This window comes from Lutjanus erythropterus, chromosome 11 (assembly GCF_056507025.1).
Source record: "Lutjanus erythropterus isolate fLutEry1 chromosome 11, fLutEry1.hap2, whole genome shotgun sequence".
NCBI classification, from domain to species: domain Eukaryota; kingdom Metazoa; phylum Chordata; class Actinopteri; order Lutjaniformes; family Lutjanidae; genus Lutjanus; species Lutjanus erythropterus.
The window spans coordinates 1,858,649-2,105,014 of NC_139327.1; the positions used below are offsets into that span (position 1 = coordinate 1,858,649).

Consider the following 246,366-nt stretch of genomic DNA (forward strand, 5'->3'; position numbering starts at 1 on the left):
AGGGTGTTTTTTCCCCTATAGTATAATGAGTATATGTATCTCCAGCACTCAGTGCTAGAGAGAGGTCAGGTTATGTGAGACTAATGAGTATGTAACTGAAAGGCTGTGAGGACTGCCACCTGTCAGTGTTTTTCTTTATCAGCCCCACAGACATAATCATATTAATTATCCGCATTAATTAACCGTGGGTGGAGAGTGAAGAAAATGTATTCACATTAGTGTAAATATGGTTTAGATCTCTGAAATTATTTTGGGTCTATCATCACTTTACACATCTTTGTGCTCTGACCATGCTAGCAGTTCTTAACTCTGCCTTATATTTACTACCTACCTGTCAAACAGCTTTCTCCAGCTGGATGTTTGTCCTCCACGCCCAGATCAGCTCTGACAAGACTTAGCTGCTGTCTTTCCCAGACAAATTCTGCCCTCTGTAAGACCTCTCTATCAGCACTGTCAACAGCGCGCTGCCTCCTGTCCAGACTGCCATGAATCTCACTGTGATGCAGGACAGCTAACTGGCATGAATGGCCCACATCCCAGTCACGCAGCAGAAATAAAACCCGTCTCAAGTATATACTGCAATGAGGCTCCATCAATACACATAGTGTGAATGTTTCAGACAGACAGTGTTGCACAGTGAATGTTTTATTTACAGGCTGTTGTGGTAATGTAGCAGCAAAGGAGGCAGCAGGCTGCAGTCACATAGGTGTGACTCCACATGATAAATGTTTTAATTATCTGAACCACAGCTCTGGTCAAACAGGGCTGAGGTGAAATCATTTGTGATGAGCTGTCATCAGAGTGTGTGCACCGATGTTGAACCTGTTCATGTCTGATTCATTGTGGAGTCAGTACAAATAGATGTTGGGAGCTATGGTTACAGATCAGAATTTTAATTAAGATATCCAGTGCGGATGCCATTAATTAGTTGATGTAATTTACAACAGTATCAGGATTTTTTAAATCATCTTTTGGAGCAAATCCTCGCTGGAATGCACCCCAATTATGACACAGATCACATCTCTTTTTGTAAATCATTTAAAAAAGAAAGTCTTCACTCTCCAGCTTTGCCTTGGTTTGCTGAAAGTATATTTTGATTCACATTCTTCAGCATCTGTACACTGTTAGCAACTGCAGACAAGCTATGGAATACCAACTATTGATTTATCAAAGCTGGTAGTGAGGTGAGAGAAGAACACATGACAGGACAAAGACATAGCTTGAACAAATGCAAAATGAAACTAAATAGATTCCATCTTCTCTGCTGATAATTTTGGCAGAATGCCATAGCTTCTCCCACTTATTTATTTATTTATTTATTTTTTCATATCAACAACAAAGGTTCATGGAAAAACATTCTGTCAGAATATAGGCTAGGATCATTCTAAATTCCTTTTCATGTCTGCACACAACTTGACAATTTAATCAAGTCTGAGATTTATGAATTATGACTAACCAAGCTGTTGGTTATACCATCACTTCACTGAATGCACAGTTCATATGATTTGTGTGTGTGTGTGTGTGTGTGTGTGTGTGTGTGTGTGTGTGTGTGTGTGTGTGTGTGTGTGTGTGTGTGTGTGTTGAATTTGACACATGTAGATCATATACATTGCAAGAAAAACAAGGATTTCAGTCCTATAAACTGTTTATCACAGACAAGATACAATTCACCATTAGGGATGCAGCGATTAACCGATTTTACTATTAACCGAGTTTTAAAATGTCAAGGTTAATTAATCCCAAAGGCTCCGTTATACCGAGTTTTTCTGTTCTCACTCGCAAAAAACACTGGACTCTATGCTGGTACATTATTTTCGGCGCAACCTGCACAGAATGAAAACAAAGTTTCACTAGAGGTGCAGCTGCTTACAGTGCGGTGCAAAGCTTTGTTTCCACCAAAGAAAAGAGTGAAGTCGGCAGTGTGGGAGCCTGTCGGATACATCAAGAATGACCAGGGAGTCATTCAAGACGACGGATCACCCGTCTGCAAAACCTGCTGAAAAAAAGTTGCGGCTAATGGGTCAAACTTGATGCAGCATTTGTGGGATCACCACCCAGCTTTACACGCCAAAGAAAAGGTAACACATAATAAATGAGTTAAATTATGTTAAGGGCAAGTTACTTAATGAAACACTGAGTTGGTAGGGAGTTAAATATAAACGTGTCACTTACAATCAGTGGCGTAGCGGTGAGAGTTGAGCTTTAAGTTCAGCGTAAACAAACAGCAGCAAAGTGCCTCGTTTTTCTATGGAAGATGAAAGTGCTCCTCTCAAGGACTTCAGTCAATGACCATTTAACATTACAGGTTGTTTCTTCCTGTCTGTGTTGAGTCAACTCTAGGCATTGTGGGTTAATATACCAGGTGTAAAACACTAACATAACATCAGGAGCTTGTAGACTTCCAGCACTCTACCTGGGATCTAATTAATAATATTTCAGTTATTATTAATACAGCATAAGTGATGTTTTCAATTTATTTCTATTATTTTTACTAAAACTTGTGAAGTGCTTGTCTGTGATAAAGCGCTATATAAATGTAATCTATTATTATTATTATTATTATTATCATTATTATTATTATTATTATTATTATTATTATTATTATTATAAAACTTCAAACAAAAAACAATAACAGACAAGATTTAACCAGGCCACATGTAAAATTAGATTAATTTTTGAAAATAGATGATTAAAAATGAATTAAAGAACAGACATGGATGACAGTTGATGACAATAATTACCCACATGAGTAACATTTTCTCTTGGGGGATCAGTAAAGTTAATCTTAGTCTTATATTAATAATAATACTTAAAATACTTTATTTCAAATATTTTTCCACCATGTCAAGTTCTCTACTCAGGTCCAAAAGAAATGTAGAAAGAATACACAAACTGAAATGACTAAATAATGTTGTGATATTTTTGATCAAAAGAGCCGTGCAGACAGACGTCCTGCAGCCTTTGACTTCATTTGTTTTGTTCAAAAAGGAAATACTGACATGCATGTTTACAGAGCAGAGGTCACTTTTATTTAATTCCAAAGAAAGAGACAGATTTTTTCTTTATCTTTTCTTTATTATTTTGTACTGTATTATTTGATTACTGTGTTATTTCTGACAGCAGTAAATAACACAGTAAAATCTCTAAAGAATGTTCATGTGATTTGATACATTAGTTCATTAGTAGTGTTGTGAAATTAATTAATGCATAATAATCATGATAATCGTGAAACCATGGTTATTCCTCAGACTATAATCGTACAGTCAAAATCTATAATCGTTGCATCCCTATTCACCATAGCCTCAAAAACAAAGGAAGACAAAAGAAAACAAACTACACAAACAACAACAGAAAAACCAAAGTTAAAAATGCATGAGCAGATTTCCTTGCACCCAATCAGTGCGACATCTGTCCATATATCTGTGTCAGTGAGGGCATCCCAAACCCCTACAGTAGATGTCCATGCGTTATGAATTACAGCTAATGATCTTTTGATGAGTGCAATATCCCTAAAATGATTTACCCAAAAATAAAAATTATGTTACTATCTACTCCCCCTCATGTCGATTGAGGGTCACATTTATTTTGTTAGTCCACAAAACACTGCTGGAGTTTCACAGGAAAACAGTGGTGCAGAATGTCCCAAACAATGGAAGTGAGTGGTGACCAGTTTTCAAATGTAAAAAACAACTGTAAAAAAAAAAAAAAAAAAAGCGTCTGGTGTAATCCAAGTCTCCTAAAGTCCTGACACACCGTTTGCACACTGTCACACTGTGTGTATATGCATGTGAACATGGCTCCAAGCTAAAGATCTACATCAAAGATTCAGGCTAAAAACATGATGTTAATAACAATCAACAATCAATCAACTTGGCATGTTGGAACGTGAGATGACTTGGATTACACCAAACAAGCAGTATGGAGGCATTTCATGTTTTTATTCTGTCGTGTTGTTTTATTTTTCTGTTTGAAACCTGGTCACCATTCAATTCCATTGTTTGGGAGATTCTGCAACACTGTTCTCCTTTGAAACTCCAGCAGTGTTGTGTGGACTAAAAAACTAAACCTGACCTTCAGTCTGCATGAGGGTGAGTAGATAATGACTGAATTTTCATTTTTGGGTGAAATATCCTTTTAACCATTCTTTTATTGATGGAGGATCAGAGGAGAACCAAGAAGGTATTATGGTGTTTTTGGCTGCAGTTAAACCTGCAAATCTGACTTTTCTGTTGGCTGACCTGGTGTATAGGATGGCTTGTTTAGGAATCGGAGATAAGATATTTAATTACCTTCAACCAGAGATTAGACACAAAGCAGCATTCCCAGAGGATGTGAGGGTATGTAGCAACACTATTCTGGCTATATTTAGAACAGCTGGACTGTCTGTGAGCTTTATTTTGAAGCAAGGCATAAATTTTATGTACAAGTTTATAGTGAATATGCTGATGCTTGCCTTTTTTGTTTGTTTGTTTTTGTTTTTGTTTTTTTGATTAGATAAATGTGGTAGCCCAAATATTACTCCAGTCAATTTCAAGGCCCTGTCCCTTGAGGTCCAAGACTCAATCAATCCCAAAGATTTGTCATTTTTAAAGATTAAATCATAATAAATAGTGAACACCAGACCAGCAGAGGATATTTGAGGGTTAACCCAAGTGTTCAGTGTATGAGAGGTTAGGGGTGAATCCCGTGGAATTCATATGATTTTTTTCATACTGTAATTTTTAACATTGAGGAAGGTCAGCCACTCACAAGTCCAGAAAAAAACATTCCAAAAGTATTATTCTATCTTTATTCATCATTTAAAGCATCTGATCTACATTTTAACCAGGGACTGCTATTCAATCGTCATTTCTTTTACTTTTGTGCTCTCAGTCCTTTAGGGATGGAAGATATCACATTTGAGATACGCATTGTTTCTGAGCCTTTAAATGATTTACTGAAAGATGTCTGATTTTGAGTATATTATATATTTATATTTCCAGGCGCAGTACCCCAAACTGATCATCTTCCATCATTTAAGTCATGACCAGGACCCTGGGCAACATTATCCTCAATAATCTGCGGCAACAAAAAGAGCAGTGATGTCTCCTGATTTGAAATTTCTCTGTTTGCAGATTTACATCCATGTGTCTGTCTGCCCTTGCAGTCAGCTGTGTAGGCTGCTTTGCAGCAGGCAGATATTTTACAGAAATTGGGGGCTTGAAGCCAAGAAAAGGGAATACCAGGGAGAGATGTGGACACATACTCAATATGTGTCAGAGGCTGGAGGACACTTTCTAATGAGAGCAAAGGGAAGCTGAGAGAAGGCAGCAGGGGTGGGAAGAGAGGGGGCTTGGAGTGCTGAGGAACTGTGGAGCAGCACTATACATCCACAGAGGAGACAGATGGACAAGCTTGTAGCCTCGAGTTGTTGCTGGAAGGATAAGAGAGAAGGATGAACTTATTAGACAGAGACAGAGAAGACAGAAACAGAATCCCAGTATTAGCAGATATGATTGCCTGATTAACATGAATAATGTGCTGTATGTGTGTACAGTATATGTGAGTGTGTTTGCATTCCGTTTCTGCCTCATGATCAAGGCGCTCTAGCCAAGTGTTTTGTTTGCATAATTAAATGAATGTGAGCACATGAGCGATTGAGGATAAGCCAATTTGATAGTAAAGACCATACAGCAGTGCCCTGATTCCTCCAAAGCTCTGCCATGCCTGTCTGAATATTAAAGCAGCTATAGCTCTCAAACAATTTACATTATCACAGCTCATTTTCAAATCTAATGATGCCCCAACATCCACAAAGTATAATTACTAATTCTTATCTGTAGTTTGAAGAGATGAAAATGAAGTCAGTGTTGGTTGTGCAGTGTAGCAGAGACAGCACTGCCAAGTCACAGCACTTTGTGGTCTCATGTTGAAGTCTGAGGTTCAGGATTAAGTCCTGACCTTCTAAACATACAAAGTACATAATGTCTGCAGAGAATACAACAAGCATAAAGAATAGCAAGATTGCCTAAAATTTAAAAATGAGTGTATATGTCTGAAATGTAAACACTTTCTCTATGTATTAAACAATGAGAAAAATGCAGGCTCCAACTATGGAGGATTATACTATTATATAGACTATGGATGCTTTTACAAGGGATGTTCCAGGCAACTAATTTCCCTGTCGGTCAAATGCAAAATTTGATTTAGGATAGTCAACTAGTCTTACAGTAAGAAAACACTCAGAAAGCAGTTCAAATTGACTACAATTTATTAATTGATAAAGTTAAACATGGCACGGTGGTGCAGTGGTTAGCACTGCTGCCTCACAGCAAGAAGGTCCTGAGTTCGATCCCCCGGCTTGCTGGGGCAGGGCCTTTCTATGCGGAGTTTGCATGTTCTCCCCTTGTCTGCGTGGGTTCTCTCCAGGTTCTCCAGCTTCCTCCCACAGTCCAAAGACATGCATGCTAGGTTAATTCGTGATTCTAAATTGCCCGTAGGTGTGAATGTGAGTGTGAGTGGTTGTCTGTCTATGTGTCAGCCCTGTGATGAACTGGTGACTTGTCCAGGGTGAACCCTGCCTCTCACCCAATGTCAGCTGGGATAGACTGCAGCAGCCCACGACCCTTACGGAATAAGCGGTTACAGAAAATGAATGATAAAGTTAAACATTGTCTGAAAAAATACTGAGTGTATTAAAGCCATCTGAGAGCATTAATCACAGTCTACAATCACCAAATCATATTTTAAATGCTGCTGAATGTTTGCCACTTTATACCATGCATTACAAACATTGCACATTAACCTACAAAACATGAACATGCATTTTATAATTTGTACTTTTGAATACTTAAGTATTTTTAAAAGCAAGTATTCTACTATTTTAACTTGAGTAAATTATGACTCAGCAACTTTCACTTGTAGTTGGGAAATATTTGACCAGGAGTATCTATACTTTGACTCAAGTTAAGTACTTTGTACACCACTGGTTACTGTTACTACCTAAGGGGGGACCAAGTCTTTGTTTTGCATGTCACAAGTAAGTCTCAGGTCTTTGCACTCAAGTACCAAGTCAAGAAAGGCAAGTCCCACATATAGTCCTAAGTCCTAAAGCTTTAGTTTCAAGTCCTAAATATGTCATAATGCGCTCTTTACCACCACAAATGACTAACTTACTAACACAATTCATGGTGGATATAATACGGCTGAAGTATGGAAACAAGCTACAGCTTGTCATTCAGGCAAATCTCACTCTTGCATTGATTATTTTCTTGTTTCAAGGGAGCTCTTATCAAAAATTAAAAGTTGTTGGTACGATTGCATTGTGATAAGCAACCATGCTGCCAGTGTTCATATGGAGATATTTAATTACAGTCCCTGACTGACAGTTTCAGGTGAGGTGAGAGCCCAGATTTTTTTAAGTTTGTAGGAACAAAAATAGATAGCTATTTTGAGTTAAGTGCAGATGCCAGCAAGGAGATGGGAGGCATTCAAGGCATATATTAGAGGAGAAGTAATCAGTTGTACAAGCTCCAAGACCAAAAAACAAAAAGTAGAGATGGAAAATTTGGATAAACAAATTAAATCCTTGGAGGTAAATTGTAATGAAACAAAACAAAGCAAAACAAAACATGGCCAAAACAGTACAGTACAATACCATCAAGGTAAAGCTGGGAAATATTTAGAATGGCAAATTAAAAAAAATACAGTCAAACAGCAGCTAACAGTATAATGACCTCGTAAGAAATCTTACAAGACATCCTACAGCTCCTACTCCTAAATATGTATGATGAATCCAATCAGAATGGAGCTTTCCCACCTTCTTTAAGTCGATGATAATGCTGATCTTGGAACCAGGCAAATCTTCTACAGTGTTCCACATTCAAACCAATAAGTCTACTTGGATCTGACATAAAAATACTTTGTAAAGCCCTAGAAAGGAGATTAGATTTCTATAGCTCACACTTAGTTCATAATGATCTGAAGGGTTTTGTGCAAAAACACTGAGGACACTAAGAGTCCTCAACATAATTCACAAGAAATTTGATGCTAAAGATACAGCAATAGTGAGGCTAGATACCTGATAGACCCTTGTTAGAATAGAATGGCCCCATTTATTTAATGTCTCGTGGATTCGGAAATTACTTTCATAGATGCATTCAGATTTCATATACAAACCCAATAAGCCACAGTCCTCACAAGTGTTATCATTGCTATCACAATAGCGGAATTTCAATTTCATTTTGCTTGCAAAATGTTGATTTTTGATGGAGCCATTAAAAAGATTGTCAAGGTTTCTCAAGAATTCTGGTTCACAGAGGTCTTGCAACATACAGTCAAATCATTAATTCATTCATTTCCTGTAACCGCTTATTCCGTAAGGGTCGCAGGCTGCTGGAGCCTGTCACAGCTGACATTGGGCAAGAGGCGGCGTTCACCCTGGAGAAGTCACCAGTTCATCACAGGGCTGACACATAGAGACAGACAACCACTCACATTCACACCTATGGGCACCTTTAGAGTTACCAATTAACCTATTATGCTGCATGTCTTTGGTCTGTGGGAGGGAGCTGGAGTACCCAGACAGAACCCATGCGGACAGAAAGGCCCTGCCCCAGACACAAACTCCCCAGCGCCCCAGCCAGCTGGGAGATTCAAACTCAGGATCTCTGTGCTGTGAGGCAGCAGTGCTAACCACTGCACCACCATGCCACCCACAGTCATAAATGTGCAGCAAAAAGTTGCGCTTTATCAGTCCAGTAGAATTAGAAAAAAAGTCATCAGTCAGTGGCCTGGTGGCTTGATTGGTGGTGCTTTCATCCCATGTATTGAGGCTGTGAGTCCTCTGTGGTGATCGTGGATTTGACCTCCACCTGCAGCCCTTTGCTCTGTGTCATTCCCCCACTCTCTCTCCTCCTTTCCTGTCATGTCTACAGCTGAATGGTCAAACTAGGTCGAGCTGACCAAGTCAGATTCTGTTATTGCATTGCCTCAAATGTTTTCAGAAACATATTTTAGCAAACTGTTTAGATGTAATATGAGAAAGATGGCGACCAGGCAACTGCTGCTTTGTGCCATGTTTGGGAACAGACAAAGTCCTGCAGTGTTACACGTTTGATTACTCTAATTGGCTGTAGGTCTATCCCAAGGGTCTGCAACCTTTACGGTCAAAAGAGACATTTTTAGACAAAAGAGGGAAAAAAAATTAAATTCTTTCTTTTCCCTCAATATGTTTCTGTTTTTTGATTTGACATACATAACCAGTTTATGGAGACTCAAGAGGGCTAGCCACTGTCAACATTTAGAGGAAAAGACAGTGAGCCATAAATCTAGCCTATGACACATATTTTAGTTCACAAAACATTAAAATGTGCGCCACATGTGGCTCCACAACCACAGGTTGTAGATGCCTGGTCCATCCAATTGTGTCCAGAGGCATTTTGGTTTGCAAGTATTGAGAACACCTCATGGAAATCCAAAATGAACTGAGAGGAGTCTGGCGATGTCAGGCTACAGCACATTACCCCCATGTGGGAAAGTCAAATGCTGATGATTGACAGCAGGTCATACAGCACTTCAGTGATTATAATGTCTATATTTATGTTATCTAGTGTCATTGAGAAGTCATAAAGAAACAACAGCTAATAATAAGATAGTAGACTGCAACTCAGCACCAGGTAATGGAGTGAAATCAAGCAATGTTATGTTTTCCAAAAATGAAAGAAACTATTTTATGTGAATACGTTCTCCCACCCTCACCTCTTCTCAAAATAGTGTAAACACATCCCTGCTAACATGTTAGAAATCTCACCTCTTTACCTCCATGCAAATCTTAAGAAAAGGGGTTTTTGAAACATAAGGCTGGCTCAGACTATGACTTCAGGTTTTATCTTCTTCGTGTCATCACATCACTGAAGGGTATATACATGTTTTTTTTTCCTTCCCTTTGATATTTCAACCTCCTCCTGTGTCATCTTATTAATACAATTATTTTGCAGCCAGTGTGGAGAAAAACATCATATCTCTTACTGTGCGTACAGAGGCATCATCAAACGTTGATGTGTGTTTAATGAAGGGTTGCATAGCTTCGGCTTCTGTCTCTCCGAGTGCATGGGCAAATTAAGCCGACTAATGATCTGCTGTTAACGTTCTGTTTTATTTCCATCCAATTATTTAAACACAGCCAATTAACTTGATGAATTGTACTAATTAATGGCTATTGCTTGTATGTGGCTTTTGTACGTTCAGGTTTTAGGGGGAGTGTTCAGTGCCAATTTCCACTATGTTGCCCAACAATAGTTGCATCATTCCTGCAGTGTCTTGATGGGTGAGAGACTTGTCGTGATAAAGAGTTTGGCACCCAAACAGCAAATTTATACATGTATCTGAAGCCTGAGCCTGACTCCCTTGTTTCTTTGATTTAATTATGACTCACCCATCTGAACAAATAAAGTGACTATTAGTCGATTGGCAGAAGTCGGAGGATCAGCAGGGAGTTGTGTGCAAGATCCAATGTGATTTTGAAAAAGGAATTCCTGCTGGAAGCCTTGGCAGGCGCAGTCATTTGGCATTTCTGACAGAGGCTTCCATTGGCTGTGGTGTAATGTGCATGCGGCTTCAGACTGTTAATGAAAACACAGTGCCTTGGGCCTCTGCACAGCCTAATAGGATATTGTTGTCTTTCCAACGAGACTAAATATTGGATTGGTACAGTAATATCTGCCTGTTGCATTCTTTTCATGTAACAGGCACCTGGATTCAGGAATAAATGGGTTCTGCTTGTTTTTCACTGCTATCAGTAGATGAATATACAGTATGAAAAGCAGGGATTCATGCACACTAAGACAAATCCTGCCACATGTAGCAGTATTTTATTTATGTACATCTAGTCTCCCTTTCTGTCTGTTTCTTCTTCTCGTGCCTTTTATGGTATTTTTCATCTTGTTATCTCTTTTACTTGTTTTTGTCTTGTTTTGTCTGTAATATGCACTGATAGATACACAAAGGAAGTGTCTTTACTCTATTGTTTTCCCATCCGTTTAGGTTGAAATTGGTGTGAACATTGGGAAGGTGGCACACAATAAATAGAAATACAATAAATAATTTCCCTCAAATTTATGAAAACTAATACCTGTTTTGAAATGTAAGGAGTATAAAGTAAATATATTTGTGTTAAAATGAAGTAAGAGTAAAAAGAAAAATACAGATACTGAAAATTGTAGTTAAGTACAGTAGTGTACTATATGTACTTTGTCACTTCCCACCTGATACAGGTTATACATTTTTATACATATTATTGATCTCCTGAAGCAATATCATCATTTATTAACATCACTGTCCTACTTCTGATGCACCCAGTTGGACGATGCTACAGCATATTGTGCATACTACTGAGCCATAAGGCAGTCTGCTGCTCACATGCTGAATTATACAACTGTTTGTAGAGGATAAAGCGAGAGGAGAGGAGAGGAGAGGAGAGGAGAGGAGAGGAGAGGAGAGGAGAGGAGAGGAGAGGAGAGGATTGTCTTTTATCAAAGTTTTTCAGTCTGTGTGAATGAAAGCTAATTTGTTTTTTGGTCAAGTAAAGCCAAAAAGATCTGTCTTTCATTCTCTTCTTTGGCTGCATCTGCACATACACTATCTTGAAATTAAATGGTGTTTTTTATCTCAGAAATCATCACATACCCATCGACAGCAATGTTATATTTACATCAATATTTGGCCTCACTGAAACTGACTGCTAATAACAGCTTTGGGGACAATTTTGTTTGGTTTTTCACGTGTTGCATGAAGGAGGCTTGAAGGGCAAATGAGGTGGCGGCACTCTTGATGTATGATATTCACCACCTGGGTTTGAAAAATATTGTTATCTCAAAATGCCAGAGGCCAACTCAGAATCCCAATCACTCAGAGAAATGGATGCACCTGCCAACAATTTAGGCATAGGCTGAAACACAGAATGAACGCAATCACTCAGGAAATTAGGTATCTTAAGTAAATGGGACTAAAGTGGGTTGAGCATTTGGAATGCTTGTCGTGTGTGTGTGTGTGTGTGTGTGTGTGTGTGTGTGTGTGTGTGTGTGTGTGTGTGTGTGTGTACTTTATTTTCATACTTTCATACCCTGCATGTGCAATTCTACTCACTCACACACATTTGACAATTTGACAATAGAGATATGAATATAGAAAATAAAGACCTGTTAGTCCTGATAATGGTTGGTTACTATGTGCATAAATGTAATACTGACAGTGATCACATGCACCTTTCTCCCATGTAAACAACAGGGCCTGCAGCACTTCAACATTTCAAAGGGATTTGCAAGCAAAGTTTAGAGTGTGAGAATTTGTTGGCACGTGTATGCCTAAACAGTAATTTATACTTTGAAAAGTGTGAATGAGAAACACAAGTGATGGAAAGTTCAGTAGTTTATATTTGTTGTTGTTTCCCATTAGTTCACACTGCCAGCCTGTGTGTTATCATGATTACACCCTCTTTAAAATACCAATTAATTCTGCCTCACTAATCAGCTCCAACAGCAATTACATATCCTGTGATAGCAAGCTGGGGTCCAGCACGTGAGTGCCATCTAGTGGTCATGTACAACCATGGAAGAGCTGAAAGAAAGAAAAATAAGTTACCCTCTAAAGCCTCATCAGATCTGTATATTTATCTCACAAGTTGTGTGTATGAGGAGCACAGTTATTGATGTTCATCATCAAGATCATTTGTAAAGGTTACATCATATTAGGAGCAGGCATGGAAGTAACTAATTACAAATACTCAATTACAAATACTAATTAAGTAGTTTTTTGGCACACTTGTACTTTTACTTGTACTTACATACGCATTTCACTATGTAATCTACTTAGTTACTTTTAAAATCATAACTGAGTACTGAGTATAATTTGAATTAATATCCAAACCTTTCATCTGCATTTCAGTAGCCTTTAATGCTATTTGATGACAATGAAAACCAAGAACATACAGATGATTACAAAACCCAAAATGCTGCAGCAGGTTCAGGTGTGTAGTAGTGACAGTGACCACAGACCAGAACAGAGCAGGAAGTAGCTAAAGATTTGTAGAAACACAAACCTCTTTGATCAAGTGACTGCTATTGATATTTCATTAATCAGTCCCTCCAGGATTTCACAGTTTTTGGGGTTTTTTTGTTGGGGCTTGTCGATCTAAAATGTGAAATGAAAAAATGTGATGCATGTTGCAATGTTTTCAAGATTTTTTTTGCAGTGAAATTGTGGGAGAAAGTGGGGTTTTTTGTGATTAGGAGTATGTAAGATGTTGTGACTGTTGTGACTATGTCCAGGTCTGCTTCATTAATTCCACATGCAAACAACCTTACGTGGCTTCAGAAAATTGTCCAAACCAACATTTCAGAAATTATTTGCTGATCAAAGCTATGCTGTATGCTGCCTGCTGTGATCACACAGGACATGTTTTTGATCACACATATTTCTTCCAAACAAGTCACAGCCTTCCATGGGTGCTTCAAGATTTTTAGGCAGATTTCTAATCTAGTTGTCAGTTTTCATTTCTAACAGCACTATCCCATTTCTGACTGTCATTCTGGCTACCTAATTTGAACCTGAATAACTAAACTCCCAGTGTGGACTTTGGTTTTTGCTCTTTGTGTTACCAATACTGACAAAAGACAAATATATATAATATATGATAAAAAATATAACACAAATCATATGTAGTTAGATTCACATGACCAGGACTGGTCTCCTCCATCTCCAATGCTCCACTGCAGGGCCAACAACACAAAAGCAACTGAAAAACAGTGCTCTTTGTCTTGAATTTCACTGCAAGTCAGGATGACCTGCCTGCCATATCTTAAATTGGCACAATGATGTCTGCTGGAACAGGTAACTGCAGGCAGTGCTCTAAGTAAACACTTCCTAAAGCTTAGGCAGATTATAGAGTTTTTTCTGCAGCCCCACCAGAAAAATATGGCAGAAAGCCATTAAGAAGCTGTGTGGTTCTTCATTATCCAAAAGCTCACCCCAGTCCCATTATAACAGATTGGTTTCGACAGAGATTGCACTTCTATTTGAGGACACAGGGAGCTGGACTGTGGACATTGATTATCCATGCTGGTTGATTAAGCATTAATTAGAAATGATTTCACAAATTCCATTCTGCATTTATTGGTGTGACATTTGTAAGTGAGTGGGGATGAAGCCACTTAGTGGGAATGAGAACCAAGTGCAGACATGGACTGAAGGTGTCTCACAGCGTGGAGCTGTGCTTTTCAATTTTGACTTTGTTGTGAGCTGGTAGACTTTCCTGTAAGTTCACCGTAACTTCCATACTGTTCTCATTTATTTGGATGGAAAGGCTGCTCTCAGATTTAATTCACACCTATTCAAACCCCATGCTCAAGCTTCGTCAAAAATAACCTATATGAAAATAGACATTTTTATGAATAAATAAGAATGATCCATGACTTGTAGCCTCTGGTTTCAATCAGGTTGCATAAATTCAATCTCTTTAACACATATTCTTGTATACTTGCATGAAATGCAAGCCTAAGGTCGCAGCCAAAGGTCAATTCATGTTAAAGGCTTCCCACAAACAATGAGTGTGGTATTGATAGTATTATTGATCTACAGAAGTATTGATGTCTACAGTAAATATATATCCAACATATTCCTGGTCAGTGATGTTGACTGACCCACATCCTTTTTCTGAGAAATAGCTTCATGGCTGCCCTGTCAGCCTAAGCTTGGTTGAATCCATGCATAATCAAGCACATTTATAGAAGACAAGCCTGGCAAGATCGCCTTCCAACCACACAAAGGCTCTTCACAGCAGTGCCAACCTTCAAAGGATACACATTGTGTTCCCTGTCCAATAATAATCCAGGCCTTGCCCATCACTCAGACAGTTTTCCATAGTCCAATTCAAGCACTTTTCAAGGTGTATTTTCAAGCCTTTCCAACACCTTACAGCTCTGGAAAATGACATATTTATTAACAAAATGATTGTCTCATCTCTTCATTGCATCAAATCAGATGTTCTTGTGCTATTATTAAACAAAATTTTGTTTTGTGACAGAATTCAATAGACAGGTGACAAATTAAGGGAAAACACAACAAAGTTTTGTCTTTCAAAACTTGTCACCTGTAAGTAGACTTGGCTTCCTATTACAGTTGCAAACTTTGTACATTTCCCTAACTGATAGTTTAGTTCTTGTTTTTTCCTGTTTTTTTCTTATTTGAAATTTAATTTTAAAGGAGACATATTATGCCCCTTTTCCACAAGTTAAAACAGGTCCCTGAGGTCTCAAGGCAATGTCTGTGCCATGCTTTGCTCAAAGTACCTCAGGGATCAGAGCCCCTCTCACCTTATGAAAACAGCCCTGTTTGAGAACAGCCGGTTTCAGTACCTGTCCCTTTAAATGCAAATGAGCCACTTCTAATTCCACCCACGTTGGGTGTGCCAACATGTGTACTGCATCATGTAGAGCGTTGGCCCCGGGCGAAACATGGCTGCCGGAGAGCACATCAGTTCAACTATACATGTTTGAAGCAGAGTCAGACTCTGTCATACAGTCTTTAGTTGTGGTGGTAAAATCACTCATAACCTTCTTCAAGTGACTCGATTGTGTACTGCGTTACTGATGTACCGGTTATCTAAAACTATGTTTTTGGCAAATGGCAAGTAACGTTATGCGTGGTGACACCTCCTCCACTCTAGTACTCAACACCGGAGCCCCCCAGGGCCGTGTGCTCAACCCCCTTCTGTTTATGCTGTACACTCATGACTGCAAACCCTGAGCTGGAAAGAATTCTTGAAAGGTTTGAGAACACCACCACCATCACCTGTCAGGTTGAGGCTGTAGGGGGCAGACTGACACACTTGGTGTCACACTAAGGTTATAGGGCTGTTAGAGGGCATGAAAGGAGTTCTGGAGTAGACACCATTCAGTGGAAGGGTTGGCTAAGGTGAAAATGTGTTTTGTGTGTGACAGAGGCAGACAGACAGAGGGGGTAAAGTGGCAGAAGAGAACATCTGAGTGGCACTGTCACTTCTCATAAGTCTCACTACCATAGAGGCAGGGATGGGTGGAGAGAAAGAGACAGGATGGCAAGAAGATACTCATATAGAGAGGAGATCAACAGTGCTGAAAAATGGTGCACAGAAAACAACCTACTGCACAATGTCAGCAAAACCATGGAGCTGGTTGTTGATTTTAGAAAAAACTGAGGCACAGGCACACACACCTGTCAGGCAAACAGTTATAGGTTCCTGGGAATCAGCATCACAGAGAACCCGTCATGGACATCACACCTCCACCCTAGTAAAGAAGGCTCAGAAATTTCTTAAGGAAATTTATGAAGACAAAATTCCCATGCCATGTTCTTGTTAACTTCTACAGAAGAGCAACCAGGGACAGGACTCTGTAGCGAGTGATCAAAACAGCCCAGGACATCACTGGTACCATCTACCAAGCATCAGTGATGTCCAATGGTGGAAAGAATACTGAAAATCTCTACTCAGGTACAAGTACTGTTACATGGTAAATTACTCAATTAAAAGTAAAAGTACTGTTGTTGGAAATGTACTTAAGTAAAAGTATCAAGTAATCATTGCAGTTATTGTATTTATTCTACTCTTATTACTTTTAACCATTGATATCACAGTCACCTTTCCACTAGAGTTGCAAATTTTGTTTGTTTTCCGTAACTAATTAGTTGAAAATGCTAATAATCAATTAATCATTAATAACTTATGTGCAAAGCACATTTTTCTTCATTTTCACTTTTTTTGTCTCTTTTTTTCCTTATTCAACAAATGGCTACATCACACAAAACAGTGTCAAATGAGATGCAATTATTGCCACGAGTATTGATTTAATATCCAATATGAATACAGTTTTAACTGGTTCTTAAGGGTAATTAATTAATCAGTGCTTCATCATTAACATCCTTACTCCAAATGTGTGCTGCTGGAGCATTTTGTTTTGTTTTCCATCTGTATGTCCTGGTTTTCATTGGCCTGTTTGTGATAAGATCACCTTATGGCTACTAAAATGCAGATCTAAGGTTTGAATATTAACTCAAATTGGACTCAGTACTCAACTATGACTTTAACAGTAACTCAGTTGATCACATTTTGCAGTGCATACTTAAGTTCAAGTACAAGTACAGACTTGAAAATATACATCTAAAAGTACAAGTACCCAAACAAACCCACATAATTACAGTAATTTGGGCATTCGTAATTATTTATTCACCCCTGGTGATATCATTGAAGTGAGGTATACTTGGAGAGCCCAAAGGATGCAAAAAGACAATACCCACCCAAGGCAGAGCGTGTTCACCTTGCTGCTGCCTGGCAAGAGATATAGAAGTATCCACAGCCATGCCACCAGACTGAAGAGCAGCTTCTTTTTCCTAAGCCTGTGAGACGTCATTCATCCTCCACACTCGACCATAAATAATAGTTTTTTTATGGCTTATTATCTATTCATTCACTGCTATATTTTTCTTTTATGAGTAGTATAAACGGACTATAACTTGCACTTTGTTGTACGACCCTGCGTTGCAGAATCATAAATAAATGAAACTTAAACTTATGAAAATATAATACAGCGGTGTTCTGTTTTAACAATGAAACATGAACTCCGATACTCCAACATTTCCCACATAAACAGGCCTGATACCGAGTCATAAAGGACCAGTGTGATGTGTGTAGAGATGAGTGAGGTGACTCTGTAGCAGCCTGTAGGTCTATTCACTGCCAAAAGTGCATCCCATCATGAGCAGAGAGCTGCAACGGTCATGTAACACAGACTGTTGTGAGGCAGCCGTCATATGAACAGGGTAAGCAATGAACCAGGCAAGTCCAGCAAGTCACCAGCTCTCTACATCAACTAGACAGCCAATAAAGAGTACACTCACCTGTCAAATAGTAGCTCAGCAAGAGATCACCCTTCTGTCCAAAAGAAACAGATGGAGGCAACAAAAACAAAGCACAAACCCTCAGGTTACAAAGTATAAGGAATGAGCCAAGTTGACCTGGTATTAGCTTCTTCAGCCGTGAGAAGACAGAGGGAGCAAACTGCATGATGATGCTAGTATTTTATACTGTGGTGCACATCAGACATCATCGCATGCTCACAGTTGACTTTGTCAGTAGAACGTCTTGACCTGCCGTCTGGCAGTCAGGAAGAATGAACAGCCTGTGATTAAAAAAACAACAAAAAACAACAGGCATTCAGACTAACTGGCTGATATCCCTGGCACAAACACAACCTGGTGGACTGTGGTGAATGGGCAGATGTATATACCAGCATGGGGAAGAAAAGAGAGGCGTGCTGGCAAACAATCACATGGTAATTAGGATATTTGATTATATTATGATCAGCTGCATCTGTGACATCATGCAGATCTCTCTGATAATCTTCTAATCTGAATCTTTTAAAACTTAATTTTAACAATCACTCTAGTTGGCCTCTTTGGTGCATTGTAAGATTTAGTGTTGCATACAGTGTTGTGGTCTGTTCAGGACAACAGGACAGACTTGACATTTGAGCATTTACTTGGTATATTACAAAGTATTAGATCAGTAATAATTTCAGTCGCATGAATGTATCTATTTGTTAATAAGGACCTTGCACTATCCTATACCATTTTAAATCAAGGGCAGCTCTCATTGTATTTAGTAAATTCAGCCTTCTTTCCATCAGACAAAACACTTTTCCAGTCATTTTTATAGTCCTCAATCACAAAGCAGCAAGGTCAGTACAATCACACATTAATTCTGAGTTGGACGCAGGAACCAGCACACAAAGGAGGATTTAAATCCATCGAATCTCCTGTCCATCCACACATAGGTTGGCAAACTCTTAAAGGCATAGTTCACCCAAAAATGAAAATTCAGTCATTATCTACTCATCCTTCTGCTGAGTGAAGGTCGGGTTTAGTTCTTTAGTCTACAAAACACTGCTGGAGGTTCACAGGAAAACAGTGGTCACCATTCACTTCCACTGTTTAGGCGATTCTGCAACAGTTTTCTAATGTAAAAAAAAACAATGGAAATACTCAAATCAATGATGATGAGGTTTATTGCTTTATTTTTTACCTCATCCTGTGGCCCTGTAAAAAGTAACTTGTATGGCTTGCTGGGGTAAATTCAATTGCTGGCACATAAACTTGTGTACGATTGGCTCCATGTTATCGTTGTCCATCTCCAGGAATCTTCTTGTCTGTTTGGTATCACATTCTTTTTCATAAATTCCTTGGTAGGTTCCTGAAGTGTGCCATCCAGAACCCATTCAGAAATCTATGTGACATTTAAGATACATTTAGTCAGTTCATAATAACACTTGTTTCTTCAAATGTTCACAGCTACCAGGACCTGTGCCTTTGTAATGAAAATGAGTGAGCTTCATGGTGAGGAGGCTTTTCCTCCCAAGAATCCAATTACTCCCAATTAGACTGGAATACCTGTAATTTCTCCCTGGTGGCGATGACCCAGAGTTGTTAACTGAGATATACAGTGCTGTCGATTGATTGGGTGACCAGAGGGACTTTTCTTTTGGAGAGGGGGGGGGGCGTGATAGCACTATAGATAGTTCAGCTCCGCAGGGCTGGCAGTTTGCAGTTCTCTCCCAACTGGTCTAATCTCATCCATATTAATGTGTTTAGTAGTTTAGCTATAGGGAGGGCAGGAAGGCAGCAGCAGTGTGAAGACGCTGCTTACTGACATCTCATCTTTCTGTAGAAGCCAGCTGGTTTTTCTCATCTGCTTATATAAGTGTGGGTGTGTGTGGCCATGAATGTTTCAGCTTGCAAAAATAAGGAACAATGGATTCAATAAAAAGTAAAGTTAATGAATTCAGTATCATGAAAGAAATATACAATTTTTAATACATGGCTAAGGGTTGACAATAAATCATGCAAATATCAATTTGTGTTTATTTGCACACATCTGTTAAAAGGAAATGTCCATGGACTGTATTTAAACATAGCCAAGAGTGAAGGAGTACCAAGAGAGACAACTGCAGTGAGATTTTACTCAAGTCAAAGTAAGTTAAGTGTAACCAGTGGACTAAGCACGTCAGGTAATAACAACTGGAACAAATTTTGTGTAATTATAATACTTAATATTACAAAAGTACATCTGACTTTTATACACACATTACTGTTGTATTATTGACCCTGTTACATAAGTCCAGAAAACAGTAAAATAAAGTTACTTTTTCTATATATTTTGTCAGTTATTTTTTGAAACACAGATCATAAATATTTAGTGCATGTTTCAAATGTTTCCCTGCAGACATTCAGTGGTTAGACATCTTGTCACGGTGTTTTTGTCTGGCTCATATCAGCAGTCTTGCAACAACTCAGAGCTGGAGGGTTTACTGTGCATCACAGAAGTTGTCTGCACACCAACACTCCTGCATCCCAAAAAATGAAACACAAGTACAAGGAGTAGTGTTTCAAGATTACTCAAGCAGACAGGTTTGTGCTCACAAACCAGTTTTAACCTCTAAAGGAATGATAACAACATCATTATTCAACGTCCCACATTTCCCCTATATTAAATTATGCTTCAGGGATATGGGGCTTTAAAGATTATAAAGTAGCAGACTCCGTACAGAACAGAGCTGCACGTTTTTTTTGTTTTTGTTTTTTGTTTTTTTGTTTTGTTTTGTTTATGTGTTCATAAGTTTGCTCCTATTTTGGCTGTTCAGGGTGATTTAGGTTGGATTGCTGGTTCAATAAGGTGGAAATGTGAGATGATTACTGTGGAATTGCCTGTGGAATATGTCAGAAAACAGGATCAATAAGAAGGCTTGTCTCTGGAGTAAATTGTACAACTCTCCTTGGGTTAAAGAGATTAATGATATCTTTGAGGAAGCTGAGTTACAATATATGTATAGAAATAATTTAACATGTAGCATAAACATAATTAGAGGAAAGTTACTTTCTAAATTTGAGGCAAAATGGTTAAATGATACTTTGTTAAAGCCAAAATTACGAACATATATTCAAATCAAGCACAATTGTTGTCCTGAATTTTATGTTACAGCAAATCTTACAAGGAGTCAGAGATGTTTAGTTGCACAGTTGAGAAGAGGAATCCTTTCTCTGAACCTTGAAGTTGGTGGATTTAAAAACATCCAGGAGGATGTCAGGTTATGTGAGCTGTTTGATTTAGGAGAAGTTGAGAACGAATTACATACATACATACATACATCTTCCGTATTGTTCTTTTTATGATGAGTTAAGAAAACCTATATTTAATGAAATGTCTGTTCAAAATCCAGAAATGCTCTGGTGCTCTGATGATGTCAGAATGGAATGGTTGTTTAATTTTAATGTTTATAAGTTGGCCAATTTTGTTTCTAAAGCTTGGAAAAAGTGTCAGGAAAGGTTATTTAATTAATTTATTATTAATTAATTAAAATTATTAATTTAATTGTGAGCTATGTTGTTTTCTTGTTTTGTTATGTTTAGTTTTTCTGGTTTCGGGTCTGTTTTATCTGAATAATGGTGTCTTGTAAGCCTGTTTGGGCTGGGCACTTGCTGGTGCATGACACAATAAAAAAAGTACAAAAAATAATTCAATTCATTCATGTTTCATGTTTGACTGTGCAGATCTATCTCTACAGGTTAACTATGACTTTATTTGATTTCATTTCTTGTCTATTTTAATGCATGATTCAGAAAAGCACTGAGCCTGAACATATGAAGGCAGAACATAACTCGTGTCTAATATGTAAAGTAGTCTTTGACAGGTGTCAGTCAAATCTGGCATGATCTACCCTGTCCTCTTTGTCATATGGTCAGGACATGTCAGCCTGTCCATTCACATCCTGCCTGTGGAGCTTCTCAGCTCAGACGATGCTGAATGTCATAAACAAAAAAGCCATTCACATTTATCAGATCAATTTAGTTATATAACATAACAGAGAACGAACAGAGGTGTTAGAGCATGTCCACATTTTGAAGTCTTATTAAATTCCAGGGGTGAAAGTAACTAATCACAAATACTAAAGTTTCTATAATTAAGTAGGGTTGTTGGATATTTTTACTGTTTCTACTGTATTTTCAAGACTGCACTTTTACTTGTACTTAGTATTTATTACACTTTGAAATATACTTACTTGCTTTCAAAATCATAATTAAACACTGAGCACAATTTAAATGAATATCCAGACAATTCATGTGCATTTTTGTAGCCAATAAGGTGATCTGATCACAAACGAAAAAAACAAACACTGCACCAGCACAGGTTTTGGAGTAAGGATATATTGATTAATCATTAATCGATTAATCGGCATTGAGAATTTAACCAATTAACATTGTATTCATGAATATTTAATCTATGTGTAGACTATAGGGAGCCATTTGTTGAATAAGGAAAATATTTATTTATTCTTTTTAAATTACAAAACAAAACAGAAAAAAAAATTAAAATGAGGAAGAATTTTGAAAAAAAAGTTGTCATAAATTGATTTATATTGATTTATTAATGATTAATTGATTGATAGCGCTTTCAATTACTGGTTAAGGAAAAAATTTGCAACCCTAGATTGTAGAGGTGACTGTGAGCACTGAGCAGAACAGAGAGGAAGCTGAGAAACATTTAGACCGAAGATCTGAAGAAACAGAAACCTTTCTGACTGCCTCTGTCTGCTATTAATAATGTATTCAACATCAACAGTTAAAAAGTAACTAATATTTTGAGTAGTTTTTGAGACAAGTACTTTTAACTTTAACTCAAGTATTTTTCTAACACTGGTACTTTTACTTGTAATTGAGTAATATTTCAGTAATGTAAGAGTTCTTGTACTTAAGTACAGATTTTCAGTATTCTTCCAACTACTGGTAAAGTCACAACTAACCCTCTTCAAGGCTATTTTAAGTGTGACACTTGCATAAACTGGTAGTGTCTACCTTTGTGAAGACCATCTGTTACATGTGTGTCAAGGTAAACAAGATGGAGGACCAAAACTGCAGACCGTAAGGGAGAACCAATTCAAATGTATTTAATAAAGTGAACAAAGGAACAAAGGCTTACGAAAACACAGGAGGGTCAAATCCAGAGTCCAAAGAAACAAAAGAATTCACAAAAAGGCAAAAGACAAAAACAGTCCAGGAACAAAGATACAAGATCCAACACAAGAAGGTGAAACAAGAGATGGCAGGATGACACCCATAGGCAACAACGAACTGACAAACAAACCTAGGGACTAAATAGACAAAGAACTAATAAGACACAGGTGAACAGGACAGGTGAAACCAATGGCAATCGAAAAGAGCGGGAAAAGGACAAAGACAGAAAGTAAAGACAAAGCACATGAGGGAAGACCAGAACTACAAAATAAAACAGGAAATAACCAGGAAAACCCAAACCATGACAACCATCAGCATCAAGGGAATACACAGGCTGCATGGCCCACAGAGCTGTGCAGCCTGCATGTACCAGGATGCATTGCAGGCAAGCTTGTGACCCCACCTCAGCCTATGGTAATAACTTTGTCAGCCAAAATATAAATTCTGATCCAGCCCCTACACACTCTCACTCCATGATGAGTGTGACTCTGTGTGGAGTCAAGTCATGGGTGTGGAGGGTCACTTAAATAACAGGGAGGTGGTAGAAACACCACCCTAACCTTCCTCTGAGGGAAGCAGGAACATTCATCATGATGGATATTGTAATTAAAAAAATATTAGAACAAAGGCACATTTATTAGATGAGGAGTGTACGAGAGAGGCAAGTAGACCAAAAAGTTGCAAAAGGACTCCTACACACCGTCTAACTTGCAATATAATATTTATTTACAAAATTTTGGTACCAGATCTTCATCAGGCAAACAGTTTGTGTCAATGAGAAGCCGTCTTAAATATGGAGTCGCTGTCAGTCTGCAACCAATCACATTCCCCATCTCTATGTGTTCGTCTAGTGATGACATGACATGACATGACATGACATGACATGACATGACATGACATTTGGACACCATTTTTCACCCATACATGTTGGAATCTGAAAATGAGTATTTTTCACTGCTATCATTTAACTGTAGGACTTACATTTATGGGACATACTTGATTAAATGTATGCAGTTTGGACAGGGTAAACGTACCTTGATCATTGTTATTTAACATATGTATATCTTGATGAATTGTTTGCTTTGTTGTATCTATGATTCGGGGTTCTATTTATTAAATTATGCTGTTTTAACTTACAATATAAATGTATCCCTATTGGCTCATTTTCAAACGTTATCACAATATTTGCAGATGTAATATCTATAAATTTGTTGTTTTTTATATTTGTTGTGAATGTGGTTTAACCTTTGTTTTGTTGTCTGTTGCACATTCTGTCATGTGTGAATGAAAAATGTTTATCAAATGTCTGTTTGAGGGAAGTTAATTTGTTACTGACCTTTTGGAAATCCTCACAGGTAACTCACTTTTGTTTCCTCCATTCAGCACACAAAGAGCTACTGCACCTGAGAGCAGTGTGGTTTTTAAGTCTTTATCCATGCAGACTCGCTGTGCAACCCGTGTGTAGGGGCCAGTTTGGAATTGGGCCTTACAACATTTTAAAAGTAGGGCAACAGTGTATAAGTGTGGACCAAAGTGCAAATTATTTAGTGAGCTGGATGTCTGATATCTATAGGCACTGGGTTCTACAGATCTGGGGCAGAATTTACCCTTCCCTAGCCCCGCCCTCCTTAGTTACTGTTGCTAAGCCTGCCAAACTTTCCATTATCATGCTGCATTTATGCAGTTTAAAATCATAACGTGGCAGATTTAACATATAAACTGGGAGTAACTGTTGAAACACAAGGTCTGTGATTCCTTAGAGATGAAAAAAAGCAGATTCTCATTTCTTGCTGATGATTGTGGATTTTGTCGGCTAAAATAATGACTCACAAGCAGATTTCATAAGTGTACTTGCCTGATTTAAGCTAATGGTAACTCCTCAAGTTACCAAGACATCCGTCTCCATCTGACATGTTTTAAAACAAGAGCCCTGTCAAAGTGTTTATGTTAGGCTAAACACTAGTTGGATGGTGAAATACAGCAGGTCTATTTACATGATACATGACAGAAATACACTCATTAACATGGGAAAAGGAAGCACAGGGATGTGATTAGTGTAGTGGACCTTGAGACTGGTCACACCGCTGCATCAGCTGGACCGCAATCGTGGAAGACAGCTGGGATAAGAGCTAAATCAACTCAGCTTAGAGCTGAGACAGTGAGTCAGAGAGAGATGCATCGTCGTTGACCCACTTTGATTCTGCATCAGCCCACATCCTCCTCCTCAAACCCCCACAGAACAAATAATAATAATAATAATTTTATTTATATAGCACTTTTCAAGCTTACGCACAAAGTGCTTTCCATATTAAAAGATTTACAGAATAAAAGGGAAAAAGGCATAAAGATCATATTGAAACATTTAAAAATGCATTTAGAGCAGATAAATACAACATATTTTCTTAAAAACAATAAAACAATAAAACATTAATCATAGGCCATTCTATAGAAGTGAGATCTAAGAAGTCGCTTGAAAGCTTCCGTGGAGTCTGCTGATCTCACATTAAGGGGAAGACTGTTCCAGAGCCGAGGGGCCAAAGCTGAAAAGGCATGGTCACCCTTAGTTTTAAGTCTGGTCTGAGGAACAGCCAGGAGATTTTGATCAGCTGATCTCAAGGGCCTGGCTGGACTGTACAAGGTTAAAAGCTCCTTAATATATTCTGGAGCAAGACCATGAATTGCCTTGTATGTAATTAGTACAATTTTAAAATGTATTCTAAAGTTAACTGGTAACCAGTGCAGGGATGCTAAAATTTGGGTGATATGACAGGACTTTCTAGATGTAGTCAGTAATCTGGCTGCTGAGTTCTGGATGAGTTGTAGTTGTGAGACCAAGTGTGAGTTTAAACAGGTAAAAAGAGAGTTACAGTAGTCCAGGCGTGATGATATAAAAGCATGTATGACTTTTTCTGTGTCATTAAAACTGAGCATGTGTCTAATCTTGGAGATGTTTCTTAGCTGGTAGAAACAAGACTGTGTGATCTTCCTGGTGTGCTGTTCAAAGGACAGGTGACTGTCAAAAGTTACTCCAAGGTTCTTTGCTACAGATTTTACATTGGTGGAGAGTGGACCTAGAGAGGACTGTATCTGTAATTTGTGACGTTCTGGGCCAAAGATCAAAACCTCTGTTTTATTGCTGTTGAACTGTAGAAAATTCATTGCCATCCAGTCTTTGACACTGGATAAGCAGGACTGGAGTATGCTGAGACTGTGTAGATCTTGAGGTTTAAGTGAAAGATATAACTGCGTATCATCGGCATAAGAGTGCAAGGAGACGTTGTGTTGCCGAATGATATGTCCAAGGGGTAGCATATAGAGGGAGAATAAAACTGGTCCTAGAATTGATCCTTGGGGTAGTCCATAAGAGATGTCCGCTATTGTTGACTTAAAATCCTGAATGGAGACGAAGAACTTCCTGTTTTCCAGATATGAGGAGAACCAATTCAGTGCAACACCAGAAATTCCTGCCCATGTACTCAGTCTTTCAAAGAATTTGTGCTCTATAGTGTCAAAGGCTGCACTTAAGTCCAGCAGCACTAGGACAGAGCAGTGACCTGAGTCTGCAGCCAGTAACAAATCATTTGTCACGCGAAGAAGAGCTGTTTCTGTGCTGTGTGCCTTTCGAAAGCCACTCTGGAATTTTTCAAAGATATTGTTGTTCCTAAGTCCCTCTAAAAGTTAAGACCACTTTTTCCAATATCTTTGAGATAAAAGGTAATTTAGAAATTGGCCTAAAGTTTCTTAGGTCTGTTGGATCCAACGTGGGCCCTTTAAGAAGTGGCTGAACGCAAGCCGTCTTGAAGAGGTCTGGCACACATCCAGAGGAAAGGGAGCTATTTATAATATTGAGCAAATGAGGTGCTAAAGTGTCCATAGATGTTTTCAAAAGTTTAGTGGGAAGAGGGTGAAGTGGGCAGGATGACATGCTCATATATGACACAGTGTTGAGGAGGTCCTGTAATGTTATGGGTTCAAAGCAGTTCATTAGATCTAAGTGAGGGCCAGGAATATCTACAAATGATGCAGGAGGAGTTAACTGCGCTCTAATAAGTTTTATTTTTTCTATGAAAAAGGTGAGGAACTTTTCACACTCTGCAGCGGATGAGGCAGTTGCAGCTGGTTGCTGGGGGTTGACAAGGTTATTAATTGTGCTAAATAGAGTATGAGGATTATGCTGATTAACAGAAATTAGCTGTGAAAAATAATGGCCTCGAGCCTCCTTCACCTTGTTATTATAATGTTGCAATAGATCTTTTAACGTTTGTTAATGCACCTGTAATTTACTTGATTACAGATGCAGATGCAGTGGGATCTGACAAGTTTGTCTAGAAATAAAGTAGTAGTAGTAGTAGTAGTAGTAGTAGTAAGCTAGTGTTAGTTAGCCAGACATGCTAATGCTCACAGCCTATGTTAGAGCAGATGAAGACATAGTTTAATCCATTCACCACATGTGCTGTTGTGTTCCATGTTTTTGAGAGACAACAAAAAAGATGTCACTGTACAAACGTGCAAGATGTGAAATAAGTGAAATAAGACATCACAGACACAGATCATATTTTATATGTTCAGCCAAAGAGGTGGTAATGTCAATTTTTACAGAGAAAGGAGAGAAGGATTTTGGATTTTCTTTTTAAATCTCAAAAGTGTATTTCCAGAGGTCATGGAGGAGGACTTAGTTAATGAGTTTTCATACAAAAGTTCTTATTTTAATATTTACAAAATCCCTTATTTATGTGTTTTTATAATGTATCTCAATGTTCTTCCTCTTTTTATTGTATCTTATGTGATGTATATATTTTTAAAGACACTTAAATTTTATATAGAGTGAATGGCATTCATGCACATCTATTATTAGCAGACCTCTCACCTGTGATTGACCTGAAGCCAAATAACCATATACCCAGTGTGTATACATATGTGTGCATCTATATGTGTTAGATGTGTATATGTATATATATGATTATTTGTTTCAATCTATTTAAATATTCTTTATAATATGTTGTGTAATGACTAATGATAATTTCTAGAATGACTACCAAACACGTGTTAGTCTCTATTCAGACTCTTTGCGTAGTTGTGTCTGGTGCAGAGTACTTTAGTGTCTGTGGCTGACCTGATGTTTGGTACACTGGGGAAATAATGACTTTAACATCAGCTACAGATATTTTGAACCATGGGCAGGATGTCATTCTGTGCCTCCTGTTTTGGGTCATGCTGGCATCCAGGTCCAAGTTGTTCATGAGGCACGACAAGACTTACCTCTCTACAACTCAGATCTGTTGTTTTTAAACAATTAACACAATATTGTGTTTAATTAATATGCTCATGTATTGATTCTCGATGTTTTATTATAATACCCCACAGTTTTGTACATTCTTGTTTTTCTATTGGAGGTTTGCAGCTGTAACTGGCTGTTTATCCTCATATGCAATGTAAGCTACTGCAATTGGCCTAACCACCAGGGGGAGCTGTGCAGGAGGGAATTTGCTTTTTAAGAGAGAAGTTCAACTCGTTCAGTTAAAAGTGATGTTTTAAATGATTCTTTATTCTGTTTATATTTATTATTTCATGTATTTTTATTTTATTATTGATTGAGGAACTTTTCGGAGGGGCAGCATTTTCAAGCCAGCTGGTAGGTTGCTACTACAGTTGGACTTACAATATAGATGATTATTATTATATATATATATATTATATATGATATATATATTATATCAGTCATAATAAATAAAAACAATAGAGTCAAATTCAACAATCCCACAAAAATAACTGCACATGTCATGAGGTTTGTAATGATCAGTCTTTTTCTGAAACTGATTCAACGTGATGGTCATTTTAGAGGATGTTTGCTGCTGGTGAATTACAGTTTGTTATTGTCCAATTTACATGAATGAGGGTGGACTATATGAAATATAACCAAGAAAATGAGTGTGTGTTGTGGAGAGGATGTGACAGATTAAACACAGATACCATGACTACAATAGTTACCTTACTACAACTAACTGATACTTCACTTTCAAACACACATTTTATTTGAAGCTATAAGTTCTGATTATGCAGTGTTTCCCCTATAGTGTATTTGGCAGGACGCCTCGCCCTGCCAACAGGACGCCCACACAGAAATTCAAGTTGTAGATTTTTTTTTTAAATTCCATTATTTAATTTATATTTTAAAAGGACCTATAACAGGTGTTCTTTTTATCAAATAAAAACAGCTAACTCTAATTTGTGCAATTTCAGAGTCGAATGCGTTACTATCGTTTCATTATATTCATTACAATGCATTTCTCCTCTCCTCTGTGACGGGCGGGTCTCCCCCCTCGCTCCTCTCTCACAGCACACACCCATACACCGGTACAGACACACCCACCCACACTCAGAGAGCGGAGGAGAGAGAGTTTCCCACCGTTACGATAAAAAACAACAACAAACAGACAAAAATTGTAAATGGACGACCAGTGGTTCCCGAGCTGTTCGCCCCGCCAAGCAAAAATATTGGCGTTTTTAAATGAACCGTACGTGGCGAGGCAGGAAGCACAGGTAGCTCTGCGGCCAGTGTTAGCCAAAATGAGAGCATCTCTCCCAGTCCCGACCACAGCTCTTGCCGATCTCCTGCCCCTGTTAACGTCACCACGACTAGACCCAAACACACCTGTTCAGCCCCCCCACCGAAGCACGCAGTAAAAAGCTACAGACAGGTCACCACCGTCAGTCTGGCTTTGATCCAGCATGGCTGTCAGACTGTAGATACTCCACATGGCTGTACAAGAGTGATGTGTCGGTCGCGAACGATCCAGATCTTAGAGCCGGCTCTTTGAAGTGAACAACGGAACCGGCTCTTGATTGGGAGCCGATTTGTTTTTTCTCCTCTTTTTTTTCTGTTAAAGACGCACATGATTGGTGGCATGTGTGTGTCCACACTGAGTAGAAGGGGGAGGGGAGGGGTTATAGACACACAACTCAGTGAGCACATGAACAGGAGGGAGGAAGAAGAGAGAGAACATGCCCTATAGACAGAGACAACATGCTTGAAAGGTGAGAAAATACACTCATTTGAGATGAGCTGCGCCTCGCCTGGAAAGTAGACGAGATCAGGCGGCCGCAGCAGGAAGTCTATGGAGCTATATTGGGGTCAAAAGTTTTGTACTTGAAAAAATAAAATTTGAAACTGAAAATTCAAGTTTTGATCTTGAATTTTGAAAAATACATTAGCGTATTCAAAATAAAAATAAGTGCACAAAATTTTTTTTCAGGTTAAATATAATTATGATTCACTCTGGTAATTCTTTTGAATAAATTATTAATTTTCATTTTTCACTTTCATATGTTTTGATATTTGAGATCTTATTTTTTTCAGATTCAAATCTTATTTTTTACAGTTTCAAATTTTTTTTTTTCAGTTTCAGATCTTTATTTTTCAGGTTCAGATCTTTTCTTTTCAGTTTCACACTTTTGACCCGAATTTCGCGTGGGGGGCGTGGCATCAACTGAGAGGGGTGTGGAATCATGACAGACAGCTTAACAAAAAGGCTGGGGACCTTCCCCTATCACGTTGCCTTCAGGGAACGTAGGAACTAAAACAATTCAACTCAACACTTCATGTAGGCTACACCAGGTGATTGGCAGTGAAAAAACTGATGTCAGTGACAAACTTCCATTTGCACGGCGTGCAGGAATAAATCTGTTTTAATTTTCTCTGTAAGTCTAAAGCTGCTAATATGTCACTTTATATACGTTTTATATTCTTTAATACGTGGTAGGTTTGTCCAAACATCGCCTTTTTTGAAATTTAATCCGACGTTTTCGGAGATGTGAGATGTGAAAGCTGTTTTAGACAGTACTGAGGACCAACTGCAGAAGCGGGGGGATAAATTATGCCGGATTGTTCACTTCAACAGACACACTTTAATGCTTTCCACGTAGTACTGTGAATGCAGCACAGTGTCCGCTCGTAATGATGGCGTCCGGCTCTGCAGGCCGATCTGCTGGAGCAGCACACAGGTGAGACATGTTCAAAATGAGAGGTCGGTTTGTGACAACATGCAATGTTTCTGGTGTCTTAAGTGGTGAATTGGCAAAGCTGGAAGTTAAGCATAGGGCTAAAGCACTCGCACTGACACCATGCATCTATTTGCGATATAAACTCAGTAGGACTCGCGATCAACAACTAGCCAGAGCCCCGTTTCCCAGAGCCTTCGTAGCGCTACGTGCGTCGTAAGTCTCCCTTAAGGTTGTCCCAACTCTGGGAAACAGCCCATAACCTTAAGGGAGACTTTAAAATACAACTTACGACGCACGTAGCGCTACAAAGGCTCTGGGAAACGGGGTCCAGAGCCATACCAGCTGCGGTTTTGTTTAGCGTTACCATAGCAACCGTTTATCGTGTTCTTGTTTATTTGCATGTCGCTAGCTTTCTTCTTTACACTCATAGTGTCACTCATACACCCACACACTCGCACACACATCCCGTGTCCCCCATTTTGATTTATTATTTGAGGGTTGTTGTTTTTTTTTTGGTTTGTTTTTCATATTCGTTATGTCACCTGTAACACATAAATAGCAGGGCATCAGATCAGTCTAATTATCTGGTAACCCCATTTGAAGTCCTGACCCAAGGTTGGGAACCACTGCTGTAAGGAGTACACTTCACAAACACTAGCTGATAGCATTAGGCCACATTCATCCTGTAGCATGGATCAACATTTTCCACCGCAGGCTGCTGCATGGTGTCAGTGCGAGTGCTTTAGCCCTATGCTTAACTTCCAGCTTTGCCAATTCACCACTTAAGACACCAGAAACATTGCATGTTGTCACAAACCGACCTCTCATTTTGAACATGTCTCACCTGTGTGCTGCTCCAGCAGATCGGCCTGCAGAGCCGGACGCCATCATTACGAGCGGACACTGTGCTGCATTCACAGTACTACGTGGAAAGCATTAAAGTGTGTCTGTTGAAGTGAACAATCCGGCATAATTTATCCCCCCGCTTCTGCAGTTGGTCCTCAGTACTGTCTAAAACAGCTTTCACATCTCACATCTCCGAAAACGTCGGATTAAATTTCAAAAAAGGCGATGTTTGGACAAACCTACCACGTATTAAAGAATATAAAACGTATATAAAGTGACATATTAGCAGCTTTAGACTTACAGAGAAAATTAAAACAGATTTATTCCTGCACGCCGTGCAAATGGAAGTTTGTCACTGACATCAGTTTTTTCACTGCCAATCACCTGGTGTAGCCTACATGAAGTGTTGAGTTGAATTGTTTTAGTTCCTACGTTCCCTGAAGGCAACGTGATAGGGGAAGGTCCCCAGCCTTTTTGTTAAGCTGTCTGTCATGATTCCACACCCCTCTCAGTTGATGCCACGCCCCCCACGCGAAATTCGGGTCAAAAGTGTGAAACTGAAAAGAAAAGATCTGAACCTGAAAAATAAAGATCTGAAACTGAAAAAAAAAAATTTGAAACTGTAAAAAATAAGATTTGAATCTGAAAAAAATAAGATCTCAAATATCAAAACATATGAAAGTGAAAAATGAAAATTAATAATTTATTCAAAAGAATTACCAGAGTGAATCATAATTATATTTAACCTGAAAAAAAATTTTGTGCACTTATTTTTATTTTGAATACGCTAATGTATTTTTCAAAATTCAAGATCAAAACTTGAATTTTCAGTTTCAAATTTTATTTTTTCAAGTACAAAACTTTTGACCCCAATATAGCTCCATAGAAGTCGAGACGAAAATCTACTGTCAAGTTGAACAGTTTTCAACAGACTTAAGAGAGAAAAGAGGAAGAGACCACCTGTAGGTTACCTGTAGTCTGCAGACCACATTCATAGCTGAAGAAATAAAGTGCGTTCTTGATCGCTGATTGAGGTTAAAATAGAAGAGATCCCCCTTCTGATACATGTAACATCTGTTCTTTTATCTGCCTTGTAAAACCAAGTCATATATAAGTCATATATATAACCTTTATTATTATCAGACAAAATATCTGCTTGTTGACAGATTAAAACTTCATTGCACAACAGAAGACTAATATATCCAGTGTTAAATATTACAATTACACAGAAAATTAGTAATTAATATAATATGTGGTGTTTGTTGTCAAAATTAAGCACTCTGCTTAATATTGTAGTACTCTCCTCCATGTTGAGTATGTTGAGTATATAAATAAAGCCATATAAATAATAAACATTTGATATAATGTATGTTTTTTACATTAGTAATTCATTTTATATTATTTTTGGTAATAAATTAATTTGAGCAACAAAAAATCTGAGGAGCCACTTGGGAGCCAAAAGAGCCGGCTCTTTTTAGGGAGCCGAGCCAAAAGAACCAGCTCGCTAAAAAGAGCCAGAAATCCCATCACTACTGTACAAGAGTGAACTTGGTGAGTGAATTGATTAATGAAGATGGATGGATGGATGGATGGATGGCAGACACGGCGCCAGGATTTTAATTTTGGGTTGGCCATGGTAACTTCGGTTGGGCCTTTTAATTACAAAAGTTAACAGTTTCCAACTGATAATCTCTTAACTTCCAGTTGATTATGACACTTTTAAAAATCTTTTTAACAGCTTCAGTCTGCAGTTTATATTTATTTCAAATGGCACAGGATATCTCCTTATCTCAAGTAGATCAGTATATCAATGCATTAAGAAAACTGTCATTTTATTCCTTTTAATGCATTTTCATTTGATCTGGCTGGATTACTCTTGATTGTAAGGAGAGAGAGAAATGAAGCAATCATAATAATGGGTGAGCTACAATGACTTTTAGCAGGAGAGAGAGCGCGGTAATCTGAAGACAATCAAGTCAGGCAGCAATATCTACCTCCTGTATTGTCTACATTTTATAGATGTTCTAGTTTTGATGAAAAATGCAATGCAAAGACAATGATAAACTTTCCTCAGTACACTGGTCATCACTTCAACAACTGCCATATTGTGACATGCAGACATGGTCCAGACCTCACATGTGATAATAGCCGAATAAATGTTGTCTTTTTGACAAATGGAAACTTTCTGTCTTAAGGGTGTATTGGAAACACTGTTATGATTACACATTTGTGCCTATATAGCGTAAGGCAATCCCTGTCATCCTATACAGGCCCCACCTGATTCCAGGAGACTAGTCAGATTCGTCTCCACTGAAACGCCTGAGTATTTACTGCCCGCTGTTAATGTGGTCAGGATGACATCTAGTGGATGTAAGTGACATCACCAGATAACAGTGGCACAGTGCTGGTTTACTGTGTGAGACAAATAAGTAGAGAAGTTATTTCTTGCTTCTTTGCACAACAAGCAGAACAGCCAGTCATTAAAATATGCATCTGAGTTTGGGTGTTCAAATTCAGGGTGTAGTTCAAGTACAGAGACAAAACCACAGTATTTATTGATCCAACAGGAGAACAAAAAAATCAGACCCTAAAATGACAGATGAGCAATAATTGTTTGGTTTTATCGCACAATGAAAAATTACTGTGTGTTCACAGACACTGTTTGACATTAAAATTGAGTGAATTGAGACAGCATGGATGCTGCAGGGAGGGGACACTGTGTCACAGTTTGTTCTCAACAAAGAATGGTTCCTTTAATGGACTGAAAAACATGGGCATTGTTTCATCAAAAATCACCGATGGCAGCATGACATCCAAGAACAAACTATGCTATTGAAAACTGTTTTAACAGTCATATAGCTTTCTTTCACATTCACAGTGCCTAATGCTTGGATGCAGTGTGTGACTGCCCGGGAAAGCAGCCTCTTAAGAGTCTGCTCAGGTTCTCACAGCTGCTCTGAGTCCAGGGATTTCTTCCTTTTTAAGGCGTCATTATCTTGTGTTCTTGAAGCAGGCAAATTCAGAAAAATCCAGGTAGAAAAGCAGCTTATTTCTAGAGATTTTTCCTTATGTCACAATTAATTTAATTCCTTTTTTTAACATTACAGACTGTATGGTTTGTATGCTAAGCAAGTTTGCATGGAGAAGCTGCAGGCACAGTACAAGAAGTTACACAGAGGCAGCAGTTAGATCACAAGACTCAGCAGCAAGCAAGCAAGAAAAAAAGAAGGTAACATTAGGCATGGACAGCAAATGTGTGAGTGAGGTTACAAAGGGAACCCAAGAGTACCCGTCTGCAGGGAAGATGGCGGACAAGGGCGCCGCCATAGCTCTACTCCATACCAGAAGTCACAACTGGAAGTTGGTCTTCTTTTGTGTATATTATTCGCCATTCACTGCTCCATACTGCATAATTGATTCTAAGTCTTTTCATGACTTTATACAGTATGTAAAACTGTGATGTTAGCACATATCACACATATCATTCAAGCTAGAACTGAAAAATAACAATCACCTTCACATTAGCATGGTTAATTGTAATTTATGTTGAGTGTAAAAAAGGAGGCCAGCACTGGTGGTAATACTGTATAAGGACTGTATTGCCCAGATATTATGCAGGATCTTTTTTTTTTTTTAACCTTTATTAGTGAATTTACAAAACAAATTGGCATAGTACAGTGTGGTACATAATTAATTAATTAATAATTAAAGTCATAGTAATAACAAATTAAAGCTGTATAAAATAAATAACAAAAAAGGTCCATAAATAAATAATAGAAATAAAAGAAATTCAGCAGGGAATATGAGCATAGACCTAGGGGTTCTCTGTAAGGTTAAGATCCTCTGCTAACTTGCAAAGTTTCATTGCATTCTTTTTCTCCATATATTTCAGTGAAGAAAAGTAATGACACATTTCCTTGCAAAAAACAGAAATATTATGCAGGATCTTGTTTGCATGAAGCTGGCATGCTCTCCCTGCCTTTCCTGTATATGTTCCAGCCTGCCCACCAGAAGATTCCTTCATTAAACACAGTACAGAATCCCCACACATTGTTTGCAAAAAAGCATAGTAGAAAAACTTAATGATCTACTGTCTGATCTACCTTTTGTGTGTGTGTGTGTGTGTGTGTGTGTGTGTGTGACCTTACATACAGACACAAACCAATACAAACTTACAAGTACACAGGGGGTACTGTGCATAACAAACAGCAAACTAACAACATTATAGCGTATGTTTTGGCAGCTTTCTTATTTCTAATGTCCTTGATTGTGGCAGCATAGCAGAGCAGTTCTTTTCTAAAGAGCACAATGTTTGGTTTAGAATTGGCCCATTTGTTTTTATGGATATGAAATCTCCCCAAACTCAAGATCAACTGACAGAAAAAACACAAGTCTTTGCCTACAGTCCAGTCATCAAAATAAATTAAAATGTTTTTTTCCTGGAAACTCATTGTTCTTCCTGTTTTTTCTTGTACAAAATGCTGGACATCTTTCCAAAAAGTAATACTGTAAGTACATTGATAGAATAAGTGAGCGAAGGTTTCATCCTCAAGTCCACAGAAATCACACAAATTTTCAAGGTCTGGACGTACCATAAAGATGGAGCGCCGAATAAGTAACAAGATACACGAAGAAGACCAACTTCCGGTTTGAACTTCCAGTATGGAGTAGAGCTATGGCAGTGCCCTTGTCCACCATCTTCCCTGCAGACAGGTCCCTCTCAAGGGAACTGTGGAGCCACTTACTACTCGTATGCAAGAATCCATTTCTGATCAAATTTTCTCAGCTCAGCCAGCCGGGGCTCTTCGGGCACGATTTGGATAACTTCCATCCACATCGGAGCTCTCGCACTGGCCACTAACGACTGGCTGAATGGCGTGAACATCGCGGACTGTGGAACTTTACACACACCGCTTTTCATTTCCACCTGGCCTCAGCATGAGGAGCACTCAATTACCTCCAGATTCAAGGAACCTCCGACAGCACTCCTCCCAAGGAAAGGGGAAGCTGCAACAGGAGCAAGCTGCTTCACAAGGAGCTCCTACGCAGCTTCTGCCACTCCTGCAGTTTCCCTGAAAAGGCTGACACGAACAGAACCCGGTACCTCCGCTGAGTCAGCCTTCCTGTTCTCTCTCTCTCTTTTTTTTTTTTTTTTTACAGGTTTTTGTCTGTTTGTTTGTTTTTTTATTTCATTAACATTGCAAATAGTGCAAAAGTATCACACATCAATAAACAAACAACAAAGAAGTAATGGGGAAGAAATAACAGCATGGCAAGTATCACATAGTAAAGCATAATGAAAACACAAATCAGTTCAAGTAAGTTACTGAAAAAATAAAATAAAAATTGTATAATAAAAAAAACTGCATAATTATAAAGTAAATAAATAAATACATAAAATATGCAAGAGTATGACATAAGATTCACTTTAAGATATTGACAGTTTTGCTAGCTTTTTTGTTTTTTGAGGACTCAGTCAAAGATATATATAGTTTTATCTCCATTAAAACAAAGAATTTGTGTTTTTGGTTTGTAAATTTACATTTATGAATATGGAATTTACAAAGTAGTAATATTAGATCGATAAGAAAAAGGCATTAGCATCTTTTTCTTGATACTTGAAACATCCTAATATAACATTCCTATAGTAGAGAGCAAAATCTGTGACAATCTTGTCTGTTATGTACTCATTAACATCTTTCCAGAATTCATTTTTAAATTTCCAAGACCAGAATAAATGAGCGCAAGTTTCAGGATGTAATTCACAGAAAGAGCAATTTATATCTATGTCTCTCTTCAATTTTTGCAAAAAATGCTCCACTGAATAAAATCTATGAATCAACTTGAAAGAGATCTCTTTTACCTTATTTGTTAGAAGGTTGTGGTAGAGACCAAACCTTCCTCCAAGCTACATTGCTCACAAAATTACTCTGTTGCTGAATGAACAGAGACCAGGTCATCCTGAAACAAAGCCCTGATTCTGGAATTTATATCTTTATTAGAGGAGAAACAAACCTTCCCTAATGGAAACTGAGTTGATTCAGGGGGCAACAATGACAATGGCTGAGGGTATTCAATCCTCCTAAATAACATGCACATACCAGGTGAAATAGCATCAAAAACTACAGAAAATTATTTGGGGGTTATAGGTATATTATATCTGGCAAGAAATTGTGAGTAATTATACAGTAGACCTTTCTTAAAGAGCTGACTCATAAGTATGATACCATTATTAAACCACTTATCATAAAATATTGACTTATTCTCATATAAAATATTACAGTTGTTCCAAATATAACCTCTACGTGGAGAGAGAGAATCGGTGCCCATGCCAAGAGAAGTTATTGATGAAAATTGGAGAGTTTGAATGGGATGTTGGCAATATTATAATTACAAATCATAATGATTTTCAGGCCACCTAAATGCAAAAAAACATGACGAGAGATGAAGTTCCAGATAGGAATAGGGTTCTTACAGTATTGTCTGATCCATTGTATTTTGAATGTATTGTTAAGGGAAGTGAAGTCTATAAAATTTAGTCCACCATTGTTGTATGCATTTAAAACTGTAGATTTTCAGATATAGTGAGTCTTGTTTTTCCATAACAAATTGCATAACATCCTGTCAACAGATTTACACGTTGAATTATCAACATACAATGATTGGGCAGTTTAGGTTAGACAAGATAAACCTTCTGCCTTAGTCAGCAGAGCTCTGCCCCTCAAAGACAAGTCTCTTTGTAACCAGTGGTTTAGAACCTTTTGTGTTTTTTCAATAATCGGATTAAAGCTTAAGGAACATCTGGATTTGAGGGAGAGCCCAGATGTGTTGGAGAAAGATTGAATGGTGCTGACTGCCATTGGAATTTGAGTGGCATCCTTAAGAAACAAGACCGTATCATCTGCCAACTAACTGATAATTATTTCCTGATTGGCAATAGTAACACCTTTTAAAGAACTGGATTTGATCTGTATATTAAAAAGTTGTGCAGCTAGAAGGAAGAGGTATACTGACAGAGGGCACCCTTGTTGGACCCCATGTTTTAAAGGAAATCTAGGGAATGTACCGCTGCTAAGTTTAATAGCGCTGTTCCCATTGGTGTACAGTGTTTTAACAGATTTGCAAAAATAATTACCAAAACCAAATATGTTTAATGCAGTCATCATAAATTCATGCTCTAGGGAATCAAAGGCTTTGTAAAAGTCTAAAAAAAAAAAAAGAATGAAACTGTCATCTTGAACCAAATCTGAATAATCCAGTAGATCTAAGATTAAGCATATATTGTTGGAAATAAGTCTATTTTGCATAAAACCTGACGGACATTCGTCAATAATAGTGTCTAAACAGATTTCATTCTTTTAGCTAGTATAAGGGCAAAAACTTTTTGGTCATTATTTAATAAGGAGATTGGGTGCCAGTTGTCCAGAATGAGGGGATTTTTTTGGGTTTAGGGATCAGGGTGATAAGACCCTGACATAATGTAGGGGGAAGTTAACCTCTGTCAGTACTTTCAGCAAATACTTCTTTTAAGAATGGGGCAAAACTAACAGAAAACTGCTTATAAATTTCAACAGTAAAACCATCTGTACCAGGTGACTTAATGGTTTTTAAATGGCTAATTGCATCAGAGATCTCTTTCAGTGAAATAGGTCTGTCACAGAAATCTTTATCTGCCACCTTCAATTGATTAATATTAGGAATAGAATCAAAAAAGTTAGAAGCAGTTTGCTGGCAGTAATTAGAGGTGTAAAGATTACTATAAAACTCAACACAGCACAATTATAATAGATTTCGGACATCCACAAATCAAAACCCCATTGTGAACGCCAGAAATTAGTATCTTGTTCAGTTGAGTGAGATTCTTGTAAAAAACAGAAATCACTGTTTTGTTGTTTACAAAATAGGAATGTAGCTTTACGTTTGATGTTATTTCTTAGCCCTCTCGCATTTAGTGAAATAATAGTGTTACGATCCCCAGTTACCAGGAGAAAGGAGATAGGGTGGAGCTGTGCGTGTTGGCTGGACAGACGAGTGAGGTGCGGGTGTGTCGGCTTACCGGGGTGGCGGCGATCCACTTAGGCCCTTCGGACTTCCTGCGTGTTGCTCGAGCCGTTGCTTCCTCGGCGAGCCCAAGCCCGACGGTAGCTTCACCACTCCAGTTCCGCGTTCAAGTTTTGTTAGTTTGTTTAAAAAGTCTTTTCGGGGTAGGTGATAAACTCAAAATTATAACGTTACAGGGGAATGCACGACGCCGTCTTAACGCGTCTAACCCCACACTGAATCCCGCACAGGTGTTTTCAGTCCTCCTAATCACCCGTTCACCCACACAAACCCAACCCCTCCTCATCCAGTCCAGCCAATGAATGAGCAGCATGAGAGAAGAGTGTGAGCAGGGATCCATGACTATGCAATGTCTCCCTCCTAACAGGCAGGGCTACTTAAGCATAACATTCCTCACCCCATAAACCAAAAAAAAAAAAAACAACAAAAAAAAAAACACACACTTCACCTACTCCCTTTCCCAAATAGTATTACATTTTTTCCCCTTTTTTTTTTTTTTTTTTTTTTTTAAAGAACTCTTAAAACAATCAGCTTCTTCAACCTGGGCTATATTGGGCCCCCCCATACAATGTCAATACAAACAAAGTTCGAACCAAATCACTCAACATGATAACATACATCTTGAGACAATTTCCCTCCAGTAGTATCCCTTGACACTGACACCCTCCAAGTTCCTCATCCTCTTGACAAGCCATCGGCTATAACATTCAGCTTGCCAGGGACATGTTTTATGTCCAGACTGTATGGTTGCAAAATAAGACTCCACCTAAACAACCGTTGGTTCTTCCCCTTGAACTTCTCTATGAACACCAGGGGGTTATGATCAGTGTAGACCAGCAAATCTCCCATGTTACCAGACACATAAAACTCAAAATGCTGAATGGCCAACACTAGGGCCAATGCTTCCTTTTCGATAGTTGAATACCTCTTCTGCTGCTGATTCAGCTTCCTAGAAAAATAGGCTATGGGACGCTCTATCCCCTGCGCATCCGTTTGCAAGAGAACAGCACCCACTCCCCGATCAGAGGCATCTACTGCTAGCTGAAACGGAGCAGAGAAATCTGGCACTCTTAGGACTGGTTCACATGACAAGATGGCTTTTACTTTGTCCAGGGCTTGCTGGCATTCCCCAGTCCACACAAACTTTGCCCCCTTTTTAAGAAGACTTGTCAGAGGAGCAACTACTTTTGCAAAATTGGGCACGAATCTTCGATAAAACCCACTCATGCCAAGAATCCGCATCAGCTGTCTCCTAGTACTTGGCACAGGGAAATCTAAGATAGCCTGCACTTTGGCTTGCCTTGGCTTTACCAGCCCCCGCCCCACCTGATGGCCAAGATAGGTGACCTGTCCCTTACTGAATTCGCACTTAGGCAAATTTACCACCAGTCCTGCAGCTTCTAGCCTCTCAAACAGCTGCTCAATATGGAACACATGGTCGCACCAGGTTGAGCTATGAACAACCACATCATCTATATAAGTCACCACATTTTGTAGCCCTGCAGTTACCTTATTCATTAACCTCTGAAAAGTTGCAGGGGCATTTTTCATTCCGAACGGTAGCACCCTGCACAGATAAAGCGCTTCAGAAGTAACAAAAGCAGAAACAGACTTGGCTCTATCAGTAAGTGGCACTTGCCAATATCCTTTGAGCAAATCAAACTTCGACACAAAAACAGCATTTCCTATTTTATCAATGCAGTCTTCTAACCTCGGTATAGGATAGGCATCCGTCTTGGTCACATTATTCACCTTGCGAAAATCAATACATGGGCGTACTGTATTATCAGGCTTAAGCACAGGCACCAAGGGTGAACTCCAGTCACTGACTCCCAGCTCAATAGCTCCAATCTCCATCATGTAGTCAAGCTCCGCTTTAACCCCAACCCACCTTTGAGGAGGGATTCTGTAGGGATGCTGCTTGATGGGAACAGCATCACCAGTATCAACATCGTGCGAAACAAGGCCAGTCAGACCTGGGGTGTCTCTAAACAGAGTAATATGCTTTTCAACCAACTGCACAATATCCTGAGCTTTCTCTAGTGGTAGGTAATCCAAGTGCTCCCACAAAGTGGCCACCACCTTGGAATTCAAGAGCCTCGCCGGCACCGGCTCCGGCTCCGGCTCCAGTGGCCCAACGTCATCCTCACTTTCACTGAACTCCTCACACTCTGAAGTCATCAAACACACTGACCGAGGCGGACCACGTTCATAGTACGGCTTCAGAAGGTTCACATGGCACAACCTGGTTTTCTGCCTGCGCTCAGGAGTGCCAATCACATAGTTACATTCACTCACCCGCTTAATGATAGGATACGGACCACAGAACTTTACTCCAAGCTTGTCTCTCGCCATTGGTAACAGCACAAGCACCCTGTCACCCACCTCGAAAGTTCGTTTGACTGCTCTTTTATCATAGTTATCTTTCATCTTTCTCTTGGCTGCCTTCAAACTTTCTCTGGCCACCTCACAAGCTGAGTGTAACCGATCTTTAAAGGTGGCCACATACTGTAGCACCCCACTTCGACTTGTGGACTCAAGAAGTTTTTCTTTCGCCATTTTAAGAGGCCCTCTGACCTCATGGCCATAAACCAACTCGAAAGGACTAAAACCAGTGGACTCGTTCACTGCATCTCTAATAGCAAAGAGCAGGAATGGCATTGCCACATCCCAATCCCCAGGGCACCCCACACAGTAGGTCTTAATCATGGTCTTCAGGGTCTGATGATACCGCTCTATTGCACCCTGGGACTGCGGGTGGTAAGCCGAGGACACAACCTGCTTAATTCCAAGCTCATACATCACCTCCTGAAACACTCCTGACGTGAAATTAGTGCCCCTGTCATGCTGGACCTCCGTAGGCAGACCTACCCTTGAAAAAAACTGGAGCAAAGCCTCCACAATGGGTTTAGTTTTTATATTCCTGAGAGGTACAGCTTCAGGAAATCGTGTGGCCACATCCATGATGGTCAGTAAGTACTCACTACCCTTTTTTGTTTTCGGTAAGGGACCTACACAGTCAATCAACACACGTGAGAATGGTTCGTCCATGACAGGAGGAGGACATAGTGGAGCGACTGGAATGTTTTGGTTTGGCTTACCGACAACTTGACATGCATGGCATGACTTACAATATAGTACAATATCTTTGTGCATTTTCGGCCAATAGAAGTGTCTCATGATCCTTTGCTGTGTCTTACGTATGCCCAAATGGCCTGCCCAAGGAGTCTCGTGGGCCAGACGCATCACCTCATCCCTAAAACCCATAGGGAGAACAATCTGCGCCACTACGGACCAACACTCATCCGCGGGGCGGTCAGGGGGCCGCCACTTGCGCATCAAAACATCATCCTGCAGATAGAATCCCTCAGCTATTTCCTGACATTCTTCAGAAGACATGGCTGTAACTCTTAAAGGCGCCACAGAGGGGTCCTTACACTGCTCTGCAATCAACGCTTCACGTGAAAACTGGCTGCATTCTTCCCCATTGGTTAACTTGGCAAAAAAAGTATTTGCTAGCCCAGTGGAGGGCTCTTCGTTCCCCATCACAGGAGCATCCACCGGCTGGGACATAGAGCGAGTCACCACACATGCTGCAAAGGTTTCTGGGTATTCTGTTTCCAACACTAAGGTGTCAGACACTTCACAAGGCCCTTCTTGTATTATGGGAGTAACCCCAGCAGTATCTACCGCACATACCAAAGAAGAATCACAATCACTGGAGTAAACCCGGGTACCTGCCAAATCGTTACCCAAAAGGAAGGTTACTCCTTCCACTGGAAATGAATCAATTAACCCCACGGCGACTGGCCCACTGACCAAGTCAGTTTTCAAAAAAACACGGCACAGCGGAGCAGGGACAAACTGATTTCCAACACCTCGAACTAATGCAGAGGCATGCAAAAGCGATGTGGAGGGTAAGTCTATAACTCCCTTCAGAAGTAAAGACTGACAAGCCCCGGTGTCCCTAAGCACAGTCACTGGGACTTCCTCAGCATTTTCAGACACAGACACTAGACCAGTTGACACAAACCCCTCATATCCTGGTGGTGCTAATCCTGCCTTTGGGTCCCTAATTTCTGATGGATTGGGTACTTTTGTTGGGACGCTGACAAAAGCCACAGACTTACTAGCGTCTCTCCCTCTTAATACTGGACACGCGGATTTAATATGACCTGGTTTTTTACAGTAATGACAGATGACCTCACTTCGGGGGCGGTGGTCAAACTTCCTTGGCTCCCTTTGAAACCGGTTTGATATCCTATTGGGAGGAGGAGGAGGAGTGAACCGCACTGGCATGCTACTTTCATCCTCTGCCTTTCTTTCCTGCTTAAAAAGCCTTCCTCTCCCTGGTACATCACGATGGGTCAGCTCATAAGAATCTGCCATTATGGCTGCTTTCTTAAGTTCTGTAACCTCCACATCATTAAAATGGGTTTCAATATAATGTGGTACACTTCTTTTAAATTGTTCCATTAACATTAGCTCTCGAAGCTGTTGGAAAGTGTACACTCCAGTTGACACCAACCACCTATCAAAAACTGTCTCCTGTCTTCTAGCCAAATCAAGAAAGGTTTCGTCACTTCTGCGCCGGAGCGACCGAAAACGTTGCCGATAGGCCTCTGGTACTAACTCATAAGCAGCCAAAACCACCTTCTTCACTGTGTCATATTCCCTGCTTTGGTTGAGATCCAATGCAGCATAAGCTTCCTGTGCCTTTCCTTCAAAAGCACTCTGGATGAGCAAGGTCCACTTTTCCTCAGGCCACTGCAGTTCTCGGGCAATTTTCTCAAATGAATCAAAAAACACACCCACTTCATTATGGTTAAACTTAGGCATTAATCTCAGGCTGCTACTAATATCAAAACGAGTTTCGTGCTTGCGCTGCAGCTGAGAATTTGAGTGTTGTAATTTTTCTTTTTCTAAGGCAATCTGGGCCAACTCCACCTTAAGTTGTTGCTCACGCTGTTTTGCTTCCCTCTCCCTCTGTTGCTCATTAGCAGCATCGGGCAACTTTAATGCAGTAACCAAAGCATCCACAATATCCAATCTTCTTGTTTGGGGATCGATGTCTATTTCAAATGCACTGGCCACCGCCAGTAAGTAATCCTTTTTCAACTTCCTGAGATCACCGCGATCAAAGTCTTGCTGACAAAACTCATCCACATCAAATGTCGCCATTTTTAACTCTTAACAAACTCACTTGCGCACCAGAAAACTACAAAACCACCGTTACTGTAGGGCTACACTACTTAGACTCAGCTATGAATCACCATCACAACAAATAGCACCCAGAAACAACCAATCCGGCATGCAATTCTGAAATTAGTCAGGTCTCACGCCTGGCTAGAAAAGCCAACGTTAACCACATCAAACAAGACTTCGCCAGAACGGCAGCGGAAACAAATCACCCCCTAACACTGTGGGAAGGAACCAGAACACAAACAGTGGCTAACAGTTCTTACACCCGTATCGAATACACAGTACGATTCAGTCTACTTCGCCAACACAGCTATGTTACACAAAACGGCCATCCGCTAAAGTCATTCCACCTACCCATTCTCCTACCTGTATAATTTACTTGGAGATCTTGTACATTTATTTTCTCCCACCCAAACAACTGTTTTAGCGAGAGCTCCAGTACTATGCAACTACTTTGCACCGAGGTCGCAGCCTCTTTGATGAGCTGGATACAACTCGGGTCGCACCATCCCTCTCGCAAACAGTAATGTTTGTGTGTAGCTAGCTAACTGGGCTAACTAGACCCGCTACTCAATTTAGGTTATCTAGAGCCACTGCTGTACAGAGCTAGTTAGTCATTCAGATCCCGGACGAGCCCCCAATAGTTGTTACGATCCCCAGTTACCAGGAGAAAGGAGATAGGGTGGAGCTGTGCGTGTTGGCTGGACAGACGAGTGAGGTGCGGGTGTGTCGGCTTACCGGGGTGGCGGCGATCCACTTAGGCCCTTCGGACTTCCTGCGTGTTGCTCGAGCCGTTGCTTCCTCGGCGAGCCCAAGCCCGACGGTAGCTTCACCACTCCAGTTCCGCGTTCAAGTTTTGTTAGTTTGTTTAAAAAGTCTTTTCGGGGTAGGTGATAAACTCAAAATTATAACGTTACAGGGGAATGCACGACGCCGTCTTAACGCGTCTAACCCCACACTGAATCCCGCACAGGTGTTTTCAGTCCTCCTAATCACCCGTTCACCCACACAAACCCAACCCCTCCTCATCCAGTCCAGCCAATGAATGAGCAGCATGAGAGAAGAGTGTGAGCAGGGATCCATGACTATGCAATGTCTCCCTCCTAACAGGCAGGGCTACTTAAGCATAACAATAGACAAAGACATAACGACTAAAAAAGGAATAATAAGAAAAGAAGAAAGTGCTAGACTTAATGAGTGGTAAAACACCTGAAAAGAGAACTTGTGGTTCCTTGGTATGTGCTGACTAGGGGAGGAGAGCAACAAACCTTTTTAGAAAGATGTGAACATATAAACCAAATAACATCGTGTGAACATGAGGGTACAATACAGTGAGTTCAAAGTGGCACTCATCCTTTCCCATTTTAAGTATACTATTTTTCTCTCTTTGTCCCGTTGAAATATTAAAAGGGGAAAGGAAAAAGAGGATTAAGAAAAAGTAAAAGAAGCTGCTTTAAACTAAGACCTGTATCATCATTTAGAAGACACTGTCAAAAAGTTCAAAATAAATTAAAAATTTGACTTAGCAGCTTTTGTCATAGAGCATCTTGTTCCTATTTAACTTGAGGGTGAACGTCTAATGAAAAGTAATAAATGTCATTGGAAACTATACTCTGATTGCACCTCATGTTACATTGGTATACCAACCATTTCTCTAAGGTGGAAATATTTCAGTTCTATTCACAAAAGCATGGCCTCCCACAAAGAAAGCCAGCTTGTTTTCCTTTCGTGCCTTTTCGACAGCAGGCCACGGCTTGTTCCTCCTCTCTCTGTCCTCTGCAGACAAGTCCTCTGCCAGATTTAAGTGCTTATTCCTCAGGAAAGTTGAGTTTTTAGCAGAGCGCCACACAGCATTGCGGTAAATCCAAGAGGTGAACTGCAGGATGATGCCTGTAGACTGGGTGATGCTTGCTTTCTTGGGGCCAAGGCAATGCAACGTATCAATTATGTCTGGTAGTTTATCTCTGGCATCTGGAAGAAGAGCTTGACACACCTGGATGACCTCTCCTCGTACATCTTACTTTTCTTTCTCCTCCAAGCCATAGAGTTTTAGGTTCCAGTGGCACAAGTAACTTTCCAGGTGGGAAATGCATTTCTCATGGGTGTCGTACTTCACAATACAAGATTCAATATTATCAACTCTGTTCTTTATAGTTTTTAAGTCAGCACAAACAAAGTCAAACGATTCTTTAATGTCTGCAATCTGCTTGGCATTTTCCTTGACTGTGTCTTTCATTTCTGTGATCACACTGGAGTTGTTGCTGACCATCTTTTCCAGCGTGTCCGATCTGCTGTTTATCAGCTGGAGGAGGGAGGAGAACTGGGAGTGAAGAGTAGATGACTCCCTGTCTTCAACTTTTCTCTGTTTAACTGCAGGAGGCTTAGATGGTGTAACAGGAAGCGGAGGGAAGTCTTCTTCCATCATTGTTACTTTTACTGGGCTGGAGTCTGTTCCAGGTTAGCAACTTCTTCGCTTTGCTCTTTCTTTTCTCTGGGCCTTTCATTTTGGCTTACTGGTATTAATCAGATATAGCCAGGCAAGATTAAGATTGACAAAGCAAGTTAAATAGTTTCTTCGTTCACACAGTCTATAACAGCTCAGCCAAACATGCTTGTTTAGAGCGCCATCTTGGCCATGACCTGTTTGGTGTACAGTTCTCATGCAAGCAATCGCCTTCCTGTTCTCTCTTCTTGAGTCGATATCAGCACTCAGCATCACAAATGCAAAACTAAATCCTTTGAATCAACGTGAACTATTGTGGATGAAATGTAAACAATCCAGGTCATCGTCTGCAACCTTTGACACGGGTCAAGACGCTCCACTGCTGCTTACGTCACACCCTGGAGGACTCTAGGAAATGCAGTTCCAACTCCACAATGGGTTTTCAGCTCCTACCCTCTGCAGCTACAATTCCTGTTTCCCTCAGGGATCAAAGTCTAACAGGTAATCTGTTCCGTTCATATTTCATAAATTATAAATATAAAGAAGGGGACAAGGAAAATATTACTGTTTAATGTATTGATATTACATCACTTTTTTTTACTGGGGAAAATAAATGAGTAAATAATAATCATGTCAACTTCTGTTATGCAGGTCCTATCTGCAACAAGATTTTAAGATTGCTCAGATTGTTCTGTGGTTCTTTAGCATCTTGGATAGAGTTCTATATCGCCTCTGGCATGTTCAGAGACACCATATGCCAAAGATCCCTGTAGCACAGGGGGGAGTTGGACACATATTTTCCTATTATTTCAGATGAGGCTTAATATTTAATTGCAACTGTTCAGACTGATGTTGCAACTGCAATATAATTTTAGATATTATAAAGATGCAGGTTTTACATTCTCCTCATACTCATCTAAACATATGCATTTGGAAGTTATTTGTGCAAGGAGTTGTACCAAACAAAGACATTTTCTTAAGTCTGTAAAATATGCTGTGTAGGCAGGACGTGTCGGCAACACAACTATATTTAAAATGGTAGCTTAACCCACATTTTGTATTCAACAAAAATTATACCTCATGCAACTAGGAACTGCTTTATTGCGATTTCCAATACATTTTGATTAACTGTCTGCCCTAATCTCAGACCTCATTCTGCTAGTGTTAATGGCAATGTTTACAACATTAGCCCTCACATCTTTGTCACCTTGTCAGAGGCATTATGCTGGATTCTGTACAACACTTGCAACTTACTTTTGTCTGTCTTTCATGTTTAGGATGAATTCTTAGTGGCTGTATTTCCCTTGTTGCTGCCAGTCCAGAATATCCAGTTAAAGCTTTTCAGGAGTAAGACGTACATCTTTCAGAACAGGCACACAAAGGCCCTTCCTCATGCCTGAAACTCTCAACAGTTTGCTATGCAGGCATCTCTGGCACAAGACAAGCTGTCTTGCACCTGAAGCTTCAAATTCTTTCTGATGCTGTCATTCTTAAAGAAGAAGAGGGGGGGGGAAGAGAGAGAGAAAAAAATCACCTTATCTTCATCATATGTATCATTCCTAATGGTCAGTCATTTATGTCATGCTCGCTAATAGTGGCTAATTCTGTAATCTAAAAGACAGGTCTTAGACGAAGGCTGTCGCTGTCTGTGGTTCTGGCCTTTGCATGGCATTCTGTCCTTTGTTAGGGATGTGCACGATTAGTCGAATACACAATTGAACATCACCACCCTCACTAAATCAGCATCATGGTCATTAGCCACACTGTGGGCAGGTTGGATTTGAGCAAACAAAGATGAAGCATTTAGTAATCTGTCGCCATGTTTTGTAGGTTAATGCACAATCTTTGTATTGCAGGGCATGAGTGCCCCATGTCACCAGCATTGGAAATACATTTTGACACTTGTTGATCTTGGTGAATGGCTCCAAGAGCTCTTAACTCACAGGAGTTTGGACAGTGTTAATCATTATTGATTTATAAATTGTGCTCAATTTTAACTGCTTTCGGGATGTTTTCTTACTGTTAGACTAGTCTAAATTTGATTTGTGTTTAATCAACAAGGAGATTTGCCACCAGGAACATCCATTTCCTTTACTACGACTTTACTGAGCCTTCACATTCCCTCATGTGCTGCTTCTGTTGGTCTTCAATATGAGTGGCAGATATCTGGCAAACTGAAATTCAATTCTGCTCTTTACCCAGCTTTACCCAGTTGTTGTTGCTTCTGGGGCAGCAAATGGACCAAGAACAGATTATGGTGTTTTGTGACAATGTAGCTACATCTAAATAAATAATTAAGGCATCTCCACAGTCCTCTACCTGTAGACTTCTGTGCAGTGTTCACTTATTGAATTTCATTTGAATCTGGCCATCTTCTAATGCAAAGTATCAAGCCATGCTAGTGGGAATTTAATTTCTCATTTAATGCTGACCCTTTCATTCAGTGTCCTAAAGGTTCTCCCTTCAGACAACGATAAGACTGCTTCTCACTATTCCACTGGTGCATAGTTGGTGTCCAGCTCAAGTTAAGGTTGTTTCTCACTATACTGAAACTATGCTGGAAGCAGTTCTGTTAATGGCTTTTATGGGTTTCTCAGGTTTGGTGACTATATGGTTTCTCTCCTTTAACCCTCACGATGATCTCACCTTCTTTGATTTACTTTAGAAGAGCACTTGTACTCAATTTCCTCACTCATAGATCTTGCCAAGGCACTCGGATATCTTTGCAAAGACTTAACACCACTTTCTCTCCTTTGTCTTCCATGATGAAATTCCTCCATCATCGATCACTGATGCTTCCATTGGCATCCCATTTTCATTGCTGATGGTGGCGAACCCATGATGAGACTATGGTTCTCATCAAGCTGTGTGATCCCTGCCTGAGCTGCATCTTACCCTGAGTGCTATTCCCCTTTACTCCCAAAGAATTGGCACGGCTACAACTTCAGTGCTCCTCCTGCTTACATCAACCCTGAAGTCCCCCTGGACAGCTGGTCATCCTCTGCTTACCTGCTACGCCAGACTCCAAATTACTTTTCACTGCATAAGCTCATGAGTTCCTGCTCTCCCCAACCATCAAACTATTGTTTTTGCTCAATACCTAATTCTTTTTTGCATATCAGGTGGGTATACCCTATTCATCCATCTTTGCGTTTTGTTGGGGGGAATAGCCATACATGGCAGTCTCACTAGGTAGTGTATTCCCTTGGGCCATGGTGCTCGTCGGGAATTGCCTCTAGGTGGCTGGTCCTCCACACATGGCAGTTTCACTAAGTAGTAACTGCAGAGCTTGCTGTGAATAGCCACAAAAGCTGGTGCCTAGGCCATTACATAGAAGATTCTGACATTAGTAGCATCAGGCTCCAAATCACGCAGTTTTGGGTAGTTAAGGAATTTTCTCATCACTCCCCTTATATCTCTATGTAACTTAACCTGTGGGGAGTGCAGTCGGAGCCTAGATGCCAAACTCAAGTCACGTTCTGCTGCTGAATAAACCTTCTAAAACGTGAGTTGTCTGACTGAAATAACAATAAATATTTACCTATGCTAACAACAACTTGCCACACAACTCCAGTTTATAACCACGTGTGATTTATCATTCAGAGCACCTGGGTAAGAGCAGAATATTTGGTACATCTGGAGTAGACTTTGCTTTTTTCCTCATAACCAAAAATTAAGAGAAAATCTGAGAATTTAGAGAATGTTGCTGTATGAGGCCCACTCTGGAAGCAGCAAACATCCCACTGTACAATAAACAGTGAGTCCCTACACCTCAGTGTGTTTAAGTGCACAGTAACACACAAGGTTTTGGGATAATCCGTGATAGCTATAAGATGACCAGCAGGTGTTTCTAAGAGACTGATGTTTGAGATTCAGTTCACCTGAAATCTTTCCACAGGAAGATGATCAAGATGCTGGACAGTGTTGAAGTGTTCTCACAGAGCATGAGAGGTCTCACAGTTTTGGCCTACAGTGTAGCCTACAAATTATCCTACTCTTTTTAAATGAAGACAAAGCAAAGGATCTTCTTAAATAGTCTCATATACAGACTTTTGTATAAATTACAGGTTCAAACAGGCGCTGGAAATCCTAGAAAACTCTTGAATTTTAAAGTAGTGTTTTCAAGGTTTAAAAAGGGTTTGGATTTTGGATAAAGTGTTTGAAATTGTAATCACATTACTTTCATAATAAACTGCTGCCTGACTGAATTAGTTAATTTAGATAAAGAAATAAACTAAGCAATTTGATGAAAGAGATTGAATGGGAAATTAATGATTCATCATTAATCGATGTATTGCCCATAACAATTTAACTGATTGAACATGTGATGAAATGAAACACACCTTGAATAAATTACATATTTCTCTGGTTTGAACATTGTTGGGAACATAGTACACAACTGAATGAAATATATAAAATAGAATTTTACATGGCATTTTTAGGAATTTTAATGTGGAAATGTAACATATTATACCTTTCAGCCTCCTCCTAGTGATCAAACAAGTCTCCATGATTTCTGAGCAATTTTTGTCCTTTACAAACATGTCATCATATCATTGGTAACCTCTCTCCACACTGTGACCCCTCTGTTTTTCTTTGTCAGTTTGAAGCCCTTTCCTTGTGAAATTTTAAATTGCCAAATTAAAGCGTTCATTGGGTCCTTTAGATCATGCATTCCTAATGCCTGGATTGTGACCCTCAGGTAGGTCACCAGAAATTTTATTTGGATCCCCAAATAATGGAAATATTATAGAGGAAATTCTGCAAATTTACAATTGATACCTGCAGTACACCTTTTATAAAGCATTTAAATATGTCTATTTTTAAACCCATCTAATGCATTTATTTTGTCTCATTTCAAAAGTAGTTAAAATGTCATATATTGTTTTCCTGATAAAAGGAAATAAAAACACTGAATTGGCCTGTTAACTCAGCCTAAATGAATGTATTAGAGCTGTAACAATTAATCAAGTATCAATCAATTATTAAATTAATTGCCCACTATTTTGATAATCCATTAGTCAGTTTGTGTAATTTTCTAAGGAAAAAATCCAAATTCTTCGATTTCAGTTTTTGAATGTGAATATTTTTTGACAGTAAATGAAATGAACTATTACCAGAATTTATTGATAGGCAGGCTTATTGTGACTTCAGTCGCAGTGGTTTGTCATTTCAGATAACTGGGTCCCCAGGACAAAAGTTTGGGAAACACTGCTTTAGATGTTCTGTCGGCCAGATTTCTGAAGGTTCTGTAACAGTGTTGAGCCGTGATTTAATCTATTGTAAGTAGATTTCTGTCCCCACAATTATTGAATGCTCTCTTTTCCCTGCAGACTTTTTTTGGCAGCCATAGCTTATGGAGACTCAAGCAGGACGAGTCACCATCACAATTTAGAGGAAAACACACTGAGCCAAGACACAGTCTTTGATATTTTAGTTGATGAAATATTAACACTTTTTTAAATTTGGTGTACGACATAGTGCAATAGACTTTTGAGTTTTGTGCTTTTACAAACTTTCTGCTGACCTTTAGTTGAGATAATTTACTATTCTTCCTTAGATAAATTTATAGTAAAAACTAAAATATTCTGTTACCTTAAAATTAAATGGTTTACACTATAATTTTTTAAATACAACATTTTGGGTTTTCTAAAATTCAAATATTTAAATTTAAAGAAGAATTAAACAAGAAAAATAAATTATCTCAACAAAGATCAGTAGTTGGTAAAACTTTTTTAGAAATGGAGAATTTGATGTATGTATGTAGTATGTTGGCTTGAAATTTTGAGCTGTCTCAACTTTTTCATAGACCTACAACAATGAAACATGAAAACTATTTGTATTTGAATAATATATTTGAATAATGTTATTCATTTCCATATATATTTTTTTTTTTTGCCAAAGTCACAGGGAGCCACTGGAGAGGAGCTAAAGAGCTGCATGTGGCTCTGGAGCCTCAGGTTAACCAGTCAGAATTAATCTTGACTCCCAACAGGACCACAGGTGTCAAATTAAAGAAAAAAGCTGGATAAATCAATGGAAAAACATAATGAATACAGATGCTTCCATGTGTGACAGTTGTGTAATCTCTCTTGCGTTGTGTGATTAATCAGTCAGAGTGTCATTTTTGACTCCAACCAGCTTTTAGATCTGAATCATATTACTGTCGGTCTCTGACAGCCAACTTCATGGTATCAACCAGAAATAAATAAATAATTTGGCTAACTGCTCACACCAAGTCACAGATACATGGTGAGTGTGAAGGGGCAAACGTGGCTTCATAGTAGCTACATAGTGTGTGAGCGCAATGAACATGTAACTTGGTTTTATAACATTACATCAGTATAAGATGTAAACAGGTATAAAACAACTCAATTTACAAACTGAGGTGAGTGACAAAGCCAAAGGACTATGTGAGGAGACAATCAAAGAAATAAATATACCCAAACTCCCCATTATCTTCAGATCACAGCAACTACCAGTCAAAAACTAAACCTGTGTAGTCTGACTACATTAGACTAAACCTAAAACACAGAGGAGGCAACTGCTGCCTGTTGCTTCAGCCTTCGATATGGTTTCACGCAGCATCATGTTGGACAGATTAGCTTCAACTGGCATTACTGGCACTTCCTTTACCTGATTTAAATATTTTCCCGCTGGCTGCACTCAGTTTGTCCAACTCAAAAAAATTTGTTCCAAATATTTCCTGTTATAAGAACTGTTCCCTGTGGTTCTGTGCTGGGCCTGCTATTATTTATTATCTACCTTACCCCTTAGTAAGATCTTCAGGAATTTCATCATCCAATTCCATTGCTATGCTGATGACACCCACCTCTACCATTCCACCAAACCCACTTCCACTCTCCTGCCCACCTTCCTTTCTGACTGCATACTGGAAACTAAATCTTGGTTCTCATACAAGTTTCTCAAACTCAACACTAATAAAACTGAGGTATTCCTCGTTGGCACTAAATCCATCCTGGCGAAACCTATCAGTTTCTCCCTTACAATTGACCATTCTGTAGTTCCATCATTTGAGCACACTCTCCTTCAAAGCACACATTAATCATGTTACCCAGTCTGCATACTTTCATCTACACAATATCAACCATCTTCGTCCGTTGCTCTCACTTCACAGCACTGCCATTCCTTGGTCACTCCCTGATTACATCTTATCTTGATTATGGCAATTCCATCCTCTCTGGTCTCCCCACACAAATGTCATAAACCTCTATCAGTCCCAAATTCAGCTGCCAAAATTATTTCCCAAACTCCGTCCACTGAGCACATCACTCCTGTCCATGAGCAGCTTCACAGGCTCTGTATCAAATACTGCATCAACTTCAAGATTCGGCTTCTCACCTATAAGGCCCCTCAAACCTGGCCTGGTTGTATCATCTGAACTCCTTCATTTTCACACTCCTGCTTGTCTACCATGGAAGCCAGAGCTTTCAGCTGCTCTGCCCCCCATCTCAGGAACTCTCTCACAATATTCTTGCAACATTGAGTCACTTTCCAACTTTAAATCCCATCTTGAAACACATCTTTTTAAACTGACATATTCTGTCTGATTCTGCTTCATTTGAGTTTTGTATATTGTATATTTTGCTTGCTTTGATTATTAGTGCTGATTAAGCATGTAAGTGTACAAAGAAAACCATCTATGAATCCTGTCCATACCAGTGCTGATTGATCAGTGCCTCTGAGTTCACAATTCAGAAACCAACAATGTGTATTTCACAAGCATCCTAATTTCCCAGGATCATAAGTAAACTCAAAAGTTAAGTAAAGTTAAGCTGTCTTGGCTTTCACTTTTCTTAACCGTAGTAGACAGTTCATCCCAAAATCAAAAATACAGAGATACAGCGATATCAGCCACAGAGATGTCTCCCCTCTCTCCAATAGGTTTCTAATTGGACTGACTTGGATTTTGAGCGCCATTTAGTCCCATTATATCGAAGAGAAGGCAGGCATCTCTACGGCCTGAATCTCTAAAACTATGCAGATCTCACTAAAAAATCTAGATGAATAAGCACCACAAGCCAGGGAAAAAAGTATTTTGGATTTTGGGGTGAACTGTCCCTTTAACAGCAAAGTCAAAGGTTACCTTTAACAAGAAGTCTAAGTGAACAGAATATGGACAGGCAAATAACAGCTATGCCACTGTTTCTTTTGGCCACAAAACACAGTTGGTTGTTGGACCAGACTAATCACAGAAGGAGGAAGGAGCAGCCTGATTGGAGGAACTGGTCCAATCAAAGACAGGGAATCCCACAGCAGAGAGGTATAATCGTGATGCTGGAACACCACGGCTGTATTAGCATAGATAATCTGGATTGACAGGGATTAATACATCACATATACTGTGCACAGTGAAAGCCACAACAATGGATAGCAAATTGTGTTCCCGTGGTGCTGTGAGCCAGAGCTAATCAGTCATCAGCATCTACTGTCTGTCACACTCTCAGCATCTACACTGCAGAGACAGGGGTCCAGCAGGGCCCTGACACACACTTGAAGGGCATTTATGGCCCTCTGAGCCTGAGGTTAGTCTGCATTTCACAGTCATTTTGGGCAATGCTAAGCCCAGGATGCCGTTGTAAAGTAGTGAGGGGGGAAGCAGAACCGTCAACCAGTGGCAGCTCCAGAGGGTCAGACTGTCAGGGTGCTTACATACAATTTCATAAGGAATTTTACCTTTTGGAGTTAAAAATGTGTCTTTGGTGGTGGGGTTTGGAGAACAACAAGCCTAAACCTTTAATTTTTCCTATGAATGAGTCTGAAAGTAGTCTATGCTGTTAGTTTTTCTTTGTGGGAGGTGAGACCACTTCATCTCAGTTCAGCCTTATCAATTCAATAACACCATTCTGTGTGTGTGTGTGTGTGTGTGTGTGTGTGTGTGTGTGTGTGTGTGTGTGTGTGTGTGTGTGTGTGTGTGTTGGGGTTGTGGAGTGTGACTCCCAGCACCTCCATACATGACACCACAGGAGCAGTAAGGGCTCCTCCCTGCTCCATCCAACATCACTGGATAACAAGTGAGCCTCTCCTGCAGTTAAAGGTTGTGTCGATGCACTGTGTACTCTGAAGTTTCACATGGCATCAGAATGGTGCTGAAAAGCTTCAGATAACTCAGACTGCAAGTAAGATTTAATATTTAGTTTGAAGATATTTCGGGTCGGAGGAGAGTTCCTGCCTCAAGTGGAGGAGTTCAAGTATCTTGGGGTCTTGTTTACGAGCAAGGGGAGGATGGAGCACGAGATTGACAGACGGATCAGTGCAGCGGCGTTGCACCGGTCTGTCGTAGGAAAGAAGGAGCTGAGCCGAAAGGCAAAGCTCTCGATTTTCTGGTCAATCTACGTTCACCTATGGTCATGAACTTTGGGTCATGACTAAAAGAACAAGATCTCGGATACAAGTGGCTGAAATGAGTTTCCTCCGCAGGGGTGGCGGGACGCTCCCTTAGAGATAGGGATCACCTGGGAGGAGATCGGAGTAGAGCCGCTGCTCCTCTGTGTTGAGAGGAGCCAGCTGAGGTGGCTCGGGCATCTATATCGGATGCCTCCTGGACGCCTCCCTGGGGAGGTGTTCCGGTCATGCCCCACTGGGAGGAGGCCCCGGGGAAGACCCAGGACACGCTGGAGTGACTATGTCACTTGGCTGGCCTGGGAACGCCTCAGGATCCTCCTGGAAGACCTGGAGGAAGTGTCCAGGGAGAGGTGAAGTCTGAGCATCCCTGCTTGGACTGCTGCCCCCGTGACCCAGCCCCGGATGAGCAGAAGAGAATGGAATGGAATGGAATATTTCTAACCCAGCAGATATGGGGAACTGAAGGCTGCTTTCTAAAATTTCATACAAAGATTTAACGTGAAATGGTTCAACAACAAGGTCAAAAAACATTTGTCATGAAAAAGAGCAAAAGTAATATTTGATATCATTTATCAGAGAAAAAGGCAATCGTAAATTAGAAGTGGTGCATGTGAGACCATGAAATACACTGCAGGCAGAGTCAAAGTTCCTCTTTTCTGGGAGTGGGTCTGTGGAGTTAAAACTGAACTCCTGTGGGAGTTAAAACATTAATGGGAGTATACAACAGTAACAGTATATAATACAACTCTTATCTTCATTTTAATTTGAACTCTTTGATATTCTTAACTTTTAACACTTTAAATATAGTTCACTTGACAGTTATGGAGTTAATATTTCAAAACACTAAAAAGCTTTTAAATGAAAATGATGTCATATACTCCATGTTGTATGGACACTTACTTCTAATTTTGATTATTACATGACATAAGGTCTGTTATTTCTTTTTATAGCAGACTCTTGCTATGAAAAACAGTTCTGATCATAGATCCTGGAGGAACTGTAAAATCATTAAAATCATACTATAAATCACTAAAATCATTGTAAAAATTAATATTTCGTGTCAAATTCTTGATTAATGGTACATTAGCATGCAACAAGCAGGATAATGTACAGTGAACAGGTCATTATTGTGAAATAAAGCCATAAAATCATTTTAAAATTAATATTTTGGGTCACATAAATGTGTGGCAGATTTGTGTTTTGGTAAGTAACCATGTAACAAGCAGGATAATGTACAGTGAGCAGGTCATGATTGTGAAATTAATCCCTTCACAATGATTCAAGACCTGCATCACAATTTTAGCATTTATTTCATAATAATGACCTGCTCACTGTACATTATTCCTTACATTTTGCACTTTCTTCACTAACAGTGTAACACATTACAACAAATATTCACATTTAAGACAAAATTCAATAAGGCTAGCTTGACAATTGGGAAATTGAGTGGTAAAATGAAAATACCCAAAAATAACATCAATATACCACGTCGCTACATACATTTTTTTTACGAGTGCTTACACACTCAAATTTAAAATAAGACAGTTAGTGAAACCTGACACTGAGCAAAGCCTCAGCCCAGATCTTCACAACTTTATAGTTGTTCTCAGCCTCACACTTTTTGCAAAATACTACACAGTGTTTTTCAAATCGCTAAACACACTTCTCTATATTAGACACATACATCTAATATCATGTCACTTCTTTGCCCTTTAAAAACACGCCTTTCAAAATACAACACAATTTAAACATTGAATCAAACACGGCTGTCAGGTGAACAGACACTTAGCTGCTTAACTGTAAACTCTCCAGTCAGGGATGAAAACTATAAACAGGCAGCAGGTGAGTTCACCTGTACCAGATTTATCAAATGTGCACCACTAGCTGACCATGTTGTAAACTTTGGGTTGACACTGAGAGAGGGTGGACAGACTTCAGCCCAACCTCAACAGATACGTTGTTACAACAGTAATTTGGACATTTCAACATGAGCACAGGTGAAAAAAAAACTTTTCACCAAAATCAGTACAATGTAGGTCAGAGCCTGAGTGTAATTCACACTTTCTATTTTGTCTCCACAAATGTTATTGCTGTGTTAATATTCTGTTTTGACTTTCAGTGAAAATGCAAACTTTGGAAATGCATGGATGGATTGACTGATTTTACAATGTGAAGAGAAATAGTATTTTCATCAGTGTGTAGCACTGTTTTGTGTGTTTGATCCATATATTCATGTACTTTACACAGTGGTTCCCAAACTGGGGGACAGAGCCACTGCAGGGGGGGATGCAGAAGACCAAGGGAGAAATACTGAATGAACCAAAGTTGAATGAATATGATTTATGATGGTGAAATAAACAAATACAAGTTTGCTGATTCTATCCCTCTAAACTTTATTTCACTAAAATTAATCCTTTCAGTCTTTTTTTCAGCAGTTCCACCCCTGATTATTGTTAATGATTGATAACAATTGTGAGGTTGGGGGTTTGGCTTCTAAAAAGGGGGACAATGCCAAAAAAAGGTTTGAGAACCACTCCCCTAACAATATCTCGAAAAAACCCAGACTTTTCATAAAAAAGAAGAAAGGTTTAACATGTTTTAGATTGAGCTCAGCAGTGTCTAACTGCTTCAAACAAAGTCAGTTTGTATGAAGCATGTGTGTGCTTATGGTGACAAAGTGGGGTTTATACTCATTTTTGTACAGTTTTGAATAAAGTGTTCAGATCTGAGGTGTTCTGCTAATTGTGTGTGTGTGTGTGTGAATTGTCTGTAGTGTTTTGACAAAATGAGCCCTGTTTTAAAAATTGTGCTGAAGCAATTATAGCATTGAAGCAACTATATAACATAAAGTCTTCAAAGGAAAATTTTGCAAGATATGTTGCACTCGCAGAAAATCCTCCACAAATAAATACCTGCCTTACAAAAGTTCAAATAAAGACTTATGGGTGCAGCAAGAAAGCTGTAAAGATGAATCAACACCAGGAGTAGTGTTGAATCACATTCCTCAACACCCAGTGAATGAACACCAAAATATTACTCCAACAGAGTCACACTTCTTTGTCAAACTTCGGATTAATGAGCTCCAGAACTTTGTTGTGTAAATGGAGTTATGCACAAACATTTACAAACTTTGTACTTTTTTCGCATAACATTTGTAATACCTTTTTGTTGTGATTATTGACAATATTTTGAGGTTGTAATTGAGGAAAATAATCATTTAAAAAATACTCCTCCTCTTCATTGTTTTGAAGAATTTGGGGATTTTAACAAGGACTTCACAAACTATACTTTATGTTCTCTCGACTAGACACCAATTACAAATGCTGAGTGTTGAAGATTGGTTATGGTATGATATTTTTAGACACAGCAGCTTTAACTGTTTGAGGCAAAGGAAAAATTAAAGTTGATTTATTATTGATTTTTATTATTTGTCCACCAGAATAAGATTGTAGGCCAAGTGGTGACGGACTTGAGAGTGAAACTGTGTGGGGAAATATTTTTTAGAAAACATATTTCATCAGTTGAATTAATAAATAAATGTAAAAAGCCACATATATGGAACCATCAACATGTTACATGATCATAAGAGTCTCTGATGTCGGTTTGCTTAAGGTTTCAACAAACTTAAGACAGAGCAGATACATCTGTCCTGCTTGTGACAGACTTAATGTTACAGTGAGGGTAGTTTTATATGGTTTTGACTCTGAGGATGAACTAAAGCTAAAGGCTAAAAACAAAGTGTGAACACAAGACAAGAGAGCAGTTGGTCACTGATTAGCAGCATTCCTCGCTCCGGGGGAGAGCAGAGGGGAGGAGGCCCTGTCTGTGTTGTCAGCAAATGTGAAAACAGTGGGGGTGTACACACACACACACACACACACAGAGTAAACAAGTGTGCCATTCCTTGTTTTTCCAGGACTCTGCTGTGGAGGCAGAGTCAAACTTTTGCTGCCGGTGTCCAATTTGGTTCAGAGTCAAAGAGTGGTCGTGACCTGAGACAGGACAGAGGGGACAAGATGGAGAATATAAATGTACGAACAGAGTCTTTAAAAGCTGATAGAGGTGCCACTAAATATTGCCAGCTATGAATACAAATAAAAGCCTATTTTCACTTTATTGTTTTTTTCACTACAGATTCTCTCCCAGTGTTTATGTATTTGGAAAGTGCCAGTACATGCTCACAGTCATGCTGCTGTTTAATGTGGCTAGTTAAGTTCAATGTTTGAAACCCCTATCTTGTTAAGCTCTGAATATAGTTATCAAAGGTGACATCTTTGCAAATGAGCAGTGGCGTGTGAGCAACCACTTTAAAAACCCAAGCAACCATGCAGTAGGTTTGTTGTGGCAGCAAGCATGTGCCATGCATTCTATGGAAGCAAAAGGATATGCAGGGACACCAGGCACTAACACACAACTTTAGAACAAATTCTACCTTTTGTAGTTTTGCAGTTTTTTTCAACTGCTTAAGCACAGTTTTGAAAACTTTTTTCTTCATTTTGTCAAAACACCACACACAATTCACACAAGCACACACACAAGTAGCAGAACACTTCAGATCTTTTATAAAATTAACCAGTAATTCAGAACTATACAATAATTTGCAAAAACTTAATTTTGTCACTGTATGGTACACACAAGGTTCAGGCAATCTGTTTCTGTTTGAACCAGTTACACACGACTGAGCTCAATTTAAAACACTTTTAAAATGACCACTTCTCTTATTGTCTGGGTTTGATTTCTTTTTGGAGATATTGTTGGAGTGAATTACATTAATATATTAACCAAACAAAACACACAATGATCCAATTAATTATCTTTCTCCACAATATAAAACCAGTAAATAAATCCATGCATTTCCAAAGGCCCCATTCTGCATTGAAAAGCAGAACATATTTTAAATAGCACATAGTACATAAATATAGCAAAAACATTTGTGAAGACAAAAAGAAAAAAATCCTTCGCCAATCAAAATGCATGAAATTGTCACAGGGCAGGGTACAAAGCATTGCTTCAAACATGAAATGCCTGTGCCAGAAATGTAGGGCATATAGTGGCTATGTTTGACTGATTTTAGTGAAAATTTTCTTTTCACCTGTGCTCCTGTTGAAATGTCTGAATTTTTTTTATCATGCTCACTGATTGGTCAGTTTTTGTTGAGCACCTGGGTGTCTATACACTCTATAGCCATGTTTGACCAGTTTGTTATATGCTTGGTATTTTGAAAGACAGAGCTTTGAAAGGGCCAACAAGTGACATGTTGATTACTGTGATTTTTGTGTCGAATGCAAAAAAAAGTGTGTTCAGTGATCTGCAAAATACTGTGTGCGGTATTTTGCAAAAATTGTGAGTTTGAGAATGTGCTAATGGTCATACAGTTCTGGGCTGAGGTTCGCTCCTCCAGGTTTTACCAACTGCTTGTTATTTTTAATTTAGTGTGCAAGCAGTCATAAAAAACTGTAAATGTGTTTCATGTCAAGTAAGATTTTATTTATATAGCCCAAAATCACAAATCCCTATGTGCTTCAAGGGGCTTTACTATCTGTACAGCATGACACACTCTGTCATTTAGACCTTTGATCCACATCAGGAAGTCACATTATCAAAACACTTTGCAGAACAGCAGTCTTAACTGAATCATTTTTTTTTGTCTTCACACAAAATGCATTTAATGACAGTTTCCTAAATCCATGAGACAATGTTGCTGTCTAAGTGAGAGTTGTTGCCAGTCTTTTGGGCCAAGAAGCACATTTTGAGACATGTATGAAGCATTTTGATGGTTTGAGTGAGTTTTGGACATGAGATTAAGTGTTTGGCCAAGATGCATGTTGTTAATGCAAATTGTATGAAACATTTAGAAAAAGTGGCTTTAGTATTGACTGATGCTTGTTACCAATTTAAAAAAATGCAACAAGGAAAAAAGGATGGAACATCAACAAGAGCCATGGAAGAGGGATCCCTCTCCCAATCACATGCACAGACAGACCAACAAAATCATATTATAAACACCTTTTTTGATAGCACAGCTGAAGAGTGACAGAAAAAGAAGGACAGAGAGAGAGTGACATGTAGCAAAGGGCTGGAATCAACCCATGTCACTGTCCATATCTCAGTTCAGCCTCAGGTACTTATTATTTCGATCCCACCTTTCTGTGTGTGTGTGTGTGTGTGTGTGTGTGTGTGTGTGTGTGTGTGTGTGTGTGTGTGTATGTGTGAGTGTGTGTGTGTGTACGTATGTGTGTGTGTGTGTATGTATGTGTGTGTGTGTGCGCGCGTGTGTGTCTGCGCGCGTGTGTGTGTGTGTACACCCCAACTGTTTTCACATTTGCTGTTATGTGAATTTAAAAAATCGCTCTTTCATTTTTTCAGTTTATTGTATTTTTTTTGTTCTAGTCAGCCACACAATCATCATGTCAGTCATAGTGGACCAGGAGATCCCAACAAAAAGACTGCTACAAAAAAAATAAAAGTACAAAATAAGCATAGTGCGTAAGCCTTTCAATAATGAGTGGTTACCATGCTGGTTTAACCCCTCTTAAACAAGGCTAAACCAACAACAGGACAGGAGGATTCTGGAATCATGATACATTATTATTTCCTCATTAATTTCATACTCAAGCCCCTGGCCATATCTGGCCTTGAACATCTTAAAGGCACAGTTCACCCAAAAATGAAAATTTAAACATTATCGACTCACCCTTGAAGGTCAGATTTAGTTTTTTGTCCACAAAACACTGCTGGAGTGTCACGGAAAAACAATATTGTACAATCTCTAAAACAATGGAAGTGAATGGTAACCAGTTTTCAAATGGAAAAATAACTGAAAACCGCATACTAGTGGTGTAATGTGGTGTATTCCAAGTCTCCTAAAGCCTCAACATGCCACTCACTTGCAAGTGGCCACTGTCACACCACACACACCCAGTTCAGACAGTGTGCATGTGCACGTGAACGTTGCTCCAAGCTAAAGATCTAGAGTGAGGATTCAGGCTAGAAACACCAGATGAGCAGTATGGAGGCATTTTATGTTTTTATTCTCTTGTGTTTTATGTTTGAAAACTGGCACCATTAACTTCCATTGTTTGGGATATTCTGCAATGTTGTTTTCCTGTGAAACTCCAGCAGTGTTTTGTGGACTGAAAAAACCTAAATCTGACCTTCAGTTGGGATGATGGCAGGTAGATAATGACTGAATTTTCATTTTTGGGTGAATTATCCCTTGAAGTGTTTTCAGTATGTATCAGTTTACTTCTGAGGTGGTTATTTCTGCTGAATATATAAGGCCCTGTCAGATCAGGAGTCCATCTATAAACAGGATGGATAATTCAAACTAAAACTGTAAGCTTTCACCACTTGTAGCCTGTCTGTTTTCTCTCAGAATTTTACTTTGTCATCCTCATTACAGACTCTGTACACTTCACGTCTGCTGCTGATTCTGGACAAGAAGGCAACTTCTGGCTTTGAAAGCAAACAAGCACATAAGAGAAGTAGCCTCACTGAATTCAGTGAGTCATTTGACTGGTCAGTGATTTATTTAATACAAAAAATCTGAGCATCATGTCTGCTGCTAATCAGAAATAAGCAAAACATGCTACTGAATATTTGATTTCTGGTGAGGCCTATATAGTGGTGGAGGAAGTATTTTGATTCTTTACTTAAGCAAAAGTACTAATACCACACTGTAAATATGTCAAGTGTTACATTGAAAATATTATTTTATGTAAAATATGTAAGTTCAATCAGTAAAATGTACTTAAAATATCAAAAGTAAAAATGCTCAATTTAGCAAAACATGACTGTTCTACTGTTACACAGCATATGATCCTATGAGATGATTGTGACCCCTCAGTTAAAGGGATAGTTCACCCAAAAATGAAAAGTGAAGTCATTATCTACTCACCCTCATGCTGATTGAAGGTCAGGTTTAGTTTTTCGGTCCACAAAACACTGTTGGAGTTTCACAGGAAAACAGAGTTGCAGAATCTTCTAAACAAGAAGTGAATGGTGACCAGTTTTCAAATATAAAAAACAACAGAATAAAAACATAAAATGCCTCCATACATACTACTGACACTTGAATTACAACAAATGAGCAGTATCAGTGCATTTTATGTTTTGTTTTTGTTTTTTTGTCCAGTTGTTTTTTACATTTAGTCACCATTCACTTCCGTTGTTTGGGAGATTCTGCAACACTGTTTTCCTGTGAAACTCCATCAGTGTTTTGTGGACTAACAAAATAAACCTGACCCTCAATCAAGGGTGAGGAGGTAATGACTGAATCTTCATTTTTGGGTGGACTATCCCTTCAGTGTAAAATAAATGGTATAAAAGGTACAATATTTTCCTCTGAAACATAGTGGAGTAGAAGTATAACCTAGTATGAAAAGAATATACTAGCTCAAGTAAAGCACTTCAAATTTTACAGTATCTGAGTAAATATTATTTCACCATTGTTCCTGTGCTCATATGTCCTGTTCTTGTTTTTCCTTTTGTTTTTCTGTAACATTCCTTGTTTTTCTGTAGTATATGTTATATCCCATACTAAATCTATGATAGCATGAGTGTAGTATGTGCTTATGTGTCCACACAGGGATGTCAGTGAAGGCCTCTCTATTATCAGAGGATTTGACTGAAGGAGTAGGTATTTGTAGGTATCTCTGGTACACCAGTCTTGAACAATCATTAGGCCCATTTGTGCCTTTTGCACCAGTTTGCTTCTCTCTGGCTCTCTGCATGGTGTCACATGGCTCCTGCTGGCCCCTGGCAGCTTTGTTTATCCCAAATGAAGGGGCCATTAGGGCACATTAGGAGCCATTAGAGCAGGCTGCTGGTGAGGATCCTCACACCCACTGTAATGGGCTGCACACTCCAGCAGTGAGCTTCACTAAACACTGTCTTCTTATATATAGTGTGTGTATCCTTGTATGTTACTCATGTATATTTTTGCATTTTAGCATTGTTTTTTCATGTATATATTGTCTTTATTCTCAAATATTTTATTTTTCAATCTCTTTTTCTCTTTTGGTGTTTAGATGTAGATTTTCTGTCCATGTGCTACGTCTGATGACTTGCTGCTGTGACATAAGAATTTCCCAGTTTGGGATCACTAAAGTCTATCTATCTATCTATCTATCTATCTATCTATCTATCTATCTATCTATCTATCTATCAATATGTCCCCTTAGTCACCCCTGCAGCCTGCAGCCTGCTGCTGATGAAGAGCATTTGGTGTGAAACCTCCCGTCTTGTCCAAACAGCACAGCACTGCAGGGTGGTGAGAAATCTCAAACCAGCAAGTTGTCTGTGAAAACATGGAGGAGAAAAGTTAGACACCATCTGTGAGAAAGGCAGCAGGGAGCAGCAGTAAACTAATTAACAAGAGAAAATGAGATTGAGATTAGAACATCAGCAGCAGAAGTCCCATTATATGCTGGAGTGTCACACATAGGTTCATTATAATGACCACACTTCACTGTAGGCTACAAACACACATACACACACACACACACACACACACACACACACACACACATATATATACATACATATACATATATATAAGCACAAACTATGAGATACATAAAATAAGTATATAAGTACAAGAAAATAAACATAAATAAGAAAATAATAAACAACATTTTATAACAATCAGCTGATAACAAAAAGAGCTTATTGCCAGTAGAATTGGTGGTTTTATAACAGGGCGTTTTTCATTTTCATTTGGAGGACAATGTTTGTGAAAGTCCCACTTCATCTCCTATCTAACCTTAACTTTATCTTTAATATTATCTGTGTCTGCGATACCGCTTTAACAGAGTATACACCATACTGTCATTCTGCTTTGTAACATTTTGTGCGTTTTGTTTGTGTACATTTCGTACCCCTAAATACTTTGATTGCCATATTCCTTGTGAGTACTAACTCGCTGCATCAGTTGTGACAGATTGTGACAGTTTGTAACAATGCAAAACGTGCAGGAGATCTTGGGACAACTGAAACGATGCTTTTCTTAATTTCAAATGTTAAACATCACACTTATTATTTTTATCCCCCGTGCAGAGTCAGCGATGAGTCCATCATTTGTCACTTGACAACATCTGTGACCCAGCGGGAAGCTCACACCTCCTCCGAGCAGCGGGGTTTAAAAGCCGCTCTCAGCGCAGTGAAGCTCACTTCTTCTCTCGCTGCATCACAACGCTCTCTCGACCACAGGCAAATTCTGCTCTGCTACCGCAGTCCACTCCTGCACCAAAGGAAACACAACTGCAGTCCTCGTTTTTCTCATTAAATCCTCGGTGTTACGGCCATATTTTTCCACGGAGAAGAAACAATGAGTTCCGCATGTCTGGTGCTCCAGCAGGCGTCCTTCGGCGCAGCAAATCGGTCATGGCAGCGGACAGTGAGCCGCAGCTCGGACACAAACGGCAGGTAAGTCCTGGTGTGAGGCTGGATCACTGAGTGCAGATTAAAACGAAGCCAAATGTTCATGAGAGACCGAGTCGCTGTGGTGAAGCAGTGTTAGCTTTAGCAAACACATTAGGTGAAATATTAAATAAAAGCCCTGTAGCCACCTAAACTTAACTGTGGCATCGTTAGTTTAAATCACGGTAACGTTACGTTACGTCACATTACAGCAGCAGCTTTAAGTTTGTAACCTTCGGCGTTCACGACCCACATCCACCGCCTGGATTTAATTAAATACATATTAGCTAGTACTTACCAGCCTAGCTAGCTAGCGAAAGCAGTCTAAATTGTTGCTAGGCGACAGTAGCGGCTGACATTCATAGTTAAATGAACTGAAATATGTTCTCTTTAACAACTTTTGGTGCCTTTTAAATGGGATCGTGTTTACCGTATTTAAGAAAGGAGTCTATACGAACGCCTCATCCTTAACATCTTTTTTTTCCCCTAACATCTTTTACTCTGCTTTTTAGAGCTGAACGTCACAACCAGGCGTTTTAAGACAGCTGACTAATGGTATTTAATCCCTGTATAGCTTTTTAGCCCCCTTTTTGTTGTGGCACGTGGTTAAAAACGCTACTCAAAACACAATCATACATGAAGTCATTGATGGAATTATTTGAAGGAAAATAGGACTCTGTGATATAGGAATAATCCACAGCATGCTCCTTCCTGGGTCTGCGCTTTCAGATAGATCTCTCTGGTGGAGACTGTCATTAAAAAGGTTTCTAAATCTTAATCTGAGGTCTGTAAAAAAAAAAATCCTTGTCTCTGATGTTGTTATTCCCATCAGCAAATGCTCCACGTTGTGTTGCTAAACAAAATTAATCTCAGCAGAATCTGCGGAGCTGTTTTTATTTAATATTAGACCGTTTAGTATTTAATGAACCCTGTCAAAGTGGCCTATGAATGCATGGTTTGTTGGATTCTAATCAGTCCTCTCTTGTGTTCCCTCCCTGCAGCCAGACGTCACTGTGGAGACCGTGGTTATCCAGCAGTAGGGATGGACCTGAGCAAAGCCCACGGAGCAAGCTGTCCTCTGTAAGTTACAACACCTCCATTCATCTGAAGATCACTCATTCATTCAGTGTTTTTTAAACAGTTTTAGTTTTGAGCTATATCAAGAGACAAAATGTTTGACAAAATGTGGGGCTGAAATAAAGAACAAAATCAGGAGTTCTACCAAAACAGCTTCAGTGGCTGCTCATTAAGTTTTCAGATTTGTAGCTCACACCTTTAGAGAGGAAACACAGTGTCACACATATGGCTCCTGTCCTCCAGCCCAAGCTGCTTACGCTGGAAGGACCCCAACGCACACCGAGTGACACCAGAGCAGTAAATTAACACCAGAAGGCAGCCAAATGATGTCATTAATTTGCAACATCAGCTGCTCTGGCATACAGCCAGTGGAATGTAGTTTTAGAGAAGCACCACTCCCATACCAAACACTGTGTTGCCTCTGCCTGTTGTTGGGGGGGGGTTGAACACTTCTTCGAAGAGTAGCTGTGGGGGGAAATTCCCACAGTCCCTCTGTCTCCAGAGACACCTCCCTCAGCAACATGCTGGCTCACTGCCACCTCAGCACGGTGTTAATGAGAGGTCAGCAGTCCCAGTTTAGTGTTTGTGACATCATTTGTAAAAAGGCAAAGTAAAGTGTTTGTATTGGAACAAAACAGCTGTTAGCATTGTGCTGTTGTGCATTTTCTTCACTTCACAAGGAAGAGTAAATAATCCTACTGTCTGAATACAAACAGAAACATGATAAATGTTAAAGTCTTGAGGTTCACACCCTATAATGACCATATGCACTCACCCCCAGTCTCTGACTCTTCCAGCCTTACTCCAGACCCATGGTGCCAGGCAGCTGGTCTTCAGGTGGGAAACCGCAGGCCTTCCAGCACCCTGTCAGGTCAGTATCCCCTGTCTTTCTACCTGTTTCCATACTTCACATGTGGACCTGAAGCATAGAAATCATGAGTAAAATCCACATTTGAACCCTTATACTCTTAAACACATTCAAGAATACCTTCTCAGTCAGTACTGATTATGGTAACCACATGACACCATGAAACTGATACTTAACTTATACTTTTTTCTCTCTCCAACAGGCTGTTCTGGCCCAAATCCAAGTCATTTGACTACCTGTACAGTGACGGAGAGGCCTTGCTGAGGAACTTCCCCGTGCAGGCAACCATCAGCTTTTATGAGGAGTCTGACAGTGAAGATGAGGATGAGGAGAACTGGGAGGAAGACAGCGACTCTGAGGAGTGCCTCAAACAGCAGTCTCATTTCACTTCCTACAACTGAAAGACAGGGAGCCTCTGTCTTCCTGAGTGCAGTCTGCTTTTTGCCTGCAATAACTGTTTCTGCTCCTTTCAGCTGGTTTTAAACTGCATTTTAAAAGGTGTGCAGGATATATAGAATAAATGAAGGAGGTGGCAAGCAAACAACAAAGTTGCCAGAAGAGCCAAGACAAGAGACTAAATCCACTTTATGTTAGAAATCACCATGATTGTGTTTCTAAACTTTGTCTGCATTCATACCTCTCTAACAATCAGGGTGCAAAATTATTATTTTTTGCCCACCTGCCAAATGGCTTGTGAATGTTCAAATGTTACAGCTAGATTACCACTATTTTTCTTCCTTTTTTTGGCTGGTAAGTGAATAAATGTACCAGCCACTTACATATAGCTGGTACTAATTTTGGACCCTTCTAACAGATGTTCACACCTCAAATCTTGTTGTACTCAGCAACGTGAGGGCAAACAGAGATTTTAAGATTTGAGGAGAGTGGAATGAATAATGTTTACAATAACTCTGAATGATACTGTCATTGTCATTGCAGTCACTGTTTAGTTGAATGGTGTCACATTTTCTGTTGCGTTTAGCATGTTGCACACACTTGTGCAGTGGTATGCAGTATCTGCTACAGTGTTGTTTTCTCAGTGTGTGTGGTGACAGAGGAAAGCCAAATGTCATGTTCTCCCATATTGGGATGTGTTTACAGTTCGTCTCAGGGTCTTATTCTTCCCACTGTATATAAAGTGTAATCTACACACATTTCTAATTTATGATTTTTACTTTGTACATAACTTGTACATAAACACATATTTATGTTGACTTATTTTTATACATTTGTGCATCAGTCTCATTGTGTAGGGTCCAAACACTGTTTAAACTGAGGTCATATAAAAATAAAAGAACCTGCAATATTTTGAGAATGAAGAATGTTTACCTGTCTGAATGTTTTCTTCTTTATCTTTATATGGATTTCTTGTGGCAAGATTTCCACCATTACTATCTGCTGACACCCTTTTGATGTTTCTCCACTGATTAGCTGGAGGGAGCAGAGGTCTGAGGTTTCCATCAGCATCAGCAGGTCAGATTAAAAAGAAATAAGAGGGGAAAAGATGGAAAAAAAAAAGTGGACAAGGTGAAAGGGAGACAGCAAATTAAGACAAAATGTAAAGAGTGGGAAACAAAATCAACAAAAGCATAAATGGGACAAAGCAAAGACACTTCCAGGTAATTTAATGAGAAATCGAAGGAGCTACAGGGAAAAAATGAACAGTAACTAAAAGGAAGCTAAAATAGTAAATAGGTTTGGTATGAAAGAGAAAAAGATATGAGAGGAAATAAATATGACAAAATAATGTCATAGATAGCTGTGCCTTTCTCATGCAGATGTTGATGTCAGTTTCCATGTGTAACTTAGGTAATAACATCAGAAATAGTCAGCTGCATTAATTTATCTAACTATCTAAAAACTATAAAGGATGAAATATTTCTCTGTATGTAAGTATTTCACATATCTTGAGAACCCATCTACAATGTACTTCACATTTTCTGGGTGTGCTGCTGGGAACCCAAGGAGGTGCAGTGGCAAATTTTGTGTAATTTGTAAATGCAACACATTCAGTATTAATAAACTTTGAACAGACAGGAGAACTAACCCTGACAAGACAGCGACAGACACCCTGACTCTGTTTGACCTGAATGGAACAGAAAATTATTTACAATCACTGGTAACAGCTGTATGTACACTACTACATCATGCCACTATGTGTGCTGTGACACATAAATGGATAAAAGGCCTATAAGATTGTTGGTAGAGAGAAAATATGTTGTTTAAATAAGTAATGATTGCTAATCGTCATCATGAAATAAATGCAAGCAATAATGAAGCCATTTGTCAAAAATAAATTGCATGATCATTTAAATCAGTAGTTCCTTAACCGGGGTGCATGGATGACTAGGGGAGAAATATAAAATGATATTGAGCTGAATGAACATGATTTAGGGAAAATAAACAAGTTTACAGAGTAAAGTTAACAGATGCTATTATGTTGACCTTTATTTCACTAAAATTCAGAGGATGATTTTTTGACTGAAAGCTTCTCTCATTCCCTGGAAGTCCCTGGACCCTTATTTGAGATCCACTGCTCTATAACATTTTTTATTTTTTTTATAACATTTTTTTATACTGTGACTAAGGATAGTAAAAGGAATGTTTTTTGCAATATATTTTATATTAGGCCTGGGCCATATAGCTGGAAATTCTATCATAATAGTTTATTATTGGTTGATATCGATAATTATTGATCATGTTGGTTGTGACTCACGACATGTTTTGTACTGTGGCTGAGGTGATAAAATTAGTAGAAATCAATATTTTTGACCAAATACCTCAATATTGCAACAATACTATAGGCAGGGGTGGAAGGAACTAATTACAAATACTCAAGTTTCTGTAATTAAGTTTTTTGTTTTTTGGGTACTTAAACTTTTATGAGTATATTTTCAAGCCTGTACTTTTACTTAAGTATGCATTACACTGTGATCTACTTAGTTACTTTTAAAATCATAAATTAATACTGTGTACAACTGGAATTAATATTCAGACCTTACATCTGCATTTTTGTAGTCAATAAGGTGATCTGATCACAAACAGACCAATGAAAATCAGGACATATGGACAAAAAACTACTGAAACTGAAGCAGCACAGGTTTGGAGTAAAGACATTAATCATTAATCGATTAATTGTCATTGTAAGTTTAAACAATTAAAAATATATTCATGGATATTTAATCAATAGTCTTGAAATGGTAGTGATTGCAGCTCATTTGATATTGTTTTGTCTGGTGGAACCATTTGTTGAATAAGAAAACTAAAAAATAAGGGAAAAAATGACAAAACAAGATTTAAAAAAATGAAAAAAGTGAAAAAACATGTTTTGTATCTTATAAATTTTTAATGATGAATCAACTGTTATCATTTTGACCTAAGTTGGAGTAATATAGGCTGAAGATTTGACTTCTGTTTGAATGCTGCTGTTGATAATGTATTAAACATCAATGGTTAAAAAGTAACTAATACTCAAAGTAGCTTTTGAGATGAATACTTTGTACTTTTACCTAAGTATTTTTCTAACACCAGTGCTTTTACCTGTAATTGAGTAATATTTTAGTAATGTAACAGTACTTGTACTTGAGTGCAGATTTCGAGTATTCCTTCCTCCACTGACAATAGGCATGACTATTGACTGTTGACTTAAGGCAAATAATAGAACAGCTGGAATAGTCTGGTAAGTTTAAAAAAAATTCCAGTACCAATTATCAGTTCACTGTCATGCCGCCTGTAAAACCAGGAAAAGACTACACTTATGCCATACCATGATATAGCGATATCCAAAATCATGATATCTAGTCTTATAACACAACACAATATAAACATATATATGATATACTGATATTATTATTATATTGCCCAGCCCTACTTTAAATTTATCTGTAATTTTTTGTCCACCATAAAAAATAAGACTCTAAAATAGAACTCAGAACAGTTAGTGTTAGTTAACGGAAACACTATATGGGTCTAATTAACTTAATTGTATCAAAACAAATATTAATAAAAAGAATGCAGACTACACATCAATGAAGAACATGTATTAATTTCTTTTTCTAAATTGCCACGTGAATGCGTGGTCGGGTTGGACCTGCACTAAGGATGTTGGGAAGCTGAGTATTTCAGTGCAAGGTGTGGCTTTGTGGAGTTTGATCTGCCCGTGTATGACACACATTCCACGCGGAGGCAGTGTGTCCAGGGGCGGGAAAACCTGAGATAAATTCACGGTGACGGTTCGTGGTGTCGGTCGCTGCGGTAGAAAGGTGAAACAAGCCGGGTGTCCGTTCAGACAGTCCGAACCTCCAGCAGCTCTCTGTCTGTCTCTGTACTCATGTTTTCTCTCTTTGCCTTTCAGTACAACTTTACCCCGCCCCTTCCCATGCGTCATTGTGAAATATCAGGGCTGTGATTGGCCAGGCGCAGGGACTCCTCCTCTGTCATTGGTTCCCACATACGTCATTCACGGACACTTCAATGACTCGTGTGGGAGTTCCCTGGAGCCGGAGATGGAAGGGAAAAGGCTTTTACAGGCGGAATGAAGGTAAGAAACATACTCTCCTGGACCGTTACAATATATCTGTGCCTGAGACAAAGTAGAGTGGAGACTGGGCTGTTAACGAACCTCAAGCTTTAGGCTGGTTGTTAAATGAAACATAAAGATGTGTCGACACATGTCGTTGAAAAAAAAGGACTTAAAGTCATGATGAATTTTTTATATGCAGTTATAGAAGCAGGAGAAGGCGCACAAGTCTCTTTAAATCAATCTGTTAAAAATAAAATAATAGTTTGTAAAGGCATTTGTACAGTTCTGTTTGTACAGTATTACTGTTTGTCAAGTAACGGGATGTTACTTGATGAATAGCGTTTTGTGTGTGTGTGTGTGTGTGTGTGTGTGTGTGTGTGTGTGTGTGTGTGTGAAATGTCCCTACAGGCTATTTCAGGACAGAGCCAACATGTTTTAATATTCTAGATATGCCAGTTAAAACAGTCATCTCCCTGTATCCTAATTATTCAAGTTGGTCTGGATTCGGAGCCTCCCCTATCTCTGTCTCTGTTGCTATGGAAACCCCCCTACCCCATGCCTCTCTATCTATATTTATAGTAGCCTATATTTGCCAGCGGTAGGGCTAAATGGGGCTGTCTGCACATAAAAAACACTCCCTGTAATATTTCAGAGAACAGTACCATGAATAAACTGAAACTCCTGTTTCCAGGTGATAGCCTACATGTCAGACAGAGCAAATTTGGTGTCAGTCAAAATGATATGATGTTAGGAACAATGATGATAATAGAACAGAATGAGGTGGGTGCAAAAATGAAAGAAAAGAAACTATGACTTACAAGCATGTGTTACAGATGAGAAAAAACAGACTGCATTAGTTGAAAACAAGGAAGATTTTTGAGTACAGTCCATCTGTTTAATCAGTTTGAAGTTGATTTGTAGACAGAAAATGTTAAATCTCCATGTTGTGCTGCTTAAGTAGAATCCTAAAGCCTTGAAATATTTTCAGCCACAAGAAGTGATGAATCCTGACTTAAAGGGATAGTTCACCCAAAAATGAAAATTCAGTCATTATCTACTCACCCTCATGCTGACTGAAGGTTGGGTTTATTAAAACACTGCTGGAGTTTCACAGGAAAACTGCGTTGCTGAATCCCCCAAACAATGGAAGTGAATGGTGATCAGTTTTTAAATGTGAAACAGAAAAAAAAAACTTCAACTCCATGCTCCTTGTCTGGTGTAATCCAAGTGTCCTAAAGCCCCAACATGCCAAGTTGACTTGAAGTGACACCATGTTTTTAGCCTGAATCTTCACTGTAGATCTTTAGCTTGGAGCTACATTCATGTGCAGTGTTTCCCCTAGCTTTTTTGCTTTGGGAGGGGGGGCGCCTGGGCTGGAATGAGCGTGGTCCGTCGTTGGGGTCCTTGCAGGACCGTTTCGCCAAAGGACCCCATTACCATGATTACAGAGCATTTGGGCCTGAATAAACAGTTAACACTTATTTGTGTTCAATTTTTTTATTTTAGCAATGGAACACTGTTTTTATTCATTTATTCATTCATTTACTTATTTATGCATCTATCCATCCATCCATCAGGGGCGGCGTTACAGGTGGGCCTAATGGGCCTGGGCCCACCCACTTATACAACTGGCCCACCTTAAATGACTGGGAGAACATATATTTTCTTAATTTTTATTTTTAATTATTAAAATAAGCATTTTAATACACCCTTAAGACAAAAAGTTTCCATTTGACAAAAAGACAACATTTATTCGGCTATTATCACATGTGAGGTCTGGACCATGTCTGCATGTCACAATATGGCAGTTGTTGAAGTGATGACCAGTGTACTGAGGAAAGTTTATCATTGTCTTTGCATTGCATTTTTCATCAAAACTAGAACATCTATAAAATGTAGACAATACAGGAGGTAATTATTGCTGCCTCCTGTTAAAAGTCATTGTAGTTCACCCGTAATTCTGATCACTTTGTTTCTCTCTCTCCTTACAATCAATTTAAAGAGTAATCCAGTCAGATCAAATGAAAATGCATTAAAAGGAATAAGATGACAGTTTTATTATTGAATTGATATGCTGATCTACTTGATCCATAGTGAAAACGTAGATAAGGAGATATTCTGTGCCATTTGAAATAAATATAAACTGCAGATTGAAACTGTTAACAAGACTTTAAAAGTGTCATAATCAACTGGAAGTGCTAGTCGCCATCCACAGTATGATTTTGTTAAAGTGAGATTAGCAGTTGGAAACTGTTAACTTTTGTAATTTAAAGGCCCAGCCGAAGTTACCGTGGCCCACCCAAAATTAAAATCCTGGTGCCGTGTCTGCCATCCATCCATCCATCCATCCATCTTCATTAATCAATCCACTCACCAAGTTCACTCTTGTACAGAGTATCTACAGTCTGACAGCCATGCTGGATCAAAGCCAGACTGACGGGTCTGGGAGAGATGCTCTCATTTTGGCTAACACTGGTCGCAGAGCTACTTGTGCTTCCTGCCTCACCACATACGGTTCGTTTAAAAAACACCGATATTTTTGCTTGGCGGGGCGAACAGCTGGGGAACCACTGGTCATCCATTTACAATTTTTGTCTGTTTGTTGTTGTTTTTTATCGTAACGGTGGGAAACTCTCTCTCCTCCGCTCTCTGAGTGTCGGTGGGTGTGTCTGTACCGGTGTATGGGTGTGTGCTGTGAGAGAGGAGCGAGGGGGGAGACCCGCCCGTCACAGAGGAGAGGAGAAATGCATTGTAATGAATATAATGAAACGATAGCAACGCATTCGACTCTGAAATCGCACACAAGAACACACGTTATAGGCCCTTTTAAAATCTAAATTAAATAATGGAATTAAAAAAAAATCTACAACTTGAATTTCTGTGGGCGGGGCGTCTGTTGGGAGGGCGGGGCGCCCTGCCAAATACACCATAGGGGAAACACTGCATGTGCACATGTACACTGTATGAACTGTGCACACTACAATACAGCATCTCCCTGTCAGTTTCTAGATGGGGGATCATCTGTGTTTATTAAGGCACTAAAAATTGCCTGGATTTCTTAACATGCTGGTATACTTTAATACCTTTATACCACCCACGCCTAGTTTATACTGTCACACAGTGTATTGTGTCATATTGCCCAATTCTAATGCAGTACATGCTGGTTCATGTAGGCACTGTGGATGGATGTGCTTAGCAGTAAAGTGCCATTTTCTCTGCTAGCATGAATGCTGCTGAAGCAGCTAAAGTTGCACCAGAATTTTCCTTCATGGGACAAGACATACATTCTTCTTTATTATTATTATTTTGGGCATTGGTCTTGTAGGGGAGGGGGTGTGAATGGTAGAGCTGGGCAATATAATGATATTATATTGTATTGTGATATGACACTAGATATTGTAATAGATTTTGGATATCGTTATATCGTGATAAGTCAGAAGTGTTGTCTTTTCCTGGTTTTAAAGGCTGCATTACAGTTAAGTGATGTCATTTTGAGAATTTACCAGACTGTTCCAGCTGATCATATTTGCCTTTATTCACTTAGGCATTATATCCACATTATTGATGATTATTTATAAAATAATCTCACATTTTATGAAAGCACCAATTAGGGCTGCACGGTATACACGGTATGACGGTAGAAACGATATAAATTTGGCCTCGGTAGAAATTTGTGCACTGCCGTCATACCGTCGATGACGTCATCCCACCTGCCTCGTTGTGAAAATGGCCGCAAGCACAGGAACGGCGGAGAAGGAGGGGCTGTTTTAAAAAAAAAAAACGCTGCTACATCCGTGATTTGGAGGTGGTTCGGGTTTAAAAAGTCGGATGTTGAGCAGAAAAATGTCATCTGCAAGATGTGTGTCCGAGTCCGGACCCAGACGCCGTCCTATACGGACCCGGACCTATAACCAGTAAATTATTAATATTTTTTACGGGACGCTTCTATTTTAACTGGCGCAACTTTTCTAGTTTAGCTAATCAGGAAACACACAGACCAACTGCAGAGAAGCTGCGTGTCGAGGAGACTGTTGTTAATGACAGTTTATTACAACAGAAACTAACGTGATGGTTAATGACATCGACACCAACCAGATGCACTTATAAAATTAAACAACTGTATAAGGAGGCCTGTACGTAAAACAGGAGAGTCTGTGTTTCTTTCAGACCTTCTCACAGCAGAGTGAACAGGTGAGGGAGGAGAGGAGGACAGACTGATCACTAATCAATCACTGATACCGTCGTCCTCTCAGACTAATTAAAAAAATAAAAATGACAGAATTGATGACAAACCAAACCTGGGTGTCCACACAAATAAAGTTTTTGTGTGAAACACTGCAGAGTGTAACATCGTGCTGTTTACAGACAGTCTGCTGTCTGTAGTTTGACAGAGAGACAGAGAGGGTCGTGCCTAGAAGGGAACCCTAGACCCGCAAAAGATCGCGCGAGTTGTGCAAATAAAGAGTTACCTTCTAGACACGACCGAAAAAGGTGCGCAGCTCCAAAAATAGAAAATCATGTCGTGGTGTCGATGTTTTTAATGTGGCGGGCCGCCATAAATAAAACACTATTCACTGAACCACAGAGAGTCACTGAAACACTGATCACTGACCTGCTGTGATGGAAAAAATACTCACATTCTTACTTAGGGTTTTTTTTTTTTTTTTTTTTTTTTTTAAGATTTTTACAGGATTACAGAACCTTTTCACAGTTTTTGCCATTTGCCTTATAGAAAACCTCTCTTACTTGAAGTACTGTTTACAATATCCACTTTATTTTTGTAAGAATTTTTGTACTTCTGAGGCACTATCCTTACTTCTGTTGTTCTTTTGCACAATAAATGCTCAAAAAATTATATTATATCTTTGCTTTTTTGTTGTTGTTGTTTTTTAAATCAATTTATTTTCGCTAAGGGACTACAAAACCCATTCAGAAACACTTCCATTTTAAGTTTTACACCACAACATTTATACCGCGATAAATACCGTTACCGTGAAGGGATTCAATTTATACCGTGATATGAATTTTGGGTCATACCGCCCAGCCCTAGCACCAATAGTCATCCCTGTAATATTGTTGCAATATAATACAACAAACTTATTTTATCACCTCAGCCACTTCAACCTTTTGGAGTACACAACATATCATTAGTCACAACTTATACGATCAATAATTATGAAACTTCACTATCGTGATAGGTTTTTCAGCTATATCGCCCAGGCCTAGTGAATGGTATTGTCCATTGGCCCTTTGGCCTCTGGAAACCAGTGAAGACTTTCTGTCAGAATATATTTTCTTGCAGGAGCCAATGAGCTTTTTCAACCAGCATATAATCACAGAAACACTCTGGGTGAATCAACATTGTTGAGTCTTTGTGCCGTTGTCTCAAATTTAGAAAGCAGCTGTAGAACATTTGTGTGTTAGAGGAAAGGTTGAGTGGAGTGTGTGTGTGTTTGTCATTGAGTTATTCTTACTCTCAAGATTTTTGAGAGTGTAGTTGTGTCATTATCCAATAAGTAGACAGACAGAATGAAATACTGATTAGCTGATTGGTAGCTGATTACAAGATTATGGTTAACCATTGAAATCAACATATTTAGCATAGTTTTGTAAACCCTTGTTGACTCAGTGATAAAGTGCCATTTCAGAGTTAGATCTGTTTGCTTGTATTTCATATCATATTAATATATCATATAAAATGTTATCTAACAATAGTTGACTAAAGTCATCAAGACTCATGAATTTATGACAAAGTTACTTTATGGCCTACATCTGAAAGAAATGTGAAACTGCCATAATCATAATGTACAAGACATGAGACATGAGTGGCAGCTTTGTAGGTCTGGGACAGTGATGAAATGACTGGCACCAATTACATTAGAAAGTAACTCAGGCTGCACCAATCACATCAATAAATATTTTTTCTGTAATGATGATAAATTGTAACATTTCCAATACTCTGTATAGAAACACACTAAGCCTGAAATCTGGAGGAGGAGGAGAGAGGAGCTCAAACAAACTACTTACATGTTTACAGACAACAACTTCATCTCCTACAGTGTCCTCTTTGGTCTAGAAGATACAAAAGATAATACAAAAGAATTTAATCAACCCTGACATGCCTCTCTCTCTCTCTCTCTGGGGTTTTGGCTGTTGGTATTTTACATACAAATTTTAAACAACAGGTATTGCACTTGAGTATCAGCTGATGTGTCCAGGCAAGCAGTTAGGCTGATTAGATGGCAGGGGCTAAATCATTATCATACTCAAGTGGAGATGTTGAAAATGCCTCTTGAAGCTTCTTGTGGAATGTGTCAGGTCGAGACACAGAGTAGACAGTGACCCAGGGTCCTCTGTTAATGATTCTGTGTGCCATGCTGTCTGATGCTGTGCTGTCTTCTGCCTGCAGGTCTGCACTCTGTCACAGTGTGAGTAGTGGGGCAGGAGCATGGCTGACGGTGAGCGCAAAACACACACACATTCACACACAACTCAAATAAATAATGTTCATAAATGTTTGGTGTGTTGCCGGGCTTGTTGTCCAGACAGAAGTCAACCTCTCACACACACACACACACACACGCACACACTGTCTGACTGTCTCTTCCTGTGAGAGACACACCTACCCGTCACCTTCTGACTCACCAGCTGATCCAGGGACAGATTTAGCAAGTCTCTTGTGCCTCAGTTCGGATGATTTTTGTGGCTGAAGTCCTGCAGGTTACAGCCGTACGATACAAAATATATATGGTGATAAACTGTTGAGTCAAAAACTGTTGTGTCTGATATTTCCCTGTACTGGTTTATGAAATGTTTGTCCTGATGAAGACCAGTATTCCCAGTTAAACATTCTGGTCCTCTGTACTGGAAATTGGCTAATTTGGGTTATTGAACTTCTTTTTAGATGTGTTACATCCTGTTACTCAGCCTGAGGCTCTAGAAAGGGACCTACTGGGGTGCCCTAGATTCATTGAAAATGTGGAGGTGTCTGAATCCAGATTTAAGTTTGGTCCTGTTCACTTTATCTTTAAGCTCAAATGCATGTGATTCATCACGATGCTGATGTCATCTGAAGAGCTGTTTTTCTCTTTTATGCCTTTGCATTTAAATGTAGAATAAGTGATTATAAGGGGCAGGCTACACATCCAGCAGTTACAGAGCATCATTAGCATTAAAGGGTAACTTGTCTTAAAGGGTATGTTTCAACCTGGACCCTATTTTCCCAGGTTTTGTGTCTAAATTATTAATAGTTTTGGAACTGGTCCTGTATTGAGGGAGAGTAACCATAAACCTAAACACAACTGCACACCATCAACCTGTCCATTAAATAGGGTTGGGTTAAAAAAAAATAATTAATTGATTCAAACCAATTTTGTCTGGTCCAATATCGATCCAAAAAATCCTGAAATCAGTCTTTTGATATATGTTTTTTCTCCCGCAGATGTGTGGTAAGGCCTGTGGTTTCAACCCAGTTAGTCTAATGTGACCAGCCTTGGTGCGACATCTCATAGCGTGACATCTCATGGTATGAGATTTCACTAATTTTAGTGGTTTGGTCAGGTCATGTTTAATAAAAAGTACCTGATTAGGGTAAATACTCTGGGGTCAGTTCATAATGTAGTCATCAAAATTGGTGTCCCAACTGAATTGATATCGAATTGAATTGACTCGTGAATCAGACCAAGTTGGGACCTTTTGAATCAAATCAGGAAATCTGAATTGATACACAGCCCTACCACTGAAAGTCCTTTTTTTGCCCCTGACAGGCTCAGATTGTTATTCAAGTGTCTGACAACATTATAGAAAGGATCCCTAGACAGAGATACAGATAGAGCTTTTTGTTGGAGTACAATATGTTTTGCATATGCAGAAACAGTTTTTTATTGTTCTTGCCAAACTAACCAGACTCCCCTTGAAAACTAGAATTTTAACAGTGTCATCTTCATTTAAACCCCAGAGAAAAAAATAAAACTCACCAAATCCTATTTGGTTTTCATCTTTTCACTGTTCCAACAATCACCAACTCTGGTTTAAATAAACTCTTAATTTACAGAGTTAATTGTGAAAATATGAGGAATGATATGGGTGGGGAGTTTGAGGGAGGCTGGACATGTGTGAGTTTGGTGAGTTTAATAAATTTGTTTCTGGTTAAACAAAATATATTTCACTTTCACAAAAAGGTTTATCTTTGTAGGGTTCCTTTCTTTAATGTTGGCATGTACTTCATGTACTTTGATAGTGCGCAGTTGCCCATAAAGATTACATTGCAGCTCAGTTTTGGTCTCGCTCAATACTGGACCAGTTTCAAAAATTGTTGTCACTTTGGAACAATAACATGGGAAAATAGGTTCCAGGTTGAAAAATGCATAACTTACCCTTTAATTTGGTTGTGTTGTGCTTGTGACCACTGGATGATGAGTCTTAAATAACAGCACTGAGATGGAACCAAAGCAGCAAAGCTACAAGCTGCAAGGTTAAAATAATGATCTGAAAGAAGTAAAGAGAATCTGAGCTGAAGCTGAGAGGAAGTGCAGAGTCTGTGATAATTCATTGCTAGGAACAAAACGTTTCCATACAGGAAGTCATGTGAGCCATTGTTAATACAAAAATGTGATTATAGACACTTGAAGCAGAGATCACACAAATGATTTGGAGGAGGTACAGTTGTATGGACAATGCTCCACCTCTGAGGAATGGTTGGAAATCTAAGTATGAAACATGTCCAGTGAAACTCAGGTACTGTGTATGGGGGAGTTAAAATATACAGATTGGTAGGTTGGCTCATACTTTATGTGACTGACAACTGACTGAAGTTTGGATTGGGATTCTTCTCTGCGTTGCAGCGTTCCTTGATGGTAAGGATGCTCACTCCGTCCTGAAGCGTTTCCCACGAGCCAACGGCTTCCTGGAGGAGTTGAGACAGGGGAACATTGAGAGGGAGTGTGGTGAGGAGAGCTGCAGCTTCGAGGAGGCCAATGAAGTATTTGAGAACAAAGAGAGAACGGTGAGCTAATGCACAGGCAGGTGATGTTCACCAACTCCATCAGTTAAGATAGGGTGATATTATTATTATTATTATTATTATAATCATTACGGACATACTTGTACAATATTGTCCATATGATCAGATAAATGAAGATAAAAAACATTGTGGGGTTTATTAACAGCAGGTACCTTTACATGTACAGCAGGCTGCACCTTCATGAATCAATTTTCCAAACTTAAAGTTAGGCCTGGGCGGTATACCAGTTTGTACCGAAAACCTCTTTATTTTCAATATGATATTAATTACCGGTGAATAGCCCAAGCAACATCCGGAACATGCGCAGCGGGAAAGTGTTTCAGCGGGGACCCATTTCACTGCTGCACATCAACACCACAGGAGTGTTTGCTTGAACATGTGCACTAGGGATGTTCCTGGTGACTAAATTCCCTGTCGATTTAACGCAAACTTAATTTACACTAGTTGACTAGTCTAACACTAAGAAAACACTCAGAAAGCAGTTGAAATTTAGCAGAATTTATTAATTGACAATGTTAAACACTGTTTGAAAAAATACTGCATGTATTAAGAGCCATTTGAAGATGTTAATCACAGTCTACAATCGCAGAATTGTACTTTAAATGCCGCGCTACTTTGCGCTGGGCAGTACAAACCTAACATATTAATGTACAAAACACGACAACAACTCACTAAACGCTTCACCTTTTCAGACCAAAGAGGTATGTAAGGTAAGTAAGAATGATCAATTCAGTAATGGGTTTTGAAATTAGACACGATTTCTGTACAATATATCTTGGGAATATCTCTGCCATAATCAACTCTAGTGATAGGTATCAAAAAATAATGTTGGCAGCCAGTAAAACAAGCTAGAACAAGGAGGTGGTTGCCTAAAGACCCCCCAACAAAAGAGGAATGGATTGGTATTGTAGAAGAAATATATAACATGGAAAAGCTGACTTTCTCCCTGAATCTATGTATGGACAAATTAATTCCTGGAGTAAGTGGACATCTCATTTTGATACGGTATGGATGTGTATATGAGTGTGTGTGCATACATATACATATATATACATATATATATATATATATATATATATATATATATATATATATATATATATATGTATATATATATATATATATATATATATATATATATATATATATATATACATACATATATGTATAGATATCTATAGATATATATATATATAGTAACAAAGATATGTAAAGTAGGTGTGAATGTTTTTACATCTGTGTGTGTATGTATATGTGCATACATGCATATATGTGTATGTGTATGTACATATATCTAAGTGTCTACAAACAAAAGTTAGTAACTTTCAGTGTAGCTTTTTGTACCATAGATAATAAACAAACTGACCTACGTATGCTTTGGACTTTTATGGAGATGCACTTTCAGTGCTCATTGTGTGGTCATGCAAACAGATTTATTTCCTAATTATGACATAAATCAGCCCAACAGGTAAACATGGCAATAGTACAGAAGTGGACTGGAATGTAGTAACTCCAAAACTTAATCCATTCTCTTAAGTAATGATGCCCATGTGACTCTCTGTCCTGATCTGTTATTTTTGTGACAGTTTATTTTTCTATGATTGTCTGCAGTTTTCTCTTCTTCTTTGTTTTCTATGTATTTCATTCTATAATGTATATAAATCTATAAAAAATAAAGTTTAAAACATTTTAAACGTAAAATGTGTCCTTTGTGCCTCCCAGATGGAGTTTTGGAAAACTCGCAGCGTCTACACGGTGAGCAGCAACAGCGAGGGTCGCTCTGAGCGTGCCGACACCGTCTACATGGTGGTTCCTCTGCTGGGCGTGGCCCTGCTCATCATCATCGGCCTCTTCCTCCTGTGGAGGTGCCAGCTTCAGAAGGCCACCCGCCGCCGGCCCGCCTATACCCAGAACCGCTACTTGGCCAACAACCGCAGCACCCGGAGTCTGCCGCGCATTCTGGTTCACCGGGAAACGACAGTGCACACTGAAAGCTCACACCAGGAGTCCAGCTCTCGTCCAACTGTGGTAGTGAGTTCTGAGAGAGGAGGAGGTTCCCAGATGGACTCCCACGTACTCCACCAGCAGAACACTCGTGCCCTCTATGTCCAGGACTCCTCCTTGTCGGTGGCATCACGACTGTCCGGCGCCACTCCACCTCCATCTTATGAAGAGGTGACGGGACAGCTGGAGAGCAGTGGTGATGAGACCTCAGCACCTTCATACAGCGACCCTCCACCCAAATACGAGGAGATCATAAAGGAGAAATGAAGCAGAGGCCAAATCATGCTGTTGTGGCTGTCGCCCCCACTGTGTCAGCAGCAGGTTAGGCTGGCTGAAGAGTAGTTTCTGCCTGTGGTGCTGCTGGCTGCGGGTTCATGAAACCCATATTCCCATTTTTCTCCACCTGTGTTTCTGTCATGAGCACAGCATTAAGCCAGTCACCCCACTGATTATGTGTGACAACCAGAATTATGTTTACCCTCAACACCTTGTCACACACTTGATTTCTTTGGTCTTTATTTTGCTTTGGCAGACTGTTCCTGGTGCAGCCACAGCAAGACCACATGTGCACCAAGGTGCTGGAGAGGATCTGGCAAGCAGGACACTCACTGATCCACAGGCAGGTCTCTATGCACAACTCGGGGTGGCACTGTAGGACCGAAGTGCCATGTTACAGCTGAGCACACACAGTCACTGACTGTGAGGTTTCCTTACCAGCAGGCTGGGCAGTGTCTTATCTGTCAGTGTACATACAGTCTGACATGTTAAACTGTACATACACACAGTGAAGTATTGACTCTGGTTGGATGTTCTCATGGTTTATTGTTTGTTTTTTTGTTTGTTTGTTTGTTTTTTTTAATAATTTCACATATAATGAAAAGTGAAGCACTTGTTCAGGCGTGATTTAAAGCACTATGACCGTCTCAACTTTAAAGGAAAGACCCGTAAAACCAACAGCCAACTGGGCTCAAATCCACATTCCACAGCTATGTTCACTCACTGTCCAGACTTTTGACTGTATCTTAATTGTTGCAAGATTTTCAGAGCACCTCCACCAGCCAGCTGCCGTTCACTTGCTGTAGAGAAGATCCCTGCATTTATACAGTGACTGCACATTCCTGCAGCCTGACAGATCTCCCTTATGTGCTGTGTGGACAGCCATCAGACAGGACAGCCTGAAACAATATTCCATCATTGAAGAAAAGCCTCTGGAACAAATGGGTGCCAGCCTCAGCCTTACGGTGATGACAGAGAGACAGAACAACAACATGAGGCCGAGTCCTCCACTCTGTTAACTCTGCGGGTACAAAGGTGTGTGGACTGATTCTCATGAGGTCACCAAATTCTTAGTAATAATCTCCTCAGCGCTGTGCCATACAGAGGCAAGTTTATTTATTGCCAAATTTACATTGTCTTAACACCATATGTGCTACCTTACTCTGACCACCAGTCTTACCATTTTCCTGCGGACCAAACTCAAATCTGCTCTGTACAGGCTGCTGCAGCTTATGGCAGGGCTTTGTATTAATACCAGGGATATTTTTTTATCCAACCTTCCCAATTCCTGTGTATTTATAAGTCTGGGTTAGTCAATTACAAGTGAGTTAATCAACAAAAATTAATCAGTTAACAGTTTTGATAATCAATTTATTTCTTGGGTCATTTTTAAGCAGAATTTCCAAACATTTGTTTGGTCAAGTGTCTCCATTGTGGGGATTTTTGAGGACTCTGTTTTTATCATTGTAAACTGACGATCTTTGAGTTTTGGACTGTTGGTCCAGAGAATAATTTATAATGAAAACAAGCATAAATATGTCACTATGTCCTCCAGAACCAAACTGTATGAAATTCCTTCTCACCATGAAAATGTGTGGGGATTACAGTCCCAAAACATTCATCTCTTAAAATCTCAACCTTCTCTTTAAGTGACTTTCCTGCAAGTGACATAGCAAACAAGCATGTATCAGGCTGTTTGAAGTGGGCCAAATCAGGAGAAGATCCAGCACAGAACAGAAACAGAATAAAATTCTCCACCAAGATGGTCCAAATACACACAAACACAGTTCTGTGTATGCACTGTGTGTATGTGAATGCTTGTATCATATGAAGACATGCACGTGATCACAAAGAGCACAATGAACGGTCCATTGCTACACACCACAGTTAATGAGTCAGTGTAGCACCTTCATGGCAGTTGCAGAGTGGATTGAACTGCTTGTGTCAGTTCCAGTATTACATCACAGCTTTGCTTATGGTCTGACACAGTGTGGTTGGTGTAGCAGTATACTTGTATGGACAGCAGATAGTAGGGGTGTAATGATACAGTTAACTCTTGATTCACTCACAATATTATACACAGTAAGAATGGAAACAAACCGACGTCTTATTTATTCCTTCTTAGACATGTACATTACAGACTCCAGAGCAAAATCTGATGATAACAAGCAGATCCCTACATTTGTGAAACTAAAATGAAAAATAGGAATATGTCCTTACAATGTCTTTATGTAAAGACAATTTCTTCATTAAAGGCATAGTTCACCCAGAAATGAAAATTCAGTCATTATCTACTCACCCTCATGATGATTGAAGGTCGGGTTTATTTTGTTGGTCTGCAAAATACTGCTAGAGTTTCACAGGAAAAAAGAGTTGCAGAATCTCCCAAACAATGTAAGTGAGTGGTGACCAATTTTTCTGTCAAAAATTGCTCTTTTGATTGTAAAAGTTGATGACCCCTGCTGTAGGATTAGCTGTTGTGGCCATTGAGCTCTGGTAGAGCTTGCAAATTGTTATTCGCAACTTTGTCACCATTTTCAGCAGAAAAACGGACAGCTGACTTCAGGTCCAACAGAGCGTCCTTTCTTTCCAGTTTTCTTGCAAACATTTGGTCACTACAGTTAGTGAACATCAGGGTCAAACAAACAGACAAACTAAGATTATGCCTGTTGTGGACTCTTCTGTTAATATAACACCCTCTGGGAGTCATCATTTAATTGACAGAGCAAATAATTGTAAATAACAATTTTACAGTGTTTGGAGATGCAGTGTCACCATCACTGGAGACATTCTGTAACGCTGACAGATGTTTAAAACTTCACAATCTGTCAGCTCTGATACAAATATTTTAAGTTTTTGAGTTTGAAGGATTTATATGTATAAAGGAGTCTTGTGAAGAGGCTCAGCCAGTGTCAGTGAGTCCTGAGGGCTGTACTATGAAGTGAGATGAATGTGTCAGCAGGTATGTTGAGTCTTCAGTGTCATGAAGGTGACTCTCTTTTAACCGGGCTAGATCACCATGGTAACTGATGCTGATGTCATAACCTGCTCAGGAGCAGGTTATCCTCTGAGTTTCAGATTAAATCGTCTGTAAAAAGTGCCACTCGTAAACCACTTCTCTATGAGCGATATAGATTGTAAGCTGAGGGAAGACATTAAAAATGAAAAGTTGCTGAGCTGTGTGTTTGTAATGTCACTGAACAAAGCCATGTAATGTAGAAATATAATGTAATGTAACAGCAGCACAAACTGTGTGCATCACGCTGTCACAGGAATTTTTCCTGTTTGCTTCAGCTCATGTTAACACTTTAAATCTAAACAGTATATCATCCACTCAACGAATGATGAAGCCGCTACAGACACTGAATACTATTGACTGTTCAGTCCATTCTGCATTGCTGATATTTCAGCTCAGAACACTGATTAGAAAATTGATTAGTCAATACTAATGATCAGGGAAAATCTTCAATTAGTTCCATTCATTTTACTTTGATTTGGCCAAAAGCCAAAATGGTTAGCATGTCTCTGTCATCATGGGACAGTGTCAAACTGACAGCATCATGTTTAAATCTGCTGCAGTTGTCATGTTAGAAATAAACAGCAGCATTAAGATCACATTCAGCTGATCAATAATTTTCTGTAGCATTTTTCTTCTCCTGCCTTATTTGCAGAAACTGTTTTGGTTTTTTTTGGCTCAATATATATATATTTTTTAATATTTTCCACAGCTCTTTATCATAACAAATTGTTCATTTGACTGAAGTGGGTGGTTCATAATCACTTTGTGTGGAAGAAGAGCGTAGAGTCTGAAGAAGAAAGCCTGAGTTAACAAAGAAAGTTGATAACCACAGTTGTGATACCTGTTATGTCTGACTGGGGTTTTAGGTTTTGTCAAAGAAAGCCTTCCTTCATAGTACAACCCTCAGGTTTCTCTGGATGCTGTGTTTGGTTGCTGCCTTTTAGGAAACAGTTAGGATCGTTGTATTATACCATAGATATGACTGGATAAATACTTGGTATAGAGTCTCAGTCAGAGGGAAGGGGGTGTCTGAACTGTTTGAGAACCATGCCGGTTTGTTTTCCCTGCAAGTTAAAATAAGATGAATTGTGTCTGTGCTGTAGCAAGGCACCATCACTGCCATGGCTGCTAGTTCCATTCCCTTAAGGCCTCACATCCACCATCCAGTCTGTGCTTCAGTAATGATGAGTGTCTCCAGGTGATCTTTATATTTTGCAGAGTGAGGTTTACCTTTCTGTTGCATATAGTGAAGTTTTACCTCACCACGTCTGATAAGGTGCACTTACAGCTTTCCGCCAGTGGCTTATTTTTATATTCTCTTCTATTGTACTCTAAGTCATTCACTGCCTTTCCCACAGCCTGACACTGTCTGAGACTGGGCCTTTGTTAGACCACATTGACCACAGAAATATCCACTGTTTGAAACAAGATAATGATTGATTTAATTCTTTGTTTCACATAAAACTAATTTTCTTTCCACCAAAATGGATGTATTGTATATTTAAATATAATTGTACTACTCTCTTGTATACTTTCACCTTGTCCTTTTTTAAACTTCAATTATTATCAAACTGGCATATTTCTAGAGAATTTTCAGCCAAAGTTGTGGATGAAATTTTGTATTTTGCAGACTGTGTGGTGTCTGTGTCTGTACAGACAACTGCTTCACCAGCTCCAGTACACATTCCAGTGTGACCAGTAAGGAGGTCCATCTCATCATATCCTCCCTGCACTGCTGTTTTACTGTCACTCCAACACCAAGAAGAATTGTTTTAGAAACGTGAAGGAGTGAACGGAGCATATCTTCAGCTGGATGCTCCTGCAGTGTGTGTGCAGTATGCACCACAACAAGCAATCAGTGTGTGTTACATCAGGACTCACAAATACATGTCTTGTGTCTGTAACTGGGATGCAATCTGTGACTTTTACATGTGTGTGTGTAAATGTGTTTTAAGGGGACAGTTTACCCTAAAATCAAAAATACATATGTTCCCCCTGACTTGTAGTGCTGTTAATACATATAGATCATAGGTTCTCAAACTGTGCTAAGTGTACCTCTGGTGATACACAAAAGAATGTTAGAAATACTCTTTTGAAATAAATTAATTTAAAAACATATAATACTATCAAAATAAACAAAATTTCAAATGGAAATACAATAAACAAGAGATCACTGAAATATAATTTAAAATGAGTTTTGTCTTTCCTGTATTTTTCTTTCAATGTCAGCCTGCAATGATAATCTAGCGTTTACATGTGTCATCCAGAATTTCTGGTGGTTAGGAGATAAACAGTGATGGCAAGATAGTAAAGGTAACATGAAGTACTCAAATAGTGCCTACAAAGAGAATTGCAAATCAAATGTTAAGTAAGTTTAATATTTCCTGAGTTGGTATGTGGTATAAAAAAGAGAAACACTGGTCTAGCTAGTTTTGGTGTGAGGTGCAGAGTTTTGGAGATATAAGCTGTAGAGATGTCATCATGACCTGGTTACTCAAGATAATCCATACACCTTGTTTCATTTAGGAACCATTTTCTTTCTACCAAACTACACCTGCCAACCATATCACTGTGCAGAGGGAAGTGTGCATCTACTCATGGACAGGAGAGGCTCATGCTCGTGACAGAGCAGCATGTAAATAATACATTGCATCTTCTTTAACTGAACTGTAATGCTAGCACCACTGAGCTAGCTAGCAATGTGGTTGCCGGTTGCCGGTTGCAGTTGCGTTATTTCAGCGCTTTGAGCATCACAAGCTGAGTTCCATTTAATCCCATTATATTGGAGAGAAGCTAGACATCTGTGTGGCTGATATCTCCAAAACTCAACTCAAGAAATCCACAAATAGCACTACAGATAAGAGGGAAAATGTGTATTTTTGATTTTGCGGTGAATTGTCCCTTTAAATGTGCATTATTTGTTTGTTGTTGAGTGTTTTGAAATGAGAATTTCTGTTACTTTGTGACAGACAATAAAGTTGTCTTATCTGCCCCGCCATCCTCCCCACAGAGGGTGATCAAAGTAACAGGAGGTCCTGAGCCTGAGCTAAATCCTGCACTCAATAAACATCATGAAGGTCTCTCTATGTGTTTTTCAGTGTGACGTGTGGGCTGGTGTGCCAAAACAGCAGAACTCTGTAGTCTTCCTTTATATTCTGAATAACATATCACTGTTTGCTATTATGTATTCAAATCCTTCAGTGCTATTCAGAGTCTTTACTGTACACGTTTTATTTTGTGGTTCCCTCTCACTTATTCTGAATGTCAAACTCCTGTTTTACGATTGGCAGAAAAACGGAGAGCTGGACAGCTGGTGAGACTGTGTTCCAGGCGGTGTTTTCTTTACTTGGTCATTCTGAGTGTCATGAATGTATTGGAGCTCTGTACATATTTGAATCCTGTAGACTGTTGTAATGTAATGGTGGATTCAAATAAAGTGTTTCAAACGTAACATTTTTGAAAGGTGTCTATGCCAAAAGCATCTCCGCCTCCATATGAAAGTCATTTTCATTCAATGATCTGTGTGTCACATCTACACTTTATTCATATATTATGTATCCATATTGTATCAGTGCATATAAATAAAGGACACAATCCAAGTGAAGTTTGATATGAATCTTTATCACTGGATGATTTTTTACTTCTTTTAAAACATTTGAAAAATCAAAATTAACCAACAGAAAACTGGGAACATCAAATGAATTATGAATCAGCTGCTGATCATGGAATGCAATGACTGCATGAAATAAAGCACAAGGCTCTCTCTCACAAGGCCCAATCAGAATAATTCATTCTTACAATCCATGCCATGCTTTAATGCAGCAGTGTTCGAGGAAATACTGGGAGAGGAAAGTCAAAGGGAAGTTTGTGGTGATTTCAGTGCACACAATAAGTTATGGGGAAATGATTGTACTCATAATAATTGTGCACAGATTGAAGAAACAATAGACACAAGGAATCTTGTATGCATAAACATTGATGTAGTAACAACATCAAATATAAATAGCAGAAATTTGTCATGTGGCCTATTGATTTGACATTGTCTGCAAATATGGTTAGGCTATGTGACTGGAAAATATGTAATGAAGATCAGTGTAAGTTCAATTAGGAAGACATTCTTTACGTCTCATTCATTCACAGCTCTCTCTTACTCTCCTTCCTGCTTATTCTCAATCAGCTGCTTATGGGTGTTCACTTGTCAGTTAACTAACCAGATGTAGCCACTGTCTTCATCAGCCAATCATATCATTGCTGACAAACTTTAAATCTGTTCTCCTCTCTGCTGTTGTCAGCCGTCATTTCAGTGCAGAATTGTTGTGACCCTCTTCCACTCCGTTCACCTCCAGTTCTTCATATCCAAAGCCCAGGTTGAGATGATGATGATAGGGTATAGTGGCCAAAGACTTTCCACATTTCTCATCCACATTGTGCACATGTCAAATAAATATATTTCATATGCTCAGCATGAGGTCTCTCCTGATTGAAATTATAACATAGGTAATAACCATTTTGCCATCATATTCCATATTCAGTATAAACACTGATACATGTACCCAAGAAAGTGCTCCTATACACACACACACACGTGATGCTTTAAAAAACTAAGTGGAAGAAAGTGAAATTTTCCCGCAGGGAATTAGCAAACAGCTTCAGAATGGATGGTAACATGGATGAATGCACTACTTAAGTTACAAATATGATAGTGAAGCTGCCTAAAAAAGTAGTCATAAAAATGTGATAACAGGAAATATGAGAATTGTGTCAAGGTGGAATGATGAGCGTAACTTGGCTATATAGAAAAAAAGGAAGTGCTACCAAAGACCTCAGAAACCCCCTGAAATTGAACCTCAATATGAAAGATATGATGTTATACAACTGGATCATGGACTTTCTGTCAAAAAGAACATTTAAAATTAAAGTAGGATCAGAAATCTCAAAGTTTTGACATTAAAATTGGATACCACACAGTACAATCAGTCCATAATATATTTGAAAATACAGGAGCTGGTATACAGGGAAAAAAACATAACACGTGTTGAAATGTATTCAGAAAGGAATAACCAGTGTAGAGAAATGATTGGGAATTTAAAGTCTCAGTTGCAAAATCATGTTATATGCTGGTCACTTAAGATATGAACAGGGGTTAACTCTATACTGTAGCAAGCTTATGGGAAGAGTCAGTGTTTAAATGTCTTGGTTAATGGATTGATAAATATACATGGAAAAACTGAATCTAAATGTAAAAAGGTGTTAAATGTAATGAGGTGTGTGGCCAGCTCTGCATGGCGAGCTGGCAGAGAAGCATTGTTACACATACAAGGCTTTGAGATCCACCTTGAGCTGTGGCTGTATGGTGTATGAAGCAAAACGTCATCTACAAGTTTGGGAGCAGCTGAAATCAAAACTACATCAACGATTGCTTGTGGAATTTAGTGAATTGCAATTGAGCTTAAGTAAATCATCATTAACATACTGGATAATATTCAGGGAGAAGGAAACAGTCACTTAATATCAACAGAACTGCTGGGAGTACACAATATTCTCTGGAAAAGGTTTTGGATGTGATATTAAGAAAATGAAATGATACAAATAAGATTCCATACAACATAGTCTGGTTCGTGTCTGGGGCAGGACCATTCTGTGCAGAGTTTGCATGTTCTCCTTATGTCTGTGTGGGTTCTCTATGAGTACACCGGCTTCCTCCCACAGTCCAAAGACATGCAGCATAATAGGTTGACTGATAACTCTAAATTGCCCGTAGGTGTGAATGTGATCATGAGTGGTTGTCTGTCTATGTGTCAGCCCTGCGATGAACTGGCAACTTGGGTGAACCCCGCCTCTCACCCAGTGTCAGCTGGGATAGACTCCAGCTCCCTGTGACCTTTCAAGGATAAGCAGCTACCAATGATGGATGGATGGATGGACAACATAGTCCAGCAGTTAGTAGTAGCAGTATTTCACCATGGATATTTCCACAACCCAAAGTAAACCTTTTTGGTACAAGAATATTTGAACAAGAGCTACCATCTAAATAGTTTTATAGATGGATGGAGAACTGACAGCAGTATAACCAGTATTCAGTGGAACTTTTACTGTTGGTCCTCCAGTGTGAATTGCCATGTGATAAACTGTGGGCTAATATTTTGCTGTTAATGTCCAAAACTTGATGTTTTACAGTGTACCATGCATACTACATGCAGTCTGCAACAATAGTAGCAGTGAAAGCAGAACATAAACAACATGGATGTACAGCACTGAGTGAATAAAGTTACAGTTTAATATAAAAGATACATTTCATTATCATTAGCAATGAACACGGCACTGACCCCTTTCAAAATAAAGCTCTGATAATGGTTTAATGATAAGCAAAATGCTACTGACTGTCTTTGCTAGATTTTTAATTGCTGGTGATCTTGAGGGCCACATGAAACCTCTCAGTGGGCTGCATCCAGCCCCCAGGCCACATTTTGCCCACATCAGCTCTAAACAGCTGTGTTTTAAATTGATCACAGCTGCGTTTAACTGGATGCTCTGAGAGATATTCACACAGCAGTTGTGTGTATAATTTTGGTGGAAATAATCTGTTTTGAGAAGAGAGAATTCTTCAATTTTGTGTTTTGATTTTTGAGAAACTTCACTTCAGTTTCAAGAAGCATGTTTAAACAGTTCAGACAAACTGTAGTTCTTTGTAAAGTCCTGGTGTTACACGCTTCGGGACAGTAGGGGGCGTCATGCACCTTTAATGTTGGATTGTAGTCCACCATTAAATCTAAAGAAGAAGAAGAAGTAAGCGTCACTTTGCACTCCTAAATCAAGGTCTGTTATCTGTTACTGTTACTTCACGCGTGTCTTCCTTTCAAACAGAACTTAGACTTAATGTCTCTCATCATATTTCTGAGTCCTGTCGTCAGTTGTGGAGTTTGACCTTCTGTTGCTTCTGTCAGCAACCTGTTGCCTGGTAGCTAACGTTAGCTCGCTAAGCTAGTCGGCTGATTGATAACAATCATGAGCTTATCTGCATGTAGGTAAACTAAACAGTGGTGTTGGAAATGCTGCATGTGTCGCTACATCTCCACTGATACACACACTGTCAGCAGATAGCAAAGGCTAAGCTAACTTAATGCTAGTAAGTCGTTTTGTAAAGTGGTGTGACAGCGTGTGTTTATCGAGTTAAGAGAAGTTGAACAGTTAACGTTTGAGATGTCATGATGTCAGTGGACAGACATGCGACTTCACTACAAAGTGTGCGTGTGGTCCATCAGTCTGGAAGGAAAATGAAGTAAGAGTCCTGACGTCATTAATGAACATCCTGTGCTCTCTCTTGCTTTGGTGACAGTTCTGTTGAAACACACGAGGGATGCATGAAGGAACAAGCAAGTAGTGCTCAATTCTCATTTATTTCTCAGATCAGATCTTTTGTTTGTCTGTCCATTCCATTCCAGTGTGGACTGGTCGTGAATTGACCCGCATGCGCAAAAGAACAATAACAAAGCCCTCACACGCAGCATGCTGTCATACGAAAGTAACCATGGAGACCAGTGAGGTCAGCATTTACGGTTTCATTTTTAGGCTGATGAGCAGTGAAAGTCAGAGCATCTGTGAGCAGATGATATTGAGGATGAAGAGAAAGAGAAAAATAAAGTACAGCTTTTTGTGGAGCGATGGCTGTAACTTCTGCATGGAGGTGTGTGTGAATGCATAGTCAGAGCCAGGAGTGCTTTTCAGTCAGGCTGTTTTCCTGTGAAACTCCAGCAGTGCTTTGTGGATTAAAAATCTAAATCTGACTTTCAATCAGCATTAGCATTTTCATTTTTATTTTTGGGTGAGCTACCCCTTTAATGTGAATTGCTTCAAAGAAACAGATTTAATTCAACATTTCAGGAAATCGAGGGCTACTTTTAACTATGTCTAGCAGCTCCTTTCCAGAAGAGTCTTTAAAGACACTTCAGGACTTCATGACATACTTAAAAGTCCCATGAATTTTGATATGAGTGTTCACACTGAGGTCACATGGCAAAAAAAAAACTTGAGCTGTATCTGATTTAGGCCCTCATGAAACCTAATTTGAAAAGATCAGATTCAATGTGTACTGTCACAGTGTCATGAGAAAAACAGATCTGGGTCACATATGAGCAAAAAAAAAAAAAAAAAAAAAAAATATATATATATATATATATATATATATATATATATATATATATATATATATATATGTATATGATTTGGGCCACTCTTGCTGCAGTGTGTAGCTTAAAACACAACATACAGATCGTCTGAGAAATGTATCCAAAAGAGGAAAATAATATACTGACCAGTTTTTCTAAATGTGCACATTTGTTTATTTGCTGGTGGTTTTCAAACAGTATGATTGACATTGCATCTTCCATCTTCCATCTTCTTCTTGTTGGTGATGTAATGACCCTTCTTTCTTTTTGAGTTTTTGAGTGATGGTGGAGTTAAATACCTGTGTGTTTTCTCTTCAGGAGCTTGAATATTTTCCTCAGGAAGTTCTGCAGCGTGGCTCTGAGAACAGAATGCAGCCACGCCCATTTTTCTGAACTGATTGGAACATGTATAATCCGTTCATTTAAAGGCACAGTTCACCCAAAATCAGAAATGCATTTTCCCCTGGCTGTGCTTTTTATCTGTCTAGATGTCTGCCTTCTCTCCAATATAATGGGACTAAATGGCACCCAACGTAATCCGCAGACCTTATTTTATGAACTACTGTTACTGTGTTTAATCATTTGTCGTCATTTCTTTTGTACCCAAAAGAGATGTCCCATGTCCCTGGTGGTGATCCGGCCTTCATGGAGGTCATCAGCCACAATATGCGTATCCCGGAGCACCTTAGTGTCGGCCTGGGGCAGCAGTGGCGGGAGGATGAGGGAGAGGAGGCCACAAGAAAGTTAAAGGAGCCTCCACCTATTTACACCATGCATGTCCCTGACAGGTTAACATACACAGGTAGGTTCTCGAATGTTTTTAAACTGCTGAGCAATGTATGGAGAGTGTAGGAGCTTCCATTGTTTGACACAGTGAAATGATGAATCAATTATTAAATGAATCAGCAACTATTTTGAAAATTGATAATTAATCAATTTGAGTAGTTTTTGAAGAAAAAAGTCAAATTCTCTGATTTCAGCTTCTTAAATATTCATATTCTTATTTTTTTTATTTTCTTTACTTCTCTATGACAGTAAACTGAATATATGAGTAAAACACTACATTTTAGGATGTCATCTTGGGCTTTGGGAAACACTAATCAACATTTTTCACTATTTTCATACATCTTAAAGCAAACAATTATTACTTGATTGATCAAGAAAATAATCTGTTAAACTATGAAAATAATCATTAGTTGCAGCCTTAGATACATTCATCATTTAAGTTTGGAAAAGTTCAGAAAATGTTGCTCCACTGAAAACTGAAAAAAGGCTACACACAAATCCAGGGAAATAAGTTAGTGTAAAAGTACTCAGACAGACCTGACAAAAAGGAGTAGAGTCACAAACAGTTATTCGGGATCTTTTTCTCCACCATGAAAAGTATGTTAAGGATTCGGCTTTTCAATAAATATTAATTGATTGTCTCTGCTTTACTAACCAGAATTAGATCTGATTTCCTAATTCTGTTGTTGGAACAAGGGATGGAAACCTTCCCAACGATTGATAAACTCTTGACAACACTAGTGTTACAGATTACAGCAGATATTTTACAAGAAAACGTGGACAATCATGCACAATAAGTCAGATCTTTAGATTGTAATGTATTGAACAACACACACTCACTTTTATGTCATGCTACTCCACAATTGTGCAGCAGACTGTCACTTTATAACTGTGTTAATAACACACTAAGACAGTGGGTAAGTAACAGAATCATGTATGTCTGAACACTGTGCAACACTAGTAACTAGTAACACAGTCTACTGCTGTGGCTACTACAGCTGTCGAAACCTGCTTTCCCATGTTTGTTGTCCAAATTGTATTAAAGTGGATCCATGTAGTTGAGACCTGAAACAGATACAGTCTGTGCTTCTCATCATTTCATCATTTCTTATTTGTTTAGCTTCAGTTTTTTTTCAAAACATATTTATTATTATTATTATCTGAAATTCTTCATTAAATTGTCACATTAACACCACAACACACATGCTGTTTTTGGTACGATTAGACTCGTGTTGATGAGAGTTGTGATTAGATTTGGGTGGGCCTCAGAAGATTTTGATATGACAAAGTAGGCCGTAGCATTCTTAAGTTTGGGATTTGCAGCCTTAGACAATAACACTGACAGTACTTACAGAAAGAAAAAACACTAAAAGAAAAAAGAAATTCTGTCCCACCATTTACATTTTATTCTTTCAGATATCTTCACTGATCCTCTCCAACACAGTAGACAGTAAACATTAGTTTGTCGCCCACAGAAGCCCCTGATATGAACCCCAGACCTCTGTTTGCCCCGTCCAAACCCACCATCTGTGGTCCTCTGGGTTTGGAGCCGTGCTGGGAGAGTCCATGTGGCGAAGTCTTCTACAGAGAAACACTGCAGGTACTCCCATTTAAATATGAGGTCTGCTGTAATGAGACCAGCTGGAGTAGTTTCTACAGTGAGTGGGCAAAATGTGGCACTTGTTAACATTGGCTTGCTGTGTTTGGACAGTGGTTCTATCCAAAGCACTCACACACAGAGGACAGTAAGTTACCATGGTGTATCAAGGTGCTGCTGTGACCATCAGGAGCTGTTAGCAGTTCTTATCTCTTCAACATGGGGACAGGAGGAGTTTGGGGGACGATAAACTACAGCTGTCCTGACACATTGTGTTTGAAATCAAAACAGCTAAAACATAAACAGACTTAAGAAAAAAAAATAATACAGAAGCAACATATCAGTTGTCATGATTTCAGTAGCTTAAATGTGATGGAGAGGCTGCCCACATAGGTCATTATATTAGCTCCACCTCTTCAGGCTCTGCACAGAATTTTGTTGGTCTGTTCTGTCGTCCCACACTGATGTCAAACTACATGCCGACATCTTTTCTGGTTTTTGTCTCCTATTATAAAGAGCAGTTTAGATGTGTCACAGCTGTAAAGACATTTCCCTGCCTGGTTTGTCTCCTTCTGTTTGACAGAGTCCCATACGGAGATCTTACAGTGACCAAAGCTTTGGCAGGACACCACCCGGCACACCCACCCAGCTGAAGCAGGCGCTAGCACTGCCCAGACACCCGTCCAGCTCGTAAGTACTGTCAGACAGCCATGTTGCTCAGTCCTGCATCCATGATGCAGTAAAATCACATTGTCTCAGCAAAGCGAGTTTTCTCCCCGCAGCGTTCAGACAACCAGATCCAGACCAAAGTAATAACTAAAACTACTAGAGTGTTAATCTCTGTGGAGATGTGACCAGTGTATGTTACATGTGTGTATGTTAGTCTGTTGTGCTGCTCTCTATATATGAGCAGAATTCAGGAATTATCTATCTATTATCTGTCAGTCTTACAATGCAGCATTACCTATTTATTAATATATAGTAGTATAACCATATGACACCACAGTTTGTTTAAAAAAAAAAGCACAGACCCACTCAAATGAGCAGCTGTGGGTCTCACTTCTTCATTGGAAACCTGTCGCTGAGATTCACACAACCAGAGGGTCTATTAGCTTTTGTGTGCTGTTGGCTTTTTATCATGTACATGTATCATGTCAGTGAATCTTAGTCAATCTCTTACAGTTAAAATGGGAAAACAGAGGGAGGGAAAAGTGCCACAAGACAAATGTAGTAACCTAGAGTTGAGCCTGTAATGAGGCCAAATAGTGCCTCAGTCTACAGTAACCACAGGAGATGCTCCTCTTCTCAGTGATTCCAGACAAGGTTTTAATATGGATTAAATAAAGTAAAATGATTTAAACAATTATTTATATACATATAGATGTAAACACTCAGGGAATAATTCTGTATGTCATTTTTTGCATTTGTATCAGGTTGAATGTAAACAGCAGCAACAACATGATGATGATATAATGGTCAACACCTTAAGAGTTCCACATATTTGAAATATTGACTGTCAGCTGTGACTGTGTGTGAGCACAAACGATCATTGATGTAAACACAGTGTCCTCCTCCGCTTGTCCTGCCAGAGTCCCAGTCCAGGATATTGTGGTGGAGCAGGTCTCTATGGGCCCACAACAGTCTCTGGTTTCTTGTTTCTTAGCCAGCCCATTACCCATTTCACCTGTGTCTTTTTCCTGACTGAGCGGGGAGCAGCCTTATCTGAGCTGCTGAACACGGCTCTTATCGCAGCTCTCTTCTTCTCTTCCTGTGGTCTTCTCAAAGCTATAATCCATTCCAGCTTCAAAGCTGGTCTGAGAGGTTGGAGTGGGGGGGATCTAGCATTCCTATCAGTGTTTTTGTCAGGGTGATCAGTTGATCAGTGTTTTCCAAAGCCCAAGATGATGTCCTTAAAGTTCTCGTTTTGTCCACAACTCAAAGATATTCAGTTTACTGCCATAGAGGAGTAAACAAACCAGAAAATATTCACATTTTTCACAATTTTTTCTTGAAAAATGACTCAAAAGCGATAATTATCAAAATAGTTGGTGTAATAGTTGATTAATAATCAATCAATCGATTAATTGTTGCAGCTGTGGTGTGAACCCTTCAATAAGCTGCAAAAGACAGGTCGGGCGGCACGGTGGTGCAGTGGTTAGCACTGCCGCCTCACAGCAAGAAGGTCCTGAGTTTGAATCCTCCAGCTTGGTGCGGCAGGGCCTTTCTGTGTGGAGTTTGCATGTTCTCTCCGTGTCTGTGTGGGTTCTCTCCAGGTTCTCTGGCTTCCTCCCACAGTCCAAAGACATGCATGCTAGGTTAACTGGTGACTCTAAATTGCCCGTAGGTGTTAATGTGAGTGTGAGTGATTGTCTGTCATGTGTCAGCCCTGTGATGAACTGGTGACTTGTCCAGGGTGAACCCCGCCTCTCGCCCAATGTCAGCTGGGATAGACTCCAGCAGCCCACGACCCTTACGGAATAAGCGGTTACAGAAAATGAATGAATGAAGACTTCAGGTCACCTTGAAAGCAACACCTGTAAATCAAAGGGGTATTACACTGATTTTAATATGACACTGTCATAGGGTTGGGGGACTTGCTAAAGAGAAATTAAGAAAAGGTCAAACCCGAGCTGCAGAGGCTGGAATACCTTGACTTTGAGTCAGAAGTATGGGTCAATCTCTTGAAACACTAGGTCCTACATTTCCCACAAACACAAAAACACCCATGCCTTTGAAACTCCACCAGTGTGTAATGCAGCTGTTTGTTTTTAAGAGTCAAGACAAATTTAAGATGACAGTGACATTCAGATTATTTTCTTCAAAGAAATTCTATAGGTTTTCAGGCGGAGTAGAACCCCCTTCAGAAGAGTAAACTGATATTTGTGTGAAAAGTCAGTAACACGCCCCTTTGACACCATCAAATTCTTGACAGCAGTTTGGAGTTAGTCTAGAAGGAACACAGGGATCTAAATAGAACAAGAAAGCAAGTCTAATTTGCAGTTGGTTGCTAGTTAGCTAAGTGATGGCTAGTTTGATTCTGCTATTCTGCTATCTGCTACTTTTGTTTTTCCTTATTCATGAAAGGAACCGTTTTTAGGCATTGCATGTGGAAAAATTAGTACACAGTCCAAATAGCAAGTTGGAGCCACAGACTGTATATTAAATAGGTTGTAATCCAATTTAATATACGATCTGTGGTTGGAGCGAGTTGTTTCCCCCCATCCTCTCTTCCCCAGACACAGCAGAGACAGGCAGACTGCAGAACACACGCGGCCTTGTAAATGGACAATAACAAATTACACTGAGTCCTCCACTGTAAGTTGATTGGCTGTTTGTAACTGTCAGTTGTCTGTTAATGTGAAGTTTAGCCTGTTGTCCTGAAAACGATAGCCCAGTGCTCTGAAATAACACTCTCTGGTTGATGAGCTAAGTGTCTGCCTGTCTCACTGTCTGCCAAACTCCATTCACATTTTGCTCAATTTAACAGTTCTGAACATCTGCACCTTCTATAAGATTATTAATGATTTCTTATGACTCATAAATAGACAGTTCAGTACTGGGCTTGTTTACTAGATGACACTGATGCACTGAGCAGCTTCTTTTAAATGGAGGAAAGTCTTCAGTAACTTTGGTATCATCATGGAAACTCTAGTATCATTTTGCCACAAAATGTTTAAATGATACCCAGGCCTAACTAAGAGCAGGCATCCAGTGCAGAGGTCTCCTCTAAAACCAAAAATCCAATAAAGAGACTCAAAAACATATATTAGGCTATACCTCCTAGACACACAGTAATTTTTGCGCTGTCTCTCTCTGTCCCTCACCTCAAAAACCTGCACTTTCATTTCTTCTCTCCACCTTTCCTTTTCCTTTCCTCTTCCTATTTTCTACGGTCCTCTACCCATCTCATCCCTGCTATCCTTTCCTGCAGTGCTCACTGATTCTTTCCCTTGTCTCATGTATTTAATTGAATTCTGCTCTTTCCTCTCCACCTCCTCCCCTCTGGGCTCCTGCAGTAGACGTTCAGGCCATCCTCTCCACCAGCAGTCCACTGCTTCTCATTCTGTCCAAACCATCGACCCTCAGGCCCAGCCTCTCCTCTCTACCCCCATCAACCTCATGTCCCCACAGTCCTTTCTGCAGGCGGCCAAGCAGCTGGGCCTGCAGGCCTCACAGCGCCTCCTGCAGACGGTCAGCCAGAAGTACAGGTCTGAATCAATGACCCCTCATCTGTCCCACATAATGCAGGGATTCACCTCAAAATTAGTCCAAAAAGAACATGATTTTCAGTGTGTGGAATGATCTACTTGTGGAAGCTACATCTTTAACATAAAAATTTGTAGCAGCTCCTTTAAACTTTATCATTATCAGTCCCTCCAGGAAGTTGTAATTCACGCAAATTCAACTAATTCCTGTGAATTCTGTGCAGCCTTGCAGTTTTGTTCAAACTCTGCAGCTTTTTCGACAAATTTGACATCAAACGTACATCTCAGTCAGAACCCAGTCAATGTTTTGTTTTATATTCTTTTAGATAATATATATATATTATATAATGTTATCTATATATTATACTATATTAAAGCTCATGTTACCCCTCTTAAAGCTCATGTTACCCCTCTGCAACTCCGGTCATCAAAGGAAAGCCGCCTGGCTGTCCCAGCACCTCGCACAAGACAATCCAGACTCTTTTCATGCGTTGTGCCACGCTGGTGGAATGACCTACCAAGCGCTACCAGAGCAGGGGCGTCCCTCTCTGCCTTCAAAAAGCTCCTGAAGACCCAGCTCTTCAGAGAGCATCTCCTGTCCTGATCTAGCGATACTCTTCTAGGGCCTCTTCTATGTAGCTTGATTGTTAATCCTCTTTTTGTAAGTCGCTTTGGATAAAGGCGTCTGCTAAATGCATAAATGTAAATGTAATATTTTTTAGTTTGTCACAACTAATGAAATAAACAGGGTTTGTCACTGTTATTGACATTTATCAACACTGCACGCTTTTTATCTACAAATAAAGCAGATTTAAATGGGCCGCAGGTGGGAGTCGAACTAGCAGCTGCTGCAGAGGACTGACAGCCTCAATACAGGGGGCGCCCACCCTACCAACTGAGCCATAGCCATATGGTGAGGTTTTGTTCTCACTGGAACAAGTTGCCTTTGATTGTAATGAATTGTATGTAAAAAAAAAAAAAAAAAATTCAACTTTCTTTTGCAATTACCACTTGCTCCCACAATTTCATTGCAAAAAAAACCCTAAAAACATCTCAACATGCATCGCAATTTTTTAGAAAAAAGCTTCCACGAAATGAGGCATTTTAGGCCGCGACAATCTCAAAAACAGCCTATGAAATCCTGGAGGGACTGGATCATGTGAGTGCTTGATGGCACATGTGGTTCTTTGGACTAATTGTTCGCTGCTTGGCTAAAACAAATCAGTGGTTCCCAGAAGAGAACCAGTGTAAAAAACAAAACATTATTTATCCTCATGCTTCGCTCTCATTTGTTATTAAGTGAGATTTACTTTCCCGCTTGTATCTCCTTGTGGCCAGTTGTCTCTTCTTGAATGCAGTCTTCTTCCATCTATTTTGATCTTGAGCATCAGCTTCCATCCTGCAGCACCCAGCGAGCTCTCACTCCTGTTTCTCTTTGGTTCATGTCGTTCTGCTCTGGCTGTCTATGGCACTTTGTCCCTTTGAACATTAGAAGAAGCAGCTTTCACCTTAATGTGGCTGTATACAGCTAAGAATTACTAACTCAATCATTTTCTCAGTGAACCAACCAGCTGCTGCCTGTGGACTAATACAACCTGCACCTGCTTTGCTTTAACATTTGGCTCTGTGGTGTCAAATCTTTAACCAACATCTGCTCAGGACTGATGCAGCTTTACTCACTGCTAGTAGTTGGTACGTCCCGCTATCATCATGTGCTTCGCTCTCATCTAACATCGCCCCTCGCTATCCACTAAAAACGTGTGCATTGTCCCAAGCTGTGATATTGTTGGAGGCCCACCGGGCAGACTGCAGTCTCTCTTTTTGTCCTATTGGAGTAAAGATTTACCATCCAAGAGAAGCCGCCACCAGCCAGAGTCCTGACCCAGGTCCCTGCTGCAGCACACGTGGAGCACAGCAACAACAGGTGACTGAAAGCAAAACTGCTTGTTAATCCTTCCAAACTACCACACTCAGACAAACTGCTGAGCACATTTTGTTGTGTTGGAGTGACTTGTGCACTCCAGCTGTGAGTCTGCTGGATGCAGTCTAAGGAATCATAGACTCATGATGCCACATGAGTGGCTATCTTGGTACAGCTAGGTGAAATGTTCATTCGTGTGACCAACTGTAACATGGTCTAAAACAAAGTGAAGCATCAGCATTTAGATCAAATCTGGCGACCCACGTCTTAACAATGACAAACCACTGAGCCTGCAACTAAATAATTATTTTCATAGCTGATTAAACGCTTAGTTTCTCAAGTAATGAATAGTTGTTTGTTTTAACGTATCAGAAAATGGTGAAAAATGTTTTCAGTGTTTCTCAAAGTCCAACATGTCGTCCTCAAATGTCTTATGTCCTGAACTCAAAGATATTCAGTTTTCTGTCCTAAAGGAGTAAAGAAACAAGAAAAAAAAATACTCAGACCAATGAATTGATTATCAAAATAGTTTGCAATTAAATCGATAATCAATTGATAATTGAATAATCGTTGCGGCTCTAGTGTTAACAGGCCATCTTACTGTTTTTATTTCCTCTCATCACGAAACCAATATAAGACGTTTATAGCCGAGTTCATAAATGAGACACAATAACTACATACATTTATATAATATAAACATTTTGAATACTTTATTAAAGTTGAACTGAAGATATCAATCTTAAATTAGCAGAATTTCTCCCATAATCTTTTATTTATTTGGTGACCCAGATAAACAGTCCTGTGACCCACCTGGGGGTCACGACCCAGTGTTTGAGAATGACTGGTGTAGATGATGAGTGATTTATGATGGCAGTGTTAGTGTTTCAGAACAGAGGTTCAGGCTGACATCAGCACTGTGTGACAAAACACAGCTGCCTCAGTCATGTTAGTGAGATGAGTGCAGACGCCTCAGGACTGTCTGGCTGAACACGACACAGAAGTCACTGCAATAACACATTCCTGGATAGTTTGAGGAGAATAAAATAACTGTTCCTGTGATAATAGGGTTAGGGTTAGGCATAAAACTCTGTCTCATACTGTAGTATTACTGGCTGGCAGTGTTTTTACATCTGATGAGACTTAAACTCAAAACAGTCTTCCAACTGGGCCTCATTTATAAAAAATGTTTTTAGTATTGTGTGTGAACTTAGTCTTAAGATAAATTGCAACAGTGTGCTTAAGTTCAATTCAGAAAAGATACTGAGCATATCTCCAAAACTCTGCAACAAAATGATCCTACTTGATTATTAGTATTACATGCCAGAGGAAAAGTATGTATTTTTGATTTTGGGGTGAACTGTCCCTTTAAGTCAAGTTCAGACTTTGCTTAGTCAAAGTAAGGTTATAAATAACTACTTACACTTGGTTTTCAACTTAAGTCATGCTGAATTTTATTGTATAAATCAGTCCCTCCAGGAAGGAGGTTATGATGTTATGATCACAACAATTAACACAAATTCAGCCAATCATGTGAATTCTGCACAACCTTGCAATTTTGTCCAATAACTGCAACTTTTCTGAAAATTTGACCAATCATTGCAGTTTCCTGTGAGTTCCAGCTATCATAGCAGTCTCCCACGCTAAAATCATACATGTATGTCTCAGTGAAACAGCTGTTTTTATAATAATACTGTTAACAACAACAACAACAACAACAACAACAACAACAACAACAACAACAACAATAATAATAATAATAATAATAATAATAATAGTCATTACATTTACAATAACAATAATAATAATGTTATTGTTATTATATTAGTATTATTATATTACATAATTGTTTGCTTTTTTTGTTTTGTCACAGGCAGTGAAGAGGTTTATCATTGTTATTGACTTTTATCAATACTCTGTTGCTCTGTGCACTTTGCATTTCTGTGCATTTTTAAAATACTTTTGTACTGGTTTTGAGTTTGAGCTCCAAATACATTTGTGCTTAATGATGGAATACCCCTTAAGTGAACTTCTTCATTACATTTAAAGAATGTTTTGTTAGAATTTTTGTAATCTTGAGCCTTTTTGTTGAGGTTAGATAGAACACTCAGAACACAGTGTGGTTTCATTCTCACTGGAACAAGTTGCCTTTGATTCTTAATGCATTATACAAAAAATGATGAAAAGAATAAAAAAAAATCACAACTTTTTTGCAGTTTTCACTTGTTCCTGTATTTTCTTTTCAAAAAACATCTGAAAACATTGGCAGTATTTGTAGAAAACCTGCTGTGAAATCAGGCATTTTAGGATGCAGTAATCCCCTAAAAAGCCTGCAAAATCCTGGTTGGACTGACAAACAAGGCTCCTGCTTTGTATTTCATCATCTCATCTGCATGTGAAACAACTAGAGATACACTGATTTAAATTTTCTTGGCCAATTCTGATTTCTGATTTTTTTTTTGAAGAGTCTGACCTGCTGATTCCTATTTGGCTGATTCCAATTTTCAGTCTTTCTAAGAACTGTATAATTGACAGCATTCACAAACAGTTTTGCAACTTTTCTTGTAAAAAATAAAGTAGATGTTCATAATAAGACACTGACTATTAAATATTCATTAAATACTATTTAAATTTTCTCCAAAGTCCTCCAGGTTACAGCCAGGCCTTCTTATAGTTTTATATTAAGATTATGAATTGGGTGAACGTGATCTCGGGACGCGATTTCACATGATCTCCTGTGGAAGCAGATGTTGCGGTGCAACAGTTTGCTGCGGCAAAACTTTGACGTGAGAAAAACAGATACAGAAGTTAAACGAATCTGGATGAGAAAATGTTTGAGGAGACACTTCAACACAGGTTGTTTATTCTTCATCCAGAACAGGAGGTGAGATTTTAAGTGTCCCTCTGTGAACAGCAGTCTGCTGCTGGCTAACATTAGCCTGAAGAGCTACAAAGTTTACGGCTGTTTTGCGACATTGTCAGCTGCTCTGTCTCATTGTAGACTGTCTGTCTTCTCTTTATCCTGTTCTTGGAATCTGTCGCTGACACCATCTTCAAGCAGACATGTATCAGAGTGTGTAGCTGTTATCAGCACTGTGTTGATATCACGGTCAGTTTGTCTGCTGCATGCATGATGTGACCAACATGTGTGTGACAATGACCGGCACAGAATCGGATATATGACGCTGACCAGCCGGTCACTGGTCAGGGCCAGTCACGTGAAAGCCGCCCAGATTCCGAGCATTGCCGATTAATTGGTGCAAGTTTCTGGGACAACAGGAACATCATGTTCACATTTAGAGTAGAGTAGAGTGTTTTCAGGCAAGTCTGATGTTGTTGACGAGTAGCCTTTATCACTGTAATTGTTCATTTTGTTAGGGTCTTGTGTGAAGTCATTAAAGCTAAAGGTTGTGACTAACAGCAGCAGCTGCAAGTGAACTTGCCAGCTGACAGTCAGCTGTGGCCAGATGTGTAATGAAACCGAGACAGTTTATGTTTGATGAATAAGGGAGGGAAAAAACATCCGAGTGAGAGTTTGAGTCAAGTCTCAAGTTACTGTGTGTGTGACTTAAGTGTGCTTTGAGTCCAAGTCACCGTTCCCATCTGTGACATGTGGGCATGTCTGTCTGTCTGTCTGTCTGTCTGTCTGTCTGTCTGTCTGTGTGTATGTATGCATGCATGTATGTATGAAAAAATCTAGACATTTTAAATGCTTAATTAAAGGTGAACTGCAGATATAATCTTCTCCTGCGACCCACCTGTGTATCCGACCCACTGTTTGGGAACAACTGCTTTAGAGGAATGTGAAAGTTGTGAAAACTGGTGTTGGTTTTCAGACTGCTGCCTTTAATACATCCTGCTCCACTCCTGGCTTTACATTCAGAGTCAGTGGGACGGTGTTCAGTTTCAGTTTGGTTCTTCTATACATGCTCTTGTACAATAGTACTGAAGTAATATGAAAATTATTATGACAGAGCTCGTCTGCACGATTATGATGATGATGTTCACTAGGTTGTACTCCACATAGAGAACAATCCTCTGGGGGATTAATAAAGTATCTCGTATCATACAGAGGTTACTCTATTTGTCTGTCTTTCTCTCACTGGCCTTTTTCTCCTGTCTGTCTGTCTGTCTGTCTGTCTGTCTGTCTGTCTGTCCTCAGGGCGATGGAGAGCTGGAGCCCAGAAGAAGAGGGTGGTGCTGCAGTTGAGTTCATCATCCTAAGAAGACAGGTCAGTGTGCCTCTCTGTCAGTCTCATTGCTAGTCTCATTGTTTGTCTCATTTTTTCACTGTCACTTATCCTGTCTGTCTGTCTGTTTCACTGTGTAGGTGATGAAGATGAGTCGCAGGCTGGCAGCCCTTGAGAGGCACAACGCTGAGCGGAGGAATACAGAAGTGGTCTTGTTCTCGCTGCTTTTCTCTGCCTGCCTGCTTAACGTTTGGCTATGGATCCGCAGATAACACACACTCGCACACACACTTACACACTCACTCACTCACTCACACATGGACTGACTTCTTCTCACAATCACTGTGGTGGGAGGAATGAATAGTAGAAGTGGCAGAGATGCCCACAGTAACAGCAAGTAGACCAGAATGAAACAACGGACGGAATGCAATGCATTCTGGTCTATATACCCCAGCTTGGGTTTAATGAGGAAGCTCTAACTTCAGCTAACCCCCCCCCACCAGAGCAATATTTTAGTACATACACATTTTTGAGGGTTTCTCAGAGGAATTTTGGGAAAGTGAGTACAACAGAAAGATAAGTGACAACATCTCTTCACAGTCTGTGGGAACGCTGATTGATCACAGACATCTGAGGCTGGATCACTGTGTCAACCTGCTGCTCTGCTCCTCAACTGCAGCCTCATCTCAAACAGAGGGTGCGTTCCAATACTCATACTACCATACTATTTAGTATGCCAGACAAAGATGGAGTATGTCCTAATATATAGTATGTCAAATGCAGTATGCCAGAAACACAGGATGTCCTGCATCTGGTCACACTCTGCAGCATGAGTCAGCATGTTTTTCTGGCTGTTCTGACCCACAATCCTCTGCACAGCAGAAGATGCGTCACCTCAGCTGAACTGCTGAGAGAACACAGACAAGTGACAGCTCATTGATGCCGCATTCAAATCCTCTGCTTTTTCTTTTTGCTTAATATTTCACGCTATGATCTGCAGACTGTAGACAACAGTATGTACTTTGTAACAGCAGCTGTAGAAGTAAAAATTCTTAGTATGGGATTTGAATGCAGCATAAAAGCCAAATATGTAACCTGAAACTCAGCCCTGAAAAATTTGGCCTAAATACCTCACTAAAATATCCTCACTTCAGCTAAACCTGGTACTTGGAACACTTGGTAAATACCAGAGGAGTCTCAGACAGTAAAAAGGACAGAGGGGCTAATATAGAGATCATCCATTCACCAGCTCCACCTGCTTCTCCCTGAGGGTTGTGGGGGAACTGGAGCAAATCAAAGACCCAGCCAACCAGCGGGTTGGAACCCAGAACCTTGTTGCTATGAGGCGCCAGTGTTGACCACTGCATCAGCTGTGATACTGAGAGCAGTCAGTACAGTTCCAGTGTTAAGGAAAAGTGATGCTCCCACAACAACAACAGACACGCAATTTTTAAGAAAAACGACAAACCATTGAGACTCAATTCAAAATAGGCCTTATCAATAAGTAGTGTTCCTATTTGTGTTTCTGACAGTGTGAACTAAGTCTGAAACTGCAGATTCATCTGTCAATCATTTTCTCGATTAATTTATTAGTTTTTTTGGTTCATAAAATGTATGTAATGTATGCTAGAAAAGTATGAAAATGTTTATCAGTGTTCCCCAAAGCCCAAGATGACACCCTCAAATGTCTTGTTTTGTCCTCAACTCAAAGATATTCAGTTTGCTGTCAGAGAGGCATAAAGAAACCAGGAAATATTCACATTTAAGAAGCTGAAATCAGAGAATGTAGACTTTTTTTCTTAAAAATTTACTTATTATCAAAATAGTTAGCGATAATTGAATAACTGTTGCAGCTCTAGTGTTAACAGGCCATTTCACTGTCTTTATTTCCTCTCATCAGGACACAAATATAGGACATTTTTAGCCTACTTCATAAATGAGACACAATAAGTACATATATATAAATACTCTATTAAGGGTGACCTGCACATAGAAACTTTAAAGTCATAGAATTTTTTCCAGAATCTTTTATTTATTTGGCAACCAATTTCTTTGATAAACGATTAATTGGTTTGAGTAATTTGAGAAAAGGTCAGAATCCTCTGATTTAAGCTTCTTAAATATGTTTTTGTTTGTTTGTTTGTGTTTTTACTTCCCTCTGATAGTAAACTGAACTCATCTTAGGTTTTGGAAAACATTGCTGGACATTTTTCACTGTTTTCTGACATTTTAAAACAAACCATTGATGGAGAAATTAATCGACTGAAAATAATCGTTCGAATCAGGATCTCTCCCAGAAGAGTTGTCAGGGCTGATGAACAGCACACACACACACACACACACACACACACACTTTCTGTCTCTCTCAACGGTGAACTCACTAATGTTCCTAACACAACCTACACACTGAGTTATTCTTTAAAGGACTTCACAACTTGTATAACGCATTTTAGTTTAAAACATCTTAAAAATACATTTTTTAAAAATCCCCAGCACTCCATGTTTAGGCTGGTGGAGAACCGGACTCACTCTGTGAACTTGATGACTGATGTATTTAGATGCAGTGTAATGAGTGTAGCTGTGAGAAGAGTGTATTTCAAAGGTCAAATGAGATCTAAAGCTTAGTTTTAGTTGATTAATTTAGACTGTGTAACAGCTGTGGGGTGAAGGAGTGATAATGATGTTACTGAAGAATTTAGTGACACAGTTTTAAAGGTACATGAAGACCAGTGGAAAACTTGTGGTGATAATTTTTGGAGCATGGTGTTTTTCTGTCTGCAGTGCACATTTGATTGGTTGAGATGAAACTCCTGCTAGGGTTTTTTTTAAACTCATCATGTCCATCTCTGAGTGGATGTATTTATTTTTCTGAAGGCTGTGCTGTTATTGCTGTATGTTTATTTAATAAAAGTAGATTTTGTATTTCAGATCAGTGCTGTGTGCTTTGGTTTTTGATGCAAACACAGAATCAGATTGCAGTGCTCACAGGACCTCATGGTTCTTCTGAGGATGTTTGCTGGTTTGTTCTCACTGGATAAAGAGAGGAAATGTGTCTAAAATAAAGCTCTGATGATTGACAAGGCAGCCTGATAATTAAAGGTGCAACATTAGACTGTCAGGTTACATGTTTGAGGAATACAACATTCTTCTTGGCACACGTCTTCCCTTTGGTTTCCAAATAATTCATCCTTACCACAGCTGTGGTCTGTGACAAATTTGTGACTTTCAACTTGACTTGAAAATACTTGATACCTTCCCTCAAACCCAATGATTAAAAAGTCTGTTGTTTACAAACTGTGAATCCACCAATCAGTTCATTTCCCTTCATTTTCTGAATCAACTAACACTATCACCCTCAGCACATCCACTTAATTCCCCAGATCTACTTTGTTTGAACCGAAAGTAACTAATTACAAATACTCAATGTAATTAAGTAGTTTTTTGGGTAATTCAACTTGAGTATATTTTAATGTCTGTACTTTTACTCGTACATAAGTACGCATTTCACTATGTTAGTTACTTTTAAAATCATAATTGAATACTGGGTACAATTTGAATTAATTAATTATTCATTTTTGTAGCCATTAATGCTATTTGCAGACACAGTCTTGCAGTCACAAGCAGGCTGATGAAAACCAGGACATACAGACAAATAAAAACTCAAAATGCTGCAGCAGGTTCAGGTGTGTAGTGGTGACAGTGACCACCAACCAGAACAGAGCAGGAAGTAGGTGAAGATTTGTAGAAACACAAACCTCTTTGATTGAATGACTCAGTAATCCTTCCCACAGAATTTTGTTTTATTCTGAAAAAAATTGTGATGCATGTTGCAGTGTTTTTAAGATTCTTTTGCAATGAAATTGCAGGAGTAAGTTAAAATTGCAACAAAATAAGTTGCAGATTTTTTTAGTATAATTCAAAAATCAACTTGTTTCAGGGAGACTAAGACCACATTCTGTTATGAGTGTTCGGGATTAGAAAAATTCTAATTAAGTCTGCTTTATTTGTGCACTTGGGGGATCAAACTCAGTCAAAACAGCAAGAACAAAATGATAAAATATAAAAGTGCACAGAGCGTTGATGTCAGTAACCTGTGACAAAACCTGACAAAAGAAAGAAATAAAACCACAAAAAAATAATGATTAAATATTGAGTCAGTTCATCGAGACCACCATGTGTGACATTTATGTGGGGAGTTTCTATGATTGGTGGAACACATGGGAAGCTACAATGATTGGTCAGATTTGTAGAAAAGGTCATGTAGACTTCATGGAGACTGAGGAGTGCCCCTCAGCTCAGTTGGTAGAGCGTGCGCCTCACATACTGAGGCTGTCAGTCCTCTGCAGCAGCTGCTGGTTCAACTCCTGCCTGCAGTCCATGTCATCCCCTCTCTCTGTTTCCTTTCCTATCATATCGTCAGCTGTCACTGTCAAAGTAAAGGCAAAAGCCCAAAAATAATCTTCATGGAGATTGGCTGAATTTGCATGACTCATCAACATTGCAACATCCTGGAGAGTCTGATTAAACATCAAAGGTTAAAAAGTAACTAATACTCTGAGTAGTTTTTAAGAAGTACTAAAAATCTGAGCATTAAGTATTTTACAGTACACCAGTACTTTTACTTGTAATTGAGTAATATTGTAGTAATGTAACTACTTGAGTACAGATTTTCAGTGCTCTTTCTACCACTGGTTTGAATCAATCTGACAGCGTCTAATCAAGTTGCAGGAGAGAACCGTGACCTTTCATTCAACATTTGAAGTTGAACAAAGAACCATGAGTCAAGGCTTTGTTGTTTAAATGGCATCTCATTTGATTAAGAACGCTTCATGACTTGTTGGGACTCAAAACTCAAAGTTTAGGATTTAAGACTTCCTTGTGACTTGGAAAACCATGACTTTGTCCCACCTCTGATCCCTACAGCAGTGGGTGCTTCCCAGTTATCTTTAACGATTGATAATAACTGTGGGGATGGGGGGCCTCTGAAGGAGGTGTATGCCAAAACGTTTGCACACCACTGTCTTATAGTATGTGTAATATGGAGACTTATGTGTACTGAAGTGGGTGCATGTAGATGTAACTAAACACCAGGCACAATCTTTAAGTCTCAGCATTAATTTATTTAACAAAAGAATTAAATTAATTCTAACTTAACTCATTTATGAAACAATTTGGAGACTGTTTTTTTTGGAGTTTGACAGAAAAAAGTATGCAGAAAGAAAATTAAATGACTTCATACCATAATATAAGACTGTATGAGATGAATGTTGTAAAGGAACCAATGATTAATTAGAAAATTTCTTTTACGTGATCTGTGATGATTGTACAGCAATGACAAAATGACATACAATGTAATACAAATACAATACAGACATTTTTACAGCTGGTAAACATTGCTAACTGCTCGAAGTGGATACTTTGAGCTTCAGTTGGAGTAATCAGTCCTCGAGAATGAGTGGAGGGTTTGTTCACCTGTTTGTACATTCAGGAAATGACAGCTGATGATTCGCTCCACATGCTAACAGACAACACTGATTCACTGACTGAAGTGGCAGCACACAAAACATTTTATGACCTGTGTGTCTCATGAAGACAAATATGACAACCTCTAATAGTCATCAGGTGTGGAGGCACTTTGACATGATTGGACTGTTTTTTGAAGAAATAACTGCATAGGCTGAGTGAAGAAAATGGCTTCAAAGTTTGATTTCCTTACAGAAAAAGCAGGACCAAGGCCTGTGCTTGAGGACTCAGGTGAGATGAAGGCACAGATCTGTCAGTTACTGAAAGTTTCTGATGCTCAGCTGCACTCCTGATTCAAAACACAGACACATAGAAGCAATTCATTTAAGTGCCAGTGCAAAAATATTTCCTCACCTACAAGAATTTGCCTGAATGTGCCTGTAGCAGAGCTGAAACTATGACCAGTTTGAGAATTGGCATTTATGCTTAGAAGACCAACAATGCAACACTACATTATGTGTTTTTCAGAAAATGACACAGAACTCCTCTGACCATCCTTTCAGTGTTTGGCATTTCATCATGTTCTGATCTGATTAAAACAGGCTGCTCCTAAAAATATCAGTCACATGAGAGCATTCTGTGAAATGTGTTTTAAGACAGAGAACAGAAAAATGCTTGACTTTTTGAAGCTACAATTTAACATTTCTTTTAACTTTAAGATAATGGGTTTTTTATACACCATTCAAAACCTAAAACCTGCCTACAGTTCATGCTGGTCAATCTGAAATTGAAGGGCTCGTTCAACCAAAAATGAAAATTCAGTCATTATCACTTCCATTGTTTGGGAGATTCTGCAACACTGTTTTCCTGTGAAACTCCAGCAGTGTTTTGTGGACTAACAAACTAAACCTGATCTTCAATCAGCATGAGAGGGAGTAGATGATGACTGAATTTTCATTTTTGGGTGAACTATCCCTTTAATGGCAGACTGTGAAGCTGCAGCTCTCCCACCTGAGGCCTCACACTCAGCACAGGGTCCTTTGTCTTTCAGCTGAGCCACATGACAGTGTGAGTCATGTTTTACAGTTCCAGCCTAAAGGACACTTCATAACGTGCTGCTGATGTAAAACATTAGTGATTAGTTAACACTGGAATTGTGCTTTTTGTATCCAGTCCTGTGATGCTTTCATCACAACCATGAACAAGACATCACAACCAGTAACAGACTTTTACATTCACCAGGGATTTTCTCCACCAGCACTGACGTGGGAGCGGACAGCAGAACAGCAGAGGACTGAAACATGTTCAGTCAGGATATTTGCTGCACGTTCTGTGTCAGGAAGAAAAGCAACGTGACTTTCAAATGACTCACACACAGACTGTAGATTTGTGTAGTGGAGAAAAATACCATTCATTTTGGCGGATGAGGTTAATTAGTGGTCTGTGTCCTTTTTCCTCACTAAAATGGTACTTCAGTGCATTCCTAATGAATCAAACAGTCTTTAGTGACATCGTCCTACTGACGACATGGGTTAGCTGACCACTAGTAGCTTCTTTGGTCCAACATTTTTGGTTTTCAGTGGACATCTTTAATCTAACTACATGAACCTAACTGGAAATCTAAGATTTAAACATTTGATTTAGCAAAAGGATCAGTTATTCTTGACTTTGTGGTTTGATTTAAGGGTCCAGTGTGTCAGATTTAGGGGAATCTATTGGCAGTATATGTCAAAAATTCATTTTAATATTCACAAGTGTTTTCATTAGTATATAATCACCCACAAATAAGAATCATTGTGTTTCTGTTAACTTAGAATGAGCCCTTTATATCTACAGAGGGAGCGGCTCCTCTCGCCATGTTTCTACAGAAGCCCAAAAGAGACAAAAACACTGGCTCTAAGGAGGGTCTTTTGCATTTTTCACAGCCACCACAGTTTCTCCTTCATGCTTGGAGGGGTAGGCCAGTTATATTTACTTGGTTGCAATTTACAAACTCACCACCACATGCCACTAAATCCTACACACTGGTCCTTTAATGTTCATTTTAAAATAGGTTGAACCAGCAACTTCTGTCACCAGCATCAAATCACTCAGGTAGATTTTGTACATTGATTATACATTTCTGTAAAAGAGTGACACGCCAAAATACTGAATGAGTCTCAAAACATTCTCACGTATTTTAACAAAACAGTTGAAACCAGGGGAATGACCTCACCCACCTGAATATCATTTCACCTGACTGTAAGACTGAACATGTGATGCATTTTTAAGATGGAGCTTTTCTAGAGTTTACACTAGGTTTTAGATGACAGGGATGAGTACCACTCCATTTTGTTACCTTTGGTCAAAATCCAGAGATGTGGAACCTTGAGGCTCCCTCTGTAGTCCAGTGGACATTCACAGTCAACACCCAACACTCCACTGTGCATAGAGTTAAGTCATGTACCAGCCTGATAATCAAACTAATGCTTGACAGGATGATCAAGCAGATGTAGTCAATCGTTCCATAAGTTTCATGTTTACATGAAGCTGCTGTCATCTCAGATCAGACCCCCAGTCAGTCCTGTTTTTTTTTTACTGACAGCTCAGATGGATGGAGGTGCAATAATACAAGTGCCTGTAGAAATATTCACAATAAGGAGTGTGTATGTTGATTTTGTGAAAATACTAACAGATAAACTCTCCATCTGGTTCCTGCTCCTTAAATGAATGACTTAATTTTCATTTTTGGATAAACTATCCCTTTAAGCATGCTGAGTGAAGTGCTGAATGAACAACTTTAAGGGTTTGCTGTTTGAGAGTGACCCCAGCAAGTGGGGTCCTGCAGGCAGACGCCTCCCCCTCTTGTTGCTAAGGCCCAACACTGAAGTGGTACAGTGGGCACCATGTTCCCAAAACACTAACAACGCCCTTCATGGCACAGACGAGGTCAGCTGCTAACCTGCTGGATCCAACACAACCTGCACAGGTGTACTCGTCCAGGGATGTTTCAAGAGGAACTCTGTTCCTACAGACTCCTGCTGCACTTTGACTTCAGGTTTCAACAAGAAAGTCTGTTGAACGTTTCCCGTTATTCAAATCAAAGACATTTTTCTCAAAGTGTTTTCAATATAGCACACAATCTCACTGTGGAGTTCACCCATGAATACTGCACCAGTCAAAAGTTTGGACACATCTTCTCAATCAATATGTTTTCTTAATTTCTATTATTTTTCTACATGTAGGTTAATCCTGGAGACATCAAAACTATGAAATGTGGAATTATTTAATACGCAAATAATGTGAAAATAATGCAAAATATGTTTTTGCTTTTTAAGAATCTAAAATATACAAATGTGACAGCTGTCCTAACACATGTTCTGGTCATGCCCAGAATTAATAAACTTCTGGTCTTCAGTTTTTAAAAAAAATTCTGAGGTCACTGGGGATAGTTATTTCTGTGAGTGCCTGACTCAGGTGAAAAATTGGCACTTCAAGGCAATTACACATTATTTCTTTTAGTTCTCTCCTTGCTCACAGAAGAATTTTACTTCTCTGAAAGTCGTCCCTCAACCCTTTTTAAATTCATCTAGTAATTGTTATTTTAATTAATTCTATCTTGTTTATTGTTATTTATTATTTATCTGTAAGACTCTGTGCAATTTCCTTTTTCTGGTCTGATATTGATTCATAAAATCCAAAAATTGATCTTTTAATATCTGTCTTTTCTCCTGCAGATGTGTGGGAGAGTCTACAGCCTGCCTGTTGTTCAGGTCATGTTTAATAAAAACTACATGATTAATGTAACTAATTTGGGGTCAATTCTTAATGTAAACATTGAACTGATACCCAGCCCTATCTTTGATATTTTAGATTCTACAGCAGCCATCTTTTGCTTTTGATGACAGCTGTGCACACTGTTGCTATCTGAACCAAACACTGTGAGAAACGTGTACAAACTTTTGATTGCTTCTGTATATTTTCAAATGCATCTGATGAGAACATCTGTTGCCAGTGAGAGCAGATGGATCCACTGTTCTATCTGCTGCCACTCTCCAGCTTGGTGCACAGGGAGGAGGCAGAGGGGGAGCTGAGGGCTGAGTCAGCTGGACAACAGAAAAGGGAAAGTTCATCAGATCGAGCTGCCTGGAATCAAAGTGCCACAAGGGTCACCGTCACTAAACGTTCTTTGCACCATGTGACGGCTGTGCCAGTACCAAATACAGCCACTCAGATTTGAGGATCCTTCCACACAGTCACACAGGCCATTACAGTACATACACAATGTGATACCCACTCAACTGATTACCCAAGTGCCATTTCTAAATACGGTAAAAAAAAAAAAAAAAAACATTACACATAAATACAATACTAATGTCAGATGTCTTAAAGTAATAAGTAGTAATAAAAATTAAGTAGTGCAATAAATGCAACATAAAGGTAGCCAATACATTTGGTCCAATGGAGATCACCAGCCTCAACAACACTGTACAGGAGAGTTTACACCTGTCTGACACCTGTCCAGGTAACTAGCTGCTTCTCTTACAGCTACACCCTTGTAAAAAGGCCAGGTTGCTCATCATTCATCATTTGCCTGCATGTTGGAAAGGAAACAGATGCTACATGCTAAGCAAACGTTCACAAATGTGCTGAAATGCTGTTGGTACTGCAGTTAGTAATGTGGTTACTATTAGTCTGTACACACAGTAACAATGACACTAACCCCCCTCCCCCCAGGTCAACAAGTAGTGCATTTAAACAAAGCCTTAGTCAGCAACCCAGAGAGTCACATGACAGGAACAAGAGGAGGAATCCTTCACCTGAAATGAAAACATTAAAATACATTTGTCTATATGGATGTGTATACTTACTATGTTGAATTTGAACATTTGGCTTTCAGCTTTGCCCACTCCTTTAGTTTCCTTCTCAATAATGCGTCAACTTTCATAAAGCAAACTGTACATCTTGATTGATTTGAACATAACTTCAAACATCAGTCGCCAGAGCACAATCCATCATCATTACTGTGAAGTAGAAAGCGCTGAAGACAAAGGTTGCATCAGAAAAATAAATATGAGGCTCTGAACTTTGACATGTTTAAGTTCCAGTCACCACTTCATATAAGACACGCATTGAGGAAAACTGCAAAAGCTGAGATGAGACAGAAGGCCATCACACATCTGTTTTCTGCTTCTGATATCTGACTGTTCCTCAGGTGATGTGGACAGCGACTCAGTGAAGGAATAAAGGAAATGTCTCATGGATGCACATGTAAACATATGAGCATGAAGATGTCTCTTGGTGTGGGTCAGTCAAACACAGATGAAGCTGCAGGTTTGGACCATGACCTTGGATGACTGACATGTCTGGCTGATGGAGCTGCTCATCCAATCATTTGTTTGGATGATGTTTTTTGTGGGGGGTGGGGGTCAGATGAGGATCTCCACCATGTCGTTGTCCACTTCCTGTTGGGTGAGCGGGGCTGGAGGAGGGGCTGGTAGCTGTGGGTGGGACTGGACAGGGAGCCTGCGCTCCAGAGTGCTGCTATGAAACACTGGAACATCTGTGCAGAGAGAACACAGAACATCACATATGATGAGTCAGCATTTCTGATGATCCAAAACTCTCATCTCATATGAAGAACCTGTATCCGTTCTACAGCGCAGTAAAAAACTAATCATTCATGACTGAAATGTTCCGCCTAGTCCTGCCTTACTTTGCTCTGATTGGCTCTGAGCTTCAGTGTAGACTGGCTCTTGGGAGAAATTTAGCAGGACTTTCACTCAGAATACTGGTCTTTGTGTCCCGTGTGAAGTTAGCTAACTTTTTTTAAAAATAAAAGTATTAGGCTCTTCTGTTGAGGACACACTGGAATCAATTGCTAAACCCACTATTGGAAGAGGTGTAAGACTCCGACTACATACTGTGGGTCACCTCCCTGCTCACACTGACATGTCTCACCTGCGAGGCGGTCGGGGATGTAGACGGGGCTGGGGCTGGACAGGCGGGCGGGCAGCGTCATGCTCTGCAGGGCCGGAGTGCTGGGCTTGCTGGTGTCCTGACTTGGGCCCTTGTCGGTCTGCGTGCAGCTGTCCCTGCTGCCTGTCTTTGAGTGGCCTGCGGTCATCGGGGTGGAGGGAAGTACCGGGGAGGGGGACGATGAGATGGATTCCGTCCTGAGAGACTCTGTACGAAACTCAGGACCCAGCAGGACCCCTAAAGAAACATGAAGAACAATGGTTAGATGGAAACACGTGACAGCAACAGATCGGATGTTGTTCCTGCCATGGTAAACACTGTGAGCGAGTTCTTACCCAGACTACCCTTCCAGCTTGTGTCCTTGCGTTCTTCAGTGATGGGCGAGCTGCTGAGTCCCAGACTGTGAGACAGCAGTCCAGAGCCACCGGAGCCTGTATTGGAGATGGACATCAGGGACTTGGAGGGCCTCATGGCAGATGGGGCATCTGACTTGATGGGCTCCTTCCTGGAGCGCTGGTGAAGAACTTTGATCATAGCGTCCTTCTCTATGATCTGTGCATGGAGGTTCTTTATCCTGGATCAGGCAGGACAAGAGAGAGGACAAACATGGACCCCCAGTTACTGCAGGACAGTGAGACCCCACACAGTCATCTTGTTCTCACCCAGTGCCCACTTTGTGTAAGTTGCACCCATCTGTGCGTCCATGGATGTGTTGATCTTCAGATAAAAATACAGTGAAAGTGTCTGGAGTAAAGCAGTCGAATAAATCCTGAGCTGCAGGGCCTGTTTTAACTGTGATCTGCACATCACTACCAGTGGGTCAACTGGTGAATCTGTTATTAAACATCAGTGCACTAGAGGCAGGGCCTCTAAGAGTCTTAAAGGGAATGGTAGATGAAATTCTAATTGTGTTACACTCAAAACACCTTACTTTGCACCCAGATTATGTACTGTCTAACTTGTAAAAGTGGAATTGGAAATGCACTAAATGCATTTGCTCCATGTACTATAGACTGTCTAAATAGGGCCAAAGTCAAACAGCCGTCCATCTAAAAGCTCACTGAATTGCTACATATAGATTAACTGATGTCCTATGTGTTTGCCTCTGGAGAGAGTGGAAACAAAGAAACTGTTCTCCAGACACACAGGAGAATCTAAAGCCCTGACCTGAACACAAAAACACATCCTGAGAGTTGTCTTTTGACTCTATGCATTTATATATTTACATGTCCAGATCTCAGGGAGGCTGCATGTAGGTGCACAGTCCTTTACCTGCTCTCCATGTCCAAACAGCGCCGGTTGGCCATGAGAATCTCCTCTTCTTCCTTTTGGATTCGAGCCTCCACTGATGTGTCGTAGCTGCTGCTGGGAGAGTGGCTGATCACAGCTGCAGACGTGTCCCTGCAGAACAGGATGTGTCCTCTCATAGATTACAACAGGGTTCAAATACAGCTCATACACAGCACTGCACACTCAATCTCATCCTGGGAGGGGTGTTCACACCAGGCCATTCACAGTGCTTCAAACTATGTTAAATAAAACAATAATACCATTAACAGGACTAGAATGCCATTCAGGCCATTCTAGTGATTCTGGTGAGCATGATCCAAATTCCAGTCCAATGGAGGAAGTATTCAGATCTTTTACTTATAGGAACAATATTCAGGCCACAAAAGAGGTGTTGCTATCCTTATATCAAATGCAACTGCTTATGAACACATGTCAGAGACTGTAGATGAAGGAGGAAGATTTATTAAGATCACTGGGAGAATAGAGGGGTCTATAATAACTTTACTGCATGTTTATGTTCCACCGGGAGGTGACTGGTTATTGTACAGACATGTCTTTGACTTAATGGTTAATTCTCAGGGAGTGATAATATGCAGGGGGGATTTTAACATCAGGCTGAACCCGATGCTAGATTCTTCAAGAGCAACTATACAGAATCGATCTCTGACCAGGAAACTGAGAGCACTGGTGGGGGAGTTGGGCATCATAGATGTGTGGAGAGAATTACATCCGACTAGTAGAGATTATACACACTATTTCTTCCCGCATTCAGTTCACTCAAGGTTGGATTACTTTTTTATCTTCAGCTCGGAGAAATTTAGGATTAAAGATTGTAATATTGCAACAATTGACCTGTCAGACCATAGCCCTATTTCTATGTCATTAGCTCTAGGAAGGAAAATAAAGAAAACTGTATGGAGGCTGAATTCGACCAAACTCAATGACTCAAAATTATTGGAGAAGCTAAAGGAGGACATTAGAGATCACCTTGACCTTAATGACTCAGGGGAAGTATCACCAGTAATTTTGTGGGACACACTAAAGGCAAAAGGACAAAAATTAGCAGACCTACAGGGGAGATTAAAAAAGCTACAATTAGCTGACAGTAATAAAATAAAGTCTAATTTGAAACAGGAAATTAAAAAATTGCAAGGCAATTGCAATTACTGTAAAAGAATTGACTTTAGCCATTTCTAAACTGAACTGGTAAGTCTTCAGGCTCTGATGGCTTCACTTCAGAGTGGTATAAGGTCTTGAAGCCACAACTATCACCATTACTACTTAACACGTTTAACTGGGTTTTACAGAAAGGAGAACTTCCACCCTCTTGGAGGGAAGCAATTATATCAGTCATTCGCAAAGAGCAAAAAGACAAACAAGTATGTGGTAACTATCAGCCTGTCAGTGTTCTCAATGTTGATTACAAGTTGTTTACGTCTATCTTAGCCCGCAGACTAGAAACACTCTTACCCAATCTCATCCATTTAGATCAAACAGGATTTATCCGACACAGACAGACTCTGGACAATATAAGAAGAACTTTACATATACTAGAACAAATAAAGAAGGACAAGACAAATGCAGTGATGGTAGGTTTAGACGCAGAGAAAGCCTTTGACTCCGTTAGATGGTTATTTTTATATAAGGTCATGGGAAAATTCGACTTCCAGGATAAGTTTATAAGAATTATTCAGACCCTTTATGATAAACCTACGGCACGGATTAAAGTTAACGGGGACCTTTCCAACTCTTTTATTTTGGAGAAGGGAACGAGGAAGGGCTGCCCATTATCCCACCTCCTTTTTGCTTTATTTATTGAACCCCTAGGACAATTAATGAGACAGAGTGATGCTATTGGAGGTGTTGAAGTGGAGGGGATTGAACAGAGGGCAATGCTTTTTGCGGATGATGTTTTAGTTATTCTGAGGGAGCCAGAGAAATCCTTCTCAGGTTTGATGACACTGTTGACCGATTATGGAAACCTATCAGGGTACAAGCTCAATGTATCAAAGACACAGGTGATGACTTTAAACTTCACTGCTCCAAAGAGCTTACAAGACAAATATAACCTTGACTGGGGAGCTGAATCATTAAAATACCTAGAAATAATGCAAACAAAAGACCTTTCAAAATTGTCACAAGCAAATTATGGGCCCTTATCGCAGAAGATAAAATCAGACCTACACCGATGGAATCTCATCCCCTTTCTAAATCTAAATTCAAGGATTAGCGCGATCAAAATGAACACTCTCCCAAAGCTATTATATATTTTTCGGACTTTACCAATGAAAATAAATGACAACCAATTCAGAGAATTGGATAAATGGATTTCCAAATTTATCTGGCAAGGAAAGAAACCCAGAATTCGATTTAATATTCTACAGTTGAGAAAAGAAAGAGGAGGAGTGGCACTCCCTTGTTTAAAAAAATATTTTTATGCCTCACAGCTAACCCCTTTACTGTATTGGTGCAACAGTGAATATAAAGCCAGATGGAAGGAACTAGAATCTGAAATCAGTTTAAATTTCCCTCTGCAGGCTGTAATTGCAGATAGAGGTTTGATGGCTCAATTGGAAGAGAGGAACAACCCCTGGATCAATTTTACGCTGAAGATATGGCAAAAAGTGATTAAATCATATGAAATATAACATGCTCAGGCTCTTTAGATGGTGTGCTTATGATACAGAATTAATCCCTAATAGAGGAGACAAAAGATTTGAATCCTGGATACAGAAAGGACTTACAACTTATCTTTCATTTACACACAAAAACACAATATGGAGTTTTCAATATTTACAGGATGAACATGGCCTAGAGCAGAGGGATTTCTTCAGATACCTCCAATTGCACCATCATCTTAATCAGAAGTGCAGACCTGCTGATTTTTCAAAAGCAGAATCTGAGTTCTTCAGGATTTTAAAGTCGGCCCTTGTTTCGATTCCCTCCAAATCAATTTCTAAGCTGTACAATGCTCTATTTCTGGCCCAAAATGAAAACACTCTGTATATCAAGGAAAAATGGGAAAAAGAAGCAGGAGTAGGGATTTTGGAGGAGGCTTGGGGGGAGATATGCAGCTTTCAGTGGTCCTCAACTAACTCTATGGAGTGGAGGGAGCACTGCTGGAAAAACATAGTAAGATTTTTTAAGACCCCACACCAGGAAAAATATAATACTAAAAGTTCTATATGTTGGAGACAATGTGGGTCAGTGGAGGCAAACCATTCACACATATTCTGGGCATGCCCTAAACTGAGTTCATACTGGGGGAATCCATAAAATATTGTGCACGGTATTCAAAATTCATCTACCCATGAATATAGAGATGCTTTATTTGGGCCATGTTGTGTGTCTGAAACAGAGGAGGGATACAAAGCTGCTGCAGGCTCTTTTGGCTGCAAGTAAAAAATCAATTACCAGAAAGTGGCTAAGTACAACACCACATACAGTGGAAGATTGGCAGGGTGTAATTTTGGAAATATTTAAGATGGAGAAACTGACTTACTCTTTGAAGGCTCAAAAAGACAAATTCTACCAAATTTGGTACAAATGGATTGAATTCATAACCCCAATGAGAGCAGACTTTGTATAACTCCATTAATGTTTCAAACTCCTTTCTCCTTTCATTGAGAAAAATATAGAAATGTAAGCTCCCTTCAGGTTGGTTGTACATAGTTACCATTCCTGGGAATAAGAGTTGGCCATGTGTATGAAAATGGTGCACCCGATGGCTGACAGAGTAAGGTAGAAGTTCATAGCGTTTTATGATTACTTGTTGTTATGTGGGAGAACACAGATGAGCAAGATTGAAGTTATTAAGATGAATAGTTTATGAGATTGACTCGAATTTTCATCTTTGGAAGTGAAGGACTGATAGGTGACTAATGATTGAGTTTCAGCACAGGAGGACTGCGACTTTCAGTTTTTTTTTTGGGGGGGGTGGGGTTGTACATATGCAGAGGACTGTAAGAAGGAAAACTGGAAAAGAGTTATGAAACTTGTAAAATATTTGTAAGCAAAATTGATGTCTTTTCCAAATAAAAAGATAATTACAAAAAAAATTAAAGGATCAATATGTAGCATTGCACACTCAAAATGAGTACTGCAGTCCAAATAGTGAGTTGGAGCCATTATTTAATAGGCTAAAATCCTATTTAATATACCATCTATGGGTGAAGTGAGTTGTTTCCCCCAACCTCCTCCTCTCCAGACTAAGGGAAGCTCTGCAGGCTGCAAAAATGCTGCAGGAGTGCTGGACATTGTGAATTTACAATAACAAGCAAGGACGACTTCTCCACTGTAAGTTGATCAGCTGTTTGTAACTGTCAGTTGCCTGTCAAACTAAAGTTTAGCCTGTTATTCTGAAAACCAAAGCCCACTGCTCTGAAATGACTCACTCAGTTCAGTTACTGCCTGCCAGACTATTAACATGTCAATTTAAACGTTAAAATGTATCTAAGCCTTCTAAAAGATTATTAATGATTTCTTTCAGCATAAATTTGAACTGTAGTTAACCTGAGACAGACATACAAAAACCTTCCAGCCTGGAATAAAAGTTTCAAAAGGGGGACACAGTGGCTTGTTTCCTTGATTTGTGATGACATTTCATGGTCAATTTATTATTTTAGCAGTAAATATATTACAGATTTCTCCTTCAGGCAAAAGTGCTACTAACACACTGTAAAAATACTGTGTTACAAGTTAAAGTCCTACACTGAAAATGCTTAAGTAATACTTCAGTAACGGTATGTGTGTATAATCAGGAAAATGTACTTCAAAGTATTAAAAGTAAAAATAGTCCCCTGTGTTATATTATTACATCTTGTCTCGGTAAATGTGATTGTGACTCCTGCATTCATGTAAAAGCAGAGTTTTACTGCTGGAGTGGGTTTGAACTATTTTGTATTGGACTGCAACGAATGATTATTTTCATTTTTCATTTAAGCTGGAATCATGAAATGTTCAAGAAATCACAAGAAATTATCTGAACAATCAATACAGTTAATTCATTTTCTGCCTAAATATTTCAGCTGCACTTATACACTTTCACTTTAACTAATTAATAACTAAAGCTGTCAAATAAATGTATAATAAAAGTACAATATTTCTGCCTGAGAGCATGAGTACAAAGTACCATGAAAAGAATACACTCAAGTTAAGTAAAAATACCTTACATTTATACTTATGAACCGTACTTGAGTGAATGTACTTGGATACATTCCACCACAGCCATCTGACTGCAAAAATCCTCAGCAACCAGAACAAGAAGCAGAGAATAATTTGCCACTGTTGACAATGCAACATGAGCTTTTCACCGTTTGACAGACATCAGTATCTGAAACATAAAATATCAGGAACTCTTTGCTCATGTACCTCTGAGTGGCAACAGAGGCGGCGGCATCCAGGGCAAACTGCCTCATCACGCTCTCCTCCAGGTACTTCTGCTCCCACTTGGTCATGTCGGCTTCCAGAGCCAGGATTCGCTCCTCCTTCTCCCTCAGGTGCTCCATGAGTGCTGTGGCGTTGTACTCTGATGGAACCGCCCCGCTGCTCTGAGAGCTGCCCTGACGCTGGGACGGACACAGGAGACAAGCAGAGAAGGACACAGGAATAGGATTCTGTCATTTATATTGCTGCCTCTCACCGTGTCACCTCCCTAAAGTGGTCATTTTATGTGATGGCAACATTTAATAGGGGAAGAAAGCTGGACTCAAGAAGGCTCCCACTAAAACAAATAATTCAAACAGTGTTTTTTGACAGACAGGCTGGTGCGTGGTGTGTTACCTGCTGCATGCGGAGCGACTCCAGCTCTCTCTCCAGTCTCGTACGCAGGCGATGCTCCAGTTGTTCTCTCTTCTCACAGGCCGCCTGCAGCTGAGCCAGAGCCTGCTGCATCCTCTCCACCTTCTCCACATAAACCTGCTTCTTCTTCAGCTGCACACACAGACGGCACCATGGTTAGTGGCCACTCTGCTGTGCTGAATCACCTCCACACAGAATCCTACTGTCTGTGAGCTTATCTGCTGCACACAAAGTAGTCAGAAGGAGTCCAGTGGCCTCATTTATGAAAACGTTTTTAGTTTTAAGATCATTTTCGACACTGTGCTGTATTCAATTCATAAAAGCTACTGTGCAAATCTTTCTAATGCATGTTCTGAGGATAAAATTTGTATAAATCTCAAGCTAACTGAAAACTGACAGCGAATCAATGATTTCCTCCTATATAATGTAGCTGAAATGAAGAGGCCATGTAAAAAAACAGAAAAGCAAACTTTTTAGAAAACCAGATTACAATGATGGTTGAGGAGACTGACACCAGACAACATGTATTATTCAGTGGACTAAACAGTAGGTTGATAGACACATCACTTGCAATTAATTCTTCACACTTTTAATTAACAAATCCTATGAAATTACTCATAAAGCTGATGCAAAGTTCACCTTTGGCTGCAATACTTTAACATAACCATCAAGAGTAGTCTAGACTTTGCCTAGAGATATGATCATTTCCACACCAACACACAGTTTTATAAATAACTATTTATACTTGGTTTTCTGCATAAAGCATTCTTGAGATTAAAACTGATCCAAAGTCCATTTTATAAATACATCCCCTGGACTGAGAAACCTCAAATGCTTTCTTAGTCGTAGTTTTTCAGTAGTGTTTGCTGTGCTGTTTGTTGGTCTGTTTGTTAGCACAATTACTGAAAAAATGCAGGCCTGATTTTCATGAAATTTGGTTAAATGGTTTAGTGTGATCCAACAAAGAACCCATAACATTTTGGAGCTTATCGAATCATGGGGTGGATACAAGAATCATTTTTTACATTTGATAAATTTACAAGATAGGGCATTAAGCCTCCAGAAAATAAATTACATCTTAAAATCCACTAGATGGCAGTAAATAGTGACAAAACAGCCAGTTGTAGGACTATGATGACTCCACATCATAATCCACATTGACAGGTAGCAGTAATCCTCTGGTTCAGCCTCCACATGTAGCTGCTCAAATTTTACACAGAAAGCAGAAGATATAGAGCACTTAGGCACAGTGGTTTCATGGGAGAAGAACAACAACAACAACAACAACAACAACAACAACACTGCCACAACTGTACCTTTTTTTTTTCTGAAACGGTAAAATTCTAATCTTCCTCACATCCAAATGTACAATGTCTGCAATAAATTCTGGGAGAGACAATAAAGGAAATCTTCCAACTTCATGCTTCACAAGAACAAGCAATAGTATTGAGTGTGAAGTCTGCACTTGCAGATTTGCAGATCATAGAAGAAGAATGGACAGTTGGCCTCAGTGGAGGTCAGCGCTCTCTGAGTGCCTTTCCAGTTGTCAACTTTGATCTGTTTTATTGACCAAATCTGGCCAAAAACATGACAGCAAATACCCAGAGACATTCTGTTAAAAGAGCACCAAGAAATCCCATGTTACCATCTTCATCTTTTTAGAAGTCTTTGCATAAGAGATAAAATTACTTATGTTTCTGAAGTTTTAGTTTTACATGAGTAAAATTTCTGTTTTTTTATTCAGCAGACACATAGAGCTGTACTTCAGTCTGTGCATATTGTTGGCAAACTAAACATTTGCAGACTAGAGCTGATATCTGTTTCACACAGACACACTATTCTGCTGCATGTCTGTTAACACACATCCGAAAACAAAACTAAGTTCTGAAAATTGGAGAGCTCCATGTTTAATTGGCTGCATTTTCCTGTATAAAACATGGCTGTGTTTATTTATAACTGACTATGACTGACTGTCCTTATTCACCTTTTGGTTTGATCTGCATTTATTGGGTCTGGGCAATAAAACAATAGTGATGCATATCAGTGAAAGCATGTTCATCAATAGCAATAAGAAAACTGTTCAATAAAATGGTCAATAAATGCAAACCACAATGAAAGCACTGGTTCATAAACAGCCAATCATCATTTGATAGTAGTGTGTTCTACAAGTGACGAGTAAACAGCCAATCATTTAACAGCTGCACTGTTCAGTTGCACCATCAACATGTGATGCACTAACAGAAACAGTGTGGAGAGAGAAATGAGTGCAGATGGTGAAGAAACTACTAAAAAATGAAAGGTCAGCTTATCTGTATGGCAGCTTTGTGTTTTGTGTTTTTAACGTCTATTATCTGTGTGCCTTGATAAATAAAGTATTCAAAGTAAGGTGGTTAAATTCAATGTTTCTTCTACTGGTCTTTTAGACATTAAAAATAATCATTAATTATTGATATCAGCTGACATAAAACTATATGCATCATGACAATTTTCAGCTGTATCGGCCAGCCTCAGGTTTTATTTTTATTTATTTATGAATAAGTACAATGAGTGCTGTGGCGTTGTCACTGAAGTTAACTGTTTAAAATGCCCAGTTGTGTTTACTGGTGCTTTCATTTCTTATGTAAATTATTATGCCTCAATATCAAAACTTTTAACCTCTTTTTAATTCACTTATCTGACACCTATTTCACTTTCTGGTCCTGAGTTGGAGGATCTGCCTTACTGACATGAGGTTTTTCCAGGTGCATTAACACAGCATCATTACACTGCTGAGTGTTCAAACAAACACAAATTTGTTGGACAGATTACAGCACAAGTCTCCACCTGCTCTGAACTGAAGCCTTACTGCTGCTCAGTAGACTGACTCAGATGGAAGTGACTCTGGAAGAGCAGGAACCGAGAGGAGAGGAGAGGAGAGGAGAGGAGAGGAGAGGAGAGGAGAGGAGAGGAGAGGAGAGGAGAGGAGAGGAGAGGAGAGGAGGCAGGCTGAGGGCCAAACTCTGCAGAGAGCAGGACGGAGCGAGAGAAAAGCTCACAGCTCTTTTGTTCTGACAACAAGCAGGCGTTGTGTATCAGAGGCTAGCTTTGGCCCGGCTCCGGACCATTTCCTGTCCTTTACGGGACCCCCGCCCCCACTCCCACTCCCCTCCCCCACCCCAACACCTCCTGGATCCTGGCCAAACCAGAGCCAGGTTGGAGGGATGCCAGGTGAAAAGAGAGTGAAGGTTGAGAGACAGAGGAAGATGCTGAGGTAAAGGATGGATAGGGAGAGGAAACAGAAGATGAAAGAAAGAAGAAAAGGATGGAGAAAGAGTCAAGAGGAGGGCAGAAAGAGGAATGAAAATGGAAGAAAAGTAAAAAAGAAGGAAGAGAAAACACAGCAGCAGAGGCAAGCTCACTGAACTCAGATAGGACCCTGGTAACCACGGTGATCACCTCAACTGCAAGCATGTGAAAAAGAAAACAGGAAGAGTTTCATCTGTGAGGGAGCACATTTTCTCTCTCTCTCTCTCTCTCTCTCTCTCTCTCTCTCCCTCTCTCCCTCTCTCCCTCTCTCCCTCTCTCTCTCCCTCTTTCAGCTTCACTTCTACTGGACAGTTTGGCTCGTGTCTTAGTTTGCAGCCATTTGGCGAATTAGGTAGATATTATCACATGAAAGTGAAGAAGGGAAGAGCCACGTCCCAAAGACTCTGTACCCTGTGATTCACTCTGCAGCCACCAGAGGACATGACAATATCCAGAGAAACAGACAGCTCAGCAGACCTGTGAGAGACTCTGGTGTCAGATAGCAGGCAGAATACTGGGAGCAGATTTTCCACCAAAGTCAAACATCGGTAACCAGGAGACACGAGCTGCTCGCCAACAATCCAAACAAACAACAAAGTGACCTGATTTTACATTTTCTTCACACAGCAGGCAAGCGTGCCTCAGTCCTCACACATCTGAAAATCAGAAACAAATGAGAAGCCAAAGCCTCTTTACACAGTAGAGCAGTGTGTGTGTGTTTACATGCACAGATACGTTCTACTTCTGCTTGTGAAGGTGTGTGAAGACAAGGTATTCATAAAGCTTCCTACAAGAAGGTTGTCCAACTTATCAAAGTCTACAAACAGTCTTAGATTTATGACATTTTGAAAGAATTTCCTCTTGAAGTTAAGAGTAGATGCTGGTGAAGAGAAGAGTTACTCACAAAACGTTTTAGAGAAGTGAAAAGCTTTTAGGAGTTTTAAGAGTTTCTTAGAGATGCCAAAAATAAAAAGTTAGTTACTATCTACTCACCCTCATGCCGATTGAGGGTCAGATTCATTATGTTAGTCCGCAAAACACTACTGGAGTTTCACAGGAAAAAAGTGTTGCAGAATCTCCCAAAGAATAGAAGTGAATGGTGAGCAGTTGTCAAATGTAAAAAACAACTGGAAAAAACTGCTCATCAGGCAGAAGAAGAAGAAGAAAAAGAAGAAGGCATATTTTATTAATCCCAGAGGGGAAATTACATTCTTTTCACTCTGTTGTAATTTTGTAGATACATACACAGACCTGAAATACACACACATGCACAAACAGGACCTATAGACATGCAACTGAGAGTGGTGTCAGAGCGAGGGGGCTGCACACATACATATACTCAGACACCTAAAGCAGTTAGCGATTCAGTGCCTTGCTCAAGGGCACCTTGGCAGTGCCCAGGAGGTGAACTGGCACCTCTCCAGCTACCAGTCCACACTCCGTACTTGAACTTTGGTTCCCAAGCCAAATTCTTACAGACTGAGCTTCTGCTCCCCCTCAAAATCCAAATAATCCACATCTCCTAAAGTCCTGGCACACTGTTTGCACACCACCACACCGTACACACCCAGTTCAGACAGTGTGCATGTGAACATGGCTCCAGGCTAAAGATGTACAGATTCAGGCTAAAAACATGGCAAACATTTTTTTAGTCAACTTGGCATGTTGGAGCTTTAGGAGACATGGATTACACCAGACAAGCAGTATGGAGGTATTTTATGTTTTTATTCTGTTGTTTTTTAACATTTAAAAACTGGTCACCATTCACTTCCATTGTTTGGGAGATTCTGCAACACTGTTTTCCTGTGAAACTCCAGGAGTGTTTTGTGCACTAAAAAACCAAACCTGACCTTCAGTCAGCATGCTGGTTGGTTAAGAGGAGTGAGGAGTCAGTATGTCAGTATAGGTTATATATAGGTTTTTCAGAAACTGTGAATCACAGCAACCACAAGAGGTCCTTGAGCATACAGTCATAAAACAGTATGTGAGATTAGCTGCAGACAAGTTCCAGTCTTGTTGGTCTGTCACACATGCTCACACTCAACCAATAACATGATCTCCTACGGGCGTTTCCAGTCTCACATTGATTTCATGTTCACTGGACGTCCACTTGCAGGCTCACATTCATGAACAAGTGCCAAAATGACCAGCAGGGTAAATAAACTTGAACAAATAAATAACATCTATCACAGTAATATATTTTAATTGTATTACTTTAATCCTATATTTTAATTTCTGAATCTTACATCAGCAGATAGCAGCTGATCTCACGCAGCCCATGTCAGCTGATGGCTCAGCTGACTCCCTTCTAAGCACCCCATTGGCAAATCTCATACAGGGCACCATAATTAAGCTGATTCACACTGAGGACACACAGGATGCAGAAACACCCCTAAGCCCCCTGAAGACTGCCTGCCTTCATTCAGCACCAATATTAACCAACGGGACTGTTCAGACAGACGGTTCTGCAGTTTCACCATCTCTTCCATTTCTTTTCATGTTCTGTGAGTGAATTTGGCATGAAAATACACTGATGATCTAATATAAATTATATAAATAATACATTTGTGTGTGATATAAATGATCTGATTCTGATAAATGACTAAATATGCAGCCCATGCTTTCCAACTCTTTTTATTTCTCTTCTTCTCTCTCTGCTGTTATCCTGCAGTTTCAATTCCCCTGACCCCCCCCCCCCCCCCATCCCCCCACCCTTGATGAAATAAATTACGTACTTATTCTACATATTTGTGTCAGTTGTGTGTACAGAGAGGGAGAGAGACGAGCAGCAGACACAGGCAGGAGGGAAGCTCCACCTCACAGATCAACATACAAGGTGATGGTCTGCTTTTTATCCAACAGAACACATAAAAAGCTTTTCATGAGTTTATTCTACAGATCAGCTCTATGTGCTATTAGAAAACAGCAGAGGAGCAGAATGGTGTGTTGACCGATGCTGAGAGTTATGCATGTGGTGTGTTCAGTCAGGCTGCTGCTCACTCCAGAACTGTATGTCCCTGGTGTTAGCCTGCTGGCCCTTGCTGCTTCCTCTGCAACTTGCAACTTTGCAACTTGCCTCCACCTGAGCGCCACCTCAGGAGCTCCTGAGCTCCTCGGTCTTTATCTATAACATTTCTGTTGTCACTGATACTTTCTCTGTTCTGTACACTACAGGGGTCTTTGCTGTTGCACTCTTTCCATTCTTAACATTGAAGGGGAAGGAGATCCCTGAACAGAGCCACATGACAAATATTACTTGCTGCAACTGGAAATAAAAGTGACTAACACGGTCCTGACTGAAGTTTCTTTGCCAACTGCGTCTGTATAACTGATGATAACTGACAAATTAAGAACTTAAGACCTGAAACTTTCCTCCATGACATGTAAAGAGTAGAGGTTTCTCTGTTCTCTGCAATCTGTTGTCGTCATTCTTAAACTTCAGATAGGAGTAAGGAGAAAGGTCTGTCCTAAGATGTCCATCTGTGTAGCTCTTAGCTGATTCTAGCCTGCCTAATGCGTCTCTTGTCTAATAAGGAAGACATTATGGTGGGAATTGTTTTGGCGTGTGTTTTTTATGTACTGACTCCTTGACACCTGGTCACATTCAGTGAAGTATAATTTATTTGATTTATAAAAGGACAGTGTGAAATGATATTGATCATTCACAATAACTGAACACATGGTTGCACCAGATTTAGCAAGACGTCAATTTCCATCTGTAGTCCCACACATACATGCAATAAATAAAACTTAAAGTGCAATATAGACTACAGTAAATATAGGTGTCTAACTTAATAAAAGCAGTAGGAACACACTACACAGTACAAAATACAGTAAGAAATACACAATAGCTGCCTTATAAAATGACCAGGTTACCTGTGCAGGTGCCCTCCATAATAAAAACAGTAAGTGCACACTGCACAGTCAAAATACAATATGAAATATGAAGGTGGCTGCTCCATGATTGTCCACCCTCAGCTCCACCTGGGCCTCTTTATCTAGATCAGGATTATCTGGCTCTGATAAAAATGACAACAAGCAGTGAACCTCACTCCTCCACCCAGGATAACAGGTGACTCTTACCTCCTCTTCCAGCTTCACCACTTTGGCCTGGGCATTGTTGAGCGCCTGGTCTCTGATCTCAATGTGTCTCCTCTGGTCCTCTGTGGTAGACCGCAGTGCATTCAGCTCCATCTCCAGTTTCTCCTTCTCACGCAGCGTTTCTTTGTCTGAACACAAACACACACATGAACACATGCACAAACACAATGTCTTTGTGTTCTAGTTTTTAAAAAGCTTATTTCTCTGCTCATCTCAGATCAGTCATGTTACATGTTAATCCTTGCACGGATTCCAACACAAGTCAATGAGAGAACTGATGTTCATCCAGTCAGATGGATGATCACATTGTCCAGAGTCTGAGGAATGCCAGAGGTGACATGTTGAAAGACCCAGGCTCTGTGTGTGTGTGTGTGTATGTGTGTGTGTGTGTGTGTGTGTGTGTGTGTGTGTGTGTGTGTGTGTGTGTGTGTGTGTGTGTGTGTGTGTGTGTGTGTATGTGTGTGTGTGTGTGTGTGTGTGTGTGTTACTCACTCTGTGTAAGCAACTGAGAGATGGTTTTGCGGTTGTCCTCTGAGCCGTCACACTCTTTAGCAGCAAGCTGCTTATTGGCTGTCTCCATGCGCTCTGTAAAACAACAACACACACATGCACATCAAGACAAACACACACAGATAAAGATTAATGTGCTGACATTCACACACATTAGTCAGGACCTAAACTCTGCAGCTCTTCACTGCATGTTTAAGTTCTAGGAGGTACTACAGAGACCCTCTGGCAACTAAAAATGTATTTAAGAATTTCTTTGTCCCAAGTGCCATCAGTATTTTTAACTCTGCAAAGTGACTGATGAGATTTAAACCACAGACATGACATAAAAGGCTTTTAATTCTTAATGCTTCAAACTTTTTCTGACATGCCCCAGAGGACTGGCAGCCCCAGTACACAGGGCACATGCTCCACCAACCAAACCACAAGGGTGCCCCGATTCAAGCTGAATTTTAGTAAAGGTCAGCACGATAGCAACAGCAAGCTCATGTATATTTTCCCTACATAAATCATATTCATTTAAATTGGTTTCACTCTCTGTCTCTTCCCTGCTCATTCATACCCCCACCCCCCAGTTTGGGAACCACTGCATTAAACCAACCTAAAATTACCCCAGCCTCAAGCTGGACTGAAAGTAATATTTGAGAATTTTAGAGGAACTTTTAAATTTAAGGTTTAATTTCAGTTCAAAGCAAAGTGTGAACATTTGTTGGAAAAGTCAACCAGCCCAAAAGGTAGGACACATGGCTACTGAAATGCCAAAAGGTGTACTGTGGTGAAGAGAGAGCAAAAGTGAATGGTTTATGCGTCTATCTGTTTAAATTCTACAGAAAATCTGCCAGGGTGTCGCTGGAATCCTGCAGGCACAGATTCCACGAGGGCAACTACTGGTCTACATACTGCCTGTGTACATGCACATCCCCTGCAGGCCTGTCAGGAAAAATGGCAGCATGCCTGGTCATAATCTTTCTCACGACTAAATAGTTTGACCTGAGTCTCGTGAGCCTGAGGTGTTGCCCTGGACCGAATCACAGGGTAGCCCCACCCTAAAGCATATCCTACTTTACTGTTGTCTATTTTATCTCTTAATGGGATCATAATTTACTGAATGAACATCATGCTGTATTGAAGAAGACTTGAAACTAGCAATTGAGACCATAAACTCAATGAAAAGCAGCTTCATTTTGCCATAAGTTTACATACAGACTGCCATTGAAACCAGTATAGTCGCCTCCTGCTGGCCATTAGCAAGAATGCAGGTTTAAAGCTATTCAACATTGGCTTCACTTGTCAGAACTGGATGTTCTGTCCAGATATTTATCATACAGTCAATAGTCTCACAGTCTCTGTCTCTGTTTCCTTCCACATTAAAAGCACCTCTGGGAGCTGGTTGCTTAGCAACTTGTTTTGAATCTCTGAGGAGTATCAAGTCATCGCTGAGAGTTCAGATGCAGGATGAGTTTAGCAACAGTATGTGCAAGAATACTTGGTCCGAGGTTATATGAGTCACAAACAGTAGTGTTCTGCTCAAATCAGCACAAGATGATTCATTTATTGTTATATAGTTAATCGAGAAAAAATACACCAAACACGTCCAAAATGAATACTTCTTAAAAGCACTCTTGGTTTTGTTTATTTCTTGCATATTCTATGCATTAGTCCTGTGAAACATATCCCAGACTAGAGTTGGTTCATGGTAAAAGATGTGACAGTGGCATTAAAAACACACATGACAAAAAAAGCTTTGCTCTACTAAAGTGCTATTATCAGAGCACAAAGAACTTTCATTCAAGATCTCCAGAACAATAGCTACAGTGAGTATGTGTTGACCTTTGACCCAGAAAAGTGGAGCAAAGTATCCATTACACATGCACACGTCTGCCAAAGCTATGAAGGGAGGAAAAGAAGGGAAGCAGGAAGGAGAGATGGCAGGAAAGAAAAAAGCCTCTGTGGTGACTTGTTGTGAGAGGTTCCCAGTGGACCTGAGTCTGGGCTATGAGCCATGAACGCAGCTTTATTCTCTCCAGTGTGTGTGTGTGTGTGTGTGTGTGTGTGTGTGTGTGTGTGTGTGTGTGTGTGTGTGTGTGTGTGTTGGCGAGTGCTGAAGAGGAAAATGGTCAGTGTGGGTGCACCTTTTTTCTTCTAGGTGTTCATACCACACTGATTGTTTGCTGTGTTGTTGTCAGTCAGTCTCACCAACGAAAACAGAAGCAGCACAACAGACATTCCTCTTTCTATTAAAGGGATAGTTCACCCAAAACCAAAAATTCAGTCATTATCTACTCACCTTCATGCTGATAGGTTTTTTAGTCCACAAAACACTGCTGGAATCTCACAGGAAAACAGTGTTGCAGAATATCCCAAACAATAGAAGTGAATGGTGACCAGTTTTCAAACGTAAAAAACAGCTGGAAAAAACGAACAAAAAATGCTGCCATACTGCTCATCTGGTGTAATCCAAGTCTCCTGAAAGCATTTTTTGAATTTTGCATTTTTGTTTTTTTCGATTTTTTGAAAGCATGTTTTTATTCTGTTGGTTGCTATGTTTGAAAACTGGTCACGCTTCACCTTCATTGTTTGGGAGATTCTGCAACACTTTTTTCCTGTGAAATTCCAGCAGTGTTTTGTGGACTAAAAACCTATACCAGACCTTGAATCATCATGAGGGTGAGCAGATAATGACTGAATTTGCATTTTTGGGTGAACTATCCCTTTAAACTGATGGGAGATGCTATATTATAGTGTGTATCTTACACCACCAGGGGCCATTATCTGCATGGCAGTGCAGATGAGCAGACAAACATTCATAAGAAGAAGAAACATGCCATCTTGCTGATTAAGTGTCAAGACTAACAAGTTAAAAAGAAGAAAAATGCCTCTGTCCCCATTTTGGATTATTTTAGATTCAGTCCTGATGATAAAGGTAAGCTAACAAACACTGCTGACTGCTCAGAGTAGTGTTTTATCAGTGTGTAGCGAGGGGCAGACTAATTACTGGTGACAGAGTTATGGTGACTGCACACTGAGCGGAGGGAAAGGTGAGCAGTCATCATGGTAGAATATGCCACTGACAGAGCTGTAAAGTTACAGTTTGTCTGTGAATAAAGGCTGCAGCTTCTCAAGACCAAAGTGGAGCTCCTGTGTGTGTGTGTGTGTGTGTGTGTGTGTGTGTGTGTGTGTGTGTGTGTGTGTGTGTGTGTGTGTGTGTGTGTGTGTGCTGTTTCCCAGCTGTGGGAATAATGTTGCTATGACGATCAGCACCACCTACACTGTGGGAGTATCAAGTACAGTGAAATACAGTGTACTTGAGCCGTTTCACACAAGTTTTACACAAATACCATCATACTACCCTATGACCTGGTAAAATGCCAGGAGGGTATGAAGGTATGAAAAAATGGATACTGCCTAAGTCTACCTCTCAGTGATGACTACAGAACAGAAGGTTTGACAAAGATGGAGATATTTAACCTGTCAGCCCTCTTCCCCACGACAGTTCTGAACATGTTTTTAATTGTGTAAAAAACAAACCATGCATGAACTGAGTTAAAGCTGTCTAGTAACATGCTGAATCAGTTGCAGAAGGAGTGTGTTCCTGGCAGTTACTGCATCTCCCTGCTTTCTTACCTCGGAGGTCCCTGTTGAAGTCGTGCAGCCGGCGCACCTCCAGCTCCAGCTTGTTCCTCATGGTTTTCTCCAGGGCCTCCCTCTTAGAGGAGGACTTGGCAAGGTTTTCATAGGCCTCCGACACCAGCTGGATCTCTGTCTCCAACTGCCCACAGGTACAGGGGTGATGAAGGCAAACAAAGTGAAGACGGGGAGAAAGAAGATGAGTGAGATGCATCAAACCTTCATACAAATGTTGTAAAAATTTCTTTCTCTGCTAAATATTCACATTCAGATCCAGTTAGTAACATCGGGAAAAAAAACTGCATGATAGTCACAGTGCTGAAATAACTGATCTTTCCAGGATACAGACCCTATGGCTCTTATCCAGGTCTCCTTTTCCATAGTGTCATTTTGAAGTTAGAGACACTGGCTAAGAATTTTTAAACTCTTAAACATGTTCCACTGCCTTTGAGGTAGTGTACATTTAACAGTTTAACATCAAATTCTTTTAGCAGACACTTTTGTGTAAAGCAATTTAAAATTCTCACCTTTGCCTCACATATGATGAAAGTTTTTGTTGTTTTTTCTTTTGTTGTGTTACATTTCAGAATGATTGTCTACAGTCTTTAGCACAAAATTCCAGAAAACAAAATATTGCTGTTGGCTGTTTCACAAAGTTGTGTTGTCTTCATGTCCTCTCAGTTTTTCTCTTAATAAAGGGATAGTTCACCCAAAAATCAAAATTCAGTCATTATCTACTCACTCTCATGCTGACTGAAGGTCTCGTTTAGGTTTTTTAGTCCACAAAACAATGCTGGAGTTTCACAGGAAAACAGTGTTGCAAAATCTCCCAAACAATGGAAGTGAATGGTGACCAGTTTTCAAATGTAAAAAAACAAACAAACAAAACAACAGAATAAAAACATAAAATGCCTCCATACTGCTCGTCTGGTGAAATCCAAGTCTCTTAGAGCCCCAACATGCCAAACTGATTTAAAAAATGTTATTTACATCATGTTTTCAGTGTGCAAACGTAATGAAAGAAAGTCTCCTAAAAGACTTTAGGAGACTTGGATTACAACAGACGAGCAGTATGGAGGCATTTTATGTTTTTTTATTTTCCAGTTATTTTTCATGTTTGAAGACTGGTCACCATTCACTTCTATTGTTTGGGAGATTCTGCAACACTGTTCCTGCGAAATTCCAGCAGTGTTTTGTGGACAAACATAATTAACCCAAGCCTCAATCAGTATGAGGTTGAGTAGATAATGACTGAATTTTCAGTTTTGGGTGAACTATTTGTTTAAGCTTGTCCACTAAGGCGAATCCAAAATGCACTGCAATATTATATCAATACACAGATTCCAAGCAAGCATCAGTATTTTATTATATAACTTATTAGTATTAAAAATGCATATTAAACTTTTGGTACTACAAAACTACTACTTTCAGTCCTCTCTTCAGTCCACTAGATGGTACTGAGTTTGTTTTTTCTGGTGAGGTCAGCAGAGGCCACACTCAGCAGGTTTAGAGGGGTTTTTTTGTGATCAAACCTTTATTTGCAACTAGTGCTAGAGTGGCAGATATAAATAACGCATAAATCTCTGGACCCCCTCCCTCATTGTCCCTCCCCATGGCAGCATGCCCACTGACAGCCCAGTGTTAGAGGTTAGAGGGTTTTATGACAGTGTTGGTCCATCTGTCTGCTTGATAATCCCATTTAGCTGCAATTTAAATGGCCGAAGTGAGATGAACACACTGAACATTTTACTTCTTAGATAAAACAGAAGATGACAAACTTTTCCTTTGAGGACATACTTGGCACTTGAATAAAAGTGATAAATTGCAATATATAGCAATATCTTATTGCAATACTCAGTATATTGCAAAATGTTTAAGATCACAATAATATCATTATCAGATTATTGATTACTAATAATCTGCATTAATCTGCATATTTTTAGAAAAAAAAAATCTAAATTCACTGTGATGTACTCTGCCTCAACTTCCGGCTATTTACAATTGACACTTGGGCATGTTTAATATGAACATCCAACACTGTAATATTATACATATGACAGATAAAGAGGAAAACTGGTCCCCTTTAAGTACAGTGATTATATCTCAAGCATAATGCTAATATTATATTGTGACTCAAGTATCGTGATAATATTGTACTGCGATATTCTATCAAGATTTAAATATCATAATAGTAATGTACTGTGATAATAGTACATTATGACTTGGGGTGTGAATGTCACTGGCTGAGACTGATTTGATACACATCTCAATGCATGTTTAACAATATGATACATATTAGGAATTTTTAAAGAGCTAACAATTCAGCACCATACGATTCAGCCCTGTCATGATACAATACAATGTAATGTGTGAATCTTTACATTGTTATTCTATTATTGCTATATTTGTAAGGTACTATTTGTTACAAGAAGAAATCCTAATAGTTTTACCAAATCCAGTAACTGTAGAGACAGAGAGAAGGGGACATTACAGTGGTGTTAACATCTTATTAGGAATCTCATGTGTAAATGAGATCCTGTAGCCTAAATGAGAATCTATGAAAAAAAACTTAACTGTTTAAAATGCATTTTTTTCAGTGAGATGATCTGCAGCTCTGTTTCACATGAAGAGTGGTGCAGTTTGGACTGAATTTAACCGTGTAGAGGTAGTGGGGTGTGGAGGAACAGTGACGCTACATGTTACCTGCTCTCCCAGTGACATGATGTCTCTGTTGGTCAGACTCATGGCTCTATACTCTGCTGTCTAACATGTTTTGCATAAATGATTTTCAGCAGTGTTTCTAATCTTTCTAATAAAAGACAAACTTATTCAACACTTGTGCGATAAGAAAGTTGAGCAATGCAAGGCAATGAGACGTCAGTTCTTTCACTGTCTGTTTTGAGGAAATGAAGAGGAGAGACAGGAAAGGGAGAGGAGTGCCTGTTTTGTGTGAATGAGGCAGCAGGCGCCCAGTGAGAGCAATACAGGCAGAGGCAGGAGGAGAAAGAAAATGGAGGAAAGTTACAATAGCAGTCCTGATGAGATGTATCAATACAACTGTGCGGCATTGATTTTTTTCTGATACACAGTCAGCTTTTTATTGATACAAACGGTCTAAATTGATGAACTCGCATCTTACACATTAAAGTCTGATACGTTGGATGTGTGAGTGAATTGCTGCACCCCTGAGTGTCACTATATGGTATCGTGGGGCCTTTAGTGATCCCCACCCCTAACATGTGGATACTCACTTTGGAAGATATGACCTTGTTTATTCAAACCAAGTCTCATATTAGCTTCAGCTGAATTTTAGAATGTATCTTTACACAGAAGGAGGACCATGAACTGTGGGCATGTCAGAATTGTTTCAGACAGCCTTAAATGAAACTGAATCTAGCCATGAAAAGTCTTGTGCAGACGATGTTACCTTGTGCAGCTTGGTGACTTTCTCACGGCAGGCCTCCATCTCCTGCCTCAACATCCTGTTCTCCTCTGTCAGCATATCCACCATCTGGTGGGCACGTGCCATCATAGCAAAAGGCTCTCCCTGCAGGTGGGAGTAGGAGTGTGGGTGGGGGAAATGTGCGGCCTGGACTGGCAGCTGGGGCTGGGGCTGCAGGGGTGGTAGTCCTTGGAGCTGCTGTTGCTGCTGCTGCTGTTGTTGACACTGATGGTGCTGCTGATGCTGATGGTGCATCCTCGGGGTGGAGCCATAGGGGTCATGAGGGAAACCGTGGCCTCTTGGCGGGTGAATGGGCCCCTGGGTGAAGGGCTCACCTGTTTGGTGGGAACCAGGAACCTGCGGACTGCGGGGCCCTGTGCTGGGGAAGGGCTCTCCCTGGCTCTGGGGGTGCTGGTGAGGGAAGGAGGGATGAGAAGAGTGGGAGGCGCTGAGCATGCTACTGAGGATGGAGGACTGGGCACGGGACAAGGAGCCCACAGAGGTGACGGAGGAGGTGGGACTGTGCTGGTGAAGAGCCCTCTGGGAGTGAACTGAACCCTCCTTACTGGACCTGAGGAGAGATCAGCCATGTAGTCTTCAACATACTTAAAAATATCATATTCAAATTTTAACTACATTCTGTTTCAGCTATGGTTACAGTAATACAGGATGTCTACATGCATCAGAAAGGTGAATGTAAGACTTTTTAATGCCAGCCTTTAATTAAACCTAAAGCCAATTTTGCAATGAAATTAAACATCAAATGTGAAAACATAGTTGGACAAAATGACCATAATGAGTGGAGTTAAAGAACAAAATAAATTTGTCCTTAATGATATTACAGCAATTATTATAACTGTCCTACGGCCAATGATTATCTAGCAAGTATGATTCCCTGTATTTATATTCTGACAGGGGAATGTGTGTGGGACCATGTGATTTGAATCACCAGTTGACAGCTGTGGTGAATGAATGGCTCGACAGAAGCACTGGAGAAACAGTTAAAATGAAATAGAAATTAAATCCACAGAAACTGGAGTGTTTCCAGGTGAGCTAACTAGCTAGTTCCTCCATCCCATCCAGGCAGATGTTACGGTGGTCACCAGGGGACAAAGAGAACACAAATGGCAAAAACCTAAAAGACTGTAACAGGATAGTTAAGGGTCATTCTGAACAATCTGGACCCTCTCCCAGCTGACGCTGAGCGGTGGGCTACAGTCAGGACATCTCAGTGCTGACACATACCTTTTATTAGTAAATGTGAAATGAGACATTTTAAGACTTTTAAAGCTTGTAATACAATATTTATTGCATGACTTCAGTTGTCATGTCTATCTGTCAGCGCAACTCCTTAAAAAGACAACGATCAGATATACAACTGACAACATTTAACATCTGACAACTATGGCTTCTTTTGTTAGATGAAGAATGGATTTTGTAGAAAAAAGTGTCCTGCTACTGAAACCCAGGTATGATGATGGGTATTGGCCCACTTACCACAGATTTACCACATCAGTACATATGTCAGCTATTAAGTAACAAGATATTGTGACATATGTAAGTTCTGTCATTAAGCGTCTCTCACATTAAAACAGTAACACAAGACATTGATTCATGATGCTGTGAAGTAGCATGGGGACATGAGAGTTGTTGTCTTCATTGTTAAACAACCACTATAGCTGATGATAATACATTTGATATGAAATGATGTTCATGAGGTCATGTATTAATGTTTGATTCACATTACATTTAGTAAAGTTTGCCAGTTTCCTTTCTCACTGTCTGATGTATATGATGTATCCTGTGATTTTCTGGAAGTTACAGCAATAACAACACTGTTAGAACTCAACAAAATATAACATAGGACTAGTGTTTTGGGCATTTTAATACAGAAATGTTACATATTACAGCTTTATAAAAAGTCAAAATTATTCAGATATGTTTAGATCCTTTTTAAACAGTGTCTCTGTTCTACAATTAGTCCAGAGAGTACTGCTGTGTTCATAATTACACTGTAAAATGTCATCTGCAACAAAACTGTTTATTTTTGTGTTTATGTTTAAAAATGAATATTAGCCAATATAATTTCACCAGATTTTATAATCTAAAATATGAGTAAGGTATTTTTCCACACAGTGAGAGACCATCCCACAGTCAGTGCTTAAAACAACAATTGATTGCTGCTTGTTTTACAAAATGTCCTTCGGGCCAGTCTGATTCACCTGCTGTGTTCTTGCTCACTGAGCAGGTCTTGTTTTTGAGTAAGGTGGGAAAAATGTCAGGTGCTTTCAGCCCTCAAAGGAATGTCATCGAAGCCAACAGATCATGTCCCGACTTGTCCTGCCCTGATGATTAAAATTCTGCGGTATTCATGGCTGTTTACCTCAGAGGAGCCAGATTCAAAGAAACTGGTGTGAAACCAGCCCAACAGGATCCTTCCTTACAATCTCAAACACAGAGTTAGGGACAGCATGGAAAGTTCTCACATTTTTATTTTTATGGACTTCAACTAGGAGCATTCAGTGTTTGTTACATCATTTTGCCTTTGTCAGTGTGGAAACAAATCCTGAAGCAACATTTACGTCATCAGTGAACAATCAAACTCCTCATGAACCAGTGTGTGTGTCCTGTGTTTGCAAGTATGTGTGGAAAAGGCCAAGAAAAGAGCAGCCAACATGAAGAAGCTCGCTGGCACCAGGTGACCAGCTGAACTGATCGATAATTGGTCATTTGAAGTCACTTTCAGTTGGAGAAGTCAAAAACTGAGCTACATGATCATCACGGGGAGACAATAATGAATGAGTCTTTGTAGAAGATAAAAAGTTCAGCATTTTTCTCATTTTGATGTGGTTTGTGGTCTTGTTCTTGTTGTAGTTGCTGTGGAAACCACTCAGATGACTTGTGATGGAGACAAAAACTAAGTAACAAAAGATAATAAGATTTAACATTTATGCCACTAAAAAGATGCTTTTAATTACAGATGTTCTGATACAATTTTTTTCCTTCCTGATACCCATTCTGAAATCTGAACTCTGCATGTGGGTCAATACTACTGATCCCATACCAGTGCCTTAAAAAATACAGCTGTATATATTATTACTGTCATCTATTAACAGCTGTATATTACAAAGTCTGAATGATTGTGATGTGATCACTATTATTACTGTACGGCCTGGCTCAGGTTAAATCAGGTGTGTCATTTATATCCAGTGGTGGAAAGAGCACTGGAAAAAAACTGGAAAGTACTGTTGTATTATTGAAAATATTGCTCAATTACAAGTAAAAGAACAGGTGTTAGAAAAATACTTAAATAAAAGTACACAAGCATTCTTGTGAAAAACTAGTATTAGTTACTTTTCAATCATTAAATAAGTAGCAGACACTCAATCAAAGCTGTTACTGTTTCTCCAAATCTTCAGTCTAAATGACTCCAAACTCTGCTCTTCTACTGCTCAGTGGTTACAATCACCTCTCCAAACTAGGGCTGAAAATTTTGTGCATTTTTCCTATCTGATAGTTGAAAAAGCTAACAAACAATTCATTATTAATAATTTTAAGACACAAAACACCTTTTTCCCCCTCATTTTCAATTTTTTCTGTTCTTTCCTCCTTTTTTTGTAAGTTTAAGTTTCCTTATTAAACAAATGGCTCCACCAGACATTACTGCCATTTCTAGACATAGCATAAATATTGATTAATACATTTTTAATTGAGTAATTCTCAGAGGCCATTAATTAATCATTAATGGCCTATGATCCTTATTTCAGACCTGTGCTGCTGCAGTGTTTTGTTTTTTGTATGTCATTATTATTATTCATTGGCCTGTTTGCAACCAGATCACCTTATTGGCTGCTAAAATGCAGATAAAAGGTTTAGATATTCATTCAAATTGCACTCCGTACTCAACTATGATTCTAAAAGCAAGTAGATTACATAGTGTAATACATACTTAAGAACAAGTAAAAGTACAGAATAAAAATCTACTCATAAAAATACCAGCACCAACAAAAAAAACAAAAAAAAACAAAAACATATTTCCAGCAATTTGAGTCTTTGCAATTAGTCCCATCCATGCTTGTCTATATCAGACTTTTATCTCAAAACAGTGTTGAATTATACATTGTCTGCCAAAACGTTTGAATTATAAACAGTTTGTAAGGTTGGAGATACCTTAACCTCCATCCTTATTAGCTTCAGCTTTAGTTGGAGTTGTGTGGTGATGTAGCATTACTACACAGGAGAGGAAATGTCTGGAAAATTAAAAGAATTTCTAGAACTGCACAAGATGGTTAAGAATCATAAGGAAGTAAAATACTATATTGTTGTTCAGTTCCGACATAAATAAATGTATTGTGCATTTGTAGATCCTCTGACCTGTATAGTGTAATGCACATGTGGAAGGCCACAAAAGCAACACTAGCAGGTGCAGCAGGTGTTCTTGGATGAAGAACTAGTGATTTGAAAGATTAATTAATATTTTTTTCAGGATGGAATTTTACTTCTTTACAATCAAAAAGGGAAAAATTTGGATATGTTGTTACATGTTTTTAGGCTGTGCACTTATTTCACTGGTCCAACCCACTTGAGACTGAGCTTGACCGTATGCAGCCAATGAACGGAAAGGAATGTGACACTCGTGGGTTAAACCCTTTGTAGAACATGAACAAATACAGAGAATGAAGGCCATAGAACAAGACCTTCACATTCTGGGATTAAAAAGGTGTAGGGGACACTGCTGGGAAGGGGTTCATAAATCACTTAGTCTCAGATGGGTGCATAGACTTGCAAAATACTGCTGGAGTTTCAACCCTTAATCAATATGAGGGTGAGTAGATAATGATTGAATTTTCATTTTTGGATGAACTATCCCATTAATTGCCATGTCAACTATGTTCAGAAGATGCTAAATCCATTAATGATGAACAGTGAGAACGTCTGAAGGTCAGAACAGTTCTCGTGGAGCTGCCGTGGAGTCAAACACAGTTCATGCTCCCCTGTGTTGCTCATTATTTAACAGCTCAGTTTAGTGGCTTGATGCCAGTGCAAAACTATGTGACAGTTTAACTTTTCGTTAGTAACCATCCATACAACACCTGACTCAATTAGCAATGAAATGTAGAAAAAGCAAAAGAGGTCTTACAAGCAGACTGCTCCTGTGTTACAATGTGAAACACTACCTACCTGCAAATGTAACAACACTAAACTGTTTGGATTAATTTTAGCCAATTTGAATTACTCTTGTAGTTTAACTGTCCTGAAAACAGCTCTGGGTCTCAGCACGCTCTGTCCAAACAACCCAACTTGGGCGTTGAAAGGAAGTGGGTAGCAGTTCATGGCACATCACAATGCTTCCACCTCCTACATGTCTCTGGCATCAAAGAATGTGCTGGGTTTGTCACTTTGAACAACCCTTTTTATATTACTTTTACACACTTAATTCAATGTTAAATAATCATTTCACATATTTTAAAGTCCCCATGAAGTCAAAATCTATGTTTAACTGTTTTTATCACATATTATTTTGCTGTACATCACTTATATGCCAGTGTCTGGCCCAACAATGACAAAAAAGTTGTTTTGCTTTGTCTCAGATATTTCAGTTTATCATTTTCTGGAAAAGGATGACTCATCCTTCACTCCAGGGCATACACTAAATTTGTGTCCAATGAAACCTTTTCTCACTTATGATGTTGTCAAGCATGAAGAGACAATACATCCATTCACTGGAGTGGACTGGACTGTTTCTGGGGGCCTGATGCTACAAAGGCACATCTTTCTAACTTTATTCACTGACTTAGATGAAAAAGGATCATATTTTGTGTAAAAATATTTTCTGGTTTCCCCTTGGACATATAGCTCCAGCAGATACTTGTTGCTAAAGTGGCGAACCATGACTGTTAGCCGCAGTTAGTGGCCAAGAGAACTGAGGTGCTTGTGAGTGTGTGTGTGTGTGTGTGTGTGTATGTGTGTGCATGTTTCTTACCTGAATGAGCCGTACTCAGGTGGGGGCTGGTATCGGACATGGGGCACCTCCCTCGAGTGCTCTCTCCCTCTCTGCTCCTGGTAAAAATGGCCTCCAGGCTCCTGCTGCTTTGTAGGCGAGCCCATTCCTTTGAAGGGGTAGTCTGGAGGTGGCCCACGGTGTTGCGGCTTGTAGTAGTCGCCCGGTGGCCCTGGTGGGGGCAGGAGGGGGGACAGCGGGGCACTAGTGACAGGGGCGTGCGCTTTGACACCGCTGGTAGCCAGGGAGAGCTGCATAAGTCTTTCACTGAGAGAGCGAACATGTCCCTGCTTCAGGTCCTTTAGCCCATCATCCTGGTGGACCTTCCCTGCGCCGCTCACTCGCTGCACTGTTGGGCGACCTTCTGTGCGCACCTTGGGATTGGTCACCCCAGTGACGTAGAAGGCGGCACCCACAGAGGCGGGGAGCGGAGGCTGCTGAGGCTGGTTGTTCTGCTGCTGAGGCTGAGGAGGAGGAGGAGCATGTCCTCTGAAGTACTGGGACTGCACTTTGGCCTCTTCATATGTAGGGAGATCCTCTGGGTTTGGGCACTGGCCTTGGCCACTCCCACCTCCACCACTGCTTCCTGCTCCTCCAGTTCCTAAACCTCCTCCCCCTCCACTGCTCCCACCCCCTCCTCCGACTCTGGTGGAGCCCAGCTTCTCCAGGCCACTGTCTGTCTGCAGCTCCTGTCCCTGGGGCTCCTGACGGGCAATGTGAGGGGTCATGGAGTGATCATCAGAGGGCCCTACCTGTCCCTGTCCCTGCCCTGAGTATCCTCCTCCACCTCCACCTCCAGCTCCTCCTCCTCCTCCTTGTTGTTGTTGTTGTTGTTGTTGTTGCTGCTGCAGGACGTAATTGCGATTCATCTGCTCCTGCAGGAGGCGCTGCAGGACGGTGCTGCCGCCACCTCCAACACTGCTGCTGCTGTTGGATGACTCCTCAACTGCGGCCCTCATCTCTGCCTCACGTTGGCCACGTACCTCATGGAAGGACAAGCTCCGCCCACGGTCAATACTCCCTGAGAGGATGAGGAGGAGGAGAAAGAAGAAAGGAAAAAAGAGTAAAAGAAGCAGTGTGGTGAAGGAATGAGAATGAGTTTTATATCAAGGTAAAGAATGGAAGGGAAAGAGATCCAACAATCCACGAGAGAAGAAAATAGTATGAGGTGATTCCAGAAGTACAAGGGGACAAGAAAGAAGAAAAGAGAAGAAGACAGAAGATCAGAGATGCACATGGACTATCCACCACCATCCCTGCCCCAACCCACACAAAGCCATGGAAGACCCACTGATACATGATGGGACAGTAGATTGAAACTGAAGGAAGAACTATTTCTGAAAAACCAAATCACCAGCAAAATCTCTGACCCTCAAACCCACATCACACACAAACACAAATATAAAGAACAACAATTTTTCAAAGAATGGAGACTGTGATAGCCATCTGATGACTCAACATGAAGAGATTCTCAACAGGTTAACTAACATTTTAAACTTAAGTATTGTTTACCTGGCCCTTGTGACAATGAAAACAACTAGTAACAAGTCGTAGTAGTAGCAGTAGCTAAGTAGCAGAAAACAGATTAGCTTTCACTGCACTAAAACTACTTTTGCTGACTAAACCATGTCTACATTACCTGTCGATTAGAACTATTGAAGGATCAAAGAAAATCTTTGAGCACCAGTCTTTTTTGTTTCAAAATAAATGAAAAGATTATTCAGTTATCAAAGCTCTTGATTAATTGATTGATTGATTGATTGATTAATTGATTAATTTCCATGTCAATATTAAAATGTACCATCAAGATGACGGCTGATGAGAAAATTCAGTCAGAAAAACAGGTGAGTGGAATGGTAAACTATCCATCCTTCATCTGACCTGGGTTTTTACAGGCTTTTTCCTCATTTCCACTGCATGGTGTTGCTCAGTTTGGCTTGTTGGGATCATTCTTTTTTGGTTCTCCATTGGCAAAAGTTGTAGATGGTACCTGGTACTTTTTAGTATCACCTCGGTCAAGGTTCCAAGCAAGCTGAGACACACTAAAAGGTGAGATACTGAGATAACTGAGATACTAAATTTGTAATGAAAACATTGCAGATCACTGATTGGTCAGAGAGAATCATCACTGGACATCAAACAGAATTCCACCAGCCTTGAATCTGGTTGGGCCAATCACAATCACACCATTTATTTAATATGGGGTGGGTTCTATATGATGACTGACTGAAAAGTATCACTGGTCCAGATTTGAAAAGTCAAACATGTTGCTCTGATTGGTTATAGGTCTGACCGGTTGTGTCCATTCAGCAGGTCTGTCTAGGGCAACACCTCACAAAACTCAAATCAAAGTGTCAAACTAGGTGGTGCTGATGAAATACAGATCAAGATTATTTCACAACATTGTCTATTTCTTGCTTCAAATATTTACAGAAACATATTTTAGTGACTGTCTTGCTCTAATACAAGAAATATTGGGCCTCATGCAAGAAACACTCATACAAACAGATTTGTTCTTAAGTGTTGTGTACAAGTGATTTAGGAGAATTTGTGGCATTCACTAATTTTCTTGTATTCTGAATTTTCGTTCAGATACAAACATAATTTATGAGATCCAACCTTGTTGCAGAGTCATGTGCAGTCAGTCTGCTGGTACCGAAACCATTTGCACTAATGATTGTATATTTCATTAGTTTGAAGACATTTTGAGTTTGAAAAATAAATTACATTTCATAATTATGTCAACATTATCCTGTTTGACTACAAACTTCAAATTCTAATAGAATTGTATATCTACACATGCAGCATCTGTGGATGTGGTGAATTTTTTTTTTTTTTTTTTTGAAGCCATTTTCATATTGAGACATTTCTTTGGTATGTCAGTGACAGTCCAACCCTCCCCGTAACACGGCATTAACAGCACTCAGTTTTCTTGTTACTTTATTTTAGCAGGTCTTTTCATTTCACTGCTGACGTTGTTAAAATGACAGATTTTCCTTCATGGATCTTACTTAAAAACTCAGAACTTGGAAACTTCTTTTTACTCTTTGATGCCATTTTCATGAATGATCCCTCCCTGACAAATGTGGTGGGAGGCGGAGCCTTATATGGCAATATTAGGATGATAATTATGTTAATTTACAAGTATCATGCACATATACTCAAATATGCACAGGTAGATCATTTACACATTTATATGAAGTTACGAGCATTTGTTGAATCTGACATGACATCATCATATGAGCCCTACATATGAAAAAAGTAAGAGAAATTTTAAGATATAAATACAGAAATGTTCTTGCATGAGGTCCATTGTGACAGGGTAAAACTAGACATGAGCATTGTGTATTTGTCTATTGCCTACTGTGTTTTCAGAAACATATGAGTATCGTTAAACTGTAATATGAGAAAGATCACGACCAGGTGGCCACCATGGTGTGTCCTACATGGAACCTGACCAAACACCACTAAATCACACACGTTTTTGCTCTGATTGGTTATAGGTTATGTTTCATTTCTATGATTGGTTGTGTCCAGAGGCATTTCCTTCTGTGTGTTAATAATGCCCCTTAGAAACTGAAAATGAAGTGAGAGGAGCCTGGAGAAACCAGGCTAGGTGTTACTCTCTGCAGTGGAAAATGAAAAGGAGAAAAATCAACCATGCAGTGGAAACAAAGCTATATAGATAACTCATAGTGTCATCAGCAAAGCTTGATATTTTTTCAGCCTACACATGTACTGTATGACACCACATCAGTCAAAAAAAAACAAAAAAACAAAAACAAAACAAAAATACTGCTTTCAGTCAGGCCATAGACGAATCCGGCAACCATTTTGTGTGTTCCACCATCTTGTGGTGCCACCATTGCTGCGGTAGCACATCATGTCTGACACTCTTGGTGTCTGCTGGTTGGTTCTAGAAGGGAGCCCCAAATTTATGGGACTCTTGGTTTCTAAACAGCGGCCCTCAGTAACTTATGAAGGTACCATTTATGATGGAAATATTAATGTTCTTCAAATTTTACACAGTAGTTAGACATTGGTTGTGACAACAGCCAGAAATGGACAATGGAGAAGAGTGAAAAAAAGGACCACCTCCACCACGTTTAATTGATGGAAGTTCTGTGTAATATAAATTTAAAAATATATATGAATTCACACTTTTCATCAAGTATTCAAGATTTTCAGGCACAAAGTTCCTTTCTGTTAATATTTTTGATCCACTGTGACACATCCCACACTCTGTGAATCTATGTAGGTTTGAGTGTCTGCTCTCAGACAGCGACACTCTTCATGAAGTAAAGGTTTGTGGATTTTCATTCATTTTCATTCTGTTATTGTCCAAAGATGAAATTTGACACAACTAATGGAGCAACTGAACTGCACACGTTCTTCTGACTTCCTAGACATTGTTGTTAAAAGTAACGTCTAAAAAGAAAGTCTAAAATTGTAAACTTCTGTGGCTCGCATTCATTTGCGCTCAAACTGTAGGGAGATGTCGCCACAGCAATGGCGGCTCGTTAAGTTCCAGTAGTTCACCAGATTCGTCTATATGGACTAACTTCAACTAAGTGATAACATGCTCTTGAACCCCAGAATCAAAGCTTTGAGTACCACACAGGACTACAGCAACATTTATCCCTCCATTAGGTCAAAAGAGCAGGAAAATTATCTCTTGACAAGAAATGTGAGAGACTGTAACCCACTAGCTATGGTACAAAAGAGGATTATAGAAATTAGCACAGAAACAAATTCCAGTGATTTGGAAATGCTCACAGCTGACCACAAGAAATTTGATTGGAAATGTTGGCACAGCATTATTAAAGACAGAAGCAATGTGTTCTCAGTTGAACATCCAACATTGTCAAAGCTGAAACCACCTGGGATATATATTTGTGTTGTTCAAATCAAAGAGGATCATTCCCTCCCAAGTCATTCCTCTTCTCTCCCAGTGACCCATTCAGCAGAGGTGCTTTGTTTGTTTGTTGTGGCAGCGTGCGGCTGCTTGGATATTAGTGTGGTTTCTTCTGACAACACTGAATGTTAACAACTCCACCATTTTACACCTTTTTCTACAGAGTAAAGAAAGAAATTATTACATCTAGTGCTTTCAGTTATTCTTCGCATTCTCAAGGAGGAAGATGCTTTTTTCCGAAACATCTGTAGGTAAATAAAATCATGAGACAAAAGGAAAAAAGTTAGCTTTGGTGGTATGTCAGCAAATGGTCAATTCTCTTTATGTTGAACAGACAAGAAAAAAGTGATTTAGGGAGTATAATGGGCTGGGTAGTGGAAAATCAAGATGCCCAGCTTAAAGCTTAAACTTACAGCTACTACAAGCAAATCTGGAAAAAAGATAGTTGATTGTTAAGTCTCATTTTAAGGTTGTTGAATACAACCCTGAGTGCAAAAGAGCTGAGATGCTGTGCAAGATGTAAATAAAAACATGAATACAAGAATTTGCAAAAACCTTTGAGATGTATTGAAAGGAATACAGTGAAAATACAAGATATTTGATGTTCAAACTGATACACTCATTCTGAATTTGATGCCTGTAACACCTTACAACAAAAGCTGTGACAGAAGCATGTTTACCACTGTGATACATCAGCTTTTCTTTTAACAACACTCGGTGAACATTTGGGAACTGTGGACAGTAATCACTGAGGTTTTGTAAGTGGAATTCTTTCTCAGTCTTACTTGATATGACTTCAGATGCTCAACAGTCCGGGGTTTTTGTATTTTGTGCTTCATAATGCACTAAACATTTGACATTGGCGCCTTGACACTGTCTCGCAGAAATAAGCAGGGATGTCTCTGAAAAAGACATTCTGACATCTGGATGGTAGCATATGTTGCTCCAAAATCTGTACATACCTTTCAGCATCATATGGGCACCAACACACCCCCATACCATCACAGATGCTGGCTTTTCAACTTTGTGCTGGTCACAATCTGTCTGAGCCCCCATGTTTTCACAATATGGATGGGTCATGATTTGCAGTAGCTGAGTTCATAAAAACTTGGTTTAGGTACTGGAAGGTTGCCGGGTCCAGTCCAGCAGAGACCAGTCGGTATAAAGTGTGAATTGGGACCTCTCCAGCTACCAGTCCACCTCCTAGGCACTGCTGAAGTGGCCTTGAGCAAAGCACTAACAGCTCATGACGCCTGACTGTACGTACATATGTGTGCAGCCCCATCACTCTGACATCTGTCCAGTAATGTGCATATGTGTGTATTTCAGAACTGTGTGTATAAAATAAAAAAACATCATGTAATTTCCCCATGGCATTCCCAACTTTGTTGCAGGCATCAAGTTCAGAGTAAGGGTATTTTTTACAAAAAGAATTAAAATTCATCATATTAAACATAACATATCCTGTCTTTGGACTGTTTTCAACTGAATACAAGATGGAAAGGATTTGCAAATCACTGCATTCTGTTTTTATTTGCATTTCACACAGCATCCAAACTGTTTTGGAATCAGTTTTGTACTTTGGGAGGGGGTTCAGGTCACCAATCCAAAAGCATCAGTATTAGACAACCTCTTTACTGTTAACATCAAATGAAGGAAGAAATACAAAAAACAGATATACAGACACACCTGCACTTACAGAAATAAAGAAGCTTACATCATAATATTTTCTTTTGTGAAAAGAAAAGTTCTTCTGTGTTGACTGAAATTAACACTAGTGGGACAGACACATCACTTGCCACTGATTTATTAGGACAAATAACGACACATAGCAACAGCCAGACAGCAACACAGTGCCAGACTGAAACTAAGTGCCAACACAGTCTGATTATCAGCTTGCATGTTTGTGCTGGAAAAAAAGTCAGACAGACCATGGCCTCATGTAATAACTTGTTATTCCTTGAAATATTTCATAGGACACTCAAGTTCAGGCATTAACCATTTACTGCAACAATATGCATTTTAGTATGGTGGTTTAGCTCTGCTCATGTGATGCTCAGAGGCTGGAATTTCAAAACTTTTAATCTAAATCAGAATTATCCCGATTGTATCCCGATTAAACTCCAAATTTGGGTATTTCAAAACCAGGAGATGTGATCCTGATGCTACAACACTGGGAAACTGATTTGGTAATCCAATCTCACCTAGAATCCAGATCAAATGTTGTTTTTGGGTATTTCAAAACTCCAAGGTGCAGATTATGATAGCTCTGATGCTTAAGATCAGGATTAGGTTTCAAGGTGGATGGAATATATTTAATCATTATTTTATTCAAGAATATACCAAAACAATATCCATTCTAAAAAAAAAAAACAATTAACCAATAAACAAATATTTTCAATTAGAGCACCAAAGAAAATTCCTCCTCCAAAAGTGCAATGTGCAACACAACTCTGATGGAAAGGATGGAAGATTCCTGACTGCTGTGCTGTTACAATAGTATTGTAATGTAATCCCAATATTTTCACATGTCTGTGTTTATGAAATGTTTTGTTAGAGATGTGGGTCTATCCAAAGACTGCAAATCTAAATTCTATAATCCTGATCTTGCGGTATCTGATCAGAATGATCCTATCTGAAAGTTCTTTAAAAAACTAGAACAAAACCTAAAAGATCTGTTTCATGTGGGATAGCAAAAAAAGGATGACAAATCTGATCTGGATTAAAAGTTCTGAAATACTGGCCCATGAATCACACAGTCCCTGAGTTCACAAACCCTCCAGGTAGAGCCTGAGAAATCCAACAGTTAATGAACATCAGTACATGTTAAAGAAATATACAGAGCAACTAAATGCAACTAAATCCAGGAAAAGACTGAGGGGTAAACTTGTGAAAGCAGGGAGCAGTGTAGCAGCATGGAGCACTGTTACAGTATATGCAGGCTGAATTAGGCCCCCCTGTCATGAGAGACTGGTTGTGGATGTATGTAACTAGAGGGTGCATGCCTTAACTATGGTTGGCTCCATGAGACAGATTTAAAAATGTGGACATGTTGTCAGCACTGGCACATGTTCGCAAAAGCTTTTGGTAAGTTGTGTATTGAAGGCATAAACAAATCATGTATTTCCTGTTTAGTTACTATTTTTATTATCCCTATGTAAAAGAAATGCATATTGCAGCTTTAAAAATGATTCCACTGATGACGTTTAGAGTTTTTCCACCACCCAGCCCTGTGGACTGTAGATGCATACTGTACTCTCTTCAACATACTTTAACTGCCATTTTCTGCAGTTCATCGTCTGTCTGCCTCACCCTCTGCACAGCCAGCTAGCAGCAGGACAGGAGGAGGACAGAGGACAAAAAGACAAAAAAACAACAGATATAACGAAAACAGAGACAGGATGAGATGGCATAACGGATGTACTGATAAGATGAGGGAGGCAGTGACTTAGTAAAGAGTTCATCCATTGCTTTTGTGTTGTTGTCATTTCCTGTGTTTAACTGAGAGAATCCAGAACACTGAAGGCAAAGTCTGACACTTTAGGAAATAAAGAGACGAGAAGACTTGATATCAGTTCAGTCAGGGAGGTTAGATAGTGAGGTGTTGGTGATTTCAGTGATTATTTATACCTACTGAATGAAAACATAAAATAATCACTGAACTCAGACAACTAGAATATTACAACACCTGTCCTCTCCTCCTACTGCACAGAACAGAATGACCATCAGCCAGTCAGAGCAGAGAATAAATCTCACTGTGAAAGGTCTGGATTATTAAAAGTGTCCTGTGGAGTTTCCATGTGTTCCTACCAAATGTCCTGAGTGCATTTACTTTCTCATAAAATATTAGAAAAATTTAATTTTGCAAATATTTTTGATTTTTAAATATCAATATTATATACAATGTAAACATTTTGAATATTCATATCCATGTTTATGAGAATCAGAATCAGATTTATTGCCAAGTAAGTTTTCACATTTCAGAAATTTGATTTGGTGTGTAACAATAAACCGTAAATATAAAAATATTTTTTTGTGTTTTTTGTGCCTTTATTTTGAAAGACCATTATTGCTAGGTTTACTAACTTGGTTGTGGAGCCCTGCACATGTAAAACTCATGTTAGAGGGCTACTCACAGTGTCATAGAGTTGAGTTTGAGAACATGTTAAATGTTCGCTATTGTTTTGGCTTGAGCTTTCATTTACATGGTGTGACAATTTAAGAAAACATTGCATCATATACTTTTGCTTTTCTTTTCTTTTTTTTTTTTTTTTTTTTTTTACAGATTTTGAATTACCCATTTTATTCTGAAAGCCAGATGCATGTTCCAGAAGCCTCACTTTAACTGTGAGTGCAGATTACTGTTAAACAATTAGTGCACACAGATGGCTGAACTGAGCAAATGGTTTGTGATTCTGTTCCTTGGATTTAGCAGTAAATTTGCACCGATTTTCCCATATTTTCCACCATAGGACGTGTTCTAACACAAGACCACTGCCCTTTCTTTCTCTTCCCCTCTTCTATCCTATCCCTCTGCCCTCTCGACTACCTCCCCTCTTCCTCTCATCTGCCTTCAACATACCTCCCTCTGACCCCCCTCTTTCCTTCCTGCCTGTCTTCCTCCATCTGTCTTTCCCTTAAACCACTTACATACTTTCCCAAATCTCGACCTTTTCTTCCTCACACACCTACCTGTACGCCTGGTCTCGCTGTGCTCTCCTGGGGGCGTTAGTGGCAGCAGCTGCTCATGTTGTGATGCTGCGGTGGGCTCACTGGGATGCCCAGGGGAGGGGTTTGGTGAGGCTGAGCAGGAAGATGGGGCTGATGATGCTGTTGTGGGTGGAGGTGGACCAGTGTAATGTGGTGATAGCCTGGTGGTGGCCTTCCTGCAGACTCAGCAGGTCCTCAAGTTCCTCCAAGTTGTAGAGTTGCTGGTGGAGGCCCGATCTCTCTGCAGAAGAAATAAGAGAGGTAAAATTTTACTGCCAAAAACAGAAAACGTGAGTGTATTTGGAGAACTTAGTGACAGGTTTCTAAAGAGACCAACGAATAAAGTCAAGGGAAAGTAAGGGCAGGGCAGCGGAATAAAAGGAGATGTCATTACAAGCAGCAAGGGCATCTCATATTTAAAAGAACTCTGCACCAAAGAGGAAACGATTGAGCTTTGGGCCTAAACAGTGGAGGATTTTAAAGGCCTTCTGGCTTAGGAGGACCCTCCCCACTTATTATTTTTATTTGTTTATTTATTGATTCATTTGATTTCCTCCCCTGGTCCTGCTTCTGTCTGAGCTTTCTTTATTCACTGTCCCCTGTTTGGGTGTTATAATTTGTCTCTTCTACTAAATGTTGTAGACATCTTTCAGTGTTATAATCCAGGCTCAATCTATAAGGCTTATAGTGTGCTGCTTATGACAGTACTCATACTTTTGGTTTTCATTTTATGCTCCTTACTGTGAATATGTATGTGTTTGTAGGCTTATATAAGTATGTACATATGTATGTATGTATGCATGAGTATGTGTTTCGCCTTCAGGGGAAGGTTGTGGTCAGCTTCTTGTAGATGCTTGTGTATGTACATTAGTAAGTATATCTAGTTGTATATCTTGGCATGTTTTCATTTGCATTTTTGATAATGACTATGCTTTTTATGGGTCAGTGATTTTATGTTATACTTAACTGATCAGTCCTTGTAAATGTACAGTTATGTTTTATTATTTTTAATTATTTCTGTATTACTGATTGTATGTCTACATCTCTTGAAATGATAAATACTTGATGATAAAAAAAGAATTCTTTCAACAGTCCCACCGAAACTGAAACACAAAGTAGCCTGCACAAGTCTAAACACATTTGTTTCAATCTGATATTTGACTGTAAATTCTACTATATATTCTATTATACATAAAGCTGCAACGATTTAATGATTATTAATCAATTTTTAAACTAATAGCCAACTATTTAGATAATCAATTAATCAGTTTGAATCGTTAAAAAAAGTCAAAATTCTTTGATTTCAGAGAGACTTTTTAAATGCGACATCAGATAAGACAGGTGGCTGAAAGATTCTTCTCCTCACATGATCCTTCCTACACCTGACTGGAAGCAAAAGTCACTTGGCTTTTAAAGGTCTACAAGTTCAAACTGGACTTATCTTATAACCGCTCCAGAAAAATGTGTTTCTGAGTATATTTCAAGTAATAAAAAAAAGCTGTCCAGCTGCATAATCATCCTTCAGTTCAGTCCCAAACATTCTGCCCTTAATACTTGTTCAGGATAATCAGACTGTTGGCAGCCAGATGTGCTGTTCTTGAAACCAGTGGTTCTCACATAGGGGTCTGTGGCACTCTGCCATGGGATCCATGACAAGTCTTCAGATTCATTAATGCAAATGATCATATTTTTTTTATAAAATAATATAAATTTATGTTTTTATATATGTTCTAGATATTATGTGTTGACATGGTTAAATGTTTTGAATATGTGTCTAATATGTAAAATGATCTATTTTCTATTTCATTCATATGAAATTTTAGTCTCTGATTCCTAATTATAAGACCGTATGAGCTGAGAAGGCGGTGAGGGTGGGCTCCTCTGTGTGTGTGTTTGTGTTCCTGGATACAAGTGTTGTGAAGGTCAGGGATCACGGACAAAGCAGAGAGAAAGAGTGTCAGTCACACCACAACACTTCTTGGTAATTGCCTCTGACTGTTTTTAATAATTTCTCTTTCCTATCCCTTCACCAGCTGTTTATGATTTTCATACCTGTTTAACCCTTTGACCACATTCATCATATAACAAGAACTCATCATGAAAAAGTACCTCTGTGATGCTAATCTGAAAGGCTTTGTCCATCATAAAGGTTTCATAATTGTTGCTGTCTGAAGCGCATTTGGTCACTGTGTGGAACGAACACTTTCCTTTTACAACACCAAACTTTAAGAATTTTTTCAAGAAGAACAATATAACCAATCCATTTCCAGTGTTTCTTTGAGACTATGAAGCATTTTTGCAGCATCAAGTGTTAAATTCTGCTTGAATTCTGTGGATTCCAGTTTTATCCTGTCTCAACATTTAACACACACTCATCCTGCCAACAAAACCCACACACACTAACACAAACATTACTCATACATATTCTGAACGTGGTATGAATGTTTGTCCAAAACCAAATACTGAATACACACACAGTCATAGAAACACAGCACTTTAAAACTTGAATAACAGTTTTCTTTGTTCACATCTTTAAATGTTGATTGACTGTTTGATTTTGTTTTGTGACAAAACAGAATACTGAATATAACAAATAAACACAAGTGAAAAGTAGCACTTATTATTCAGTGACATGAAAAAATGCATCAGTGAAACCTTTTAGTCAAACAAAAACTTAGTAGGAATCCAAACACGCATAAAAGACAAGTCAATATAAGACAACAGTAAATCACACACACGCACACACACACACACAGTGTGTGGAACTTTGGTGACATGTAAACATTCTGACAACTCAGAGGACAGTATGAGTAAGACAGTCAGTATGACAACACAACTAATCCTCCTCCTCCTCTGAGCAGAACAACAATCACTTCCAGATGTTATTACTCCCTCCTCTGCACGCCTCCTCCCCTGACCCAATATCCCCATACCCCTCTTTATATAAACTGTTTGTCATCATATGGTGAGAATGGAAACCTACATTGCAGCGTGTGTGTAAAGTTACCTTTATACTTTTGCATTCTGAGTTAATGAGTAGTGACAGGACATAGACACTGTACACTGGAGCACAGATTCCAGGGGGACAGAGGGGACTTGTCCAACCCAACTTCTGAAAAACGTGAAGTAATTGAGAATATACAGTATCTCACAAAAGTGAGTACATCCCTCACATTTCTGCAAATATTTAATTATATCTTTTCATGGGACAACACTGAAGAAATGACACTTTGATACAATGTAAAGTAGTCAGTGTACAGCTTATATAACTGTGTAAATTTACTGTCCCCTCAAAATAACTCAAAACACAGCCATTAATGTCTAAACCACTGGAAACAAAAGTGAGTACACCCCTAGGTGAAAATGTTCAAATTGGACCTAATTAGCCATTTTCCCATCGCGGTGTCATGTGACTCGTTAGTAATACAAGGTCTCAGGTGTGAATGGGGAGCAGGTGTGTTAAATTTGGTGTTATTGCTCTCACTCTCTCTCATACTGGTCACTGGAAGTTCAACATGGCACCTCATGGCAAAGAATGCCATGAGGTGCCATCTGATGATCTGAAAAAAACAATTGTAGCTCTACATAAAGATGGCCTAGGCTATAAGAAGACTGCCAACACCCTGAAACTGAGCTGCAGCATGGTGGCCAAGACCATACAGCAGTTTAACAGGACAGGTTCCATTCAGAACAGGCCTCACCAGGGTCTACCAAAGAAGTTGAGTGCACGTGCTGAGCGTCATATTCAGAGGTTGTCTTTGGAAAATAGACGTATGAGTGCTGCCAGCATTGCTGCAGAGGTTGAAGGAGTGGGGTTTCAGCCTGTCAGTGCTCAGACCATACGCCACACACTGCATCATATTGGTCTGCATGGCTGTCGTCCCAGAAGGAAGCCTCTTCTAAAGATGATGCACATGAAAGCCCACAAACAGTTTGCTAAAGACAAGCAGACTAAGGACATGGATTACTGGAACTATGTCCTGTGGTCTGATGAGACCAAGATAAACTTATTTGTTTCAGATGGTGTCAAGCGTGTGTGGCGGCAACTGGGTGAGGAGTACAAAGACAAATGTGTCTCGCCTACAGGCAAGCATGGTGGTGGTAGTGTCATGGTCTGGGGCTGCATGAGTGCTGCCGGCACTGGGGAGCTACAGTTCATTGAGGGAACCATGAATGCCAACATGTACTGTGACATACTGAAGCAGAGCATGATCCCCTCCCTTCAGAAACTGGGCCACAGGGCAGTATTCCAACATGTTAATGACCCCAAACACACCTCCAAGACGACCACTGCCTTGCTAAAGAAGTTGAGTGTAAAGGTGATGGACTGGCCAAGCATGTCTCCAGACCTAAACCCTATTGAGCATCTGTAGGGCATCTTCAAACGGAAGGTGGAGGAGCGCAAGGTCTCTAACATCCATCAGCCCCGTGATGTCATCATGGAGGAGTGGAAGAGGATTCCAGTAACAACCTGTGAAGCTCTGGTGAACTCCACGCCCAAGAGGGTTAAGGCAGTGCTGGAAAATAATGGTGGCCACACAAAAAATTGACACTTTGGGCTCAATTTGGACATTTTCACCTAGGGGTGTACTCACTTTTGTTGCCAGTGGTTTAGACATTAATGGCTGTGTGTTGAGTTATTTTGAGGGGAAAGTAAATTTACACTGTTATACAAGCTGTAACCTGACTACTTTACATTGTATCAAAGTGTCATTTCTTCAATGTTGTCCCATGAAAAAATATAATTCAATATTTGCAGAAATGTGAGGGGTGTACTCACTTTTGTGAGATACTGTATATAATATATAATACATTTAATAGAGACAACTCCACTTTTGAGACAAATCAGACAACAATTTTTGAAGGTTTTGTCAATCTATCCTAACCACATCACTTTTAGTCTCGTGTCACACGGCCTTATTCTACTATGGAAACTAGGGAACTAGGGAAAAATGCCCTGCCTTGTTTGCATTTCTTTAAACCAATCACAAACATCTTGGACGATGGTAAGCCCAGGAAGCAGCAACGGTGCTGCTGCAAAATAGTGTCATGGAGGAACTTGTCTTGGTGGAACATTTGTAGGTCAGCAGGCGAGCTCTAGCATTAAAATTACTACATCACTGGTGACGCCTGGTTTATGTTTATACCATTAGCATCTCAGGTGCTAATTTGTTGTTTTCGGCGTAAGGGTTGCAGCTTGGAGGTTGTTCTTGTTTCTCAGGGACTTTGAAAACACAGATAGCTGACACTGCAATACCACAGCCAGAGGCAGGACTTATACCAGCAGTGTGCATCTGGTGTGTTAGACTACTTTTGGTCAAGTGAAAATGAGCAGCACATAAGTCAACAAGTGTCGATCGCCCATTCACAACACTTCACAACACAATGAACACGCAATCATACAGTATCAGGTTCAGGATCTTGTTCCTCCCTCAGACTGGTGGAACTTGGGGTTGATCTGCCAATTTTGGTTGGTTGGAAAAAGAAAGGTTCAGTTAGTTTTGAACACAAACAGCTGATAGAAATGTCCTTCAGGGGGCCACTTTATTTTTACTTGAGTATATCAGTGAATCAGTACTTCTACTTGAGTAAAGAATGCGTGTACTTTTACTACCTCTGTCAAATAGTGAGTCGAAGACAGCCACAGTTTTGTAAACCTTCTGTCTGCTACCTTTTTGAGGATATATAATGAAAGCAAGATACAGCTTGATAGCGTGCATTGTACAACATCTTCCTGCTGTCGCACTGAGTCAAATCCCATGCTGAACTAGAAATCAACAGGAATGCAGCTCAGTTTTTCTTTATTTGTATCAGAAACAGGAACGCTGTCCAGCACTGATGTAGGATCTGTTATACTGCTGTTCCTGACAGTGTTAACAAATTCAAGCACCATTTGTATACAACACACATACTCAATTTCCCTGGAACTCACTCACATGACCACCTGTGTGTCCCAGGGACTCAAGACACTGAAAACTTCTCAACATACAATTTGCAATCTGTCAGCTCACTGCTGGGCAGTAAGTCCAAGTTACTCAGGAAGTGTCATAAGTTACTTTTTACTAATTACTCCTTTAAAAAGTAATAATATTACTTCACTTATTACTTGACATCAAAAGTAATTAGCTTCATCATTTGCTATATTTAGGGCCCGAACACTGAACAGACTCGGATTGTTTTCAATGCATTTTATTTTTATTTTTATTTGCAGTCTTCAGCTGCGTTGTTGAGGGGCTAAATGTGCTTGATGGCGCATAAAACTGGGCACACACTTTAGTTATGGAGAAAAATTTCATCTGATATAACTTTTGGCAGTGGGCATGGTCAAATCGCCACACCCGCGTCTCACCAACATGCATGAAAATAGGTACTCATGTGTTGTATTTTAACAAACTCCTCCTACACAATTAATCACAATGACTTCAGTATCGGTTGAAGTGAAGGTGAAGGTGTTGAATGTGGTTGGAGCCAACCACCTCTTCACTGCCCATGGCTTTTAATGTCGAAAAGCTGACACATCTAATACTATATTACTGAGTAATATATTACTGTCCAACACTGTCGCTACATGCCAATCAATTCTACAGACTAATCCTTTAAAGGCCAAATGGTAACATAGCAGTTAGGAGTTAACTGGTTCATAAATGAACGTTTCTGACCATTTTTACTACCATTTCCTCATCACCTTATATTATTGTCACACGTTATTGAAAACATATGCACATAAATACTTAACAAATGAGAAATAAATATGTATAGGCTGAGTTAACAAACACACCTCATTGTTTTTATTTATCTCATCAAGAAAACAATACAGGATATTTCAGCCTATATAAATGAGACAAAATAAGCACATTTAGGCAGAATTAGCAGGCTCTTGTTTTATCTTCTCTTCAATAAAACAATACACACATTTCAAATCTTAAATTTGCAGGATTTCTTCCAGTCTTGTATTTATTTGGCGACCTGTGGGTCCAGATCCAGTCTCTGGGAATGACTGGTCTAAAGTAGCGAAAACACAACCACTCTTATTTTCAGGGGATTATACAGTAATAAAAACATACTGATGAATATAAAATTCCATTTGTGACATATTCTGCCAATAAACCCCTGTAAATTGTGCGGTTTGGCCCTGATGAGAAAGCACCTCTGGATCAGGTGATCATACCCTACAGAGCAGACCCAGCGATGGAGAGCCAACACAGATTGTTGTTGTTGTAAGGGTACACATCTTCCATATCTGAAACATGATTATCCAGCATTCCAGGCTGACTTCAGACACCGACTTGCAGAGAGTATTTTACCCAGACAACAGACAAGTTCAGTGTTGAACATATGTCATACCTCACTGGCACCTTTCATAACACACCCCCACTAACACCAGGGGGGTGTATATAACAAATATTCAAGTTACTGTAGTTTTTGGGGGGATTTTCAAGTCTGTACTTTTACTCGTACTTAAGTACGCATTTCAATATGTAATCTACTTAGCTGCATTTTTGTAGCCATTAATGTTATTTGATCACAAGCAGGCCAATGAAAACCAGGACATACAGACGGAAAAAAACAAAAAAACAAAATGCTGGAGCAGGTTCAGGTGTGACCACAGACCAGAACAGAGCAGTCAGTAGCTAAAGATTTGTAGAAACACAAATGACTGCTCTTGATAATTCATTAATCAGTCCCTCCAGGTTTCTGGGGGGATTGTTTCAGCAGCAGCTGCTCTGAAAAAATTGTGCTGCATATTGCAGTGATGTAAAATTGTTTTTGCAATGAAATTGGAGGAGAAAGTGAAAACTGCAGCAAAAAAAGTGCTTAATGCAAAAATCAACTTGTCTTAGGCAGAATAAAGCCACATTCTGTTCTAAGCATCCTGGACAAAAAAAGTTTCAGGATTAGAAAAGTTCTAATAAAATCTGCTTTACTTGTGCACTTGGGGGATATTCTTCAAAGAAGCAAAATGTTTTTTGGAGACCAAACTCAGTCAAAACAGCAAGAACAAAATGATAAAATATAAAAGTGCACAGAGCATTGGTGTCAGTAACAATGACAAACATTGTGTTCTTTTCAGTACCTAGTAAAATAAAGAAATAAAACCACAAAAAATAATAAATGATTAAACGCTGAGTCAGCTCACCGAAACCATCATGCATGACAATTACGTGGAGAGTTTCTATGAATGATCATATTTGCAGAAAAGGTCATGTAGATTTCATGGAGATTGGCTGAATTTATATAAATCATCAACATTGCAACTTCCAGGAGGGACAATTAAACATCAACAAATAAAAAGTAACTAATACTCTGAGTAGTTTTTGAGAATACTCGACTTCCAAGTCGACTTTGGTAGGCATGAAGGCTGTCCTCTGTAACTCTAAACTCTGACAAACACTCAACTGGTATGGCAATTATTCTGAAAAAATTGTCAGTCTTTAGTTGCAAGTATATACATGACTTTCTACACTGCCACATTCTTTGGATATCACTCATTTAATCACTGGCTTACTGTTTGGTTCTGGTTTAGATTTTAGTCTTTCACCAGACACTGCGGCTGAAAACATGTCTACTACTACTAAGAAGATTCAATTTATGAAAGAGATAAAAGAAATGAGGAATGTGAGTGCAAATACCCAGAAAACAGACAACAGATAAATTGATTGTACTAAACTCAAGCAGAATTTCAGGGCATCACACAGGAAGAACAAACATGTCTTTGACTTTGATTACAGCTCAAGATGAAATATCGTTTATATCCCAAATGTCTGGATTAGGGGCTTTTTCATTGTATCCCCACGAATGCCTTAAATAACACTACTATATCTAAATCTTCCAGCCTGTTTTTATCTTCACAGTGTAAACCTGAAATATCCTGATCAACTCCTTTAGAATCACTAGCAAAAACTGGCTCACAAGTTGTTTGAACTGCTCCTACCTGTGTGTCTTCCTCAGAAAATCAAAATCAACCCGAACGAGAAACTAGCAGGTAATCCAACATTTGCTGTTTCACTGTGTTTCTCTGTTTTCCAAATATCTACCTGCTTTGCGTGGGTTTGAGGCGGCGCACCTCTCTTTCCATTTCCACCCCCCCTCTTCCCTCAGTCCAACAGGTGGGGCTGGGAGGTAGAGACAGGTGGATCTGGCAGCCATTCAGTACTGAGCCACTCCTTCATACCTGTGCGCTAATGTAACCGCTTTGCCAGCGTTTACTCTGCCAACTGTCAATGAGATAAATACTCAGACTGTAACTTCCCCTTTCACTGACTGTGATTCAACAACAGCAGGGTGATGTGACTATGCCTTCATCTAGATCACATCACAAAGAACTTCCTTAAACAGATCCTCTCCTTTCTGTTGGGTTTTTTCAGAAGAAAACCATCTTGCATCCAAAATACTGAAACACAGGCCAGTTGAACAAGATGAAGTATCTGCAGCAGATTAATAAACAGGAGACATGAGGAGAAGAAAAGACATGAGTCAACAGAAGTGTCTAGACACGTGCCTAAGACAGCCACCAAATCTTTACATGATGACACAGACAGCTGATTCACACATGACGGGAAAACATGGGACAGACACATGCCCTGCAGCTATATACAGTAGATCTTTAATCAGGCTTGAAAAGTTGAGCCGAACAAGGTCCAAGCTTGACAAAATTCTGTCCGAAATGGACCCAAACCCAAAGCCGTCCCTCATTAGCATATTTCAGCCCAAACCCGATTACAGCCCTTCATTTTTCTTAACAAGTTCCCCTTATGTACCACATAGGAGGAGTTGGCAGTGACAGGGACAATAAATGAGGGGAACAAAATTGGGAAGGAAGATGAAAGAAAAAAGACAATCGACACTACTACTACTGATAATAATGATAATAATAATAGTAAAGCCCAAACCCGATAAATAAGGCCAGGCCCGAACCAACCCAAACTCATCAGGTCCTGTCAGGTTCAGGAATACATGTCAAAATCTAATATCCAGCCTGGGATACAATGCAGTATCAATGCGAGGCTTGGATTTTTCCAAAGATGTCTTTAATAATCATTGTGGAGCAGGAACACACACACACACACCCTTCTGCATATTTGATATTAACTGGAAAAAATAAGTTGCTTCATATCCATGCTGCGCAACTTCGACTTGATTCAGGTCAGACAGCTGGTGGCCATCTTGTCTCAGTCATGTAAGAAGCACAGCTCCTCTCAGTATGTCAGTAGGACAGGGAGAGAAGGGAACTGCTCTGTCAGCTTCATTTCAGGTTGGACATTTGCCCAAACTGTAAAAAGCTTCTGCAGCTATTCATTTAAACACTTTACCTCTGGATCTTTTCCTTCTTTATATTCAAAAAACAGTAAAAAGCCAGCCCTGCAGCTGGCTTTTTACTGTTTTTTGTTGTATCTGCCTCATAACTGCAGTTATAATGGACATAAGCTGCATCCCAGACAAGAACTTTAATATTTCCAAGCTTCTAATACGTTCAATGGAATGCCACTCAAAGTCAGTGTTCCTATTTGTGAACTTGAGCAAATCCATCGACCCTGACTTCATGAAGAAGCAGCATATGTTCTGCAAGTAAACTGACATCAAAATATGTCACCAATGTTAAGTGCAGTAAAATAAAACATATAATGGTGTCTATTACCTTATCACTTACCAAAGAAATTCAATTTTTCATGGTAAGTAGGGATGTATGATAAATAACAGAGCCAGTAAAATATTGGCTTATCTTGGCCTATTCAGCTATATTGGTCTGCTCTAAACCAATCACTCCTGCTACATAGTGTAGGGAGGACTTGCTTTCGGCAAACATTTTTTAAGCCCTGCCATGAAAATGTCTATCACTGCAAAAGACACTGTAACAAATGCTAGCCTGTTTACATCCATATTTTGAGGGTCCCAGGTGCCATTTTCAGCATGTAGGTTTTAGCTCAGAGGTTGTTGTTTCCTGTGGGCTTTGAACACAGACAGGGTCTGCTGCAATGCTGCCTGAAACAAGCGGCCAATAACAGGTGTTTACCCACAGAGTACATCTGGTGAGTTGACTTATATTTAGTGTTTGTTCTATTTACCATATGGCAACTGAACCTCATTCACTCTACAGTTTATACAAGCAGCAGGTAAATATCTAAAATGTAAACATGTTAATATTCTAACATGCTGAATATTTACCACAATGCAAATTGTTCAGTAGGGCAATAAACAACATTTGAAAACAACAGAAATTAAACTATATTAATCATACAAGCAAAATACTGAGATATTGACATAATAACTAGGAATGTTGAATCAAAATGTCCTTAACTGCTGTATGATAATTGATCAACAAGTAAAGAGCAAAAAATATATTCAACTAAAGAAAGAAGACCTAGCATAATGTTAAGCAGGATGAAACCTGGCATAGGATGAGTGCAGACGTGCGTTTGACATAGAAAGAGACAGAAGCAAGTAGAAAGGCAGATATGACTCAGGCTGGGTGGTGTAATGACATACACAGGAACACAACCTCAGGTATTTGAACTGACCGGGAGAAGTGACAGAAATCAGGTTCAACAAGAAAGCTCCCGAAATTTTACACAATGGAAAAAATGAAGAGCTTGTTTTACCACATATTTACTTCATAATGATGCTGTTCAAACAATAAAAGCATGTTCATCTGAGTGAAGTTCAGTTACTTTCTCTTTCAGGAAACTCCCTGCTTCAGATTCAGCCCCTGGGTGCAGCCCAGTTCTACCACAGATTTTAATCTCTCATTGAGCAACTTCAGTTTAGCTCTGTGAAGGCCACACTGATGGTCACTGCTGAGGAAATTCACCCAAAACAGCCTTATTTTTATTTATTAAACACACTTGTTTGGTACAGATCCCAGAAAAAAAAAAAAAAAATACATCATCATCATCATTCCAGTTTTTTTCAGGGAAAATTAAATGCAAAAGTTACCATTCCTGCTGCAAACAAAATCATATCAAAATTACAATGTCTGTCAAAATAATCGCAATATGATTATTTTGCATATCGCTCAGGCCGAGGTATAACCTTGCCAGAAAAGGCTGGAGACTTGGGATCATACACAAGGCATAGGAAGGGAAAAAGAGGTAGCAGATTCCACAAAAAAGGAACTATTTGACATGAACATCCTCTTTATCTTTGTCAGGTGGCGGGTCTGAATTCATTACATAGAGAAAAATGAATGGCATAAGAGATCAACCGCATGTATTTACTCATCTTGACCATCTAACTATCCCTAATCATCAAACACTTAAAATTCAAACATCAGGTAAACACTGGAATTAGTCATAAATAGAACTAACAAATGTGTCATTACAAAACTGATTAACATTACATAATAATTAACTTTTAGATGCTCTTAACAAGCAAGTTATTATAGGAGCACTGACTGAGAGCAGACTGAGTTCACCTGTGTGTAGCTGACTGCAGCAGCACAGGTGAGCTTGTAGCTCCTCCCAGAGCCCAACATTATCATGACAGACATGTTGGATTTTCAACACCAACATTTTGGCCTTCTCATATTTTATAAACCAATGATTATTCAAGAAAATAATCATCAGAAAAAAACAATAGCCTAATTAAAATAATGCCATTCCAAGAGCCTCCCTGCTAGTGTGGACATCCAGTTTCAAGCTTCTCATATATGAAGATTTGCTGCTTTTTTGCTTCATATTATGGAAAACTTAATATCTCTGGGCTGTTCGTCAGACAAAACAAACCCTTTAAAGACAAAACCTTGGTCTACAGAACAACCTGACAGCCAGTTTTCAATTCATCAATGCAGCCCTTAAAGAGATTATACTCATCTAAATATATTTTAAATCAGTCAAGGGGAGAAATAAAAATCGATATACTTAAATGACCAAAATATAAATAACAATTAATAATATCGAAGTTTTTGTTTTATTATTCACTATGTTTCTAGATTTTTTTTTTTCACTGCAACTGAAAAGAACACAACATTTGTCAGTATCACTGACATTTATCAACACTCTGTGCACTTTCATTTGATAATTTTGTGCTGTTTTGACTGAGTTAAAGCTCCAAAAAGATTTTGCTTCTTTGTATAATATCCCCCTGGTGCACTTCTTCATTTAGAAATAAATCAGATTTCTGTATTTTTTTGTCATTCTGAGCATTTTGGGGAAGTTAGTTAGTCCATTCAGACGGAGTGAGGTTTTATTCTCCATGGAACAAGTTGCCATCTGCAATTTTCACTTGGTCACGCATTTTCATTTCATTGCAAAAACTGCCTAAAAACATAGCCACATGTATCGCAGTTTTTTTTTTTGTTTTTTTTTTTTAGAAAAGTTGTTATGAAATCACGCAACAATCCCGAAAAAGCCCACGAAATCCTGGGGGGACTGAAAAGTTCCCAAAGGAGCTGTGGCCATTTGTGAATGATTTTGAGGTCAACGAGTGTCTGGCTGATAATGACAGCATGCGCTAGAAAAGAGGATAAGCATTATCAAACTCCTTGAACTCTGTGCCATGTTGGTTCTTTAGATGTTTGATCTAATTGCTTGTGGTGAGCAGCTTTTCAGAAAGTAGTATCAGAGCAGCTTTATGAGTATGAGGATGAGTACATGAGGACAGTATCAGACTGATGCTGGTATCGGTATCGGTGCATCCCTATATTTTTCTGTAGGAGTACTTTAGATGGAATGATTGACCTTGTCTCGCCCACATGAGTTATCAGTGTTTCATAAATCCAGAGAACATACTGCAAGAGTTGTGCCCAGCAGTTAAAGCCCTCAGCTCCAGAAACCACTGAGACTTCACTTTCAAAATCTATGCTGCACTCTCTCATCTTCCATTGAATGTCATGTTTCAGATACACAGGCAGATAATGCCTGCAGATGACAAATGTTTTATTTTGTGCAGAATGCAGAGGTCCCTCCACCTTCTCTAAACATTTGTCCTCTGTGTCCATGTTTCCCTTCTGCACAGAAAAGCAGGAGTGAAGAGACAAATATGTGAAGCTAAAAGAAAAAAAAAACAAGTCTGTGAGGCCTAAGCTCTGGTTACATTATGGTTAGTTAAAAGTTTTCATTCTGATTTTTTCCACCCAATATGTTGCAAATCTGAACTATTTTAATTTCAATATGGAACTCAAAACTCATTACACTGTAAAACAAATATGTTACTGTAATAAAAACTTTAAAAAAAAAATGAGGAAAAACTTAAACCAATAAGGGCACAGTCATAGATATACAAATGCAGGGCAGTGGTCATCACCTGCAGACACACACACACACATCTTTGCTTTGCTCATCTGAGATGGACTGATGCAAAATGGAAAAATGTGCTGTGGTCTTCAGATTGTTTTCAGAAATCATGGATGTCATGTCCTCTGGGTTAAAGAAGAGAAGGACCATTCAGACTGGACCAGCACTAACTTCAAAAGACAGCAGCTATGATGGTATGGCAGCGTGTTAATGACCATGGCATCATGGGTAACAGTCACATCTGTGAAGGCTCCATTAATGCTGAAAGGTAGATACATACAGGTTTTGGAGCAACAAATGCTGCCATACAAGTAACTTCTTTTTCAGAGATGTCCCTGCTTATTTCAGCAAGACAATGTCACACATATTGTGCACGTGTTCCAGCAGAGTGTCTTCATAGTAAAAGAGTTCAGGTACTAAACTGACCTGCCTGCAGTCCAGACCTGTCTCCCATTGAAAATGTGTGGTGCATTATGAAGCACAAAATACGACAACAGAGACCCCAGACTGTTGAGCACCTGAAGTTGTATATCAAGCAAGAATGAGAAAGAATATCACTTTCAAAACTTCAACAATTAGTGTCCTCAGTTCACAAACACTGACACTGCTACTGTATCACAGTAGTAAACATGCTCCTGTCCCAACTTTTTTGGAACATGATGCAGGCATCAAATTCACAAAAACCAATTAAGTTTATCAGTTTGAACATAAAATATCTTGTCTTTCTTTCTTTCTGTACAGTTTTCAATTGAATATAGGTCAAAAAGTTGTGCAAATCATTTCATTCTGTTTTTATTTATGTTTTACACAACATCCTAACTGTTTTGGTACTGGGGCTGTATTTGCTGCTATAGAAAAGTTCAACATGTTCAAAGCTAGCTAGTTAGCAGCTACGAGTCACTGATGTGATATTTAAAAAAAAAACCATCACAAGAGAACAGATGATCAATCGTATGATCACGTTTGTACCCATGATTTCCAGCTCCACACCTCTCTCCCTCCTTGGGAGACTCTGGTTTTAGGCTTTTTAACTTGTCTTTAGCCTGAGCTGTAGCTGCTAACTAGCTTTTCACAGGAAGACGCTGTGCCAACATTACATAAACAGGGACTTTTTATTTCTTTTCTGTGGCAGCAAACACAACACAGCTTTTCATGGTTACACTGCAACCTGAGCTTATTTACAAACTTTATGGCTGACTAATGTAACATTTCTACCCCCCACACACCAGGAAAATCTCATTTTCTCACCAGACCTGCTAGACTCAGTCACACACACAGGTTACCCACAAGCCCATCTTCCTTAAACATCCTTAAACAATATCAGAGTACTGATATCAACCTCTGTGAAAATACCCCACTACCAGTAAACATACTGAAAGACAAAAGTACGTCAGTATTAAAGCAAAATGTACAGTTCCCTGACAGTGATTTACAACTATATCTAATGTTTTTAGATCAATATTACTGTTCCATTAATGCAGGCTTCGATGTTACTATTTTTTTGTACTTGTCCAAAGTCAGTTTTGACTTGCCTCTGTACAAAATCTTTTATTTATTATCAGATATCAAATAACAGCAAAGACTAAACATAATGGTCATGTTTAATCCAAGACTGCACATATAAAATGTCCGAAAATAGTGAAAAATGTCCATCAGTTTCTCAAAGTTTTCTCAGAGTTTGAGGTTGTCTTTAAATGTCTTGTCAGTTTTCAAACACAAATATATTCAGTTTAATATGATAAATAATGGAGAAAAGCAGGAACATTTCAAATTTGAGAGGCTTATGCATTTTTTCCATTTAAAATTATTTCATTAATCAAAATACTTTTAATAGTTTCATTCTTTTTTGTATGCTGCATTTTACTGCTGTGGAATTTTAGGGTTGAGATACATTTAATGTGTTTAAAAACCGTTGGCTAGATTAATCTACAGCAATGCATCATATTCTACATGATAATCATATGGTCACACCATTTGAGAATTTACAGTATATTATTTAAGTATTTAATTTAAGAGTCACTGCATTCTCTTTAATCACTTCAAAAATCAAATATGTTAATAATTGTTTTGCATATTGATTTAAATACTGTAAAATACTGTCAAAATAATCCATTAAAAATGTGATGATTTCATAATTTATCAGTTTTATGCAACCAACAAATAAATATTCCTGGAGGATATTCCGTCTAAATGTCCTCATTTAGTAAATGTCTTTACTAAATATTTTCTCCTGTTAATCATAAATGACTGCAAATCTAACCTAAAACCATTATTGGCAACTGTTAAATATGTATGATGTTATAAAGTACAGTATAATATAGTTGAACTACCAGTCATGCTCTGAAATCAACAGTATGTATCACATATACAACAGTATGTATTCTAGTATTTCAGTGTATTGGACTGTAATGTGCATGCAATAAAAGAAATACACAACTTTTCTTTGTCTTGATATTTTATATTACCACACTACTCTCTGAACATCAGCATCAGCCACTGAAAAACCCATACAGGTTGATCACAATCTACTTCCACTCAGTTCTCACTGTGCCTTGAGCCCTTGTAGTTCAAAAGGTGTGCAACATTTGATACAAGTTTAATAAATTTAGTGGTGCAGATCTGGGTGTTCTGAAGCTACAACACTTGAACTTCTCAGTATTAGTGTATCTGCAGCCATTTCCACAATGACAGATTTATAAATCAGAACCATGCATGTGTATGCATAGTAGGGCTGTGCACTGACAAGAATATGGTGCTACAACACATCAGGATACTGGGCTTATGATTCAATACATTGTGATATCTTGAAATACTGCAAGCAAGTTGACATATTGCTATTCTTTAAAATCTAATTTTAGAAAAACTGTCATTATATAAAGAACACACCACCATATGCAGAATATTTGAGTTTTAAAAGGGGATTTAAGCACAACACAAAATTAACCACTGATTCAAACCTTTGCATGTTTCAAAATATCACAATATAAAATATAATATTGCAATTCTCAATATTTTTGATATTCTCTTACACCGCTAATGCATAAATGTGTTTTATTCACTCATTCATTTATTTTCTGTAACCGCTTATTCCGTAAGGGTCGTGGGCTGCTGGAGTCTATCCCAGCTGACATTGGGTGAGAGGCGGGGTTCACCCTGGACAAGTCACCAGTTCATCACAGGGCAGACACCCACTCACACTCACACCTACGGGCAATTTAGAGTCACCAGTTAACCTAGCATGCATGTCTTTGGACTGTGGGAGGAAGCCGGAGAACCTGGAGAGAACCCACGCAGACACGGGGAGAACATGCAAACTCCACACAGAAAGCCAGGGAGCCAGGGAACTGGGGGATCGAACTCAGGACCTTCTTGCTATGAGGCGGCAGTGCTAACCACTGCACCACCGTGCCGCCCTAAATGTGTTTTATTACACACAAATTTACATTGTAGCTGTTCTCAGTTACATATTTTGTTTCTGCCACACAGAAGTGTAAAATAATAATAATAATAACAATAATAATAATTATTATTATAATAATAATAATAATAATAATAATAATAATAATAATAATAATAATGATAATAATGATAATAATGATAATAATAAATGGTACGACCTGGAAACAACGCAGCAGATATTTGATTTCCCACCACAAATGCTGGTGGACTACACCAACAGAATATATCCCAGGACAAAAAAAGGAAAGAAAAGGACAAGTTTAACTTTTTGTTAGCTGATGTTTTTTATTACATGAGATTTTAGGGGGTGCTGCCACCCCCATCATGCACACCCAATGGGAGGTGCATGACAGGGATTGAGGATTTTTGTCAGAAGCTTTATGGGAAGGAGAATGTTATCACCGCTGCCTGGTTTCCCACACGTGTGTGTGACTTTACTTTCCATCAGTTAACTTTTCTTACTTGTATTTCTTACAGCAATGGTTCCTAAACTTTTTCTGGCCTCCCCCCTTCTTCAAAGACTGGAAAACCTGAAAAAAGTCAGAATTCTCTGATTTCAGCTTCTTAAATGTGAATATTTTCTTCTTATTTTACTTATCTCTGACAGTAAACTGAATATATTTGAGGTGGACAAAACAAGACATTTGAGGACATCATCTTGGACTTTGATCCACATGTTTTTACCATTTTCTGACATTTTATGGACCAACAAAACTAATCCATTAATGGAGAAGAGGCTTGGAAAATAGGTCAATAGGTCAAAGGTGGGAATATAGGTCCATGTTTGGACATATTTTCAATCAACAGACTGATCGATAATGAAAATAACAGTGACAGGAAAGACTTGAAAAACAGGCCAAAACACAGGGACAACAGCAAATACTGCTACAAATGCTTCACGTTTAGACCTATTTTTCAACTGACAAGATTGTAACAGGATTAACTAATTAATCAATGAATTGAGAAAATGATCAACAGATTAATCGACAATAAGAATAATTGTTAGTTGCAGCCTTACATCATAAACAATAATTGGAGAAGCAACTGATAAAAATGGATTCAAAAGTTGTGAGTGAGAGAACGAGAGAGAAAGAGGCAGAAGCTGGAAGAAAGTGGTAAAAGTGGAGCGAGAAGTGTTTATATGACAGAGGAGCCGAGCAGTGAGAGGAATTTCTAGGCTCTGAATCAAACCCAGTGGGCCCCTCGGCCTCTAATCTGTAGGGGGTTCTCATTCACACTCAAATATTTCCTACATGGAAGTACAGGGAGACTCTGGAGGGGCTGCGACCTCACAGATGGTAACAGTCCAAGTGGTCACTAAGCAAATTTTCTGTAGTCTAATTTGTCTGTGTTCTGAAGGAAGGTCATCAGTGAAGAAACACAGAACACAGCTGTCTGCTGCAGGCGACACACACGACAAAGCTTGTAAAGACTTGTCAAAACCTCTGTCTAAAATATCACATTATACAGCAGTGTTTCACACACTTTTTTTCTGGGGACACATTTCTTAAAGACCATCACAACCAATTCACAACAGGCCTTATCAATAAATCTTGGGAGATTTACCTTGTGCATAAATTAAGATTCCTGACCATTTCTACTGCCATTTCCTCATCACCATATGTTATATTAGCACATGTTACTTAAAACATATACATGTTAAATATTTTATAAATGAGAAATAAATGCTTAGAATGAGTTAGCGGAACATGTCATTGTTTTTAATTCCTCTCATCTGGAAAACAATACAGGATATTTAGCCTCCTTCATAAAAAAAACAAAATAAGTGCACTTAGGTAGAATTAACAGCCTCTAATTTTTGTCCTCTCATCAGTAAAGCAATGTGCAAATTTAAATACTTTATGAAAAGTTGACAGCAAATATAAATCATAAATCCACAGAGTTTCTTCCATAGTCTTCATAGTGTCTGGGAATGAATGTTATACAGTACCCTCCATGAACATGAACGATAACTTAGAGTTCATCAGCTTTATAAAACCTCTTTGACATCCCATCAATGTAAGTTACTTTCCAGTTTCTGTATTTCTGCAGTATGTTGTGATGATAAAGTTCGAATTATGATAAATCACTTATTTATGGCCTCTTCAAAAGAAAGAACTTGTAATAAATTCCTAATGAAGTGTATCTCTTGCAACATTTCTTAAAAATCACACTCACAACATGGTCAAATCCACAACTATGTTATCTGATAGAGCGCTGGTTCCAAACCTGGGGTCCAGGCCCCCTTAGGTGGGCACCAGAAATCAGAGGAGGTCCCCAAGACTTTGTTCCTCAAAAGCAGATGTCAACTAAAATCACAATTTATACAAAAGTCTAGACACATAAAATTATTTGACTACTACGACCACAACTCTGTGACTTCTCAGCTCTGTGATGATGAATCATTATTCTTCTTTTGGTAATGATGAGTGTGTATCAGCTAGTCTGCTGGGTTGTTATGAGAAAGGAAAATGCAAACTTACATTCAAAAAAAGATATTTACCAAAGGTTGACGTTCTAAGAATGAAAACAATTAGAATTGATGTTGAATTTGGACAGTAAATTTAAGATAAGATAATCCTTTTTTAGTCCCACAGAGCAGAACATTGCAGTGTTACATTGTTGCATAGCAAAAATAGAAAGAAACTTCAATTAAAAATAAGTAACCAAACAATATAAACAAATAGAAAATATTTGAAAAAATATGAACAGTATAAAAGTATAAATATAAATTTGGAATGACTAGGCTCAGCTTTCCTTAGATACAAGTAGGAGGGGCTCCAAGGAAAAAAGGTTGGGAGCCTTTGTTATAGAGCACTGTGTGGTGTAGCTTACACAGCCATAACAGTCATGCAGTAATAGCCATACTAAGCAAATTAGCACCCTAGTGTTCTCCAGCTACAGAAGGTAAAAACGTAACTTTGGAAAATGTTCAGCAGTGATGGAACACAAATATCCCCGGTATGGCCCTTTAAAACTCTATCCTAACTTTGGCAGCACTGAGATGGGGAAGGACTGCTCCTTTAACCTGAAAAGCTGAATATCTGAGGAGAGCAGAAGTGTGCTGCAGATCACATGCCACGGTTTTACCTCCTTAACATTCCAAAAAAGATGGATGGCCAGCTGCCACTCACACACTGGATCAACATGGAGAAACGTGCTTGATTTGACAGCTTTAATGTCACTCACATGACTGAAGGATGAATGTACTGAACACAGTATTGCATTAACACACACAGACACGCAACGTGAGACAGACAGTTTGTGCAAAGGATAAAACACCACATAATACAATATTATTTTCTATAACATTATAACATGTTGTCATTTTGTTAACCATGCTGTCAGTTTGCCATCTCACAGATCACTGACAGAAATATGCCTCTGATATTTAACCCTCATCCTAACATACAGGACTACTGAAGAATAAACTACAACCATCACAGAATCTGTCATGTCTCTTTCAGAATGGCTGACAGGGCTCCTACACCCTTGATAGTGTGTGATACTTTAAATTAGGACCCATGGCAAACAATGAAATCAATAAATAAATTGTTCCATCCATTAAAACTGCAGAGGAGGCATTGAGGGCTTTACATTGATCTCTCTAAAACACACTAATGATACAGAAACTAATGATATAAAGCCATTAGGAACAAACTGATGGTCAGAGTCATGAAAAACTGGAGATATGACAAAAAGTAGGGCTAATCACAATATTTAAATCACATTTTTTCCCCCTCTTTTCCTCCTCTTAATTTTAACTTTGTGGCATGTTAAAATTGAAAAGTCATGTCATCATGAGAGAGGCTGCCCAGCAACATGAACATCTTTAACTCTAATCTTCAAGGGATAGTTCACCAAAAAATGTAATTTCAGTCATTATCTCCTCATCCTTGTGCTGACTGAAGGCCGGATTTAGTTTTTTAGTCCACAAAACACTGCTGGAGTTTCACTGGAAAACAGTGTTGCAGAATCCCCCAAACAATGGAAGTGAATGGTGACCAGTTATCAAATGCGACAAAACAACAGAATAACAACATAAAATACCTCCATGCTGCTCATCTGGTGTAATCCAAGTCTCCTAAAGCCCAAACATGGCAGGTTGTTTTTAGCCTGAATCTTCAATGTAGATCCTTAGCTTGGAGCTACATTCACATGCACAGCACATAGTCTGAACTGGGTGTGAGTGTTGGGACTGTGCAAACGTCATGTCACGACTTTAGGAGACTTGGATTACAGCAGATGAGCAGTATGGAGGCATTTTATGTTATTTTTTACGTTTGAAAACTGGTCACCATTCACTTCCATTGTTTGGAAGATTCTGCAACACTGTTTTCCTGTGAAACTCCAGCAGTGTTTTGTGGACTAACAAAATAAGCCGAACCCTCAATCAGCATGAGGGTGAGTAGATAATGACTGAATTCTCATTTTTGGGTGAACTGCACCTTTAATACATTGATTGTAATGGTATATTATAAAATAATCATATCTATTTATGCAAACAGACATAATCTACCTGATCTGTACACTTACCTGTATCATTATAACCGCTTTGTGTTATATTTGTATGTACTGTATGTCTTTTATGTCTCTATTGGCTGTCTCTTTAAAATGAAAGAAAAAAGAAAAAAGAAATCACAATATGGCCAAGTGCTACATCCCAATCACATTTTTTTGAAAAAGGGAAACTGAATGAGAAAAGAGCAGTATAATGAGGTAGTGTAGTGCTACAGAGATGACCCGGCCTAAATATCTTGTTCACCAGAGGACACATTATCATGATTGTTATACGGGTTGTTTCAGTATAAATGAAAATTGTGATGCATTCCGATTAATTGTATCATGTATGACTTTTTTTTTTACCATATTGTGCAGCTTGAATTAAAACTATAACTCTGGGGTCAGGTATTTCATCACAGGCATCACCTATTGTTACACAACTTCTATCACTTCCTGTTTAATATCAGTTCAGGTGAGTCAAATCTCCTCTGGTCACTGAATAACAACCCCACCTCTAAACTCTGGTTTTAATACTGCACAGAAACTTCAACAATTAATCAATTAGTTGTCAACTACTAAATTAATTGCCAGTGATTTTGATCATTTTCATTATTAATCCGTTTGAGTTTTTTTTTTTTTTTTTGAGACAAAAAAGTAAAAAAGTCTCTTATTCCAGTTTCTCAAATGTGAATATTTTCTGATTTCTTTACTCCTCTGTAGGGCTGCAACTAACAATTATTTTCATAGTCAATTAATTGCTCTTTTATTTCTTCTTTTATTTTCTTCTTTTATTATCAAATAATAGTTCTTTGGTCTATAAATGCACAGAAAATTGTGAAAAACATCGATCAGCCTGAAGCCTAGGCCTAAAATGACATCCTCAAATGTCTCGTTTTGCTCAAAACCCAAAGATATTCAGTTTATGTTCATATTGAAGAAGTTGAAATCAGAGTATTTTTACTTTTTTCTTTAAAAAATTCTCAAACAGATTAACTGATTATGAAACTACTTGATTGATTTAGTAATCGATTAATAACTGATTAATCATTGCAGCTCTACCTATGTGACAGTAAATTTTGGATTGTGGACAAATCATGGTATTTGATGATCATTTTCTGACATTTTGTGAACCAAACAGCTACTCGCCTGATTAATCATTAATGAAATAAACTTTAGTTACAGCCCTACTGTGCAATTTTCAAATATAGTCTTCAAAGACATGGAGTTTCTTTCCCTCCAAACCTGTGATATGGATGTTTTTCTCTACAGATCAAAGGTGAGGTTGTAACCTGGATTTACAAAGGCAGCAACATGGTACAGAGCTCACAGAGGAAACCTCTGTTCAGCAGCCTGTCAGATGTTCCTGTCCACACTGTGAACACTGGGACAGAAATCTCACGTTAAGCATCTTAAACGAGCACATGAACATTCTCAGTGGAAGCTTTTGTTTTTTAAACCAGTGACACAATGTTTTTCCACGTCCCTGAGGACCCCCTGGAACCACTTCAAGGACCCCTGTTGTGGCCCCCACAATGGAAAATCCAGACTACTTGTGGTAACACAGGCAGGGATGCAGTGAGTGATACACTGACCTACACAAGCTGCTGTGAGCGCTTATTAGCAGAACATAGTTCGGCTAAGTCACTTGAAATCATTACAACAGCCATCACTGAATGAAAGCATGTGTGACTGACGTGAGGACATGAAAGCAGCATTTTCTCAAGCAACAGTTTGTTGTGCTGCCTTCACGACTCAAGAGCTGACTGTAACATTCAGTTTTCTCTGGGACATCCTTTCATTTTCCTTCAAAGTCTTCACTCCAAAGATGGCAGCTCGACACACAGTTGAATCAAACTTTACACTTTCCTAACAACACGCCAGTGAAATTGCAGTATTACCTTTGGGTGGTGCTTCTCCCCGATTACTGTCCCGGTCCTCCAGCTCAGTCAAACATCACTTTCTGTCTGTTATTGTCCTACTGTCCTGGTCCTGCGGGACTGAAGCGGCTTCTCTGGCTGCACACACACTCAGGTCAAAAACGTCGCTGCTGCCGCCGGTCCTCCGTTAATCTCACCACCGGGTTCAGTCCTCTCTCCGGGGACACGAGCCTGTTCGCCGCCACGAAGTCTTCTTTTTTCACCCTTAAAGTCATGTTTAACCGTAAAAAAAGAGTTGTTAAGTTCCAGGAGAAGTGGCAGGAAGCTCCCCCTGCCTGCCCAGCAGTATGAGAGGAATGTACAGCCCCCCTTCACCCCCTCCTGCTCCTCTTCCTCCTGCTAATGGAAACTGGAGGAAAAAGTTTTTGGGAGCAGGGAAATCCCTCCTCCTCCACCTCCTCCTTCCTTCTTCTCTGCTCTGCTTTTGAATCGAATAAATCTAATTATTCATCATAAAACAGATGCAAAACAGAACAGCTCAAGGGACAAGACTAAACCAAACGGTATGTTCAGTTCAAGCACAAACTTAGAGCCTGAATGCGTCCTGTAGTCACATTTCACTGTATTCTTTGACACAATCAGACACATTTTGGATGCTTTGAACGTGTTTTAAAGAGCTCTGAAAGCCGTGAGTCGGTTCATGAAGCTTCTCGTGCTTCTGTCGAGTTTGCGCTCCATCGCAGTCATGAACAGACAAAGAGAAAGAGATGAAAAAGAAGTAAGAAGGAGGAGTAAAGAAGAAAAATGACAAAGGGGCTTTTGTGAATTTGAGCAGACTGTCGGCCTCTCTGCTGCCTTTAAGTGCTGTCGGAAATGTCGGTATTTCGAGCAACGGTGCACGTGCCAATTGACTAGGGGTTGCTGGAGCTACAATGTGGTCAAAAGTATATGGACACGAGGCAGTTAATGGAATTGAGGGAATCATGCGAGGCAGGCACCGCGCCTGTGATACGTTTCCCATTATCTCTGAAGTTGTTGTGAGTTTATTAGAGATGTCAGCGTCAGTCAGAAGAGCTGTTGGTTTGCTGTACAGCTACCTATAGGGATAGTTAACCCAAAAATTAAAATTCAGTAATTATCTACTTGCCTACTACTATGCCGTTTTTTTCACGACTTTATTGCCGGTTTTCCTATCACAAGTTATCAAGTTAATCACTTATTTCATTCGTCCTGTCGCATTTATACAGTATTTGTTTTTACTGGGTTAGTGGAATAAAACAAATGAAATAAAAAAGACTGAAAAAGAAAAAAGAGAGAAAGAAAGAAAAAAGGGGGAAGGAGAGGATCCTTTGTAGTCTCTCAATATAATTTAATATTCCAATTTCACAATTCCAGTCCATCTGTTTCTCTGACCCATTTACTCCAGATTCTTATGAATTCATCCTCTGTTTCTCAACCTGTAAGTGATTTTTTTCCATTTTTAATCTCTGCAACTGTTAATTTCTAGGCATTAACAGATGGTAATTTAAAATTCATCCAGTTCCTTGTAATTTGTTTTAATGCAGTTATATGTATTATTTTATACAAATATTTATCGCCTCCCCTCTCTATTTCTGCTGGAGTGACACCTAATATAATATTGAGTAGCTGTATTGGTTCCTTTAATTTAAAAATATTTATAGTTTTCTTCTGAACTGACCCCAAAACCTTTTCAACACAGGAGAAAAGTAAATATATGTGAATGATGAGCTTCCTCTTCTTGTTCTTCATGCCAATTGAATGTCAGGTTTATGTTTTTTAATCCACAAAACACTGCTGGAGTTTCACAGGAAAACAGTGTTGCAGAATCTCCCAATCAATGGAAGTGAATGGTGACCAGTTTTCAAATGTTAAAAAAAAAAAAAAAAAACGTAAAATACCTCCATACTGCTCATCTGGTTTAATTCAAGTCTCCTAAAACCCCAACATGCCAAGTTGACTTGAAAGACGTTATTTACACCATGTTTATAGCCTGAATCTTCACTGTAGATCCTTAGCTTGGAGCCATGTTCTCGTGTACATGCACACTTTTTGAACTGGGTGTGTGTGGTGTTAGTGTGCATGCACAAGTGAACGGAATGTCTGGGCTTTAGGAAACTTGAATTACACCAGATGAGCAGTATGGAGGTACTTAATGTTTTTTTCTATAGTCTTTTTTACATTTGAAAACTGGTCACCATTCACTTCCATTGTTTAGGAGATTCTGCAACACTGTTTTCCTGTTAAATTCCAGCAGTGTTTTGCGGACTAACAAAATAAACCTGACCTTCAGTCAGCATGAGGGTGAGTTGATAATGACTGAATTTCCATTTTTGGGTGAACTATCTCTTTAAGATTAAAGGCATTCATGTTGCTGTGCAGTCTCTTCTCATAATGACATGATTCCCCATCTTTACCATGCTACAAATTTAAAGTTAACTTCAACATGGATGCTAGTTTCCCATGGTTCTGTGTGTAAGTGACTAATGTGGACTACGATTTTTGAAAGTATTGAGCGAGATTACTGCAGTCATTTTTGATTTAACTTCAGTTTACTTATTTTTTTATTGACTTACAAAATACAAATAGAAAAACAAAAGGAAAATAAACAGAACTCCCTCTGCACTGCCAGTATCAGCGATCAGGTGCTCATCGGTCACAGGAACTTCTCAGGCAAAAACATCAACATAAACCATCAGTGGTGGAAAGAGTAATGAAAATCTGTACTCAAGTACTGTTACATCACTATAATAATTACTCAATTAGAAGTAAAAGTACTTGTGTTAGAAAATACTTAAGTAAGTAAGTAAAAGTACAAAGTATGTTTAATTGTCCCTCCAGGAAGTTGCAATGTTGATGGTTCATGTAAATTCAACCAATCTCCATGAAGTCTGCATGACCTTTTCTACAAATCTGACCAATCGTTTTAGTTTCGCACAAGTTCCACCAATCATATAAGGTCCCCAAACAAATGTCACACATGTAGGTCTCAAGAAACTGACTAATTCTGGTTTTTATTCAGCTGTATGTCCTGGTTTTCACTGTCATCAAATAGTATTAATGGCTACCAAAATGCAAATGAAAGGTTTGGATATTAATTCAAATTGCACTCAGTACTCAATTATGATTTTAAAACTAGATTTAAAAGTAGATTACACTGTAAAATGCATACTTAAGTACGAGTTAATACAGTACAAGTAAGTACAAACAGAAAATCTACTCATAAAATTGTAAGCACCCAGAAAAACTACTTAAGTACAGTAACTAGAGTATTTGTAATTAGTTACTTCCACCCCTTTGAAACTACCGCACACTGAACTGATTTACTGTGACTTTATTACAAGCGAACAATGGGCTTCACCCATGGTTTCTTCAGGTTCACTCAACAGACTCACATGAGCACCCACAGGTGTGATAAACATATATGGGTCACATGACTAATTATCAAAGTCATTTCATGTTTCCTTCTTTTGAAGAAAACCAGAAAAGACTCCCGCACACTGTTCTGTTGATTTATTAAGTATCCAACGTTTCGGTCTGGATGACCTTCATCAGGTATACTGTAGTACCTTCAGACCGTCATCCAGACGGAAACGTCAGATATTTAATAAATCAATAGAAAGCGAAACAGTGTGCGGGAGTCTTTTCTGATTTTCTTCAAGTTGAATCTTCATCCGATGCTCCTGTCATACATTCAGGTGTGCAGAGACCTTTTTTAACATGTTTCCTTCTTTTAATTTTTTTTTTCAACATGTTTCAAAAAATAGATTTAAACTCATCCAAAGAGCATAATAATTTACAGAAAATCACATTAATCAGAAAACAGAAGGATTCATAAAGAGTTACAAGAATAACATTTTGTATGTGATTTAAAATCATACCATTATACAACTGACTGAGTTGAAAATCTTAAAAAAAATACACTACAGGTTCTGTCTTCTACAGGTGGAAAGAGGGGGTGACAGGGGACCTGGTGGCTTATCTGACCCTGTGGGTCCAAAATACCTGTGGAGGGAGATACAAGTTAATATTCATATCACAGAAAACAACTCAAATCCTGTGTTTCCTTGAGTCCATGGGGTTCAGTGTGTTCAATTCATGGATCCAAAATGCTTTCCCTCTTAAGACCTGGTTAATCAAATTACCCCCTCATGGACTCAGTTGTACTTTTTGATGCCAACAAATTTAAGGGAAGTAGCCATGGTTTTTCTCCTTGTGGTGTCTAGCAATGGCATAATTGATGTTTCCACTTCTAATGGCAGCCTTACGCTCAGCAACTCTCAGTTTGAGATGACGCTTTGTTTGGCCCACATACATTAAACCACAAGAGCATTTCAAAATGTAAGACATGAGGAGAGGGACAATTAATTATTTGTTTTATACCATATTTCTTTCCTGAATGGGGGTAGTTGAATGTTTTGGTATCAAATGTATTTGAGCAGTGTGCGCATTTTCCTCATCTATAATTTCAACACACTTGTTGAGCAAGCCAACGAGTTAGAACTGAAAACAACATGTCTGATAATTCTGCCTCTCTTAAAACAAAAGCGAGGTTTAGAGGATGACAAATGTTCCAAACTTGGGTCACATTCTAGGATTTTCCAGTGTTTCTTTCTAATCCTTTTGACTTGAATAGATGCTATACAATATTAAATATTGTATATATATAAATAAATATATAATAATACAAAACTAACTCTGTTTCAGTGTGTTTAGAGGAAGGATTAAGTAATTCTCCCCTCTCTTTTTTATTGTCTCTTTCCATAGTTTGACAAGTGTCTGGTCATATCCCCTTTGTCTAAAATGCTGGGACATTTCTTTAGCCTTACTTTGATAATCATCTTCTTCACTGCATACTCTTCTCAATCTCACAAACTGACTATATGGGATGTTGCTGATCTTATGGTCAGGATGGAAACTTGTACAGTGTAGAATGATGTTTCTGTCAGTGCCATGGACCAAGCAGTCAAAGCACAAAGAAAACAGGTTCAAAGTTCAAAAAACATGGGTTCATTTTCCCAAAAATACATTTTACAAAGCAAATAACTGACAGTAATGAAATTAGAGTTATAGGGCCCTTAAAAGAGGTCCTACCAGAATGAGACACTGGGGCAACATGTATACTGGCTGATCAGACCAAATTTAACACACAGGGGAAAACTACATATACTACAACTAAAACTAACACAAAGGAACCCAACAAATTTTAAACAAACCAAACTATGTGTGTTGTATGTCATTTAAGTGACTGCAACTCAAAGTAACTGAACATGTGGTAATGATGTTTGTGAACGTGTGGATGCTTCAACCTTTTGTGTGGCTGTGAGCATGGCCATCACAGTCAGTTTCTTTATAGGTGTCTCTCTCATTAACAGTGATTAAAAGGTCCAAACCAAGATTTCATTCATGACTTGCAACCCTAGTTTGAAGGAATGACTGAAGACCTGGAGAAACAGAAACCCCTTTGACTGAATGGCTGCTACTGATGATGTATTAAACATAAGCAATGAAAAAGTAACTAATACTCTGAGTAGTTTTTTATTAAAATACTTTGAAGTTTTGCTTAAGCATTTTTATGACACCAGTATTTTTACTTGTAATTGAGTAATATTTTAGTAATGTAACAGTACTTGTACTTAAGCACAGATTTTCAGTTCTTCTTCCACCACTGCTTTTAAGAACTGCAAAATAAGCCTCCTCACCTTCCATGGGTACATAGAGGTACACCTCTGTGGAGCACCTGGATAAAAAGTACCAGATCTTTGCACAGGGACACAGGAGTAACCCAAAAGTCTAAAGCCAATGTAATGATTTAAGAACCTGAGGAAGTATACTGAGTAAACTGAAATAAGTTTTAAAAATTAGAAATCAATTAATGACCATTTTAATTCAATTATTAACATTTTTGGTTTTAGTCCAATGAAGCCAAACCAGGGCACATTTTAAAATGTTTACTGTGTATTTTCTGCCCTCTGGAGGTCAGTGAGGCTGACTGGACTCACTGATTCCCAGAAGATCCAAACCCCATTACTGAATTCTCTGCAGAGTCAAACTGTAACAAAAACAGGTTGCTCTATAGGTGGTATCATATTTATGATGCTGTCAGTTCATGGAAACACTCACACTGAAATGTTTAATTGTCTTACAGATAGAAACCTTCACATTTTGAAATGTAGCTGAGTTTTAGCAGCGATGTAATCTGTGGTTGCAGTCAAACAGTCTCCTGTGCAAAGAAGAACATCGAGAGAAAATCATTTGTCCTTGTTGCCATAAAACATCTTAAATATTCTGTTGCAGAATATCCCAAACAATGGAAGTGAATGGTGACCAGTTTTTAAACAACAGAATAAAATCATGTTATTTACACCATGTTTTTAGCCCGAATCTTCACTGTAGATCCTTAGCTTGGAGCCACATTCACACTGTCTGAATTGTGTGTATGTGGTGTGACAGTGAGCATCATGTTGGAACTTAAGCAGATTTGGATTATAACAGATGAGCAGTGTGGAGGCTTTTTTTTTCTAACTGAAAAGTGGTCATTCACCGTTCACTTCCATTGTTTGGGAGATTCTGCAACACTGTTTTCCTGTGAAACTCCTGCAGTGTTTTGTGGACTAAAAATAATCCTGATCCTCAACTGGCATGAGAGTGAGTAGATAATGACTGAATTTTCATTTTTAGGTGAACTACACCTTTAATCCATTAGCATCAGACAGAATAGTAAAACACTGATGAGGAATATTTTACTGCATTGTGACTACTTTTACTTTAAGTACTTTAAAGCACATTTTGCCAGTTAGACTTTATACTTTCACAGTTCAGTGGACAGGACTTTACTAGTGGTGGAGTATTTTCACAGTGTGGTATTAGTGATTTTATTGAAGTAAAGGAGCTAAATACTTCTTCCACCACTGCCTGTCAATGAACCACAGACTTTTGTCAATAACGTTTTCCTGTTGTTCCAGGATTTCAGCTTCAGGATGGTTTCAGCTTTCAGACAGCAGTTCTGGAGGTCTTTTTGTTTGATAATTTCTGAACACATCGTTAACCAGGTGGACTCCAGGGTGAACCAGGACTGGGACAGTCTGACACATGTTAACAGGTTCAGAACCACCAGTCTGTGTGGAGAACCCGACAACTGACTCACCTGATTACTCCTGAATGTGAACTTAACCCACCACAGTCTTCCTCACCTTCCCACAAGTTCACTTCACCTTCAGGTGTGGGCGGAGCGTGTGTGCTGCTGATACCTTCAGGTTTTGCTCGGATATTTTTTCTTTCACGGCAGCTTGCAAACTTAATGTTGCATTACTGCCATCTGCTGGAATCAGTTAAGTCCTACAGTGGTCGATTTGATTGTTGCTATCAGTCCTATTCTATTGAGGAAGTCGACTAAACTTCCTCTTGTCTACTTGTCCATTGTCTTGTCCTCCACAGTCTATTGTGTATATTCTTAATCTAATCTAATCTAATCTAGGAGTGGAAGTAATTTATTACAAATACTCAAGTTACTGTAACAATTTTTTTTTTTTATAAATTCAAAGATAAGCTTGTTGCAGTGAGAATAAAAACCACATTCTGTTCTGAGTGTTCTAAATAACAAAACAACTTCAGAATGACAAAAAATCAAACATTTGCTATATTTTTGCAGGTGGGGAATATTCTTCAAGGAGGCAAAATCTTTTTGGAAATCAAACTCAGTCAAAATAGCAAGAACAAAATGATAAAATATAAAAGTGCACAGAGTGTTGATGTAAATAACAATGACATAAAATAAAGAAATAAAACCATTTTAAAAAATATAAATTATTACACTCACATGGAGACTAGTTGAATTTATATGAACCATCAACATTGCAGCTTCCTGGAGAGCCAATTAAACATCAACCAGTTAAAAAATAAATAACACTCTGAGTAGTTTTTGAGAATAATACTTTGTACTTTTACTGAAGTATTTTTCAAACACCAGTACTTTTACTGGTAATTGAGTAATATTATAGTGATGTAACAGTACTTGAACTTGAGTACAGATTTTCAGTACTCTTTCCACCACTGGTCTAATCTGATCTAATCTAAAATAATCTAATCTAGACTAATCTGCTCAATCATCGTTACATATCATATATTCAATATTACCTTCACCTCTATTTCTCACAAAACCCACTCTCTTTTTAGTTGAATGTAAGCAATTAATCAGCTAAATAATAAAATAGTTGTTCTTTAGTAAACAGTGTGGACACCCATATGCGTAGACTGTTATTTCAATAGTTAGTTATTTAAATAAAATCACAATGATATACTGTTACTAAAATTTAGAAATGATTGAAGGACCAGAGGGTGAGGTTGTTAAAGGGCTCTGTGACTGGGACTGGGATGTGCAACCACAGAACCTGAATTGTAACTGCAGCTTAATGAAGTTCTTATTGGATCTGTCAGTGAAAACCTGCACATTCTCTGTTTAGCTACATTCATTATAACTCATTAAATCTGCACTTTTGTTTTTTGCCTTAATCTGAAGTTATTCCAAACTTTCCAATACAGTTTCTACTAATCACACAATGATTATAAGACATATCAAAGTTAGACAGAACTCCATTCCATCAGCAAACACAACATCAACTTCCCATTCCAACTCTATGGGCTTCTCACCACATACATTACTTTACACATATCCCCAGTTTTTTAATGTGTTCCTTTCATGATACTCTGGACTCAAAATATACTCCTGAGAACCTGTCTCAACTGTTCTTAAATTATTTCATTACAGTTTCAGGTGAGTATTTCCACTAATCTTTCTTGCAAACATTTTTTTGTTGTTGTTGTTTATTTGTTTTATTTCTTTGTCTGTTTATTTTTCTTATCTGAAAGCTTAAATCCCCTTGTTCCCTCTTTTCCATAGAGCTCCATCATCTCTTTTCATCCAGACATCCAGCATTCATTGCATCCAAGAGGAACATGTATTCATGTGGCTGGGGGTCCCTTCATGAGCAAAATAACTGCTCTATGGGGTTGAGGACTGATGAGTAAGTTGGAAGGCAGAGCAGAACCCTTAGGACCTTCCAGGCCTTCAGAGAGGGACAAACATATTAGTAATTCAAATGTTATATAGGAACTTGTGATATATTTTTTTCATTATTCTCATCTAACTCTAATTTTGGCCTCATTCGGATTAAAATTTAATCATAATTTATCACAGGGCTGGAAGTAACTAATTAGAAATACTTAAATTACTGTAATTAAGTAGGTTTTTTTAGGTACTTGTACTTTTGAGTAGATTTTTAAGTCTCTGTGCTTTTATTCATACTTAAATATGCATTAAAAGATATAATGTAATTAGCCACTGTTGAGTAGTGAGTACAATTTGAATTAATATTCAAACCTTTCATCCGCATTTTAGTAGCCAGTCAGGTGATCTGACCTTAAACAGGCAAATGAAAACAATGACAGCAGCAGACGTCTGTAGTGAGTATGTCGATGATTAATCATTAATTGATGAATTGCCGTTAAAAATTTAACCCATTAAATATAAAAGATGAATCTTAGAAATTATTGATGATTTATGAGTTGTTTTCGTTTTAAATTACTGGTTCAGGAAATCGCACAAAATTCGCAACCCAAGTTTGGATTGCAAACAAGACATGGACCAAATGGGATAATTTTTTTTATCATGTCTGGAGAGGAACCATTGATGTGCGAAACTCTCGCGAGGTTTGTGCGTGTTGTTTCTTTATTTGTGCATGTTGTACAAATTAATTATGTGTTATAACGTGACAACGCCGAAATTAAAATATGGGTAGGATCAGGGACAGAAAAGATGGTTAAGAAGGAAAGGTAAAGATCATGGTTGGGATTATAATGATTTCTCACGCGAGATCTTTCGCGGGCGTGAGATTCCCTTCTGGGCGCGACCAGGTTTTTCTTTTTGAGGTAAGTGTAATACTCTGGTAGGTTGGTTATTTCGGATTGCTGACTTAATTTAATGCCAAGTCATGTTTTGTGTGAGTTACCGATAAATTTGGGGCATTTCGAAAATGTCAGAGATATAGCCAGATGTTTTATGAGCTCTACAGGACTCACAGACTGCTAAAGTAAAAAAAAAAAGTCAAATTAAGTTAATAAGCTAACGTCAATTAGCTAGCTTGAGCTGCAGCCGTTAATGGGGGAAGTTTCCGGGGAAACCTGGCATACAGCGCTGAGCTTGAGTTTCAGATAGCTGTATAGACATGTAGCGTTAACAATGTCTATTTTCCTTTAGATTTTTTGTGTTGTGTGACTTAATTTTTTAAATCACACAATAACATTTAACAAACCAAATGGTGGAGGCAGTGGCAGAATCACAACGCCCTGCTCTGTGAGGTAAAACAACGAATGGAGTTTGGTTGCTTTGGAGAGAGTTTACTGTTATATGGATGAGCTCATCAGAAAAAGCTGTCAGCAGGTTAAAGGGGCTTAATTTCATTTCTGTATAAACAGGGTAGACCAAGCCAAACAGTGTGAGAGTCTGTGAGCTCAGGAAAAACACTACACTAACATATATTATTACTTCATAAAGGGTGCATAAATTTATAATCATTTAAAGTCTAATTTTATTAACATCCCTGATAAGAGAGAGAGGATTTAACCAATTAAAAAAGGTATTCATAGATATTTAATCAATAGACATGGCAGTAATTGCACCTCATTTAACATTGTTTTGTCTGAAAAACTTGAAAACGAGGAAAAAATGTGTTTAGTATCATATAAATTATTAATGATTAATCAACAGGAAATGAACAAAATTTCCTGTCCTAGTTTGGAGAGGTGACTGACATTAATGGTAAAAAGTAACTAATACTTTGTATTTTTACTCAAGTATATTTCTAACACCAGTACTCGTACTTGTAATTGAGTAATATTTTAGCAATGTAACAGTCCTTGTACTTGAGTACAGAGTTTCAGGACTCTTTCCACCACTGATATTTTGTTAGGCGTATGTTCATATTGAATGCACAGTGAAATAACGTGGAGTAAGACACAAGCTCAACATGTCTCTGTTTTAACTCCTTTTTACTTTCTGATGTAGGATCTAGGAAAATTGCTTACCCAGGCATGTTCAGTGTGAAAAACAAACTTTTGAATTTTGACCTTCCCTCACTGTACTGACAGAGCCCTCTGTTGACAGTTGGGTGGACCAGATGAAACACAATGACCACCATACCATTTCCGTGTCCTGTACAAGTTGGTGTTGTTACCACTGGAGGCTTAGAGGCTCAACTGCATAAATACACTTGGGAGAGAAATCTGACTAAGTTGGAGAAATTGCTGAAGGAAGGTATGTAACTTAGTTACTCTAATAATTGTATTTGTATCATATTGCAATTGAACCAGTAATACATCTAGGTTGGCATCATGCAAATAAAGATGATTTCCAAAAGTATCTCTTTTTCCAAAGTATTTTTTTTAACTTGCAGTTTAAAATGCAAACCAGACACAAACACATGGTTTCAGTGTTTTGTGATGTGTTCCAGGTGTTGATGTGAACTGTTTGAATCACCTGGGTCAGACTGCACTGTTCTGTGCTGCTCTGTTAGGCCAAGTGAAGGTGACAGAGCTGCTCCTGCATTACGGAGCTGACCCCAACCAGTAAGTCTGGGCCAAGTGCTAATTGTCCTTGCTCTGGTGTTTACATTCACTGTCTCACAAGACAGAGAATGATAGCCATCAGGTGACAGCATACTGATAGAATATATGCAACTTTCTTCTAGTCGCTGTGAGGACTGGAGCACCCCAGTTCATGCAGGTGTATTCTCCTGTAACCCCTCATTGGTGAGTGGCCTGCTGGATGCTGGGGGAGATCTAAGACTTCATGACAGGGAAGGCAGGACGCCCTTTGACTGGCTCAGGGCTGCGAAGCTGGAGGGCAGTGCCAGGGTAAGCTGCTGTGGACACTCTGAATTTCATGGAACATGTCAATGTTCTCTGTCACTGTGTATTGATGTGATCTGCACAATTGCTACATCTATAACGTACATATGAGACACAACGCTTTTTAAGCTAGACGTCGTATACTACAGTGACTTCCATCACCAGTTTTTAATAATTTGTTTTTTTCACACAAATAACATCATATACCGTATACCCCAGTGAAATGTCAGGAAGGTATGAATAAATCAAGTCAGTTTTTTTTATATAGTACGGTATCACAAATCACAATTGCCTGCAGGGGGGTTATAATCTGTGCGGTGTATGGCACTCCCTATCCTTACATCCTCGATTTGGATAAGGAAAAACTTGATCCAAATACACCTTTAACAGGGAGGTATGTCACATGCAAGCAGTTCATTAGCCACATGATTTATTTCAACTGCCAGCCTGTCACCACCACCAGCACAGTATCTCTGTTTGGCCGACTGATGTGTGTCCTCTATGTGTCATTAGGCCCTCCAGCAAGAATCTGTGGAAGAAGGGTGTTTATTTCCTCTCTATTTCTTTGACTATGAGCCATAAGTATTTAAACCTAGCAACCTAGTTAATTTGTGCATAAAAAGATGTTACTGACAATTTTTAACTGTCATCACCATCACCTTATATTATCTTGACACATGCATATACACGTGTTAAGTACTTTATAAATGAGAAATAAATGTATTTAGGCTGAGTTAACAGGTCATCTCATTTCCCCTCATCAAGAAAACAAACCTTAAAAAAATTGAGACAACTCAAAATTTCAAGACAGCTTTACTGTGATAGATTTTTGAGTTTTGAATCAAACTCAAATTCTTAAGTTTTGAAAAACTAAAAGAAGTTTTGCCCATCTATAATCTTATAAGTCATAAGATTATATAAATTATATACATTTTTCAAAACTTAAGAGTTTGATATGGGATCAAAACTCAAATAAGGTGTCCTGAAGTTTTCAGTTCTCTTAACTTTTTTTGTTTTTACAGTGTAGGACATTTGAATGACTGAATTAACATGCTCTCATTTTTTCTCTCATCAGTAAAACTATACACACATATTGACTGCTTTATAGCAGATATAAATCTTGAATTTTCAGAATTTCTTCCATAGTCTTTTCTGTATTCCGTGACCCAAATAAAATCTCCTGTGACCCGCCTGAGGGTCACGACCCAGTATTGGGAATGACTGGGCTAGACAGTTCCATACCTGTACAGTGACCTCTGTCACCAGCAGCTCAGCTTTTATTACTTTTTTTTTTGTTTTACACGCATACCCTGACATGTACCGTGTATGTACCGTAGATATTGTGTGTGAATGTTCAGTTTGCTAATCAGCTTTACAGGGAGATTGTGTTGAATGCAGACCTGAAATGAACAAACTGTTTTCTGATGCAGGCAATCAGACATGAGACCAACATCTTCAATTACCATATGATTCATGTAACCTAACTAAAGCCCAGATGGTTGTATGTGTGAAAGGGGGTATAGTACAGTATGCTCAGTGTTGTATTCATTTGAATCAGTGTTTTGAACTCAAACTGCTTCTGTCTCATCAGATGAGAGACTTCCTGGAGAGGTGCATGTCCTCTATGCAAGAGCTGTGGCCAGCCATGGACTTGAAGTATCTCTCTCATAGCCCGCCCCTCATCTCAACCTCCACCTTGTTACACCCTGAATCTTTGCCGGAGCGCATGAAATCACGGTACTGTGCATGTGACACCATATTAATCATACATCTTTACAACATCATATTATTTAACGTTCACTGTCTCAATGCTTCCTTTGAGGAGTTTTTTTCAACCCATTTCTTCAGTGCTGCAGAGGATGTGTGTACTAGGGATGCAGCGATTAACCGATTTTATTATTAACCGCGCTTTAAAACGTCACGGTTAATTAATCCCAAAGGCTCCGTTACACCGAGTTTTTCTGTTCTCACTCGCAAAAAACACTGGACTCTATGCTGGTACATTATTTTCGGCGCAACCTGCACAGAACGAAAACAAAGTTTCACCGAAGAAAAGAGTGAAGTCGGCAGTGTGGGAGCCTGTCGGATACATCAAGAATGACCAGGGAGTCATTCAAGACGACGGATCACCCGTCTGCAAAACCTGCTGAAAAAAAGTTGCGGCTAATGGGTCAAACTTGATGCAGCATTTGTGGGATCACCACCCAGCTTTTCACGCCAAAGAAAAGGTAACACATAATAAATGAGTTAAATTATGTTAAGGGCAAGTTACTTAATGAAACACTGAGTTGGTAGGGAGTTAAATATAAACGTGTCACTTACAATCAGTGGCGTAGTGGTGAGAGTTGAGCTTTAAGTTCAGCGTAAACAAACAGCAGCAAAGCGCCTCGTTTTTCTATGGAAGATGAAAGTGCTCCTCTCAAGGACTTCAGTCAATGACCATTTAACATTACAGGTTGTTTCTTCCTGTCTGTGTTGAGTCAACTCTAGGCATTGTGGGTTAATGTACCAGGTGTAAAACACTAACATAACATCAGGAGCTTGTAGACTTCCAGCACTCTACCTGGGATCTAATTAATTGTATTTCAGTTATTAAAACAGCATAAGCGATATTTTCAATTTATTTCTATTATTTTTACTAAAACTTGTGAAGTGCTTGTCTGTGATGAAGTGCTATATAAATGTAATCTATTATTATTATCATTATTATTATTATTATTATTAAACTTAAAAAAAACAATAACAGACAAGATTTAACCAGGCCACATGTAAAATTAGATTCATTATTGAAAATAGATGATTAAAAATGAATTAAAGAACAGACATGGATGACAGTTGATGACAATAATTACCCACGAGTAACATTTTCCCCTGGGGGATCAGTAAAGTTAATCTTAGTCTTATATTAATAATAATACTTAAAATACTTTATTTCAAATATTTTTCCACCATGTTTTTAAGTTCTCTACTCAGGTCCAAAAGAAATGTAGAAAGAATACACAAACTGAAATGACTAAATTATGTTGTGATATTTTTGATCAAAAGAGCCGTGCAGACAGACGTCCTGCAGCCTTTGACTTCATTTGTTTTGTTCAAAAAGGAAATACTGACATGTATGTTTACAGAGCAGAGGTCACTTTTATTTAATTCCAAAGAAAGAGACAGATTTTTTCTTTATCTTTATTTATTATTTTGTACTGTATTATTTGATTACTGTGTTATTTCTGACAGCAGTAAATAACACAGTAAAATCTCTAAAGAATGTTCATGTGATTTGATACATTAGTTCATTAGTAGTGTTGTGAAATTAATGCATAATAATCATGATAATCGTGAAACCATGGTTATTCCTCAGACTATAATCGTACAGTCAAAATCTATAATCGTTGCATCCCTAGTGTGTACTTTTACATTGCGCCTGAGCAGATGCAGAACATTTGTTAGACAAGGTATGCTGATCTAACAGAAACCAAACCAGGGCTCTACCAAATACTCAAGTAATGAAGGACAAAACTGATTAAATGCTGGAAGCAGAAATCATAGAACCCTTCCCTCGACTTAGGAATCTCTTGTTGTCCTCATTCTTAAAACAGATGTGAAACAAGGGTTCTTTGTGAACTATATAAAAGTGTGTGCTATGCTATGACATGCACAGATTATGAACTTCCTACTACACTGTAGGGCTGTCCTGATATTGGATTTTCACTACATGATTATTGTGAATAAAATAATTTCTGATAACGATCGCGAATGATGATCAGTCAGTCTTTGTTACATCTTTGTTTATTGTTGTTTTGTCACTTTGTCAAATTAGTTACACTCATTCCTGTGTGAAATATGAGTGTAGGGACGTGGAGAGAGAATCTGTAGCCATTATTGTACAGACAGGACTTTGCATGCCTGTAGTACCCACACAGTTGCAGTAGCTAGTAAGCTAGTTTGCTACTGCATCACAGTGCCACATGAGTGTGTGTCCATGCCTGTGTGAGGGGGCTTTTGGAGAGGGAGACAAAATGAGAAGGGATAGAAGAGGAAATTATTTAAGAGCATACAGTGTGTTTAGGAGGCGCTAGATTATTTACAAAATTATTAACATGATATCGGTATTTCATTTTTTAAAATATCACAATAGAGCTGCACAATATATCGTTTGAGCATCGTCAGCGCAATGTAAGTGTGCGCAATAGTCACATTGCAGGTCCTGCGATGTAGGAGGCAAATGAACTAAACGTGTTCTCATCTAATTTCAAGGGTACCTGACACACACTGCGCACAGCGATCCACCAATCACAATCGTTCTTAATCAGTTTACCAAAGCAGACCACGCCCCTGCATATGGAGTGAGTCACAAGATCAGTGCAGGTTAATTGTCCACAAGATGGCAGCAGTGCAGCATAACATAAAGTGCTATCCAAGTCATCTGGTGAAAATTCCTGTATTTTTTCATATCGCAATATATATCGCAGGGTTAAAAAAATCGCAATGTCATTTTTTTCCAATATCGTGCAGCACTATATCACAGTTATTGTCAATACATCACATCTCCCTACTATTCAGGAAATATGATTACAAGTGAATACTGGAGCTTTACCTCTTCAGCTATTTCTTCCAGTAACTTTTCATGCTTAAATGCCAGCTTGTAGTTTATCTGTTTAAGGGCCTGATTTTCTAAAGTTTTGCAGGTGTAAAAATGTGTGTAAACTTGGTATCACCCACAAACAAATGTGCAAGCTGATCTGCTAATGGTGTGCACTGAGGATTGCATTGTATATGCAATATTGGGCATTTCTACCCTAGTGTGCAAAATACTGGGAGGCGAAAAGACAAATAGGTTAATAAAGCAAACGCACTGCAATTTACCAAGCCTGAAAATTATTTGTGGTGACTGTGACTGCATCTGTATTTAATACATTTGAATGGAAGGTGCTAATTGGCCTAGTGGTGTGCACAGATGGCTGCTGTTATTCTGTAGAGGAGGAGACAATCTGAATTAAAGTCATTTCTCGTGGACTGTTTGTGGGATGCATTTATTTTTATTTTCATTTAATTATCCTTAATGCAGAAAAACACCATGATTTAACATAAAATTTATTGCGGCCTATTTGGAACCAAACACAACTGAACTCTCACAGCCACTTTAGCCTCAACTACATTAACACTGACCTCCCATGCATTGTGCTTCTCACAAACAGCACACACCTCTACTACCTCTCAGTGCGCAGCTGCTCAGCAGCTGGAGTGAGTTGCGCTGGCATCACACACGAGTGTCAGTGAACAGTGGTGCCAAACAACATGCTGCATACAACAGATGCTTCTGTTAAATGTGGTAGAGGATGCTATTCAACAGACAATCAGATGATTCTGTGTGATTGACACTGTGTTTTGTCCTCTTCAAAGATGCTGCACTTTAAGAACTGTTGATCCATTAAAAATATTACATTATCTCACCTATATGAAAGAATCATATTATTTGATGTTACAAAATAAGAAAAAAAACCCACCATTTTATGATGAACTATCCACAGTTCTGCTGTTGGTTGTGTGTTGTAGACCTGATATATGTTTGTTTCTTCTCCTTTTAGTGGAACTGACAGGACACACAGCAAGTCTTCCTGTACAACAGCCCACGGTTTAGGCTTTGGAAAGGTAGATCACTCCGTATAGTACACTAGATGCTGATTTGCCTGATGTACTGATGGTAAATGTGCAGTCAGTGTTGGAGGAGGAGTGACACAAATCACAACACAAGTTTAACTATATTTCCCAGTAAGGTTTGGCTAGTGTCTCTTTTTTTCATGTAATGGTTCCTGTAGTCTACATTTTTGCCATGCCAGCAGCTGGCCTCTGTGGCTGGCAGTGTTGGTTCATTTGGTACGTCCACCACTTCTGGTCCAGACTGAAATACCTCAACAACTACTGGATGGATTGCCATGATGTTTAGTACAGATATCCATGGTGTCCACAGAGCATGGAGTAACACACTAAACTCAAACATATCTATATTGTATGAACTTTGATGAAGAAATGCCTCCTCCAAATGAAAGAACACAGAACAGAGAATAGCAGTCTGACTGAGTTTTACATGTGTCCATCTATTTATTTGCTGTTGGTCTCCAAATAGTATCCAAAGATGATTATACTATAGTTACTTAACAGGGCTCATGGCAAGTCAAATTAAAATTCTCACTATGCAAAATTATAAATAGTTGCATGTGAGGTGTCCCTTGAAAATATCTTATTTAGGATAAATAGATATTGGTCTGTATTCTTCATTCCTTTTCTATTTCATATTAATCTGGAGGCTACTTTATTATGATTAAGGGGTTAATAATAACCAATGTTATGGAAAGATCACGTTAAGGTAGACATTTTATGGACCAAACAATTAATGTGGAAAAATTATTGCCAGATTAATCACTAGTTGAAAACAAGGTCCAAACGTGTGAAAACAGGTGGAGTGCACAAATGTATGTATTTTGATATGCGTCACGATGGTTTGTCATTTTCAAAAAGTGGGTCCCCAGAAAAAAGGTTTGGTGGAACACTGATTTAGTCTATTATTTACAGTGTTGTCACTTCCTGGGTTCATTTTTCTGTAGCCATGCAGCAGTCATAATACATTCATACAGCATATACTCCTGTAACACCCTGTGAAACATATTTGTGTGTATGTTTCTCCAGGTGTGTGTCAACATGCCATGTCCAGTGTTGGCTGTGCCAGCATCTATTCCACTGATCAGAGACAGCGATCTGACCCAGGCTGATGATGAATCTCTGCTGTCCTTCACCTGCGGTACTTTAACCTCCATGACCCAGTAAGACCAACACTAAATCACTCTTAACATTCTACTCTTTTAAATGACTGCTTTCAAAGAAGAAAAGAATGAAGAGTTTATGCGTAGGTGCTTGTGCATGCCTTATTTAGTTGTTGTTCAAGTATGAACAAAGGGTACATTTGAAGGGTAAGTATGTTAATGACATTGTAATTCATGCTATCATCAGTTAAAAGTGTAGGGAGCTGTGGAACAGAGGCAAATATTATTGGTCACAACAAAGTCATTGTACAGAAAACAGTATTCCTTCATCTTGAACAGTCTTTAAAGGGATAGTTCACCCAAAAATGAAAATTCAGTCATTATCTACTCACCCTCATCGTTGTGAAACTCCAGCAGTGTTTTGTGGACTAAAAAACTAAACCCAACCTTCAATCAGCATGAGGATGAGGAGATAATGACTGACTTTTCATTTTTGGGTGAACTATTCCTTTAAATAACCTTGATATTTTCTTGCGTTGATCACCGAATTGTGTTACATTGTGTTTCAGTTACAGCTGGAGGGGCTCCAGAGTGACAGTGAAAACAATGAAGGACACACAGACGGCCTATTTAGACCTGCTCCTCATAGAACAAGACTTCTGCAGGTGAGAGAGAACAGGATGTGTGTGGGAAAGTAACATTTTCTTTATGGTTTTATTAATTTTTATGCCATACCACCCTGATTCCAAACAAAGTTTGGGTGCTGTGTAAATGATTTGCACATTGTTTTTAATCTTTATTCAAGTGAATACAGTTCAAACTGATAAACTATAATGTTTTTTTGTTTTTCTCATCTGAATTTGATGTCTGACACACGTTCACATGTTGGCACAGGGGTATGTTTTCCACTGTGTTCCATCACACAACACAGTAAGCTTGCAGGAACTGAAGACACAAAGGGCCCTTTCTTACACTGATCTAAAGTGGAAAGTGTGAGGTGCAATGGATTTATTTTATTCAAGGTGTGTCCAAATCCACCTTTGCCGTCTGGGGCAGGAGTGATATTTTGCCCTGCCCCGCCCTTTGTGCTACCACTGCAAAGCGGGATACACCTATCAGATGTGCCCATGTGCCCTCATTAATTCACAGGCGAGTTTAGGCTGAAAATACAATAAACCAATCAAAATAGTCAGCTCTCATTACCTTTAAGAGGCAGGTGTGCCAGCAGCACAAGTGGAGGCAGCATGACAGCGGATTTACCAGGAGGAAACAAAGAGAAAAGATTTTCAAAGCAAGGAGACAGATCTCCTGGTTCAAGGAGTGAAAGTGTGAGAGCACGCAATATATGGAGACAACAGGACGTCTCCAAAACAGCTTCATGTGTAAGTAGTTTACATTAACACCTGCCAAAACCAATACATGCAGATATATAACTGGATATGTTTTACACTGAAGCACTGAAATTGTGTTGTATTTTATAATTAATTATTATCATCATCATCATCATCATCATCATTATTATGCAGCTCTGCTGGCTGAGGATTAGGGGAGAGAAATGGTGCAGTAGAGAGGGGAGGCGAACTGATCCAGTCTAGCTGCAAAGCCGCCTGGCTCCTCAGGCCCACCTGAGCCAGGTGGAGGAGCAGATATGTAGCTGTCTGTGCTCCTCCTTCTTCTCCTCTCCCACATTATCCTCATCTCCTCCTCCCATCATCCCTCCTCTGTCCCGCTGTGAAACAATCAGAGAGAGTTTCTGAAGTTTGAAGTGTGCAAAATTACAGGTTTGGCCGGACTTGTGCGATCAAATATAGTGTCTTGTATATTTTGTATGTTATAGATCATAATTGTTTAATCCTTGTTTTTCTGGATTACAACAAACACACAAACACAAACACTACAGCTGCTCCAGCTGTCATGCTGACTCATCTGATAAAGACAATCTGACAGCTGTGATCCTGGCCCTTGTGCACTTTGCAGGTCTGTTTAGATTTATTAGGCTTTATAATTATAAAATTATTAGTGAGTTTAATGTTAAAGACACACACACGAAAGCTTTTAACTTCAATATTTACACTTTATTGCTGATAGAAAATATGTTCAAATAACACAAATAACACACATAACTAATCCACACTCCCATTTGAGAGAAAGGATGACCAAAAATGAAGGTGTTTTGTGATTGTGAAGCCATGTGTGTTTTGGCCAAACACGCTGGGTGCTATCTTGTGCTGCGAGACCACAGACTTTGCACTTCGTCCAGCTTTTAGCTGGTCTAAAGCACAAGTGTTTTTTACTCCAATGTGCTGAGCACAAGATGGTACATGCGCCAGGCTACGCCTTCATTTTCCCTTCTTGTTTAGACCTGTTTAGACCTAAAGTTTTGAAGTTCTAAAAGCAAAATACTTTTCCATTGTTGCTGGATAGACACTCAGCAGGCACTTCATTGAGTATACTTCTTCAACTGCTTGTTAATGCAAATATCTAATCAACCAATCACATGACAGCAACTCAGTGCATTTAGGTATGTAGACATGGTCAAGACAACCGGCTGAAGTTCAAACCAAGCATCTGAATGAGGAAGAAAAAGGATTTAAGTGACATCATCATCATGACATCATTTTTGGTGTAAGATGGGCTGGTCTGAGTATTTCAGAAACTGCTGATCTACTGGGATTTTCATGCACAACCGTCTTTAGGGTTTACAACAGAATGGTCCGAAAAAAAGAGAAAATATCCAGTGAGCAGCAGTTCTCTGGATGAAAATGCTCTGTTGATGTCAGAGGTCAGAGGAGAATGGCCAGACTGGTTTGAGATGATAGAAAGGCAACAGTAACTCAAATAACCACTCATTACAACCAAGGTTTGCAGAAGACCATCTCTGAACACACAACACATCAAATCTTGAAATAGATGGACTACAACAGCAGAAGACCACACTGAGTGCCACTCCTGTCAGTTAAGAACAGAAAACTGAGGATACAATTCATACAGGCTCACCAAAATTGGACAATAGAAGCTTGGAAAAATGTTGCCTGGTCTGATGAGTCTTAATTTCTTATATGACATTCACATGGGTCAGAATTTGGTGTAAACAACATGAAAGCATTGATCCATCCTGCCTTGTATCAATGGTTCAGGCTGCTGCTGGTGGTGTAATGGTGTGGGGGGTAATTTTTTGACACACTTTGGGCCCCTTAGTACCAACTGAGTATTGTTGTTGACCATGTCCATCCCTTTATGACCACAGTGTACACATCTTCTGATGACTACTTCCAGCTGGAAAACGCAACATGCAGTTTATCAAATCTGTGCCACAAAGAATTAAAGTAGTTACGAAGGCAAAAGGGGGTCCAACCCAGTACTAGCGAGGTGTACCTAATGAAGTGGCTGGTGAGTGTATGTAAACTTCAGTTGCTCAACAGTCTGGGGGTCTCCATTGTAATGTGAGCCTTATAACTGGCCACACGCTTTTAATGTGTGACAGGTCTGGACTACAGACCTCGGTCTTCATTGTAGTGCCCACAGTCTATGAAGCCACGCCTTAATATAGTGCCGAATGTGGCTGAAATAAGCGGGGACGTCCCTGAAAAAGATGCCATCTGAATGACATCATATGTTGCTCCAAATAATCAAATAATCCCTTTTTGAGCTCTGTGAGCCTGTGTTCCCACATCATTAGCAAATGGGGAGCCATGAGCTAGAATGTACTGAACTAGAAATAGATACCTACAATATGTTTTGTGAATTTTTTGAGATCTTTTGCCACCTTACCAACCCCAACTTGAGATCAACTGTTGCTACAAGAAATAAAGGAAACACTGCATTTGCTTATATGAGTGTGGTGTGTGTGTGTGTGTGTGTGTGTGTGTGTGTGTGTGTGTGTGTGTGTGTGTGTGTGTGTGTGTGCTGTATGCAGCCAGCTGTTGCACCCACAGCTGCTGCAGCTGATGGCAGTGAGCCTGTCTGATGACCTCCAGAGGACCAGTCTGGTGTTTGAGCCGGTCACCAGTGGAACACTGCACAACTTTCTGCACAACGGGGTAACAAAGACATGATTTTTTAGTTTATTCAGATACATTCACTCTAGACCAGTGTTTCCCAAACCTTTTCCTCTGGGGACCTACTGTTTAAAAATGACAAACCATCATGACCCAAATCAAAATACGTATGTTCATGCGTGCCACCTGTTTTCTACTAATCAGTTAGTTGTTTGGTCCATAAAATGTCAGAAAATGTTGATCAAAGTCTAAGATGATGTCCTCAAATGTCTTGTTTTGTCCACAACTCAAAGATATTCAGTTTACTGTCAGAGAGGAGAGGAGTAAAGAAATCAGAAAATATTTTGATTTAAGAAGCTGAAATCAGAGAATTTCAACTTTTTTTACTTAAAAATTTACTCAGAACAGTTAATCTATTATCAAAATAGTTGCAGATTAATTTAATACTCGACTAATTATTGAATAATCATTGCATCTCTAGTGTTCTTATTTCCTCTCATTAGGAAACCAATGTAGTACATTTTTAGCAGAGTTCATAAAGGAGACACAATAAGTACATATATCATACATATTTATAATCTACACATTTTAAACACTTTATGAAAGGTGGACTGTAGATATAAACCTTAAATTTACAGAATTTATTCCATAATCTTTTATCTATTTGGCAACCCAAATAAAAGCTGTGTGTGTGTGTGTGTGTGTGTGTGTGTGTGTGTGTGTGTTTTGTGTGTTCCCTGTCCCTGCAGTATGCTGGGTCCCCATTGCTGCAGGAAAGATGGCTGCTGTCACTGCTGTTGCAGGTTTGTGAAGGTCTGCAGTACCTCCACATGGTAGGCCTGGTCATGAGGTCCTTGTCTTCCCACAGTGTGGTCCTCACAAAGCATGGAACAGCCAAACTAACTGGTTTAGGCTTCATGGTCCCCAGGTAGGCAGAACCAGGCTAACACCAGGCTCAGTACTTCCTTGATGGAGGAGAAACAAATTCTGGACCAAAGTCTGTTTTCAAATGGTCACTTAAATAGACTATGCTTTCTAGTGTGTGACATTTCCAGCCATTTATATCATTTATTGTTATCACAGATCCTGCATTAGCCAGTGAGCAACCTGATAAACATATGGTTTCACCCCACTCCTGATTCTAATCATATACCGTGTGTGTGTGTGTGTGTGTGTGTGTGTGTGTGTGTGTGTGTGTGTGTGTGTGTGTGTGTGTGTGTGTCCAGTAGTAAATGTGCACTTGTCAAACCCCAAATGTACATAGCCCTCCCCCCCAGTCTGTACAGATGGGCTGCTCCAGAGGCCATTAAACTGCGATCCTGCACAGAGGAGACTGACATCTACAGTCTGTGTGCTCTGATCCAGGAACTCTACACAGGTAGCTCTCACATCCTGGCTTATCAACGTTCATTTATGATCATTGTACAACACACGCTTGTACAATGAGAGGTAAGTTTTACCCCTCCATGCTATACAAGTAAAACATATATAGAAATATTTAAACTAGGGCTGTCAAAGTTAACAAGTTAATATCATGTTAGCGCAAATTCATTTTAATGCCACTAATTTTTTTTGACGCATGATTAATGCACATTCTGTTAAACTGGCCTGACCCGTAGTTTGAATCAGCAGCTGGAAAGAAATGAGCTCACAGTCACTAAGATCCGAGCTTCTGTCATATGACAGTGTAAACAGGCTTGTCTGTTTAGGCAACTGGTTTAGTGCAAAGAAATAGAAGTACAGGAGTAGGGAGAGGAGAGAGTGTTGATCGAGCTGCAGCTCCACCTGAAACCAGGTAAAAGTAAAAACAAAAGCTGACCCACAGCAGAGAGAGAGAGAGACCGTGTGTGAATATGGACAGATGTGTGGACTTGATATAAAAACTTTTTATGATCATGAATCATAATGTTACCATACACCTCTGTGGTGCATGATTTTTTTACTCCAAGTCTGATTTGTGTACTTTTAGATACTTAATTATTTAATGCCGATTGATTGGGAAGGGAGGGAAGCGAGTGTGTGAAGGGCTGACCGATATAAAAAACTTTATTGATCTTGAATCCTGATGTTACCTGTCCTGTCTAACAAAAGTTCGTCTCCTCCACAAAATGTTTGTCACTGCGCTGCATTATCATTGTCATGATGAAGAGTCCAGACTCTCTCTCCTCTTCATCTCCTCGGTGTGTCGGTGTGCAGTTTGCTGTCTGCTGTGGTCTAAAACATCCTCACTGATGTAAACTGACACTGATGTAAATGATCCTGCTGCCTTAATACAGAAACATGAATATCATATAGACTAAGCTGAATAAAGGTGAGAATTTTTCCCCTCAGAGGACAATATTTTATTAAAGAAATAAAATATTATTAACAATAATAATAAATAAATAAATGCATATAAACCTTGTCCTAAAATACTGCTGGTTCTATGGTGTTTAAATCTCAAGCCTGCAGTTCCATAGAAGCTACAATTGATTTTTCTATTGAAGTTTTTAGTGCATTTTGGCCTTTATGTTAAATTGAGCAGGTCAGTATGCTCATCTGTGCCTGATTAACTTGGGTTTGTCATGTTATTATTTGAACATATTTTTTATGCCAAATGCAGTGAGGAACCTTTGAGGATTTCTGGACAATATTTGTAATTGTATAATTGTTTTTGGTTAATATCCCTTTAAGGTACATTTTGAACAAATAAAAAATTTGCGATTAACTACAGACACTCACGCGATTAATTGCGATAGATTGACAGCACTAATTTAAATAGAATATTTTGATCTGAAATGTTGTGGTTGAGCAGGTCTCTGTAAAGATGTGGACACAACAGTCTTGCTGAGTTACCATGAGTCTTATTTCATCCATTTTATTTTCCTGAGGCCAGATATAAACCGGTAGGCTGGGTAGTGGAGTAGCTTTAGGTCCAAATTTGCCTAATGTTGGACTTAATTATTGTACCCTGGATGGCCTGGTAGCTCAGTTGGTACAGCGTTCGCTTCATGTACTAACGCTGAGTCCTCTGCAGTTGCTGTGGGTTTGACTCCTGCCTACAGCCCTTTGCTGCATGTCATTCTACACCTTTCCTGTCATATCTTCAGCTGTACTATTAATTTAAAGGCATAAAAGCCCAAAAGTTTATTTTTAAAAAATTATAGATTTTTATAATTACATGCCTAATGTTGTTGTGTTGTCGTTACCTCCACCCTTCCCCTGCATACCTTTAATATTTGCACCATACTTCATATTTTTTGCACACATTATCCTTTCTTTTGTTGTATATATTTTGTTGTGTTATATTTTTGAATGTGATATTTTTATGTCAAGTACTCTTGGGTGCAACAAAGCATTTTATTGCACAATGCAGAGATATGTTGAGTATGTAGCAAATAAAAAACTTAAGCCTTGAGTCCAACATTTTGTACATTGTTTCAGAAAGTGAACCGTGGGGCACAGTGGACCTGGACACGATCAAACAGAAGGTGGATGCAGGCCAGGTTCTTGCAGTAGACAGGAGCATTCCACAGCCTTACTATGATGTGGTCTGGAAAGGCCTACAGCAGCACCCAAAGGACCGCACATTCAGCTTGCAGAGCCTGTGCCACACAGTACAACATGACATCAAGGTGGGCCTCACTCTGTAAGCTTCACAGTTTATAGTATTTTATATGTGTTTATACATATAAACTTTATTGTCACATATACAAAGTGAGATTAAATCTCAGGATTTACTACTCACTACAAGTGCTACTTGCTGCTACTTACTTCTTACTACAACTATTACTTGAGGCTGGCACAGTCCCAAATACACCACATTAAATGACAATGTCAGGTATGCTAGTGTATAGAAGTTACATTTTTCACAATAAGTAGTCAGTGGCTTACAAAAAATTCAGATGTGTATAAATATTATTTCTTAAAGGTGCAATGTTTGAAATTTATGGGGATTGATTGTCAGAATATGTCAGAAATATTGCATTTATCAGTATTAGGGGTGTAATGATTCACTCATGCATCCGATGCATCGAACATTAATGTGTAAGATACAAGTGCGTCAGTTCAGATGGCCTGTATCAGTAAAAAGCTGAACATTCATTCAGAAACAAATCGATGCAGCACTAGCATATCGATACATCTCATTAGGACACGCACGTTTCAGTTTTGGCAAAAATGGACCGCACTGAAAACAGCGATAGAAGTGACATTGTACCACGTCTCACCACAACTTTCATAACGCACAAGTGTAGAATAAGTTTGTGTTTTATAAGAAAGATGAGAAACGCTGCTGCAGATCATTTATGCGAAACATGTCTGACAGCAGAGAACAGAGACACGAGTCTGACTCACAGGGACGTCATGTCACTGTGAGAGCAGATAACACTTCACTGTTTCTCCACACTAATCAAAACCACAGCACTCTTCATATGAAACAGAGCAGCACATCATCTTACTGCAGAAATACTGATATTTTAAACAGTTTTAAAGTTTGTTCACAGATTCTCATTTAGGCTACAGGATCTCATTTACATAAGATGTTAACACCAATGTAATGTCCCCTTCTCTCTGTCTCTACTATTATTATATTTAATAAAAAGATTTCAGGATTGCTTTTTTGCAACTAATAGCACTCTATAAATGTATTATTAGTTGAATCACAACGTAAAGATTCACACATTGCATTGTCTTGTACTGCACTGTATCGTATAGTATTGTGAATCATTGGCTATTTAAACATTTCTAAGATGTATCATATTGTTGAACATGTATCAGGATACGCATCGAATCAGTCTCAGTCAGTTAGATACACACCCCTAATCAGTATGTTTTCATCAGTGTTTAATCTGTTTACTAGGTCAGCCTGGACAAACAGCTGTACACACAGCAGTGCAGCGGAGCAGAGCAAGAGCTGGAGAGATCAAGTGCTCTCCATCAAGAGTATCCATACACAGACATACTTACTCTGCTTGGTGAGTGTGATTCAGGTAGTATTGAGGAAGAATCTGAACCAGAGGCAGACCTAGATGGGGACAGTGACATAGTAGAGCAGCTGGATGGCCTGAAGCTGTTCAAAGGGACAGCGGATGAGCAGATCAGCAACATTGCAGTCAACCTCAAAGTGTCCTCAGAGCTGCTGCAGCAAGCCAACAGGAGCCTAGACACAGTGGAGAGACACCAGCAGCTGGACCACAGAGAGGGGGATGAACTGGACTCAGTGATAGGACTCAGAGAGACTCTATGTCCTCCCTCTATTCCCCCAGCTTCCTCCTTCTGCCCTGCCTCCTCCACGTCCTCCACAAGTCTTACTGGAATCAGTGCTGCTGTTGGACCACGTTCAAAGCAGTATAGTATCTTACCATACATGGGTGCTGAATGGGCAAAGAACCTGGATGCCCAGCTTCTGAGCAGTGAGTGGGAACTGCTGAGCCAGGAGGAACTGGATTCATGGCTCATTTTCTATCCACATGAAAAGCAGCAGCACGAGCAGGACCAGGTGCTATATTCCCCTTCCTCAGGCGGCTCCATGACAGAGAGCCGTTCAGTGGAGGAGGATGACAGCACACAGGAGCTGAGCCAGTACAGATCAGCTCTGGATCACAGCCTTCTCAACACCCTCTCTGAGAAGAAGCAGCAGGTACAGGGCTTTAGTCTTAATTACTTATTGGTTAGTTTGTTTGAGTCATTCTGTGTCTTCTGGTGTTTTAAGTCTTAAAGTGATAGTTCACCCAAAAATAAAATTTCACTCAATATCTACTCACCCCTGTGCTGATCTGAGGATGGGTGAAGATCTCCAGTTCACAAAACATTCCTGGGGCTTCAGCAGAAAACAGCGTTGCAGCCAAATCCAGTACAATTGAAGTGAGCGGTTTTAAAATGTAAAAAAAGAACACAACAAAACCCCCCAAAAAAGCATGTAGTTGATATATGCATTCTGATGACAGTCAACCAGTGGATGAAAAGTTGACAATTGAAGCACTTTGAATGACAGCCCCCTTATTTGCATATAAAGAAAAAGTAATCTATAAAGATGTTTTAAAAGAAAATACAGAAATACATATGTTTTTTGGAAACAAATAGAAGGAAATGGGGAAAATAATACAGAAATTAACAAATAAATGGGAAAGTATTTAACGAGAAATAAGTGTAAAGGTAAATAAATACAGAAGCAAATTAAAACAAATATTTTTCTCATTTAAAACTTGATCTGTGCCTACATTTATTGTTAATATTATTTTGGTGCATATTTATTTATTTATTTATTAAGTCATTTATTTTATTTTTTTTATTTTGGCAGTTGGGGTCCTCCATACTTCCACCCAGTTCACCAGAAAATGCAGATGTTACAGTGGAGGTGTGCAGGGCAGCAGCTAATGGGAGTCCACTGCTGGATACTTACAACACCAGTAAGACACTGATCTGTCCTGTGACTACTGGAGTGTGAAGAATGTGAGGAAGATTCAAACTGGGGTAACTGTGTGTCTCTGTTTTTATCCTCAGGATATGAGAGCTGTCCTCACCACTGTGAGACATTGGACACTGATCCTGGTGTCACCGGGACACAGACACAGTATACACCCAACACCATGTAAGGACACTGACATGAACTGCATGTGCTTCATCTGGTACAGTGTGTGTTGAGATTCCTGTGATGTTACTTAGCTGAAAAGTAAGATTTCCAGATCAGTCTATTTATATTGTAACTATTGTATTTTCTTTATATACAGTACATCTAAGCAATATCTTTCCTCAGAAGCTGATCTCTCTTTCCGTGTGTGTATGTGTGTGCGTGTGTGCGTGTGCGTGTGTGCAGGACTCAGTCAGACCTGCCTGTGCTGGCTGAACTCTCGAGCATCACATACTCTCCAGCTCAGCCTCAAGAGAAACACAGCTGTATCTCTGTGGACAGAGGAGCCCCACCCTATAACAGCACCCCACGCAGCCTGGGTAAAACCACACACACTGTGGAGACACTGGAAGCTTTGATTGAAAGATAACTAAATATTTTTCATATAATTTGACTTAGGTCTTTTCAGAGTAAATGTTTTAACCTACCTATGATAATGGGCCTCATTCACTAACATTTGTGTAGAAATGTTCGTACTATACGCACAAAATAAGTTCCCACACAAAGTCACCGTCTGATTCATGAAACATGCGCATCAGCCCAGTTTTTTCTATACCACTGTGCGTATGTTAGTGAATCAGAAACATTCTAAACTGACAGGTTTGTACCTGCTGCCTGCAATCTGCATACTGACACACACCCTTTTCTCTATATAAGGAAATATGTTCGCACAGGAAAGTATCACAGAGGAAGTGGTGAAGTTGTTGTAACTTCACATTCAGGCCGAATCAGGCGTTGCTGCACTGTGTGTTGGGGTGTTTATTTGTGTTTAGAGCTTGTGAAACAATTAGGAAATAATGTTTTATTTCTCTGATTTACGTGCTTTCTACCAGCGCTGAGCACCACCCCAACCCATTCAGTCTGTACCACAGACACACCACTGCACTGCCCGTGTCCAAGGAGGAGGAGGAGGACAGAAAAGACACTTTTGCGACTCATAATAAAAACTCGTTGGGCTGTAAACTGAAGTGGTGCATGTTGTGTCGTGTCCCAGGAGTAACGGACTGTGTCTCAGATGAAAAATAAATGGTTTGACATTAAAATTGATGTGTTAAAAAGAAAAACAGACCAGAAGAAAAGTAATGAAAAAGGTGGAGAACAAGGAGCACCTGATCTGTCAGCCCAAGATAAGAGATTCACTAAAATTATTGGAAATATCCCAAGGAAGGGTGAAAAATGATGGTGAAAGTAATGACATCCAGCAGGGACTTTCACCCAATAATAATAATACTAATAATACTAATAATACTAGTAATACTACTACTACTAATAATAATAATAATAATAATAATAATAATAATAATTATTATTATTATTATTATTATTATTATTACTGCTATTATTATTATCATTATTATTATTATTATTATTATTATTATTATTATTATTATCATCATTATTATTATTATTATTACAATCTAGCACAATACATTCATGAAATTAAATAAAAGTGCTTAACATAAAAACAAATAATTATAACATTTATGATAAAATCTTAAAAACCAGGAAAATAAAATCAAATAAATCAACCATAAAACACTTCTTAAGGCCAAAATGCACTGAAAGCATCTTGACGTGCATCAAACTGACTTGACGCTCGCACTCCAAACTTGTTTCGATTTTGGAGCGTCAAATGAGGACCAGGGCTTTTTTTTATCTGCAGCTGCAGTTGGTGTTTGGGGAGTTAAATGGAATAAATAAGGCATGGACGTGAGGAGTGAATGCTGATTGAGCTTTAGCTCCACCTGAAAGCAGATAAAAAAAATCTACCCGCAGCAGAGAGCGAGGGAGGGAGAGAGTGTGTGAATATGGACAGATGCACCGACTTGATATAAAAACTTTTTATGATCATGAAACATAATATTACTGTACACTTCAGTGGTGTGTGAATTTTTTTGCTCCAAGTCCCATTTGTGTACTTTTAAATACTTAATTACTCCCTGTCGATTAATCATAACTACAAAGCTCTAGAGAGAGACAGCAGAGAGGAGGGAGGGAGGGGGATCGTGTGTGAAGTGCAGACTGATAGAAAACTTTTTTTGGTGATAAATCCTGATGGTACTGAACAGTGCCCTGACTAAAATATCAGTAACAAACAGACAGATGCTCGTCTCCTCCTTGAAACGTTTGTCACTTCACTGGATTATTCTGAAGCCTGCAGTGCATTTTGGCCTTAAGACTTCTGTTAAAGCTTTTTGTAGTAACTGTGGTTTTGATATTCTTTATATGTAGTTAAAAGGTGTGTTTCAACATTTTTCTAAGACAGACTGTCATCATTTGAGGCTGTTCTAAATTTATTTATTTGTATGATCAAATTCAGGTAAGTAAATATTGATGAATCCCAGATTTGTGCCTAAAATGTTCGTATGCATGGTTTACATATAAATCTGTGCGTACACACTGTTCGTGAATGAGGCTGAATGTGTGTAGATGAAGCAAGTGTCTACAAAATTTACATCAATTGGCATTGCATGTTTTAAGCACTTTCCTTAATCGATCATTGGTAACATTAACATTCAATTAATCAATTAATTAAAAAAAACAAAAATGTTGCATGTACCAAACAATATCACATCCATTTTTCCCTCCTCAATCAAAGCTTGTTTCCACAGCAATATATTGCATATTCTCTGACAGTGTTACATATAAAAATTTCTTATTAATCATATATGTCAGGGGTAATTATTCATTATTTTGCAATAATGATCTGCTCACTGTGCATTAGCCTGTTTAATAGATGTTTACTGACCGAAAAAAAATCAATAATTTGACAAAAATATATTTATTTTAAAATGATTTTATGGGTGTAAAAATAATTTTATTGCTTCTCCAGAGTCTCTGATCTGCACTGCATGCATAGCAACAGTCTGCATATGTAACAGACCTTGAATGTTGAATGCTGTAATTAACCAGTCAGAATCAGGTATTTAACATAGCCACGTAATAATTTTGAATATCAGATAACATGGAGCACACTCATAAAAATAATCTCAGTTATATTACAGATTTTTATTTGATAGAAGATCGACCAAATTCTTAACAACCAATTAATTGATCATCAAGTGAGTCTTTTCCACCCTGACATCAGAATAAGGAATGCAAAGCTATGCACTGGAAACCATCAAGGCTTACATGCAGAAAGACACTGAAGGAACAATATGAAGGAGAGTAGATGAACAGGACACCCTGCCATCAGTACTACATTCATGTTTGGACAGACACTTCAGTACTTCAGAACAGGTGAAGTAAGATCAGAATCACTGAGCCTGCTGTGGATGGATGATGATATTCAGGATAAAAGAGAATATAGTATCGATAAAATATAAAATAGATATTAATTTACAGGACCAGTGTTTAGGATTTAGTGGTATCTAGTGTTGAGCTTTTAGATCTCACCCCCACTGTAGTGACTAGTTGGCCCAATACTGATAGCAACGGTGGTGACTGAAACGCTGAGATATGTTTCTTTACCCACATAACTTTATCCTTGATCACTTCTTCTGTCTGGCCATTGTAGAGTGTGTTAGTACTGGTGCAATCTTAATGTTTTGTGTTAATCTATAAACCATCTTTTCAAGAATCAAAAAACAGCCATATTGGCTCCAACACTCCCCTTCTGAGCATAAAGGAGAACACACAAAAAGCTGTATCTAGTGCCAGTGTTTGGTTTGTCTGGCAATGTAACACGGTGGACTTCATAGAAGAGGAGCTGCTACCTCTGTAGCTGTAAAGGGCACACAATGACTCCTATTTTCAGGTGATTATACACTAATGAAAACATGCTAATGAATATTATATTCCATTTATGCTGTATTCTGCCAATAAATCCCCCTGAATCTGAAACACTGGACTTTTAATGAAGAAAACATGTAGTGTGTTTATATACACTTAAGTGCACAATATGTAAATTCTGCCACCAGGGGTCTCGCTCACATTAAAACAAAGCAACAACAAACAAAAGACGTAGTTTGATGACCTTGTAAAGTGGTGTGGGATCATGGCAGAAATCATGTTTATGAATGAGGTTATATTCAGGTTTTATTCAGATTAAATTTAGCCACAAGCTCAGACTTCTTCCTCAGTCTGTGGTGTATCTGGATGTATACTGTGTTTTCCTGGAAGTTATGTCAAGTAGCAATAAGTAGGACACACACTGTTACCTTTTTTTTCATTAGTGAAATAATGTCCATCCATCCATCCATTGTCTTCCACTCATCCGGGGCCAGGTCGCGGGGGCAGCAGGGATGCCCAGACTTCCCTCTCCCTGGACACTTCCTCCAGCTCTTCCAGGAGGATCCCAAGGCGTTCCCAGGCCAGCCAAGTGACATAGTCACTCCAGCATGTCTTTGGTCTTCCCCGGGGCCTCCTCCCAGTGGGGCATGCCCAGAACACCTCCCCAGGGAGGCGCCCAGGAGGCATCCGATATAGATGCCCGGGCCACCTCAGCTGGATCCTCTCAATGTGGAGGAGCAGCGGCTCTACTCCGAGCTCCTCCCGGGCAACAGAGCTCCTCACCTTATCTCTAAGGGAGCGCCCCGCCACCCTGCGGAGGAAACTCATTTCAGCCGCTTGTATCCAAGATGTTGTTCTTTCAGTCATGACTCAAAGTTCATGACCATAGGTGAGGGTAGAAACGTAGATTGACTGGAAAATCAAGAGCTTCGCCCTTTGGCTCAGTTCCTTCTTTCCCACGACAGACCAGTGCAACAACCACAATACTGCTGCCGCTGCACCGATCCGTCAGTCAATCTCGCATTCCATCCTCCCCTCACTTGTAAACAAGACTCCAAGATACTTGAACTCCTCCACTTGAGGCAGGAACTCTTCTCTGACCTGGAGGGAGCAAGTCACCTTTTTCCGGTCAAGAACCATGGCCTCGGACTTGGAGGTGCTGATTCTCATCCCGGCTGCTCCGCACTCGGCTGCAAACCGCCGCAGTACGTGCTGAAGGTCCTGGTTCGAAGGAGCCAACAGGACAACATCATCCACAAAAAGCAGAGATGAGATCCTGTGGTCCCCAAACCAGACTCCCTTTGGCCCCTGGCTGCACCTAGAAATTCTGTCCATAAAAATAATGAACAGAACCGGTGACAAAGGGCAGCCCTGCTGGAGTCCAACATGCACCGGGAACACTGACTTATTGCTGGCAATGCGAACCAAGCTCCTGCTCCAGTCATACAGAGATCGTATGGCCCTTAGCAGAGGGCCCCGAACTCCATACTCCCAAAGCACCTCCCACAGAATGCCACAAGGGACACGGTCGAATGCTTTCTCCAAGTCCACAAAATGGAAGGTGTGTCAGCGGGATTGAGGAGATCCTCGAAGTATTCCTTCCACCTCTCCCGGAGGTGGGAGTTGAAGACCTCTCTGACAGAGGGTTCCACCAGACGTTCCCAACAGACCCTCACAATACGTTTGGGCCTGCCAAGTCTGTCCACCTTCCTCCTCTGCCAGCAGATCCAATTCACCACCAGGTGGTGATCAGTTGACAGCTCAGCCCCTCTCTTCACCCAAGTGTCCAAGACATATGGCCGAAGGTCAGTTGACACGACTACAAAGTCGATCATTGACCTCTGACCTAGGGCGTCCCCGTGCCACGTGCACTGATGGACACCCTTATGCTTGAACATGGTGTTCATTATGGACAAACTGTGACTAGCACAGAAGTCCAATAAAAGAACACCACTCAGGTTCATATCGGGGGGGGGGGGGGCGTTCCTCCCAGTCACACCCCTCCAGGTAACACTGTCGCCACCCATGTGGGCATTGAAGTCCTCCAGCAGAACGACGGAGTCCCCAGTCGGAGCACTTTCCAGCACTCCTCCCAAAGTCTCCAAGAAAGCTGGATACTCTGCAGTCCTGTTCAGCCTATAGGCCGAAACAACAGTGAGGCACCTATCCCCGACCCGAAGGTGCAGGGCAACAACCCTCCCGTTCACCAGGGAAAACTCCAACACATGGCAGCTGAGCTGGGGGGCTATAACAGGGGTGTCAAACTCAATCACAGAAGGGGACAAAGTTTAAAACACAGTCTAAGTCGCGGGCCAAACAGGATTAACATTTATTAAACTGTCTAAAACTGACTAAAACTGTTTTATTCAGAAATATGAATTTGAACAGCCAGACTGCAACTTTTTCCTCAATAAAATAAATTTAAAATATTTTTTTTTTCTTCAACAATAACAAAGGAAAACGAGAATATTTCAGCTCAGAATATTTCAACTCAACAATATCCAGGTGGGGGTTACATTTGAAAATGCTTGCTTTTTGTCTGCACACAAGATATCGCACACTTTAATCCTGCAACCCCTCAATGGCAAAAATCTGCTCATATAATAATATTACAAACCCATCAGTCCATCAGGTACAGATGAACATATTGACCTGCTCAATTTAACATTAAGGCCAAAACGCACTGAGACCTTCAATAGAAAAGTCAAATGTAGCTTCTACGGCAAACTGCAGGCTTCAGATTTAAAATGTAACACCACAGAACCAGCAGTATTTTAGGAAAAGGTTAAACTGCACACTGACACACACTGAGGAGATGAAGAGGAGAGACAAGAGTCTGGACTCTTCATCATGACTTACAATAATGAAGCAATTAAGTATTTAAAAGTACACCTGTTTACATTGTCGTTTGACAGAAGCTCGCGTCTTCGCGACAGCGAGCTGATTAATTTCTCGAGTTGCGCGGCAGCTGACGCAGTGCATTGTGGGACTTGTAGTATGAGTGGTGGGAGTGCTATTTACCGACGGGCCATTCATAATAGACACATGAAATTATCTCGCAGGCCGTATATAATTGGCCACATCTGGCCCGCGGGCCTTGAGTTTGACACATGTGGGCTATAAGCAAGCCCACACCAGCCCGCCACCTCTCACCATGGGCAACTCCAGAGTAGAAAAGAGTCCAGCCTCTCTCAAGGAGTTGGGTTCCAGACCCCAGACTGTGCGTGGAGGTGAGCCCGACTATCTCTAGCCGGTACCACTCAACCTCCCGCACTAGCTCAGGCCCCCCCACCCCCCCAGTGAGGTGACTTTCCATGTCCCCACAGTGAGATTCCATGTCCTGGGATTGGGTCATCGGGGGCCCCTGCCCACACCTGCCACCCAAACCACACTGCATCGGCCCTTTCTGAACCCTGCTATGGGTGATGGGAAGGCAGGCCCACGTCACTCATTCGGGCTGAGCCCAGCTGGGTCCCGTGGGCAAATACCTGGCCACCAGGCGCACGCCTGCGAGCCCCAGCCCCCGGGCCTGGCTCCAGGCTGGGACCCCAGTAACACCAACCCGGGCAACGTAGACATCCCCTATCTTGAACTATTCATTGGGGGCATTAGAACTGCTCTTAGTCTGACCCATCACCTAGGACCTGTTTGCCTTGAGAGACCCTACCAGGGGCAACAAGCCCCTGACAACATAGCTCCTAAGATCATTCAGGTTCTCAAACCCCTCCACCACGATAAGGTGGTGATTCATGGAGGAAATAATGTGATACCAATTAAAGGACAGGATACAAGAAAACAATAAAGGACACATAATGGACAGACATACAGACAGCTCAGACATGACATTATAACATAAAACAGTTATACATTGGTGTCAGGGAGCAGAAATAAGGTTGGCTTAGCTAGGGTATGTGTATGTGATGTATATAAGTGTGTGTGTGTCTGTGCGTGCACGGTTGGATGTTTGTATGAGAGGTAGAGTAGTCTTGGTCAAATTACATGCGTGGTGGAGAGAAGGTAAATGTATATTGTTAATTTCGTAATGATTATATAATGATAAAATAGTTCAATAATAATTTAATATTGTCAGTATCATCATTATGTACCAGTGTTTCTCAAACTTTATACACTATGTACCACCTCAGACAAATATTAGCCTCTCCAAGTAGTACCATCATGACTGAGGTTAAAGTACTGTAGCATAGACTGACCCTACACCTACAGTTACAGCTTCTTTCATTTCATTCATACTGATCTGTGAAGATTGCACTGATGGATAATGATGCAAATGTGACTTCCAGTTAAAAAAGAACTGAAGGTCTTTCCCTGTTTCTCATGTTGTGTTTTGACAGATGTACACCAGCATGTGATGATGGGTATTATTGAGGACAATCTCCCAGACTCCCTTGCCTGCAGCCACTTCAGCTCTGTGTCTCTCAGGACCGAGAATTTCACCACCCCAACACACAGCTCAGTGAAGGTTCCTATAGCCACTTAGTTCACTCACCACTGTGGGTTTGCAGAGGAAACCCGAACCATCCTCATGTGTGAACAAAGTGTTACCCTACGTGCTTTTAATTCACCCCAGCTATAGCATCCCATACTATATGTGTCCTATACATGTGCATTTATGGTTTGTGTTTGTCCAAGATTAGAAATGACACCTGGAACATTTACTCGCTGGTTTTTGCAAGACAAAAATAAGTTCTTAAAGACTGTCAATTCTGTTTCAGCTTCCACCTTTCAATGTGGACTTTGCCAGCAGTCCAGAGGGATTCATCACAGCCAGCCAGCAGGAGCCACTGCTCACACATACACATGTGTCTCCCAGCTCCAGCAACACTGAGGAAGGAGAGCACATAGTGGAACAGGAAGAGGAAGGAGACGGAGCAGGAGGGTCCGAACAGGAGCAAAAAGAAGAAAGGCAAGAGGACATCGATGGAGCCAGTGTGGAGGAAGAAAAGGAAGAAGAGGACAGGACAGAAGAGGGCAGAGAGCAGGAAGAGGAAGGAGATAGAGTGAGAGGGTCTGGGCAAAGTGAAGAGAGGCAGGAGGACATGGGTGGAGCTGGTGTGGAGGAAGAAGAGAAGGAGAGAGAAGAAGAGTTCATAGAACAGAAAGAGAAAGAAGAGGGAATAGGATGGACTGAGCAGAGTAAAGAAAGCCAGGAGGACACAGATGGAGCTGGTGTGGAGATAGAAGAAGAGGAGGAGGACAGGGCAGAAGAGGAAATGGAGGAAAGACTAGAGATGGAAATGGTTGTAGGACATGAAGAAGAAGGAGACAGTGCAGGAGGGAGGACGGAGGAGGTTGGAGAAGTGAGTGAGGAGGAAGAGTGTGGCTGGGGTGACCCACAGAAAGGTGAGGAATAGCAAACTGTACATACAGCACCAACATGGCTGATCAACAGTCCGCCTGTGGTCAGGCTTGATGATCTCCTCCTGGCTCACATTTGGAGGAGATAATAGAAATTAGGTTTGCTATGAAATGAACATGAAAACATTAACCAAATTTAAAGGATTTTGATGAGGAATGGAATTTAATGTAATTAAAAAAAAAACAATATTGGCTGGTCCATTGTTATTATTTTGGATATACCATGAGGAAAAAAAATAAGAGGATTGTGTCAGTGGTGAAGAAACAGGAACAAACACATCGGCTGACATCAGAGAGCAAACAGACATGACAGTGTAACAAAGACCCAACTATCTGCCCTTTAGCTTGATTGGAAACAGTATTGTGGTGTGTGCATTGTTGGGTTGTAAGTGTTAAAAATACTGAAAATAATTCAGCTCAACAAGTCTTTAAAAGATTGTTGTTTTGTTTGTTTCTTTTTTTAATCATTTTCTTCCTTTTTTGTTTGTTTTATTTCTTCTTGTCCATGTGTATTGTCTTGGATGGCAGCACCTAAAAGTAATAACAGTGCTGATAATAATGATAATAATTGTTGTCACTGTTATTTCTTTTTCTCTTCCTTTACTGATTGATGGGCTGATTACTTTCATGATTAGTTGATCAACTGTTCAGTTCATAAAATGCAAAGAATGGTGGAGAGTGATGATCAGTTTCCTTGAGACTGAGGTGGTGTCTTTGATTTGCTTCTTTTGTCCAGGTGGCAGTTTGAAGCTCAAAGGTGCAAATTGTCATATTTAAGAAGCTAAAGCTGGCAGATGCTTGAAACTTCTGACTGAAATATGTTTGATCTATCAGTTGTCAGGGTGGTTGGCAATCAGTCTTTTCCTAATCAACTGTTTGATTAACTAACACTGGCAGCTCCACTGCTGTGGTTCACCATGCTGGTGTTAGAGGGTGGGGGTGGAGTGAGTTGGAAAACAAGGGAAATGGGGGCAAAGAAACTATTTTGTGACATTTTGTCCCACCATGCATTGCACCACATTTAAGCCTGTATTGCTGTCTTTTTCACCCATAATATAAACAATAAATAATTGATCACAAAAGATTATTTTGTCCCCTCAGGTGAACTTTTTGCAGACACAGTGGCAGCAGATCTAGAGAAGAAGAGTGAGCCCTGGGTGTCATCAGGATCACAGCAAAGTCTCAGTTTGTTGGAGGACACTGACCGGTGGGTGACAGCAGCTACAACTCTGCTAAACTCAGACCTGACTGAACATCAAGAGTGCTCTGAACCCCTCAATCTAAAGTGAGAGGGTGTAGTAGAAGCATTAGCAGGGAAGTAAAATGACTAAGGCAGGGGTGAGCAATTATTTTTGAATGGGGGGGGGGTTGGGAAACTGATCAGGCTGCCGTGGTCCAGACACAAATGATACAAGGTCCTAATAATGACCAAATAATGTGTTTTACAGTGAACCATGCAGGCTGCATACAGGTTGTAATGATAGTAGCAGTAAAAGTAGAAGAACAACAACATGGATGTACAACACTGAGAGAATAAAGTTACAGTTTCATATAAAAGATACAGTTCATTATCATTACCAATGAACACAGCACGGAAATAAAGCTCTGATAACAGTTTAATGGTTAGCAAAATGCAATTGTCTGTCTTTGCTAGATTTTTAATTTTTGATAGTTCCATCATCACCTTTCAGTGGGCCAAATCTGGCTGCATTTTGCCCAGGCCTGGACTGAGGTATGATTGATTGAATGTGGAGGTAGTGGAGGTACTGCAGGCGTCAGGGAGCAGACATGTCATTACTGAAGGAGCACTTTTTCACACAGTCTGAAGCAGCTTCTGGGAGAATCATGTTTGGATCAGTACAGACTGATTTAGTGACATTTCTACTTTAACCACATAAAATGTTAATTACTGATGCCAATTTAAACACATCTACGAGTGTTCTATCACAACAGTGATGCATCATATTATTATGTTATTAATATTGACAATTGTTTATTGTATTTATATTGTACAGTATTTATTGTGTTCTTGATGAAAGAATCACCAAAGTGGAAACAGATGTGGTTCTGAGACGTCTGTTCTCAGCACAGAAGACCAAAGTTCCACCAAAACACCAACAGCTCACTTTGTACTGTTTGATCTGAATGAACCTTCCACCTGTTTGTGTCTGTTTACTGTCATGCCTTCATAAAGTCTCCCTCTTTGGTGTCTGACTGTACAAACAGAATATTGCAGGATTATTCAGACTTTCTAGTGTATGTAGTTTAGTCACGATAATGTGCCTACTGTCTGTGTGTTCTCTTTTTCAGAGCTCACTCAACACTGGATGATGTGCTGCAGGGCTTTCAAGTGAAGGACACCAGAAGGAGCTCAGGACCAAGTGAAGTCACCACATTGTGAGTGTCAACTACAGATATGATTTCAGTCCTACAGTTGTAAAAGATAGATTTCAAATTCAATTTGAAATCATATACTGACTTTTCTCAAAGTTAAAATTTCAAAGTTGATTTATTTTTCATTCTACAACAAAGTACACAACAACAAAATGCAGGTTGCAGAAGAGTGTTCAGAAGATGAATGAAGCAGCGTCACAATCTGAAGGAAGAAGCTGCTCTTCAGTCTGATGGTGCAGCAGCAGATTGTTCTGAGTCTCCGGCCTGATGACAGCAGGATGAACCGGCTGGGCTGAGTGTCTGCTGCCGTATGACCAGACTAAAGAGCAGCTTCCTCCATCAGGCCTCAGAGCTCCTCTGTGGGTTTTTTTCACTTATTTATTCATCCATTTACTGCATGTTTTGTTTTTGTGAGAAGCATAAAGGGACCACAATCAGCATCTTGTTTTACAGCCTTGTGTAGTAGAATAAATATTTTCAAACTCTGGACGCACAAACAGAAATATGCACACATTCTTTCAGCGGTGGAAGTAATTAATTACAAATACTCAACTTACTTCAATTAAGGGTTTTTTTTTTGCTTTGAAGGGTAGATTTCCAAGTTTGTATTTTTATTCATACAGTTACTGAGTACAATTTGAATTAATATTCAAACCCTTCAGCTGCATTTTAGTAGCCAATAAGATCTGATCACAAACAGGCCAATGAAAACAAGGACAGATGGATGAAAAACTAAACACTGCAACAGCACAGGTTATAGTGAGGATGTTAATTATTAATCATTAATCAATCAATCAGCCATTTAAGAATTAAGCAATTAAAAATGTATTCATGGATATTTAATCAGCAGTCTAGAAATGGCAGCAACTGTTTTGTCTGGCAGAGCGATTTCTTGAAATAGGGAACTTAAACTTAAAAAAACAAAAAGACAAAATAACCCAGAAAAAAAATGAAAATGAGAAAAATAAATCTAAATATAAGAGTAATGAATGATAAATTATTAGTGATTAACTGATTGGGAGTTTTTTCAACAATGAAATGCACAAAATTTGTTGCGGAGACGAGGTGAGCACTGAGCAGATTCAGACAAAACTTTACCTTAGTAATGTAACAGTATTTGTACCTGAGTACAGATTAGCAGTACTTTTTCCATCACTGTATTCTTTAAGCTGTGTACACATGGTTTCTGCTCCGCTGGTCTGTAGACCTGTCAGTCCAAGAAGAGGAAAAAAGATGTTTTGCACTCGTAAGGTTCTGTAGCTCAGTTTTAGTTACACATGACCGTGGATATATTCTAATGAACTGCCTTTCCATTGTGTATTTTTGTGAATACAGGAGGAGTGTGTTGAAGCAGGACCAAACTCTTCATGAGCCAAACAACACATGATAGGAACATGTGTGAAAATGCAGCTTTCTTTTGTTGCTGCTGTGGTATTTCCAAGGATGTTGTGTTTGTGATGCACTGTTACCGTTTTTAAGGTTTGTTATTGTGGTTTTAGAGTTTCAGAGTTTAGTGTTAACAGCTGCTGAAGCTGTGAATAAACTGACTTTACGAATTTAATGTTTAAAGAGTCAGAGTTGTAATCATTTGAATTGTTAAAGAATTGATTAAAATCTGTTCTGAAGTCATTTTGATGTACACAGATCATTTCTTGTTTAACAGGTAGAACTCAACCTGTCCTCAAAGTCACACTGAGTCCTCACGTTCCACCATTAGAACCATTTAGCTTCAGGTTTTCATAAAATGAAGAAAAAAAACCAAGAGAAACGGCACACGACCCTTACTTTACTCCAAATAGGACCAATAAAATCTGCTGGGCTAGCAAAGGGATTAACAGAAAACTCATTTGATTCATTTGCAAATACAGCTTCATAGTATGAGCTAGACCAAGAACATTTTTGAAGTATTTACAAGTGAGAAGTCACCTTCTGAAACACCTAGAGGTGGAAAAACAAACGAGTCGGTATGATACTTGATTCAAAATAGAAACAAAGCTAAAGAAAATCTCTCAAATATATAAAATATTGCAAAAGGTCATCACTGTAGATAATAATGTAAATGAAAAATGGGGAAAAGAATTTGAAATGAACATATCAGTAGAGGACTGGACAGGCTCCTTAAATGGAAATTTTAAGATGTCACAATCCAAATACTGGAAGGACTTAACTTGGAAATTGAGAATGAGGTATTTTATTACCTGCTGGTAGAGCCCAGTTGTTGGAGAGGATGTAGAGAACCAAGAGCAGATTATACACACACATTTTCCAGTGTCCAGTGTTAACACCCTTTTGGGAAGAGGCTGAGAAAATCTTTAAGAACATCTTTGAGTTAAGAAAATTAGAAAATTACTTGGGTATTAATTTGCTGGGGACAATATACACCACTGACATACATCGCTTCCACGTACTGGGTGTGACAGCCATGAAGCAGGTACAAGGAAAATCTAAAAAGCTTGAGGCACAGAAAAATTAACATATACAATTAGAGATGACACAAAAATGAAGTTCTTACCCTACAGATAAAGTTGGCAGAATCTTTAATTATAATTATTAAATTATATTTATTATATATTTTTTGGCAGTTTTGTTATTTTTACTCTTTTGTGGTTGTCAGGTTGAGTTTGTGTTATTTAATGGCTTTAAATTTTAATTTTTTTCTTGAATTTTTTCTTTAGTTTTTATCAATTTATGTTATACAAAAAAATCTAAAATTTTGCATGTGTCTGAAATGAATAAAGTAAAAAAAGAAACGAGGACAAACAACACACTGTCTGCAAAGTTGTATTTTGTGCTATTGTGCTATTTAAGGATTCACAAATCAAAATGAGATACAAAGACATCATCCGATTTGAAAACAATCCCACCCAACCACACACTGTGTTCTTCTGACAGCCCTCAGGGTTCCATCACTCCTCAGAGGAACATATACATTCAAGCAAATATGTTACACACCGTTTCACCTTCAACATTTATCTTCACGTCAAAGACAATTGTGAATTTCAGTCTACAGACCCGAAGACTGAACTGTCCACAGGTGTGAAGGTGAATATGACTGTTAGCCAGTGGCCATGAATGACATCAATACTGACAACCACTCTGACTAACTGACAGCAGTCAGACTGCAGGAGGATCAGTGTCACTCATGAGATTTTCTATAAAGACATTTATCAAGAATTTACAACACAGAACTCCATGAATTTATCACAACTCAAATAATTTGTTCTTAGTCAGCTGTAGGAGAAAATGTGTCACTTCAAAGGATAGTTCACCTAAAAAATGAAAATCTACTAATTATCTACTCACCCTCATACCAAGTGAGTGTCAGGTTTAGGTTTTTAGTCCACAAACAGTGGACTGAAACAGTGTTGCAGAATCTCCCAAACAAAGGAAGTGAATGGTGACTAGTTTTCAAATAGAAAAAACAGAAAATAAAATATACATAAAATGACTCCATACTGCTCGTTTGGTATAATCCAAGTCTCCTAAAGCCTCAACATACGGTTTGCACACTGAAAAGTTCACCCAGTTCAGACAGTGTGCACGTGAACGTGGCTCCAAGCTAAAGATCTACAGTGAAGATTCAGGATGAAAACATGCTGTAAATAACATTTTTTTTGGGGGGTCAACTTGGCATGTTGGGGCTTTAGGAGACTTGGATTACACCAGACAAGTAGTATGGAGGATTTTTATGGTTTTATTCTGTTGTCTTTTTGTATTTGAAAACTGGTCACCATTCTCTTCCATTGTTTGGGAGATTCTGCAACACTGTTTTCCTGTGAAACTCCAGCAGTGTTTTGTGGACTAAGAAACTACAGTTGGCCCTCAGTCGACATGAGGGTGAGTAGATAATGACTGAATTTTCATGTTTGGGTGAACTATCCCTTTAATGAAACTACATACAGCCGGGGTGGGATTACAAAAGGTTTCAGTACGTGTTTTGATACCCATTTTTCAGAAATAAACATGATTGTCAGGGGAAGATCTGATCAAAGAATAACATCAATCTGACAGTTTTCAGTTCTAAGAATGCATTTTGGTCACTATCAAAAAAACTTATGTTCAGTCCCCAGTCCAGTATACAGAACACTGAGGGGGAAACTCTCAACACCCTTTTACACAGACCACCTCAGGAATAAACAGTGGATTATTTTGTGAACCCCACATACCATCTGTGCCTACAGTCGCTGCAGTTCTGCTTAGATCCATCTGGTCCACAGTGGCAGAGCAAAATCTGCTATTGGATCACTTAGAGTAACTTAACAATGCTGAAAGTCTTGTTTTTGTTGACGTTGCTGCAGTGATGTGTCAGGACCCTGTGACATCAGAGTCAAACATTTTGTTGAGATGAAACCAGCTTCAAACTTTCAACCACACTGCCTCCTGTCACCACCTTTAGTCACATTCTCATTTTACTACCCACTGGAGCCCAAGTGGTGATACAGGAATAGTTTTTAATCGACTGTCTCAGAGCAGCCAGCGCCCGTGTTTCTCATATGTCATCATGTAGCTTTTAACACGCGTGACATCTTTTTTATGATGGAGCTGAACCTTTTAAAAAAAAAAAAAAACAGGAGAAAAATCACCCTGAGAGTGAATAAAATAAATTCTGCATTTCAACAAAGCCAATTTTCTCCTTGTATGTGTTTTGCTGGATTGATTGATGTTTGTGATTATGTGCAAATTAATCACCCTTCAGATTGGCTCAGGGTACAGTGAGGCTGCAGTAGAGGTGGATCAGTGATGAGGGACAGGCAGGCAGCACAGATGGTTAAAAGACAACTAGGAGCTGAAGGGGAGAAAAACATTTGCATCACTTGGATCTGAACTGCAACAGTGAACAGTGCCTGGTGGCTTGGGTGCATCTTGTCTGTCCATCTGGTCTGTCCATGGCCCCGCAGCGCCCCCCCCCAACAAAAAAAAAATCCAGGTTAGGTGGAACAGGTGGACGAGCAGCCACCCTATCAACAGTCTCCAACAGCTGATCCAGCTCACATCACATCGCCAGGCGGATGTGTCCTCTCCCATCCAGCTCGACTAAAGACAGGTGCTGCAGGACCTTCAGCTTGGCATCACTCACCATCATCTTCAACTGCTTCATCTTCTGCACACTGAGGCCGCTGCACATGACAACAGGACAGAGAGGCGCTACAGGTTACACAAGACTTCAACACAACTACTTCAAATCACTATCCTGTTTCATGATGACAGTAATCACATGATTCTTTATATGGAGCAAATCCATCAGGAACATTTTTAACAACTGTTTTTGTCTTGTCGACAGATTTATACATTCATCTACACAAAACCGGTTCATTTTCAGCTACTCGACTTTGACTTGAACACCAATAACTCATATTTTAAAAAGTATGAAGCCACAAATAAATATATTAATTTCCCTTCGTTTCCTAGTTCAAACTCAGGGCTAATCCTGCTCTGGAGAGGCCTTTCACACTGTACTAAGCCCCAGGTTAAGAGAACAGGCTAAGGGAGCCGATAGCCTAGGGCTAAAAGAGCTTTTACACTGGTACAACCCTGACTTTAGACTAGGGCTACCCAGCCCTGCTCTGGAGCAGGGTTAGCTCTGAGTTTCTGGGGTTATCCCCTGAAAATCAACTAAACCCAGGGCTAAAAGCTGCCTGTGTGAAACAGGGCTAAAAGATTAGAAGAAGATAAAACTCCTGTGTGGGTGTACAGAGGGTTTAACCCAGAACTAGAAGACAGGCAGTGTGACTCATATAATCCTGGGTTAACAATGTTTGTGTGAAAATGGGCTAAATTATCCCAGAGTTAACTCTTAGCCCAGGGCTAAGAATATGCAGTGTGGGACTAACTGCTCTCTTAACCTGGAGCTAAATGCAGTGCGAGCCCAAAACATTACCTCTGTTCAACACAGACCCACTTTGTTTGAACCAATCTGGCAGCATTCAATCAAGTTGCAGGAGACAAGCATGAAGAACTAACATTACATTACTGAGCTCCAGGTGGGAAAAAAAGATTATTTTGTTCAGGTACAAAAAAACACAAGGTGGTTGAAAAAATGTAAAATGTGCTGGTTGAGAATTACTGATGAAGACACAACAACTCAACATTTGAAGTTAATGAAAAAGGTTCTGTTGTTAAAATGGTGTTAGATTTGCTGAAGAGCACATTATAACTTGTTTAGGACTCAAACCTCAGGAGACTTACTTGTGACTTCTAACACAGTGATTTTATACCACGTCTGGTACAACACTAGTATAAAAATTAACATTTTAATGTGTATAAATATGTACAATAATAACATGAGATTTAAAATATCAGATTAGTAATATAGCCATATGTTACTTCAACATTGTTTGACAGAGGAAATGGAGTCACACCAGGAAAAACAGTTTTAACTTGGTTCCCAAGTTGCAAGTAATAAATATTGTCCTGTTGGAGAGGAGTGTGATGACTGTGGACATACTGTGAGGACAGCAGTGAGTGTTGTTGTCTAACCTGTTGCCTTTGCTGAGGTGCTGCTGCAGCTGCTGGTAGAACTCATTGAGCTCTGACAGTCTGATGTTGGAGCGAACGCTGAGAGGAACCGACTCAAACATGACTTCACTCAGCTCCTCAAACCCACAGCCTGAGGACACACACAGGGACAACTCAGACATCTGATGGAAGGATACACAACCTGCACAAGTACATCCAACTGATCCGAAAGTGGAAAAATGCATTTCAGTTTACACTAAAGTCAGGGTGCACAATCTATCCTCTCCAGTTAAATTGGTTTATATCAGTATTAGCATATATGAGCTGATAAATATGGGCTGTACTAATATCTGATTTGACTGATTATGTCAAAGCATTTAATCTGAATTCTTTGGGAAATACTCTATAACATCCAAAGTATACTTGAGAATTTTTTGATGAACTAACTGAACATTTGAAGAACTGTTTTTGTTGTCATAGTGATGTCAGATTTGGTTGAGTCAGAACTGTGGAACATAAAGTCATCCATCTTTGCCTCCACCTCCTCCACCAGCAGATACGTCTTTTATAGAAGCAGAGAAAACTTGGGCTGCCCCCCTGAAAGTCAAAGATTTGAATCGTCAGTTTGCAGTGTTGTCCAACTCAGCTCATCATCAAGCGTCTGCAGACGCCTGACAACAACCTGATCATTTGAATCAGGTGTGTTGGAGCGGAGAAACATCTCAAACATGCAGGACAGGGGTCCCTGAGGACCAGGGTTGGGCAACACTGAGTTAGAGAGATCCTTCAGTCCACTGACATTCTTCCAGTTGAGCAGTTGCTTTTGTGTTTTTTTCCTCTATGAAAAGTTTATTTCAGTAGTAGCTGAAGTAATTTAATGTTTTAATGAGTCTCATTCAGATTTCTGCTTTAGTGATGGCAGTTTACTTTTGTGGTTTATAACAACTTGAAATGTGCCAACATCAAGACTGATTTCAACCTAAATGGACGGGACAATAACACACAGAGAAGAATCCTTGGTCCATCAGTACATATCACACACTACAGATGTAGTGTAAATGTAAAGCCACACACCTGTTGTATGTGGTCATTCTGAAAAAATCCACACAATTAAATCAAGTCCTCCAATGTATCACTGGAATCATGTTATTAATGACTCAGCCAAATTGGAATGATTAAAAAAAAAAAAAAAAAAAAAATCACTATGTATAACAGACCTTGGCATTGTACGGCCCATGGGCCGGATCTGGCCCACATGATGGTTCTATCCGGTCTGCGAGGTTGAAGACAAACCACGCCATTTTACTTAGGAGGCTAAAGAGACAGATGAAATTATCTAAATCGGCTTTTATTTTGAAATGCTTGTGTGGCACGAGTGCGCTTCCTCCTGTCTGCTTTTTAGTGCCCATTTGGTGACTCCAATGTATTCCTCCATCAACTGTGTTCCACGAACAAAATGAAAATCCCCATTCGCTCAACCTGCCATGGGCGTATGTCAGGTTGATGCTGAATGTAGACTGTTTAATAAGTCATGGACTGTTAAGTATTTTTTTCACGGAGGTCAGCAATAAGGCTGTGTGCTTAGTTTGCAGCGAACATGCTGCTGTGTAGAAAACAGTATTATTTTTTGTCAAGATTTTTGTGTTTTTTGGATTGACAACCCACACTGAATTATCCAAAAAACAAAAGTACTACTGTTCTCATAAATTGAAAAAAGTAATCTACATGTGTTTATAGGTCAGGACAGGAGATATTGTACTGTTTTGGATTTTTTCCCATCGGGTTTGTTTTGTTGCTCAACAGTTCTTATCAAAGAAGCAAACAGGAGTTCATGATGAGTTGTGTCCAAGCATCACATGTTTGTTCTGTGTGTACAAAACAGTTTTATTTTGTCATGCTATTTGTTTTCGGCACTGAGAATCCACAGTGGATTATTAAAAAACAAACTCATGTTCTCATCTGAAGACAGTCATTTGTGCTTTTTTTTTTTTTTTTTTTTGGTATATTTTAACAGATCTTGTCAAAGATTAAAACAGGTATACAGGATGGGTTGTGTCCACAGCATCCCTGGTGTGCTGCTTTAGATTACCTGTACAGTATTTTCAAAGACTCCTGAATAATTTAAAGTTCTTAATAAGATGCTGTTTGGAATGATTTTCAATATAATTAATACTAAAGACAAAGAGTAAGTGTACAGTATATTTTCTATATTTAATCTTAGCGATAAAATTGAGGTAGAGTGTGACAAAAATTTGTGTGGCTCCAGCAACAATCACAGCTTCTCATGTGGCCCCTTAGGAAAAATAATTGCCCACTCTTGATGAATGAAAAATTACATCTACATCAGTGTGGACACAATGACATTCTCATATGCCGACAGGGCACGTCCGTCTGTCCGTCTGTCCATCTGTCCGTCTGTCCATCTGTGTCCAGAACAGGATGACTTTCTTTATAGTCGTGTGATGAAACAATTTTGGACTTTTCCAGAACTGAAGATTTAATTTGAATTTTGGACATATGGAAGAGTTCTACTTCTTAAAAATATTGTCAGTCCTTCAGTTATTACAGGTCATTTTCTGTTAATTGCTGCTTCGATAGTGAAGGAAACAAACTGCCTCAACAGTGTTGTTTAGATTGAAGGACGTGTATTCTTCTTGAGCTGCACATAGTAATATTGATAGTGTTTTTGGTCCTAATGATTTTTTTAACTTCATTAATTAACAAAGTAGCTTCTATCTGTTATTAACACCAAATTATTCCCAGGAATCTTCCAGGAGATGATTATGGAGCTGTAAATTGTTTATCCATAAACTGTAAAACATTGATCAAAGCTTGGATTTGTATGATACAAAGTGAAAAGAATGAAAACTGCAAATGGAGGACTGGCTGCCAACAGTGGGAAGAGGACAGTAGGACATGACAGGACATAATTTATAACAGGTAGAATACTGTGGTTATTGTTTACCATCTTAACTAAGTGTGTTAGCATGCTAATATTTGGTAAGTAGCAGAGGACAGCTGAGGCTGATGGGAATGTTGTCAGCTCTGCAGGTATTTGGTCATAAAATAATGACAGTTTTGAATCAATGATGGCACCAGATGAAATGTAAAAGGATCAGCACAGTTCCCTCATCCTGAGGCAACATGAACATCTGAGGCGTTCCATCAACATGGATAAAGGAAAAGCCTGGATTATTTGGATGAATCTGGCTAATTTAAGTGAGAGATCCGTTCCATGACTGTGGCTTACAGGACTCCCTGCACAGTAACCATGGTAACTGATACACTGAACTAGCCTGCTCTGTGGCAGGTTCACTGTCAAGCTTCATGTATATTAAATACAGTTCCCTCAAATGTTTTTGTGCTCAGATCACTTCTGTCTGTGCAGAAACACAAGTTTAGACAGCATGAATTTACACATTTACTTTAGATTCAACGAACGTATCAATTTTTAAAAAGTAAAAAAAAAATCTGTCTTTAAAAGCCAACAACAGCTTTTTATTTAAAAAAATCACATTTAGTTTAAGAAAAACATGTCAAAGTTGTTTTGAGTTATTTATTCATTCACTAATTTTGTTCAAGCCGTGAAGACAAAAACACATACAGTAAGCTTGTATATCTTCTCTAAAATGATTTTAATGCCGTTTTGCCTTTTTGCTGCATAGTCCAGCTGAAGATAGACAAGAAAAGGAGTAAGAGAAGGACAACATGTAGGTCGACTTTGGGTTGGAATCAAACCCGTGTTGATGCTGAGGCCTCAGTACATGAACAGAGCGCTCTACCAAGTCAGCTATCAGGACAGATCAACACAAGGCAGGATCACATCATTTTGGCATTTCTTTTATCTGCAGATTTATTGCCCGTCATCTCCTTCGTTTTGTCAATTGCAACAAAATTTTTTCATGATTACCCCTTTATATTCTTCATATAGTTTATTCTGCAGGGTTTGTTGTGCAGCTGAGAAGAAAATCATTCTAATTTTCTCTCCTTTTGTGGCATCTTATCCTCTTTTTGATAACCAGCTGTTCTGGATTTCTTCTGTTCTCTGTGCACACTCACAGTGCAGCTTGTTTTATCCTGGCTTGAGTTAGCACTGACTACATCAGGCTAAGTTGTCTTAGTGGAACAGCTTAAGTCTTGAGTGGAAGTTGAAGTTAATTCAAGCCAGGCTTTTTCCTTTGAGCGCAGACTTATTAATCAGCCTTGAAATAATACAACATGGACAACATTTCATGGCAATCCATCCAACAGTTACTGAAATATTTCAGTCTGGACTTAAGTGGAGGACCAACCAACAGACAGAGCAGCTGACAGAGTGACACTGGCCTGCAGAGAGTTCAGAGCAGAGAAGAAGACTCACTGGACGGCTGCTGGTGACCAGAAGCTGCTGCAGCAGGAGGAACCTGCAAGAAAACATTTAGTGAGATCAGAAGAAATAATCAACAAGTCTGCAGTGATCAGTGTGTCACCTGACTGTGACAGAAAACTAAACACACTCAGATGAAGAGATTATTGCTTTGTTTTGCTGTGGTTGAGGTGATTACACTATCAGAGAATATACAGGAAGTCATTTTGATAATGTTACACAGTTTGAACTCGTCCTGCAGAAGCGTTTATGGAAGCAGCTGTGATGGTTTTATTGATTTTCTGATTCACAGTGAACTCTAACTGCTGTTGTGATATCATGTCTCTGCATGAATCACCAGCCTCAGCTGAGCAGCTGCATCACCATGAGTTGACTGGACATGTGCTCATCAACGTGTTGCTCAGTGAACCTTCCCTCAGTAAATAAAGAGAAGAGAAAGCAGACAGGAAGCAGGCCTGTCAGTGCTCTGTAGTTTCCAGTAGTTTTACAGCTGCTGTGATTCAGTTTCACTCCTACAATTCTGATGTGGTCTTCATCTAATCAACAATAACTTGGCTAGTCTCTGGTCAGCTGTGAAACTGTTATTCTGTTGCAAACAAAAGACCTGCTGTTCATAACTCACAAACCACTGGAGGGCTTTTATTGTGAAGCAGCCAAGGAAGTGTTGACTGACTCCTGGCAGCTGATTGGCTCTTACCTCTGTTGAGGTCTCAGTGGAAGCTGAAGCCAGGAGCTCTGCTGACTGCTGCTCTGACTCTGTCATTGGCTGAACCTGCAGTTAAACATGGACACAGTCAACAGATTAGAATGATGTCTGATTAGCGTAGAAACAGATTTTTTCTTTTAATTAAATTTGTGCATTTACAGACAGATATCACCATTCCAAAGCCAAGACAATATGTAAGCAGAAAAACAAAAACAAACAAACAAACAAAATAAAAAACAGCTGCTTATGTACAGTGGTACTGAGGAAACAGGCTAACAGACAGACGGCCGAGACCGACCAACAGACAAACAGACTGACTCCAAAGATTTTTAATTAATTTTCACAGGTTTGGTTGTACAACATGAATATTATACAAACACTGCCTGGCCAAAAAAGAAAGTCAGCACCTGGATTTAACTGAGCAAATAGTTAAGAGGCTTTCATTGGATAATTACTGCAGTGATTAATATGTTTGAACTGGTAACAAGTTATTGAACTCTAACTGATGCAGTGAGCAGCTTCTCATTTCTTAAACAACCATGTCAGAAGACATATCCTGTGGTCGAGGAAAAGATGTTACTCTGTTTCAGAAGGATCAAATTATTGTCCTGCATCAAGCAAAGAAAACAACCAAGGAGATTGATGAAACTATTAAAACTGTGTTAAGAACTGTCCAACACATTATTAAAACCTGGAAGGATAGTGGAGAACCATCATCTTCAAGGAAGAAATGTGGTCAGAAAAAAATATTGAATGATTGTGATCAGAGATCACTTAAATGTTTGGTGAAATCAAATCATAAATCATGAACAGTAGAACTCATGTTTATGTTTAATAGTGAAAGTAAGAACATTTCCACACACAGAGTGAAGAGAACTGAAGGGATCGGGACCAAACAGCTGTGTAGCCTTAAGAAAACCACTTATCAGTGAAGATAGTCAGAAATAAAGGCTTCAGTTTGCTGGGGAGCATAAAGATTGGACTCTGAAGCAATGGAAAAAGGTCATATGGTCTGATGAGTCCAGATTTACCCTGTTCCAGAGTGATGGGGGCATCAGGGTAAGAAGAGAGGCAGATGAAGTGATGCTCCCATCATGCCTAGTATCTACTGTACAAGCCTGTGGGGGCAGTGTTATGATCTGGGGTTGCTTCAGTTGCTCAGGTCGAGGTTCAGAAACATTATGTTCCCAAAAAATGAGGTCAACTCACTACCTGGATACACTGAATGAACAGGTTTTTACATCAATGGATTTTTTCTTCCCTGATGACACGAACATATTCCAAGATGACAATGTCAGGATTCATCAGGCTCAAATAGTGAAAGAGTGGTTCAGGGAGCATGAGACATCATTTTCACACATGGATTGTCCACCACAGAGTCCAGACCTGAACCTCACTGAGAATCTTTGGGATGAGCGTGAGAAGACTTTACACAGAGGTCTGACTCTCCCATCATCAATAGAAGATCTTGGTGAAAAATTAATGCAACTCTGGACAGAAATAAATGATGTAACATTGTTAAAGCTTATTGAAACAATGCCATGACGAATGTATGCTATAATCAATGCTAACGGTGGTCCAACAAAATATCTGAGTGTGTGACTTTTTTTGGTCAGGCAGTGTACATATAAATATCAGCAGAAACAACAACCAACATAAGTCAATAAATAAATAAAAATAAAATAAAAAATAAAATAAAATTGGGGGTTTAGTTCAGACTGAAGGAACAGTGGAGCAGTGACACCTTCATCTGTCTGTTCAAGTCAAAGACAAAAATTCATCAGGCCTCTTTAATGTAAAAGTTCTGTCATGTCTTTATTCAGACATGACTCAACTCTTCTGCAGTTAACTGCAATATTCAGCACTTGGGGGACGTTAAACCAAAACTGCAATACGTACATTATTTCCTGTAAATCTAATGTTCAGTTCCATTTCCAGGATCAGAACAAACAGAATTACAGCCCATGCATGAGCATGTGACAGGCCTGTAGGACATTAATTATTGATCATTGTGAACTCCTTTCACTGGTGTCACATTATCATTTTTCTTGTCATGAAGTCACAGATAGAATACAGAATTCTGCTGCCTGTTGAACTAAAATCTGACTTGACAAAGGCAGGTTGTAACTCTCATTTCATTTCTACCGTCTCACACACTGCAGTCTGTGGGGGAAAAGAAAGATGTAGCAACTTTTAAAGCTTGGATAACATAACTGACTGATACCCTCCACCTGGAGAGGATTCAACACATCCTTAGTCACAGACTGGATGATTTAATTCATGGAAAGGATGGACAGTTAAGACACACTGTGCAATGGTCATTTTTATCAACTCTAAATGGCACTGTACTGGGATGAGAGCAGGGGGTGGGGGAGTGTACTGTTTAAGTTACTCCCTGATCTTTTATATTACATGATGCTATTTTGTTTTTGTGTCTGTGCTTTTTTTAACGTTATTTGTTGACTCAAAGGTGAAACGTGAGGTAGACCGAGGCCTCTCAACTCATCAGAATGTTGTTTGACATTAAAGTGACTCAGTTGGTTATTCAAATATGATCCAGACATAGAAACTTGCCAACAACAAATTATCTGATGTCTGGAGAGGCCTTCTGACTAAAGCTTGAAATCTGTACCCGAACCCAGCGGGATCTGACAGGACCCAACGGGTCTGGGTGGGGTTGGGCTGTATTTCTCACGCTTTTCATGGGCATACGTCGGGTTTGGGGTATATTATTATTATTTTCTTTTTAATTATTTTTCTCCAGAGTTTTGTCGCCAATTCTAATTTCCTCAAATGTATTGTCCCTGTTGTCACTGCCAGCTCCTGCTGTTTGGTGCATAGAGGGAAGCTTGTTAACAAAAATGTTGGGCTGTAATCGGGTTTGGGCGGGACGGTTTCAGATTGGGTTCAGACAATTTTGTGGGGCTTTGGCTTTTTTAGGCTAAACTTTTCAGATCCACTTCTGACCCTGTTTGTATTTTGACAAGGTGAAACTAATATCTGGGACTTTAATTGTTTTAATTTTATTTCCACCTTTGAGCTGACAGGAATCATGTTTATCAGGACTCAACACTAACAGTCTGCTGTACAATTTGAAACACACTCCTTTGAGTACATACAGTGAGGTGGTGTTTAAACTGTGTGTGTGTGTGTGTGTGTGTGTGTGTGTGTGTGTGTGTGTGTGTGTGTGTGTGTGTACCTCCACATCAGTGGTCTGTTGGAAGTGTTGGATGAGCTCCATCACACTGCTCAGGTTGTTCCTGATGGAGTCCATGGACTCTTTCTGTGCAGCAGCGATCTCCTTCACCTGAGAGCACAGCGCTGTGTGTTTGGCCTTGATGGCCCTCAGGTTCTCCAGCATCACTGCCGGGTTCTCCTGCAGGAACACGGAGTCAGTTGTCAGCCTGCACACACTCAGTGGTTAAGCGTCCTGCCTCCACTGATTTGTAGCACATTTCACCTTGTATAGTTAAGGATTGTTGTCTGTCCCTGGAGGAGTCAGACAGAACCTGATTTTGCTGATGGTTCAAATCAATGACAGACATGACCTCTTCAAAATCTCTCACTGAATGGACTAAAAATTACAAAGTGAAGTTTGATGAAACTTGGTGTTGTTTTTTGTGTACAATCATAACATGAAACATAAGAACTAAATATTCCTACTTATTCTATTACGAGAAAGTGCTACCACATTTATGTGGTATTTTATTTTCACTTTGTGCTCCTTTTCTCTCGTCTTATTCTTTTGTCTTTTGTAGGACCTTCATATTAGAAAGAGAGATGGGGAAACCCCAGAAGTAACATTTGTATTATATGTACATGTGTTTGAAAAAACTGTGTTTATATTCAAGGTTCTCAGCCACTGACAGTGAATTATCACCAACAGTCAAATCTCTAATAAATATTCTCCATCCAATAACTGATATGTAACTGTTGAGTTCCCACCTCAGCAGGACATCCATTCTCTGCAGTGTTGTTGATGAAATCCAGCTTCAGACGCTTCTCGATGTACTCCAGGTCTGCCTCCGACTTCACAAACTGCAAAGACACTCAGATTTATGCTTTGATGGTACAGTGACAAATGTGCCCTGCTTTCTACTGCTCTGCAGGCCTGGCTTGTTTCTGACATTTTTCTGTACGGGTGTTGACATGTTAGCTGAGTTTCAGTACTGACACCAATTACATTTAACAAAAGTTTCATGTTAGATGCCAAACTTCTCAAATGTTAAATATTGTCTGAACACAAGAAGCTGTGCAAGAACTTAAGTTTAAACAAAACAATCTAAAACTGGTCAAATTAGAACTAAAATCACAATTTATCTGATCAAAATGCCAGAAAGGTTACAAATCTGACCAGAGTTTTAATGCGTTAGCATATATGATTGAAAATTAGCAGTGGAGGTTGGAATGGGGCAGTTCCATGTTGGTGGAAAAGGCCTAAGTGTCTGCTGCTGTTTGTGTGTTTGGAGTATAACAGAGCCCTAAGGGAGATTAGCTAGTAAGCCAGGCCTGCTTCACTAAATCAGACTGATCTCAGGGAACTCTGGGTCAAAAAGCACCTTGGCAGTGTTACAGTTATCTGTCAGATAAGTCAGTTGACAGCAGCTTTGAACAAAACTGATCGTGATACCATGTGGAGTGCAGGACAGGCTCAGACACACTGATGTATGTTTTCAATGACTCAAACTGTTATTTACACATTGACAGTGGGCCTCATGCACTCTCACCTTCCCCATCAGACCACCAGGTCATGTCCATTTGTCAGGATTCAGTGCAGAGGTAGTCTGTGCAGTTTTCAGATGCTTTGACAATACTATTGCACTGCTAGCTGTCTGATACAGTAGTGCAATGAAGTCAGAGCACCTGCCAACAACTGAAGAACCTCCTTCACTTGGAACCATTTCTGGCCAATGCCCTTTAACACTGCACTGTTTTTCTAGCACTGTCACCAGTATCACAATAGAAAAGGGGCAGTGGACAGACAATGGACTAGCTTAGCCAAAGGCTGGCTCTATTCTGGCTCACTGAGTTGTGACCTGTCCTGAAATTATATATGTGTGTGTGTGTGTGTGTGTGTGTGTGTGTGTGTGTGTGTGTGTGTGTGTGTGTGTGTGTGTGTGAAGTTTAATACCTGCCTCCTGTATTAACTCATTTATTTTGACATGCTAGTAGCAGGGCTCCAGGGATATGGATGACAGTGTACAGACATTCATGGTCTCCCGTCAGTAGATGAATCCTGATGATGTTGGTGATTCCCTGACTTTTACTTTGGTGCCACCAGAAGGTTGAGGTTTTTATTTATCCAGTCAAATATCACATATCTCAGCACTGATACAAAATCACTTTTCCTTTAGTGTCACCATGAGGTTCATATACACCTGGGTGATATAGCTGAAAAACCTATGACAATAGTGAAGTTTAACATCAGTTGATATTGATAATTATTGATCATAGGTTGTGACTAACTACATGTTTTGTACTCCAAGGGGTGGAAGCGGCTGAGGTGACAAAATTAGTAAATATCACAATATTTTTGACCAAATACCTTGATATTGCGCCAATATTGTAGGGATGATTATTAGTGCTTTCACAAACTCTTATGACTCTTATGACTATTTGAGTAAAGGCAAATAATAGAACAGCTAGAACAGTCTGGTAAGTTTAGAAAATCACATCACTTTATTGTAATGCAGCCTTTACAACCAGGAAAAGACAACATTTATGCTATATCATGACATAACAATATCCAAAATCTATCACAATATCTAGTCTCATATCACAATCAGGTTTTGTGTGAAACCTCAAAACTATGACTGGGAAACTGACGTGGACACTATCTGCAGGTCCGAAAGTCAAAATTACGGCAACTCTGATATGAAGTGAACGCTGCATCAGATGACATCATTACACCTAAGCATGCTCTGATCACTGATGAAGAGACAGTCTCAAATCCACACTACATACTAATCCTACACTACTGCATGCACTGCATACTGATTGTAAAAGTACACTGTTTCAGCAGTTCGCAAATAAAAATATCTTAAAAGAGACAGTTTACCCCCAAGTCAAACACATATTTTCCCCCTGGTACCATCTACATTTTTTTGGTGTGAGTTGCAGAGTTTTGGAGATATCTCCCGTAGCGATGTCTGCCTTCTCTTCAGTACAATGGAACTAGATGTCACTCAGCTTGTGCTGCTCAAAGAGCCCAAAAATTCTGTTGAAAAATTCAAAAGCAGTGTCTTTCCAAAACTCATGACCCTCTTATTCAAGATAATCCACAGACCTTTTTGCAAATGGTTTCATGTAGGAACTACTTTCTCTCTAGTTCCTGTAGATTCTACAGTAGTTCCAGAAGATTCTACTACAGAAAGAACCTATGTCCAAAACTATTTTAAATGCATTTTTTGGTGCTTTAGGCTCCACAAACTGAGGGCCAGACGTATCTACAGTTAATATCTCTAAAACTCTGCAACTCACACCAAAACTATCTAGATGGATAAACAGCACTTCAGGCCAAAGGGAAATATGTATTTTTGATTTTTGGGTGAACTGTCCCTTTAACCATTTTATACTAATAGGAAATTACACAATGTGTGTGACACTGGTTGTTAGTTAATCTGCTTCTTTGAAATATGGCACTGCAAATTAAACTGCACACAAAGACATCATAAGGTTTTACAATTTCCAAAGATTTTTTGGAGCCATTTTCAGCTCCTACAAAGTAATTTAAATATTTTCCAGTTGTGAGTAGAACAGTGTGCATCAACAGCACGCTCTGTCACAACTTGACCTTGTTTACTGCACATTCTGACAACTTTGAGTCAACATTTTTTTCACTACTTAAGACCTACTTAGAATCAGTACTATGCAGTGTGGATCTGAGACATGGCAGGTGACATGCTGTTAAAAAGCTCTAGAAAAATCTAGTCAGTGGACCTTGAGTTAAAGGGATAGTTCAGCCAAAAATGAAAATTCAGTCACTATCTACTCAACCTCATGCCAACTGAAGGTCAGGTTTATCTTGTTAGTCCACAAAACACTGCTGGAGTTTCACAGGAAAACAATGTTGCAGAATCTTCCAAACAATGGAAGTGAATGGTGACAGTTTTCAAATGAAAAAAAAAAAAAAACAACATAAAATGCCTCCATACTACTCGTCTGGCCTAATCCAAGTCTCCTGAAGTCCCCACATGCCGTTTGCACACCATCACAACACACACACTCCCAGTTCAAATAGTGTGCATGTGAATGTGGCTCCAAGCTAAGGATCTTCAGTGAAGATTCAGGCTAAAAACATGGTGTAAATGACATTTTTCTAGGCATGTTGGGGGCTTTAGGAGACTTGGATTTACACCAGGCAAGCAGTATAGCATTTATGTTTTATTCACCTCCATTGTTTGGAAGATTCTGCAACTGTTTTCCTGTGAAACTCCACCAGTGTTTTGTGGACTAAAAACTAAATCTGACCGTAAGTCAGTGTGACAGTGAGTAGATAATGACCAAATTTTCATTTTTGGGTGAACTATCTAATAGTGCAAACACAGGTGTCACCGATAAAACTGATCAAGGTTCCATTCAGGCCTCACACAGTCAGGGTGCTGCTCCCTGGGAAGGCTCTGCTACACTAAATGGAATCTTAATTAGTATCACTGGCAACACGTGTTTACACTATTTCTACACTATTTCAGTATGGCTGTTGTGAAAATGGGCTATTGATTACATTCAAAGCAGCTCTCCTCATGTTCCATACTCCTCCAAAGGAGTTTGATTATTATTGTAGAACTGTGAAAAACAATATGCCTAAAATAAAAGTTTATGGTAAAGCTAATAGTAAGCTAAACCAACAATGAAGTGAGCTGTGAGAACAGAACTGTTGTCTTACTAGCTGATCTGTGGTCAGCTGTGTTGACTGGCTGCTGCCATGTTCTGAGGCTGTCTGACGGGAACACTTTGTGAAACGGAACAACAGCTGTGTGTTGGAGACAGAAGGCGAGTGGACGGGCTGTACGCTGGTTAGAGTCAGTACAGGCTGTAGTGGGGTGGGGGGGGGGGGGGTAACTTAAACGCTGTTGTAATGTTCGGTGTTGTATTTGTGGCGGCAGGCGGACAGCAGACAGGCCGTGTGGACAGCGCAAAGGAATTTGAACAGTATATTGATACAAAGAGAACACCCTGCGCTGACTGCTCTCACTGTGATTACCATCCCGTATCGATAACTCATCGATAATAAATGAGCTGCTGATTATCTCTGGAACCGTTCAACAACGATAAGAGCTGTTTCACTATATGAAAATGAGAGAAAATGAAATAGTTATACAGTGAGCTTACCATCGCTTCAAGCTTTTCAACTGTTGTCTCCATGTTGAATAGTTTTCAGCCCGATGCGGCCTCTGTGATTGGCCAGCTGTCAGGAACGGGAACCGCCGATTGGCCAGCTGTGTGAGAAGAAGGCGCCATATTGCTGCCCGTCTCTTTTTGCGGAATCGCTGCATTTTTTTTAAATAGAACTTTATTTACAAAGCGTTAGCCGTACCAAAAAAAAAATGCACAGAACAGTGGAAGACAGGAAACATCTGTCCTCCATGACATTCTCTAATATCAGAGAAAAAGCTATTTCTGGCTCTCTTTAAAAATTGTTTTCAAATTTCAACCAGCATGTCAAAACACTTGTGTAGTTGTAGTCAAGGAATCAAGGCCTTATTTGTTATTTTACAACACAGGCAGCGGCGGCGGAGCTCTTCAAGATTCAGTCATTTTCAGTAGCCATCCCAGTAACTCCACGATATCAGTGCTCTGTGACAGAATGAGTAATTATTTAATATCAGAATTACAACGAACAACAGAAATAATAATAACAAAAAACATCAACAGCATATTGCACTGATACAAGCTTTCCATTAGTATTTCAAAGTGAACTCGTAAACAGTTGACATAATCATTTTTACACATAACATCTGTTAGAGGCTGCTGACTGTCACACCAGTGCCCTCTTGTGGTGGAGGTGCGCAGCTGCGCTGTTGAGTACAACATGACTCCTTCAGAGCAGAGAGGAAGGTGACACTGTATGAAGCAGTGATTTCCAAATACTGGGTCGTGACCCTCAGGTGGGTCACTGGCGATTTTAATTGGGTCACCAAATAAATGTGGAGGAAATTCTGCAAAATGTAAGATTTATATCTACAGTCCAGCTTTTGTAAAGCATTAAAATGTGTGTATTGTTTTATTGATGAGAGGAAAAAACAAGAGCATGTTAATTATGGCTGAATGCACTTATGTCTCATTAATGAAGGTGGCTAAAATGTTCAACACTGTATAAATGAACAAGTTGAAAAGATTCAAAATTTCAAGGCAAATTTTGAGACCAACTTAAACTCTTCAGTTTTGAAAAAGTTTTTACCAACTAATACTGTTTTATTGAGATAATTTACTTTTCTTCTTTAGATAAAATTGAATCTTTGTATTCATATGTTGAATTGTATTTAAAAATTTATTGAGGAGTGACACTGAAGTGAAAGTGAACAATTATTATCAATAATTTCATATTTTCACTGTTAAAAAAAGGAAATAAGGCAAATGATCTCAACTGAAGATTATAGGTCAGAAAACTTTTTTAGTTTATTTCAAAACTTAAGAGTTTGAGTTTGGCTCAGAACTCTACTCAACATTTATTACAGTAAGTTGCCTTTTTTGAGTTGTCTCAACTTTTTTTTTACAGTTTATTTTCCTGTTGAGAGGAAATAAAAACAGTGACCTGTTAACTCAGCCTACATGCACTGATTCCTCATATAGATTTAACATGTCTATGTCTAAATGGCAGTAAAATGGTCAGGAACTTTACTTTATGTCCAAATTAACTCCATTTATTGATTGATTAATTGATGAGGCCTGTTGTGAATCAAGTCATGATGGTTTGATGTTTGGTTTGTCCGGTCCCCAGAAAAAAATTTGGCAAACACTGCTATAAAGGATGAGACATCTTTAGAGATGTTTAGAGACAACAAGCACAACCTGTCACATTACAAGGGATTTTTTTTCACATTTAAAAAACATTTTATAGACTAAACAATCAAGAAATTAATCAGCATATTAATGGATAAGGAAACGTATTATTATTGCAGCGCTCGTGTGTTCAAACAAAAAGTACAGAATGCATTGTGCAATAGATTACAGACTGAGAGTGTTTGCTTGGTTCACATTCCTAACACATATCCAGTTATATTAGCAAAAACTATTATTTAGTTTTTATAACAAAATATTTCTACAGTCCACAGTTTGTGCTCGAGTGCAGTGTTTCCCAAACTTTTTTCCTGGGGATCCACTTTTTAAAATGACAAACCATTGCAACCCACTTCACAATAAGTCTTATCAATAAATTCTGGGAAGAGTTCATTGTTCATTACAGTGCATAAATGAACATCCCTGACCATTTTACTAAGATATATACACGTTAAACTTTATAAATTGTCATTGTTTTTTTTTCCTCTTATAAAGAAAACACAAGACATTTGAGCCTAAATGAGACAAAATAAGTGCATTTACACAGCATTAAGAGGCTCTTGTTTTTTCATCTCATCAGTAAAATAATACACTCATTTTAAATGCTTTATAAAAGGTGTATTGTAGATAAATCTTAAATTTGCAGAATCTCCTCTATACTCTTTCATTTATTTGGCGATCCAAATAAAATCTCCCGTGACACACCTGTGGGTCCCGACCCAGTGTTTGGTAATGACTACTCTAGTGAGTATTACTGAGAGCATGGCAGCATGAGACTGAGTCAAAATAAACAACAGCATGTGTTCATGTTGCCCAGTGCAACAGCGTGGCTCATTGTTTTCTTTTCTTGTCTTTGTGATTACACACACTGAGGAGAATGACCATGCTGTATATTTAGTCATGTATATACATAACTAAAAAAAGTTCCCTGACAATTCCCCCACAAACTATACTACCATTTTATTTGATTCCCAGTTCCGTCTGCAAGATCAGACCACCAGACAAGATGTTGTGAAACTAAACACAGGTCACAGGTTGATTTAAACATCAACATTTAGCTGGAATGAAATCTTATCTGGCTTGAATTTAAATGATCATTATGAGTAGAAGCCATTTGTGAAAGCTGAAATAAACCATCATGAGCATCCTCAAAAAAAAAAAAAAAAAAAAAAAAAAAATCAAGAATCCAGCACAAGCAAAGGCAGCCATCTATATTTGCACAAACAAATGTATTTGGCCATATAGTCGACATATTCACATAGTGTTTGACTTGCAAAATGGAAACAAAAATGTTCACTTTCATACGTCACCGTAGAAAATACAGTAGACAAATTTACAGAAATTCTTGATGACTTTGACTTGAGAAAATACAGTGCTGTTCTGTGTAGCTTTTTACAAACACATTATGGATGTACTCATAGTATAAGCATGGAAACAGCTATCCTACCAAGCCTCGTGTCAGAGGGCTGATCAGCCTGACAGTGAAAAATATTTCATAAAACAAAATCAGTCCAAATATGAACAAAGCCAGACTAGACCAAAGGATTTCATTGGGGTTTAAGTTTTTAAGCATCAAGCTGCCCTGTGCCTACAGTCAGGCTACAGTTTGACGAACAAATCATCATTGTGGTCACATATAAAAACTATTCCTGTACAGGTATCTGAAGGGGACGTCTGTGGCTCTGTTACTGTAAGGTTAGGGATGTGGTTTAAGACTATAATTCCCAGTTTTCATCATGCAACACATCAATGTGGACCCTCTGGTATACTGGTCACTGAAGGACTTCATTAACATCTGTCTGAGGCTCCATCAGTGGGAGCTCCAGC

The 246,366-nt window shown here is 39.3% G+C and overlaps 7 protein-coding genes across 9 annotated transcripts in view; 4 read left to right on the top strand and 3 right to left on the bottom strand.

Annotated features, from left to right (window-relative positions):
• The first annotated feature begins 67,149 nt into the window (after positions 1 to 67,149).
• ripply3 (ripply transcriptional repressor 3) lies at positions 67,150 to 70,678 on the top strand. Its single transcript, XM_084730885.1, has 4 exons — positions 67,150 to 67,417; positions 68,413 to 68,491; positions 69,286 to 69,359; positions 69,559 to 70,678. The coding sequence occupies exons 1-4, from the start codon at positions 67,320 to 67,322 to the stop codon at positions 69,755 to 69,757; spliced, it is 450 nt and encodes a 149-aa protein (XP_084587011.1). The 5' UTR covers positions 67,150 to 67,319; the 3' UTR covers positions 69,758 to 70,678.
• A 9,581-nt stretch (positions 70,679 to 80,259) lies between these two features.
• On the top strand, positions 80,260 to 86,849 carry prrg3 (proline rich and Gla domain 3). The gene is made up of 3 exons (XM_084730412.1): positions 80,260 to 80,336; positions 82,722 to 82,882; positions 84,623 to 86,849. The coding sequence occupies exons 1-3, from the start codon at positions 80,327 to 80,329 to the stop codon at positions 85,169 to 85,171; spliced, it is 720 nt and encodes a 239-aa protein (XP_084586538.1). The 5' UTR covers positions 80,260 to 80,326; the 3' UTR covers positions 85,172 to 86,849.
• Positions 86,850 to 94,880: 8,031 nt separating this feature from the next.
• Positions 94,881 to 109,519, top strand: LOC146318506 (mitochondrial fission factor homolog B-like). Of its 3 annotated transcripts, none has more exons than XM_084730413.1 (8): positions 94,881 to 95,015; positions 96,975 to 97,166; positions 98,626 to 98,750; positions 99,331 to 99,437; positions 102,764 to 102,955; positions 104,793 to 104,876; positions 109,033 to 109,102; positions 109,201 to 109,519. In XM_084730413.1, the coding sequence occupies exons 2-8, from the start codon at positions 96,977 to 96,979 to the stop codon at positions 109,330 to 109,332; spliced, it is 900 nt and encodes a 299-aa protein (XP_084586539.1). In that variant the 5' UTR covers positions 94,881 to 95,015; positions 96,975 to 96,976; the 3' UTR covers positions 109,333 to 109,519. The 3 variants fall into 3 exon arrangements, with proteins under 3 accessions (XP_084586539.1, XP_084586542.1, XP_084586540.1); XM_084730414.1 differs by lacking the exon at positions 94,881 to 95,015 and adding an exon at positions 95,052 to 95,325; XM_084730416.1 differs by lacking the exon at positions 102,764 to 102,955.
• Positions 109,520 to 118,461: 8,942 nt separating this feature from the next.
• On the bottom strand, positions 118,462 to 182,600 carry amot (angiomotin). Its single transcript, XM_084730417.1, has 15 exons — positions 182,247 to 182,600; positions 158,141 to 158,399; positions 156,719 to 156,775; positions 153,633 to 153,693; positions 148,516 to 149,554; positions 142,518 to 143,103; positions 139,088 to 139,232; positions 135,449 to 135,541; positions 134,939 to 135,084; positions 127,553 to 127,702; positions 127,142 to 127,338; positions 121,754 to 121,882; positions 120,817 to 121,055; positions 120,464 to 120,718; positions 118,462 to 120,065 (listed from the first exon to the last, which is right to left on the bottom strand). The coding sequence occupies exons 3-15, from the start codon at positions 156,728 to 156,730 to the stop codon at positions 119,932 to 119,934; spliced, it is 3,186 nt and encodes a 1,061-aa protein (XP_084586543.1). The 5' UTR covers positions 156,731 to 156,775; positions 158,141 to 158,399; positions 182,247 to 182,600; the 3' UTR covers positions 118,462 to 119,931.
• A 10,827-nt stretch (positions 182,601 to 193,427) lies between these two features.
• tex14 (testis expressed 14, intercellular bridge forming factor) lies at positions 193,428 to 225,762 on the top strand. The gene is given in 20 exon segments (XM_084730418.1): positions 193,428 to 193,554; positions 193,751 to 193,865; positions 193,988 to 194,153; positions 195,739 to 195,884; positions 199,730 to 199,793; positions 200,829 to 200,962; positions 201,472 to 201,567; positions 204,819 to 204,942; positions 205,650 to 205,828; positions 206,127 to 206,278; positions 208,324 to 208,514; positions 209,741 to 210,527; positions 211,215 to 211,289; positions 211,384 to 211,471; positions 211,697 to 211,830; positions 219,595 to 219,716; positions 219,937 to 220,603; positions 221,720 to 221,825; positions 222,929 to 223,015; positions 224,348 to 225,762. Coding segments are annotated over 20 exon segments (3,612 nt in total). The 3' UTR covers positions 224,400 to 225,762.
• Positions 225,763 to 225,777: 15 nt separating this feature from the next.
• Positions 225,778 to 243,022, bottom strand: ska2 (spindle and kinetochore associated complex subunit 2). Its single transcript, XM_084730419.1, has 7 exons — positions 242,872 to 243,022; positions 238,486 to 238,578; positions 237,740 to 237,916; positions 234,532 to 234,606; positions 233,829 to 233,871; positions 229,490 to 229,619; positions 225,778 to 228,129 (listed from the first exon to the last, which is right to left on the bottom strand). Exons 1-7 carry the CDS (start codon positions 242,902 to 242,904, stop codon positions 228,006 to 228,008), a joined length of 675 nt encoding a protein of 224 aa, XP_084586545.1. The 5' UTR covers positions 242,905 to 243,022; the 3' UTR covers positions 225,778 to 228,005.
• A 2,714-nt stretch (positions 243,023 to 245,736) lies between these two features.
• tiprl (TIP41, TOR signaling pathway regulator-like (S. cerevisiae)) overlaps positions 245,737 to 246,366 on the bottom strand; it is an 11,437-nt gene continuing 10,807 nt past the window's right edge. Inside the window, exon 8 of the mRNA XM_084730510.1 lies at positions 245,737 to 246,366. This exon is cut by the window's right edge and continues 77 nt beyond it. Coding sequence (XP_084586636.1) covers positions 246,312 to 246,366 — 55 coding nt within the window. The 3' untranslated portion in view covers positions 245,737 to 246,311.

Excerpts from the sequence above, each read along its gene's own strand:
- LOC146318506 (XM_084730413.1), top strand. The coding sequence starts at position 96,977 with ATGTCCCATGTCCCTGGTGGTGATCCGGCCTTCATGGAGGTCATCAGC. Across the intron at positions 102,956-104,792 it reads ACGGTCAGCCAGAAGTACAG|ATTTACCATCCAAGAGAAGC; the intron begins GTCTGAATCAAT and ends ATTGGAGTAAAG. Across the intron at positions 104,877-109,032 it reads GTGGAGCACAGCAACAACAG|GGCGATGGAGAGCTGGAGCC; the intron begins GTGACTGAAAGC and ends GTCTGTCCTCAG.
- ska2 (XM_084730419.1), bottom strand. The coding sequence starts at position 242,904 with ATGGAGACAACAGTTGAAAAGCTTGAAGCGATG. Across the intron at positions 234,607-237,739 it reads AACAGACCACTGATGTGGAG|GTTCAGCCAATGACAGAGTC; the intron begins GTACACACACAC and ends GTTTAACTGCAG. Across the intron at positions 228,130-229,489 it reads CACCTCAGCAAAGGCAACAG|CGGCCTCAGTGTGCAGAAGA; the intron begins GTTAGACAACAA and ends TGTCATGTGCAG.
- prrg3 (XM_084730412.1), top strand. Across the intron at positions 82,883-84,622 it reads TTGAGAACAAAGAGAGAACG|ATGGAGTTTTGGAAAACTCG; the intron begins GTGAGCTAATGC and ends TGTGCCTCCCAG.
- amot (XM_084730417.1), bottom strand. Across the intron at positions 121,883-127,141 it reads GCCTCTGTTGCCACTCAGAG|GGACACGTCTGCAGCTGTGA; the intron begins GTACATGAGCAA and ends CCTGTTCTGCAG. Across the intron at positions 120,719-120,816 it reads AAGCTGGAAGGGTAGTCTGG|GGGTCCTGCTGGGTCCTGAG; the intron begins GTAAGAACTCGC and ends ATGTTTCTTTAG.
- ripply3 (XM_084730885.1), top strand. The coding sequence starts at position 67,320 with ATGAGTTCCGCATGTCTGGTGCTCCAGCAGGCGTCCTTCGGCGCAGCA. Across the intron at positions 68,492-69,285 it reads CACGGAGCAAGCTGTCCTCT|CCTTACTCCAGACCCATGGT; the intron begins GTAAGTTACAAC and ends TGACTCTTCCAG. Across the intron at positions 69,360-69,558 it reads GCCTTCCAGCACCCTGTCAG|GCTGTTCTGGCCCAAATCCA; the intron begins GTCAGTATCCCC and ends TCTCTCCAACAG.